This window comes from Leptosomus discolor, chromosome 3, assembly GCF_034619465.1.
Source record: "Leptosomus discolor isolate bLepDis1 chromosome 3, bLepDis1.hap2, whole genome shotgun sequence".
Taxonomy (NCBI): domain Eukaryota; kingdom Metazoa; phylum Chordata; class Aves; order Leptosomiformes; family Leptosomidae; genus Leptosomus; species Leptosomus discolor.
In genome coordinates this window covers 56,031,711-56,320,068 of record NC_141393.1, presented here as the reverse complement: position 1 = coordinate 56,320,068, position 288,358 = coordinate 56,031,711, and the positions used below count along the sequence as shown (strand labels likewise).

Below are 288,358 nucleotides of genomic sequence, written 5' to 3'. Positions count from 1 at the left end.
AGTTTAATATCCTAGGTATGATACTCATTTCTTCCCACAAACACTGTATAGCATCTAATGCTAGCCGAGCATTAGACTCATTAAGATTTAAGAGGACACCTTAAAATCTACAAATGTTCAATGTCTGAAAAGAATCTTAACAGCTAAACTAAAAAGAAGAAATTGTTACGCTTTAGTTTCAGTTAAGTAAAACCCAGCCAAACAAACAGTAAGTAGTAAAGTACCTTACTTGTCTGTAAAAATGGAATCATTTATATCTCAAAAATAAATATTTATATATAAAACACATTTTTATGTATTACGATAATAGTAACTTACTTTTATCACAGTGATTTTTCAAAGTGTGCTGTTCTTTTGATAACTACATAGCGCTTTTTGCTCTAGCCGCTAGTCACATAAATTTGTATGAATATGTATCTTGAATTCTAACTTAAGTAGAAACTACTATGTCAATGAAGGATCCTTGATATATCTTTTAAAACTTCCCATCCGTTTACATTAATTGATGTGGTTTTCCCAGTGTGGCAAGGTGTAGCCAATACTTAAAAACCAACACAGAAGTAAAAGCTGTTACTATCACCTAAAACTCAATACTTTAACTCACTCTCAGCCATTTACTCTTGGCTATATATTTCATATCAATACAAAAAGCTTTATAATCTTTTAGTACAATTGTCCAGACACATTTCTCAATGCTTCACAAAAATTCAGGATGGAAAACTGAGCATGTTAGTTCACACTTCTGTTCAAAGTTTGAGCTCTAAATAGAGCTCTAAAACAGGCCACTTTTCCATTTCTTTAGAGACTTTAATCTCAATCACATTAAAAAAATAAACCATAGCCTTTATATAAAAGTTTCAAAGTAGTCTATGAATATACTGGTGTCTACCAACAATGTTCTAGAAAAGATCACTGATTCATCAGCATACAGACTAACAATGCACTGAAACTATTATCCCTCACCCGATTTTCTGTCAAGAAACTCACTTTTATTTCAAAGATTCTCAGCTTAGTGCATGAAAAATATTTTTCTGATCAACAAAACATGAATACACAACTTCTTCCCTAAAATCTACTTCTTTTTGGCCAACTTGTATTCAAAAGCAAAACTCCACTCTAATCCTTTTGCAAAAGAATTTCCAGGTAATTTTTTTTATAGACAGCCTGTAAACCCAAAAACTGGCAAGCTATTTTCTACTAAAGTTGGCACAGCTAGTGGACAGGCAACAATAGACATTAAAAGCTTGTCGTTCTTTGGCCACAAGTTTTAATACTGCATTTTTGTTCAGTCTCTACCTTTGTTCCCTGAGACGATCACAGTCAGATTTTATGCCAAACTAAAAAAAAACTGTATTTCATCTCAGTCTTAGCCCCAGGCCTCAGATCCTGAAACGTGTGTTTGAAAGTATTTAATCCCCAGCCTAATAACTGACTCAAAGCTAACACACAAAAATAACACCCAATATCAGGACCCGGCACTGCAGTTTTGGGGTGGTTTTCTTCCTTTTTCACACACTAAAGAAGGCACCATAAAGCAATGGACAATTACAGAATCAATCACAGTGCGTCAGAACACAGTAACTTGTTAGGTGTAGATCAGAGGGAGGCTTGTTTGAGATTTCAGGCCCTTGTTCAGCTTCCATTTCTGATTCCCCAGTCCTCTGAAGAGATTTTTAATTTTGTCTCTCTTGGGTCAAGGAGACTGTTCTCATTTTGTATCATATGCCATAACTTTATAAAAAGATGTGCATTACCGGGTTCAGGCAGTAACAAAGGATTTTGACGTTGTTTCAACCACTGACAGTGTACCTAAAATATGGATTCATTCCATGCAACCAAAAATTATTTGCTAAAAAAATTAATTACGTTTTAAAACACTGCCTAGTCAGTAAAATGCTGCCCCAATAAAAGAAAAGCTTTTATTCAAGTAGAGCATCTTTTTTATTAATATTATTTTACTTGTTTATACAGGGCCCCTTCCAGTTTTGGATTCAGCCTGGACCAAAATATTGAGGGCAGTATTATTCAGAAATTCTAATCTAATAAAACTATACTCAATAGAAAGGTTGCCAGAATTCAGTCAACTTCCAATATTTGAACTGAATGAAAATATGCGTAAAAATTAAACCCTCTGAAAAACCTCTGTCACAAAATAATCAGGAATATCTTACCTATAAATAAACAAGATAGTTAACACCAAAACATAAAGTCTATCAATTCCCATCTGCTACTTGTTTCTCAGTCTAGTTAACAAGACAAAAACAGTTCTTCAGCCACCCTCCATCATGTGCACCTATTTAACCGTAACATTCATGAACAAGTAACCAACCCACCTTTGCAAAAAGTCTGACACGCCAAGAGTGCCAGTTATTCTTAGAGTGAGACATGACCACAGTTTCACGTAATTAGAGATGTTACAAAACGCATCCCGCCCGCTAGCCCCATCCCCCTCCACCACTACCACCATTGCAGGAGTGACTTGTTACACACCGCGATGAGCAAGTAACATTCCCTGCCCGGGGAGAGAGCGGAGACTAGGCCATAAAAAGGGCACGAGATGCAAACGGGGATCCTCCTCTCCCCGGGCCGGGAGCCGAGGCTGCTCGCTGGCTCCCCTGCACACGGCGCGGCCCGGGGCCGCCGGCCGGCCCGGGAAACAGCCTCGCCTTGCCCCGCGTCGGCACCGTCGGCACACGGGGGTCCCCGGGGGCGGGGGGGGGGGGGGGGGGAAAGCCCCGACTGAGGACGGCAAGAGCTCTTTCCCCTTCTCCAGCATCGCCGGCACGGGGAGAAAGATGCCCCGGCCGCGCTGGGTGAGGGGTCACCCCCGCGGCGAGCGGGGGGAATGGCGGGGAAGGGGCTCGGAGGACCAGGTCGCCGCCGGTGAGGGCTATCGCTGCCTTCCTCCTCGGCGGCGAGGCGTCTCTCCTCCTGGCGGCGTGCGGGGGGACAAGGGCGGCGGGGTGAGCGAGGCACCCTCCGCCCCAGGCCCTGGGCCGGGGCGGTGTCGGCGATACGGCGGCTCCGCTGAGGCGTCGGAGCCCTCCCCGCCCGCCCGCCCGCGGGGCCTCGCTGCGGGCGGTAGGGGCCTGGGGAGCGGGATACCCCGGCCTCCCGGGCCTGGGGGAGGAGGGCTGCGCGCCGCTCACTCACCTCGGGAGGCAGCAGGCGCCGCCGGGTCTGCATGGCGAGGGGGAACTCCCGGGGCCGCGCTCCGCCGCCGCCGTCGCCGCTCGCTGCCGGGCGGGCCCCGCAGACCCCGCGAGCACTGGAGAGGCCGGCGCCCGCCCGCACCGCCTGCCAGCCGGGCTCGCTCGCTGGCTCCGCGGCCAAGGCCGCCGCAGCTACCGGCAGCCAGCGCCCCCTGGCCGGCCCCAGAGGCAGCACACGGCACTGCGGCACCGCCGGGGAGGCAGTGCGGAGCCTGCCGCACCCCCGCCCCGCGGCGCGGGGGGCCGGGCAGGCCGCGCCGCCACCTCCGGCCCGGCCGCCTACCGCCGGGCGTCACGGGCGGGGAGCGGGAGGAGTCACCCGGTGCGGGGGGAGCCTGTCCGCTCAACCACCCCCACCCCCCCCCCGCGGGGTCCCGCCAAGCCTGCGGGCAGCGGACCGGCCCCGCAGCCAGGGCCTCCCGCCCGCTCCGCCACACACACGCCGAGGGCGGCACCGGAGGGGGTCTGCAAACCAACCGCAGGCAGCCGGGCAGAGGGGCGGCGGGAGGCGCTGCCCGCGCCGCGGGGAGGCGCCCATCGCCATCCGATCACTGCGCGGCGCACCGATGTGCCCTCGGCCGAGAGAGGTAGCGCGCAGCCGGATGCAACGGCACCTACGCGCTGTAGGCAGGAGGATTCGCGGCTGGGAGCCATTCAGAGTTCATTTCGTACTGAGTACCTTCAAAATCAGAGGGGGACACCCTATCCTGTGGGACATCCACAGCCGCCCGTGCACGCCCTCACGGCCATCCTGAGGGGTGCGCGGGTGAGCAGGCACGGAGCCATCCGCTCAAAGACACGTTAACTCTTCATCAGAGCAGGATTCCTCGGGGAGGAAAAAAAAATAAAACCTCCAACACACCAAAACCAAACACGCTCGTTCCTCACAAAAACAGTCTCAGAACTGACAGATTATGCCGTAATTATGCGCCCGCAGTCTCACCGATTCTCTTCCCTCAGAGGAGGCAGCCACGGCAGCGCCCATGCCGTGATCGGGACACCTTTCCCCGCCCGGCTGCAGGCACTCGGCAGCTCGAGGAAATGTCACTTTCCCGCCTGTGACTTTCCGGCGGTGCTTCGGGTCCGGCGGGGCGAGGTGGCGCGAGGGGGCTGCCGGCCCCGGCTACAGCGCGCACAGCCGCCCCCTGCCGGGCGGAGGGCAGCGCCCCTCGCTAACGCCCCGCGCCCCTCCAACGCCTCCCTCCGCCTGTCGCCTCAGCCTTCCCGCCCGAAGGCTCATCGCCTCACGCCTCGCCTCAGGAACCCCGCCGCCTCAGGAGCCCCTTGCCTCAGGACCCCTTCACTCAGGAGCCCCTCACTCAGGAGCCCCTCACTCAGGAGCCCCTTGCCTCGGCTCCCCCTCCCGAACGGCTCACCTCGTGCCGGGGGAAGAAAAGGAAGAGCTACCTTCCCATCCCTTCACCTTCGGACAGCGCTCTGGCCTCCCTCCAACCGCCATGTCACCCCTAGGAGGGAGGGAAAGGTGAGTGTGGTGGCTGCTAATGCAGTTGCACTGCCATTCCTGCTTCTCAGGTCTTTGCACTTGCAGGCTATCACTTTCCAGCAGGTTATGCTTCTCCATTAACTTCCTACGTATGGCAGTGAATACTGTGTGATGAGCTCAGGTGATAAAATCCAGGCCTTCTTGCTCCAAGAGCATCAGCCCATCTCACTTGGAATGAAAGGGAAGCACTTAATGTTTATTCATTGATTCTGGTAGAACTATGTGCTTTTCAAGCAGAAAATACAAGATACTCCCAATCAACTGAATCATCAGTCTGTGGGCAAAGAGCTGAGGAGATAAAAAAATGCTAATCAATCATAGCATGTTAATGGAGATGGAATTTATTTTCTCCCACAAAGTGTTCCAAGTTAACCCCAACTTGCTGTCTCTTTAGCAATTAATGGTGTCACGCTTGCAAAGCACAGCTGAAGAGTTCAGATCAGTCCAATACACAACTACTATCCTCAAAACAATTCTCATGAAACACCTCATACTGCTAAAGACACAATGTGTCTGACAATCAAAACAGGAATGATTTAAAGGGTGAGCAATGTAACACTTTGTACCCTCTGGCCAAATGCATGCAGCCGCATAGGTTTACCATCTACATATGTCTCACAGAGGCATATCACTACCATAATTTTGTTCTACTTTAATCCCTCCGCATACAGCCATTCATTGGAATGTTTTGTCACCAAACATTGAGAATTCTGACCTGAAAGATATCGTAATTATCTGTTTTGCAAGAAGGCCACCTCATGAAAGCATGCAAAAGAGGAGTTAGGAGCACTGGGAAACATCTCTATGAGCTAAGATGATGCGACATGGTCTCATGTCCCATCCCTTCTTGGCATCTACACATATTTTGGATGCCACATGACTTGTTCCAAATGAAGATGTATCTAGAGGAGCAGGAACTCAGCAAAACTCAGGTTGCTGCTCCGGGCGGTGGTAGTGCCAGACACCTGAGCTTAAAGCAGAGAGATTGCCCATCCTGTGTTGTCAACGTGCTCCCTCTGCTAGTGTCCAAACAGGAAACATTTGGGTGTGGATAGTAAGAAACACTACATACAAACCAAATCACTAATTTTGATCCCAAGCCCCAGCAAGGCTAGAAGACATGGACCATGACCTTCTACTGGGCACATCCAGTGTAAGTGTCAGCGTTACAAATTCTCCAAAAGTATCTTCAGCTCTTACATGTACATCAGCCTCACATCAGCAAGCCTCTACAGCACCATCATAAGAAATCACACTTAATAGCGAGAGGCACATGACAGCATGTGTCCACACAAGAGCATGGACACTTAGTACCGAGTTTGTCACCTCTTTTCCCAAGTCTTTTAGTGTTTTTGCTCAGTTCTTTATGAGAAGCTACCAAGGAACAGGCATGAAGGAGAGCACATAGGATACTCCAATTTGCAAAAGGCAGGGAACTGGAAAATGGGTGAGAAGACCACAGTCAGAAAAGTGTAGGGGAAGCTATGAGATGGCCTAGTTGAAAGAAGCAGCAGGGAGCTACAGGGTCAATACAAAGATGCGTGACTGTAATAACGTATGTTCACTGGGAGCTAGGAGTTACAGACAATTGATACAGGAGTCAAAACAACGCAAGAGTAATCTATGAACAACAGAGTTAAGGACAAATAAGAGGATTTTTTAACTACTTGGTGAAACTTGCAGGAAATTGGGGATAAAGGAAGCTTAGTAATGGCTTCAGTCTGTTACTAGGTAGAATTAGTAGAACTGTCAACAATGATGTAGGAAAGGCAGAAGAGCTCAATAACTATTTCTGGTCTATTTGGGGAAGAGCCAGATGATAGACGAATATTATATGATGATGATGAAATACATTCCATTACAACAGGAGGATGTTAAACAGAAGCTAATGAAGTTGGGCATCAGCAAGTCTAGGTAACTTTCATCCAAAAGTCTTAAAAGCGCTGGCACAGGGTATCTTTAGACCATTACTGTTGATTTTTCAATAAATTTTGGAACACTGTTGAAGTTCAGAGGACTGGATGAAATATTGTACCAATATTTTAAAAGGGTAAACAAGGTGATGAGGGTAATTACAACCTGCCAGCCTGACAAGAATTCTGGGTAATACAATGGGACATTATCTGCATTACTTGATTAAAAAAGAATTAAAGGATGGAAACACAATAAATGCAAATTAATGTGGAAAATAAATCTTGCCAAAATAATTTGATTTCTTAATGGCATTACAAGTTTGGCTGATCAAGATAAGTAAGTCTGCAAAATATTTGTTTTGGTAACTTGCAGCATTTTAATTAAGAAGGCAGAATGATACAGGCTCATCACAGAACACATTAAACTGTTCAAACTCCAACTAACTGACAGTTACAAAGTGGGGAAATAAGTCATCATCAAATAATGTGTTTCTGGGTCCTATAGCAATTAGTTCTATGCTATATTGTATTGATATTAATGGCTTTAAAGAAAGCATTAAATCATCACCTACAAAGTTTGCAAGTGATGTAAGCAGTAGGGAGTCATAAATAACAAGTCATGGTGTAAAGTATCTGAGACAGCTTGATAACAAGTAGTACGCATTTCTGCACAGCCAAATGTAAAAGCATGCACCAAAGAATAAAGACAGTGATTATAGGATGAGAGAGTTTGTGCTCTAACAAGTTAATGCTCAGAAACCTCGAGAGTCATCACATATAATCAGAAGAAAATGAGCAGGTGGTGTGGTGCTGTGGCCAACAGGCTAATGGAATCCTTGGGTTTGTAAACAGAATATAGAAAGATGTCTTTATTTGTTTTTCTGGAACTAGTCCAACTGCTCCTGAAGTCTGATATCCAAATTCCTTAGTTCCTTAATAGAAGCTGAAAAAGAAGTGGTTCAGAGTAGGCCAATAAGAATGATTTAGATTGGAAGTGAAAATGTCCAATCTATTGCAGTGTCAGAAAAGAAGGTTTCAAGTACTTCCAAAATTCAGTGACTATGCTAAAGGCAGAAGCATTCAGCCCCCTGGTGAGATCTTCTACCAGTAAAGGGTACTAATCACTGAGACACTTCAGGGAGGAAAAAGTTAGATTTCACAGTACTGGGAACATTAAAATCAAAATCAGGTGCTTTTAAAAACTATGTTAACACAAAAAGGAGTTCAGTCCTGTAAGTCTGTTACCCATGAGGTACAACTAAGTGACCATAGCCCTGGATTCTGGTTACTAGTCTATGCAGCAGTCAATTTCCTTGGGCACTAAGAAGTAACAACCTGTCATTCCTTTCAGCATCATCTGACACAGATCATGTGTTCTTGAGCACATGATGGGAGCAGCCATGTGGATGGCAATGTTTACGTGGGCTGAAGGGATGGGTGGACTCGTTCACAGAAGGCAAATCCTTTGAAGCATATTGCATACAAAGAAAACTTTTCTCACTCAAGAAGTCTGAGACATACATTGCTGGAAGCTGGGAGGTTACTCCTCACAAGTGTGACTATATGATTGTCCTGCTCTAAACTTTTCCTCAGGCATCTGCTTCTGGCCACTGTCATGGGCAGCATACTGATCTTTCTCGTGCTGAGCAGGCCCTCAGGTCCATACCAAAAGTGGCCCACCCCTGATCTCTGAACAATGGAGTGGGAGTTTTAGTGGGAGCGGAGGGTAGATGCTGGATAATAAATAGGCATAGGTACAGGAGAGGGGAAGATCCCGGGGAGAGAAGAACAGGAACACTTAAGATTAGAAGGTCAAAGACTGACTTGGCTAGAGGATTGTACGTGAGGCTCTGGACCTCTTCAGAATCTGGCATTGATTGAAACATTCAGTAGTCTGCAGGTCTGGTCTGATATCATCAATTAGGAAACTTTGCAGCAAAATGTTCATTTCTTTCCCAATGCAATTCTGGATTCAAACACTCAGCCTTCTACTGGTATCACAGAATCACAGAATGGCAGGGATTGGAAAGAACCTCTGGAGATCATCTAATCCAACCCCCCTGCTAAAGCAGGTTCACCTAGAGCAGGTTGCACAGGCTCATGTCCAGGTGGGTTTTGAATATTTCCAAGGAAAGAAACTCCACAACCTCTCTGGGCAACCTGTTCCAGTGCTCTGTCACCCTTAACGTAAAGATGTTTTTCCTCATGCTCAGGCGGAACTTCCTGTGCTCCAGTTTGTGCCCATCGCCTCTTATCCTATAGCTAGGCACCACTGAGAAGAGGCTGGCCCCATCCTTTTGACAACTGCCCTTTAGATATTTATAAGTGTTGCCAAGGTCCCCTCAGTCTTCTCTTCTCCAGGCTAAAGAGCCCCAGGTCTTCCAGCCTTTCTTCATAAGAGAGATGCTCCAGTCCCCTCACTATCTTCGTAGCCCTCCACTGGACTATCTCCAGCCGTTCCTTGTATCTCCTGAACTGGGGAGCCCAGAGCTGGACACAGCACTCCAGATGTGGCCTCGCCAGGGCAAAGGACGGGGAGGATAACCTCCCTCAATCTGCTGGCCACACCAGCACCCCAGGATACCATTGGCCTTCTTGGCCACAAGGGCACATTCTGACTCGTAGTTGACTTGCTGTCCACCAAGACTCCCAGGTCCTTCTCCTCAAAGCTGCTCTCCAGCAGCTATACAAGATCTCAAGTAGAAACGGCCTGTGCTGTGAAGCTAAGCATCCAAACCTTTGGGTGACTGAAGCTTTTATTCATAGTTCCATGGGATAAAACATTGGCTTTTTTGCATACAGCTGCTGGTAACTGCTTGCATATCACACTCAGACAGAAACAGTACTCTAAATGTGCTTTACTACCACCACTGCTAGTGGAGTGCTTAGTGATCATTTAACCAGTTGCTGTTGTAAAAAGCCAACTTTGATTACACCCTTCCGGAGACACCAAGACCCGCAATGACGGTTACAATGTCGTGATTTGCCCTCTATTGGCTGAGTGACCAGTCCAGCTCCTGTGGCCTCTTGTCTTAATACATCTTGGTTACCTCATCAGCCTTGAATCTTTGATGTTTCTACATTTTGTGCAGGCTTCATCCATTATACTCAAGTACTACCTGCACCAGAACAATCTGAATCAATAAAAATGCTTGGCTAGATATCCTCAGAATCCTACATTAAGGTTAACTCAGTGAGTCATACAATAAAGCCACTAATACATGGGCACTTAATTAATCTATGATGCATTTTCCACCAGATATGACTTAATCTCTAGAAAAGAAAACGACCTGCTAGGTCACCATCTTGTTGTGTGGGTCAATTTAGAGTCATTCCATGCTGAATACCTATTCTTATTTTGTCCAGTTTAAATTTTACACATGCCATGTACTCTTATGAGTAAAAAAGAAGATGGCATTTTAATCCTTTCCAACAGTAAACTCACATAGGTTATGCATTTAAAAGGGGGCATAACTTCTTTACTGTCTATGCTGGCTAAATCTTGAAACATTCATCACTCTCCTCTCTTATTCCAGACACTGGCCTAGAGGCCTTGAAAGGTCTGTGTCTGTGCTAAAGTTCTGTGTGAGCTTGAGCAAGGGCTTTGGACTGTAATTATATCCTGATTTGTTTCTTTCTCTCTCCCTCTGGCACCTGTTTTAGCTTATCAGCCCAAGCTTCATTAGGAAACAACCCTTACTCGATTAAATTGTTTGTCTTTCTCTGCCCCTCCTTCCTTCCCATATCTTTAGGATCTCTTGGCCAATTTCTGCTATGGCTGAAAAAGTGGTAAGTCTCAAAGGAAATTAAGTTCTTACAAGTTTTGTGGCAATCCACAGCCAGACACAGACGGGGTGAGCCAAAGCAAGTCCAACGCAGCTGATACATATTCAGTGCAGCAGCAGCCACTTTGTTAATCAGAGCGTGCTCTGGCTGCTCCAGCAGTATGTATGCACCCCCACGTTACTCCCCGCACATGCTGTTTTGGCCTGGGAGGGCTGCAGGGAATGCAGAGGAAGCTGAGCTCATTATGGTAGGAGGGTCATCATGCATGTAGCAGGGCTAGGGTTATTGCAAGGAAGAGATCAGAGGGTGAAGACACAAATCATGTGTAAACAAGGGCTGTTTTTCCAATACTCACATGATGCCTTTTCCAGGGTTGTTATTTGGATTCAGTATTTGAGACTGAGATGTGATACTTAGGTAATTTGAAAGCCTCTAATAAGCAAGAAGTCAAATTACAGGATTTAGTAGTCCCTGTTAACAAGAAAACAATAGACATTTGGAACATTTCATTCTTATTGTTTATTTTGCTATTTATCTGCATTTGGAAGCCCTGGAAATGCTTAAGTACCTTTCTGATTACATTCCTGGTCTGTCCAGAAACTGGAAATGCCTTTAGTGAATACCCACGGGGTTCAAGTGTTTGTGAGGGTGTTCCAGATGAACATGTCTGTGCTCAGTAACAAAAATCCCACCAAGATTTAGAATCGGGAGAAACAAGTTCTTACTCAACTCTTTAGCTGACTTGCTGAGTGACATTTAACCCATCTAATCCTCTCTCCTTGTGTGTACAGTAGAAGTAGTTATATTTACAGCATGAGTGTTGCTTGAGACCTTGTGAAGGTCTGTGAAACCACTTTGAGTCTCCTATGAAAAGTGTTATGATGATGATTACATGAAGAACTATCATTTGGAAGATATGAAATCATCACCTAAATATGTGCTTTCTGGTTCGCTGAAACAAAAGACCTTTGAGATTCAAAAAATGAATAGGAGTTTGAAAAATTAGCTCCATCCACAGAACTTCATCTTCCTAAAATGCTGAGAAATACGCATTTTCCATTTGAAGATCTAAAAGTACTTTACAAATAGTTGAAACCTGCTAGCCCTCAGTGAGGACTAAGCAACATACTCCATATTGCTCAAAAAGAGAGATAGACTTTGGACTAGAATCGTAGAACTCCTGGGTTTTCATCCTGTCTTGTGTATATTGGGATATCACTTGGCTGTGATATTATTTAATTTCCTCAATCATATAAAACCTTCCAGCTTTCAAAGATGACAGTACTCCAGGAATAATGTTGGAGCTGTGCCAGAGGACGGTGGAAGGTAGGAGAATTGAGATTCTCATTGTTTGGGTAAAAATCATAATTCTTGCCAGTGCGGTCTAAAAAATCTGCCGTAAGTATGATACATTGGCGAGGAGAGAAGGACCAGCATATCTCACAACTTCTAGAAGGAAGTTTCTGAGTTGTCGATAGCCCTTTCTAAAAAGCCATATGCACTTTTCCATACATACCACCAACATAGCTACACTTCACGGCCAATAGGAAGCATAGTGGTAAAGAACAGGTGATGTTTAAACTGCGATTCTCCAAAATGAGACCAGATACAGGCCTACAAGGAGCTTACAAACTCATAAAGTGGGTCTACATAAATAACAGTCTCAGGCATTTGTGTGGGCTTCAGTGAATGTACTCAGCACTTGATGCACTCACGCGTAGAGGCAGGACGTATTCAATATGCTGGCTGAGAACAAACCGCATCAGACACTTCAGAAAGGAATTCCACCAGCAAACAGTAGCACAGAGGATTTTTTGTGGAGGATTTTTGAATGACTGGTTTTGTGAACAGAAACCCACTCCCTTGAATGTCAACAATTCAGATGCAAGAAAAATTCTAAGAACAAAACAATTTTGGAGAAATCAAAACATTACAATTCAAACTTGACTTGATTTTAATTATATATAGTACAAAATAAAACTATTTCAAACTGAAAAATCATATCAACACAGATATTATTAAATATCGCTATATTGAGAATGTTGAAGTAATATCTTTTGATGTAAGAGTCTTTTCTTTTGTTTCTTCCAACATTATGACCAAAAAAAGCTGTCAGATTTTTTTTTCAGATTTGGTATACAGATTAAATAAATCAGTTCATTGTTGCACTTATCTAATATAAATGGACACATATTTTATATAGAAAAAAATCTAATCCTTTTTAAATTTCATTTTAATCTGTGATGTCTTGTAACAGTGAGTTCCACGCACTAATTATGGTACTTTAAAAGTATTTTCTTTCATCAAATGTAAATGCTCAACTGCACAATTTAACTCAATACCCTTTTTTTCCTCATAGAGAGGCAATCAATTTTACTTTACATAATCCTCTATTCTGTTTATTTCTGCTATGTTCCTTCCAATTTATCTTTGTTCTGCAAAAATTATGACATTTTACATTTCTCTTTAAATCACAACTTTCTCTGCATCTTTATATGGTGTCATTTACAGCCTTTAGATCCTCAGTTATATCCTTATTGAGAGGCTGAGGGCTACGGGCAGAGCTGGGAGGGCCATGTCACCTAGTTAGAGAAGCAGTCATAGCCTTCATGTTACTGCCCTCTCTTTTTGGGGATAACAGTTACACAAACAGCTGAGCTATCCACACGTCCAGTAGCTGAAAAATCAGTGTTTCTTCTTGGGTGGCCAAACCTGAAAGTTAACACATCCTTCTGGAACAGCACTAGACAGATTTAATGTGCTTTTGTCGAAAAACATTTAACATTCTGGAAATTCACCTTAAACATCAGAAAAGAAATCTCTACTGTGAGGGTGGCCAAACACCATCACAGGTTGCCCGTAGAGGTTGTGGAGGCTCCACCCTTGGAGATAGTCAAAACCCTACTGGACATGGTCCAAGGCAACCTGCTCTAGCTAACCTCCAGAGATCCTTTCCCAGCTCTACCATTCTGTTGTTGTGTGAAAGGCAGCTAAATAGAAATTGAAGACCAAGGTGGGAACCCAGACAAAATAAACAGATTAAAGTCAGAAACTACCACTTCTGACTTCTTGTATAGCATATGCTGCCAGAGCAGCACCAGTCATGTATCCCATCTCCGTGCAAGTCACAGACATCAGTGTGGAGCACTGGAGCCCTGAGAGGGAATGCTACAACAATTTTTTCTCATTACCTTCTTCCGTCACCAATTCCTCCCGATCTGCAGGTCTGTGAACGTGAGGGAGGCAGGAGAAAGCCGCCAGTCTTGGTAGGAGAAGGAAGGACACAGAGGGAAGGAGCCCAGTGAGTCCTGGGGCATAGGAGGGCAGAGGATGAGGGACAGCAGGAGCAGCAAGGGCATGCATCTTGCATGAAGCTCATAACTTCTGGTTGAGATAGGAAATAGGTTTCAGAAAAAGTCTTCAGTCCAAGTGTAGAGTTGTCAACATGTCTATGAACACACAGTTCCAGTGTGGCTGGTTGTGTTGTTTGAGGGTTTTTGTTTGAGGCTGCAAGTAAACAGAAGTACAAGCCTTTGTCTAAAATATCTTTTTTTCTTTCAATGTTTATGTGAAGGGTTTGATCTAATATGTATATATGAATTTGTCCTTTAGGTCTTTCTGGATTACAAAGGAAGAACTGGGTTTTCTTCAGAAAGGAAAAGAACTGAAACATACTTGAAAGGAAGTGGTAGATGTAGTTGGCTCGTTGTTATCTTAAGCATTTCCCTTCTTTGTTGCACTGGAGATAAATGAATAGCTGCTATGCATGGACATATATGACTCTCAAGCTCTGGTTCACGATTTTTTGTAATTAAATCATTCAATGCATGATAGTGTCAATCTCCAGCAAAAGGGATTTTATTCTTGACAGAATCTGGCAGGCACAGATTTTGCAACACTGTCCTGGGTTATCTGTTGTTGTCACACGGATCTTTTCCACCCTACTTCTCCTTGATGACAGTGGGTGTGGTGGACATGAAAACCACCATCCTTCATGCATACAATTTTTTTAAGCTAAGTCTTTTAAAGAAGAAAGGCTCACACATCTGTGCTGCAGCTGCAGGTACATCTTCCTCTCCCCTTGAACAATTTAGGAACATGGTGCTCAAGTTCAACCACACTTGAAAGAGACAACTGGTGACTGCTATAGGAGAAAGTCGCACACAACTGGCACTGCTGAGGGCACAGCAAGGGGAAGGCAGCCACTGCAGCACTTTTCAGCAGCAGGTGGCTTGTCAGTCAGGCACACATAGATCTAGACTTCTTTGTATGGTTATTTTCCCTCTGGCAGAACTGCCACATGGCATACAGTGCCCATACCTTGGGAAAAGGTGCAACAGAAGGCAAGTAGAGAAGGAGGTGGTTAAAAAAAGCGCGGGCTCATCCTGCTTTCATTAGTTCTTCAAGCAGTGAAACTGTTCACACACAGAGATTTGTTTAAGTACATCCTAAGTATTCAAGGCATTAACGAAAATCCAAAGCATCTTGTTCATTTCAATTGCTTCTCCACCCACATTCTTCATTGAATTAAAGGATATCCTACACACACTTTTGTTTCACTTATTCCCTAAAGATCGTTTCATCACACACCAAGCAAGGATCTTCACATATTCATAGTAACGTCTCAGTCACGGCATTCAGCATTATGATACTCTTGGCATAAGGGATGTTATTAAAGGACTGAAGAGATGAATAGACGGCAGATTTCCCCAGGGCAGCACATCAGAAAATGGACATCAAAAGAACCTGGCTCAAAATGCAGTGAGTATTAACAGCTTCTGACAAATCCCACTCATTTCTGAACAGTAATGCTGTCAGGCTGTTAGGGACACATCCATCATGGAATACCTCCATAAAACTACGTTTGCTTATGCAGTAAAAGCACCCCCATTTCAACACCCACCCTTCCAGTTGAAGACAGCATAATCTTCATTAATCGAAAATATTTGGGGCTAAATCCAAATACATTTGTCAAACCATTAGCAACATCCCAGAGCAAACACAGCACAGGCTCTGTAGCCATCAAAATTACCTTTGTTTTCTCCAGGCATTTTTCACAAACCCTAGAAACCCTGCAGATCTCTGAATATGCGAATATCTCTTACAGGATGTGTAGGTTGTCACATATTACACGTCACCTTCACAGACCCCAACAGGATGACAGGCCACAGTCTGTGACAGGAATTTTTTTTAAATTTCTATTTCCTCTTTCACCAAGAACTGGTTGGAATTTATTTTCTTAAAGCTATTTTGAACCACGAGCAACAATTCTTGAGTAGGCACTGAGGAAGGAGAAGCACATATACCGACATGATGTCACCACCTGAATTATTATGCTGGGATTTAAAAATAGTTTGAAAAGCAGCATGGCCAAAATTACTGTATCATTTAATTACAACTTACTTTCATGACAGGCCATCAGTTAATTAAGAGTGTCAAAATGCTGAATTGCCTCCAGCTTCTACATGCTTTGCAAATGACATGGAAGTCATCTTTTTAAATAGCAACAGCTTAACTGAAAATGTAGAACTCATAGTGAAATGCTGTGAAAAATGAGGCAGTCAGCTGCACTGACATGAAATTCCCCGCACCGTAAATTCACCAGGGAAGATATTTAATTTGCTCTCTGAAGAGCATATTCACATGACTTTCTTTTGTATGTTCAAAACTATTTTTCTGAACTTGCTATCATTTTGGACGTGTTATAAAACAGGACCCTTAAGTGACTGTGGTCTGTGCAGTAAGCACACAGCCTGGCTCCAGCACTGGCAGCTTCCCTCCAGACTGCTACAATATGGGCAACTGTAAAGGAAGAAAAGGCTTAGAGAAAGGTCGTTTTTTTCTTCAGAAAAAAAATCACTTTCACTGATTCTTAAGTAACATATATGACACTAGAGAAAACTCTGCAGAGGGAATGTTGTTTGAACAAACTTTGAAAATTATTGAATCGTTTTACCCATTTATTACACCTGGCACCAAATCCCTTATTCTCTTTATCAGACAGTCTTTTAAAATAAATTATTGTACACATTATACAACACTTTTGTATAAATTATAGCAAAGCAAAAGAATACAGTGGAAAGCAGGCTGGATAGGAATCTCATACCTGAACCAACCATCAAAAGATAAGAACAGTGCCCCAATGCAGAATTTAAGGCAAACACCTTGAAACCAAAATGAAAACAGTGCAGTCCCTCTTCTCCATTCTCTCCTTGGTAACAAGGTGGTCCTTTTGCCAGAAAGAAAATGTTTTTTTTTCCCCTCCAAGGAAAATGAGTGCTTAACACCGAAAAACACTGATGAGCAAACATCTCCCCCTATAGTTTGTAAAAAGCTGAGCACCTCAATAATGAAGAAAATCCTGTTGCTTGGCTGAATAAAGGAACCAAGCTAAAGCTGAGCCAGAACTTTACGCGGTATGGAAACACGGAAATGCATACCCCAGGGAGAGTGCTTGAATAAAAAAAGGATAAAAACAATTTGAAAATCCGGCAGAATTGTGGCAGGCTCATGGCTTCACGACTGTGGCAATGTCCAGGCGATTAACAAATTAGGGGTTGGAGAAGGTAAGAGACTCAATTTCCAGATAATTCAGGTGTGGGACTAAGGGCCTGTAAAATATGCAAAGTACTTCAAATACTAGAAAGAAATTAATGAGCTTCCTAAGATGAGTTCAAAGTGCTTTTCATTACTAAAGACTGATAAAGAAATTACTTGAGCTCGGTAAAAAATGGCATTTAGTGTAACAGGCCATCAAAATGAAAGCTGACCAGTAAACAACAATGGTTCACTTTGTCAGGATGAGAAATACCTCCAAGTAATTTTCACAAAATTGTGATTATTCAACAATTTTATGTCTGTTGCAAAGGGAGTATGCGTTGGATAGATCCTGTTAGCAGTGTCCTCTCATGCTAGGACACTGTTGCTGTTTCTGTAAGGAAGAAGCCCTGAGCCCTGTAAATGTATTTTACTGACATTTACAATTACTGAAAACCAGTTGTCACTAATTTGACTATACCTTAAATAAACTGTACAGGGAAAGGGCCATCTTTTATTCTCTGTTTTTACAGAAAACGGTATAAGGAGTTAGTATCCAGCAAGGCCCATTACACAACATGATGATCCAACATTAATTGCACACTCTGCTCTCCCCTGAGCACTTACCTTCGGTGTTTAAAAGACAATCCTTGAGACAATCCAACAGTGGCTGGAATGGCACTGGCTACACCCATTTCCACTAATGGTGGAAAATATCCCATTAGCAGCAGCTGTACTGGCTCAGCAAATCCTTCAGATGCCAGCCTGTGCTAGCTTCCTTATTCGTGAAGACATACCTAAAATTCCCATTTGCCAGGCGTGGTGTTGAACATGGACTGGAGGAGTCTGGAATCCTGCAGGCATGGATATATAGACACCAAATCAGCGAAAAATTGAGTGAAAAAAAGCAGTAACATCTCTGGTGTTTTGTAAAGATCACCTTGCTGAAAACAAGGCACTAGTTATTCCAGGCAGGCTTCCCCATCAGTTCACTCCTCTTTCACTAGTACATATGAGGAGGAAAAAAGAAAAAAAAAAAAAAAGAGCCAGACAGACACTTGATCATGTCATTTATTAAGTCAGCAGTGATGGTAAACACGGAATCATTCAGTCTTACTGCCACAGACAAACCTCACTCCTAAATACCATGGAAGTGCACATGTAGAAAGATCAGGGCTGTGAGTACACACACGCCTTCTGCTTATCCTATGAACCTGATGGCTCTGCTTGGACCTTCTTGCTCTCCTAGCAGTGTTTTGACTTCACAGAATAGTGGCAACTCCCTGCTCAAGCAAAAGGACATTGCTTCACTGGGTGTAATTAAGTCTTATTTATGCCTTGCTAAATCCCATGACAGATTTTGTGGAGTGCCATGAGTCAGAGCACTTGGAAAGCCCTGACCAGCTATTTCCTCAACATTTCAATGAAAGATGTCTCCAAGTTGTTCAGGTTTGTAACTCAGAAGTCAGCTGAATGTTTGGAGTATGCTAAAAAAAAAAAAAGTTGGTACCCCATTTCAAAGTGCCAGAACCCTTGCAAAACAATTTTCACTATGACACAGGATTAAGCACAAAGTCAGCCAATAGAATAGGGTACAGTAAATAATAGTACATACAGCAGGAAGCTGCTTTCTTGAAAGGAGGGGGAGCTCTTTGGCATCTCTGACATCTGTCCTCTATCTTGCTTTTACCAAACCAGAGAGACCTTCTGAGTATAAAACCTGCAAATACTTCTGCTTTAACAGAATTACTTAACTATGGTAGGAACAACTGTTAACGCCTGTTTGTATTGTGCAAGTAGACAACGCATGTCATATCTCCCACAGCAATTTTTCACGGGACTGCTGACAAGGGTAAGACTAACTGAGGACAAGTATTTAATCACCTCTCTCTTACCGTGGCTTATCTACAAGTTAACACAGAAAGGCAAAAATTGAACCAAGGCACACCTCGTACAAATTTTAACACAGATTAATATTTCAGCTGAGAAAATAATAAAAATAATTTCTCACCATGTTTATTCAATGGAAGTGAAGTCTTGTTCTGAACAGCTACTACTAGTTCATTTCTTCTTTTCTGACAAATACTGACCTTTCCAAATCATAATGAACCAGAGGGCCCAAGCAGTTTGAAAGTATTAGCATACTGCAATGTCAGGCAGCCCAAATTCAGCAGCTCTGTTTCTCAGACTATATTCACAACAGCTATAGAGAAAGGAAGACAACAACACTAGCAGTCACAAAGGAAAATGCACTTGGTATACATTCCCGATGACGGTACTGTGAGCCATTGAGGAAATGTGGGTATAAGACACGACACCTAAACCTTTTATTACAGCTTACTGCAGACTCACAGAGTGTTGTGCAGATTAAAACCATAAAAAGTGTATGCTTTTTTCATGGAAAAGTTTCCATCAGTTAAGATGCTAATGATTTATGTCTGCTTGTTCCCAAAGAACAAGCAATCTCGTTTAAAGAAGTCACCAAGCTCTCAGTGACCCAGACTGCGCTATAAAAATCCTCTGTAATTTAACAAAATCATCGGGATAGAACACACACACCCCACTAGAAACAACCGCTACATTAGCCCTTCAAATGTGACCATAGCCTTTAAAAGAAAAAGAGTGGATGGAATACTTTTACGGAAAACCCATTTCAAGGTTCTCAGGAGAACTGAGCTGGAAAAAATCACCGTGTAATGGGATAAACTATTACAATATCAGGGCTGGAAGTGGCCAACGTGATTTCTCAGTGCACACTGCCAATGAAAGCAACTCTGCAATTCAAAGGGCATGAGAAGAGATAGAGGTGGTAATATCCCTGTGTTCAAAAGTTAATAATTTACAACAACACAGAAATCATATGGCTGAGAGAAGGTGATGTAGAAAAGACTAGGAAATGTAACACATTCCCTGCTTTTCAGAAAACTAACATCACTTTTTTGTCAAAATAGAAATCTCAGCAAAATAGCCAAATATCCAGCAGCAGATTATGAGAAAACCTGGTGTCTTTCAGTCAAGATGAGAAAGCAGGCTGGGGGAAACTTCAGACTGACAGCAGTAGAAATCCTTATTCAAAGTAAAAATTATTTTAGGCCCTATTTGCTTTCTTTCAGAAACATGCAAAAATGCAAGCCATCGCTAATTACAACTGCCAATCACACAAGAGCAGACCAGGGTCTCCAGCAACAGAGCAAGTGTTTCCAAATAAACAGAGCAGAAACTTTAGTTGCATCATTATGCCCTGGAGACCATAAAAACACCATAAGCAAGTTACAGCTATTTTCAATTAAACATCACATCTCAGAAAACACTTGAAAACAGATCTTGTCACAAAAATGGAAATGCATTATTAAAGATCTCAGTAAATAACTTGAACATGCTAGGGTCACATGCTACAGCTTATCAGCCCACGGCACAGGCAATGCTTATGCCTCACAAGGCACAATACACGGTACTGAACCCCTATTTCACAATTAAAGTTTAAAAACAAACTGCAAGTTACAGTATCTGAGCAAATGTGTTGCCCAAGGCATCAATATGGCAAATCTTTCCCTTCTTCCCAAACTCAGTATGACCCTGGCAGCAGCACTGCAAGTTCCCCCACACTGTCTTGCTAAGACAAGCCTTCAAAGCAGAGCGAGCAGCAGCACCAGGGTGAAAAGGCTAGTTCAGTCTTGCAAGGCTGGTTTGCGGGATTGTCATCTCTACCAAGCCTGCCCAAAAGGACTGCGTGCACACACTTTCTTTTTAAATGGAGGTTACAGTTTACTTCACAGAAATTTAAAGCTAGCTAGCAGGCGGCAAGGCAAAGGCAACCGAGGTGGATCCCTAAAATACAGCTTCTTCAGCAGGCACCTGCTCACGCAGAACAAGCTGTGGGACCTGCAGGTTCAAACGCTGCCACCACGGCTCAGGACGCAGTTTCACAAGCTGGCTAAGTCAAACAAACCAAGCTGTCAGGAGGAAGAAGGGTCAAGCTTTCAGCATGTGCCAGTACTGCTGCACAGAACTGCATGGTCAGCCTTAACAGTGAGGTGAGCTGAAAACCATCTGAAAACTCTTTACAACAACAACAAAAAAAGGTCATTTACAAGCAAATGAGCAAGCTTATGCAGTTGACCTCAGACCCAACTCCTACTGCTGGTGCTTGGGAAGGCAAAGGAAGTGGAAGACTTTCTCCCTTGGTGGCAGGGAAGCCTGAGATTGGTCAAGACCTTTCAAGGAACTCCACTTTTGGTGTGCAAAGGTCTGGTATGCTGCTCATTTTAAGTCTTCACTTACCTATGTCTGGCAATAATTTGCATTGCTTGGAAATTTCCATCTTCACATATGGCCTCAAAATCAGATCTGCTGTTCTCAAAATAGAGTTTGCGCCACATTTCCCAATGTCTGTAGAAAGCTGGTCACATGGCACTGGCTCTTCTTTGTCACCAAATTGCATTACACAACCTCAAAATACATTAAATACTTTCTAATATTACTTTTTGACAAAAGCAGTTACTATACCTGCTGCAGGGATGTTGCAAGGAAGGGCAAGAGGTCGCATAACTCCTTTTATTCAGATAGGATACATGCACTGAAAAGTCCAGAGGCCTTGGCACATAATTTTTTGTTTCAAGGTTTGCCTTAGCACTGATACTTTGTCAAAAATATCAAAACCACCTTCAAGAACTCAAAAGAGCAGATAATCTCATTTTATTCCAAAGCAGCAACTAATTTAGCATAGTTATGAAATCCATCTGCAATGCAAAGTTCAAGAAAACGCTGCCTAATATTTCAGAATCTGACAGATACCAGGTTGCCAAGAAAAAATAGCATCTGAGCAAGCTGTGGGTCTGTTGTTTAGTGAGAGGGTGTTTAATAGTACTGACAGCCCACAAAATAGTATGTGTTTATCACGTGGAAGTAGCTTTTTATACCATTTGCACAGATGTAGCACTTTTCTCTCAAGAAGCACCCAGGTTTTGTGTTCATTAATTTATGTAACACATACATTATAAGAGGTAGAACAGTGCTCCTGAAATAAAGGCAAACTAAGGCACTGGAAGATGTAAGAGTTTAGTTTTTCTTGCCAAACACAGTGCCAGAGCCTGAAACAAGAGCCCAGTTCTCAAAAATGCTGCTCTAGCTATCAACCTGCTTCCATTCAAACATACCAAGATGACCCATTTTTAGAATTATTCTCTTCACTTGCTTTGCTGGCTACCTGAGTCCTTGATGGACACCGCAGCCCCCATGTTTCTGAATAAATCCATTAAGTTCTTCAGTGTCTGCAAACGGGTCTTTGAAAAATGGAAGGGGGGGGGGGGGGGGGGGGTGTAAAAAAAAAAACCAAAACCAAACATTACTTGATGGGAAAGCAAACAGTTAAACATGAAGAACAATTTTCCCTGTACTTTGCTGTCACTTCTGTGAAGTTGTTTTGGCCAGTGTTGGGATGGGCTTCTGTTCTGCATCACTTCATTTGCTCGAGTACAAAACATGGATCATCTAATTAGCGTAATCTTGATCTCTAGAACAATCTGTTTGTCCACTTTGCCGAACACACCATCACTGTCTTCAAATAAAAGGGGACTAGTCTTAAGGGCCAGTGGAAGAATTCACTCCCTCACCTTCACCTACAGGGCAGTTTGCTCAGCCCCTCCATACACCCCTGCTGTTTGGAGCAGCACAGCCAATTCCAGGGAAACTTGGGAGGATCCCTCCTGGGACATTCCTCAGTAGAAGCATGAGATCATCTCTTACATATAGCACAGATCTACTGTACTGTTACAGCTTCCTCAGTTCATTCCTGTTAACAGCAATCCACTGGCAAATCAATACACTGCTCAGTAATTAAATAATCTGTAAGGCCTCCAGTGCTCATTTTGTACACACCAAATCCAAAACATTATTTGTGAAGATCCTGGCAGGAGTTCATAGCAACACCTGGTTCCCATGGAAAGTTGACAAATATTAGTGAATTATCACCATATTTCAGTAAAACTTCACTAGCGGTTCTAAATTAATCCTTATCTTTTTGTGCGCTCTTCAAATACTCCTACCTAGCAAAAGTTAAAAAGAAAAAAAATTCACCTGAACCCTATTTTTCTTCCAAGGTCTGTATTATATGTTAATGTTATATGTTAATGTTCCTTTTCTATCAACTCCTTCCACCCTACCAACAAACTTACGCTGTTATTGAGTGCTGCACAAGACGTCCCTTGCCAGTACTCAGTGTCAAGTCTCCAGCATCACTGACTGTACTGTAATCTCTGCCACCCATCACAGGCCAACATTTTTTTCTTTTCATAGAGAAAATGCACCACAACCGCAGGTTTTTACAGACTTGCTCTCCTGTCCAAGAAAAGCCAGCCAGTCTCAGGTTTCCCATCTGTAAACCAGCAAACTACACAAACCTACTAGCAGTCAGGGCAGGCTGCTTTTTTCTTGTCTTTTTGCAGTCTTTTTGCCAAGGTCTTGATTGTTTGGTCTTCATCAATTCACCTCCGAGTCTCTTGCATACATTCCAAAAGATGTTTCAACTTACTTTCTGCTCTGTCTTCCTATTTTCAAATCACTGCTAAGTTCCTTAATACGTCAGTATCTTTACCAGTATCTTTAGTATGTCAACAGTGTTTAAGTAGTGAGCAAGTAAGCTCAAGAGCTTCACAAGTACAGTGGTTATCATTCTTCAAGGCAAGCAAAGAACTTTTTAATGTTCACCTTCACGCGGGGAGTCTTTATTGTAGCAACACTCCCCAAAACTACTTTTAGTAACTGCGTTTCTCATCAGCATGTACAAACACTGTTTGAGTTATATCACGAACAAAAATGAAGAAAAAGAGCTTTTCCCACAGCAGCCTTGATGGGTCACTTTTTAATTAAAATCAGTTTAATGACTGATAAGCTCTAATATTTCCAGCAGCAAATCATAAGTGGTTGACTGTTTCCAGATACAATGAAAAAACTGAAGATAATATAACTACATAAGCTAGCATATTTAGTTAGTTTACTGGTTGTCAAACATAGGAGAAAGTGAGGGTTTAACATGTAAGTTGCCATGACCAAGAGCAAAAATTAAATGAGTATTTTGTAGGAATCAGAAAGTTCAACTACATTAACTTAGGGAATCATTGTTTCCAAAGCCTAATCTCTTACCAAATTACTCTTGACATGCTTCCTACATCAGAAACCAATGAGCACGTATTTTCAGTATCTGTTTAGTATTTAGGGGGAGGGGATATCCCACACAAACTCAGTACAGTTGCTACTTTGCAATGTTCTTCATTCACGCCCCTTAAGCAAACGGAGTAACACAGCAAATACCTGTTTCCCACTCTCCTTCAGTTTCTCTTTGAGCTTGCAGAGGCAGAAAAAGGCAATTATTCAGTGTGCCCGTTCACATGTTCATTAAGACCTCTCTTCCTTATGAGCAGAACAAACGCATCTGCAGCTGATTTAAGACTGGCCATACAACAAACCAAGGTTTCATTCAACACTGCACAGAAAATAGCAGTGTGTATACAGAGCATGAAGTCCTAAAGCTCTACCAGGATCCTCCCTGATCCTGCATGTACCTTCCTCAGTCCATGCCAGCAAGGACGCAGCAGTTTGAAAGAGCTGCTGCATCCACCTGCCGTTCCTCAGCTACTGCTGGTGGGAGGAGGACATAACACACAAGAGGGGACACTTCCTCTTTTGTACTGTTATTTTATTTTGTAGTAAGATCCATGTAGTATATAAAATATAACAGGAAAAACCGAACAAAGGCTATAAAATAAATGCAGGAGTTCAGATGACGAACCACTACAGCTCTGCTTTCATGGTTTTACAGAACTCATGTACTGTTTACCTTGTACTTTTACAGTTCTCTAGCATATGAGCCTACAGAAAAAGCTGATATGTTCCAATTAAGCCATAGTTAAGTGACAGATGTAGAGGAAAAAACGGCTTTCTTAAGCCACAGCTGCCCTTGACACAGGTTACCATGATGTCTAACTATACTGTGATGCACATTACATCAAGAACCTTGAAAGAGCCTCTGAGAAAAATGGGTTCACATTAAGCATTTTAAAGAAAGGTCATAAATACTGCACTGTACCAACAGTACCTCCCAATGCCCTCCTTATGCCCGAGGAGCATTTGTGGGTTTTAAGAAGCTACTACATAGATGACACCAAACCTAGAGGTAGGTTATAGGCAAAGGTAAGTTACAGGCAAAAAAAAAATAAGATCCCTTTAGAGCCAGTCATTGCACAAGCTGCCCAGCAGGAGGCAAGGCAAAATGTCAACAACTCTTTCCTCCCACCTTAATTGCTGCTCACACAGTGCATTTAATTCCTAGTGCTGTAAGAATGACAGTGGATCATCAGCTGCTAGTAAATGCAGTCACGCCAAGAGAACAGCTTGAAGTTATTCAAGCAAAAATCTGTTACTGTGCAAAACTGGTGCACTGGACTGTTACCAACTAGACATCCGAGTTTAGGAAGTGACCTGATGGTAGAGAACCAAGGTGTTCGTTTTCCTTTTGACATGGGAAATACTCTACATAATCAACAGGAGAACATACTGCTAAGCCTAAGTGGAAGAAGTCAAACATCAGCTTGTCTCAAAAGGTTAGAGACAAGAAAAAAAGTTGAGAAAGGTTAAAAAGAAGCACACTTTTCTGAGACCAAGTTTTCTTTTTCAAAAAGCTACTGTACCAAACAAGCCGGTAAAACGTCTCGTTTTCGGTATCACCTGCAATCAATGTAAGGTTGATAACAAATACCATGTGTAGATTTCAACAGGGATGAGAAACATCTGCAAGTACAATAGTTAACAGCAAATTAAACCCAAGTTTTAATGGTGTAATGCCTCCAGGTCACAAAATGCGGACAAAATTTTCATCTTAACTACATCTTCTGTGCACTATTTGGAGATGATCAAAAGTAACAATGCTGAAGATTCATTTCATTTCTACTTCCAAAGGAAAAGGGGAAAAGGTTAAATAAGTGTTCTCCAATTTGTTCTCCACTATATGTACACCCACACACATACACACACGCACATGCACACACCCCTCAAACTGCACTGACATTTCCTTTTGACCAAAAGAGTAGATCCTGGGAGTAAGTGCAAAATGCAAAATCAACTGACAGAAAATGCTGAACAAACAGCATCATAAAAATACAAAATATTTATATTACTGAACTATTAACAGATGATGTTCTCTGTTTCTTTAAAACTTTGGAACCACATAGCTGATTTCTTAAATCTAGTCCATGCCAGCTTCCAGAACTATTAATGTTTTAGTTAGCTTCATTCTTTGATGCTTCATCAAAGTTTTCTACGAGATCTGAAAGAGATGAAGACATTTAATGCAGTAATGCCCAGTAACATTACCTCCATCAGTTTAATGAAAATGCATATTATAGGAAAGGCTAAGTAGTTCTTAACTATACTTATGTACACTGGTTTTTATGGGCAGATTTCAAAGCGCTTTAGAAAACATGGTCTGTTTGAATATACAGAAAAACACAGAAATGCAGGAGCACTCAGAAGAGTGTGAGTTCTAACACAAAGCGATTAAGATCTGATTTCCAGAAGAGGTCCACTAGCTGCAGTTGAGTCTCAAGTCATCAGCATTCTTTAAAAAGGCCTGAAGTTAGGCACCCATTAACTGCTGTACTCCAAGAAACAGAAGATTTTACAGAACTGAATTTTTATGCAAGGTTACAAAGAAATAAACCAGCGCCAGACCATGAGGAATTGAACCTCTGAGTCCACCAGTTTGTTGTTTTAGCTAGTACATCAACCTGATAGATACAGTAGAATGTGGTGACTGACAGACAGTTATCCATCGACAAATTAAGATCTGACATTTATTTACTGAGAGGCTTTCAGATACTGACATAAGTTTTGTTTCTTCTACTACAGAAATAAAAATCCCCACCCCAGACTCTGATTTAGATACAACCTGATGATTATGCCAGTCATGTCATTTTGCAGCCCTAAAACCCTATTTAGATATTCAGATCACCTGTTCAATCTCCTTGAAAGTATTTTAACCTGTGTTCACTTAGGGATTCAGCACTTTGCAGAAGGTAAGCCTTTTTTTCAAAAGCTGAATCCAAAGTCATGTTTTAATGCTGCCCAGCATGTGAAGCCTCCCTTAGCAAGTGAGAAGTATGACCACATCAAGAGCTAAATATTTGAATGCACATATTGAAATATTTATACATTAAATGGACATAGAAGTGTGTATGTGCCTACCTGGGACATCATCATCTTCTTCATCAATATCTTCAGATTTTGGTGCTTTACTATCCAACACTATAAAAAGAAATTTGGTGCTGAGTTCTCATTATACAGAATTAGGGACAATCACACAACAAAATAAAAAGCATAGAGGTGAAAAAAGGAATTGTTTCCCCAACCCCCAACAGTGACAAACAGACAAATGACTGGGTATCAACAGTGATTAGCATGACCCAAAGGTCTGCTTGTGAACATTCTTGTACCAAAGTATTAGCATAGCCATTTTCAAATGCTTAGGGGTATTAAAGCAGAGTTAGTGAAAGATCAAATGATACAGAAAAAAACCAGCATGACTAAACCTTCTAACTCAAGTCATGGGTTTCAATGCAATGATAACGTGGTACCAATCAGGGGCCAACATCATATGATTCAATTACCAAGGGGCCACAACTGTAAAAAAAAGCATTTCCTTATCAAGGGTCCTGTATCAAACCTAGTCTTCTGTAAGTCGTGGAACGTGCTACAAGTAATCTAGAGAAATGCAAGAATTTGAAAAATAAAGTATTTCTTCTCATTGGTCTGGCTTCCTGTACCATCTAAAGCAAGCATAGTAAGTATCTATTGGTACTGAGGTTGTTTTGAAGAAATATGCTTATGACAATCCATCTTTCTAAATTTCAAAAGATATTTTAAATATTGGTTAAGAAGAAGGAAAAATAAACCCTTTGCTTTTAAGTACTCTCAATTAAAACCCTGAACGTGAAACACAATAAATTTAAATTATTTAGAAAGAATAACTACTTATTGAAAACATGAGAACAGGTAGTGTATTTCCCAGTTCCAAACAGAGACAATAGCAACACGTCCAGTTACGGTCTTTTTAACGGCTGTAACAGTCTAAACTGGAACTGTCCCCACACTTGACTTCTTAACTGTGAAACTACAGTGGTAGTTATACCACATATATACATGCCTCCCGCATGCTCTCATGGGTTTAAAATTAGTAGAAAATAAAGAATCACATTAAAAACTTTGATTTTTCTTTTTAAAATTAATTAAAAATCAAAGATTTCATTAAAAAATTCTTGGTTTAATTCCAAAGGGAATTCTAGAGTTGAAGCTAAAGAACACGTTTCTTTATGAAGGGGGAGAGATCCACAATAGAAATATGTTTTGTATGAACAAAGAAAACAGAATCTACTCTCTGACAAAAAGAACCTGTGGAGTTTTTCCAAGTAAAAATGTAAACTTGCTTTCCTAAGTATTTTGTCCTTCACAGTTGCACACCTGGAATCACAGCATGCCCAACTTATCAAATTTAATTTTTTTTTTAAATCAGGGGCTGCATATATAGAATCTTGAATCAACAAGAACAAAAAAAAAGATGTTCCCCCTCCATATTTTCCCAACAGTGGCAAATAAATAAAAGCACATATATTTTTCATGGCTTTGTAAGTCACAAATGCTGATGTTAAATTTGGGTTTTAACTTCTAATTCTTCGTACATTCTTTAAATCGGCGAGAAAAGATTCCAAGAGACCTACCTTGTCTTGGGAATTGTTCAGCTAACTTCCTGAGACTTGTTAAGCTGTCAGCACCAAGCTGGCTTAAGATGCCTGGAAGCATTTCTGTGATCGGTTTAGCCTCTGCATGACCAGTAATTGCAAAAGTGTTAGCAGAGAGGGAAGCTTGAACCTTGGGGTTGTTGAAGTGAATAACTGTTCCATCATCTTTTATCATGTTCACCTGTTTAAATATATTAACAACATTTACCAAAATGTTGCAGTATCTTGTTGAACAAGCATTATAAGTTATTAATTCAAATCTAGATTTAAAATACTACAAAAATTTACAAAACTAGCACTTTTCCTAGATAATAATATAGCCATGATAAAAGCACCTGGAATTACCACCACCTAATCTGGAAGTAATATACTATATGAAAAGGTAGAATTCAAGAGCTATGGTTCCTTCATAAAATACACTTATCTAAATACTAAGTAATAAATTTGCAAGGATTGTATGTTACCATACAAATCATGTGTATCTTTAACAAAGGCAAAAAACACACACACAGGTTATTAGAGTGCAAGGCAGAAATGAGTTAGCGTCAGGAACGTCTAGGGAAAAGACAGAAATCAAATCTTCAGCTCTGTGGTAACTCTTTAGGAACTAAAAGCTCTGACAGAAGTGCCTTGCCACATCAGTTTAAGACATCGCCCTTCACAGCTATCTGTGTCACCCATCAGGAAAATTATATTGTTTCTGCAGCAGAACTGGCAAAGGCACAAGATTCATAACCTGGCCTATTTGCTGAAGCTGCCCAAGGCAAGGATGCTTCCTACACACACAGCACTGGAGGTTTATGCACCAACCACACTGGAACAGGCTTCTAACACCTTCCCAGTAATTCCATGATGGCTCTTTTAAGACTAAGGACCTCATACAGTGATCCTGCTCTCCTCTTCCCTGGTCTTCTGAATCACCAAGAATCAAGTTTTACAGCCAGTATAGCAGCCTGCTTTGCTCCTATCATCAGAGTTTATACTGGCATATTTGTATGGGTTTATGTTATATTTTTTTTAACTTAAAGGGAGACAGAATGGAAAGTCAAAAAGGTTTTTCTTCCAGGCATGGCTAAACTATGGTTATGTGGAAAATAATTTTGCCTGAAAAAAGGAAGAGAGTTCTACCCAGCCAACCAAATAGTAGTAAATTTATGTGACAAAACTAGTAAGCACTGTTTTTAGTAGAAATTACAGGGAGAAAACAGAAATTCAGGAACTAAAGAAGAAATCTAAAATATAAAAACATCTTCACACAGCAGCAGAGTTCAAAATACATTTTTAACAGGAAAACCAGGTGTGTTGCCTTCCTCCAAAGACTAAAAGATGTCCTGTCCTTTGCACATGGGGAAATGCTAAAGGCTTCGAGTGCAGTTGTCCTCTTAATTAAAGGCCTCTTAAAAACCACACGGATGAGCTACTAATGTTGGACTCCCCATTACTAGCCTCCCCAAACTGTTCTATCTACACAAAGTTTACCAAGGTCAACTTGGGTGCACCTGAATACAACAACATACTGCAGTTATGTACCTAGCTATCGAGGTAGAAGCATGCTGCGTTATAGTCATTCACGTTAAGGCATTTAAAATCCTTAATAACTGTATCTGACTAGAGAACTTATACTCTGTGTGAAAACAAACAAACAAACTAAAACCCAAAAGTGTGTGTCCTTCTTTGGGTCCATATAGCTCAGCATATACGCATCAAGCTTAAGTCACCAGACAAATTGAAGTGCTTCCGTAGCAGAGGTATGAAAATTTACAGGCAAGCCAGGCTTCTACACTGAATCTGTATTTGCTTTTGGAAGAAAGGTATGCACTAAGTGGAGGCATCTTGCAATCCTGCTTTTATTATGCTTTAACCAAGTACTACAGTAATATTGAGTTCATGATGAAGGGAACACCTCTTCCTCCCACGTATAAGCGTCACTCTCTACAGCATTACAGAAAATGTCATGTTTCTGTTTGTTTCATACGTGTAAAATACAGGTACTCAAGGAACATCTGAAACTTTTATATTCCTACTTACACAGAAGCTGGTTTTGTAGAGTTTTTGCTGTGTTGTAAGAAATGTCATCTCCTGTGACTACCACAAAACAATTCTGGCAACGTTAACGCAGTAAAAGGACCTAATTTTGATACAGACTCACAAGTTCCTATTCCAAGTATTTTTAAGCTTTTCTTTAAGTTCTGCACCACACAATTCTTGCTTTAGATGTGCGTTTTCTGCTCTTCTCTTTAGAGTAGGTAATCAAGTTCATAAAGTCCAGAATCAGGAGAAGTTTTGTTCTCTGATGAATGCAAGACACATCCATGACAAAAAGCTTACTAGCTTCTTTAATCACTATCTGGCCAGTAGAACCTTTTCCCTTCTCTCTCTGCATTAATGCAAATGAGATATCAAATAACTTTACCTATAGGTAACCAGGCCTGTAAGTTTTTGCGTGGAAGAGAAAACTGTGGTTAAAAAAAAAAAACAAACCCCAACCAACCACACCACTACCAAAATACAGTGAATTTCATTTCAAACAAGAAACACTTATTTTATCACTGTACCTCTTCAATGCCAGCAATGTTATTTACTGCCAGTTTTTTGAGAGAACTCTGAAGTTTTTTGTCATCAGCTGTAGCTGTTCTGTGCACCACCTTCTTCTTTCTGCGAGCTGTTCCCTGGAAAAGAATCAAGAGAACAGTCAGCTATGCTCAAAACCTCACACCACTTTAATTTTCAAAGTTGCAGCGCACTCTAAACAAACATATATCTCTTAAGTTATAAGAAAGCTCAGTTGTCAAAAACACTCAATCGATTTCCCTTCATCTACAGCTTTACCCATCAGTCTCAATTTTAAGGTTTTTCTTAAATGTAGAAGACCAAACACACCGAACAGTAGCAGTATTTTCCCCTTCAACAAGCCAAGTTACAAAAATACTACTTACTATTAAGCAATATATAATAAAGTTTCCCCAAGAACTTTATTTTTTCAAGGATGAAGCACATATACAGTGACTGAAAAAGGTCACACTTTTATAACCAAGTAATTAACATTTTTATACTGTTCCAGACAGTAATTTTGGAATTCCTACTCAACAAACTTTTGTACAACCCTGCCTATAGTTAGGAGATGAACACCAACACTGAACAAACTACGTGCTTTTTTGGCATATTTAGTTACCTGCTCAGAGAAAAGAAACAGCTCAGTGCAGTCAGATAAGCCCTGGAGCTGGCAAAAAGGGAGGAACTCCCCAGCCGTGACAAAAGAAAGTCAGAACTGGAACAACCAACACGTAAGCTTAGCTTGAGCTTTCACAGGTCACAACAAGTCACTGAAGTAAAAAGCAAGCTTACACACTGGAAACTACTCATCTAGCAGTTGTGAACTGAAAGAAGATTGCATTTCAGATCTCACAAAAGACATTTTTCAGGCCTCAAAGTATATTCCCCCCACCATGAACTACGTCTTGAAAAATAAATTTCAGAGTTGTTTCTCCTTTGACCTGTAAATTACAGAAAACAGTACATCTCCGACGGTTTTCTTACCTTTCCTCCTATTCGGACCTGTGCTTGAAGCTTGGCCAGTTTTTCTTGGTTCATAGTGCTGCGTCTAAAGAATAAGAATGAAATACAAATACAAACTAAACATCAAAACACTAGGAAAATTTTTTCAATCTATTTTAAAAGTACTCTTAAAATTGAAGTGGGTTAAACTTATGAAAAATTCGCCAAAACTGTGCAAACAAGTACACACAAACAAAAAGCTTTAACACCACACCACCTAAATAATACCAAGTGGTCCAGCAGCAGTCTGTTTAGCTGCAGCATCTGTACCATGATGAGGCAAACCAACAGGACATTTGATTTTGCATCAGGCTGAGGTACTAATTAGTATCCTAGTTTACTGTGGTAACCATTTGACTGAACTACTCAGAACAGACCCAAATCAGCACATACAGCACGAGTGCTTCTAGGAAAACACCTTTAACAGAGCCCAGGGAGAGACTCATCACTACACTTCTTTGAATATTATTTCTAAACAATTAATCTCTAATACTTTTAACTAATAAACCAGCTCCAAACTCAGTGAAGTTCACATCTTGACAGATTTCTTACATGAACCTCTAGCAGCTATTCCTCCAACTCATCGACTGGGAAGTTAAGTCAAGTGGCTTCTCCAATGGGTCAGGTGGGACCTTTAAAGGCTACAAGACCTGAAAATCTGTAATGGGTGGAAACACACCTCAAGCCTTCCAACACGAGGAAGCCATTTCGCTGCTCTGCCCCAATAAGTCATCAGTGATCCCCTCAATGAATGGAAAAACCCCTCTGCATTTAGATTGTGCCGGGGAAGCGACGGGGTGGGGGAGACGGGGCTCCCGCGGGCGAGCAAGGACCTAGTGAGGCCCCAGCACCGCCGGGAGGATCACCACACGGACAGGGACTCCGCCAGCGGGGCGGGAGAAGGAACTCGGGCCGGCAGGGAGGCTCGCTGGCCACCCCCAAAACACGGGGAACGGGAGAGGACAAAGGCCCTGTCCCTCGGGAGCCAGGGCAACCCCGCCCGGCCGGGGCGCCGAGGCCCCGGGGGAGAGTCATTGGGCCACCCGAGCCAGGGCAGACCTCACCACACCGCGTCCCAGCTCAAGGCCTCGCTCCCTCGTCCGCTCCTCTGGGAACGACCAGCGCCAGCGGCCCCGCCACGGCCCAGCGCGGCGGATGGGGCCAGGGCCGAGCTGCCGCGGCGCCCCGCCCGCCCGGCGCCGGGAAGGGAAGCGTGAGGGAGGCCGTGCCGGCAGAGCGGTGCTGCCGGGCGCGGGAAACGTCTCACCTGAGTCCGGCGGATCCTCCGCAGCCCAACACGCGGTGAGAACAAGATGGCGGCCAAGGAAGGAAAGAGAGGCACACAGAGAAAGGAAGCTTCACGCCACGTGACGACGCCAGTCCGCCCGCGGATTGGCGGAGCCGCGGAATCATATTTGCATAGCAGTAGAGCCGGGGAGGCGGGAAGGCGTGCGTGCTGCGCGCGGTGCCTCCTGGGACTTGTAGTCTCCGGGGACTGGCACGGCCCGATGCCCCACGGCAGGGACCGGGGCCAGGTAACCCAAACCCGGGACCCGGCGGCTCCAAGCGTGTCACCACGCACTTGTCGGCGCGAACCCTCCCTTGCACACGAGTGCTTGCAGTCCGTTTTACCTTCCCAAACAGCTGTGCAACTCTTGAGAGCAGCGGGACAAAAGGGTTTATGTGGGAGGAGGAAATACACCCAGACCCACCCCTCGCTGCCTGCCCCCGCCGGGGTAACCCTTCATTTTGTTCGGGGTTCTGGGGACCCCGTGTGACTGAGGTACTGCTGCCTCAGAGGCCTCGGCTACCTGCGCGGTGCCGAACTGCTCTGACCGAGCGGGAAATGGCTGCAGGGCCGAGAGGGGAACGGCCCTCAAAGGGCCGGGGAGAGAAACCCCCGCAGCAGCCCCCTCCCCTGGCACCTCCGAGCCGAGAGGTGAGGGCAGCGCACCGCCCACATCCGCCTCACATCACTTCCTGGGCTTTAAAAAAAAAAAAAAAGGGGAAAAAAAAAAGGGGGGGGGGGGGGAAAAATCACCTAAGCTGGTGTGGTCCCGTCTCGGAGATTTAGGGGCTATTCTCGGGGTGCCGCTGCTGCCCGCGCCGACACCATGAAGGCTCAGCCCGCGGCAGCCTCCATCTTCTGCCTGTGCCTGGTGCTGGCAGTCTCCGCAGCCTCCGCCGCGCAAGGGCTCGGAAAGGGTCAGGCAAACGTTTTCTTCGGGCTTTCCTCTCAACTTTTGTCATTGCCGTGAATGGGTGCGCCGGGGCCGGGACGGTTCCCACAGCCCGCGGCGGCGAGGGGGCCGGGGGGAGCGGACGGGTCGGGCCGGCCTGGCACTGCCGCCGCGGTTTGGGGGAGACCACTGCCTTTTGACTTTAAAGATGAGGTCTTTAAGCGATCTTTGCCGCCGTGGTTCTGTTCAGGAGGAGTTTCTCTTTCGAGGGGCCCTGCTTTTACGTGGCGAAGGCCCGGCGTGTGTGTGTGTGGGGGGGGTAGTGTGTCGCAGCCCCTCAGTGCCCCGCCGGGGGCTGAGATACCCTGTCAGCCCTGTCCGGCCTCTGCCGGCCTCTTCTGCTGGCTCCGGGCAGGCGAGGAACGGCGCTCCCCTCCCGCCCTCGGCTTCCCATTCCCTTCGTGTCCGCTCCTCACCTCTCCTCGCCGAGGTCTCCCTGTCTAATTGCCACCCTTAATAGTCAGGGTGCACCAGGGCCCGGAGCTTCACCCCAGGTGATGGCTTTAGCCTGTCTTAGAGATAAATATCCTCCTCAGATCTGGCAGAAACACAGTTTGATCAATGGCAGCAAAGCATTGTGGTGTGGATCCCTGTCATTCCCCCTTTGCTTTACAGTTAATTACTCAGATGACTTTCATTTGAAATAAACACTTCACAATGTGTTGTGTAATGCTTTTAAAAACATACTGAAGCTCACCACAAAGTGCGGTTTAGTTTTTAAAAAAAGAAAAGCTTTAGAAAAGTGTTTCCTAGCCAGAACAATAGAAGGTTGTCCATGCTTTAATGCGTTGGCCTTTGAATGAAATAGCCGACGTGTCAATACTCTGAGTAAAAGTGATTCCTGCTAATCCAACTGGTTTTTGCTCTGCTGCATTCAGCTGGTACAAACGTAGCCTTGGGTCTGAAGCTGCCTCTGCAGCGGATACGTGTGTGTCATTGGATGTAGACCAGGTGTGTCCCCACCTTACTGCTTGCCCAACTAAATATTTGATGTGTTGCATCATATATGTTAACAGTTGTCATATCAGGAGAGAAAGTAAGGTAATAAAAATGCCATGCCAACTGTTTAAACCTCCCGGATACTGAACTAAGGTGCCATGAGGTTTTGCTGTCCCTGGTTTTGGCTTTCTCCAGCTTCTTTGCCATAGTTGTCTGCTGGAGGCAATGTCCACTTTCCCCTGTGTCAGCACTGGGCAGTCTGTGGCTCCTGACTCCTGTGTGGCTCCCGAAATCTGCCCCCTCAGCACCCTGGGCGCTGAGGGTTGCCGACTACTCCAGTCCCTCAGCAATAGGAAGGGGCAAACCGAGGCTGATGTTTTGTCATCCAGCACAGCCCCACGTTACTGGAGCATGAGACCTCTGAGGAGATCTTTTAGGGGAGTTCCCCTAGGAACAGTTTCTGGATTTCCTTCATCTCACTCAGCTCTCTGTGTGGCTTTCGGCCATGTGCTGGGATGGGTTAAAAAAACTGGCAGTCCCCACTTTGCACTTGTTAAATGTGCACTCGATCACTCCTACCTCAGCTGACATAACAAGAGCTGTTATCTGGAAATGGGATAAATTATTTCCTGCGTCATTCAGTCACTGTAACATTCAGAAATCTGTGCAATGGCGTTCTTTCTTACTCTTCAAAGATAATTAGCAGCAGCAGCAATACTCAGTATAATAGTTTCGAAGCAATTAATGATCATATGTTGGCATAGGAATGTTAAAGTTTCAATTTTGTTCACGTTCAGTGGGATTTAGGAAGCCAAATGCTGACATGTTTAATTTGTCACTAATCGGTTAATAAATGTTCACAGATTGAAAAAGAATAGGGAATAATCAGAAGGCCCTTCAATTTTAATCCCTGTTTGGGGGATTTTGGTGTCATTTGCATATATATAAGAATATTCATGAGCATGGTATGGTTTTGTTAATTAATTTCAGTGGGATTCCTCATAAGACTATGTAGGTTATAAATATTTGTAGAAGTCTTTCCAGGACTGGGATTGTAGTTAGCTTTAAAAAAAGAATATAAAATGAATTGAAAATATTCTTAAGGGTTGGACTGTTTTCCTCTGTTAGCTGACATGTTAAATTATGCAGCATTTGTAAACCCTTCTCTCTGGCAGGTTTTGGAGATCATATTCACTGGAGAACACTGGAAGATGGGAAGAAAGAAGCAGCAGCCAGGTACGTTAGCTAGTTTTAAATACAGAAAAGTGTCTTTAAAAACATTCACAAAGGCTCTGTATCTAAATTTGACCACAGAAAACAGTAATTATTAACAAGCAAGAAGGTGTTTTACGAGACTGTTCAGATCCCTGTAGCTTGTTAGAGAGAAAATACAGAGTTTTGCTAACTTTGCTGATGCACCACCTAGGTTTAAGCACTTGTGGTCTAATGAAATGGTTGAAGTCCTGGCATGTCTTTGAAATGAGAAGAAAATAATTATCACAGTAAAGCAAGATGTGGTTCAAACCCACAAACACGTGTTTAAGCTGTACTCAGTCCCCTCAGCAGTGCTGATTGCTTCTGTAAAATTCACTGTGCCTGTATAGATGAGGCCTTGGTATGAAATACTTTATCATCTGCAGAAAAAGTCTGAAAGTTTCAAACTGTAGTGAACTGATAAATTGTTTAAGTAGAACCTTTTCTGGGTTAAGCTTAAACTCTAAAAAGAACACTGTATGAAAAGGTAACAAATGACATTTTGACACCTTTTTTTTTCCTCAGAATTTCTTCTGTGTGAGAAGGACAATTGTGTGCTTATAAATTCCACTTGGACTTTATCACTTAGATCTGACAATGCTGACATGAGCAGAAATTAATTATGCCTTCCAGGTTTGCTGTTTAATTGAGTTCTGTTCTCAAACTGATCCATCTGGCAAGCTCCACTCTATAGACCCCAAATTACCGCAGATGGTGCAGTTCAGAAGTCTTACAAGTTTTTGTAACTGGATATTTTAGCATTTATTTGATATACCTGTGCAAAAAAAAAAAAAAAAAAAAAAAAAATCAGTATTGGCAGGAGTAATTGTAGCATTACTTTGCAATGAAGTAGAGGAAGCCATAAAATGGGACGGAGGGATGGCGAGCTCTCGGGTTTAGGCAGGATGAGCATTTCTGCTCAGAAACGCCCCGCAGCGAGAGACGAGTGTAACGCACGCTCACTCCTTTCGCTGCTGGAAACGCAGACCCGGCTTGGCGGTTGAGTTCAGCAGCATTCGAGTGCTACCGAATTGAAGGATTGGGAGAAATCAACACCACCAACGATAAACCTAAAAAGCAGACTTTCGCTCTAAGTCGGACCTTAGGTCCGGAGATGAAAAATCATACGAAATTATCTGTTGTGCATCAGGTGAGATGCATCAGAGCCAGTGGTCTGGGGACTCCCAAGACCTGGGTTGCAATTCAGTGAGCAGTTCAGTCTGGACGCGTCGGAGGTGCTGGAGACGCCTCGTTTTTAGGTTCCCTGTGGGCGAGGGTGGGGGTCCACCGTTCATACAATTACTGGGCGCCAGGTTCCCAGGGGTAACCGTCGTACGATCGCGCTTTTAAGCAGGACGGTGTCCCTGGGCCAGGCGGGCGCTGCAGCGAGGCGGTTCCCCGCACCCCTTGCGCGCCAGCCCCCCTCGGGCCCTCCCAGGCGCTCGCCGTCGGGCTGCTCTGCTCTGCCCCGCCCCGCCCCGCCCCGCGGGTGTTTCCGGGCGAGCCCGCGGCTGACCGGCGGCACGGCGGGACATCCCGCCGCGGCGGCGCCGGCGCAGGCCGCGGCCGACCGGGGGTGGGGTGTGAGCGACCCGAGCGGAAGCAGTCGCCGTCGCCGTCCGGGTCAGAATGGCGGCGGGGCGGGCGGCGCGAGGAGGATGCCGCTGGTGGTGCTGTGCGGGCGGCCGGGTAGCGGCAAGAGCCGGCGGGCCGCGGAGCTGCGGGCGGAGCTGGGCGGGCCGGAGCGGCAGGCGCACGTCGTGGCCGAGGCGGAGGGCGGGCGGGCGGCGTTGCGGGCCGAGGTGGAGCGGCTGCTGAGCCGGCGGGACGTGGTGATCGTGGACGCGGGTAACGAGCTGCGGAGCATCCGCTACGAGCTGTACTGCGCGGCGCGGCAGGCGGGCACGGCGCGCTGCCTCCTGCACTGCGCGGGCGGGCCGGGCCGCCCCGACGAGCCGCCCTTCGAGGCCCCCGACCCGCGTAACCGCTGGGACCGGCCGCTCTTCACGGTGCACGGGGAGGAGCCGCTGCCGCTGGCCGCCATCCGCGCCGCCCTCTTCGAGAGCGCCCCGCCGCCGCCGCACCGCGCCACCCGCACCCAGCCCCTGCAGTCCAGCAGCTTCCTCCACCACCTCGACCGCGTCACCCAGGAGGTGCTGGCCGCCGTCATGGCCGCCCAGAGGAGCGGGGCGCAGCCCGGGGAGGTGGTCCGCGTCCCCGGCGTCGCCGAAGGGCTGGTGCTGGACCGGCCCGTGAGCTTGGCCGAGCTGAGCCGTCTGCGGAGGCAGTTCATCAGCTACACCAAGATGCAGCCCAGCGACGAAAACTTGCCCCAGCTGGCCAGCATGTTCCTGCAGTACCTGCGCCGCAGCATCCAGTGAGCCCGGTCACCTGCGCCGCGCGCAGCAGTGGCCGTGGTCCAGTCTCAAAGTACTTGGAACAGTACGAACAAGCCTTCCAGCCACAGACGCCGCAGAGCTGGGGTCCCACCTGTTGCAGATCAGATCATGTGGCCACAGCAGCTCTGGGAAGATGGATGCCATGTCTTTGCAGCAGCTGAGCAAGCTATACTGTGAAGAGGATCTGTAGGGATGCTATTCCCCCACACCCATGTTCTCCCCACTTGCATCTTTCAGAAAGGAGAGATAATGTTGCATCCCCGAGCAAGTGAAGTCTCCTATGGAGACATAAACCCCAGTAATCAAATAACATCTGAACATGAAAGCCCAAAAGGTGGTGACTATAGGGAAAACTTTACTCCTACACATTGGCATGTGTATGTCTTGAATGAGAAGATTGTTTTTCCAAGGCTGTCTCCAGATAATGTCAAACTGCAGAGGAGACTTCAGGTCCAGAACTGGAACAGGCTGTATTTTTGGGATGTGACTGTTTCAAAAAATTCTGCTGAACCCAAGAGGTAGATTTGCAAACTCTGGGCAACAAGGGTGCTGGCTTAGCAAACTCAGACCTCTCTATTTCAGATTTAACAATAAATTGTGTGCCTTAACTGGAGTAAAGTCTTAATTTACCTGCAGGACTATTTTATTGAAATAAATTGCTATGTCTTTTCTCTGCAAGGTCATCAGTGAATGTCTTTAAAACCGCTAATTGTTTAAGAATGAGCACTGTCATAGGAAGAATGAGCTAAAATGACAGTGTCTGTTCTGGGTGAAACTCTCCCATAATTCTGTACCAGCTGTGACAGGTAACTTACTTTTGCGCTTTGTTTCAACTAATTTCAGTCTTTGCTATACCACATATATAGCTTATGTAAACTTTTCACTTTCTGGTGGATGTTTTATCCCTTACTTTACTAAATTGTAGCTTTTGGGTTTAATTGTATGTGTAGTGGTACCTGAGAGGAAATGGTAAAGTGGGGCAGGAAGGGTTACTGCATTGACGGTGGCTGTTTATCTGACATACCAGCTGCTAGGTGGACTTATGCATTACAGAACTGAGAAATGACCACAAAAATGCTTCAATGTAAATAGGTTTATTTTCCCAGTCAAAGTAAAGAGAATAAAGCTGAGAAAATACATTCAAAATCTGTAAAACTTCTGTGAGTTCTCACTGACTAAGAGTTGGTATTTCAAGACTGCAAACATTTCCATTTAAAACCTGCTTTGAAAATTTCTCTTCACTTTAAAAAGAAAAGTGAGTTGCAGTACTGATTAGCAGATGGTTGAACTCTTCGGACACGAAGCACTGATGATGAGAACAGTGTGTATTTTCCAGACTTAAATCAGCCTTTCCTCAAGAAAGAGGCAAAATCATGTTGGACTCTATGGAAACAATGGAAAAAAAAAAAAGTGTTTTTTCATCATCAGAGAGGGGACAAGCTTTGCTAGGGAAATGTGTATTCTTGCTCCTTACTGCAAAAAGAGTCCTATGTAAAGATGATAACATCTTGGTTAGTTACAAACAGTAGACTTCTGTTTAAACTACTCTAAATGTTAATGGCTTCCTTGCCACTCTTTCCTGGTTCTGAAGGCCATAACTGAATGCTATTAAGTAGAGATTTCCTTTCATATCTACAGCTAAAAAAAACCTGATACATCAGTTCTGCTAGTAATTAATTTTGTTTTCATTATGTGCAAAGGTGTTTGTAATTTCTGTCTGTGAAAGTGTTACTTTATTTTTAACCCCTAATATGGTAACAGAGTTCACAGTAGCAGGAAGCTTACAGGTTGCTTTGCTTGGCATATCCTCAAAGAAGTATCCATAGAGTATGTTCTTTCTAGACTCCTTACTTTCCTTCACATAGTTTTAGGCTGTTCTTACTGTTCTGGAAGCTATATCATCACCAGCTTCCCTTGGATATTATTCCATAGCTTAAGGGATTATTGGTAAACAGAAAGGGATGAGATTCCCAATTCCTTTTTCTTAGTCTTTCTTAGTTTACTGCCCTAGTCAGCATTCACCAGTTCAACTGTGGGATGGAAGAAACAATGAAAGTGTTAGTAAGGACTTCTGCATGCAGAACGTGTGGAGGTAAGTGTTGTAGTACCTGGATGTGCTGAATAGCAACGCAAGTCACCTGTATTGCTTTTCTTGTTCGAAAAGTAAAATTGATGCAAAATAGTCAGGAGCCGTGAGGTGGTAGATTAATTGGATCCCCAGCACTAACAACAGGAAATAGGTGAAATTTATGTCTTCAAGGCCTCTGTCTAATCACATAATGTAACCTGAATATATTATAAAGGAACTTAGAGCAACTGAGCTTGGTAAGCATGACTTTGTGAGAAGGTGAAATGCTAAAGGCATTTTTGAAGAACAGCATTAAATAAAACATGTCTCGGGGTGATGGAAACAACCTCTGGGTAGCGTAGGTAGTAAAGGTCAAGTGAATTATTTGGGAGGAGAGAATAATAAAGAATGACTTTGCTCCTTTTGCATTGCACTTTATTGAGGCTGCAGTTGCACGCATGCCCTCCCTCCTTCTCCATCCTGGGACTTGTCAGATTTATCAGGTTTTTTTCAGCCTACCAACATGTAGGAAACTAGCCTGGCAGATAGAGGGTTTGCTAGGTAACTGTGTGTGATTATTGCTCAAAGGAGAGTCTTAGTCACAGGGGGTGACTGAAAGTACAGACTGTAATGGGGAGAGGGATGGATATATGACTGTCATCCACTGGATTGCCTCAACCAGCCGTGAAAATCCATCTTGAGAGCCTCAAGCAGCTGGTGTCACTAACCACTTCCAGTAAAAAAAAGTATGACCACCTGTGTATCTAAGCAAATCTAAACTAGTAAGAGGAAATCTTCCAAAGAGAAAGTCTCCTCCTCTACACAAGTAGTTATTGGCTGGCAGTTATAATGAATTACCATTATACATGTTTTAAGTTTGGGAAAACATGTTGCAAGACAACCTAAGAACACAGCAGAATCTCTTTACATTTCTCATTTTCCCTTACATTTAGCCTTTGTAGAATTCTTGACTGTTAAAATGTACATATAATACAATGTAATGGTTTGGAGGCTCAGCTGTAAGCTTTCTTTGACAATTTTCTTTCTTTCTTCTTTTTTTAGTGGTCTGCCTCTTATGGTTATCATCCACAAGTCTTGGTGTGGAGCTTGCAAAGGTAAGTATATTTAATACTAGAGCTTGCTGAAATTTCTAATGAACTTTTGTATACAAATCATGTAACCATGAGAAACACAAACTTTGCATTCAAAATGTAGCTAACAGTATTTGTATTTCATTTAGAGCGGTGTAACACTGCACCACTTTACCTGTTAGCGCTGCCAAAAGCCAGCCGTGCCTGAATGCCAGCGAAATAACAGCTGTAATACTGCAGTTCTGTAGTGGCTGCAATTTCTTCTGCACTTGGCTATAAAAAATGGAACAGAATGAATGGACTCGAAGAATTAAGTGTAAATTGCCTTACTTTCAGCTGGTGAGTGAGGCTTTGTCTCTCGGTATTGTGAACAAACAAGCTGGGCGTAATGGCTAAGCTGAAAGGATGAGCTAGTGGAGTGAGAATAGGGGTTTTACTGCAAGCTTTTTTGCTTCTGTTCCATTGGTTCAAGTATGACTGCAAATGGCTGTTGGCCAGGCTTCATCATATGGCTGCCCAGCAAGGATTGCTTCTGTTACCTGCTGTTCTGAGCCTGGCTTGAACGGTTTGATACATATATTCCATTTACTCACTGCTTACTGAAAAGTACCAGCTCTCCAGGGGGAGGAATGAAGTTGAGATTTTGATGCTGACCTGAAAACCTGAAATCTTTTCCACTGTCTCACACCTCTTCTTTTTCTGTGTGTGGTTTGTTTTTTTTTTTTTTTTTGTTTTCCCCTTAATTAGCTTTAAAGCCGAAGTTTGCTGAATCCAAGGAGATCTCTGAACTTGCCCATAATTTTGTTATGGTCAACCTTGAGGTAGGCTGCCCTCTGATTTTTATCCATGTACTGCCTAGTAATTAAGCATTTGGAGTCTTAACTGGTTGCATCCTGTTTTGTATACGTCCTAAATCCTGCACTCCTGAATAGGTATTCAGGACTGATTGATATAGCTGATTGTTTTAAAAATAATTTTCTCCAGTCTGTTTTTTTAATTGTATTTATAAACCTGTCTCTCTGACCTTGTCTCTTTAACACTTTGTACCTTGTGTCATTCCATTGCCACAATAAAGGAATTTGTGTTCATTCTGTCATGACGCATCAAACATTACTACTCCAAAGTGAGGCATTTTATGCAAATTGACAGAACAGGAAAAAATATTATTATTTTCACAAATGATACTTGATTAGGTAAAAATCACTTTCTTTCCTTTGAGAGTGGAAGATACTGCAGTTATCTAGTGTCTATTCAAGATGCAAATTGCTCAGGGTAAATAGAATCTGAAGGCAATATCTTGTTTCTTTAAAATGTGTTTTGTTAGGTATCTTGCTAATATGTTTCCTCTCTTCTGTCTTGTGCTGGTAGGATGATGAAGAGCCAAAGGATGAAGCCTTTAGTCCTGATGGAGGTTACATTCCCAGAATCCTTTTCATGGGTAAGGTGTCTGCAGCTATTGTATCCACTCACAGGACTGTGTTCTTATTGTTACCACCTACATTTCCTGTTTGATTTCTTGTTTCATAGACCCCAGTGGAAAAGTACACCCAGAAATCATAAATGAGAAAGGAAACCCCAGCTACAAGTATTTCTATACCAATGCTGATCAAGGTATGTACAAAGTAGTTTGAAGTGCATTTTTAGTGAGATTAAATTCTGGGTGTGTCCTGCGTGAAGGACGCACCTTCACATTTGAGTGGAGAAAAATGACGATACTTTACATCATAAGTGGGAGCTGTTAGATACAACGTGAGTGAGTGGTTCTCTTATGCCTTGAACCATGTTCAGGACCATGATTCACCTTAATACCTACTATAATGTCTATAGGACCTAAACTTTTTCTCCAGTTGTGTAGTGGAAAATCATGCAATTCGCATGATCCAGCTACAAATGGTTGGGAAAAGGGTGCAGGACTGTTGCGTTTTTTTCCACAGGTTAACTTGTAGATCTGCATTCTGTACCTGTGTTGTTTTAAAACACTTTCGTTACCAGTCCACCTTGATATTTTCATCTTGAGATTAATAGTTGATATCTCTCTGTCTAATCTTTCAGTTGTCCAAGGGATGAAGGAGGCCCAGGAGAAGCTAACAGGTGATGCTTTCAAACAAAAACACCTGGGAGATGAACTATAATGAATACACTGCTGCTTTTCCATCGCTTCAAAACTCTAAAAGGAAATGATTAAGCAGACCAAGAATGTAGATGCAGTGGAGGGACATAATTCTCCTGTCAATGATGTTAGGTTAAACCCTGTTTGGACTTCACACACATACATCAATTACAGTGTTCTCTCCTCCTCTGCCTGGCAGTTTGTACTGTAATGAATGGTTATTTGCAATGAGGTAATGTGCAAACACATCAATTTTTGTGTTCGAGCAACCACTAATACTTGGTGTTAAAAGGGAGGTGCATAGGGCAAAACATTCATTTGAGGACAGTGTGATTGGATAACTAGAAGTAGCCAACATTTTGACACTTAATCAGGGTTGGATCCCTCTTTTCTCACTGGTATTATGTGATCCCATTGTTTTTACTGGGGGTTCCTATGAATGGGGCATGTTCCTGAGCCAGACATCCACAAACCGTGAATTCTGCCACTAAGCCAAGTAGAATAAATTTCATGAATGTCCAAGTAGCATGTGAAATTATTAGCTCTGCAAACATATTCTTGTGTAAAACTGTGCGTGATTCATCTTTATTTGCCTTTGGGGCAGAAATTTAACTTTTTCATTGTGCATTCACCTTTTGATTGTTTTATCAAGTGAGGGTGGGTTATGTCGAAGCTTTACGGGGATTCCCGTTTTATTCTTTGAATGTTTTTTGGCGAATGCCTTGCCATCACATTGTACTGTATTTTTGTACCAGGGTGAAAAATTAAACCTTTTTAAACATAAGCATGCAGACAGTGTTTTGTGGTAAAGGGTGTAGTTTTCCATTCTTAAGGAGGAAGGAATATATTTTTGTTTATGTTGCAGTGGTTATTAATGTTGAATGTCACAGCCGAAGAAGGTTTCTAGCTTTATAATTAAAAGACAACAGTTGGTTTTCCATATAATTACAATTCAGCCATTCTTATACTACCTATATTGTTGAGGGCAGGGTAATACCTAGTGTTCATCTACTGGAACTGAAAAGAAAAATACAGGGGGAATAAAATCACCTCTCTTGACCTACTGATAATGCTTCTCCTAACACAGCCCAGGATGCTGTTGGCCTTTGCCACAAGGGCACATTGCTGGGTCATGGTCAACTTGTTCTCGAGCTGGACTCCCACGTCCTCCTCCTCAAAGCTGTTTTCCAGACTGTCAGCTCCTATCCTGTACTGGTGCACAGGTTGTTCCTCCCTAGGTGAAGGACTTTGCATTTCCCTTTCTCGAACCTCCTGACTCCCCTCTCTGCCCATTTCTTCAGACTGTTGAGGTCCTGAATGGCAGCACAACCATCTGATTATCAACTACTTTCCCCAGTTTTGCATCATCTGCAGGTTTGCTGAGAGTGGACTCTGTCCATTCATCTAGGTTGTTAATGAAGATGTTAAAGTATCAACCCCAGGGGTACTCCACTAGTGACAAACCCCTTTCAGCCCAGCAGCTCTGCCAGTTTTCTGTCCACTTCACTGCCCATTTATTTAGCTTATACTTCATCAGTTTATCTATGAGGATGTTACGGGAGATAGTGTCGAAAGCCTTAGTAAACCCAAAATTAGCAACACCTACTGCTCTCCACTCATCCACCGAACTAGTCATCTAAAGGAAGAAATCCGGTCCAAAAGGCACATGCCGTAACTTCCCATAACAAACACAGAGAAAAGAAATCCGGTCCGAAAGGCACATGCCGTAACTTCCCGTAACAAACACAGAGAAATAATTTTCTACAAATAATTTTTGAAGAGCTATCTGAGGACATTAGCTGGGGAAAACTGTTGTATACAATAAACCCAACTTGTCTACTGAATCCATTTTTACTGTTCAGTAGCATTATGAATTTTACTTTCCAGACCAGTCTGCCTTGAAGGGATTTTAGACATCAAAACTCAATTGGGCACTGAAAGACAAGGACTCAGTGGAAATAATGGGGTTATTACACATTAGAGTAACCCTGCTCAGCTACTAAGTTATTCTACAGGTTTTATCCTCTGCTTCTCTTGCAAATTGTCTAATAAATTAGCGATGAAATTGAACTCAGCAACTGTTCTCAAGTTGTATCAGCCTTCAAAGTAAATAATTCTGTGTAAGTCCTGAAAAAGGATTTGTGTTTTGCAAAATTGTCTTTTTTTCCCCAGCTGTATCAGTTGACCTAATAAAAAATCGGTCCTGTCTGATGCTCCTTATTTCATTTATAGCCTTAGATTGACATGACTGTAAAAAATCATTGCTATATCTTTTTTAGTTGCCACCAGGGGGAGGACTCCGCTTGTTCATCTGGGCTATGAGTCAACAAATAATAATTAAAAAAAAAAACCATCTCTGATGTGAAATAGCAGGGTGCACCTATGAGATTTTTCCAGGCATGCTTTTGCAGTAGCTCTGCCCTTGTCTCATATCTGCAGTGAAATTGTAGCCTGTGAGATGTAAGTCGTTGGTCCCTTTCTTTGCAAAATGCTCTGATGTCAGAAGCAACATGGCCTCAAAGTAATTTTTAAAAAGTTCTTCATCTAGAGAGAGCTCCCTTCACTGACAGATGTAGGCAATGCGCTTCAATCTTTACATTCAAGACCATCCTGATTCAAAATTACACTCCTTCATCTCTTCTCTTATGCATCTCCTCTCCTTCAGCACTTTATGCCTTCCAGACTTGCTACTTCTGAAGGAAAAAATATTCCACAATCCTTTTTCCTTTGTTATTTGACTGCCGCCTTTCTTTCTAATCCTTTCTGCCCTCTATATGTTCAGACATGGTGAGCTGGTACAGCTTCCCCACCCTCCCTTCTACTTGCTTTTTTGTGAGACCGTGCTTTTGTCCTCTGCAAGATGGAGCTTGGCACTCGCTAGCCTGCTTGGAGTTTAGCTGGGGTCTCAGTAGAATATGGCATATGTGCTGCCACAGCTTGCTTGCTAGGGGCAGTTAGCAAGTGTGAAAGCTGTTTCACATCTCTGGATTGCAGGGTAAACTTACTTTTGATCTGTTACTTAAATATTTTTCTCTTTCTACCAGTTAGTTTTATACCTGGACATTTTAGTTGCTAACTCCTAATGAAGATTCTTTACATCCTTCTGCTTTTTAATCTAGATCAGCTGATAATGCTGGTTGGCATCTTCTTGTGTGCAAAGGACACAAAAACCATCCATCCAACAGTTGGTTTGTATATGTTGTTTAACTTTATGGACACAAGCAACTCCACGGGGTTTAGAGGAGCTGCTTACAGGTCAGTGTTTGTTGTAGTTGCATTTAAAGATAATTATACACTGCAGCAGCTCAACAGTGCACAGTAACCAAGGCCTCAGATTACTTTGTCTCCATCAGCTTTCTTTCATGTGCTGCCCATCTGTGTATGACTTGCAGTAAACCTGCATACTTCTGTAACTTCTTCAGATGCATCCTAGAAATCTGCTTGGATTCTCAGCTTCTACTCCTTTCATGGTGATAACAAAACTCAAAGACACTTCAAAATTCTCAGTGTAGACCTAGGGAACTGCCAGGCCAAATCTATCTCATGTAAACAAACATGCTGTCAGCTCCCTTTCTCCCAGAAACAACCCACAGAGGAAAAAAAATCCAAAGTTAATTAAAGAGTGACGGGATTGCAGCTAGCCATCTGGCTGCCTGGGAGCAGAGGTTGCTCTGTGCACCTGGGGCTGAACAGGCTTCAAGGAAGTGTCAGCTAGAGACTTGAGAAACCTTTCCTTTGCCATGCTTAGCAGCAGAGAACAAAAGGGCAACAAACAAGAACGCCAGCACGGCCAGAGTGTCTGTCCGTCATCCTGGCATGCTGAGTTTAGGAGACATCTACTTCAAATGCACTTTTGTCCCCATGGGTGTTTGTCTGCCATTGTATCTACCCTGTATCAAACTGCTAATGAGCTTCATTCATTGTCTTCATTTACAGCTTGCGTAATGAATAGCTCTGAAGTGAGATACAATTAAACCAGTAGGAACGCAAGGTCTTATATCCTTGGAGGTGATGAAACTTTTCTCAGCTTTCGGCAAGAGGAGAGGCACTTGCATTTGCATTATGCTGTGATATTTATTTGTAGCCGACCCAGTATTATGCCCGATTGGGTTTGCCCAACCAGGAGAACCACTCCAGGGCTGTTCCTTGACAGCCATGGCTATAGGTGGATCAGAACTTGAGACCTGAGGATGGAGATTCAGAAACCAAGAAAGTAATTAGACCAAGCAGAATTCTATCCAGAGGGCCGGATAAAAGGGGGAACTTCACTGCCAGTTCATGCTCATCTCAAAGAAAGCAAAGCCAAAGGATGAAGTTTATCTAAAAGGTCGCACCCCACTTCCAGACAGCTGCGTAAGTTCACTTTGGGGTTAACTAGACAGGGCAGCTTGCTGCCTGGAGGGAACCAGGAAACAGTCATGAAGGTCTGTCAAAATGGTAAAAGTCACTTTGTCTCAAAACTATTTGGCATATTATCTCATTCCCCCTTTCTTCCTCCAAGAAACAGGTGCTGATTGGTTAAGCAGTTTAGTCAAATAAACTCAGCTTGCTTTTCCTTTCAAAGTTTGTCTAGCCTAAGGAGTGGCTGCATACAGTTCCCAGGCCTGCCATTGTCCAGGGAGCACCACTCCTACCAGAGGTGGTGATTCACTCTTGCAGAGCCAGCCTGGTGCCACCACGTCAGCATGACCCGAGGAGGAATCTCCACTGCTGGCCAGCTCCTGTGGCCTGTCACAGGCAGTGGGGACAGGGTCCAAGACTTGAATGATCCTCTCCAGGCTGTGACAAATGTCATAGCACAATTTTGTAATGGCTAAATACACAGTAGGTTCCTTCGATAGGGATCAAAAAAAAAGGAGACCCCAAACTTCTCCGTTCATAACCAGGCTGGAAGCTGGGACTGGCTGACCTGTGTTTACAGTGTTTCACGTCCTGAACACACCACCCTGTGCTGGCACTGGTCCCAGGATGGGGCAGAGAGGCCCATCAGGCAAGGTGCAGGAAGCAGGCAGCAGGCAGGGTGCATCCCAGGCGGCATGGGATCGACGAGTGGGTGGGTGCTGTAAAAACAGTCAAGCGTTTCTGAGCTGCTCCTGTGTTCTTTCCTCTGACCAGCACAGGTGTCTCCTCCTCCATTCCCATGTCTGTGCCACGATGTGGGGGATGAAGGGCAGCAACTTCCTAGAGATTCCCCGTTCTCCAAAGGGCATGATCCCATTGCTGCAGCTCCAAGCCAGGGCAAGGGAGTGAAGGCCCATGGGAGCTGTGGGAGGAGCTGGCACAGGGCTGAAGGGGCAGGACAGCCCAGGCTGAATTTGGCTAAGGCTGTAGGTAACTGCTTGCTGGTTAGAGATCGTTTGTTGGTATATACTTATTTTTGGACCATTTTGCACATGCACGGCATGGCGTAGGTAGACGTGCTGCAAAAGTATTAATTGACAAGGACTGTAGATGTTCTCCCTGCTTTCTGAGTGTGTTTCAGGACACAATGTGCTGTGCATAAAAGAAGCTGCATTGGCAACACAGTCAAATTTGTATGTCACTTTATTGTGCTATTTCTAAATTGTGAACAGTTTTCAAAATCCCATTTGTAAGGATTTTGGTGCCTTAGCTCTGTTAAAGAGACTGAAATTTGCACAGGTCTTGAGGACACAGCACAGGGCATACATACTATTTATTCCACACTGAAGTGAAGAAGCACCTGGGTGAGTGCTACCTATTTAAATACGGAGGATTTTGTTTTCTCCTTGTAATTGCCCATGTTTTCACCTAGCTGCCCCAGATGACAGATGGTAACGAGCTGAAACCACTGCTCTGTGTGCAAACCGTGTTTCTTAAGGATACTATCTTGTCTATGTGTGACCAGTGCTTTTCATGAGCTTAGACAATGGATCTTTTAGTCTCAGGGCCATTGGTATTATTACTACTTACGGCATTGCACACAGCGGAACATCATCCTTGATTTAAGTGCTTTGGTGCCGTTCTTCCTTTAGTAATAAATAAATCTATAAATAAAATACTGTTTTCAGGAAAAAAGGAACTGAGAAGATTAAAATTGTTTCCTTAGATCAGTTGCACTGTGTGAGGATGAAGTAACTTGTATTAGAAACGTTGAGAGAGTAGCAGAGTATGCATGTTGTGCTTGATAAATGTGCTTGCATGACTGCTGTGAGAGAGTCAGATAGATCCACACATCAGAAAACAAGATAAAGCATAACATCTGCTCTTCCTTCCACCTCCTGGGCTTGTGGGAGTTCTCTCCTGTTCCCTCATTTGCCCATCTATAAATCTAAACCAATACAGACCTCTCTCACTGGAAGTTGTGTAAGCAACTCACAACCATACAACGTTAAATCCTGGAAGAGAAGTGCACTAGGAAAGCTAACAATATTCACTCCATAATTTACAGAAACGTGGCTAAACAAAATGTGAGACAGAAAGAATCACTACAAATCCCCCTGTCTCCTAATTACCTGGGTGCATCCCTTCTTCTTTCAGTTAGCCCTGACTGAGAGACGTACTTGTTTGTATATAAACACTGGTGCTTCAGGGATCGTGTGAAACCTGGAAAAGCCTTTGGAAATGAGGCTCTGTGCTTGTGGCTGCGATCGTGGGATGTTAAATCAGGCGATCACAAAGCAGATGCCCAAGTGAGCTTCAGTCATAAAAGCGTCCTTTGCATCAAAGGTGTAGGTATCTGCCCATGACCACTCTCCTTCCATGTTGGTGCTTTGTAGGGCTGGTGGCTCACGTTGGTTTTCTAGGTGGAGCATCAGTCAGCAGACAGAGTGATAAACGTTATCACCATCACCACAGACACCGTGTTGGGTAGAGTGGAAGTCAGCTTTTGGAAGTGGCAGAGATCACATCTCCCAGAGCAACAGGAGGATTGCAAGGAGCTAAAAAGACTTTTGTAGATGTCAAGCCTGTTAGGCTGTCTTTGAAGTAACTGTTGTAATGAGTCTGGGATTTTGTTACACTATCGATTATTTCAAGTTGCCTACACAAAGCTGATACTATGCTTAAGGCTTAAATCAGGACCTGGCTTATGTAACAATAATTTTAGTTGGTGTTTTGATGGGAAATAAACATTGTCATTCTAGATCAGGGTAGAACATCACTCCGATGGTGGGTAGAATTGGCCCCTGGACCACCTGGCAGACAGCTCTGGCTTGAATAAAATGGACAAGCTGTACGGCATCTCTGATCTGCAGTGAGGTGTTCCTTGAAGCTTCTCTGCGACTCTCCTGTGGTTGCTCCTAAAACACACAGCTTGGCTATATGGTAGTTATAGCGCACTGCTGTGCTCTCTGGCTTTCTGCTTTCCCATGATACTGCTAACTAGTCAACTGTGCTAGGGAAAATGTAGCAATAGAAGCAATTTACAGGCTCCTTTAAAGTGGCTGAACTGTTACAAAGCTAAAGCTTGTCCAAGGGCTGGTTGACCCACGAGCCAGTCCAAAGGCAGTTACTGAAGATCACCAGATGTGCCAAAAGTTTTTACAAGTAGACAAAGCGACCTCTGTCCTATCTGGGCAGTGTCCAAGCTGAGTCAAATGCAACGGCACACCATGATGTGTCTGGGCGGGAAGGAAGCAGTGCTCTGATGGATGTGGTGGGGATGCAGAGGCACCTGCACCCCCCAGTTTGAAAGCCCTGAGTTCAGAGGTGGTCCCCAGAGACTACTTAGCTCGTCAACGAGAGGAGACCAGAATGCTGCAACTCCAGTATCTTCAGGTGGCTCCTGCTCTGGCCTCCCCTCGCAAGGAGCTGCTCTCTGCCAGGGCCAATCAAGAACCTTGTCTTTTAGGCACTTGCTTCAAGCCCGGCAGCAGGACGTGCTGCAGTCTCTGATGGCTGTTTGCGAAGCACCTCAGTTATGTCCTAGACACGTTTAAAATGGCCGTGATTTTGTTCACTTTCTCTGGAGGATCATCTCCGAAAGCTGTTTCGGTTTCCCAGCAAGGGACAGGCCACAATTAGGTCTCTGATTTTGGACTTGGGGTCTGTGGGATTTTAAAGCCAAGAGGGCTTGCTGCAACCTCTTCATCAGATGTCCTTCAGGCAACCAACTTGGAGAGATCGCAGCCACTGCCTCATTTTTTCATCTTCTCACCAGTATAGATGTACTTCCTGATGCCACAGCCATCATCACTAGGCTTCAGAGTTAACAGTTCTGCTGAAGTGAATTCCAGACCGTGTAGAGAGTGCGACAATGGCAAGTTAGGGTGGTGATATGGGAAAGTAGAAAATATCTGAAAATATTCTTTTTGAAATATGTGATATGCTTTAGTCTCTGCAATATTAGCTAGCTAGCCTTGTCTTTGGTAAACAAGAGTGTAACCCCCTGCCGTCGGCAGGGCTTAAGTAGGGTCTTTATCACTTGAAGGTCTGCTTCATTGTTTTACGTAAGATGGTGATGGGGGAGGAATTATATTTGTGCAACAGACCGTGACCACGGAGGGGGATGTTGCCTTGAGCTGTGGTCGCAGGGGAAGACACTGCCCAGCTGTGGCTGAACTGCGCACTCTGGAGGATGGGTTCAAAAGGACAATCATGACGACGACTATCGAGGAACTCTTCCTCCCCAAGACCACCAAAAGACCCCCGAAGGGGAAGGCTGCGCCTGCGCAAGGAGGAGGAGATCTAATTTACATCCGAAGCGGGACAGAATGATAAATATGTAAGTTTTGTTGCTTTAAATAAGACGCAATTACCGCACTCCTTAGGGTACCTGACCCTCGCTGCACCCAGCGCTGCAGAGCTTTAATAAACATACCTGCTTCACAGTCAACTTGGATTGCGGAGTTCTTTCGCAGATCAGTGGCACCTGGGACGCGGTTTCCTGCCACCGGCGCTCTAGGAACGCCTGAGGTAATCCACGCGGGCGAGCACCTGGACGGGGACCCCGGAGGGCGCGGGCTGCCTGCTTTCCTTTCCGCCTTCCTTCCACCGGCGGTTGCCGCCCGCTCCGTGCGGGGAGACCTCCTCAGCCCCCGCGGGGGCTCCCGCGCTCCAGCCCCGCTCTCCTCAACCGGCCACTGCCGCCCCCCCCCCCCGCCCCGCCGCGCCACGGCTCCGCCCCCGGGGCCGCCCCAGGTGCCGGCAGGGGGGCGGCTCCCGCCACGCGAGCAGCGGCCGCGGGACCCGCACGGCTCGGCTCGGCGTTGCCGCTCCTCCGCCTCAGGTAAGAGCCGCGGCCCCGCGGAGGTGAGGGAGGTTCCTCCCGCGGCGGTGCGCGCCGTCGGGGCGCAGCCTTCGCCGTAGAAAGTCGCGATGAGGGGGGACGGGCGGGCAGGCAGGCGGGGCGTCGCCCCCCGCAGGCTCCCTCTGCGGGGCGGGAACCGCGCTTCGCCTCACCGTCCCCGCCGGGGCCCCGAAAACTCTTCCCGCCCTCCTCGGTCCCGAGCGTCGAGGATGTCCCCGGGACGGCGGGCAGCCAGGGCCGATGGCAAGAGGAGCCCCGGCCCCGCGGCGTCGGCGAGTGGTTTTGTGGGTGCCCGGCAGGCGTGATGGGTGCTTTGTGCCCCTGAGGTGTGGTGTGAGAGGCAGACCCTCAGGAGCGGCGGGGGGGGGAGGGCGTAACAGCAGTCACATCGCTAAAATAAATCTTTATCAGCAATGAGAGGTGATATAACACTGCTTTATCTTTAAAATATTCTGAGCTAGGGAGGTGGGGGAGCTGAAGACCGGGGCTCTCCCGGCTGTTCTCCGGGTGGTGTGTAACCTTGGCAGTTGCCGGCACCCAGGGCGGTTGTTTTCTGCTGTAGGAGTTGCAGCAGTTGAAAGCGAAAATTGTGCGGCAGGAAACCGAACTGCCGGGAAACGCGGGATTTCGCTTTTGTGGTCGTTGCTGTTCGAAGGGGACAGGGAGACCCGCTGCGGCCGGGCCGCGCTCGGCGCTGCCTGCGGGCACCCGCCCGCGCCTTCGCGGTTTTGCCGCGCAGGTGGAAGAAGGGGCTGGCGGGCCGCGGGTGCATCCTCTGCAGGCAGCGAGCCCCTTACACAGAGCCGAACAGATCAATCCTTCTGATTTTAAACTATAGACTCTCCGATTTCTCCAGTCTGTGCTGGACACAACACATGTGGTGTTTTTGCCGTGTGTTCTCGGACTGTGTATTGGTTTTAACCCAGTTTTTTTCTCTGTCCTCGCCACCAGCAAGGCAACATTATCCAGTGCGCACGGTTACACCGCGCTGTGGGATCGCAGGCAGTGTCGCTAACACCGGCACGAGCGTTTCCACTTTTTTGCCTCCCGAGGCTTTGTCACCACGCTGTCCTTTCTTTCCTGCGGAACGAGCAGTGGTGTGTTTGTGCAGTGCATCAGGTTGATCTGACCTAAATTAAAACTAACCTGACAAAAAAAAAAAAAAGGTGGATGTTTAATTTTAACCTGGGTTTTCACTTGGCCTGAGACAATATAGGACTGTGACCTCAGAAGTTTAATTCATGTTTCCATGCACTTCCAGGAAAACCTGGTTTCAGCCTCTCCTGCTTTGTTCTGACCCAGTGCTGCACTCTCAGTTGTGCTAATAACAGTATGGGGCTCCACAGTAGCCTGGATTAGCTCTGGGTTCAGATAAACCTCCTCTTTTCAGTGTGGTGTTTTTTTTTCCCCTCCCTCTCCCTCCCAAGGTAAAAATGTCAGTGGAACTATAGTCTTGATGTACATATTTGAGTCTGTACCCACATCATGGTAGCACTGCTATGGGATGATAGTGGGTACAAGATCAAATCCATGTGCTGCCCTGTGTAAGTGTATAACTAAAAAGCTTTTCTTTCCTGTATTTGTGCTTGCTATCCTGGAAGTGGTTGCATATGCATTTACTGAGACCCTAGTGCGATCACTGCCTTCAAGACTTTTATAAGGACAATTTGTAGTATAAGTCAGAAGAGAGGCAAGTGAACCAACCTTTAAATCTGGCTTCCTTTGCACTATTGACAAAACTGTGCTGTCTTCTTTGTAGAGCCGATACATTCTCAGGTAACAAATTGAGAAGACTTACTAGCTTTAGGTTTTAATAGCAGTAGTTCTTGCTACATCTAGGTGTAGCAAAGCAATACATGTAGTATTCATTAGCATGCTAATTGTTGTATTGTCACGTAATAGTCATGTTAGTTGACTGCATGTGTTTCAGATAGTTTTTCCTACTTTAATTTTCACGTGATCTGATGCAGCCCCAGATCAAAACGGGCAGGTCACAGTGTTATGTTTCAGGGTCTTGCAACATGTTGGCTGGTCATAGTGCCAGGGAGGGGCACTCACGTCCACTTAACCCTCCCCAGTAGATCCGTGTCTGCTCTCTGTTACTAGTTCGGCCCGAGGAAATGATCTTTTTCTGGGGCGGTTCTTAATGGCTAACTGAGAAACATCCTGAACTGGTAATTTCAGGTATGCTTCTTGCTGTGAAAATATATCTTGTCCTTAAAGTTCTGCAGCATTTAGTGAGCTCTTGTAAATGTGTGCTTCACTTACTGCAGCCTGGTAGTATTTGATCTTTGACACAAGCAATAAGATTTATGTTTGGAACTATTAGCTAATTAAAACATGGGAATTGTGAGGGCGCTTGTTCTAATCCCAGTTAGCAGGTGGCTTGCTTTGCAGTGTGAAGAGCACCATAGCACAGAGAAATGAAATAACTTGCTCATCATAGATTTTCTGCTTGGAGGAGGAGGACAAAAGGCAGCAAATTAAACTACTCTTGTGCTGCAGAGGCATTCTGAGCTGGTCCCCGCATGGTTCTGGTTTATAGGTGGTTACTGCAAGACAATACCAGTCTCCAGTCACCTGATTTGGTCAGGACAGCAGCTTGCTTTTACCTATAAATGAAAGGGTTTTGACCCAGTGATGCAGAAAAATCTGTAACTGTCTCCTGTGTGCTGGTGGAGGGGTGTGTATCCGAATCTGCGTACAGCCTGCCTCGAGCTCCAGGTAGTATGGGTTCCATCACGTACCTGAACTTGCCTTATCTTCCCCCACCGTGGGAGGACATGGTCACAGCTTTCTCTGTGGAGGGCTGTGTCCCAACACAGAACGTAGCTGTGCCCTGCATTCCGGCTGGGGAAGGATTAGCAGGGAGTTACACATGTCTTGTAGCAGTGTTGGTCCAAATTCATCTTGTGTGTTGCTCTGAGTGCTTTAATGTCACTGCTACTTCAGTGTATTCAGCAGTGAGGTACTCAGAAGTATTTCACTATTGCCAGTTCATTCTTGAAGAAACGAAGAACTGCAAGGCTGGAGAGCCGATGAGAAGGGCACTGCAGTCAGTTAGCTCAGCCATTGCTGCAATGTTTGTAACAGGAAGCAAGAGCTTTAAAGGGAGCGTGTTTTGTAATAGCCATCAACCTCCTCAGCTCACACTGTTCTCTGGAGACAGGATTCAGGGTCAGCCTCAGCTAGCAGTTCTATAGGTCTAGAAACTGGTTGGCTCCTGAGATTCCCAAACTCAATGGATTATTCTGGGAATTGCAGAAGTCTTCTCTGCATCCGCTCTTTAGGGCCTAAGGAGGATGTAAATCTCTTGTTCCATGCATCCTTTGGGAGACAGCCGAGCTGGGCTTGGTTGGTGGCTCCCCTTTAGAAGGGGAGATCTTTGTACTGTTAAATATTTTTCTCTGTAGCTTCTGGAGTAGTGTGTTTGCCAACAGGCATGGAACTATGTGAACATAAAAGAGCCGCAATGAAAACACTCATGGAAGAGATCAAAAGAAGGGGGAACTTTCATTTCTTTACATTTTTTGCCATTGTAAAATTAGGGTGACTAATTCCTTCTTCCTGAGAGTCTTGTTGTGGCTCTAAAACAGAGTTTAAGGATGTGGAATGTTATGCAGGAAATGGGAGAGGCATGGCTCCAGACACATTTAGCTCGAGGAAATCTTTCTAACAACAGTCCCAGCCTGCTGCCTAATGAAATGTGGTTGTAAAATTAGCGAGTTGATGGGGAGAGGGTGATATGTGCAAGTTCTTGACTTTTGTTCCACTCTCAGTAAATTCTTAGAAAACTTTTAAAAGCCTGTGTTCCTAAATGTGAATGGGTAATAATAAATAACCACCTACATTGTTTGGAGGTTTTTATCTGTTGGTTGTCATGTGTATTTGGAACTCATTTGTACCATGTGAATTCTGGACCAAATCCACTGCAAGCATCTTCTTGCAAAGACTTCTGGACTCATTGACAAATCAATTTTAGTTTTTGCTGTCAAGATGAGTGGCTCACATTTTTAAAGTAACAAACATAGACTCAATTTTCTTGCTATTTACACTGTTGAATTATTTTTTGTTCTAGATCTATCAATTAAGTTATTTGGATGACACCTCAAAATCAAGTTCTGGACAGTACCGAAGTGTGAGCGAGAGGCTGTCACAGGGAGCAACTGTTGCAGAGGGCAGGGGTGTGAGAACAGGAGGCAATACTTTGGGCAAGAGCAAGGTTCTGTCTTGTTGCCAAGTAAGGTGGTTGTCAATTGTGTAGATCGTGAGAAAGGGTTTGGCCTTGTTTGATCCAAATTCTGATCTGGAATAGGTGGCTGCAGCTTGTTATTTACATGAGGTCTGAGTTTGTTCGTGTGTTTTGGCAGTCTCCAGAAGGCAAGATAATGTAAGTCAAGATGACAAATGGTGGTTTACCCTTGTTTACCGGAGAGGAAACGCACTAGAGACAAAGTTGGCGTTTACATTATATTAGCCATGAAAAAGAGGACTAAATTCTGTTATGTTTTTCTGCTCTAAATCTGGAATAACTATTACTTTAAGGCAGTTGTTTCTGTATAGATGTGCTGTAAGTTGCAGACATTTCCAACTCCTATTGCAGTTTGCCTTTGCAGCGCAGCAGACTTTGACCCAGGCTTTGTGCAAAGCACCAATGTATACACATGTATTGCAGCTGCTCCTTGGTTCCATTGACGTTGCTGCCTTTCTGCAGGCAAAGTGTAACGATTCCTATCTGAGGTTTTGCACCCACTTGTAAGATTTGTCTGGTACTTTTATTTTAGATTAATCGAGATAATCTCCCTTTAATAAATATTAAACCAATAACTCCAAATATCTGCTGTTATCTTAGTACCTAACTCAAGCATTGTTTCTGTTCTTTTTGTACGCTACAGGGCTTCCCCTTTACCTGCCATGAAGGAAGCTCAGAACTTTACGCAGCAGTGTGCTCACGGTCTAACCTGCCTACCCATTAGTCTCTTACATAATATTCTCATTATCCAACTTTATCGTAAACATTGTAATCCTTTTGCTTCTACATCACAGGTTCAACAGTGTGACCACTCTCTTGATTCATATACTCACAGCAAAGCCTTCATCTGTCTCATGGATTATAGATCTAAATTGGTAACTATCACTTTGCTTGCAATATTTATTAGCAGTTACATTAATTGCTCATACTGTGTTTTCTGCTTCTGATAAATCTCTCTTGTAGGACCAGCATTGGTATAAGACTCCTTAAGGTCAGGGTCTTATTTCCTTTATGGGCTTTATTCTTACAACAGCATACATCGGCTGTAAAAAAAAAAAAAATAATAATAAAAAAAATTAAAAAAAATCCATTACTTGACAGAAACCTGATTCAGGACTTAATTTAATTCCTGAAAAATTAAGTTTTATTTTTTTCAGACGACAGAGCACCTAAAGGAGTGAGTTTTTATAATAGCAAATTGACATAGGAGTGTAATTAGTGAACTAGAATATTTTTAATGTAGATGCACTTTTTAAGACTTTTGGGGGAAAAACCCCACAAAGTACTAACTCTTTTCAAAAGAAGTTACGCTGCATGTCAGTAATGTCTCTCATGGATTACTGCTAAGCTGTAAATGTTAGAGATGAAAAAATCTTTTGATTTCACTACCTTTTTGTTTCTTCCCTACCACATAACTTACAGAGCTGTCTACAATGCTCCTGTCCTACGTTTCTAAAAGAGCCTTGGCAAATGTGTGATCTATTTGACTTTAGCACCATGTATTGACTTTAGCACTATGTACGTGGTTTGTTTTTTAAACTTCTGCCTCATTATTTCTTCTTTTACCAAATGAGTGTATCTAGTAGTCTCTCTTCTTCCTGTCAGGAGAAACAGCAGAGACTCAGTTGCTGAACACACACAAAACAAGGCTGGACCGAGACTGGAGTAGCATGCTGTCATAAGATCTTTGACTCTTAGAAATACAGATGGGCAGTTGCAGCCTCATCTGCTCATCTGCCTAGTAAAAGAAATGTGTGTGCTAGTGGATGATGATGAAACAGTTAACAGTCCCATTTAAATTGCCACTGGTCCTATGTAATACGAAACATATGTAGTAAATTTCAGTTTTGGCTTTAAAAATAAAGCAGTGGCAAATACTAAAAGATGTTTTTACTGTTAGAAATGCACAGAACTTGTAATATACAGAATACATGTTTTCATAACAAGTTGAAATTGCAGATATATCTTAGTGTGTACTTTGAACTACTAGTTCCATCGATGTGACCATGTTTCATGGTTCACTGAGGTGATTTACAGCATACAAGGAGACTCTTTTCCCAATTCAGACTTCTTCCTCATGGTGTTGTAAGAGAGAATGGGACGTGGAAATGGCCATGTCTGTGAACAGACTCGTGTGGTTCCTAATACAGAGACGCCTAAACTTCCGAGGTAATTATCAGGTTTCTTTTTTTCTTGTCTGTGAGAGGATAGAGAAGAACAGCTCTCTATTAGTTTGTAGCCAAAACCATAAAGGGTGGCAACACTTGAAGTCAGCCTTAGTTTTTTTCTGGAAATTGGTGGATGGTGGGGATATACCAGTTGATTTCTAGCTAACATCATCAGCTTTAGACAGTTCATGTACCACTTTTTGCTGAATTTCGCTGTGGGCAGTAAATACTGCAGAACAGGGGCAGCAGTGACCGCTTCCAGTGATTTGTAAGAGCAGTAGCACTGTGATGGTTTGTGTTGCACTGCAAAACAGTTTGATTCTACACCGTGATGTTGGTCACAAATTAAAGAGCACAGATGTGTGGAGCCATCTATATGACACGTTTCAGTGAGTACTGAAAGCAGCGAAGGCTGGTTTCCTGTGGAGGTGTCTTAGGGTGATAGGCTTCTTTTTTTTTTTTTTTGTTTAAACTTCATTAGCCCAAAATAGAAAATAAAGGCAGGAGAGCCACCTTGACTGAGGAATATATTCTTTGGCAGCTAATAAGCTCTGATTAAGATTTTATTGCTTTAGAGCATTTGTAGCATCTTCCTCCTGTGTGGTTTCTTTGTCTAATAGAAGGCGAGCTCACACTGCAGGCTTTTTCCTCAATAGGGAAATAATAAGGTATCTCATAGCTACATAACTGCCTATTCTCATAAAACTAGTTGGAAGTGGATGTGTTTGAGACCTTGTTCCCATTGCTAAAGCATATGGGGAAAACAAGTTGTCAATATTAGAATGCTCTTAGCTACAAACAAGTGGGCTACCCAGGCAAAGAACTAAAAGATGCAAGGTCTCATACTGAAGTGTTCTCAAGGACAATCTGATTGGCAGCTTTTCTTCTGTGTAATGGTTTTTCTGTAATGTAGCTAAATTTTTCCTATATAGATATTTTCTTGAGGATTGTTCCAAGGCAATCAAAATGGAAATGGTCACAAGCCTCTCTTTTGCACTCTGCTTGCAATCATTTTTGACTTGGTCTTCTGTAACAAAACCCTAATTAGTCTGGTTGTCCTTGTAAAACAGCAGAGATGCTGCTGTATTTGGAGTCATCTAAGCAAAGAGCGTATGTAGCTGTGTACCTAGAGAGCAGGGAGTTGCACTGACAGCTAAACGTCCTTTCACCGAGGAGGGAGTAAAATCCTCTGGGAGCGATGGCTGTGTGAGCTGTTCTGATGAGTTGGACGGATGCTGTGTGACATCGGCATGTCACCCCCTTTTCCTTCCACTGCTGATGCCGAATCTCCTCCAGGTGAGGAGGGCCTGAGATGTGATTTTGTGTTCCTTTCAGTAGCATAGCAACTGCCATCGCTTCCCACCGCTCTGTCCCCTCCGCTTGGCTCCCTCAGCTGTGCCAGATCAGGAACTGAACCAACTTTAAAAAACATCCCTGAAAAACAGCAGAAGTTGTAGGAGGATTTATTTTTAACTGGGATCTCTCTGTTCTCTGAACCAGCTCTCTGCATGGTCCTCAGGACTGACATAACTAGGGAGCACTTGGAGCAGGAGTGGGACAACAAGTGGGGAAGAGGAAGGCAGGGGAGGAGAATTGGGAGAAAGGTCTGCTGGTTCCTGGCTTCAGGATTCAAACACAAATTCAGGGGCAGCCCTGTGAATGCATTCAGGCCAAGTGCTGGTGGAGTACAGCTTCAGTAATGATCTGCAATCAGAGTAATTAGTACTAAAGTCCTTTTGGTTTTGCTCTATTGACTGGAGGAGGGGAAAGGGAAAAGTCAAATTTAAGCAATGGGATGGGATTTTCTTTGAAATTTTTGTGCTCCGACGCTACCTCTAATGATTCAAGGAGCTGGCCTGCAGCATCTTCAGTGTAGCACAGTGTCACGCACAGGCCAGCCGAATGTTGTGCTTCTATGACAACAGCCCCGCGTTCTGTGCAAGTATCATTTGATCTTGTTTTCTGCATTGTGCTTTTAACAAAGCTGCTCTAGCTGGCCGCATTCTGTAATTGCCTTTTTAACTGAGATCTGAAAGTCGCATATGTAGCCAGGTACACTTTTGATTATAACAATCTAGGGGGGCTAATGGAAGCAGCAGTGTTTCATTTAAAAGATCAGCTTGGAGTGTGCAGGTGGATTCTGCAAAGGCAGGGGTAGAAAGAAGATATTGATTCCTATACGATTAGTGGAATATTTCTTTGTTAAAGGTCTGCCTCTGAATCTTTAAATGACTAGGCTTCAAGTGATGAGGACGTCTCACTTTTTCAAGCCTCTGTGAGTGGAACGGAGAAGTAGAGATTTTTGATTTTTTTTTTTTTTTTTTTTCCTCCTCTTTAGCAAGTGCACATGTGTTCTCAATGGCATTTGTGGAAATTATGTATGTGTATGAGGAAGATAAATTACTCATAGGTAACTTTTTACTGTCTTCCAGCTTGGTGAAGGTACAAATAAATAAATCACCTGGATTCATAATTTTTGCAGCTGAGATTTCAACATTTGAACTGAGGCAGTGAGTGCGTTGGCCTGAGTGTGTGTGTGGAAGTCGGTTTGATGTTATAAGTCTTTTAGAAATTCCTGTTATGAATCACAAGACATGGGTAGAAGATCCCTTTTCTGATATGCTGGTGAGAAGAAAATTTGTACTTGTGTTTTCTGGAGTGCTTGCAAAGGGCTGTAGTCTTACTGAATAGCAGCTGAAGTTCAGGAGAGTGTGTATCAGAATTGTGTTGTAACCCACAGAGAATCACTTGTGGGAAGATTTTACTGCATTCAGTGCAGCTGTTGACTATTGAGCTACTGAAAGTTCTTCAGAAACTGTCTTTGTTAATGCAGTCTGTGAACAAAATGTCTGCTGTACCAGTCCTTTTCTGTGTGAGCAAGTTGCATGTGTTTAATCAGACATAAACCATCATGCATATTTTACTGAAGTTTAAACTAGGCTGGCTTTGGTTTGTTTCACCTCTGTTGGGAATTTAAGTTAAATTGTCATCTCAGTTTAAATTGCCTTTGGACAGCATTTTGGTTTATAGCTGTTTAACTATAGTGAGTTTTGAACTGTTTGTTTTGTTTTGTTTTCGGTGAGTGAGTGAAGTCCTGTGTGCAGGTGAGAGTTGCTAAGAAGAAAAGTATTTGGGCACATGGTGAGAGTAGACATTGGTGGGAGTTTTTTTTTCAAAGATGTCCATGGATCTGAATTGAGGGGAAAACTAACTTCTTTGGATGCTGGGGGAAGAAGAGACTTTGGTCTCCACTCCATGCTTTCTGACACTGCACACAAGTAGCGCGTGTCCTAGTTTGGTGGATGAGTAGCTGCTAATCAGACCTGTGCTGTCATTGCCCCAGTTTGCACAACCTCCTGACTGGTTATAATGAGCAGAGACCTTTGCTTGTTTGATATGGAGTAGAAACAGCATTAGAGATTAAGAGTGTGGTACATCTGTTAAAAGGTAAAGTTTCCTTTTTCTCCTCTCTGTAGTAGTTTGGTCTGTGTAGTTGTCTTCTGCTCTGTACAAACAGAGATGAAAAGTTGGGGCCTTGCCTTCTCCCATGGAACATCTGAGCTGCATATGTTAAAGCAGCCAGGGCTGCTCAGGGAGTTCTACCCATCTTGACATTTCAGACTCTGTTATTTTTTAGTTTTTTTGAATCCAGTTCAGGGTCACAAGACAAGGAGGCTGCATCTTCCATGCTCCCCACCCCACTAACATCCCCAACTCTCACCTCCCCATAATCAAAAGGGATAATTTATCCATTCCAAGTGCTGCCTGAAGCCCCAGCTGAGCCTTCATGTTTTATGCAGGTGTTGCTTATTTTAATTGCAGTCTTGAGAGTAGATGGGTGTTGGACGGATTCAAAGTTGTCAGTTGAAATTCCTGATGTTTCATCTTCTTCCATTGCTTCCCCCATCTGTAAATGTTGAGGACAGAACTTTTCAAAGGATAAAATGGTGGTGGTGCATGTGCTAGACATGCAGATTTTCTCTAGTAGTCATAAAAGGAATTAGGTTTACCTGCCTTGGAGGCTGTTTAATGAATTGCATAGTTGGATGCACTGTCAGAGATTTTAGTTCTTGGTTGCAGCACTCCAGTTTATTGGAGCAACAGAAGTGGCACCCTGCCACAGGAGTAAAGAATGCTGTTTCCCCACTAGTAGTTGAACAGTCTGCAATAGCCGTCTGTTATTCTTTTAAACACAAAGTGGTGCAACAGGTGTATTTCTTGGGTTTGGAATTCTTACCAGTACAAGTGGATAATAGAAATTTAAAGCCAGGATTTAAAAGAAGATTTCGAAGTGTGTTGCTCTTTATTCAGCAGATAGAGTGGTTATGATATTAGAAAGAGAGATAAGCTAAACATATGGTACACAGTTAAGGAAAACAAATGCTGAACTGCTCTTAAATCTGTTCTTTTTCAATGTTTGTCATTTTCTTAGATGGCTTCAGTAACAGATGCCAGGTACAGGCAGAAAGATACTTCAGATCAAAATTTTGATTACATGTTCAAACTCCTGATCATTGGCAACAGCAGCGTGGGCAAAACTTCCTTCCTCTTCAGATACGCCGATGACACTTTCACACCAGCCTTCGTTAGCACAGTAGGAATTGACTTCAAAGTGAAAACAGTGTATAGAAATGACAAGCGGGTGAAACTGCAGATTTGGGTAAGTGCCAGCATTTTCAAAAGTGCTTTATATTAATCCTAGCAAAGATACAATGGTAAAAAATAGCTTGTTTGGAAGTAATTTTTGGATTAATATGGATTTTGTTTGGTCCTAAGTTTTGTGTGGCTGTATCATTATCATTTGTATCTCTGCAGTATAGCAGAGTAAGTTCTCTTTAAGCTGTTTTACTCAACTGGTGGGACTCTGATATGGTCTCAAGCAGCTGCTCTGCGTTGCCAGGAGTCAGCGTACTATTAAGCTGCAACAAACCCAAAGCAGGTCTGGAGCCCTTTAGTAGCCCTTTTTGAGTGAGCGCTAGTAGGTGAAGAAATGAGCACTTAATGAATGAACTCTAGGCATAGTTTCTCCTATCAGCTTACGTCCCAAGTAAGATACTTGTATCTTCTTGCAACTCATGGGCCCACTCAGCAGTGCCAAGCCAGCTCACTTCATCCATCCAAGATTCATCAGGGGGATAGGCAGGTATGCTTCAAACCATCTTGACACGACTTCTTGGTAACTCAAATGGGAAGAGAAGTTGTGCAGGTAAGCTGAAGGCTCCCTCTGCTCAAACAACCAGTCTTGGGACCTTTTCACCCTTTTTGAATTACAGCATACTAGCTCACTTGGGGGGGCAAAGAAGGGTTCCTGAGCTGCAAGCAATTGTGTCAGTAGCTCATGATGTTCCTTTTTATGGAAAACAAGTGTATTCTTTTATTCTACTTGCTGGCAGATGACTTAAATCCTACAGTGTGAATGCAATTTATCCTGATGGTGCTTAAACCCTCTGTCACCCACTGAATTACTTGGTGTGTTTAAAAAAACAAGGCTCAGATTGCTGTGTTTTAAAGTACCGTGGGCTCCAGTTGGGATTCCAGTTTGCAAGATTCTTCTCTTCTGCTTTGCATAGAAGGAAAAGATCTCAAATAGAAGATGAGGCTAATATTCTCTTAAACGATTTCAAAGGCATTAGCTCACTAACTGAAAGTAGCTGTCTACTTAATGGTTTCTCCCGCAAATTGAGCTTAAAGTCTAGGCTTGAAGATGAGTTGAAACTGTATAGCGTTTCTACTTAAACTCTGCCCCAGCTGTAAGCATAATTGATCTATATACACTTGACTTATAATTGATCTTTAATTATTGCATTCTAATGTAATATTATAGTAATCACATTGGGGTTTTTTAATTTATTGTGATGTTCTTGAATAGTTACAATAAAATCTAAAATTAGGAACTTTTTTTTTACTGCAGCAATATGATTCAATTTATTTCTCTGTGGCTGGGTACCAGGTACAACAAATTATTTAATAAATGATCCTTTTTGTGTTGCAAAATTCTGGCATTGAAACTAATGTATATAACCTGGCAAGAAACTGTTAGATTTGATTTAGGGTTTAGGTAATAAGAATGTTTGGACTTCAGGCCCCATAAGCAACTAAAGGTGATTTCCATCCAGTTTGATTTTCTTAATCTCAGAACATGAAATTCACTGAGTTGTGTAAAAGCAAGCACCATGAAATATTCGGGGTTTTTTGCAAAGATGCTGGGATTAAAATGAATTAAGCAATAACTTCAATTAAATCTGTTTGAAGACTTTGGGGAGGAAAAAGGCTTTAATAACCTTAAACCTCTTATGAAAAGAGATGTCAGGTGGATTCCTCAGAGGGTTCTCTCTGTAGGACCTATAATATTGGAGTTAACAACAACACTGTTGATTTAAAATTTATTTTCAATAAAAGGTTCATGTAAGTGTTTGACAGTTTCCAGAGTGACTTGGGCTCTTGTCTTCTCTCTTTCTGTGCTACTTGTGTGGATCCCTGATGTGAGTCAGCACTTAAAGACCTTAACAAAAACATTAAGTGTGTACCTCTATAAAAAACCCACGGTATTTGAACTTGTTTACCTTCTGCCTGTCCTGAGACTAAAGTTGTAGTTTCAATGTATTCTTCAGGGTACATGTAGTAGTGGTGGGGGCTGTTAACATACTAAGACTATGCATTCCTATGTGTAGGAAGGAAGAGTTTTCTTATCGACCTGTCCTCCTGTTATTTTTTTAAATGATTTACAGCTGCTATTGAGTTTCCCTGAGTGTGGAACCCTGTGGCCTCATTGAATGCTTTGCTTTTACTTACAGCTTTCCAGTTATGTTGACATTTTAAAATTATTAATAATTATATATATCGTTAATCTTGATGTTAAGTCTTACCTGATTCAGGTTTAATGTGAAACTAAGTGAAGAAGGAGAAGGTACAAGTGTTTAAATTAACCACTTCAAATGTCTTTATAAAATCCAGAGAGGAGCACTTCTAGGAAACTCTAATGTTCTCTGCTTCACAGAGCAAGGTCTCTTTTCAGCTCATGGGTGCTTGTGGAGCTCTTAAGTGTATGCAGCTGTGGCAGACTGGAGGTGCTCAAGGGCTGTGCACAAACAGCCTTGTTTTGTGTCCTACAAATCCCAAGATGTTGGCAAAGTTACTACTGCTGTGCTGTGATCCAGAGAGATCAATGATCAGTGGGACTTTCTACATTGACTTTTGCCTGTGTTGAACAGAAGAGCAGATTGTTTGGGTGTAGGACCCAAGCTACAAAGAGCTCCTTGGGTTTTCTTAAAGCTGAGAAAAATTCACACTGCTTCAGGTGCCAAGCAGCTGAACGGAAAGTCTAACAGTGTGTCACTGTGTCAGTAAATGTCTTTCTGGCATGTCTTGCAGTTAATATCTCCAGTAGAAACTGATGAGCGTTTTTAAGCTAGAGATCTAGCTTTTGTGTTAGTGCTGAAATTGAGGAAGCTTGTATTTTGTGAATCAGCATTTGACAAGCTGTCAGATGTAACAATCAAAAAAGTGCTTCTCTGTTTAATTTTGATGTCATTAGTGGTCCTCTTGCTTTGTTGATATTAACACCTCAATCACCCAAATTGATATTTTAATAAGAGTCCTGTCAGTTGTGCTAGTGGCCTAGCAGTCTGAGAAATGAGCTGCTTTGAAAAGACTTGAAAGGAGCATCTCTGGAGTTTGAGAGGAATGGGACATTACAAAGATATTAATGGTGTTTTTAAGGTAGAATGATAGCTCTTTTGCTAGAGAACAAAACAATAAAATGGCCTGGAGAGAGGTTACGGGAGATAATGTTTTGTAGGGTTTTTTTCTTTAAAGAACTCAAAGGTCAGTTGACTGTGTTTTCATTTCAAGTCTTTTCTGTCTTGTTTAGGAATGGTGGCATTATGTAAATAGAATAAATTACCTTTACTGAGAAAGTTAATGTTGTAGTTGGAGGAGGTTTGGTAATTGAAATATTTCTAATTTAAAACATTACTTATATAAATATATTCATACATTATGCAGATATTCTAATATCTACTTAAATGTATTCTTGGATTTGAATTTTTTATGGCACTGTCATCTGTATTAATATTACATACAGATTAACTTTCATCTCCCTTATGATACATTTGTAAGGAGCCAGTTTATAATATCTACAGGTTACTGAAGGAAAGCTATTATATTTTCAGCTGGGTGTGTTTTTTATTATAAATAAATCTCAAAGGTTACGTTATTATGTTCTTAGCAAATGCGTACAGTCGATACTCAATGCAGCGTTCAGGTTGCCTAGCAGCTAGAGAAGGCCATTTTGTCCAGATCCGGATGGAAGCAGGGTGAGTGAATAAAAGTGATTAGGGTTTTAGGTGAGAGCAATGGGAGATTTCTTTTTTTTTTTTTTTTTTTCCCCCTCCTTCTGTGCATTTGTGTGTCTATTGGTTGTAAGTAATAATGGTGGTAAGCAATAACAGCAGCAGAACTTTTGAGCCATGTAGTATTGAGGCTAATGCTGAGGGGCAAACTCTAAACTCTGGTCCTTCATCCTGGCCCAGTCTAGGTTAATTCCCTGAGCTCTTTGGATAGTGACACAAATTTACTGGTGGAAAATCATTGGCAGTGTTTAGCCCAAAACACTTGCCCACTATAGGGTACGTGCTTTGTGTGAGGAATTTCTTTACACTTCTGTTATAAGTTTGTACAGCACCCCACACAATGGAGTCTCATTTTTGTTGCACGTACTACCCATAACACGTAAACGTATATGTGATTAATAATAAACATAACTAAATACGGGATTTGGCAGCTGATGTTACAGTAGAAACTACTTTCAACCCCCTTTTTTAAAGGCCAAAATAGGTTAAATTTAACTTCAGGTTAAAAGGCAAAAAGGACGTGATGTTCAGATGGAGACAGCATATTTAGAGTCCAGTGTGATTTTTCTTTTAAGGTGCTGCTTATTAGATTTAAACTGCTAGGATGAGTATAGCTTTTCTTTCCTGTTAACAAAAATGTTTCTGTGGCTTAACTGCTGAAACCTGTAGGGGTCTGAGATTAGCTGTAGTGGATGTCTGAAACACGTGTTACAGCTTTCAGGCACAGCTGGGAAGAGGGTGCAGAGCAAAGTCACTGTTTTTGTGAGACAGATCTCTACAAACAGAAATACGATAAGGACTATGTTGAGTGGCAGTTACCATTACAAAACAAAAAAAAGTGTAAACCAAAACAAACTCCAAGCTGCATAGCCACTGTCCAGAAGGCAAATATGCAGTGTTTTTAAAAGGTTTTTCTATCAGTTGTCAGCTGGATGACGGGATGTTACCATGCAGCTTGCCTCATAGGGAGGGGATTCAAAGAAGTGACACTAGTAACTAAGTTAATTTTTTTCATTTAAAGGAGGTAAAATTAGAACACCGTTGTATTTGATTGTAAATTTTAATGCTAATTGCACACTTAACCAGAAGCTAATTATGCGTTTCAGATGAGAGAATCATCTATTCCCTTGGCAGCCCATTCCCATCATGTTTTTGCTAAGTTCCTTATAAGCACTGACTTCAAACTTGAATGCTTGCACAAAACTTGTTTCTAAAAAAAAAGATATGATAAGGGTTCTGTAATTTAATATATATATATGCAATAGCGATGGATGTCTCTAAAGATCTAATGGGCCTGATTCTGCTCAGTAGAGTCACCACTGTTGTGAAACCCTCTGATTTGCTATTTAGACAAAGAACGAAAATGGATGAAATCACAATTGTGAAAAGAACAGCTTGATCCTTGTAAGGGAGGCAAGGATTACACTTATTTGCAGCACTGAGGACTTACTGGGTTCCAGGAATGAAACTCGGTGGTGGTGAGTGGATGTATAGCACTACTTCTGATGTTAAAACACAATGCAGAATATTTGATCGGAGAAAAGATACAATAACTGTCAGTAATTCAATTCCGAGGTCTTGGTTATATCTCAAGTAATAATACTCCTGCTCTGGGAAGAACTTGGTGCTCATGCCACTATGAATGATCTTTAAAGATTAGAGTTGCAAGTGTGATACAAGGGAGAGAAATGAAAACTTAAAAATAAAAACCTGGGTGGTTAGTTATCCCACTCACTATTGAATTTATTTAACAGCCTAAGCTTGCTGAGCAGTTAAACAGTGGACATGGAAGGTTTATTTCTGTTTATAGTTAATCACCTCAATCCCATTGTTAGCTCATTATAACTCTACATTACAGTGAAGGTCAAATTCAACTTCAGTTTAAGCTCTCTTACCACTGGAATTGTTCCTACTTATAATATTGGATTTACTCTCACTGCAAGGCATAGTATCTCTTGTTGTGCTACATCTTTGCAGAGTTACTAGGTATATAGAGTGTTTGCCCTTGTTTTGTGCATTTCAGTAAAATGAAAAAAGTTACAGTATTGCATTCAGAGGCATCAGGCTGTATCCAGGGGCAGTCTTGAGTGTATTTGTGTTAGCTGATAAGAGCTGCTGATGGTTCAAAGGTTTGGACCTTTGCTAGGGAAAATGGGCCAATGTTAACTGGTTGTCCAGTAGAGGAAAAGCTGTATATGGGAGATTTCATGGGAAAGTCTTCAGTTGATGTAGTAAGGCATGTATAAGCTTTGAAAGGACAAATGGGTTACTCATTTCCTGACATTTTGCATTTAATGCTTTTTACAGCAGAAATTCAGAGTAGATATTTTGTAATCATTTTATATAAGGTCTTAGACTCATATACCTCAAAATGTTTTCTTGTTGTCCTTGTCATATCAGAATCATCCTTACTATGATTTTCTTTCACAATGTTATCTTCTGCATAATGACTACGTATATTCTATTTTTAAATATGATTGTTTACACTGTGATCAGTTATGAGATAATACAGTGGGTGGAATTTATGAGTTCTCATAGTGTTTGTCTCAAGTGAGCACATACTTAAACTGTGTCATAAGTTTTTAGCCAAATGAGAAGATATAACTGTTCGTTGAGGTTATTCACATTTGTAACTTTCATGCATTGTGTTGTCTAATGCAGTGTCATGTTTATGCAACACTTATGAGTAGGCTGAATGGCTGATTTCAGAGATAAAAACAGGAACCCGAGACCATAAAAACTGGTTTTCTGTTGTGACAAATTGTACCCTGCAGCACAGCTGGAGTACCTGGGAGTTTAGCAGTGGGTATATTGTAATTTATTTTCTGTTATCTAGTTGTTTAACATCATTCTGATTCATTAAACAGCGTGAACTAAGCTCTGAGATGTTGAGCACTGATTTTCTGTCTTTCTGTTGGCAAGACTATTTTCAGTCACGTGAAGGGAAGGTCGTATGAGCATCTGAAGCACCTTTTTATTTGTTAGGCAAACGAGCGATGATCCTTCCAGCACAGGGGAAATGCTGACGTGATTCCCTATCCACAACATAAAATAATCTGTGGTTGTTTTTTTCTTCTTTTAATAACCAGGTCCCCAAAATGACTTCTTGGTTATGGTAGTTAAATGGTGCCGAAGCTGCAGCGTTACCACAGTGGGCTCGGAGATCCACCTGATTGCTCTGTGTAGTTGTGTTGGAGGGCCGCAGCATTGGACTCTGCGGACGTGTATGGTGCTGACAGAAGGGAATGCTGTCCAGAAACTGGACAAAAAATGCAGCACACTCCTGCAGTGTGGAGAACTGGGAGGCCTATGGCTTGCTAGTTAGGTTCTCCTACCTCCATAACAGTGTAACGTTAACCAGGAGATACTGATCTCAACCTAGATTTTCTGGTGAGCTGTTCTGGCTGCCCAGCAAATATTAATGAGGGTGGCAAAGTGGGAAACACATAAATCCTGCTTGGGGATAGATACGTCTTTCAGTAGCAGCTTAGCACATTGCATTTCATAGTCAGGGGACACTGCAGCCTGAAAGTGTATTCTAGGCATCCTAGTGTATCCTTTTCTGCTTCTGTCACAGTCCAGGCTTTGCTGTGTTGCCAAGATGTTCCTCCTTCCAAATGGAGCTGCCAGTTCCAAGTGTTTTACCTGGCTCACATATGGCATCCTGTGCACTTTCACCTTGTTTGAAAAATCCTCTCGTTTTGCTGATTCTGCTTCACATCCATTTCTTTGCTAATCATGTATCAGATACTCACTGCTTTGTTACTAATTTATGTTAGAAACTGAAACAGGAGGTGGCAAGTGTTTGAAACTAGAGGGAGCAGGTGTAAGTGGAGCAGATAAACGCACTATGTTATGAGCTGCTGTGCTTTATTGACTGAAATAACTTCATGTGGTGTAAGACTCAAGTGATTAAGCTTTGTGTATTACTTAAAGAAGGCTCAGTGATGGTATTTCATCAGCCAGATTCTGGTGGGCTAGTTGCTCTGACAAACTGATTCAGACATCTGTACCAGTGCTAGAGGGTAAAATCATGGAGGGAGAGCAGTCTGTAGGTGTGTGCACATATGCTACTAATGTCTGTCAGGTGTTACTGCCCCTCTGCTTTCTGTGTAGCCAGAGCAATAAAACAGAACATACAGAGGATCTGCGTGTAGGATGTTTACTAGGTGTGATATGCACCCTAATGCTGGTTTTGCTTTGCATGCACTTATTCAGAGATCCACTTGCTGCTTCCTCTCCTTTGGTCCCTCCATCGGTGATAGCACTCTAGCAGTTCTGAAGTTACTGAGTGAAGTGCCATGGTAACTGCGTCCTGCTCAGCAGACTGCCAGCAGGCACTGAGCCCTTCCCAGTTCTGAAAGAAAACAAGTGCTCCACTGACAAACTGTGGTGGACTGGTGTGATTCAGCTTTGATAAGTGCATGGAAAGTCCTTTACTTACTGCAGTTCTTTTTTTTAGGGAAGAAAGAAGTAACTCCCATCAAATGTGTTTTGGATTTTTTTAAAACTCTAAAACTGTCCTACACTATTGAAAGGCTAAAAAATGCATTTACGTTGGAATTGCCACCAAATGCTAAATTGCTTCCTTGCTGTGCATTTTAGCCTCATGCTATTTCTATAGGGCTATACTACTCACACATTTCTATAGGGCTAAACTACTTTTCCTATCGTTTTCTCTTGGCTCTGTGTTATGCACTCTGGCTTGCTCTTGGTGAAATCGACACCTTGCGTTAACTGTAAGGGTAGTTCTCACAGAGTACTGTCATAACAGAATTTGAAATAATGGAGTTGTGAGTAAGAGTGAACAAGAAGAGCTGGAGAAAAGAGATGAAGTCAATGTTTTCTTTTTTTGGAGAAGAAATATTCTGACTGTAATATAGCACAGTGGTGCATCAATTGATTGTGTGGAATAACAACACTGGAAATTTACTGCCAAGCAAGGCTAATGAAGGAATGCATTTTCAAAGTTTGTCTTGCATAAGAGTGGAATGATGGACCTTAACCTTTATGCTTCTCTTACCCTCTCTCAGCCCTTTTGTAGAACTACCAAAAGTGTGAAGAAAATCAGACCTCACCATGTTCGTGTGTGTGTGTGCAGTTTCTAAAGAGACACTTTCACTCACTTATGTTGTTGTTATCAACTTCAGCTGCGATAATGGTGACAGTCCCACAGAGGTTAACTGAGGCTAAATGTGATTACATTTACAAGTAATGTAATATCTTGACAACTTGGTGGACAGAACCGACCCTCTCTGGAGTTGTCTCCACTGTCATCAGGTGTAAATGCTTTTGTTTATTCGGTGTTGCTGTAAAATACAAACTTCTTCAGCTGGAAGTCTTTTAAACTTGCTCTCTGCTCCCTTCACAGAGGTGTAGCTGACTAAATGGAAGGCAACTTTGGGAAACAAGAAAAGATCTAGTTAGGAGTTGAAAGGGATGATTAAATTTCCTTTCTTTTACTGTAAGTATTGCAAACTGCCTCTATTGCAACGCAGCATGGCAGAGTTTGTTCCAGTTCCTAAGGGGACGAACACAAAGTGCTCAGTCCTGCCTTTCGTCTGGTTTATTCCCATGTTATTGTGCTATTTCAGAAATAGCTGCTTGAAGGACTGTGGAAACTTGTTTATGATTGCCAGAGAACAAGTTTTGGCTGTGTGCAGCCATTAGAGACACTTGAGTAACAATTTAAGGTATAGAAGTTGAAATGCAATTGAGCATTTGCATGTACAGTGTTTTTTTTTTTTTCTCCCGTCCCAAAGACACAGTGCTAGCTGCTACCAGAAAAATAAGGAGGGTCTTTAAGATGTGATACTAATCCCTTGCATTTGTGTAAACTTGGAGGATCTGCAGGACAGGCTTACATCACATGTAGGGTTTAACACTGCAGTAACTTGGCCTGGTGCATCCACCTGCTCAGCAGCATAGTAAAACACTGAGGGGAGATGCACTGTCTGAAATCGAGCGGGTTGTGCTTGTTGCAGCATGGCAGGGGGCTTGCAGCAAGACTGATTTAGTTTAAGCACAGCTTTGTGCTGCCAGAGCCGTGCCATCTCCGCTTCTGGAGCTAGTGCTGTCTCTGGCAAGTGAGGGCCTATGTAGACAACTCCACTGCACAGTGCTGACATTCCCTAAAGCCATTGAGCAAGTGGAGTGAAAACTGGAACGAAACTAGAGTAGAACCAAAGCAGGACCATGAAATTAAAAGCGAAATACTCCAGTGCCTTTAATGACTATGTTAATTACAAAGAAACAGTGCTCATAAATGCTGGGTTGCAAGCGGCAAGGAGTGGCCCCAAGCAGCAAGCCCAGGAGGGCTGGGTTCTTCAGGGATGTCAGCCTACATGAACACCATATGGATTCCAGCCTTCCTGCGAGGTGGTTGATGTCTGGGCTTAGCACTTTCTGAGATGAGGAAGGTGTGCATTTGGCAAAGCTCTTCAGCCTGTTTTTATACACCTGTCATCACCAAACCTCCTTCCTAGCTTGTTTTTTAAGCGTGAGACATGGTGTACAGCACAGAAGGGGCTTGAATGGGTTGGCTGATTATAGGAACTCAGGCCTCCAGATGAACAATATTTCTACACTGATGCTCATTCCAACTCTTGCACTATAATTATGTGACAGCTGAAAATCCACAGCTGTTTAAGGCTCCTTATCCTAGCTTCTTTTTTATAAGAATGCTGTCATCTTGGAAATAGCATGCAGGAAAAGTCATTACTACAAATATTAAATCAGGTAAAATTGTAAGAACTGCTTGGTCCCCTCTGATTCTCTGGGGGTTGGAAGTGTCAAATTAATAATTTCCTTTCTCTTGTGATGGTTAATGATTTATTTGGGGAGAAGCAGACTCTTCCAAGGGAAGAATCTGCATAAAGTTCTGCCCCCGTGATGTACTTGCTACTGTTCCAAGTTGCATATGCCCCACTCCCCAGTAGCATGTTCAAAGCTGTGGCCATCATTCTAATTTGCCTATTTATTTTATAGATACACAAAAAAAAGATTTAATTGCCCTCCTGCCACAGGTGAGTCTTGTGTTCTGCTAAAACCTCTTTGCTCAATAAAGTGTTTGTTCAAAATAGTCTCTTGAAGGGAGATGCTGAGTGACTTTCAGTCATGACTCTTTGGATCTTCATTTTTTAAATGAAAAGATTCCCAAGACATGTTGATTTTAAGATCTCATCTGTTAAATTCTTGATTAATAACAATAAGAGTGTTAATTTGACAGTGTCAAGGCTTGAGGGATTCATATAACTGGTGTTCTCTTTTCAGAAAAGGAGGGATAGTTCATTTCTTATAGAGGTGGACTTGCACAGACCCAGGTTTGGAAATGGGGACCACCATCTGAGAGAGTGGAAGCGTTGCAGTAGATTGCCTCTCTGTGAGGTGCAGTCAGGAACACATCTCACCACCTGCATGGTCTTCCCTTCATCTGGAGGATGTATGGTGCCTGTGTATGTGCAGAGGAAGGGATGGGGGTTTGCAGGAATGGAATCTCTATTGGCATTGGTGATTGTGTCCTACTTCCTGCTCCTCGGAAATGAGCTCTTCTCAAGTTTTGCACTTCTGCACAGCACAGATTGCACTTTGAATTCGGATTTGCAATTTGGAGCTGTTTCCAGCAGGGACTTCTGACTGTAGAGCAGCTTTCTCCTAGAGTCACACATGTGTGCTCTGTGTAATGAGGTGTCCTCTGTTAGGAGGCTTGATGCATTGGCTCTTTGCATTGATGGTCCCAAAGTATTGCTAAACTCTTGCAGGTTGCTGAAAAATCCTGTACATTAACATCGCTTTTATGACTGACATCTTCATTATGAGTAATGAATGGAACAGAAAATTGTGTTTCTGTGTTTTATTGAGTAATGAAAAAGAAAATTGCGCTTCTTTCACCACACAACCCTTGCCAAAAATAGCACCTGGCTATATTTTCTCTGGCTCTTTTTCTTTACTATTATTTTACTATATTAAAAGTCTTTTTTTTCCCTTTGTATTTCTTTCCATCTTTATGCCCTGAAGCTTCAAACACCAAATTTTGTGACTCATCTAAATGTACTGAGACATCGAATTAAGTAGAAACTGGAGAATGAGTTCTCAAAAGGTTGCGAACGCTGCTGACGTCAATCTCAGATTGAAGTAAGAAAGAAGATATAGCTGGCGGACCCTGTGAGCAAGACTGTAAGGGCACTTATGCTAATTCTGTTGTTGGAGCGGAAATTGTGTTTTTATAAATGAAGGCAATAGTCCCAACTGAAGATTTAACAGACATTCATCTTGGTAACTAGATGATCTTGAGCTTTCATACTTTACACTGAAATTTGCCTTCAGCAGATTCAAACGAAATTGCTTGAAGTGACTAAAATTAATGGTAGCATGCTTTCTGCTTTTTCAACTTGTAATATAATTCAGTTTTCCACTCTACTTTTGCAGAATTCACCCCTCAAAGTAGCATTGCAAAGTAGGTGTTTTTTTTTTTTTAACGAACAGAAGACTATGAACCTATTAGCGTTGATGGTCAGTGGGAGATAACTGAATTTTGAAAGTAGCAAGGAGTCATAAAAGTCAATGTCTCAAGAATTATTTTGATAACATGAAACATTTACCTTTTAGAAAGCAGTTAGTAATACTGTTTTTCAAGTCATATGCACGCAGATTACACATCTGTGTTGATATGATGGTGCTACCGAAACTTCCCATAGGTGTAGTAAGAAGAGTGCAAAGTGTGACTAAAGGAAAGAGATATTTTCCTTATGGAAGTCACAGGGAAGTGATTTGCTATTAGCTTATCAGTGCAGAATGCTTTTATGAGTATACATGTTTTGGCTTTAAGAAATATGACAGTTCAAAGTTGACATATAACTGATACCCTTGTTGACTACTTTATTGTAACTCCATTCAGACAGCTCACTGGAAGCCTGCATCAATTTGTTAATTAATAGTCCTGCAGTGCTCACTCTGAGTTTAGATGTATCTTGACTGAAGGTATGTTTCCACTGGTGAAACGAAGTTGAAGAGGTTCAGCCTTTTGTAAAATCAAACTCTAATTTGGACAGCATCTTACAGCAGCAGATATAATAGTGCTAAGTTCAGAGAGACTGAAGTGAGCCCAGAGGTATTGAAGGAGCAAGGTAATGTGATTGCTGATTAACTAGATCAGGACAGCAAAGTGAATGCCTCCATCAAGTTACCTGTATTGCTGGGCTCAGGTGCCTTTCTGATGCTGTTAAGACGACCTTTCTGCAGATTTCTATGGGAAGTCAGTTTATAGATTGGTGGCATAGCATCTGTCTGTGCCTGAAATACTGCAGTCAAGGCCAGTATGAAAATAAACAAGAAATATTGCTTCAAATTTAGAGATTAAATACAGGGTGGATCTACATGCAGGTAGCCCATAGGAGCTCAATAGGAGAGTAATGAAGAGGGGCTGTCCTGCTGGCTAGTCAGTGCAAAATGTACTTATGCTTTGAAGCTGATAAGAGTGCAAGGGAAGAGGTTCTGGTTCTTGAAGCCTATGCACAGTGTTCTGTGAACAGAAGTACCAAAGAGCAGCAGCCCCTGCTGCAGCTGCAGGTGACACCAGGGTGAGCCCGTCCCGAGGCTCCGTCTCCCACTGCAGGCTCCTTCTGGGAGGGGGACCAAACCCCATCAATTTACAGTCCTTCTTCTGCCATAACTCCTTGGTTACGATTATAAAGGAGAGGAAGGCAGTGGTGATAGATACTTTGTTTGAAAATTTATCAGCAAATGGGATATGAGAACTTGCCTGATGTATGTGATGACAGTGGCTTTCTAAATCTTCTGACCAAGAATGATCAGAAAGCATTTTGTAGTCACAGCATACAGTTTTACCAGGAAGGGAGGGACCTGTGAGGGGCAAGGTCCTTTAAATTACACCTATAGGGTGAAGCAAAAGGTTTAAATTGAGAGCATCATGTCGTAAAAATAGTCTGTGGAATTTGTCTGATTCTGCATATTTGGCCATACAGGCAAGGGAGGAGGAGGAGAGGTTTTGGTGTTTCAGTTACACATGAAACAGCATTGAAAAGGAAGTCCGCACAAGCTGGTTTATTGGCGATAGCCTTCTAAGTTAGGAAGGTGTTTCCCCTGTTGGTAAAGTTTTACATTATTGTACTTCACTTCAATTTTGTATCTATTCCAGAAACATCCATTTCTGATCGCTGCTTGGATCAGAAGCTTGTACTATTCAGGACAAGATGCTGAGACACTTCAACTGCTGATCTGAGACAGCATGGTGATTTCTCTATCCCATAGTGATTTCTCTACCCCTGAACAGGCACAGAGGCAGAGAAGCATTTCTATTTCCTGAAGTTGCCTGTTTCTGGTTAACTAGCATAAAAATTAGTATCTGCTGAATTGGTGCTTATCAGAATTCCTAAACAACTCTTCTGCCTCTGGCAGTGACACTTGATTATGTTTTTCATTCCTGAGCCTCTTAGAGGTTTAGCATTTATGAATCTCTTATAATACTGTTTGCTTGACACATTTAGTTAGGCATATGACAGTGATCGCTTGAGAGAAAAACAAGTTGTCTCACTGAGTACAAATTGAGGCTTCTAGTAAGGACAGTGGAGAGGCAAGCAAAGGTTTCCTGCTGTTTGAAATCAAGTTAGAACAAGGCCATTAAAATAACTGCAATGGATTTAATATAAAAACGGCTATACGTCCACTTCCCAGCCAACTTCAGACAGTCCGCTACAGCTGGTTTTGTTAGCAATTGCAGTAGACAGGCTGAGGACTGAGTGGACTACAGGGTAGCTTGGCTCTCACCTAGTCCCTTGGGATGCACGAGCACACTGGTGGTGTGTACTCTTACACTTAACCCTGATTCTGCAGCCAAATTGTGGGATAAAAACCAAATGTGGATCTGAAAGAGCTGTCTGCCCAATGTCTTCCATGAATGCAAGGCAGACAGTCTAGCAGGGAGGAGGCAATTGCAGTGCTGATTGGGGTGGCAGTTCCTGCAGCCCCATGGCTGTGAGTGCTCACTGCTGATCCTCCTGGCCAGGTGCACCTCCAATGGTGGCTGGAGGAGGTGCTGCTCAGCCAGTCTGGGTTACCTTTCTCCAGTGGCTTCACGGTGAAGGGTCCTATAAGTGTTCTTGTAATACAACTGATGTTAAGAAGTAGTTGGTATTGTAAGCAGGTGCATTCCAGCTTGGCATACCTTGAAAACTTGACAGCAGCCAGGTGTTTAGCTAGGTAGAGCAAGTGATGACTCTAAATACCATCCTATAAATCTTGCAAATGCTACTGAAGCTGAGGCTCCAGATATACCTTGTGAATTGTGATTTCTCAGAGGTCCTGTTTGACCGGAGAGTAAGCCCTTGTCTCTAACCCTTGATTCGGCCCAACGGAGACACCATATACTGTGATGGGTCAGTAATGACAAATTTCAGCAAGTCGTTTAATTGATTCTTTGATACACCAAGCTACACAAGGCTGGTTGAAAATAGTTGTACAAAGGTTTTCTTAGTATTTTAATGGAAATTAACCCAATATTGCTGTTAGATGTAGCTGCAGAAAGAAGGTTTCTACAGCGTGGTCTTGCTTTGATATAAGTTTCAGCCAGCATATGGTAAACGTTTTAACTGAACACATGGGGAATTAATTTGACTTAAGTTGATTGATTTTGATTACTGACATGAGATATGCTAATGAGAAACAATACAGCATGTCTAAAAGACTGTTTCAGTTTCTAGGAAAGCTGATACATAATGTTTTTATGACATGCATGAAAAGTACAGGAAAAAAGTGTTGGACTATTTTGAAATTTTTCTCAGTGGTTACTCCTTGATGAACAGGAGGAAATGCATTATACTGACTGCAGCTTGACAACATGTTCTTCTGTCAGTACAAATTAAGACATTGAATTAAGACACCTAGCTAGGATAGATATATTTCTTTGCCTCAGGAAATTGGTAATATTGGTAGTTATAGAAAAACCACAAACAAACAAAAACCAAACAAACAAACAAAAACAAACAAAAAAAAACCCAAAACCCATACAAGATAACCCAAAAAACCCTCACAAAAAACAGCAAAAACAAACAACCAACCTGAACAAACAAACAAAGCCACTCCTACTAACCCAGCAGTAAGATGGAGTTTGGGGGATCACAGCTTTGCTTCCCCATGCTGAGGTGTGCGGAAACCTCCAGCTGCTGGATAGTAGCAGCCTTCAGCTTTGTGGTGGGAGAGGGTAACCCAGCGCTGGTTTTCAGCAGAACTTCTGCCTGTGGGTCAGGAGGTTGTGTTGCAAGGGCGAAGTGCCAAAATAATCTCTTGTATCTAAAAAGTTTCAGTAGGAGGTGTTCAAATGCAATATTGAACTCCTGCTAATGGTGTATGAGGTCTAGGCACCCAGCTTGGACCAATGTCTTTGAAATTGGTCATTTAGTTTTTAATTTACTGGACCCTGTTCGTTTTAGATGTTTGTGTACTTGTTGCTTAGGGAAAAAAAGTAATGTAGTGGAGAATTTTAAGAGAAAGCACATAGTTGGATGCAACATCTCAAACCTGGGACTAAAAACTTTTTCTTGTGAGCATTCAGTTATAGTTAGGAAGCCGCCTTCTTGTATCGTGTGGGTGTAAGTCAGCCAAGGTATGAAGTGTTGTTCTTTGTAAAGTAAACTAAAAGTGGTAACTCCTTCCTTGATGTAGTTATTCTTCCTGTGCTCCCAAAAAGCCACATCAACTTATCTATGTTGTGATCCTGCAAATGCTTAATAAACATGCTCCACTCTCAATATACAAGTTAAAACAAGCACCTCCACTGTTCTTATCTGTATGAACGTGGTATTGAAATAAAAATCTTTCTGAATGACCAGTAAATGAAGTTGTGTCATAGCAAGTCAGCTGCTGTCCTTATGGGAGACTTGGCTGATGTCTAGGCCCTGAAGTGTTTTCCACCTAGCCAGAAATATCTGCTTCGTCAAGGGGGTAAAAACCTTATTTATATAAGAACATTAAGTGATAATCCACTATATAGTCATTGATAGCAAGTGATTTGAGCAGCTTATGCAAATAATCACTATAGACACAGCTGCTGCAGGAGGAGAAGAAAGAGTGGGAGGTTTTACAGCTATCTCTGTGCAGTGTTTTTGATACAGCACTTGAGTAATCACACTGCCTGTGCTACCAAGGTGAGCCATACAAATAACATTTAATTAGACAAGAGCCTCCTGTATTGAGCCTGAGCAGAAGGAGGGGAGCTCTGCTTCTTTTTTCCCCCCCAAAGACTCCCAGTGGGTTCAAGCTTTGTGCTTGGGCAGGAAACTATCCCCCATGGAGAAGAAACTTGCAGGTAAGGGAAGCTGGTGAGTGCCCACAGATGGCAGAGCTGCAATTGCTTTCTCCCAGGGTGGCTCCAAGGCAAATGCAGTGCTTGTTGCACTGTTAGCAGCACAGCTGGCAGTAGTGCCAGTGAGGTTACTTTGAGGGCTCTGGCGTTGAAAACCTCTGGAGTTCTCTTGCCTTTAGGCAATGTTATGTGTCGAGAGGAGGAGATAGCACTCCTGTAAAGAGAAAGTCCCACTGATGTGTGAAGGGTTGCTCCGTAGCTGTGTGGTGTTCTTCTTGGGCCCAGAATGACCCAACCTGACTTTTCTGCTTTCACTGTATGTTTTGCAGGAGTGATTCATGTGACGGTTGTTAAGATCAGGAAAGGTGTTGATGTTTAATCTGCTCCTGTCAAGCAGCAAGGTGGCATCTCCTCCTAGATGTAGCAGATGACAGCCTTGATAAGTACATGAGGCAGTTTGTATATGGTATTTGAAGAGTATAGCTTGTCAGTTAACACCTGTATTCATTCAGGTGGGTAAGCAGACAGGCAGTAATGGCAAATTAAGTATACTTTTTATGTGAACCTATGAAACTTAATGTTTCTCCACGACCAAAGCAATCTATATTTTGATATAACTAGATAGCTATCTCCAGGCTGGTGTTTCCATTCTTTTTCTTTCTTTTTCTTTTATATATCAACTCTTCATTCCTTGAAACTGAATTCCTGTTTACTTTAGGAAGTACTCGAAGTAGTCTTGGACGTGGCTTTGTCATACCTGTGTCTATATAGATGTCTGTCTCTCACACGCCCCAAATTCAGGTCTTCTCTGCAAGGACAGTTTGGGATGTAAGTAGGTCTAGGGCACTGGAAGTGACTGGAAGTAATCAATGGAGCCAGGAAGGTGATTGTATAGTTGGGAGGAAAACAGTTGCTAGTAAAAAGTCAGTGAAGAGAGAAGCATACTTGCAAAGCCTCAGCAGGAGTCCTGAAAGGTCCTGGCAATGTGCCCTTGTCTCCCTTGCTTTAATACAGTCTGACATGCTTTCTCTTCTCGTTTGCCTGAGCTGCCCCTCTAGCTCTATCCATCTGGAGTGACAGGAGCGTGCTTTGCAATTGGCAGGTTTTTGTCGCTGTTGAGCAAGTGAATAAATGGCAGATCAACTGCTAATCTCAGCCGAGATCAGACAGACCCAGAAAACTCCAGCTTCTACAGCAGCATACTTGAGAGCAAAATCTGGTTCAGATGCTTTGTCTGAAGTTACCTTAGAAAACTGCATCCAGAAATTATTTCCTCTTCAAATTGTGTAAACTACAGTGAATTATGAATAACAAGCTGGTAACTCCTGTGAACAAAGAAATTCTAAAAAAATCCTGTGCTGGTTATTGCAGCTTCGCACAGAAAGGAATGAATGAGTTCACAGTGGAGAAAGTACAGTTCTGTTGCCTCTAAAGTATTCAATTTTGTGTTGAAAACATGAAGCTGCAAGGAACAATGGTACCATGGTAACTTGTGATCTTTTTAATCTTTCTTACAAGATTGTAAAACTGTTTACCATGGCAATATCAAGTTAATATAGCACTTTCTTTCTGAATTTCTTGTTTTTGCTTTTATTATAATGGTGTGTTTGAAAACTCTCTGATGCTATATACTGCTATTGAAGCTTTGCGATACCTTCAGTAAAATAAAGATGCTAATTATAAGCATTTTTATTACTGTGTGTAGCTGATTTTTCCTTCACTGGTTCATTTTCTTTGTTTTAATAATCCTATTAACACCTGAGAATTCTGACCTAAGCCAGTCTAATTGAGACACAGTGTGAAGCCTGTAATTGAGTTTCTGTTTTCATTAGATAATTTCATTAATTATATTTCCATTGTTTGCTCCACAAATCTGAGAATAATGTCTGAGAAATGGCTTTTCAGTAACCACGTGGTGTAGAGCTGGTAACAGCTCTGCTTCTCCAGAGTGTGGTTATAATTCTCAGTGCAGTCTGTGCACTAATCTGCATTACCATGCTATGAAATTGTTCAATGTTCAGACTATGTCACAGCTGACAAAATGGAAAATCTCCGAGAGGATGCTGCTGCATGCTGCAAGCATATGTTACAAGGCATCAAATCCTGACATGGGTCTCTTGGATGCAAACAGAGCACGAACAAAATGCATCTTCAGCTTCGAATGTCTTAAGCTTTACCAGATTTCCCCACAACTCTGTGGGTGCTGAGTTTGGCCAAACCTCTAGACATGACAGAAGAAACTCTACACAAAGATTTAAAAAACAAACAAGAACCCAACAACCAAAAAAAAACCCCACAACAACCCACCAGCAGAAGCAGAGATCTGTGATTACCAAATAAAATAACTGCTTGAAGAGTTTTCCTCTGCCATTGAAAATTTAAATTGTGAAATGGGCACGAATCCTAGACCAACAGCAGTTCTTTTGTCATATTGACTATGACAAGGATGATACCACTTTATCATCTATAGTGTCTGATGTTCCTTGGGAAGTGCAGAAGCAGAGTCATTCAAGCTTGAAGGAGAGACTGCCTGAAGACCTGGTCCTGCTGATGTCCAGTACAACTGAAGAAGCCTGTCCACTGCCCAAATAAACTGCTTGTTTTGCCTTTGCTGAAACAAGCCTTGTAACATTCTGGGATAATCGTTGTTACTTAGCTCATCCAAACACAGCTCACCTTTTCGATGTTCTTTAATAAGCCAGCCCTCCCATTGTATTTTTTGCTGTTCTTTTACCTTATTTCAGTTTGTCCTTTTTCCTTCCACCACGAGGTGTCTCCTTCCCAGTAGCACAGTCTCTGTAGCAGATCCCATTGCCTCTGGAGAAGTCCCAGTGTATTTCTAGTATCATCCCTCCCATTTTCTTTCATGGGCGCAGACATGAACCTCTGTGTTTGCCAGATGCACCTTTAATACCTGCTATTTTTCTTCTTTCCGCACAAAAATGCAACCTCTTCTGTTTTGGAAGCAGCAGAGCAATGGATGTAGCACTGAAGCAAATGTGGATGAGAGGTTGTTACAGCAGCTCTTGTCAATAAGCTGTTTTGAAAGATAGGGCATATGTGAAAGTTGTTTATGTTTACATCTCATTTTGTGAGATAGACTGCAACTAGTCTGTTCATTAATTAAAAGGAAGTAAACATGTACCAGAATGTTGCCCGTTCTTATCTAAGAGATTTTGTATAACATTTGCAGTCTGTTGGTGTAACTGCCCTAATGAATGCAGGGCTGATTTGATATGATATCATTAGTGATGTGGAAGGACACTTTGAGATTAGAACAGAGTGTATATTCTTTATCATCTAGTACTTATTGTCTGCCTGTTTGACTTCACAAGGAGTACATATTGTGGATGAAACTTTGCAGCATATTTATGCCCCACTTGTTGAGGATAACTAGAATCTAGAAAATTTTTAGTCATTAAGCATCAGGAAGGCTGGCACAAAGCACAGCTCAGCTGTGGCAAAGACTCTGTTGAGGATTAGATCTCAGGATTCCCTTCTCTCAGCTGCAGGTGTTGGCAGGAGATGAGCTCTGATGCTACCCCATGGTCTGCCAAAAAGGCTTGGCTAAGGGTGTCTGAGAGTCATGGGAGCTCTCAGTTTGTGAAACAGGATGCACTTGCCCTCACACATGTGCTTTGGCATTGTGCAGTGAATGCTGGTGGGACAGAGATGAAGTCTTCTGCTTTCCCTTCAGGCTTCATATGAAGACCTAGCAAAAGGAGACATCTAAGCAAAGAGATCTGGGTATTACTGTGGCTTTTACAATTTTTCAGCTGACTCAGAAGATAAAAAGAAGACCTTTGGTTAAGGGAAATTACTTTCCCTTTGGTACACTGGACAGAAAAAGAACACCTGGGTGCCACATGAGGAGAGAAGCTGTGTTTTTTCTTTTCAGTTCTTTGTATTAATTTTACTAATGCTTTAAATGGGGATAATTTTGTTATCTGGACTCTGTTCTTCTGAGAATGGTGATTGTGTTATGAGTATACCAGTGAAACGTAAACTGTTTCCTGCAAAACCAGAAATCATTCTGTTCTGCAGAAAGGCCAGATACTTGCCTGAAACTTAGTATGAGGCATTAGGGCAAGGTCCAGACAGCTAACACCAAAGCTTCCCCTGATGCTCTAGAGCCTCCAAAATTGGGTCAAGTTACAATTCTTTGATGTTGGAGTAAGGCAAAATAGTGGTGGGCAGAAAGTGCAGTTCATTTAAATGTAGTTTTATAATGTTTTGAAGCAGTTATGCTGTTGCTGAAGTCAAGTCCCCTTTGTGTTAAAATGTTTTTAGCTCATTGGCAGATCTAATTCTGCTCACTTATACCTTACTTCAAAGTTTGCTTTTGCTCCCTTTGGGTCAAGGGGAGTGATTTGGACTGGAGCAAGACAATGAAGAAGTCCTAAGAGCCTTCTTTTTGTCTCTGTCATAGTAAATAATTTGTCAAAATGTCAACCTATTGCACCTTCTCGAGACAAATTGCGTAGCTACACATGAAAGCAGAGGAGCTCAGTCTGCCCAGAGGTTAGTTCTCACTAAGGAAGCTGGTTTCATTTGATAAATATTTCAGTGTGTGTTTTCCCCAGTGTAACAGGGACAAATTCATTCCTAAGCTGGGAAGCGCTTCTAGAAGTGTGATGGTAATGGAGTACAATTGCCCTTTGCTGAACTGAGCTGGTGGTCCAGAGAGTCTGTTGTCAATTTTCTGCTGGAAGATAGTCTGGGTGATTTAGGAAGCAGCATAATGCCGATGCATGAACTTGTTCTTGTATTGTGCCTGATACTATGATTGCTTCAATTACAGATTTGTTGATAGACCTTCGCTTGCTTGGGGTGATGCTGTGCAGTTTCCCTGTTTTATGAAGATCTATTAATGTAAAATTGATAGAATATAATGACGAATAATGTCCCCATATTTTTGTTGATCTGTAAAGCATCACATGCAGTTAGTATTCTGTACAAATATGATCTCATGCTGTCCCGGTTGCACATAGGGTTTTCATTTGCTTTAAATAAGACAGTCTGGAGTTGTCATTAATAGCTCTTTTTACAGCTGCCTTTTCTTGGGTTGAGGTCGGAGTTTTGAGAAACAGATTACATGGAAAATACTGTATCTTCTTTTCCTCTTATCTAGAAACTTAGTTTCATGGGAGAGAAGTCAGGACCTCTGTGTATGCAGGATTCTTCACTGAGGTTGCTAGATGCAGGCAGGACCTTACAATTCTTCAGGGCTTATTTTATATCAGAGTTCAATTGCCAAATGGCATCTCTCTAAATCTGGGTTGAACTTGAGTGGTCCTGGTAAGTACAGGCAGTAGGCTCTGCTTGAGAGCCTGACCGAGGTCCCACTGGTGTGAATGGCTGGGGACAGATGAACCTGGAAGCATGCAGCAACATAGCTGCTCTCCATCAGAAAAGCAGGTAAGTGCACCATGTGGGACACTGGCAGTCCCTGCAGGACAGTCTTCCCTGCACCACAGATCCACCCCAGATAAAAGTAATTCTGTTGCCTTCAGTAGAAGCTTGCTCAAATCCTGTAAAAACCGTAGACAACAAGCCTTCTCTGTAGCTAACATTTTTCCTGCTAGGATGATAATTCTTTGACCCTTACCACTTATATACATGTGCACACATTAGCCTAGCAGCAAGTTGGGTTTGAAATGGTTTGTTGCTTTTATGCCTCACATTGCTTAATAAATCATTAGAAATAAAATAGATTTCACCAGTATTTTTCTTGTCAATATTTATTCTTTCTATGTGTGTGCACATATATTAATGCTCATTTTCCAGCTGATTATACTAAAAAGCAATGTAAGGTGGGCCCAGTAGCATTTGTCCAACTTCAATTTCATACTGAAATCCTAATCATCTGAAGTACTGACGTGATGTTCTCCTTAGTATCAGAGTTGTGGACCTGCTGCAGAACATGCTGTGATTGACTCAGCTGTAGTCTGCTTGCTGTATCTGTTTGAAATGTATTCTGGTTTCTTGGGGTCTTTTTCAGTGAGCCAGGTCTTCAAAGATTTTTTTTCTGTTCTCCCTGCCCCCCCCCCCCCCCCCACCCCCCCGACTTTAGATAGGGCTTCTTTTCCTCTGTTTGCTGGGTTCCTTGGCAAAACCATTTGTCCTTGAAAAAAGGAATGGATTTTGGCTTGGTTTGCTCCTAAAATGATCTTAGGTGAAGTGTCTTTAATTTAGAAGAAATGCAAAGTGATTCCTGCCAAGAAGAGCTGCTGAAAGTCAGTTTTCTAAACAGCTGATGAAGGAAGTAATTGGGACATCTTAAGTAGATAAAGGTGGTAGAGAAAATCTCATTGTAGCTCCATTTGATCTTAGAGCAGGGAGAAGCAGTTCTTGATAGGTGGGGACTGGCTGGGCAAGGATTGGGACTGGCTGGGCAAGGATTGGAACTGGGTTAGATGTCAGATAAATTAATCATATGTCCTTCCTTTTTTATGATGCCAACAACACGTTTTCTTCATCTGGGAAGTCTGCTGTGGTTTTCCTCTTGTCTTTCTGAAAAGGTAAATATGAAGATGTGCTTTTCATCAGTAAGATCTGAGCCACTTGGGCAGTTACATGTGTCTACTGGCCAAAGGCTAGGAAGCAGTACATGGCCTAGACTGAGCAGGGCAGTGTCATGGTGAGGAAGTGATCAGTACACAGTAGAAATACTAAACAGCAAAACATCTCATGTATATATCAAGAAGTATTTGCTCATGACCCTCTTTCCAAATGGAACGGAGGAGATGGCATCACCAGAAAGGTGGGTGAGCTTAAAATAGTGTGCAAAAGGATGTCAGACCAAGGAACCCATGGGCACTGTAACCACATGACAGCCCAAAGAGACCTTGCAGCTGCTTACTGAACTGCCGCAGGAGTGCAGTAGAGCCATTGGCAGCTGCTACACAATAAAATTTCTAGTTTAACTTCTGGACTGTGTGGTTATAGTAGAAAATATTACAGTAAATGACAGCAGATTATTTTCTTTGTCTTGTGCTATTACTGGGTATCATCATGCGTGTGCTGTTTGACTGAGAACTTCAATTCTGAGCCTCCATTTTAAGATGCTTACAACTACTCCAAAATAGCTGTCCTTTAGCTGACAGTCTTCCTTTCTATTCTCAGCAGAGATGTGGGTTTACTTGGAAAGTTTCAAATCCCATTTGATTGGGTTTTTTACATTTTTGTGAATTTAAACAAAAGCCCCTTCATGTCACCAATGAAGAACGGTATCAGATTTATTTATTGCATTGCTTTTTAAAGTATGTGCACATTTCTATCAAATATAAACTTAAGAGATAGAGGAAGCTATGTTATTGCTAATTTTAGCATTTGGGAAATACATTTCAAGCTCTACTGAAGTGAAATACATACCTTTTTCTTTTCCTTTTTGTTTACCTTCTGATTTATAAGCTTTAGATTGTTCCTGGGTTTTGTTGTCTTTAAGCTTATCTTCTACCTTCTTGAGTGCTAGAACCTTAAATGACTTCATATTTTTGTTTAATGCTCAACTGAATTCAGTGGTGGAGCTTTCTTCCTAATTTGGGAATTAATAAATTGCAAATTGTCTGATCAACTCTTCATTTCCACCAAATTGAAAAATCATATGTTAGGGTTTTAAAGACCTTAAAAGAATATTATTTCTTTTTTATTGGTGTGTAGTTCTTAATATACATTATGTTTGGTTATTTACTTTTCGTCTTGCTGCTGCTGCTCTTCAATTAAAAGCACAGCTTCTTGCCTCATGGTTGTAATTTGATTTGGTATTTTAATCTTAGAAATAGCACAAACACCTTCCCAGAATTTCTGAATTTGTCTTAGAACTGGACCCCCTTGACATAGTATCTCTGGAGGGTTCTTGTGAAGTATGAGGCTCAGATTTAGCCCTAATCTACTGCTAAATAAGCTGAAATCTTCCCTTGATAGGAACAAGCCCTAGGAGTGGTGCTCATAGCAGAGTACTGTTTTCTCACAAGTAGGGGTGCTAACAGGTCTTCCAGGCACAAAGTCACTGAGCTTCATGAACCCCTTAGGACATAAATATTTGCTTTATAAATGAGTTAACTGAAGGTCTTGCCCAGAGTCGTGCAGCTGTGCTCAGGGTTGGGTACCCCCGCGATGCTGTCGAGGACCAGAGCTGGGCAGCTGCTGCCCAGCCTCCGCACCGGCTGCTCTGCCCAGAGCTGAGCAGCCCCTCTTGCTGCCTGGCTCTCCTGCTGGTTACCATGACATTTGATCACCTAGAAATAGGCTCCGGGAAGTCTGGGTCTTGTTTTGCTGCTCTCGGAGCTGGGATTTGTTCTGGTTTGCTTGTGTGCCTTCGAGGGTGAGGAGGCCGATAGTGCTATAATGCTAATTCCCTTTCCCTGTCCTTGCTCCTTTCCAGATCAAAAAACCAGGCTACTGAATTTAGACAGATTCCTACCGCAGATCATTTAACACCCTCCTCACAGATTTTGCATTTGTTCTTTTGGCAGCTGATGCATAATGTATTGAGATTTTCCTTTCTGCTGTACGTGTCAGGGTTAGCACACTGCTGTTATGACCCTCACAGTACTGGCTGGACTGTAGCATGTCTGTCTGCTGCACTGCAGGACCACTTAGGATGTCCACAGTTGCTCGGTCACAGTAGTGTAGTACTGCTTCTGAAGTATTTTGGCTGAGATAAATTAATCTGCTTCTCAACAACCCTAGCTAATTAATAATGCTTATAGTTGCTAACATTGCTTAGACATCTGTGCATTGTGCAGGTGTTCTTACAGTGGTTGATTAACAGAATTAAAGGATATATGTGGGACAACTAGAAAGATCGAGCAAAACTGGCAAAATATTCTTCTGTAACAATGCATTCAGTGCCTAAAATGTTTCATATTCTAGGATCTCAGCCTCTAAAAATTTTCTTTTTTTTTTTTTTTTTTTTAATCATAGCAGTGGTTTTATCACTTGCCCACAGTGGATGGGCTTTCAAATGCATCATACCTCTTGAATTTTGCTGTTCATTTGCAGCTAGAGAAGTGGAAGTTGGAAGTAGGCATGTGGTGTGGATGCTACATATTTTTATCACTGCCATTTCTTTTATTTTTCTATCAAGGTAACTGGATCAGGCAGAATCAAAAATATCAGATTGATCTTCATATTCTAAGTAATGAAAAATAAGACTTTTCGATTCTATAAGATTTAAGAAATGTGCACAGTGAACTTAATCTTTGTGCGTACCTCTTCATGTGATTTCTCTTTTGTAGCCACTGTCTTTTAAAATACTCGAACAGAGAAACTCAGCCTACAAAAAGATGAGAAGAGCAGATAACATTCATAAGCAAGCAGCCCTATTTCAGTCCTCCTTACCGTTTGACAGATCAGGAAGGGCAACTGCTGCTAATCTTCACTACAATCTCAAGGCACCTGGGAAAATGGAAATAATTTTTTTAACATCTTAGTAGGTCATGAGCAGTAGCGTTAATCACAGTACCTTGGCCAGATTCCAGTTTGGAAATGGCATTCTGCTGAGCAAATGCACCCTGTTGCATTTTCAGTGATTCACTTTTTGTCTTACATGGTGTGGTGTTGCTGAGCAAAAGTTAAAGGGCTGCCACTTCCCAACCACCAGAAATGTTTTGATGGTGGATGAGGTCAACCTACAGTAACCTTCCCTCCTTGTCCATCCTTGTCCATAAAAGACTTGAGTTTACAAAGTACTTTAAATAGTAAGTAAGTGCAGTGCCTCAGCTAAAGAGACACTTAGCCACTGTGTTATGGAGGACAGCTTCAAAAGTGTATGCGTAACAGGTTTGTGTGCATGTGGCAAGGTTTTGGTAGCAGGGGGGTTACAGGGGTGGCTTCTGTACGAAGCTGCTAGAAGTTTCCTCTATGTCAGATATAGCCAATGCCAGCTGGCTTTAAGATGGGCCTGCCGCTGGCCAAGGCCGAGCCAATCAGCAACAGTGTCTTTCACCTCTGTGATAACGTATTTAAGAGAGTGAAAAAGTTACTGCGCAGCAGTAATTGCAGTGGGTGAGAGGAGTGAGAATATGTGAGAAACATCCTGCAGACACCAAGGTCAGTGCAGAAGGAGGGGGAGGAGATGCTCCAGGCGCTGGAGCAGTGATTCCCCTGCAGCCTGTGGTGAAGACCATGGTGAGGCAGGCTGTCCCCCTGCAGCCCATGGGCGGTGGAGCAGATGACTGCCTACATCCCGTGGAGGGCCCCACGCCGGAGTAGGTAGATACCTGAAGGAAGCTGTGACCCTGTGGGAAGCCTGCACTGGAGCAGGCTCCTGGCAGGACCTGTGGCCCGTGGAGAGCGAGAAGCCCACGCTGGAGCAGGTTTGCTGCCAGTAGACCCCATGGGGGGGCCCACGCTGGAGCAGTCGGTTCCTGAAGGACTGCACACCATGAAGGAGACCCACGCTGGAGCAGTTCATGAAGGACTGTAGCCCATGGGAGGCCTCACGCTGGAGAAGTCAGGAAGGACTGTCTCCTGTGAGAGGGGACCCCACACTGGAGCAGGGGAAATGTGTGAGGAGTCACCCCCTTGAGGAGGAAGGAGCGGCAGGAACAACAGTGTGATGAACTGACCCCAACCCCCATTCCCTGATTTGCCTGTGTGCCGCTGGGGGGAGGAGGGAAGAAAATCGGGATCAAAGTTATGCCCCGGAAAGGAGGGAGGGGTGGGGGGAAGGTGTTTTAAGATTCGGTTTTATTTCTCATTACTCCTCTCTGAGTTAATTGGCAATAAATTACTTTTTTCCTTTAATGGAGTCTGGTTTGCCTGTGACGGTAAATGCTGAGTGATCTCCCTGTCCTTATCTCAACCCCACAAGCCTGTTGTTATTTTTTTTTTCTCCTCTCCTCTCTCCTGTCCAGTTAAGGAGGGGACGTGATAGAGTGGCTTTGGTGGGCACCTGGCATTTTGGCCAGGGTCAACCCACCACAAGTGAAGATAGCCATACTGCAGAAATGTTTAAAAAACACTTTGCAAGGATAGAGCTTTTTATCAAAAAAAGACAGGGGGGTTATGTTGTTTTTTTTCACAACAGAAATGTTTTGCTGCATATTGCTAATACTGCTCAAATGAAACTGGCTCTCAAGGTATCTAAATGTGTCTGAGTGGGTTCCAGTGACTCGTGGGCAATGGCAGCACTCAATAAGAGAGGAAAAAAACATGTTTAATACTATCTGTTGAACTGGAGCATCTTAATCAGAGCTGAGGAACCAGGTGTTATTTTGCTTCTGGCAGCAATTGAAACTTCACAGGCTTTTCATGACATCACGTCTTTTCCATGCCTTAACCAGTGACTCATCGTGCTTGCCTGTTTGTTCCTATTTCTAGCTGTCAGCAGGAACAGTAAGGTCAATGTTAGCATTCTCTTATTAATGATACTTACTAGTCTGCCCAAGGTCCCTCTCTTCACTCACCCTTGTGGTTCTTGGTGGGTTGTTTTTTTTTCCCCTTCCTCTTTCTCAAGGTGACTTTTGTTTAGCTGATTCTTGGCGGCTTCCACTACTTTTGCAAAGGAAATATGTGTGTGTGTTAATGTAACACCCAGGAGCTCTGATGGCAGAGCAGAGCCCTTCTGTGCTGAGCACTGGGCAAACACGTGGCTAAGGAAGTCTAGTCTCAGCTCCAGAGAGTCTGAAATGCATGTCCTGACGTGAGAGTAATGGGATGGGAACACACCAGCCACCTTGCAGCAGACTTCAATAATATTGACCAAAACAACTAGAATTGCTGGAGGTCATGAGAAATGTAACACTTCGCATTGCAACAGTCCAGAAAGGTAGGAAAATGCTGCTTTGAACAGCTAGCTAGGTCCAGCAAGGAAGGCAGAACAGGGCAGTGGTGGAGAAGGCTGCGTGAAAAGTTTGAGATCTGCGTGGAGGTGGGAAGGAGAGCAGGGTGGGACGGAGACTATGGATGGCAGAACGGCACTCTCACTGTTCACAACAGAGACACCAGCATAGCTCCATGGGAGAGTGTTTCCTCATCCATGCAGAAGGGAAAGTAAACGGGCCTTGGACATAAAGGGATCAGGTATTAGTGAGCCCCAGCTTGGTCTGTAGCAGGACAAACAGCCCTCTGCCTTCAGGATGTGCCTTTATTTCTTCCTTATTCGCATTATCTGTTGTGTAGAGAACAGGAGCTGAGGTGGCCAGTCTTGCTGAGAACTGAGTTGTGTTTGCAGGGAGTCAGATGTTTCCCGACACTTTGGTGTCTTAACTTGCTGCCTCTATAACCACGGGGCCGTGAACTCGATTGTCTTGCCTCCAACGCTGACCAAACTCTGAAAAAGGTGCAAAAAGCTATAGCATAGGTGTCATGGTGTGACACCGAACAGAAGGGAAGAGGAGGTCTCTCCTTCACCATAGCTGATGAAGTCCTGAAATTGTGGTTGGTGCTGGTTATTGGGGTTGATGTAGCTTCTGTTCTGACTGAGCAGCTTAAGCAAGGATCATGCTAAGTACATGCATCTTGTAATTCTTGCCAACCAGCTGGACAACAGGTGACTCATTCTCACGTATTATTAGTTTCTTTAAAAAAAACCCCACAACACCCAAACCAAACCATAATCCTTTAAAAAAAAAAAGGAAAGGTTTATTTTTTTAGAGGCTATTTGTCACATACACTGCTAGAACAGTCATGGTGCTGAGGGGATTAAATTTGGTACAGATGAGAAGTTTCAGTGACATTTTATTTGGAATAAAGAACTTGTGGCTGGGAATCTTCACTAGAAGAATGATGGTTCAGAACCAGGGATTCTGATTTTTTCAGACCTGCAGCAAAGAGCATCTGTCATGATTTAAAAATGCAAATATGTTTCCTGTCTAAGTACCTTGCTGTTTCTGCTGAGGTAGCCAAGTAAATTTTAAAAAAGCTCTTTGTGTTCCTATTGTGAATGTTTAGGTGATGGAGCTTGTGAGTAGAGGGCATCTGCACATAATGTAAATGGATTTAGGTCTCTTTCTCCTCTGATAAACACTGAATTTTGATTGCTCATTAATGCAAAACTTTCAAATTTTTATTTTGAGCTACTGACTAATGGTCTTGTGGGGGTTTTTAATTGTTTGTATTGAGGACAGGCCCATACGTAAGCTACCAAAGAACAGAGTTGTTAGCACATTAGTGTAAATATACCTCACAGAGACCCTTCTGTGCTTGGTTACAACCAAGCTTTCTGATCCCTCATCAGGGACAGCTGAACAGGTTTCTGGATGCTGAAGGCTCAGGCTATTCTTCCTAGGTATTTGGCTAGACTGTTAATTAGAGCTACACCGGGTTTCTGCTGATCCCTGCCTGCGTCTCATCTACTTGTCTTCTAATGAGTTTGTGGTCTACCTGGAAATCTTGCAAACAGCTTGGGGGATGTGGGGGGGAAAGCAATTTGCATCAGTTATTTTCTCCTTCATTAGATGAACATTTTGCACATAAAAACCTGAAATGCCTAATTACCTAAGGTTTGTGGTGTTTCAAACTGATGTAAGGGCAGCTACTGAAATGCTGAAGAAACTGAGCTGAGATTTTGCTGTTTGTTTTATTTTGTTTATGTTGAAAGGTCTGGGGTGGGTGGGGGGTGTTCAGTGAAGCTAGCATAAAACATGGTGCGAGTCAAGAAAATTAAGCCAGTTTATAGCTGTCTAAGGAGCTAACATAACCTGAGGAAAAAAAAAATCACTTCAAGGTGATATTACAAAGGTTCAAATGGATTTGGAGAAATGCAGCTAAATAAACCTGTAAGGGGAGATGATATGCTCTGTACCTGTACAGTAAAACACAGTGAGGAATCCATCAGTGACTCAGAGATGAATTGCATGTCTGCATTGTACCACATGGCTACCAGGGCAAGGTTATGAGTAAACTTTACATACCATGAAATACAGGATGCCTTTCCCCGACACACACTCCCTTTGATAAGCTAAGAAGCCAGGCACGTAAGTATATACTAATGAATATGCAAATTACCTTCTTAATGAGGTAAGTACATTGTCCACCAGAGAACAGGTTATGACTAAGCAAATGCATGTAGCCCTTTGGGGTTCTGTACCTCCTAAAGCCACATTCCCGTCTCTCACTAATGTATAAATTGGGCCCCCCCCCCCCCCGAAAGTTTGCAAGCAGAACAGTGAAATCAACAAACCAGAATTACTAAATTTTAGAGCTTTCAGGCAATGGCAGTTTGCCTTTAACACAGATGAACTCTGTGGGCCGAGTCCACTTCCTCACTGAGCCGAGGCACTGAGATGGTACCAGGGCAGGTTTTGGAAGCCATCCTCAGAATCCCTTGGGGCTGCTTCTCAGGACAGCCTGGATGTACATCCTCAGAGCTAACTCCTTCATCTGAGCCATGGTCAAATTGAATTTCTTTCCAAATTGTGCTGCATATAGCTAGACAATGTGTCTTGCAGTTGCTTACTGCCTGGCCCTCAGCCAAAATGAGTGCTAGTTAAACACAGAGCAGAAAATAGATGAGATTGGGGAGACAGAAGAAGCTGGAAATACAAGTGTAAAACAATCATGCTGTGAGCATGAGAACTGAAGGAGCCTGACTTCCTGTGGATTTGTTTCTTTTTGTTGGTTGCAGGATCTGAGAAGTTATTAATACTGATTTAGATCTTTCTTCTAGTGAGGCATGAAGAAAGCCTCTCTCCTGTGGATCCTTTGGTGTTGGAAAAAGATAGGCATTGCCCTTAAGCTTTATTTTTTGCCCCAACTAAGGTATGCTTGAGGTCTCACTTCTTCATTTTACCACCTGTTTTTGTGACATTTGTAAGAACGTACATTTGAGAGCATTTCCCCTCAGTGAAATTTGAACAGAAGTCAGTAGAGTTATATTGAGCATATACATGTGTGTGTGGAGATTGATGATTTAATAAGCCTTATGTCCTTAGGAAATCAGGCTAAAATAAAGCAACTATCATGTCCCTCTGAATAAACAGAACAGTACTATCGCTGCTGAGACATTCCCTGCTTGAAGAAGTACAGTTAGGATCTATTTGGCACGGCTGGTTTAGCTGTTCAGCAGCTAAGCGAGGGTGTGGTGTCAGTGAATACGAGAGTGCTCTGTGATGGATTTATCAATGGTAGGAGAAGAAATGGTCGCTTGAGCTCAAGGCATATTCCACTTCATTCTGGTACTTCTTGTCATCAGGGAACAGGATTATTTCTCAGCCAGTGTGCAGTGCCTCACTGAGATCAGCCAATGGACTACCCTGTCTTGAAATAAGTGCACACGTTACAAGGAAGAATCCCTTCTTTTTCCAGAGGGTTGGTGGAGAAACAGCAAGATTCCTGCTGCATGGTCTTTTCACTGGGAAATTTGCAGTGTGTGACAGCTGTGGGTAGTCTCATGGCAGTGCAATAGGCAGAGCCTTTTAAATAAGCTGCAGGGAGCTTATTTACAAGTGATTTCCCCCTACAGAGAGCCTCTGTGATATCCTGGTGCAGAACAACAGGTGATCATTGATGTTTTCCACTTTCATAGACTGGCTAGCATGTTCTGGTAGGGCCAACACTGTCTCTTGCATGCAGCAAAACCAAAGCTGCATGTATGGGAAAGATGGACATGAGGATTTTAAAGCTGTGTAGTTTCCTACCCACTGCACCTTGTGTGTTCTCTGGAGTTGTGGTGATGTGCTGTGTCTGATCAGAAACAGGCTCTGTGCTCCTGCAAGAGCGCTCTACATGGCTTTATTTTACTCTTCCAACCAGCTACATGATTGATAAATCCTCTAGGGTCTTTTTTCTCTAGAAAGGAGAAACTTTAATCACATTTTAAACCAATGGCAGTAAATGCTCTCTTAAGTGTGGGTTTTGGAGGACTGAAGGACTGTTCATTTCAGAACTGCTAACCCATCAGAGTAACTAGCAGTCAACACCTTATGCCGAACATGCACTTTGAAGGTAAGGCTTTTTGCCTCCCTGCAGCTGTTTCACAGAGTTGCCATTTGCCAAAAGATGGATGAAATGTTTGTTCAAATGATAGACACCTCCTGAATGAGAGGAGCACACAACTTCTCTTCTTGATTCAGATGGCAGGTCCAGAGGGAATGGATTGGCTGCAGGACTGCTGATCTGATCTAGAAATATTCTACAGTTTAAAAGCAAGCACCCACAATGTGAGGAATAAATGTTGTTGGCATCAACAGATGGTAGTTGACGTGCTTCCCAGCTGTCACAAGTCTTTTGCAATTCTTCTGTTGTATATGCCAGTTTCACCTTTGTGCTGCCAGGCTGAACGTAGAAATGACAACTGCAGGTAGAGAGGTATTCTACAGCACTCTACAGGTAAAGAGAATTAAGCTGCACCAACAGAAGAGGATTAGTAAATCTGAAATTAGTGTGTGCACCTCAGACATCATGACTGGGATATTCCACATTAAATTCACTTTGTAGAATAATTTTCATTGCATCAAGTCTTTCAATTGTTGTCTCTAACTGCAGGTAAGAACTGAGTCACACGCAGCATCTACCTCAAGGACATTTTCCTGACTGTGACACTAAATTGCAGCACGTAAATGTCTTTTGCCTGGTACAGTCCTGGACTGTTTCCTATTGCCTCTGCTTTGAAGTGTCAGCTTTCAGTGAACTCTGCTAACATTTTATTATTGCATTGAGGCTAGGGCAGAGAACAGCAATTAAAGGGTTGACATCTTTGGTATTTTTTAATAATACATGTGTCAAGATGCATTTAACAAATCACAGTTGATGCAAAAGCCCAATTAATGCTAAAATATAAGTCAGGTTCATTTCAGTTGGAGGAAATGAGAATTTAAAAATGTATAGTAACAAAAAATGGTTGCCTTATTTTGGATATAGGACCTAACTACAACTCATGTTTCTGAGAACTGAAGTCTTACAACCTAAATATTCCTTTCTGTTCCAGGATACAGCTGGACAAGAAAGATACAGGACCATCACTACAGCCTACTACCGAGGAGCCATGGGCTTCGTCCTCATGTATGATATCACCAGTGAAGACTCCTTCAATGCAGTGCAGGACTGGTATGAAATATTGTTGGTGGTGGCTTTGTTAGTTTTTTGGCCAATTCTCTCCTTGCAATTGTTTGTTGAGAATATTAGACATCCCACCCTCAACAGTGCTTTGTATCACTGTATTCTTTCCTCCTCATCTAAACTCTGGGATAAATAATTTGTCTTTTAAACTCTCCTTAGAAAAAGTTCTACAGCTTCACTTCAATGAAAAAGTTGTAATTCAAATATAGTAGCATACTATAGCAGTTGTTGCTTTTAAAAGTTCTAATTTATTGTAAAGAAATTAATCCTTTAATGCATTATTTGGGCATATGAGGTTTCTGTCTATGATGCTAAAACAATCCAGTTTAACAGTGGTTGTTTGAGTCAAATCTCATTTAAGGTCTAATAAGGCTAAACCTTTCCAAACTACCTTGAAAAGTGGTGGTTGGTTTGTTTGGTTTTTTTGAACTTACAAGTGTAGACACATGGAACAGCATTCACCTTGCGTAACTTGAGATAACTGAAAATCTAACTTTACCCATTTAAACCTTGTGAAGATTAAATTAGCTGTAATTGTAATAAGAGGAGGAAGAGCAAGGTCTAGGACAGAAAGCAAGTATACCCCTTGGAAGGGGCCTGTCTGTTGCCACTGACTACAGAAAGCACCTGAACCTCTCTGTAAGGCAGTACTCAGTGTGGAATGGTGAGATGGGGGAGAAGGAGTTACTTATTAAATGGGAAGGGTGAGGACTTAGCCCTAAAACTATGTATGAAACCGATTCTCAGCTGTTACAAGGTCCTCTGGCTCCACTGAATTCAGTACCAGAAAATTATTTCTAGAATTTCTGATGACAAAAAGCCAGGAAACAGTTTTGGCTTACAGTGAAAAAAGAAAGCAACAAGTCAGTCACTTCAAAAACTCTGCGGCAATATCAAAGCTGCATTGGTACCCAGGCTTGTCTCCTTGATGTTTTGGTGTGCACTTCCCCTTCCCTACCTGGACGCCTCCCTCATAGCTCATGCTACCTGTCGTCTTCCTCAGGAAGAAATGTCCTATCTCACCCCACACTGTGATCCGATTTTGGAAACGGAGCTGTGGCCCAGACCTTCTTCTGCTCTCCTGCCTTCCAGACAAGTACATGTACAGAGCAGGAAAAGTAGTGGTCTTCCTAGAATTGCCAAAGCACATGTCGTTGCTGTGGCCATGGGCAGTGCCTGCAGCCCCCTCGGTGGTAGCTGACGGGAGGTGTTTTCTCAGCAGGGACCCAGCACAGTGCCTGAGGTGAAAACATCAGAGCTGCTGCTGTGAGGTAGTAGGCGCAGGCACAGCACAGATAAGCAAAAGGCTGGACCTTGTTGCTGGAGCTCTCCTTCCGACATGGTATGCTCTCAAATGGGCACCAGACTTCGCATAGGAAATACAGAGCATGGGGAGGGAGAAGAAAGGCTGTGTTTATCCTCAGAAGTAGCTGGCTTCTTTGTGTCTCCCCTCAAACGTCTTGCAACCATTTCTGCTTGTTACCCTGTTGCTGTATACTGCAGATAGGTACGGTCAGCGTGCAAAGAAAGGCAATGCAGTGGTTAATGTAATCTCCCAAGTTCGATAGATTGATTTGCAATGATCTCAGTGACCTACCAGGAGCATGTGACATATGCTGGCTATAGCACTGGCTTTTAGCATACAGCTCAGTCTGTTTTTTTGCTGAACACCTATTCTATATCCCCTAATCTAGGTTGTAACTCAAAAACTGCAACAACGTGGTTTGTTGTCCCTAGTAATTTGGCCTTCTTCCAAGGCTGCCCATTACTTGTTCTCTCTGACCACTGAAGGAGTTGGTCATGGTTATCACATCTAAATATGCAGTCTCTGCTTTCACCCCACCTCCAGTACCATGGCAGTGCTGCGGAAGGTGAACTGCAACACCTTCCCTGAGCTCTCTCTTCTTCAGCAGCTAATGATAGAAGAATAAATTTTTTCCTTGCTAGAAACACAAACCCAAAGACTTTTCCAAAACCTGATTCCTCCATGTGGCAGACCCTCCACAAAGCTCAGATGAAGCTGTTTCTGCAAATGTCTGCACAGGGATTTTTTTCCATGTGAGTGCAGGCATGTAAGCTAGGGCGATATCTTTCACTAAACTGTAAATATTTTCAGCTTGTTTCCTGAAGAAACAAGGTGTATATGACCAGTTCATCTGTCTGTCTGTTGGTTCCTCTCATAAGTTTTACCTATCAGTCTTAATTTAGCCAAAAAATCCCAAATCTCAATCTATGAGCTGCTACTATTTTAAAGTTTGCACAGGTGAAGTTTAACCGGAGGCTTTGTATTGGAGATGATCTAACATCTTTTCCATCAAAGGCAACGATGCAAGAGTGCAAGAATTAGGAAAGGTCAGCTTTCTGTATTTGACTTCATGTCTTCCTGTGCCGCAGGGGCCTTGTTAGTATCTTTGCTAAGAGCACCTTATCATAAGCCAAAGGATAGAGGTGAACCCTCACTGTTTGATTTTACTCTGTATGTCAGGAATTTTTCTAACCATCAGTTTTAATATTCTGAGCCCAAATGATGTAGTGTGGCAGATAAAATCGGCCTGTGGTAGCCCATTTTCTTCCTTTGTGAAGCTTGACCACAGGAGAGATGACTGTAGCAAAGCCAGCATCGCTGTGCCCGCAGAGTCCTCTAGTGGCGATGTAGCTAACATGTTTTTTTTCCCAGTCTGCAAAATTGCTTTCTAAACTTCCGAAGGGACAAGAAATGGAAACAAAAGCTTTTGTGTGGTGCTGCTAGCTATATCAGCCTCTGCCATTTGCTAGCCTAGGAAGTAGGTAGGATTTTTTTTTTCCACCATGCTGGGTGATACGCTTCAAAAAAACATTACATTGGATCTGGTCTTCAGTCAGGAACTGTACTCTCTGTGGGAAATTACGGTGTCTGCTACTTGAGCTCCTTTAGCTCAGAGCCTTTATCTCTGTCAGCTTAGTCCCTTCTTCAGCTCAACTGTGAGACAGCAGCAGCATGCCTGTGATAGAACCGGAGCCCTAGCAGTCCTGCAGTGCTTCTGTTTGGTGCTGGTGGGAGGATGGAGTGGCAGCAATTGGGAAGCTGCACAGGCTGGAAAGTCAGTAGCATGCCCCTGCTGCTCAGCCCTGCCTCGTCTCATCCATCACGTGTGGATAGGACAGCCTTCCTCCTCTGCCTGCTCTGTCCAAGAGGGAGGACCTCCTAAGGGTGAGAGGGCTGGAGCCAGAAGGTTTGGGATGTGAGATGGTCTGATGAGAGGACAAGTGCCTGAACCACCTCTTCTCCACTAATGAAGCTGTTACCCTCAGTAATGTTGCTTCTAGATTCCCAGGAAATGGCAAAGTTGCAAGCTGCTTTTTACCTTGCAAGGAAGATATGTGGCTCGATACATGAGTTACCTCTCTGCTTGCAGAGGTTTAAGTGAGGCTACAACAAACCACACTAGGTAAGTCTAAGAAATCAAATGGGGCATCCACCTAGAATATATGCAAAAGCTAACAGCCAAGCTCATCCCAGGTCTTCTTACATCCTTCAAGTTTGCAGAAATTACAGCAATTAATCCTCCACATCCTTTCTCTCTTTTAAGTGTCCTGCTATCCTAGCTGGCTAGCGATGCATTTTTCAGTGTCCAGCTACATTAGATAAAAGAATACTGTTAGGCTGAATATTTTGTTGTAAATGCAGCATGATGCAGCAGATTGGCTGACCTTTTAGACACTGAGAATAAATCAGCAGTACTCAGGTAATGTGAATTAAATCCAGTAAGGAACCTGTTAACCTTCCCAGTTCTTTCTAAAATAGTGTATGTAGATGGAATTTGAGTGTTTCTCTGGCATAATAAGATGAGTAAGCCATCTGCCATGTGATCATGGGACTGGGTTCATAAAGCAAATAAAATCAAGCTTAGGAGGATACCTCAAGAAAATCATCAGCAAATAACATACAAATTGATGCCCCTTCCACTAACTTTTGGCTGCTTTCCCAATCCGTTCTCATTGGCTGGTAAGAATGTCCCACCTGAACATAATTCCTGGATCCTAAAATTGTACCCATTCACAAAACCCTGGAATAGGACAAGTTGTGTACAGTAGTCATCTATGTGTTTTACAGTAGCACATTCTCCAGTTCTCTTGTTCCTTCTTGCTGGTGCCCTGATTATTGCTGTTGAGTGATTCAGGGTTTTTAAGATTCTGTGTAACCAGATTGTCAACAGGAATCTCAGCCCATCTCACTGCTTTCGCTTGTACCATCTCTTCCTGCAGAGTTCTCTACAGAAAACAAGCCAAAAGCATGAACAGACAAGTGAAACAGAGACCTAGCGCTCCAAGTAAGCTCTCGCCCATGCCAAACTCTTACCTTCTGTTGAGCTCATAGGAGTGTGCATAGATCTCAAAATTCGTCTTCATAATTACACTGAATTTATGGGAAGGTAGCCTTGTGCAAAGTCAGCTCTCCATCAGAGAGAAATCTTTTCCCTTTTAGACCTCTCCAGCATCTTAGAGCTTATATCCTCCCTCTAGCTGGGAAATTGCCATAGCAGGTTGTGCTCACAAGCCTTATTATTCTCCAAGCCTGTTCACGAAGCTCCAACACCCCCTCTAAAACTGCCTCCCATGTATGCATGGTGCACTTTACCTCTCATCTCTGGCTCATTGGCATGTGACTGTTTCAACAGCCTCCTGACCTAGCCTCCCCTGCCCGCAAGGGAAAGGAGAATCTCTCTTCCAGTCTGCCATATGATTTCTTCCTTGGGTGATCTTTTTACCATACACTTCTTATGGTGTCCTAAAGAGGATTCTGGTTTGCTTTGTGCTGCTCCAGAAATACTTCTACTAAACCAAGTAAAGGCACTCTTTCTCCTGAATGAGGATCATGGCTGTGTATCAGGTGTTTACACAAGCTCTCCAGGCAGTGTATGAATGTGAGGTACAGTCTTTCCTTCATTCATGTGAATCGCCCTAATTAATGGTAATTATCTTAAAGCAGATGAGAAAGACTAAGATACACAATTTAAAATAATTTGGGAATATCTAAAACATGTCCTGTTCTCTTGTTCCTTTGCTGGAAAAGGTACAGCAGATTGTATGAGAAGACTTAAAAGATTAAGCCTGAGTGATTTTCCTTACTGCAGGGTGGCAAGAGTACAGTCAGGATATTTTAGAAGAAAAAGCATAAATGGGCAAAAGCAAAGACGGATTTTACCTGATATTTGAAAATATCTAATTATTTTGTTTGAATAATAAGACGTCTTTCCTGTAGGGTGACTGAAAAGGTTAAATGAGCTTTCATGGCTTTCAGCTCAGTTTCTAGATTTTTTTAGTGGGTTCCTTTGACAGTTATTTGACATTGGCTTGATAGTTTTGTGTGTAGATAAATCAGTGGTTTATACTTCATTTGAAACAGTACTGAAACTAGACTATACTCAGTGTTTGGTACTGTAAAGTAAATCGAAAATATTATGGAAATTCTGCTTTGGACAGTTTCGTGGAAGGAAAGAAAAAATTGGTTAAATTTAACTTAGATTTAAGTGACAGCTAGGTTCACAAATCAGCAGCTTGCTTTATCTTTAAGGCTGATTTCCAAATTAGGCTGTTGATATATCTATGTAACTGTGAACCTGATGCTATTTTTCTTCTAAGCGTGAAGCCTAAAAGCCATGCTTTATCATTAATTTGGGGAATTCAGCACAAATAAGGCACAGTATTGTTATTGTGTTACAGAAATATATTTTTCCCAGTGTGTATATTGAACTGCCCTGATAGTTGTTGAAATATCATAATTGCACAAGCCTATTTATTTATTCATTTAGCTTTCCAAAAGCTTCTGGAAATTTGCTGCCTTTCTTTTTTTGCGTAGGGATCAGGGTTTCTTTTAGATGTTCTTCTTCATAACTTTTTGTCTGTTTTTATTCCTAAAAAGTGTAAATAGCAGTGTTCTGCAAGAGAAGATTTTCACTAGCTTGTACAAACCAGGAGAATCACAGAATCGCAGAAGGATGATTTTCTGTGGGAGAGCCTTCATGCTTTTTCTTCTTTTCATTTTCTAAGTAATTCTGTTTAAATAGCTAAGATTTGGCAGTGTGTCCCCACGTGACTGCCCAGGGGCTCTCTCTGGGTTTGTGCAGTGTTTAGGTTTATGTCATTTAGGGTTATGTTCCAGTGCAATCCAAACAGGCTGTTAAAGGCAAGTTGCATGGTGAAATGACCCTCTTTTTCATAGGTATCTGTGGGGTAACATGACTGTCTGCTTTCCATGGAAAAGGCAATAAGCAACTCAAACTAATTAAAAATTATCATTAGTAGATCAGAGCTGGAGGCTGATGCTAATTCAAAAGAGAAGGAATCAAGTGCTGTGTTGTTAAGGGAGTTCAAGCAAACTAAAGAGAAGTAAAAATTTGAGGGGAATCCTGGCTTTCCTGGGAAATGGCAGGTTTGTCTGAAACTGCGGTGTCCTGTATGGAGGGGTGGCGAGCAAGGACAAAGAATGGGAAGGTGAGTTAGGGACTGGAGGAGGGGTGAAGAAAGGAAGGAGCATATTGCTTCTGGCAGAGCAGCCTAATTAGCTTTGGGAAGGAGGGAGTCTTAAAAGATAGAGCTAGCTTGGTGAAGATAAAATAGGTTGGAAAAAATGGATGAAAATGAATGCTACCAGGCTAATACTGTTCTGCTGCTGGCTTTGTGACACCTCAGCGGGGATGGTGGGAAAGGACTGGCCCCTCAGGTTAAACAGGAAAAAATATCTTCTGTTTTGTCACAGAAAAACTATAAAGAGGCCAAATGTAAGGTCAAACTCCTGGGATCCACAGCTAGCTCCACTCCAGTTTCAGCACATGAGCCACAGAGAGCTTTAGAGGCTTTAAGTTCATTCCAGTGCTCCTGCTTAAGCTCCCATGCACTTCATCTCTCTGTCATTGAAGTCTGCATTTGTCTGATACCTCCCGTCTGTCATTGCATCTGCTGCTTCCTGCTTTAGGTACCACTTAATCCTGCTGGGCTCAAATAATAGCTCACAGAGCCTTGCCTTGATCCTATATCTTCCCAATTTGGTAAATTTCTGGTTCTCTTTAGCAATTGTTTCCATCTTTCTATGCAATTTTCAGTCTTTTCAGTTCAAGCAAAGACGATTTGATGCTTCCATCTGTTTGACTCTCAAAATAAAATTTCTTACGGTGTTACTAAAACTCTGCAGCAAATGTCCTGCAGCAAATGAACATCTTTTTCATTTGCTTTGAATTATTGTTATTATGTGTTTTACAAGAAGTTATAAATCTAGCATGAAGCATGTATCTATTGTATGGCTTTCTCTACAGGGACAATATCCTTAAGAGGTGTAATTGATTGTCGTTCCTCTGACAGGTTACAGCTGAAGGAGAATAAGCTTTAGAAGAATTCTTTTTTGTCCCTAGGCTTCAAAAATTCTTCAATTCAGCTTTTTGGTGGGATCTCACAATTTTTGAAACACTTGCAAATTCGTAACAAGAAACTTTATTGTCACACAAAGTTAAGGAGCAGTAAAATCGAATAGTGCTATAAGTTACATAGTCTGTGTTCTTGATTTGTCTTTTAACCAACATACAGTCTTGAGATGTTGATGTTGTCATTAATGGTACTTGTTTTCATACTTAATTATGATTGTATTTTGGCACAGCTGATGGAAGGTAACAATCTTTTTTGACCTACTGTAGGGCCACGCAAATCAAGACTTACTCCTGGGACAATGCACAAGTGATCCTGGTCGGAAACAAATGTGACATGGAGGATGAAAGAATTGTTCCTGTGGAGAAGGGGAAACATCTGGCAGATCAGCTAGGTACATGTCAAAGCTTTTCTTTCTACTCTTTTTCCTCTGCTTCTTTATACTATGTTCCTTTTAATTTGTACGATAAAAAGTCCTTCCAGCAGTAATACTTTAATAATGGTATCAGCTAAGAAGGGTAATATGGTCTAGGTCCTTATTTTGTTTTCTTAGTGTTGAATACTACCATCGTGTAGCATTGCTGTATCTGTAAAGCTAATATCTAAGGATGTAAGGAAGATAAAGTTAGTCTGGAGAAAACAGCTTTTATTAGCTCAGCGGAACAAAAAGGGAAGTTTTCATGAACACAATTCTGTCTCCAGTTCTCTAAGTACCATATAGTCATTTTCAGAATGCAAACACTGATTTTTGTAGGAGAATTTTTTTTTTTCAACCAAACAGTGAAAAAATAAGTTTATACAGAGCTGAGTAAAATATATTTTAAAAATGTACCGTGCTTCTCCATCCAGGTAAGGAAATGACATTGTGTTATTGATATGGGATAAAAAAAGCAAGACAGTTCCACTGAGAGGAAGCTGTGTTTGCAATGAAAATTTTAGAATGAACAACAACTCATCCTGATTTCTCATTTATTTATACTTTTTCATTATATATTAAGTATATATGATCTTTTTAATATGGAATCGGGGCTTCTGTGTTGAGATTCAACTATACTGTTGACATCTTTTAAAGAATTCACAGTGGCAAGTAAATCCTGTTAAAATTTAATCTAGTTAACAGTGCAGACCCTTACAGTGGGTATACTGTATTTGTTTACCTCATGAGTAGAGATTCTTACCAGACCCAAAGGAATCACTGTCATCCTCAATTTATAAAATCCTATGTGGTCTTCAATTCTTAAGCAGTAATTGGAGGGTGCATAATATGTTGTTAAACTGGGGGTACTGGAGTTCCAGTACACACTGCATAGAGTGTTGTAGTTTAAAGGGTGACCTTGATCAGATTGCCAATTATGGTTGAATCTTAAATAATGAGTATTTTTTAGTTGAGTGTTTTGTTATTGTTGTGTTGCTTTGCTTTTAATGAAGGGAAGGTATAGAAATCCTACTCACAGATAAGTATAAAGGGTAGCTTTGTGATAGAGACCTGTGTGATATAAACCAAAAGATGGACACTGTTCTGAAGAGTTGAGACCAATCAGATTATTTTTTCATGTTTCACATGCTAAGAAAAAAAAAAAAAAAGATATGTCTGCAAAGGCCTGCAGGTTTAGAGCCTTTAGGTGTAAATTCTACCTGTGCTAAGCACAAAGGGGTCCCTCCCATTCCTGACTGGAGCCTTGAGGTGCTGCCATCATAAATAAATAATGAGCAAATATCAAACTAAACCCTCTAATTTCCCATCATGATTATTATTGTAATAACAATTCTTTACATGTAGGACTAGCAAAGCAAACACAGACATGGTTAGTTTGCAGAATCAGTTATGGGCTCTTTTTCGCACATGAGAATTTAATTTGATTTTGAAAATATGAACATGAATAAACTCAGTTCCTGGCTTGCAGACTCTTAAAACGGTTGTGAATGCATGTGCGCCCACATATTTTGCAAGAGTAATTACACTGTTAGTACTTGAAAATTTGTCCAGAACAATGTAACAGCAAATAGTGAGTGTTACTGGAACTCTGACACCTATTTGGACTTCTAATGTTTTTTCCTCCCCCCAAAATTCATCCGTTTGTTTAAATACAGACTTGGCATCTAGAATCCGAATCCTTTACATAGGGGAACTTCAAAACACACCGCACAGAGTTACCATAGCAACTGACTCCATCGGTAGGCAACTGCCTGCCCCGGACTTGTCCTCCCGCTTGTCCAGCTCACCCTGGAGAAACACACCACAGTACTGCACAGCAAAACAAAAGCTAACCGTGCCTTTGGAAAGTGCTGCCCAGTCCTCCTCTTCTGTAGCCTCCCAAAATACTAAATGCTCTTTTCCAAAGGGCTGAAAAATATATCGGGTTTTATCAGTCAGTTTTCCATTATATTAACTGTGCTAATACAGCACTATCTGAAATTATTTTGTGTGTTAGGAGGGAGGAATCTCTTTAATTGACTGTCAGCTGCTTAAACTGCTAGCTTTCATCACAATGATTCACATAAAAGTTATCCTTCAGTGTGTTTATCTAAGTTTGTCGTGCATTGAAATAATTTCCTAATCAGATTAAGAAATTGTTACTGGCCTGAACATGAACTAAACGAAAACAAATTCAGCCATAGCAGAAGGTAAACCAATGTTGGACTGATAAATAAGTTCAGTTCTCTGATTTCTTGTGCTTTCTATGTACATTTTTAATCATCATCAAAGATAGCAAGTGGGGCAGGCAGAACCCTCGTCTGATGCAGAACAGCCGTCCTTGTTTAGTAATGAGGCAAACATCTCCACCATCACTTCACCTGTTGTCCCATGGTTTTTAAAAAGTGTTAGAATGGGGTAGATACCTACTTGTTATCTCACACATCAAGGTGACTCAGTCTACCAGCAGTGGCAGACTGATCAGTTAAGGCGACTTATATTTCTCTTCATTTGTGGCAGAATCAAAGAAAACTGGTGCAATGCAGAACATCCCCAACATGAAGCACAACAGAATGTAGCTTATTGCAAAATAAACTCTGTGGTGCTTGAGCTCTTGCTGTTGGCAATATAATAACTTGGTGGAACAGAAGCAACAGCCATTGTAAATGATGGTTGGCCTTTGAGGCCCCTGGGGCTAGAAAGATAAAGAAATGCTTCACAGTTCAGCGCGTTTCTGCTGGCTGAGGCAGGGTTCAGGCTTGTCTGTGAGAAGGCTGGTTCTTGTGTAGTGCGGGGTGTCAACAGGAGGCAGCAGGAATAGCTGTCTGTGCCATCCCCACCTTGGCAGAACTCCAGCCTTGCTGGTTTGGTGTTTTTTAATCAGAAAGGGTCAGTGTTTGAGAATCCGTACTCATCACTGCAGGCAGGAGCTGGCAACTGGACGCTGAAGTTACTCTGTAGGAGGCACTCGGCATTATTTGTAATTCAGCAGTGCTGAACAGCCCTTGTCAGGACAGGTGCTCTGTCGTGACGTGTGCTGTGTGAGTATTAATTGCCCTGAAGAGCTTTCTGTCTAAACAGACAAAGAACGGGAAAAAACAAGACCAAAGTCATGGAGCATTTTGCTCACAAGCTCAGAAGTTAGTCAGCAGAAGGAATATAACCACGATCTCGCTTCTCTTTCTGGTCTCTGCTCTTGCCAGACTGCAGCAGTGGTTCATAGAGTAAGCCTGGGTGTGTGGAGCCCAGGAAGGCCCCTTCATACGTGACCAGTTAGTGATGTGTCAGCAGCAGCTGCAGCCCAGGGGCTCTTCACTGATGTAATGGGGAGAATTTGACTCCCTTGTCCTGGGTTTATTCAGATCTGTATCATCCGCAGATGTGTTACCCAGGCTATGGTAGGGATCCATTTATGCCTTTGACTCTTACTGATGCTTGACAAATTTAGAAGTATTTCTGCTTGAGATTGTGGGAATCAGCTGAGCTTAAGAATTGTCTAATGTCTTGCTTTCTTAAGATGAATTCTGAAAAAATTTGTTAGTATTTTAAAAACCATCTTAGTTATCATCAGTCTCTATTGACATATTTTCCCCACTTTTTCTCACAGGTTTTGACTATTTTGAAGCTAGTGCCAAGGAAAACATCAATGTAAGGCAGGTGTTTGAGCGTCTCGTGGATGTAATCTGTGAAAAGATGTCAGAGAGTATAGAATCAGACCCTTCCAGGGGCACTTCTGGAAGAAGCATGCGACTCACAGACAACCCACCCCCTTCGCAGCAGAACTGCTCATGCTAATGGCCTTTCTCCCTGAGGAATGTCCTTGTCCTTTCCCAACTAAATTTTATCTTTTCATCTGTGGCAGTGCATTATCATGTAGTCCAAAGGCAGAAATCTCTGTTGTAGGAAACCGGTATGTTTGTTTAATGTGGAGTGTTAATATTACATATTTCCTTGTCCAATAATTTAAAAAACAAAAATCTGAATAAATGTTGTAAGTGCACCTAGTGTTCATGTGAGTTATACTGAAGAAAAATAATTGTATGGTGTTGCAATTGTTATTTCCGCAGAGAATGTTGCATTTTTAATTATAAATTCCTCTACGGCAGAAAGAGGTTTTTTTGTCAAGAACAGCAGGAAACATAAAAACCAATTAGAAGAGACCAGGTCTAAAAGAAAACAGGGAAAAAAAATCTCTTATAAAGCAGGAATATGCTCTTTTTTTTTTTTTTACCATTTAAAAAAAAAAATCAATCCCTAGATATTTTGAGAGTCATTGTTGTTGTCCTCTAGACAAGGACCTCAGTTTTTCTGTATGACAGAGCAGAAAGCAGTGCCTTTCTGTCTGACAGTTTGAGGTCCTCTGGAGAGCAAAGAGGAAGGGGGAGCGTGTGGATTTCCTTGTCAAGCCTCAAAACAGAGGAAGAGCTCATGGAGGAATCAAAGCTGCCTGGCAGGGGAGGAGGTGGTTGCGAAGGCCTTGCACCTGTACCTGTATTCTCCTGTGCACTTGGCTGGTGCTGGGTGAAGGAACAAGAGCCCTTCCAGGGGCCGCCCTCGCCCGCCACCTTCTCCACAGTCACCAGTAAGGGCTTGCAGAGTTCTGGGCGTGTTCTGGGCTTGCTATGCCCATGTGTTTCTAGAAGCCCAAGAGCTTTGTCCTGCTCTGATCAACTGCTCGATGGTGGATTTGTTGCAGGACAAAGGAACGGAGGAATTGGCTGCTGCGTGCTTAATTGGAGGCAAAATCTGACATGTAAGACTTGGATCAGACTTGGAACAGCACTGTCTCAGAAAGATAAAAATATCAGGAGCCAAAATGTGAGTGTTGGCAAATATTAGTGCCAATGTTATTAGATTTTCTTTCTGCATTTTGTTGGGATTTATTTTTTTAAATTTTGTGCTAGATGGGGGTGTGTGTGGGGAGAGGAGAGTTTTTCTGTTTCAGGTTCAACCATAAAGTAAAATTTAAAAAAAGGAAGAGTAATTTATAAAAGATAACTGCAAATGAAAAATAGCAAAGACATGCTGTTAAGAGTTGTTCTATGGACGTTTTGTTGGGGAAAAGGGAGGAACAATTTTTAATACTTAACATCTAAAATATTCTTATACTTCCAACATCTCTGAAATTACAAAACTTCTACATCTGTGTGTAAACTCTGTGTGCATTAGCCACATGCAGGGCTTGTATTTCTTTGAAATACATGGAGGAACTGCTTTTGCTGAGCCTGTGACGTTACATACGCTGTACGCCGTTATGATTACACACTTGTTTGTGCATCCCAGCTCCAAACAGTGGTTGCAAATTGTGTCTGTAAATGTAAGTGAGGTGGATACGGAGAGTTTGCTGTCTTAAGGTGAAAATTCTGGCAAGTTTTATGACTTTACCTATGAACTCCTCTGACTGAGGAGACTTTCTGATGTCAGAAACTGGAGTCGAGTATCTGCCCAGTGCACTGTAATTTGCTGGATCATGACACTAGCAAATGCTTTTGTAATTTCGTTCTGTTATGTCTCCAAGTGTAATAGTTCTAAGAAAAAAAGCACAATATTCTGCAGAAAAATGCGACTACATTGAGGCAGTTTGAGCTCGTTGTGCTAAAGGCTTGATCCCTCCATTTTGTTTGTATGTTGCTTTCAGAAATCTTTACTGTGACATACTTTGAGTGCGTGTGGTCTAGTACTGAAAGTGCGATTTGTGCAGAGCTAGGAATGTGCTTGTTGTATCTAAACCCCTGAAACGGCAAAATAAAGAGGAATGTAGTCACTGGGTGTGACCAGAGAGCTTGTGTGAGCTGCGTTACTAGCGTATCATACATGTATAAAGAAGGTATTTTTTAAATGCTTTTAAAATACATCAAACTACATTGATCTTTTTTGATGGGGTCATGATCCTTGAGCCCAGCAATTGCAGACTTAAAACAGAGTGAAGAAAAGGATTATTTGGCCAATAAATATGCAGTGCAGCGTTCTAATTGTAGCAGAAGCAGGTTTTAGGGCAACTTATGTAACTAGCAAAAAGAAATTAAAAACTTCCACAGCAAGGAGTGAGGATTTTGAGCTGTGCAGGTATAATGGAGTACCTCAGTGCAAACAATGGTTTTTCAGCTCAGCAACTCAATGGTAAAAGAAAATGGATTCAGCAGAAATGGATTTTCAATTATTTTACTTTTTTTCTTAGCAAAAAAGACCTTTCCCTTTTCTACCCAATGCATAATTGTGTTTCATTGTGTTCCAGTCAAGTCAGATGTATTTTTAATTCTTTTTTTAAGAAGAATACAGGTGCATTGCAGGCACTTCAAGCTAGGATGGGGAGAATTGTTTTTTACAGGACAAGCCAGCTAGTAGCTACACGGCAGTATAGTCCAAGAACTGGAAAAGACAGTTAACGAATTCTACCCTGGCCTATATTGCATACATGGAGAAAGCTAGTATTTGGTGCAGAAATCCTGCAGTTTATTTGAAATAAGGAATCAAATCATCACAGGCAACTGACACATCTCTCCATTAATATGTATTTTATGTATCGTATCTCCTGTTTGCATTAAAAGCCGTGAATGAATACAGAGAAAGTGGCATGCAGCTGATCTCAGTATCACCAGTGAGTCATTAGTAACTTACTTGTATTAATTTGTAAGAGGTAATGACAGAATGCAATTTGTCAGGGCAAGGGAAATAACACACTTGCTTGCACTGAAGACAAACCCCAAATTCTCGATGCGGTCTTGAGCCTTCCATTTGACTGGCAGTGGCCTAGGATAGTAGCATTGATAAAACGTGTGGTTACAAGATGAAAAAAAAGGGACGTGAAAGGGTGACTGCTCTTCGTAAGCTTCTCTCTATGGCTTGTACAGTACAGCACTGCATGCTCAGGTCTCCAGTAAAAGCCATACAGCAGGGTTCGAGATGGGTCTTGGCTTCCATCTTGTGGAGAAATAAAGCACAAAAATGTCAGGTAGACATCCAGGCTCAGTTAACTTCCTAGACATCCAGTCCAGATTATCTTCCCTGTCTCTCAAGAGACAGCCTCCCTCACTTAGCCCCTGACCCCTTAACTTTGCTTTCGTTATGTCTTTTGCAGTCAACATAGGCTTACACACATGCACAAAATAACTAACAGCACTGGTATTACAGGAATAGCAGAAAACTGAGCAAAGGTGGAACAATGCAAAAAGGGTGTGGCAAATACAATAGCAAGCTTCCTGACTGCTCTCAAAGCATTACAAGAAAAGGGATCTTGGCAACGTATGCCAATTGGGAATGTCAGCTTCAAAGATTTAAGGCAAGAGGAAAAGCAGCATTCTTGTCGTCAAACTTGAAATTGCTACGTCAGCGCTGCAGTTTCATAGGGGAAAAATTAATATTCAGAAATTGGAAAATGCTGAAACCTATGGAATCGCAAAGACTAGGCCACAGCATGAATAAACACAGGCTTTTCTGTTACCTAGTCACGGTACAAACTTTAAGCTACTAAGTATACCATTAGGGGAAGAAAAAAATTAATAAAATCGGCAGTCAACAGTAAGCACAGACTGGATCTCTCGCAGCCCAGCGGTACCGCAGTAAAATGGCAAAGCTCAGTCCGCCTCACTGAACGCTGAAAGCGCGTTTTGCTATCAAACCAACAACGCAGTCAGGCGTTGTGAACCCCGAGGGCAGCCACGTTGCTTTCAATGGATTCAATGTGGTCAGCGTTTGGCTTTTCTAACGACGCCGAGGGAGGCCGGTGGCGACGATCCCGTTTCTTCCTGCAAAGTTTCGGTCCCGAGTCCGGCGTGTTTGGCTCGACCCAACCGCCGGTCTCGCAGGTGCTGCCGGCGGTGCCCGCCGAGGAGCCTGCCCCGCAGACGGGGCCCCGTCCGCGGCACCTCACCAGCTCCCCTCCGAGCCGCGCCGCGCCCCCGCCGTGAGCGGCCGCCCGCAGACCCGCCCTGCGCTGAGGGGACTGCGCGTGACACCTCGCCTAGCTCCGTTTGCGCGAGCTGATTGGCCCTGTCAGGAGCGAGCGACAGCTACTTGGACCAATGAGAGGAGAAGGCTGGTCACACACGCGAGAGCAGGGCGGGAGAGTTACTATGACAGGCAGGCATAAATGTCCGACAGAGAGTTCCCGCGCCTGGCTCTGCTCCTCTGTCTCTCCCGCCTCCCTCTGGTTCCCTGTCCTCTCGATCTGATTTCTGAATTTCCTTTCGTCTCTCTCCCCATCTGTGGTTCTGCCCTGTAATAGGTAACATACTGTGCTTTGTTCATTAAACCTATATGGGAGGGTATGGACGATTTATGTATGGAAAATTTATGTATGGAAGATTTATGTGCTCGCAAGGCTTGATAGCTTAACCGAAGGACATTCGGCAAAATAAACAAGACCCGTAGCTGAGGGGAGTTGAGTCATCACATTTTTGCAAAAGTTCACCCACAGGGCAACGAGGAAGACCTTCAGCCTTCATCCTTACGACTACCAGGAGGCAGAGAAAGACCCCCTAGCAACACAATGCACAGGCGCAGGAAGCAGCAGAAGCATACGTGGTACAAGGAAGTAGAAGAGTATAAAAACCAAGGACTCCAGGGGGGAAGGCGCGAGCCGTTGGTGGAGCGAGGACTCCTCGGCCGCCCAGCGCTGTTTGCTTGCTATCGCTTGCTTGAATTTAATAAAACTTGAATTGGATTTTAGCTAACTCTGTCCAGTCAATTATTCGGATGAGCTAACACATAACAAATTTGGTGCCATGACTCGGATAAAGGCAACCCGGTGCAGACCCTACTCGGGGGAGGCGCCCTGCTGCAAAGCGGCCCCCCGCCTAGGGGTACTCACCAAGACCTTTACTGACAAACTCTAAAATTCGATAGCAAGCAAAGAAAAGCCGGCAACCCTGTAATCTTTGTGCACGAAAACCCGAACGAAGACGCAGGAGGGCGTAAGTATAGGCTGGTTACCCGTTCGGTTGGGGTTGGGAATCCTGAGGTGTGCTGTGGTGAGACGTCCGACTAAGGACGAAGTGAGTGCGGACTCCTTAATAGTGCGGTTCCCACATCCCGCGAGGGACTGGGCCACGAACAGGAGGCGCGTGTGTGCGTGTGTGTGAAGGCACCTCAGAAGATGGGACAGAAGAAAAGCAAGCCGCCTGATCCCATGGGTGGGGGACCCCAGGGAAGACCCCCCCACATACCTCCAGATAGTCCCTTAGGATTAATGATCACGCATTGGGAAGAATACCCCTCTAGGCGGGGTAAAAGTAAAGTTAAAATGATTCACTATTGTATGGAAATATGGGAAGGAAAACAGATTAGGGGGGATCACCTCTATTGGCCGGTCTTTGGGTCATTTGAGGATTGGATTTGCCAGGCCCTGAATATTTACGTGAACTCGAAAGACCCTTTCAGCCTTGAGGAGAGTGAATATGCTCATCTGTGGATAGGATCTGAGACTAGAGTGAATTTATATCCCCTGAAAGAAAAAGGCGGGGGAAAGAAGAAGAAATCAAGTGTAGAAGAGGTCCCTATTTCACCCCCACCATATATACCTCCACCTTCCCCTCTGGTTCCACAGCCCCCTCCTCCTCTGCCACAACTCACCCTTACGGCTCCGGACCCCCTCTTGGGCTCGAAATCTGACTCCAACTCCTCGGAGGACGATCGGAGCCGGAGGCAGGTAACTAGAAGCCAAAGTAAAATCAGACAAGCCAGAGGTGCGGAGGGATTGTACCCTTTGAGAGAAATTGCAGTGGGAGGACCTCAGGCTGGTATGGGATATGTGGCCGTACCTCTTAATTCAGGCGATGTGAGAGAATTTAAGAAGGAAATGGGGAGTCTGTTAGAGGACCCCCTAGGAGTGGCGGAACGGGTAGACCAGTTTTTGGGACCCAACGTATACACCTGGGAAGAGTTGCAATCAATACTGGGAATATTGTTTACTTCTGAAGAAAGAGGAATGATAAGGAGGGCAGGAATGTGGATTTGGGATGAGCAACACCAGCAGGGCCCTGCAGCAGATATTAAATGGCCCCTCCAAAGGCCAAATTGGAATAACCAAGATCCCGTACATAGGGGTCACATGCAGGACCTTAGGGTTATCATTATCCAAGGTATAAGGGAGTCAGTCCCAAGGGGGCAGAATATCAATAAGGCATTTAGTGAACATCAAAAGAAGGATGAAACCCCAACTGAATGGCTAGAACGACTGAGAAAGAGCCTGCAATTATACTCAGGACTAGACCCCAATACCCCGGTTGGGGAGGCTCTATTGAAAACTCAGTTTGTAGCCAAATCATGGACGGATATTCGAAGGAAATTGGAAAAAGTAGAAGACTGGCAGGATCGTAGTTTAGATGAGTTGCTACAGGAAGCTCAGAAGTTTTATGTTAGGAGAGAGGATGAGAAGGACAAAAGAACGGCAAGGATGATGATTGCGGCAGTCAGGGAAGGTCAGAGACCAGCAGAACGCGGAAGAGGATTAGGAGTGCGGTATCAGAGACCCGATAGGGCCAAGAGATCTTCTGAGAGAAATGAGGGGCCGATAGTATGTTTTTACTGCAATAAGAAGGGACACATGAAAAAGGATTGCAGAAAGAGGATGGTGGATGAGAAAATGTTCGAAGAGGACTAGGGGTGTCAGGGGCTCTACCTGTTGGGGACTCAAGAGAGAATGGAGCCCTTGATAAAATTGAAAGTAGGTCCCCAGCAACAAGAGGTGGAGTTCCTGGTAGACTCCGGGACGGAGAGGTCTACTATCCAGACCCTACCTCGAGGGTGTAAAGTATCCTTGGAAACAGTACAAGTTATCGGGGCTAAAGGAGAGCCCTTTGGGGTACCTGTTATTAAAAATGTATTGGTAGAAACAGGATCTAAAATAAGATTGGGAACATTACTATTGGTACCTGAGGCTGATTATAATCTATTGGGACGGGATCTAATGATTGAATTCGGGATTGGTCTGGAGATAGTAGAACAAGAATTGAAAATCAAATTATGTCCTTTGAGAGTAGAAGATGAGAAAAACATAAATCCTGAAGTGTGGTACACCCCTGACACTGTCGGAAAACTAGAAATTAAACCTTTCTCGGTGACGTTAACTAATCCCGAGATACCAGTCAGAATTAAGCAATATCCATTGCCTGAGGAAGGGAGAGGAGGATTGAAGCCCAAAATTCAAAGATTAATACAACAAGGGTTATTTGAAACCTGCATGTCACCCTTTAATACCCCCATTCTGCCGGTAAAGAAAAAGGATGGAAAATATAGGCTGGTACATGACCTACGGGAAATTAATAAAAGGACAGTATCTCGATTTCCCGTGGTGGCTAATCCACATACACTTCTGAGCCAACTAGGCCCAGGTGACCAATGGTACAGTGTAATTGATTTAAAGGACGCCTTTTGGGCATGTCCCCTGAAAGAAGATTGCTGAGATTATTTCGCCTTTGAATGGGAGGATCCAGATACCCACAGAAAGCAACAATTGCGGTGGACAGTTCTGCCCCAAGGTTTTACAGAATTGCCCAATCTGTTCGGGCAGGCATTAGAACAAATATTACAGCATATGAAAAGGCAGCAGGAATTACCCTAGTTCAGTATGTGGATGATTTGCTGTTAGCTGGAAAGAATGAGGAAGATGTGAGAAAAGAGAGTATCAAACTGCTCAACTTTTTGAGTTTGCAAGGATTAAAAGTCTCTAAATCGAAATTACAATTTGTAGAACCAGAAGTCAAATATTTGGGGCATAGATTGAGTAAGGGAACTAAAAGGTTAGATCCAGAAAGAGTGAATGGTATATTATCATTGCAAGCTCCAAAACCAAAACGGCAGGTAAGACAGTTGTTGGGATTGACAGGATATTGCAGGCAATGGATTGAAGGATATAGCAGAAAAGTAAAATTCCTGTATGCTAAATTAGTTCAAGATGGATTGCTAAAATGGACAGAAGATGATGAAAAACAGTTAGAGACACTGAAAACTGATTTAGTAAATGCCCCCGTATTAAGCCTCCCAGATTTGATGAGGCCATTCTTTCTGTTTATAAACTCAGATGAAGGTACAGCATTTGGAGTGCTAGCCCAGGAATGGGCAGGGACTAGGAAGCCTGTAGCATACATCTCAAAGTTGCTGGACCCTGTGAGTCGGGGGTGGCCTAATTGTTTACAAGCAGTAGTGGCCGCTGCATTATTAGTGGAAGAGGCACAGAAAATTACTTTTGGGGCAGAAATACGAGTTATGTCACCACATAATATCAGGGGGGTGTTACAGCAGAAGGCCGAGAAATGGATAACAGACACCAGACTTTTGAAATATGAAAATATCCTGGTCTCCTGTCTGAGGCTGACCCTGGAGGTTACCTCCCTACAGAATCCGGCCCAATTCCTATACAGGGAGCCTAGTGAAGAATTATTTCACGACTATCTACGTACCATTGAAGAACAGGCCAAAATTAGGCCAGACTTAGAAGAAGAAGAATTAGAGGAAGGAGAAAGACTGTTCGTGGATGGGTCCTCCCGGGTAGTAGAAGGGAAAAGGAGATCAGGATACGCCATAATTAATGGAAAAACTTTTAGTGTAATGGAGTCAGGACCCCTGAGCCCTAGCTGGTCAGCCCAAGCCTGTGAATTATATGTGGTATTGAGGGCCCTGAAGCAATTAAGAAATAAAATTGGCACTATTTATACTGATTCAAAGTATGCATTTGGCGTAGTGCACACCTTTGGAAAGATTTGGGAGGAGCGGGGGCTGACAAACTCACAAGGAAAAGGACTCATACATCAAGAACTCATAACACAAATTTTACAAGCAATACGGGGTCCAATAAGAATAGCAGTAGTACATGTAAAAGGCCATCAAAGGGGATTAGGCCCCCTGATTAGGGGAAATAACTTAGCCGACCAAGAAGCAAAAAAGGCAGCACTAATGACAATCAAGATGATGGATAATAGAGGAGATTGCCCAGTGTGTGGGACTGGAACAGATCTGGAAGAGGAGTTACCTTGTTATGGGTGCTGGAAGGATTTTGGAATTGACGCGATCCCTTGTCGATGTTATATGTATATGCCCCCTGGCTACCCAGACAGGAAGCCTAAAGACGAAAATTGTTTCCACCACGGGAAAATATACTCTCTTTTTAGTTTTACTGTACAAGAGAAAGAAAAATTAATTAAGATGGGGGCTGACCAGGTAGGGGAAAGGTGGAAATTTCCAGACGGACAGGAGGTATTACCAAAATCAATAGCTACAAGAATCATGCGAAGATTCCACGAGACCACCCATTGGGGAACCCAAGCTCTGGTGGACCAGTTTGCCACCAAATACGTATGTATAGGGGTATATAACATAGCCAAAAGAATAGTAGGAGAATGTATAACTTGCCAGAGGGTAAATAAACGGCAGCTACGGGAGGTTGTCTCCGGGGGAAGGGAACTAGCTCATAGGCCATTTGCTCGGGTACAAATAGATCTTACAGAACTACCAAAAGTGGGCAGATATAAGTATCTGTTGGTAATAATAGACCATTTAACCCACTTTGTTGAAGCATTTCCAACTGCAAGAGCTACAGCTCAGACCGTAGTCAGAATACTTTTAGAAGAAATAGTTCCTAGGTATGGGGTAATGGAAGTAATAGACTCTGACAGAGGCCCCCACTTTGTTTCCAAGGTAGCTAAGGAAACTTTACAGTCTTTGGGTACGCAATGGCAATACCACACCCCCTGGCACCCACAAAGCTCTGGAAAAGTTGAAAGAATGAATGGAGAAATAAAGAAACAGCTCACAAAATTAATGTTGGAAACAAAAATGTCTTGGGTGAAGTGTCTTCCCCTAGCCCTAATCAATATACAGACACAACCCAGAACGGATATAGGCATATCCCCTTTTGAAATGTTATATGGAATGCCATATGATTTAGAAGCCCCACAAGACCACCCTCAATTAGAGAACTCACAAATTAAACCCTATTTGATACAGCTAATGACTCGGAGGGAGAAGCTACGAACCAAGGGCTTAGTAGTACAAAGACCACCCTTAGATATAGCCATACATAAGATACAACCTGGAGATAGGGTTTTAATTAAGTCATGGAAAGAATCCTCATTAACTCCTTGCTGGGAAGGACCCTATGTTGTTTTACTCACTACAGAAACTGCCATTCAGACAGCGGAGAAAGGGTGGACACATGCAAGCCGAGTGAAAGGACCAATACGAGATACATCTTGGAAGGTCACCGCTGCGCCTGGAGACCTGAAAGTCACATTCAGGAAGACTTAAATGGACTCATCGGTAACGGTGGTTCGAGTGAGCCAATTCGGAGAATTGGCGGGGTATACCAAACAATGTGCTAGTGACTTCAGAGTTAGATGTGGGAACCTGAATTGTAACTGCTATCCCTTTGTGTGTTTTATATGCAAGGTGTGCCAGGAACGGTGGTGGTCCCATTGCCGCAATGGGATACCCCCTAGAGGAGTGTGTCAAAGTTGCTATGATCAGGAACGGGAGATTACTAAATTAACACTCAATCTCAAGGTATCAAGAGGAGAAATCAAAGAACAAGGCCTTGAGTGGTGGGAAATTTTTACGCTTGGAGCTTGGCCAGAGTATTATTGTTATCACTCAAATGAGCCAGCTCCCCTAATAATTGAGATCATTAAAAGGTGTTGTCAGAAGGCCCTAAAAGGGGTTGGGTGTAGTTCTCCAACAATAAAAGACAGTAACTGGAGAGCGTATACACAGAGGCAAGCAAATAAAAGCGTCTTTAGACCTCCTGAAGAATACCCCTGCTGCCGAGAAGATGGTACACCCCGTGGCTCGCAGCAACCGAGTTGACGGGTGAGGCAGAGGAGTAGCAAGCAGTGGAGGGAAAAGAATCCCGGATGGGATAATGCAAAGATGCTGGATGAGCTGCCTCAATGCTGATCAAGTTCTTGAACACACCCAGACCTCTAATGGACATAAGAAACACCCAAAAACGGGGAAGGCAGCAAAGACAGCCCAGGGGCAGGGACTCTACCCTTTCCGGTGCACTTTTATAATCATTGCAGTGTTATGTGAACTATCTAGAGGAGACCTTTCTGTACAGTCACACCAACCCTTTACTTGGACATTAATTCGTTGGGAGGACACAGCCCTGCTCAAGTTCAACGTAACTGCAGGAGCACCCAGGTTTGTGACATCTCTATGCCAGGTTGTCCCTATGAGTCCTTGTCTAAACCAGCTAGGCTATTATCTTTGTCCAAATTCCAATCCTGGAAAAAGCTACTGCAACTACCCTGGTCACTACTATTGCGGTTATTTGGGCTGTGAAACCATAGCATCATCATGGCAGGTCCAGACCCCGGATAAGTTTTTAAAAACAAAATGGGGTCCTGAGGGGTGCGGATCACCACCTCGACACGATAGTTGGGGGGGGTCGTTAGGGAGAAGCCATTGTCACAATATAATTTTAGAAGTTCTTCAACCTGAAGACTCGGGGTGGCTCACTGGTAGCACCTGGGGTTTAAGAATTTGGGAACCAGGAAAAGACAGGGGAGGACATATACTAATTAAGAAGCAGGTAATAAGATCATACCGGAATAGTGAGGGATACCATGGCTAAATTAAGAGAAGGACTAGAAAAGAGAAAACGAGAACGGGAAGCAGATCAAAGCTGGTACGAATCCTGGTTTAACCATTCTCCTTGGCTTACTACTTTATTGTCAACATTGGCGGGACCATTAATACTGCTCACTTTAACGCTTGCATTTGGACCTTGTATTTTTAATAAAGTTATTGCAATAGTTAAGAAATGTTTAGAAGCCGCTCACCTGATGCTCGTTCGAGCAAAGTACGAATTGGTACCCGATGAGCCCGATTTGGCAGAAACCCTTATCTTGAGTGCTCAAGAACTACAACGGTTCAATGAACAAAATAATGGACAAAAGAAAAAGGGGGGATTGTAATAGGTAACATATTGTGCTTTGTTCATTAAACCTATATGGGAGGGTATGGACGATTTATGTATGGAAAATGTATGTATGGAAGATTTATGTGCTCGCAAGGCTTGATAGCTTAACCGAAGGACATTCGGCAAAATAAACAAGACCCGTAGCTGAGGGGAGTTGAGTCATCACATTTTTGCAAAAGTTCACCCACAGGGCAACGAGGAAGACCTTCAGCCTTCATCCTTACGACTACCAGGAGGCAGAGAAAGACCCCCTAGCAACACAATGCACAGGCGCAGGAAGCAGCAGAAGCATACGTGGTACAAGGAAGTAGAAGAGTATAAAAACCAAGGACTCCAGGGGGGAAGGCGCGAGCCGTTGGTGGAGCGAGGACTCCCCGGCCGCCCAGCGCTGTTTGCTTGCTATCGCTTGCTTGAATTTAATAAAACTTGAATTGGATTTTAGCTAACTCTGTCCAGTCAATTATTCGGACGAGCTAACACATAACATGCCCCACGCCCCCACCATTCTCTCCACCAATCAGAACCCGGTCCCGACCAAGTGAAGGTCTGGGATTGGTCCGTTTTCTCCACCTGGCACCGCGGCGGGTGCTGACTGGTGCTTTCCGGAGCCGTCGCAGCCGTCACGGCTGTTTCCTCGTACGGCGGAAGCTGGCCGGGTCGCGGCGGGGCGGGGGCAGCCGGCGGCGGCGGCGACGCATGCGCAGTCTCGCGGCCGCCTTCGCACGGAGGGGCCGAGCGGTGCGGGCGGCGGCGGCGGGGGCCCGCGGCCTGGCGGGGCGCGGCTGGCAGGTGAGTGCCGTCCCCCAGCCGCTGTGGTGCGGTGCGACCGCCGCCATGCCCGGTAGGAACAAGGCGACGTCCAGCTACAGCTGCCCGGAGCTGACGGTGGGGCAGCAGGCCGGGGAGGGCAGCCGCGACGCCAGAGGCCGCTCGCCTCACGGGGAAGAGGAGGACCGCGGGGACATCGGTCCTGGCGCCAACCTCGGCGACCCCGACATCGTCAAGTCCCCCAGCGACCCCAAGCAGTACCGGTGAGGACTGGCGGCGTAGAGCCTCCCCCCGGAGGCCATTAGCCCGGGAAGGCTTAAGGTGGGGCGGTGGGAGGACGAGCCGCCGCCGTTGAGGCAGCCCTCGGCTGGTCGCTGGGGCAGGCTGGGGCCTCCCCTCCCCGCCTGCCCGTGGCAGACCGGCGCCGGGCGGTGGGAGGGGGTGGGTGCCCGCCCGCCCCGTGTCCCGAGCACACCGGCCGTTCCAGCACGGCGATAACCTCAGGTGGTAGAAGTCGGGATCGGCTTGGTGACCGGGGGTGTTGAGGGCCTCTCTGCGAAAAATGGAGACTGGGGGTTCACGGGTGTGTTTCTTCTGAAGATGGGCCGTGTGGTTTGTGTACGGCAGTACGCTCGGGGCCCGCACAGAAAGAAAAAAAAAACAGTGTCCAAAGACTGCTGTGATACCAGGTTTTCAAGGTGCGGCAATACTGGGTTGTTAATTTGTAGCCCTCGTCCAGGCAGCTCCGTTCTGAAGGCGTTAGGCTGAAGTGTAAGATACAGTTGAAGTATTACAGAGCAGATACAACTTTAAAAAAGCCTGTTACTTTTCCTGGTTTTGGTGGGCTTCCAGATTTTAATACAAATACATCAGTGAGTTGAGATCAAATGACTTTACACTGATATTTTGCCTCTGTCTTCGTTTGTATATTTCTGAGTAATACCCCTGAAAGTGCTAAAAAAGATCACCTTTCCTGAACACAGCCCACAGTGGCCGTGGCCTTCTCGCAGTGGGAGTCTTGGCTGAGAATGCTGGCTGAGATTGAGATCTTCAGATGCTGCAAGGCAGTCATTCTTCAAGGGATGCTATTATAACTTCTTTTGGTTAGACATAAGGTTATTCAGCCCTTGTTAGAGGTGCCTTCTTTTTATTTTTACTTTTCATGATGTCTAACCTGTGCAGCCAGTGGAGAATTTGCGTAAGCCTGGAGCTGAATTCTGGATTTGCAGTGGCATTGGCTGACAGTGAAATTCCCTGCTGGCTGCCTGAAGAGGACTGCTATTGGCTTAGGGAGAAACTTGCTCCCTCCCTTCTTGCCCTACTTCCTTGCTGCTTCCTCTGGATCTCTGCCTGCCTCTCCTGCTGATGTTCTTCCTTATGCTACTTTGCAGGAAGCTCATCTTCCTGCGAAGTTCACTGTTACAGATGCCGTCAGCTTAGGAAACTTCTGCCTTTGCTACCTGAGGCAGCACAGTGATGAAGCTTGGGAAATCCATTGAAAACTGTCACTGGCTGTCTTATTTTGAGGCTCAGGAACCTCCTCTACATGTAGTGAATTGGAGAGTGTGTTGGCTGATATCGTAAGATAAACGAGTACTAAAATCTTCGAGAAAGCCTGCTGTCTGTGCTTAACAGATTCTTTTCAGTTGGAAGCAGAGAATTGCATCTTTTCAGACTGATTTCTATGTGTGGGAAGTGAGCCTTGCGTGGAACAGACACAAACATTACCCTTAGGAAGGAGAACTTCAGTGTGGCTGGAAGTAAAGAATGCACCTGTGTTTGCTAAGTGTATACCAAACCTCCCAAGTAAATGTAATGGCAGGTGATTTCACGATGTGTATACACTTTCTCCTCTGTTCATGCATCAGTGATGGTGTATGCTGTAGGCTGATCACGGTGGGCTTAATGTGTCCATCTGGTGACATCAGTCTTAACTTAGTGGAAAATGTTATATTTTGTCTTCTCAAAACCAGCGATCATAAAATAGTTCTGACAGATTGCAGAATGCTTTTTTTCAAAAGTGAGTTTGTTGGGGTAAAAACTATCATTGTAATGAAAGTTGGTTTCATTCATTAGAGCTATGGGTGGGTAGTTATCCTTACCAACATGTATGTTTTATTTAAGTTCATCCATCTGTGGAATTTCTTGGGCTTGTATTGCTTGTTTTGGGCAGTTTAGGAAATGAAAACCATTCTCTTAAGTTTTTACCATGCATTGATATGTACTTCAATATTTACTTAACTGCTAAACAATTATCGTTGATTTAAGAAAAGCTTTGTGTGAGAACAATCCTGTTTAAACTTATCCAGGATGTTTAAACAATATTTTTAAGAATTTGAGTTTTATTTTGTAATATTTGTATCAATAACTGTACAGGCCTTCAGAAAAGCAATTGGACTATTCTGGCTTTTTTTTCTAAATCACGTGATTGCATTTTGCATACTAATGGTGCATATGTATTGATTACACTTGTCCTTTTCCATTGGGCTGAAACATGGAAAAAGTAAAGAACACCTATGTCAGTTGCTGCCTCTGCTCAGTATAACCTAAACTGTTCTAGGTGCTCTTGAAGTGACATCTGATAGCCTTCAGCAGTGGCTTAGTTCATTTGTTGCCTTGCTACTGGGTGCTTTCTGTCCTGGTATGTAACACCCACAAGTCTGAAGAAGAGTAATGTAAAATTAGTATTGTCTGCTCCATTAGTTTAATGGAGGTATGTGGAAAGGATCGACAAGAGCTACTGGATACACCTGGCTAAACAGCTTTATGGCAAATTGTTCTTCTGGAAGAATAGCACTGTTCTGTTCTCCTCTTTCCATGACTGTCTATCGATCACTAGGAAGCCAGTGTTTTTTATGGGCCATGAAAACCTGGAGAAGACAGTTGAATGCAGAGGTGAAGAAGGTGGTGAATGTGCTGGAAGACATGCTGCAGCAGCGTTGACTTGTTGCCCTATGAGCTCCTCAGAGGCTGAAATGCCCGAGTATACAGTATATCTGGTTTTAGGACCCCTGTTGTGCATTCAGAAGTGCCGCAGCTGCATAATGTGACCTACGTCTATGATACAGACTTTCAGAATGTATGGATGATTGACTTTGTACCCAGACATTACGATGGATCTAGTACTGTCTGTACCTCCTGCAAGTTATACACTGTGCTGTAGTTTAAATGAACAAAAATGCCCTTGTGCTTTTGATTGGAACAAATTTGTACTGCTCAGCGGTCCTGCAGCAAACAAAACAGGTGGCTTAATGGTTATGAAACCCTGGCCCAGAGTGAGTACTACCAGTTCCCATTGGATGAGTGGTCATAATTCATGGACTTAACACAACTATTAAACATTTGTTCTTTAGCCTTTTTCATAGACTTGGTAGTCCAAGAAGTGTATTTTTTTTTTCCTTTGTCTCAGAAGCAGTTATCTCTTGTCATGATACCCCTTTTACCCCTTTCCTCCAAATACATGCCCATGAAATTCAGTTGGGAGAGAAGTACTCTTGAGTAATTTGTTTCTAGGCTGGTTTGTGGTTTGCAGCACCATAGCAGGTGGCCAGCAGCTCTAGTAAAACGCAAAACTTACCCTGACTTTTATTTTGAATTGGAACATTGATAATAACATTTGCTTTTATTGCTGGGAAACATTGAAATTGCATAATGATACCCATGAATGGTTGTGAGAAATGTTGGGAACTATGGAGCTGGAAAACACACAATGTGCCTCTCGTTTTTCTTTTGGGTACTTACCCTGTAACTTGAGCTGGAAATCTGCTTTGAAATTTCTCCTACCTAATGGTAGCAGTGGCCACATTGCAAAGTTCTGATCTGGTGTAAACTTGCTCTGTAACTCAGATTTTTCTGGAATTGTGGGATGTGACCATGCTTTTGCTTTATTGCTAGTATTTGCTTTTTTTGTTGTTGTTGTTGGTTTTTTTTTTTTTTTTTCTGGATCAGATATCACCTGTCTATATCACACTAGTTCTTGCGTTGGATCAAGTATTTTCTGGATCCAGCTGGCATACTAGTTGCTGCAAGCTCCTGGGGGTGGTGCTCTGGCTAGTTTGACAAATTGTGACTGTCTGTTCCTGATCTGATGTGAAATGAATACTGCTGAGAGAACTTCTAGCATAAAGCATTGGTGCTTGCAGTCCTTGGCCTGAAGGAGTTGTAGAATGGTACTGAACAGAGGGTTTGTGGGTTTTGTGTGTATATATGTATATATGCACACACATATGAAAAATTCTCTGTATGTAAACACGTGCATATGGAGAACTCTGTGTATATTGCTTCTTGATAGTAACCCAACCAACCCACCGTGACTTATTTTATTAAGCCCGCAGAGGAGAGATCTCTTTTCTAACCCATGCCTGCTATGTCTGTGGACCACACTTAATAGAAAGCATTGATAAAATCAAATCAAATAAAATGGAGTCTCTGGGGCCTATTTAGAGGCAAAGACTGTTGCATAATACCTGTTTCCAAGAGCCCGAGAAGCATAACAGGCTGTTGAAGTTTGGGTTTGCCTCTCTTGAGTGTATAAAGTTTTCTCTGAGTGAGTGCTAGTAGCTTAAATATTTCACAAAGAGAAATGAAAGTCCAAATCTGTCCCTGAGCTTATGGGGAGAAGGGCTTCTGGTCCTACTTTGACATACTTCTTTCTTATGAATAGCAAAAGACTGTTTTTACTTTCTGGCTATAAAGCTGCTCACCTTCTTAGCTACTACTAGATTTTCATTAGAAAATCTCAGTTGAAGAGCACAGAACTATTATAGGAAATACAGAGATTTTCACAATTCTCAAAATTCAGATTTGGGAAATGAGCATATTCATTGCAAATAATTATTCTTTCAGGTATATCAAACTGCAGAATGGCTTATGTGCACTTTTGATTTCGGATTTAAATTATCTGGATGGTGCCCCAGCTGCATTATCTTCAGAGGAGGAAGATAACGACGATGATGAATCTGAAGAGGAAAGTGATGAAGATGATGACTCTGGAGCTGAGATTGAAGACGGTAGAGAAGGCTTTTATGATGAGGACTGTGATGAGGGGGATGAGGGTGAGGACAATGATGGAGAAAACGAGGATTTCAATGATCCCGATGACAGTGAATTAGAAGAGCTAGCTGAAAAGGAAGAGACAAGAAAGAGGGGCTGTACAGAAAAGCAGGTATGTACTGAAAGCTGTAAGGTGAAAAAATACATAGTGAGCTTTCTTGTGGTCTGAAACCTTGTGAGACCTTCTTTTTATTGTGCCTGTCCCAATTGATTTATCTTACCCTTCCGTCATTTTCCTCAAGTGTTTCTTGAAGCAGCTTTTATTGAGAATGTTCTATTTTCTTTAGTCTGCAGCAGCCCTCTGTGTTGCTGTTGGCAGCTTCTCTGATCCTGAAGATCTGCCTGGACTAGCACACTTCCTGGAACATAGTATGTATCTGCTCCTATTTCATCTTCTCCAGCCTCAGTGCAAAATGAGTGCTATGTAGCTCTGATTTTCTGTAATGTTTTAGTATTGTTTCCTATTTCAGCTATCCCAGAATTTATTTTCATTTGTTAGAGAATGTGATTTTGTAAAAATACTGACTTAGTAAGGAACTCTTAGTATGGGAGAATGTGCCTTATGCTCTTTGGCAGACTATGCATTAACATGTATTAACATTCTTTGTTACCTGTTAAATGTGGGGGGAAGCGTGTTACCTATGGCTTTATAAGTGAGGCTGGAGCTACAGACCTTTAACTCTCTGGTAAAGGGTGATGAGTTAGTAATACAGGCACAGAAACCACATCAAGTTTCTGTCCAGATGTATCTCAAAATACTACTTGTGACCAACTGAGGCCAAGCATGCCTAGAAAGGCACTGTTTTTCTAGTCTGTTTGGGCCTTCCTTTAAAGGCAGGTTACACGAATTATAGAGCAGATGACATGGTCTGTTGCTATTTCATAGTTAGCCTCTGCATTCGAGCTGTGGGTCAGTTGTAGGTGACACTGTGCTGGGGAGGGGTTGCTATAGCTGCGGTTAGGAATAACAAATTAATGTCGTCTTGGTAATTTTGCTGACTTTTGTTGCAGTGGTTTTTATGGGCAGTTTGAAGTACCCAGATGAGAATGGGTTTGATGCATTTCTGAAGAAACATGGGGGCAGTGACAATGCTTCGACTGACTGTGAGCGGACAGTCTTCCAGTTTGATGTGCAGAGGAAGTACTTCAAAGAAGCGCTTGATAGGTAACTTCATATAAATGGTGATTAGGTGTTAAGGAATGTTTGTGTGTGCCTCAGGAGCTTGGGTGTAGCTTCATTTTGAGGTGATGAACGCTGTTGCTGTACTTCCATAGGTACTCGTACTACCACAGAGGATACTAAATATAAAGAAAATATTATTTCCCTTTGGATGTCTTACTGGTTTTTGAGATAGTTCCTGTGTAGCCGTTGTGTGATTACTTGAGGTCCATGTGTAAGTCTTAATGCACATAGCTTTGTGATTGTTTTAGCACCCTTAAACTAGTAGCACTGATGACAGGAGAAATCTTACACAAGAAATCTTACACAATGTGACAACTGCTCAGAGGGGAAGTGCTTCCAGAATCTTAGTGACTCGTCCTTTGAAATACCTGTCCTGATAAGAGTTAGTGGGTTTTTTTCTAATTTTTTTTTTCCAAGTCTAATCTAGCATGGTGGGTGGGAGGGCAGCCTTGGAAGTTAGGGTACAATGTGTGCTTCAAAAGGATATGTTTAACCCATTCCTCCTTATTCAGTGAAATATGTATCTTTTACCAGAGAGAATTTAACTTGCCCTTTTTCAGCTTTCATTTGCAGATTAGTCCAGCTTTTTTAGCTGTTTGGGAATGTGAAAGAATCAGGACAGTGTAGTCAAGAATTACATAATTTGTAGCAAGACAAGCATCTTCATAAACTAAAATAGTAGATGTTGAGTTTAATTGCTGGGTTTTTTCCCTAGCTTCATAGGCACTGAAGAAAAGCATATGAATTTTTCTCTTTCTTAGGTGGGCACAATTCTTTATTCACCCGCTAATGATCAGGGATGCAATAGACCGAGAAGTTGAGGCTGTAGACAGTGGTAAGTAACAGTATCTTTTCCTGTGTGTTTAGCTCATCTTCTTAAAGAAACAAAATCTATTTTATAATTCTGTTTGTTGGTTTCCATGTTGAACTACCCTTCTGAGCACTTCAGTCAAGTTCACCTAACTTCACAGAGAGATTAAACACTTCCATTTGAGTTTTGTGGATATCAATGGCTGTTAGAGAAGAAAGACTGAATGTAGTGCCATCACTGCGAGAGTTTAGTCTCATTTCTTGTACTATAAATGGATAATTTTAAGTGGTTTGGCAGTAACTGGTAGGGCAATTACATGAGCATGTGGATGCTCTTCAGTGAACAACATGCCTATAGCTCCAGCACAGCTCTTCAGTCCTACGTGGAGTTAATACAGTAAGTTGAAGTGATTGTGCTTGTCTCCTTATTCTAATGCCTTAACTACAAAGTCGCTTCACAGAAGGAGATTGAACCAGGTGTAGAAGGGAGTGAAGTGTTCACTTGATTTTTCTAATATGTAATGACGACCTCCGGACTGCCTATGAACTGCGCTGTTTTAGAAAAAAAAAACGTTATTGGCAGATATACCAACTGGTTCCAATATTTATTCTAAGTCGTTGTCTTCATCTGTCTTCTGGCAAGGAAAACTAGGCAATTTGATCTTTGAATTTAGATAAGTGTCAATATAAACAGGGACCTGTCTTTGAGTTAGGGTGTGGTTCTTCAACAGCCTAAGCCAATTTATGCCTTCACTTGCATGGCTGTCATCATGCAGATCCACTCCTTCCCTTGCATTGACAGTGTAGTAATGTGCTGCCTAGTAAATTATGTCAGCTTGATGAACTGGCTGCAGAATAATCCAGCCAAAAGAATTAGTTTCCAGCTCTGCTGTGCATGTTTCTTATTACCAGCAAAAACAGGAACAGGAGAATACAGTTCAAGAGGGCGAATTCTTGATTTTGGCAAACCCCATATTTAGATTAGTGTAAACTGATTGTAAATCTGTGTTTTTGGAAACTGTCTTACTCAGCTTTCAATTTCTTATTTCAGTATTAGGCTAGAAGTTGTTCTTTGTGGTATATGGGAGAAGCAGGTTTGTAATTGTTCTCTGTACCTTTCTGGAGGGCCTGACCCTGTAGAATATCGATGGCTTTGCATTCCGTTAAATTTAACAGATTGAGAGCATTCAGATGGGACAGGTTGGGGCTTCACATGCTTCCTCTCCTTATCCCTTTCTTTACTTCTCAGTGATGAGCTACGTTTTTCCTCTTCTCTTGACTTTATTCATTGCTGCTAGCAAGTCCTGTTTCTTATCCTATTTCACTGCTTCATCATACATTAAAACAAATACTTGTGTGGTGTGTCTCCTTTTCAGTTTGGTTGGGGTTTTTGTGTTGTGTTGTTTTATGGGAACATGACCTCAAATTTTGATGCAAGCCACTGCAAATTCTTTACATTAACAGAGTACCAGCTAGCACGACCTTCTGATGCAAACAGAAAGGAGATGCTATTTGGGAGCCTTGCCAGGCCTGGACATCCTATGAAGAAATTTTTTTGGGGTAAGTTCTGAATTTATGTTCTAAAGTGGTGATAATAACTTAAACTTTTAACCACTTAAAAGATGGGCTAACATGATTATCTTATCACAGCAAACACTAGCCTTGCTCAGAAGTATTAGAGCAATTATTAATTTTACAGTAAAATGTTTGGGAATAAAAGCAGCTGGCTGCTTCTTAAGATACTTTTCATTCTGGTACCGCTTTTCGCTGATGTTAAAGCTGGGTTGCCCTAGCCTATAATCATATAACTTTCTGTTAATGTAAAGGTGGTGCTCCCTGAGTCATCTCTGTCTTGCTTAAGCTTGTGTTTTGCCATTAAAATTTCCTGGAAAAGTGAAGTATTTCTTGATTTGTGTCCAAGGAGGTTTTTCGAAGTAAATAATTCACTGTTGAACTTGCAGAAGGAGACCTTCACAGCCATGTGAGTTGAGCAGAAGGGAAATTTGCCCTTCCTCTCCTGGACAATACAGAGTCCTAGCTCCCTCACCCCGGTGGTGCTGGTGAACACGTGAATTGCAGTGTGATGGGTAATAAAGTTAGCCATCTTTGAAAGGTAGATAGTTTTTATAGAGTTCTGTAGGGACATACACTGAGCATCATATTTTCCTCTCTTTTTTTCCCTTACCTGTTCTGCAAGTTCCATTGGTGAGGGAATAGCTGGCAATGCACGGTGAGCTGTGCAGTACACAGTATGGTTGATCTGATAATGCAGGACTCTGTCCTCCCTTGTCATAGAAATAGCAACTGTCCTTATAATAGGAACTAAAGTTGGAGGATACTAAATTTCAGTTAAGGTTCCTTTAACTCCAGATTTGTTAGGTATTTTTTAATGTGCTTGCCGTCACTAGACTCAGTGCTAGGGGAAGAAAAGAAATTCTCGGTATATCTGCTCTTGACATAAGATGTCTAGATAACTAACCACCTTGTAATGTTTACAGGTAATGCGGATACGCTCAAACATGAGCCTAAAATGAATAATATTGATACCTACACCAGACTGAGGGACTTCTGGCAGCGTCATTACTCTGCTCACTATATGACTTTAGTTGTCCAATCTAAAGGTAACATCAGTTGTTCCTTAAAAACAGGCTCCTTGCTGCTGTTGGTGTAGTGGTTTTGGCACCAGTTCAGCTGTAGCCCAGCCGCTTTAGTGGATTGTCCAGTCCTGCAGGAGGTATTTATATGTAGATTTTGGCCTGATTTCCAAATGAAACAAGAACTTGAACGATTGTGCTGTGTTATTGTCATCCTGCCACTTCTTGAGAAACTTTTAACTGAAACTCCTGAATAGGTTCCAGATTAACGCAGAAGGTAAAATCTCAGAGATATATTTAGAAAGGAATCTTGCAGGAGTGCTGCTGGTTTCTCTGCCATCAGCAGCTTTGAACCTCCACAGAAAATGATGGGGAGACTGAGACTGGGTCTCCCAGTTGTCATCTTCTCTTTGGGGCTCTTTCAAAAGAGGTCTTAAAATAAAACACGTTTCTCTAGAAAGAATAGAGATCCTGAGGTTTTTTCCCTGTAGACTGAAAAATTCTGTGCAAACGGAATTGAGTTTCATTTGAGCAAAGAACTTCAGACCTGTGGATCACTTCTGATGAAAATAAAAGAAAGAAATTTCTTAGAAGTTAAGCATGTAGTAGAGACCTGTGCTGAAAATAAATAGTTGTGTGTATTCAGGTTAGGTTTGTGCTTAGGGGTTTTGTTGAATGCTAAAACTGACTGCAATTCCCATCTGTAAAATGGAGAAGTGGTAATTCTTCTATGTTTTATTTTCTGTCTAGACTGTAAACTACTTAAGGCATTGAATGCCTCTTGAATAATCATTAACGTGGTGGTAAATTGTAATGTTTCTTTTCGTGATTGGGAAGAAAATAGTGGTAAATGAGAGCCAGCCAGGTCAACTTTGTATTTCTATTTTTTAAAACAAAAGAAACTGTGAATCCTTCCCCCACCCCATCCTGCCTTTGTTGTTGTTGTTGTTTAGCATATGCAGAATCACTTTGGGAATTCAGAATGCTTGCTTAAATAAGCAATTTCCAAGTGGTCATTTGAAAAAAAAAACCAAACCTAAAAACCCCTTAAACATCTGTTTATTGATGTATTTTCTTTAGAAAAGAGGATGGGGAGGAGGAATGCTTAGCACTGCAGGACTGCATTTGGGTGTGAACGCTTCTGTATATATTCTGGACATAAGGTGACGGAATGAGTCTAGCAAGTACTGGTGATTTTGTAGATCCCCAAGTCAGTAATTCCTTTTCACAGTCACACCAGATACTACTGAACTTTAAATCCCAGTTGTATCAGTCTGAGATTCCAGCACTATAAACAAAACCAGAGCTGTGTCCAGATAGATAGTTCAGAGTATACTCAAGAGCCAGTACTCGAGAATTGGCTCAAACCAACAGCTTTGAAGCTTATAATTTAGAACTTTGCAATTTTAAAATATACTGACTTGCAGCCTCTTTAAAATAACCGAACTGGTGAGATAAGATAAAGAAATTGTCTTGGATCTTCAGGAAGTTGCATTTCTGACTTTCTTTTTTTCTCTCCTTACTAGAAACACTGGATACATTAGAGAAGTGGGTGACAGAAATCTTCTCTGAGATCCCAAATAAGTAAGATTCTTTTGATGCATAAAGGCATTACAAGGCATTTGTTAATTGACATCCTTATCCAGAAAAAAAGGACAATTTTGGAAATCAAAGGCTGGCATTAGTTGTTTCAGGAAAACTTTGTTTATGCTTGGCAGTTATTTAGCCTGCAAGCTGTGTGGCGCTAACTTGCAGCGGTGTTTGCTTAATATGTGCTGATACCTTGATTTTATGACAAATCATTCAAACCTAGATTATCATTTTACATTTCTTATCTTTGCTTTCTGTCAAAAATAATTAGCAGCAAAATAAATGAAGACTGTATCTTGAATTTAAGTGTCATCCTTAGGGTAGCAGCTGGTTAGACCGTGGTCTTTATTGATAATTCAGTTCAGTGTGCTGTCTAAAAAGGGGGTTCTGCAAAAGCTTTACTAGCTTGAAAAGCATTTTATTTCCCCTTTCATTTTCTGTTTTTGCAAGATGTTTATTTCTGTGGTGCATGGAAATGTGGTTGTGAAAGTCTAATGCCATAGACACACATTCGTCTCCTGACTCCGTCCTCCTTGTTCCTCCTTCCCCACAAGACAATCCATCAGGATTCTGTGAATCCAGGGCCAACTCAGGAAGCTGTTTGTTGTGCTCGGCTTTCCTTTCCCCTGTTACAAAAGCAAGATTTTTATTGTTACTGCCTTGAACAGAAGGAGAAGGAGGAGTTGATGTAGTATCTAAATCTTGGGTCATTACTCTCTTGTGTGGGTGGAGTGCGAGTGAATGCCAGGTTGCCTTCTGCTTTGGGCTGGGTGGATCCTGGGCTGTGCTCTTTTCTGGTTGTCTGATGTACCGCCTCTGTCATGTCAGAGCTATGGGTGCTTGCTTCTTGTGATTAGCTCAGTGTAGCCTTGAATCCTTGCCAGTAACATCATACTGTAATTTTGCTTTTAAGTGGTTTACCCAAACCCAGCTTCAGCCATATGACTCAGCCTTTTGACACACCGGAATTTCACAAGCTTTACAGAGGTAAGTAAAATAGATTTGTTGAAATGTTTTAAATACCGAGCTTCCTATTTTCTCTGTGTGATCCAGATACTTGGCAGAATAATTCTGTGTGGTTTTGAATAGCTTTTAACCATCCTTTCTGTGTTATATAAAATTTCTTATCAATGTCTAATCATGTATATTTATACTCCATAAATTTATTTGTGTTCAGTTGTTCCAATCAGGAAAGTTCATTCATTGAGTATCACATGGGCGCTTCCACCACAAGAACAGTATTACAGGTACGGTGGTATTGCATTTTACTTCTACTGTGCTTATGTTGTGAATAATTTACTGACTTTCACAACAAACTGAGGAATCTCATTTATTTGTGTTACAGATTACTTTTATTCAGCTAGGGGAATATTTTTAAAACTAATTAAACTGATGCAGATAAGGTTCCTTTTATCAGTTGAGTGGAATTGGTACACAGCTGATGAACGTCATTCCTCACTGACTCGGATCAGCCATTATGTTCTGAACTCCCACATTTTTAGCTTATTGTCGTAATGCTGCCTGAAAATGCAAAACTTGCCATGAAGAAGCAGACAGTGTATATTTTACTCTTTTGTCTAGTGATGGTGTTCTTTCTGTGAAACATCACTTCCTGGCATTTAATCTCCTTCAAATTTTCTTTCAGGGTGAAGCCACTTCATTATATTTCCTGGTTGGTGGGACATGAAGGCAAAGGCAGTGTTCTTTCTTTTCTTAGAAAAAAGTATGTATTTTTTAAGTGTAGTAATTAAATGCTTTGCTATGACTAAAATAAAGGTGAAGTCTATTTTGTATATAGGTATTTTCTACATACATAAAATCAGGCCAAGTCTGCTTTTTTGTATCAGCATTTTGTAGTGATATTCTTTAAATTTATGATAGACTCAAGTAAGAAATAAGTGGTTTCTGGTCCGTGATCCATGGATCAGCAGTATCTGTGACTGATCTTTAAGAGATCTCCCAAAGGCAACTTTGCTTTTTCACTGTTTTTCTTAAATTCTCTATCCCGAGATTCACATCTTTATGTTGGAAAAGCTTAGTGTAAACTGTAAACAGATTGAAAGCCATTGAAGTAAAACTATGATAATGCTAACTGTAACTAAGCTCAAATAAAGCTGAAATGAGTAATTAGTAAGTGGCTTTAACTCTTCAATAGATTTTGGGCTCTTGCATTATATGGAGGAAATGGTGAGACAGGATTTGAACAGAACTCCACTTACTCCATCTTCAGCATTTCTGTGACTTTGACTGATGAAGGTTACAAGCACTTCTACGAGGTATGGTCTATGGCAACTTGATTTTCTTGCTGTTTTCCTAATGTTTGGAAAAACTAATTGTTCCTTTCTGTCTGCAGGTGGCCCATGTTGTATTTCAGTATGTGAAGATGCTGCAGAAAAGAGGGCCGGATAAAAGGCAAGTGTTTGCTACTACATCAGATCTTTGTGAGATTGTCCTCTATGAGGCTTTTGTTTGTAGTGCTTGCACTTTTTGTGGGGTTTCTAGAGCATAAACGGTGAGTCAGTAGTAAAGCTTGTCTGTGTGGGGAATGTATCAGTTAAAAAATTTAAAAATTAATTTGCTAAATATTTATGCTTGTTTCTTGGTGCTTTTAGTTTGATTTATTGTGATCCAGTTTCAGATTGTAGTAAGCTGAACTACTGTAGATGTAAGGTGAGGTTTTGCATTGATTTGAGTAAATTTGTTGAGCCAGATCTGTGGCAGTCAGGACAGTGGTGTTCTGGTGTTAGCCTTTCTGTTAATTTGGTATCAGATTTTGACTCTTTGTAATTAAGTCTTCCTCTCTGGAAAATAGCAGAACTTTCTGACGGTTGAGAAATGCCGTTTTGGATGGAAGTGAATGTAATCCTGGCTTCTATGTCTTGTACCTGAATGAATCACTGAACTCACCCTTGATGCCTTTCCTAGAAGACTGCTTTTTTTTTCAGATTCTCGATAAATGTTGTGGAATAATGGAGGAAATCCACTTTTATTCTCTTCCTTCTCCTTTACAGAATATGGGAAGAAATCCAGAAGATTGAAGCTAATGAATTTCACTACCAGGAACAGGTATTCATCCACTGTTTTCTGTTGATATGGGTAAACCATAAAAAGGATTTATTTTTAATTTTGAAACAGATTTTCAAAATTCTATTCAACCAGAAACAGATGATGCACTTAATGAGGCTGTATTTTGCTGAAAGAATTTGTATTCTAGGCAGAGAAATACCGTGACTTTTTCCTTAACAGAATTAATGTTACTTTTTTCCTTCCCTACCTAGTAGGTAGGCTCTTTCTCAGTTTTAATCATTAGGCCCTTATGTGTGAAGTTCTGTGCCCATTAATATTGCTCTGCAAATTGTTTGAATCTTTTCAATAGTTTTACCTCATTTCACTTTAAGCTGTTTTGGCACTGCTGGTTTCTGGGAATAGAGAAGCACTGCTGGGTGAAATGTGTGGCTCGCTGGTGACCTGGCCTCACAAAGGCTAGGAGGCTAGTGACCCCCTTGTCTGCACAGTAGATGTGGGGTTGTGTCCAGTCCTCCTTGGCTTACTGAAATAGCAGTTAGCAAAAAATCTTACTTGTTTTTGTTAAAGATAAAGAAAAAGAAGGGAGCACAATTTAGATGATTTGAGACGTCTCACTTCATTGACTTTCTTATTCTCACTACCTTTAGCCGTTTTCTGTTTCTTATTAGGTAACTTGTTTTTTTGTATAGCACTAAAATCTCCTTTTGGGAAAACATCCATATGCTACGTATATTGCTTGAAAGCATCACTGAAGTTTATTGGTTTCTTTAAGGTACACAGATGCAGGAAGGAGGGGAAAAAAAAAAAAGGAAATATTGAAAGTGGAAAGTTGTTTTCTTTCCAGATGCTACAAGTGTTTTCAGACACTCTTAAGACCTACCAGTCTGCTGTGAGCATCAGGATGTCAGAAATTTAATTTTTAGCAAATCTTTGCATCTGTAGCTCTGCCTTCAAAATAGCATATGCAGGATATCTATTGAGTGCCTTTGAATAACGGAAGTGGTATTTGCAAGGGGTACTGACAGCAAGGACTGCTGCCAGCAACCCCAAGCGATAGATAACAGAGCAGTGGATTTCTTTGGTGCGAACAAGTTTACACTGATTTACAAGTGCATTTTTTTAAATGTTGTGTAGTGTTTTTTTAGTGGAATACAACTTTTAAGAATTTGTGAGCAAAATTCAGCTACTACAGAGTTACAACAGACTGCCTTCTCCAAACAAAAGCTTTCCTCAGAACAGTAGAGAACAACTAAAATTCTATGAAGGATGGCTATTTAGTATATTGGACATAGCAGGAATGAATTCTGTTGCCCTATGTACAGTTTTATGGTTCTGTCTTTATGATCATTGCCAACAGAGGTCGGCCAATTTGAAGTTTGACTTTTTCATCAAAGTGAAGCTATTTATTCCTGAAAGGTTCTTATGAGTTGTCTTGGTTCTTTTTAGTACTCTCAGCTGGATTTTTATGTTCCTCAAAACTGTTACTGCTCTAACAGACTATGGACTTGCCAGTATCAAGCCAGGTGGGGACAGAAAACGCCCGAGTTTACGCTGGGGAAATATCCACCGTTAAGAGTCCTGCCTTTTTGGCCAGTTGATTTTGAGTGTTCATTCAGAAATTACTGACAGTGCAGGGATTTAACTTGCAAAGCAAGGAACAGAGATACATACGTGGTTTTGTGACAGTCGTGCATCTTAGGGACAGATGAACGACTTGGTCATGGCACGCCACTCTGCTGCTTGATAGAAAGAGCAGGTACACGGCCATCCTAAAGAATAATGGTCACAGAGGCATTGTTTTGGGATAAGCAGTTATGTGCCCCAAGAGAGGTTTAATGTCTCCTCAGATGTACAGTGTCTTAAGAAATTCTTGGTGATGTTTTCCACCACATTTATGAAACACAGATGTGTCAAACTCTCCTCTTTTCAGGCGAACTGTGGGCTGTATCTGGACCTGGGATCTGTACGGTATGATGCTGCCTGGTTTGAAAGGAACAAATAGCACTCAGCAAGAAGCGCTCCACTAGGCAGTCTTACACAGTGAAAAGGCAATCTATACTTCCATGTCCAAGTAGGAGAACCTCTTCCTCCTCATGCTGTACATCATGGCAGAGAACTTAGGAAGGGATCGGAATCAGAGATCCTCATGCAGCAGCAGCAGCAGTTCCTCAGTTTGCTCTTTCCAGCTTCCAGATCACTTTAAATCTTGAATTGAGTGACTCTGCTTACGTTCCCTGGAGGCAAGGAGGGCATTCTAGTGGGTCTGTAACCTAGTAGGTTTAATGACAGTAAACATGTGGTCAAAGCCATTTCTTCTATGAAGATGATGTCTGGTATTTCAGGATTCTCAGAGAAGTCCTGAGCATTCGATATGGTTATGAAATATGTTTAGTGTAGTAACCGAAACTAAATGCCGTAACAAGCAGAGCATGCAGCTCACGCTCAACATACCTGACCAGTCAAGCTCTCCTCAGAACAGAACATCGATATTTTAGTTTTCTGATTATGTGAAAAATAGCTTTGTCTATTTGCTTACAGACAGATCCAGTTGACTATGTGGAAAGCCTTTGTGAGAACATGCAGTTGTTTCAGAAGGAGGATTTTCTGACAGGAGACCAGCTCTTGTTTGAATACAAGCCTGAGGTAAATATTCTTTGAACTGTGATTACATGTTTTGTTGTAAAGAAAATGTAGGCATGCTAGATGATGTAGGCACATACACAGGCATATAATTAGGCATAATACAGGCAGAGGTTTTGTATTAATTGAATCACTCTCTTTGTACTCAGAAATCAAATCTCCTTTTTTGTAAGCTTATTATGTCTTGTTCTTCATATATCCAGACTAAGAAGTCTTTGTGGGGTCAGGCAGAGCCAGAGTTGACATTTAAACTGAAATATTGTCTTGAACTTGTAGATCATTGCTGATGCCCTTAACCAGCTCAGTCCTCAGAGAGCCAACCTCGTTTTGCTGTCTGCTGCCAACGAAGGCCAGTGTCATCTAAAAGAGAGGTGGTTTGGAACACAATACAGCGTGGAAGGTAAAACAGCAGCAGAAACTTAGGAAATGTCCAATTAGTGCATTAAAGATATAAAAGGGTAACAACACAAGATACAGCCACATGGAAGTAAGGAAATGAATCCTCAGTGCTTTACTGACTTCATCATTAGTCAAATACACTGTCCTACTCAGTAATGGTTCTTCTTTGGTGTCGGTTGTTTCCCACTTTACAATTGTTTTAGGAGATGGGGATCCCAGCGAGCCCTCCACTTGGCTGCCATGAGGTCCTGAACAAGGAAAAGAACACAAACGGTGAAGGACAAGGCCTGCTGGTAGCTGGATTACCAATTTAGGCAGGCTTGATTTACTTTTAATAGGACTGCTTCAGTCCTGCTGCAGGGGAGTTCGCAGGAGGGGGTTTAGAAAGAGTCCTGATGAACCAGGTGACATTGAGAAACTCCTATCGTACTGCAAATCTTCAAGAAGATAGCTAAGAGACGAGATGACTGGCTTAGGAAATAGGGTAGCATTACCTTCCTGTTGAACTAAATGCATTTCATGTTTTTTAACAGATATTGACAAGTACTGGAGTGATTTATGGGCCAGTGACTTTGAGTTAAATCAGGATTTACACCTTCCAGAAGAAAACAAATACATAGGTAAGGCACCTGAGCATGAGTGAAATCTTTCCCTGATAATTTATTTGTGAATTTGCTGTGGTTTAGAAACAATCTTAGTTTCTGCCTGAACATCAGCCTGGTTTTGCAGATTAAAAAATGAGAGCTCTGTTCACCTGAATTCGATTTAATGTTCTATTATTTACAAGCTCGAGAACTGAGTTTTTCCAAGGTGTGGACTTAGAGATCATACAGCCAATAACAGAGCAGGCCTAATGCAAGAGCGGGAGTTAACACGGAGCTGCAGACACCCTAGAAGAGCAATTTTATTTGCTTAATCCTGCTGGTTTTTAAAACATCTGCATACTGTCTGGCTTGGTTGCCGAAACCAAATGAAGATAAACCCATAACTTGTATCCTGGACGGAATGCAACATCACCATGTCTGCAGTGCATCTGAACCACTGTTCTGGTGTGGAACTGAAAAATAAATGTTCTTTGGGTCCAGGAAGGCACATATAATTTAGCAAACTGGGAGGGGAAAAATGTATTTTGTTAATAGTTTTAAAGACTTCTGTGCACGTAGCCTGGCTGTGCCTTTGAAACCCACTAACTTCTGGTTTTGGTTTGTTTTTTTGCTTTTCGTTAGCCACTGACTTTGCTTTGAAAGTTGCTGACTGTCCTGAGACAGAATATCCAGTCAAAACACTAAGCACGCAACAAGGCTGTCTGTGGTACAGGAAGGATGATAAATTCAAAATCCCCAAAGGTAAATGCCTCAGGGCTTTCTGAAGAATAGGAGGTCCCTGGTTTTACAAGCTGGAATTTATTTGAAGGCAAATAACCCATGATGTGTTCACCGTTTAAACTCAGTGTTTACTGTCAGCTCTTCCATGGTCCTTTTGATGTGTTTATTAGCTACAATAAAAGAAAAGCAGGTAAACTGCCTTGCAACAAAGAAACCCTGCTGATACCTCAGGTTAAAAAGTGGAATCACTGAAATATACTGACTTCAGAACGTCTGACTATGGACAGAACTGGGCAGACAGATTATGATACTGAGACAAGGGCTTGAGAATGAAGGAACACATTAATTAGAAGAGACTATAGTCAAACAGACTACAGTCTTTTCTACAAGAAGAGAAAAATACAGCCTGGATCTGAGACAAATGTGAAAATATATTGCTCTTTGCAAGCAGAATGTCACAATTTTTAGTGCCTGTTAAACGGATGTTTTGTGGAGTATTCTTTTTTATTGATATGGGTCAGGCCATATGAGTTGGTATTCAGCAAAGCACAGCTTTGTTTTCTAATATTTGGTATTTTTAAGGGAAGATTTTTGCCGCGAAAAAGAGGTGTTTGATAATGACTTAATATAAGCAAAAATATATTCTTACAGCTCAATGAGCATTTTCATTAGACTCAAATTGTGACCAAAGAACGACCTGATGGAAATATATTTGGCTTCAGAAAGCTGTCACTGTTTGTACAATTGCTCATTTAAGTTTCTTTTTTACCCCACCAGGTTATGTTCGATTCCATCTGATCTCTCCGTTGATACAGCAGTCTGCAGAGAAGTGAGGGTTATATTATTTATGCTTATCTTTCAAAGTAACTAAATTACCATACCTAGAGAAAACCCATGAAGCATGATTACTTTTAAACTGGACTATGATAAGGCTTCCTTTCCTCATGTTGTTACGCTTTCCTTGTGGTTTTGTCTTAGTTGGCGAGGGTGGTTCTGCAGCAGGTCATTTCTGTAGCAAACAGCTGCGTAGGAGTTTCATGGTGTGTTTTTCCTCAGTGCAAGTTTTGGAAAAAATAATGTAACAGCAGCAGTGTACGTACCAGAAGGAAGTGCTTAGAGAAGGAGTCGGTCCTGAAAAGAGCAGTCCACAGTCATGTCCTGAACCAGCAGCTTGGGAGCCTGTAGGAGCAGGTGAAGAGACTATGGGCAGCATTTAGAAACCAACTGTTGGTCAGACAGGCCTCAAGGTTACAGCTCTGCACGTGCTGCACTTGGGCTAGCCTTGGGCTAGCATTGCCATTTGTAGCCAATGCTTTGATCCTAAGCCTGCTGAGACCGGCACAACAAATGTTTTGGGAAAGCCCTTATAAATCCGTTCTCATCGGAGCTTTGTTAGTTTGAACTTTGAATTGGAATCCCAGCAATAACAAAAGCCTGAAAGCACAGACTGCGATTTCCACATTGGGTAGCCTGATTTGCTCTAGCTTTTTTTTTTTTTTTTTTTTTGGTATATAAATAATTATCTCATTACTCAAGTCTTCAGCATAACTTGAGTCTATCTGTCCCCCATTCCTTTACACAGAGTGTAATAACCTCATTTGCTGTGATTATTCAATGTTTTGAGCATTGACACGTTACAATGTGCATTCCTACTTTGAACAAATCTTAAATCACATGAAGCTGGAATCTTATTCCTTGCAAAGAATAGTTGAATGTCAAAATAATCTTTAAGTAATGTTGTGTGCTTTCTGGATGAAGGGAAACTTGCATTCTGTATTTCCAGGTTTGTTGAAAATGTCTTTTTGAATCTCATTTTACTCAAGCGTTTGTTCCTGTTGGAGAACTTCTGGTGTCTACCATCAAACTCATTTGGCTTCATTTTTATCTTTCTTCTATTCCATCTTTTTTTGCTTTCTTTTTAACCCTCTGCCCTTTTCTCCTTCCAGCATAGTTTTGTTTGATACGTTTGTAAACATCCTTTCGCATAATCTTGGCGAACCAGCGTATGAAGCAGACGTCGCTCAGTTGGAATACAAGCTGGTAGCTGGAGAGCATGGCTTAGTCATCCGAGTGAAAGGATTCAATCATAAACTACCTGTAAGTGCTGCTGATCTTCCGAATGCTTTTATGTGGGCTGCTTTTCAGTGCATGTGCTTTGTCTCCTAGCAGCTGGAGCCTAGCTGGCTGGAGCTTCCATTGTTTAGACGGGGTATTTTAAACTGGAAAATTTGTGTCTGTTCAGATACAGGGTAATGCAGGAAACGCTTTTCAACTGCCTACGTGTATAAAGATGTAGTTTTATTCACTTACCCAAGCTGAAATTACTGACCGTAGGCAGACTTAAGAGAAATCTTCCTTTAATGAATCACTGTATCTCCATTAAAGCTTTAACAGCTTTTCCTTTAAAAAGAGCCATGAGTCTCCCAGGTCCATATAGAGCGTTAGAGCCTCTCCATCTATAAGCTGAGGCTGTTTGCATGCGGTCTGGAGAAGTGTGTCTGAACATAAGTTTTGTTTGTGATTTGACTTTGGAGCTTCTGAACATACTCATTTTGGGTGCAGTTTTATTTTGTTGGGTTGCTGAGAGCTTATTACCTTACGAGGATTGGGGGGGATCCTTGTTCCCATTCTCTAAGTACTGGCGATTTAAGACAGGGCAAGCACAGAGAGGACGTAGTGATCGAAGAGGAGAGAACCACCAAGCTTCCTGAGACTTTTGTTGCAAGAGCTTGACCGGAACTTTAACAAGACTGTCAATTTTCTGTCAGACTTATTAATGTGAAGTTTAACAGAAAAGGCCAGAGATGCCAATAGCATGGTCTGAATGTTCTTTTTTTAATCATGAACGTGGCTCTGTTGTGATGCCGTTGTGCTGGCCAGCCATAAAAGGAAAAACTGGAATATCTAATACAGAAATGCTGGAGTTACGGGCTAGGTTTGTTTCGATAGAATGTGGAAACTGCTGCTGATTTGGGATATTGAGCTCATTTCATTCACTTTCTAAAAATGCAGTCCTTTTGAAACTGACTGTAATTTGGTGTAGAATTGTGAAGAACATCTAACAGAGCTGAGGAATGTGCTTTAGTAACACTGCATGTCTCTTAGCTTGACCAAATAATGATGATTTTTTTTTAAATTAATATTATGTAGAATGAAGTTTAAATTGATTATTAAAAAAAAAAAAAAAAAAACACAAAAAAAAACCCAACTTAAACCTGTTTTCTTTACAGCTTCTATTTCAGCTCATCATTGATTACTTGTCTGACTTCAGCTTTACTCCAGCAGTTTTTGAAATGATAACAGAGCAGCTGAAGAAAACATACTTCAACATCCTCATCAAACCTGAGACTCTGGCCAAGTGAGTTCGGGGCGGGAGGACAAAACCTGGCTGCACAGCAAGTGATGCGGTTGAGCTGCAGAGCTCAGGAATCCCTGCTCTGTGCTCGTAGAGCCTTGTTCCAGGGTTTGCTTGTAGCTAGAGAGCTCGAGCAGCTCTGCACCCAGCCTGTCAGCCGTGTGGGTCAGACTGGGCATCCAGGTCGCTGCTGTTCTGAAGTGACGTGTAGCCGACAGCGGGTGCTGAGGGAGGGCAGAGTCAGCCAGCAGCAATGCTGCTGGGGACATCTCCCTGTCTCCAGTACAATCCCCAGTCAGAACTGGGATCTCTTACAGGGAACAGCTCTTGACATCGTGTGGTTTTGTTTTGCTTCTTGCGCTGCAGGGATGTGCGTCTCCTGATTTTAGAACACGGCAGGTGGTCCATGATAGATAAGTACCAGACGCTGATGAACGGCCTTTCCATTGAGTCTCTCTCGTCCTTCGTTAAGGCTTTCAAGTCACAGCTCTTTGTAGAGGGTCTCGTACAAGGAAACTTCACGAGCAGGGTAAGTACAGCTTCAGCAGCTGACACGCACCGAACAGCACCTCCAGCTGAGTGCCTCTTCCGGACTGGCAGTCTGGAGCCTTGCTGGTACAGGGCAGCTTCACCTCTGACAGCTCAGGAGTGCTCCTCTGGATAAGCCACTGGCGAGTCCGTAGCTGCCAGTTTGAACAGAAGTTTCTGGGAATTTGGATTTAAATTGCAGAGAGGGGAAAATGTGGTAGAAGTATGCCCATAACGTGTTTCCCCTGTTGCCACTGTTTTTTGTATCGTTTGGTGTATTGATATGTTTGATATTGAGAAATTTCCACGGTGGTGCCACAGGAGGAGGCTTCCCTCAAAGTACATTTATCCTGGAAATTTGATTGCCTGGATGGTGTGATCAAACCTCACTGAGGTCCGGTTGTCTTCGGTCTTGTCAAACACCTGCAGTATTCACTGAAGGTTTCAACCCTGGGGCTAGGTCACACGCAGTCCTGTCAGGCTTTTTAGAACAGGATTGTAATGGGGCTTAGCTCCACGTATCCTGTGTCATTGAGTGCCTGCGTGTGGCACGGGAGAGAAACACTCTGCAATTAGGATTTGTGCCAAGAAGCTTGTCTTGGCTGGTGATGTTAGTCCTTAAACAGTTTAGAGCCTCCTAAAAAAAATGTGTTAATGTCCTTTGGGAGGTCACGTTCTTACAATGGTAGCTGTCCCCTCCTGAGCTGTGGAACAGAAGGAGGTCTGAGAATCTAATTGTGATTTGCTAAGAATCTTCGTTCAAAATGCTTTTGTTGCTGCAGCCTCTGTGTGAGCTAAGCTCCTTTCACACTGTGGCACACACAATCCTGTAACTCCTACATCAGTCTTACCGGTTCACTTTCTTCCTCCCATTTCTTCCACTTGAGCCCAAGAGTCTCCTTCCCAGAGCTCCAACTTCATGCATGAGAGAGGGGCCTTACCTGCTTCTGTGTCCACCCTTTGCTGTTGTGGTGGCTGATGCTGTTTCTGGAGAAGTTGCAGTGCAAGACGCTGCCTGGAGACTCTTTGTTTCGCTTTGCAGCCTGGTGCAGAGGTGTCCAGAGGCACTTGAGATAAGGCGAGGGGGCAGGGACATAGGTGGTGCGACCGAGCTCGGCTCTTCTTTGCTTGGGGGGTCACTTTCTCAAGTGATGCACTGGGGTGTGTGGTTGTGAATTGGGGTAATAGTTCTCTTCTAAATAAAACTTATGTTTATGCCTTCTCTCCTAGGAAGCAAAGGATTTCCTGAATTATGTTGTTCAGTGAGTATCTCTTGACTCTTGCACCTCTCATTATGTGGAAACTATAAGATTCATTTTTGGAGGAAGGGGTCAGGGTGGGAGTGATGCAGAAATCCCCTTCTCCCCTCCTGGGTGCAGCAGTGCTGATGTTTGGGGGAGGTGGCTCTTCCTCATGGCAGTTTCAGTGGACATTGTTCTGGTTTGGGGAAGGGGAAGATAACGTCAGACCAAGTGTGTGTGTTGTACTGGTTTTGGCCAAGACGTGAGCGTGTGTTTGACACTTTGCTGTTTGTGCTCCCTTCAGAAAGCTCCAGTTCGCTCCCCTGGCCCATCCCTGCCCTGTTCAGTTCCGGGTGGTGGATTTGCCAAGTACGCATCTGCTCTGTAAGGTGAAAACTCTCAACAAAGGTGATGCCAACTCTGAAGTGACAGTCTATTACCAGGTAACGCGTGAGCTTGGTGCATGCTGGCCTGTTCCCTCTGGTAGCTGCTGGTGCTGTGGGTGTACGTATGTCACAGCCTTGAGAGCAGTCTCTGGACAGGGATGTTACAGAGAGCTGAAAACCTCACGTGAGCGCACGCCCTCGGCCTCAGAGGCTAAACCCATGTGGGCTCTCACAGCTTGTGGGGTTCCCTGAAACCGGCATCTTCCCTTTCCGACATGTGCTCGTAGCTGGGTTTGTGCCTTGGCAATTTCCTGGTGTCCTCATCACTGATCACATGGTCCTGGGCTGAGACCTTCCCCTCTCTTCTGAAGGCGTATTGAGGCTTTCTAGCTGTCCCTGCTGTAAACTGTAATGCAGTGCTGCAGTCCAGGCCAAGGTGCGTGCCACAGCTGTCACCTTGGTCTGAATTTAACTCTGTGAAATCACCCTAAATTCTTCATTTTCTTTCTAGTCAGGTGCCAGGAATCTAAGGGAATATACCCTGATGGAACTGCTTGTGGTAAGTCAGGTTTGCATCTCCAAAATCATCTAAGCGTCTTCCCAGACAACAGTGCTTGGAGCTAAGATAAGGCTGTGGGGCTAAATGGTACGAAGGAGACAGTAGATCTGTTGGTTGCTGTGATTAAACTTGGGAGCGTTTGGGACAGGATCCCCCAGCTGCTGCAGCAATGGACAATATGGAAGACTGTTCTCTTTGCTACCAACCTGGAAGACTGAGGGCTCTCTTAACTCAGAGGGTGCAGTTGGAAAGGCAGCACTTCAGTTGTTTTCGCTTGTTGTGATCACGTTTGTGTATGGAGCCCCAGGGGTGGCTGCAGGGATGCATCGCTTCTACTGTAACACATCTGTGCTCTGTTTCAGATGCACATGGAAGAGCCTTGCTTTGACTTCCTGAGAACAAAGCAGACCCTCGGGTGAGTTCACTGTTGAGGATAGCTCCTACCCCCCATAGTATTTGTACTCTGGAAACCTTTCCTGCACAGTGGCCAATTCCTCCATTATTGCGATGGAAGCAGCAACATAAACACACCAAAACTGGGAGCACCCATCAGTACAAGCAGCAGCCAAGTTGCTTTTGATTCCTATAGGAATTGCATCTACTACCAGTGTGTTAACTTGGAATTATTCACCGTAAAGTTGTTCCTTCCACTTCCTAAATCAGCTCCCTGTTCCCCAGGGCTGTTTTCACAGCGGCTCTGTGGTGCGTAGCAGCCTCCCTCAGAGGCACCCTTCTACCTCAGGAAACTGGAACAAGCTTTTCACAGCTCTAGGTCTGTCAGGCTGATGAATTAGTTTGCAGGAACACAAACACAAATACTCTGCCAAGTTTAAAAGGATTTCTGAAAAATGAGAAAGCACTGAAGTGCAGGAAATAAGACTGGAGAATTTATATTTGAGATTTTTCTTTGTAAAGTACCAACACTATTTTAATGTGCAGCATGTCCTGTAAATGAAAATTTAATTGTGACTTTATTGTTCCCCCCTGCCCTTTTTTTTTTTTTTTAAGCTACCACGTGTACCCTACCTGCAGGAATACTTCTGGGATTCTTGGCTTTTCGGTCACAGTAGCAACCCAGGCAACTAAATACAAGTAAGCGCGTGCTCTTGCGGCTCATGTTCATCACTGCTCCCAGGCCAGGGCTGCCAGCGCCCTGTTCTGGTGCCCTTACCGCGCTGCGCCCTGCCGGCGGCGGCTCCGGCAGCAGGGCCTGGCTGATGCAGACCTGCTCGGCTTCAGGAGGTGTCTCGTGGGTCTGCCAGCCGGGGCCTCGAGGGGTCAGCGGGCCGTTCCTCGCTGCGTTTTGCTGTGCAGAGCACCTCTCTGCGTGGCAGCGGTTGCTGCTGCCGTCTCGGTAAGGATGACTTCAGCACAGGAACTTTACGGCAACTGGCTTTAGAAGAGTCGTGCTTAACAAGGTGGTCAGTGGGCCTTGTGCACGTTCAGAGACTGAACATCTGTCTGAGCCTCGTGGAGCAGAGTGAGGTATCAAACTGAACACGTGACCATGTTCACATGTCCTGCTTTGTGCAAGTTGTGTATTTACACAACATCCAGCTGAAGAATTATTACTGAGAGAGTTTCCTTTAATCTTCTGCTTGTCCTATTTGATGAGGTCACAGCTGGCTTCAGTTTGCCTTTGCTTGAGTTTTTTTATGCAAAGAGCTCACACCTCTTTCAGGCCATGGAGGGTTGTCTTTTTTTTTTTTTTTTTTAATTCTGTGAGCCCAGGGAATGTCACAAGAGTAGTCCTGGCCTCAGCTTGTGACACTGCTGAGAGTTGCGACATCTAATGACTGAAAAACACCACCTAAATAAAGCAATAGCCTTAAGCTTCTTAAAACTGCAGCAGTCCTGACTTGAACAGGGAAAAGTAATCCCAAGACTCAGTAAAATAGCTCACTGCCTTTTGAAGATATACGCTGCCAGGAGAGCTCAAGCTGTTGCCAAGTAAATCCTGTCCGGCTGTTCCGCTGCCTCACTTTCAGCAGACAGAACAAATGATGGTTTTGTTCAAAGCTGGGGCTAAATACAGGTGTTTGACCTGCCAGCCTGAAGGGTGATATGAAAGTTGAAGTAGCACAGAGCACTGCTGCCTCTCATTTTCACATTTGGATGGCGCTTCCAGTACTGAGGTCTGTGTCATCTGTAAAGGTTTTGGTGTGTCAGAAACCTCCCGATCCATCACACCAACTTACTTTTCTTTCTTTTTGTCTTCATCCAGTAGACCGTAACTATTGAGGTGCTGGGTTCGGGCCTGCAGCTGCGGGGGTCCTGATACAGCACACACTGCTGTTGGGTGTAAGACAGCGTGGGCCCCTGACAGCATCGCAGCAGTGAGGCCTCTTGCTTCGTTATCTGCAGTCCCCGTGTTTGAACAGTAACACAGCTAAAAATTGGAGCGGAGCACTGGGTTTATGCCCCAATACCAACCAGGGAAGACAGGAAGGGGGTGTTTGGGAAGGAAGCCTGTCTCAAATGTTCCCTCAGCCTTCATGGGCTGTTCTGCTACTTTTCCTTGCAGTATTGGGGTGTTTTTTTTCTTTTTCCTGCCTGATTGATTGAATTATTTAACTCTCTTTTAGTTCTGAACTGGTTGACAAGAAAATAGAGGAGTTTCTTTCTTGCTTTGAAGAGAAAATCAAGCATTTAACTGAAGATGCTTTTAGCACCCAGGTAAAATGTGATCTTGAAAAGCTCTTCCTTGAATGGATAAATGACACCTGAACTGGAGGATTTGGTTACACTTCTGGCATATTTCTGAGGTTTTTCTGGCCAAAGGCCTTGCTTTCAAATCCTGACCCTTACTCTGCTCTGCACACATTCTCTAAACATTTGTGCTGTGGGCATTTCCAGTTCAGTTTGAAAGCAATGAACTACCTTGTTAATGTAATTTGGGTTTTCTTTCAGCATCAGTGAATGCGATGGTAAAGTTGAGGTAGTTTAAACCCTTCGAAACCCATTGTTTTGTCTTTTTCAAATGCAGGTTACAGCTTTGATAAAGCTTAAAGAATGTGAAGACTCCCATCTTGGAGAGGAAGTAGACAGGAACTGGAATGAAGTTGTGACGCAGCAGTATCTCTTTGACAGGCTTGCCCGTGAGGTGGGTGGTCCCCTGTTGTTAAGTGATGCCAAATGGAACACTTGACCAAGGCTTTTGGCAGCAGTTTTAAATACAAAGCATAAATAGGGGGATTTGTGCTACTAGTGACACAGATTCTAAACCTACATGCTATTTTTAATAGATCCTTCTATCTAATGGAGTATAGTTTGTAGAAAAAAAAAAAGTTTAAAATGACTTGAATCACCCCTGTGCTACTTTGGCCTCTTTCCTGTGGGTTTCAGATTGAAGCACTGAAGTCTGTTACAAAGTCAGACCTGGTCACCTGGTTCCAGGCTCACAGAAGCAGCAAGAAGAAAGTGCTCAGCGTACACGTGAGTGTCTGGCAGCTCCACGTTGCCAACTTCTGAAATGCCAAACTTAGATTACAGAGCTACCCCCCCTCCCCAGGTTATCAAACTTCTTCTAATGTGGTGGTTATCCACATTAGTGTTTCTATTTTCTACATTCCTAATAATTACTGTGGTCATTTGAATTGCATTTAACTATCTGTATTTAATGGTCAGGACAGATGAACACTGAATGAGATCCAAATTCTATAGAAGCTTAGAGCCACATTTCTTTTCTGGTAACTTTTTTCCAGGTGGTTGGATATGGAAAGTATGAAGGTGACTCAGAGGTTACAGCTGTCTCAGAAGTACAGAATTCTTCGTCTGGTGAAATACCTCATCTTATTTTCTTGCCCCCATCTTCTTTGATGACTAATGTTACTTCCATCAAGGACATCAAAGCTTACACATCAACTCTGAATGTTCTCCCTTACCATAAAATACTAAAATAAAATTGACGTCTTGCCCTGCAGCGATGTGTAATCCAGGTGCTTTCTGCAACAGAAACATTACAAACCTCTTTCTTTTTATTGAAAGAGGGTAGTAGTGTAGCTAGGAGGAAGGTGGCCATTTCCATCCTAAGGAAGCTTTCCTCAAGTAAGCTTCCAGCCAACCCTTCTCATTGATCTCCCAAGCTCATTAAGCAGCAGCACAGCCCTGACTTTGAGCTGGAGCAAAGGGAGAGAGTTCCCACCACCTCCAGAGAGCTGCCCCTTCCCCTCTCCAGCTCTCTGAAGGTCTGGGCTGTGCCATGTTGTTCACAATGTCTCGTGCATCATTCCTGCAGCAGCTCCTGAAGAGCAGTTGCAGCTCCTCAAAGAAAGGATTCTGCAGTTCTGGAGGAGTTAAGGAAGCAGGTGGGAGGCTCTAGTCTCACACTTTTTTTTTTAGTTTTTCTCTATGTGCAGCATACATAGACAAATAAAAGATTTAACTGTAGAAAGAAAGAGTTGTATTGCTACATCTAGCTACTCAGCCATTATTTCACAACTTCAAGCAAAAGCACAGCAATGCAAAGATTCCTGAAGTGCTGGTGAGCCAGGAGAGACACAAAGGCTGGAGGGAGATTCCAGAAAAATTGTACTGTGGGTGCTGCAAATTCTGTTCTTTCTGCCAGTTCATTACTGACCTCCTTAGGAAGCAGGCTCAGCTGCAAAGATTATGGGGGGGGGGGAGAACCACTAATACATTTCACATAAAACAACTGATCATCACTCAGCTGAAAAGACAGTCTTGCTGCAAAGGTTTATTATGAAATAAATAAAAAGTCCATAAGAGAAGTTTGAAAAATCTATTTTATGAAGCTTTAAGATGCACTGAGTAGAATTATCTATGGTTACATTTGAATCTCAAAATAACAAAGTTATTTTGGGCAAGACACCGAAATGCCAAAAGATTTGATTATCATACAGGTGGAAGATAACATTTAAGTAGCATTTTCTACCAAATTGTCCCATCAAAGGAATCCTCGTATTTACACATTGCAAACATCAGCTAGATTTAAATGACATCTTGCATTTTGTTTCTTGTTTTTTAAATATGTAGGACCCAGGAATATTACGCAACTGATACCAATGCCATGGCCTTCACAGTGGTTATACAATGTGTATATGCTTCACGGCCCACACTCTCCATGCTTTAGAGGCATCAGTAACAGGGCTCCACCAGCCTGCCTTTGAAGCCTGAATACACTACCAGTAGAGCAGAGTCCAGTATAAGTTACTGCACAGCCAAGACGTTTTTGTTTCATTTAATTGCTTATCTGCATCAGTAAGTCCAGTATCCCTGAGATAGGAACCACTGTAGCTGGAGGGGTCAGGTTCTCCGAACGGTACGTACGTGATAACTGATGACTATCTTGGTATCAGATGTAAACTTTGCTAAGCCAAGGCTTGAATGTTTTCTGGTTTTATAACTCACTCAATGTTTACTGGCAGCAAGTCGTTTCAATAGTGGCTCATCATAAACCCAGCACTCCCCGTCTTCATGGAATAACTAGAAGAAAAGGGAATAATCAGATGTAAGCTTTTTACAGCTCAGTTGGAAAGGAGCGAGCGCTACAGGTTAGAGGGCATTTACATTGTTTGAATAAAGCTCACCCTTGTTTCCCATGAGGTCTCATTCTCCTTTCTGGCTCTGGCTTCAGCTCTTTGTCTTTCTTCAAGCGCGTGCTTTGCAGCTGTGGCTGCGTCAATGTCTCTAATTTTTAAGTTGTAGGTTACGTCTTTCCATAAGCTTAAAAAAGAAATTTGGATGGAGACTGCTTTAGAGAAGCAAAGTGCTACGAGGCTGTAGAAACATGTTACTGGCTACTAGTCATCAATAGGTTCAATTAAAGTAGGTCTCACTTTAGTGAAAGGGCAGAAACCCGCCAGTATCTATAAAACCACAACTGCACTGCCTGTTGCCAGGAGCGGGGAGGCAGTAGTGATGCTCTCTGGACCTCCCTGGAACATTGAGTCCCCATGAGGATGTGGCCCAGAACTACAGGTCTCCTCTTCCCCCTTAAAACGCTGACCTGCTTGTACCTTGGCTCTGTCCTGCAGCAAAGGCTAACCAAGAGCACAGGCGTCCGTGCCCCGAATGGATTAAGTGCGTACCAGTAGCCAGACTCTGTGCTGCAAACTTGAGTCTAAAAAAACCAAAGTTTTAATTTGCCCATTTTTAAACTAAAGTTCTTACCAGCGAGACTCAAAGTCGTCTTGGTCCTCCAATTTCCTTACCTTCTTCTTAATTGTAGGCATTTTCTTGGTATCTATAAAGACAGCATTCTCCTAGACAGTGAGATTTAGGAGAAAAAATAAATCAGTTCTTTATCTAGACTTAAAATTCATATACCCTCACACACAAGTCACTGGTTGTCAGGAAATAGATGAAAACCCGTAATTCCTTAGATTCTGTTCTTGCTATAAAACTCAGGTTGCCTTCAGAATGAATTAAAGTAAATTCAGGACTTTTATCTCGCATTCAGCATTCTTGTAATCGTGGGCATTCCCAAGTACTAGCATTTGTTTAAAAAAAAACAAACCCAAACCACAAAAAAACCCCTTTTTAAGCACAATCTTCCATTTCTGATGAAAAGGGAAAAAGAAATAAAAGCTGCTTTACCCCTGTCGTGTATTTTGCGTACATGACACCATTCCATTCTCCTTCAATTGAGCAGAAGGGTTTCTTGTCGTTAGGAGAACTAAAGAGAAAGAAACGGTCACTTCTCAGTTATATTACAGTAACTGAAAGAGTAAAGGATCAAAACTCTGTCCTGTTTGCTGGACAGTCTGTTTTGTATCAGCCCTTAAAATGTCTGTCACCGATACAGAGAAGATGAGGGCTCTGTTCCCCAGTGAGAAGTTTTGCATTAATTGGTTGGATAAGCCTTAAAAGGAAGGGCTGTTCCAGAATAAGGCAGGTCTTGCCTTAGGGCTGTGTCTGCATTTAGAGTTTAGGAAACTAGTTACAAGCTTTCGAAACAGATTTAGAGCGGTAAGGTCAAGTGTTAAAAGGTTTCACAAACTCAGCTTCTTCCCCAGACTACTGGGAAGCGCAAACACTAGTTCACAAATGGCATCTGTCAGTGGTTGTCAAGAAGTGCTGTAAAACCAAGTTATAAACCTCATTTTGTCAGCATCGCTTACGCACATCACAGCAGGTCTCCAAATAAGATGAGAATCTCCACTGAATTCTCTGCTCTGGGCACCTGCACAGGGTCTAACCAAACCCCACCAAATCACAGGTATAAATAAGTATGTAGAAGTCTGCAGCAGAACTGACACCCTGCGAGTGACAGCGCTACAGGGCTTGCCTCAGTATTTTTAGGAGAGGTAATGATGAAGACAGGCGAGTAATTCAGGAGTGAAAACTTAAGTTCCTTTTGCTGATCAGCTGAGAATGTTCTGGAGCAGGACAGGGGGGATGCAGGCCTGTGCGGGCTTCCTCACAGATCTTGGCTATAAAATGAGCTGAGTTACTGGGCGTAGCTGTTCCACTGTGTTACACTCCTGACTGTCTTGAAGAAACACTGTCAGCATTTAAAGTAGCAGATAAGTGAGATTAACTGAAGAAACCTCCTTACAAAATTTCAGCTGTAATCCTGTGCTTCTTTCCTCCATAAAATGGTTTTGTGTGGAAGACGATGGAAGCATTATAGCCTGTCTTGGAGCAATTAATACTGCATTCTCCACCAAGTTCTATCCATGGCACAGTGAGAATAGACCTACAATTACAGATACACATGTACATTTATACCCTCTTAACCAATAAATATTAAGCATGAAATATTGCAGGGTGTTAAAAATGAAAATCCCAAATGGAGCATTTACTTGCCTTCCATAGCCATTAGGAAAGGTCAAAATATAGTGTTCATCATAATCCAGGCATGTGACACATCCTATCAAAGAAAAACAAAAATAGATTTTAGAAATCTTCAGCAAAAACTCTACAAATCTTTTCATAATGATCTCCTGAAATAACTCACTAATGGCATCTATCAACAGGTACCATGAAATGGAAAGGCAAAGAAAGAGCTTTATTTAGATGCTGAGAATGCCCAGCTTCTAGAGAAGGGCACATTCGTGCGGAAAACCGGGTCCTCAGTGATTTCAGCACGCAAAGCATGAAGAAGGAATCACTAATTCCTAGATACATAAGGTCAGATGACATAAAAATCAAGCATTTCTTACATTTCATAGAATGACTAAGTAATTTCTGCAAAAATTGTTGCAGAAATGTGAATTTATCTTTTATTATTAAATTTACACACACATACCTTGCCCTATGTTATGAACCCCAATAGACATTCCTAAGAATTTTGACTTGGTCCATATGTGAGCATTGAACTGTATCCTCTTGCTAAAACACTCGGCGTAAAACGCTGAAACTGAAAAAAAGGGATTAAAGATAGCAGCACAAGACATTAATATGATTGTTTCCAAATTTATTCATCAGGAAACATCCCCAAGTGCCTCATACTTAGGTGGCAACAGAGTTTGCAATTGGTTTCTAGAGAAAATCTTCAGCTTTTACATTTGGAGAGAAAATACAAATCCAAGACTTAAACCAAGAGCTGACTTTACTGCTGCTCCTATCCAGATGCCATCCCTGTTAGCAAAGTTACTGTCAACTTACTTGGAGGATGATGGGAGACCTGCTCTGCCACAAACGTTACACTGCTTTTACTGACCCAAGGAACTGGTCCTTCTGAAACTGGCTCCTGCATGACAGTAGAGAGGATTGTTGTCACTGACAGTGTTTACAAAACACTAGATGCTTCCCAGAGAGTTGCTTCCATGTTTAAAGACTTCTAAAAATGTATCATAGTGATTTTAACATATTGTCAGTTTGCTAATTTGATGGGGAGTAACTCCTTACTCCTGAAACTATGACGCTTTCTGAAGAACATGCAGCTTCTACTCTCTTAAGTATAAATGTATTTGGGGAGATGCCCCTAAATACAACAGTTACCATTGGAAGAGTCATGTATAAACCCAATTTCAAAGTAGTATTTAAATCCACTTAATTTCTTATTAACTAATAAGAAATAGTTTTAAATTTTTGCTTCTGATAAAGTCTGATATGCATATTAATAATGATCAGATTATATGTATCACAAAACCATAGAACAACATTCATTTCCTGTGGCAAATCACGAGACATGTAATCCATCATTAGAAGCAATGGAAGCACAAATACAACATGGTCTTTCTGCCAGCAAGCAAGAGTCCAAGCATTCACCTCAGAAACAAGAGAAAGATTTGAGCAGACTAATTGGGGGGGAGCAAATTAAATGGGAAAAATACATGTTCTGTATCTAAATAATCATGTTTAGATACACTACACTGAGGCTATATGTCAAAAAAACCCAAAAAGTGAAACCCAAAAACCCACCCAAACAAAGAACACCAGCAAAAAATCCCCACACCAGGCTGCGCTGCAAGTGCTAGAGCTTTTCTTGAGAATCAGCGAGGCACTGTGCTGAGCATGGCTCTCATGCAGAAGTCTGATTAATCCTTGAGTCTCACTGAGACTTGGGGAATAAGAGAAAAGCTCATACACTGGTAGACGATTTCAGATTACGAGTGGGGCACTGCTGCTGCTGTGTCCTTCACTTCACCAGACATACACTGATAAAGTACAAAAGGAAGAGCAGTGGCCAGACACAGATGTACAACTACAATATTATCTGAGCTCAGAATCCAAACTTCTGAAGTCTACAAAAAGATTTTTAAAGGAAAAATTAAATATACTGGAGAAACTGCCCTGCTTTCTAGGTTGTAGGGGAAGAAAAGAAACCCCACTGTTAAAAACACAAGGGTTTAGAGAAATGATAATAAAAATAATCAGAACTTTGGAAAGAAAGGAATTCATATGCAGTGGTATGAAACAGTTCAGGGAAAAAAAAAGAAAAGAGAACATTTTCAACACGTCACATAGTTCTTAACAAACTAACAGCTGAGATCTTGTGACACAAGACATTTTAATCTTCTGTCCAAAGAAAAGGAGGAAAGGAGGAGGGGAAATCAGCTAAGAAATGGCCATAGTTTGTCGATTTTGCTACTTAAACACAGCATGAGCCATTTCAGTCAGTACATTAATAAAGCTTTGGGAATTACTTGCATGCATTCTAGGCACCAAAAAACATACCACAAGAAACTAACCATATCATCTTCACCTTCAGTGCCTGGTAACACCCAGTGACATCGGAAGATCTCGCCCAAAATGGGATTGTAAGGCTTTTTAGCAACTGACCCTTTTCTTCCTGCATGAAAAGCTGAGAGGTACCACTTAACCACTTGAACCATTCGTTCCTTTGGATCCTTCTGGTCACTAATGCTACAGGGGCCAAGAGAGAAGAGAAGGACAGGCAAAATGAAATACAAGCAGGTACCTCAAATACAGGAAAGCTTTTTGGATGTTTGGTTGTTTTACAACTAGAAGTTTAACTACTTTGACTATTTTTCAAGTTTAGATCAAAACCCAAGCAATATTCTTCAAAACTACCAGCTTGCTTTTGGCAGCTCACAAGGGCCACAAACCAGTTAATGCTCTACTTTAAAAATCAATTACCTGACAAATAAGTCCGGATGTGCAAAAAAGTCTGCATACATTTCCAACAGCGATCTTCGTTCCAGGATGAAAGTTGGAAGAACCACCTGGGTGAAGAAAAACACCTCTTACAGCTCAAGATACGTAACATCCTGCACAAAAGCATTCTACGAACTAACTGTAAATAGCATACAAAGCACCCACGGCTTCGTGTGCCTGTAAGCTGATTGTGTCCTCAACCTTACCAATGAGTTCTGACATATGCAGGTCAGTTGGCATCTTCTATAAAACCAAAGATTGAAGAAGAACTGTCTCATCTTACGTATATTCTAGTCCCCCTTAAAGCATATCCAACTACATGGCTGAGCTTGTCAAAAGTTGTTCTTAATTACTGTAACACTGATTATTTTATTTCATCTATATGCACACTGTCAATTTTCAGCTATAGTCAAAATCTCATTCTATGTAGTCACAGCCTCTTTGGTGCCTCTTTATCAAGATGAAGGTTAATCTCTTCCCTACTACTTTTCTTCCCCAAGAGCATTTGCAGGTTCCATTCTTGTGGGTCTGATGTCTGCATCAGTGTGGTACAGACCGCTGCTGATGGCGGCGTTGATTGCTGTTGTTGACTTCAAAGCGACGCAGACAAGATGCTCATCATGCTTCTTGGCAGCTTAACTTGAGATCACTTTCAGCTATTCCAGGAGTTCCCAAAACAGACACATTTTGGATCAATTCCTATCCAGAACTGCCAGAAACCTTCCATAGTTTGCTTGTGAGCTGCTGGCTATTTCTCCAGAAGAGTTTTAAGTTTATCTTTTTATTGCCTGTTGTGAGGTGCAGACTGCACAACTAGTCACCCACTTAAGAAAACTAATGATAGGATTGATCTCTCCTACTCTTTTTCAACCTGGAATTACTTGTTTAAATTTAACTGAGCTGCCTAGAAAGATCAACACCTTCAGAATCCTGTTTGTCTAGCCTTATGACAGACACCGACATGAATAGCATTCATGAAAAATCCAACTCTCTACTTGCCAGACCTACATGTAGCATTTTAAAATACACAAGCTACTTACTCAACGAGATCCCAGTTAAGAGAAGCATTTCACTACATGCTTAGTTCCCCCTTTTATTTTGTTTACGTCTCATTGAACGTCACCTTACACTGGGAACTTGTAGAACTTTGTTCTAGGAAGCTAAAGACAGGTGAAACAGTACTACTCCATGGAGAAACATTACTAGCACACACAGCATTCCTCTTATCCCAGCTTTACAGGCATTCCAAGGATCAGGTTCAAAGACAACAAGCAGCTACTTTCTACAACAAACTCTTCTCTCAAACAGATTTTCGCAGCTGGGTATACTTATTCTGCATTCATTATTTCCCTCCCAGTAACAACTCCAATTCAAAAAAAAAAAAAACATGCTAAAGAGATTACAGCTTAACTAGCTCTTAGAGCAAATACACAGTTAAATTTTTACTTTAACATCAAACTGATTTACACAGAATTTAAGGTTTACTCTCCCTCCCTTCCCCATGAACAATCAGCACGTTTACCTTTGTTAGATCCATTCCTAATCTAACTTGTGACAACAGATGCATAATAACACTCTTATGTTCTTCCACTGATTCTCCTTCCCCATCATCATCTCGATCATCAGGAGGATCAAAGAGATCTAGAAAGACCAAATTGCTTTTGTTTTTCTCTAAACCTTCAAAGACAGACTGTATTTAATTAGCAAATAAATTAGCTATCAAAAAGGTCTCATTTATAAAACTAACGTTTTTACACCCTACAGTTCAATATTCTCACATTAGTAAAGAAACAGTAGATAAACCTTTTTCCGTAGGTACCTCATGATATACGTATGATCACACATGCACAGTTTTTAACAATCAAAACTCCTCACTGAATGTCCACACGGTCCACTTACCAGCATCATTTGTCCCATTAGACATGGAAGAATTGAGGGACTCGGTGGTATCCGGACGTTTCATACTACTACCAGTGCTGCTCCGAGTCAGGACTGCAGCAGACCCTGAAGAACTACAGAAGAGTAATAAATTCTCACAATTCACAACGAACTAATCCAGACCAAATTATTCTAATTCGATATACATAGACAAGGAGTTTACTGATAGACCTCAATATGCGTGCTGCACGCTAATTCACAGAAAACTTAAAATGGACTGTAGCTGAACGAATGAGAAAGCCTGCAGTCTAAGACAGTAACACCTGAAGGCATAAAACAGCTGACTTGCTCCTCTTCGAAATGTGTAGCATCTCTTAAAACTAATTTTCTGATTCATAAAAAAGAAGAGTAAATAGGCATTTTGGGGAAAAGCAGTCAACTTCAAAAATTTCTTTTAGTAAATGTGAAAGGGAATTGGCTATTTACCAATAGGCTGCAACAACTGCATGTGGAATACACCACGGTCCCAGATTATATCTCTGAGCTGGTGGCTTCCCAAGTTTGGATTATGTTACAGTTTTGTCAACACATATACCTGATGGAACGGAAGGAGCAGAGGAAGAAACTGCATCCCCCACAGATGACTGTGCTTATTCTGTTACACAGAATGGCTTCTTTGCCTCCTTTGCCTTTTTTTTTTGTTGTTGTTTAAAGCCGATGTGGCTTATTCACTTACTTAGCTAAACCAACTTCTACAAGCAGACAAGCCACGCCCTCATACACAAAAATTGCATTCAGCACACACGGCACACTTTCTGCTACTTACTCCATACATCGCTTTGGGGAAGAACTGCTCTGATAGAATTCATCAGCATCATAGAACTCATCCTCACTGCTTGAGTAAGAAAAATCCGGGACTGTATTTGGAGACAGGTTGACATGGCTTGGAGAGGTGAGGCTGCTGCTAGGTGCTGATTGCCCACTCCCTATGGAGTATTAAAAATTACAGACTGAATAAAAACAAACAAAAAAAATCTTTCAAAATTCACCAGTTCTAACTCATGAGTAGGATTGTTCAAATCAATAAAGTCCAATGTGAACTCAGAAGCCATGATATCTTACAAAATTGGAAACAATAATTAGTTAGGTTCATACCGAGTTTCATTTAATAGATAGCAAAAGAAACGTCACAAGGAAAATCAAGAACACAGAGCACCGGTAAAGCATAAGGACATGTTTTCCCAAAAGTTGTCAACTAAAGGCAAAACAACAATACTGAAAACTTGTAAAGATTTATAGTACGATTTATGTTAGAAGGGATCTCTGGAAGTCATCTGGTCTACTTCCCACTCAAAGTTAGACCAGTTTGTTCAAGATCACATCTAATCAGGTTTTAAATATCTCTCAAGATGAAAATTCCATAATCTTTCTGGGGAACCTACTCCAAAGTTTGAACCACCTCATTATAAAACCAAAACATTTTCTATTTGGAATTTCTTTTCTACAAATTGGGTTGACTGCCTCACCCTTTTGCTATGCATCTCCAAGAAGACCCCAGTACTATCCTCTTTACACCCTCCCAATAGTTGGCAGAAGACAGTGGTAACATCCCTCTTTAGCTTGATATTCCGAAGGCTGAACAAACCCAGTTCTGTCAGCCTCTGAGTACATCATGGGCCTCAACTTCCTAATTTCGGTGGTCCACGTCTTTGTACCGTGGAACCCAAAACTATACCTAGTACTCAAGACATAGTCTCACAAGTAGAGAGAGAGGAACAACCACTTCTCCTAATCTGCTCTTTACACTCTCACTAATCCAGCCCGGTATGCAGCAAAACCTTCAACACTCCAAGGTGATGACTCATGTCCCACTTGTTGCTCACCAGGACACCCTGGCTCCTCTTCGGCCCAGCTGCAGTCAACCCCATGCAACAGGGCAGGGGTCATAGGTGGGTGGAGGACTTTGCATTCGCCTTCATCAAACTTCATGAGGTTTCTGTCAGTCCATACCCCCAGCAGGTCACAGCCCCTCTGAAGGGCAGCCCTGCCCCGTCCATTGTTCTCCCCAACTTGGCAAGGTCCGTGTCTAGGCTATCTGAGATGTTAAGCAGTACCAGACTCAGTATCAACTCCTGAGAAACACCAGTAGTCACTTGGTTGCCATTTGGACCTCATACAGCTGATCGCAAGCCTCGCTCCTGACAGTCCAGCCAGTTTTCCTCAACTTGTATTCTACTTACCTAAAACATCCTTTTCCAATTTAGCTACAAATATATTTGCGACAAAAATCTAATTAATACAGTTTCTAAATTGGGTTACACGAATCCTGCCTCACCACTAATTCACTGTTTTTCAAAGAGTCATAGCAAAAAAGCCAAACCAGGTCAACAGCGGAAGCCAAAGTCACAACAGAGGTTGTTAAGCCAGCTGAGGTATTTATGCAAACAACAATCATCAGAAACTAACTAGAAGACCAAATGCATAGAGTCAGACTAAGAAAAAGGAACTTTCTGGCAGGAGAAAAAGCCAGTAGTGGGATCCTTCCATCTGAAAAGATTGGTGCAAATACTGTTTAACACACACATTAGTGTTCTGGGAAGGAAGGGTAGTAATGAAGTAATAACAAATCACTTGCAGACAAGCTTACAAAAAAACTTGGGAGGAAACAGAGAGTTTTAGCGTGATGGAAAATATAATCAATACAACTGATCAGGAAGTAACAGTCAATGTAGACAGATGATACAAAATCTGTTAAGTATGTAGCTATGTTTTAAAAAAAACTCCTAAAAATATTATAGGAATTGTAAACAGATAATTAAAGCCACTTCACGTATATTATAGCAACTTTTGCTTCAAAGCATCTATTGTAGTTTTAAAAAGCCCAATGAATGCTATTATTTAAGTGCGAGAGGAAGGAATTAATTAATTAAAAACTCCAAAGGCCACACATGATGCATTAACTGCAAAGTTCTTGTGCCAATTACTGCAAGACTGCAATGATGGAGACAAGAAAGCGAGCTGGTAATACTTCTACGTATAATGTATACACAGGGGGAGAAAAGCAGAATAATCGATTTTAACACAACACTGAAATACGTGTTGATTAAAAGCAAGCTGTAGGCCCATATGATGTTATCTTAATAGCTAATTACATTAGGTTACAGACAGTATATACTCAGCTTTTGTTTCTTGAACTTCAGTAAGAGTTACACAGAACTGTACCTGTACTATTTGGTGTTGGAGTCTGATTTCCAAGCGATGCTACTACAGGTCCCACTGGCAAAGATGAGGGTCGCTGCTCTGACTTGCACAACTGAGCAGGTTCTAGGGGAGATTTTGATATGTTAAACCCAAAATTCACATTTAAATGTGAGAACTATACTTTTGTTAGGAAGGAGATTCTACATTATTCCATCTCACCTTCAAAAATGAAATCCTTTTGTATAAGAGCCATTCAGACAGAAAAACATGTTTCTGTCATTGTTATCTAACTCTTTCCTACTATTAAGCAAAGATGCCATTTTTAAAAATGCCAGTTATTTAGCTAGGAAGCACTTATCTTTTCTGTACATTATAGTTTCATTTATTTTAAGAAAGTATATTAGAAATGTAAGCTAGTAACATAGAGCAAGAAAAATATATCAGCTTATCCACAGAATTATGAGTGGATTTACCTGTTGGCTGAGGAAGCTCCATGCCTCCCGCTCCTTTCCCTCACTCTGCACCACACAAGCTATCCACCATTATGCAGCCCCTCCGTCTAGACTGCAGTTACATCCTGCTCTGCTCACGAATATTTCTCCCGAGGTTCTTTCTGTACACCGTACCTGGAGGTATAACCGCTTGGGAAGGCATTGTGCTGATCACCGACTGTTCCAAAGGACTGGGCTGATATACTGCATCAACCGGGTTTATAGTGCTCTGAGACAAAACAAAGAGAAGCACATTTTTTCTCAATTAAAAAAAAAAAATAAATAAAGCACAGATAGCAAGAATATTGTGAGCACAAGAAATGCTCAAATGCAAGATAGCACATTCCTGAGAGAGAAAGTAAAACACAAATTGACAGTTGAGGACATGAGAAATACTTTCAAAGTGGTAATACTTTAATTCTTTACACAGATTTACACTAACCTGAATTTGCTACAGATTTGAATTGTCCTACAAAGAACTCTTATCGCGAGTTCTAGCTTCTGGTATTCCTTCCAATGTCCATTAATAAATATTGTACACAAAATGTGGAAAGCCAAGACGCAAATTATCTGGCAAAAATTAGGATAGGTAATCTGTATTTTTAAAACTTTTTTTTTTTTTTTTTTCCCAAAAATTCATTTGCCCAGACCATAGTAGATCAACCCATAAATTAAAACAAGACTCATCAGCAAGCATATAGCCATGAAGTGGCTTTATGGCCAAAACTCTTTCAATGCAAGCTGACAGTTTTCAGGGCATCTCCAGTAGAGGACATTTCAATCTACTCATGAACGTGGGCACTTTGAAAATGAACCACCAATCCAACTCAACACTCACAAAAGTCACTGACTTCAGTATATGTTCTTGGGTTTTATAGAACAAGCCTCTTGGAACTCTAAATTGCAATGTCTTTCAATACAAACTAGCATGATTTTGCCTTGCTTCACTGGCCTGTAATTTTGTTATTGTTTAAGCATTGCTTGTTATACATATTTACATACAACGACCAGAACTTCTACATTGTTCTGGGTTATTAATTGGAAAAAAGGTACACAAAACCCCTTTCCAAACATCTTGCAATTTAAAACCATTGATCTACGTCAGAACTGTGAAAATCTTTGCCTCACTTTGCTAAAAGTCTTGCTACTGTGATTAAGGCAAAGAATATCAAGCACAGGAAGCTCATACAATACCGAGTTCTACTTTTAAAAAAGTTCTGCTTTTAAAAAAACGTAGATGAGCTTTGCCTTTAAATTTAGTCAGTATGCTTACTTCTATCCTCTTTTTAGATCAATATTTAAAACAGAGGAGGCTCTCCAACTATTCTTTCCCCCTTTTAGTCTATTAATTCCTATTTGCATGCAGACTGAGGCAAACAGCGTCATCTTAACCTTCCTCCTCCCATTTTCCTACAAGTGGAAGACTTCTTTCTTGCCTCCATTCTTGGTTAACTTGAATTCTGAACTTTAGCCTACATTAACAATCAGTGAAGATTTTAAATATTTTTTTATAGCACAGGATTTATTTAACTGAAAAAACCCTATTATTCCCTGTTTATCTTTTTAAAATCTCCAGTTTAAAAAAAAGCAGAAAAACTGCTTTCTACATTTTCTTTGGTGTGACTAACTAGTATACAAATAAATAATACAGTACTTATACTGTTACTCCACTGTATTCCAGAAAAAATCAATGTCCCTTATACACCACTTCAACTGCTTGTGCAATTATGCACGCAACACAGGTAGGTCCCTGTCCCACATATTTCATAGTTTAAAATCACGATCCCATCTTCAGAAGTAAGAAACTTAAAATCAAGACGATCCTATGATACACAGGATGCTATTGCTGTCTCTATCTCCCCTAGTTTTTAGGGAAACTAATAATATGCATGAGACAGAACACTGGTGTGATAAAGGAAGAAAAAAAACAAAGTAACTTTGACTTTGTATGCAGGACAAAAATGTATCCTTAAACAATTCTCCACACCGCAACATGAACTGGAGCTTCTTAGATACTTTGGTGTATGCCTTCATGGTTTAGAAACAGATGAAGGCAGACCTGAAAGCTTCCTACTCTGAGTTTAATAACAGCTTAAAAACAACCACGCAGAAACAACAAGACCAGCATCCCACCATGGTATCAAACATGGATCATATTCCTGCCTAAGTTTAACGTGAAATCCTGACCTTTAGCCCAAGCTAACGTTGACCTCAACAGCATCAACATTTCAGTCTTCACAATCACTGATGCATCAGTTAACATATTCTTACACAAATACTCTTTTTTTCCTCCCAAGCATAAGCCAGCCCACAGATAATTAGAAGAGTGGCTATTCAAATTCAGACTATAGACCTCTCTTTTCCAGGGCACGTACCAGCACCTACTCCATTACACTAAGACCCAAATTACATGACTATCCACAGGGTAATGGTTCATCTTAATTACAATAAGCATGAATCCAAAATCTGTATGTGCATCTTTACTCCCCAGTTCATAGCAGAACATCATACTGCTAAAGCTGTATATAATGGAAAGACACATAAAGCTTGGGAACTATTGTCAGCTGTAATGAAAAAACACTGATTTTCAGAGTTATGTTTTACTGAAACCAATCTCCTATTAAAAGTATCTGAAATGTACTCAAGTGACAAAAAGAGAACGAAGAAAGAGAAGTCACATGTGACTGAAACCGAAGATGACAGAAGTTATATTAAAAATGCGGAAGTTATATTAAAGAAGAAACATTGCTTAAACAGACATAATACAACTTTGCGTCAAATGAGCAGCACTGTAGAAAAGACAAACTACTTGAAGCACACAGATAGCTGATCTATTTCATACACAAACATATTTCAGATGGAACACAAAACTATTTCTACCCAAATAATTTCCCTTTTATCTGTTCACACAGCAGATTTGTATCGAAGTGTTCAGCCATAACACTGCCGTTTAAGACAGAACAAAACTGATCACTATATTTTCTAAAGGCAAGGGTGTTAGCCAACATTAGAAGCTAATGACTCAACAGTAATTTTAACAAGACACTTGAAGCAGTAAATTAGAGAAAGGAAGAAGTATGTTGCAAAATGAGTGGAAATTCAGGTCTCTGTTCACATGTTCTGCAGAAATAAAGGGAGATAAAGATTAGATTTAGACTTACTATAAGTCCATCTGCGTGCTTCTCCTCATTATTTTGGTCCTTAAGGAAAAAATGTTAAAAATATCAACATAACAATCTTGTATGACTTATCAGTTCTGTGTTAAGCCAGAACAGCAAGTTTCCCTCAGGAATGTTTACATTTTCAGCCATAAAACGTTCCTCCTCATGTGATACAGTAACTAAACTTAGAACAAACAATTCTATACAGTCACTGCACCTCTGAAGATTAGTGTTTTCTGAGGAACTGTCCACACAAGTTTGAACAATTTTTAAGGTATCCTTTCTGCACTGCAGAATACAATTATACTTTACAACGTAGGTTCTTCCCAAATAGCAACAGCCCCCCCAAACATGGTCTGCAGCACCAATGAGTCCCTGAAAACCAAAAGACATGAAGTTCTCAGTTTCTGAAGAACGGTGATCAGCATACAGGGCAAGTTTTCAAAAGCACTTTTTGCTGTTGAAAAGCAGAAGTGCCTTTGTAAGTTAAGTGGTTTTAACTTTTGCTTTTTGGTATACACTAGATTTTAAAATGTTTTTAGGTTATTTACAGTCTAAGATTTAGGGGGTTTTGCCCAGAAGCATATGTGAAAGAGCAGGCAATGCATGGAATAAAACCGTCACCAGGGGAAATCACACTAGCAACAGACAAGTTAATGTCAATCTACAGTTAGCATGACTTTAACAGTGTACCACAACAGTATAAATTTTACTGAACACTAAGCCAAATCTCTTCTGCTGCCAAGTTCCCATTAGCCATTATATCAATCCATAACTTTGTTCAGTGTAAACCTTAAGACTTGTCTGCCAGGTTTTTCCCCAGATGTCCAGTTGTTAAAGTTAGGGAGGGGAATGCTGTAAATAGCATTAAGAAAGTTGGCACATACTTTTGTTTTGATATTTTATACATTCTTCCTTAGCTTATATAGTTGTCAACAGGATGCTCAAATTTCATGTCTGCTAGTTGACATTTCTTAAGCAAGGCTTTCCATGACAAAATCTACACTAAGGGCAATGAATTCCACTGGGTTGCAAAGTGACGAACAAGACGACGACTGGAGTCCAAATTTATTTTTTTTCCCCAACATACAAAATTTACGTGTTATGCTACAATCTCTAAGACCTACGAAACAAACCACAACGATGCTGCATTTGTACTGAAGCTTGCTATCCTATCTCAGTAATGCATGATCAGCAACGTGGCATGTTGATGAGGTAAGAAAGGCAGAAATGCCAAAAAACTAGGCAGGCAAGACTGACCAGAAATGATGGAGTGAAAATGGGAAGGCAAAGATGAAAAACTAAATATCTAAATTATAAAAGCTACTTCACAAAACACTGACAGACCATTACATATATTTTACAACACACACAGCAGCAAAGCTGGACATCTTCAACTGTCATACACGCAAAGGGGACAACACAAGCCAAATGCTCCATCTACCCATCCCACTTAGTTTATTTTGATTGCTTTTTTGATAAGCAACGTAAGTATTATAACATATTCCTATGTAGCTGGTATTTACTTCATTACTCTGAAAATGCCTCGAGTCACCTCAAGTACGAGCGGCATGATTACACACTTGATTTACCAGGAAGTTTAATGAAAATCTAGCCATCCAAGTCCTAAGGCAGGTTGTTTTAGAGTCCATGAAACAGCTCAACATACAAGTTAAAAAAAAAAAAAAAAGAAAACAAACAAAACCCAAATAACCCAAACCACCAAAAAACCCCCCAAAAACCAGGTTTGCCTCCATGTACCAAAATCATCTGAACAATAAATGGCTGTGTGTTTGAAACAGAGAGATGTTCCAAGTATATAGAGAAGCGCTAACAATTTTCAAGGGATGCAAACAACCAGAAAATAATTGTGAAGTCTGTCTCCTAATGAGAAAGGCACTGTAGAAGTAAAAATGGGGGGCAGGGGTAGTGTTAATATGATTTATTTTCAGCAGTGTAAGTGAGCAGCCATACTTGCCTTACAGCTTTGGGAAAAAAACTTGCAGAATCTTAAAAGGTTCTATACTGGAGAACAGAAAGCTAGTCAGACACAATACATTTTTACATATATAATGCTTCATACACGTGTAACTTTGTAAAACCAAACCAAAAAACCCTGCATCCTTAATTTCCTATACTAGTGAGAAATCAGGATACCACCACAGTTTATGGAAAAGAGGGAGTTGCAGGGGGAACAAAAGTGCCATATAGTCAACAAGTATAGTTGCCTAAGACAGCAAGAGAGGAAGATGAAGAGATTAAGCAGAATAAAGGTTATTAAAATAGTGGGAAGAATTATAGAGGGTATTTTTCACTATATGTGGATCAACTGCTTCCAATTAGCTGTGCACAAACCACTCATTTAAACTACCTTATCTTCAATAGCTCTGCAAGAGCTTTAGATATGGTTTAGCAAAAAAACCAAACAAACAAACAAAAAACCACTCCCCAGTGGATAAACCCACCTATTTACACTGGTTAATATTTACTGGTACTGAAAGGAGAACTTCAAGGTCTGATGTAGTGTAACAGAAAGCAAGTCTTAGCATCTTTGGGGACCCAAATTCCACCTACTTTTACGCTTATATGGTAGCTGGAGGAATAAAGCACTCAACCTAATAAAAAATGACTGCAACTGCCACTACAAGTTCAGTTTTGTCCAGTATTAGCAAATCACCTAATCAACTTCAAAATGTTTAGTGTCAGTGCAAGATAAGCAATCATATTTGTCTATCCCCCAACAAACGTACTCACAGCAGAAATGGAATTTGATATTCAATAGAAACCACATATTACCAGCTTTGATCAAGAACCTGAAAAGCAGTTTATAATTCTGCTCTTTCAGATTTGCTAGCTGTGCAGTTTTTTAAAAAAAAAAATTCATAGGAATTAGACCTCTGAGAAAATAACAACTATTAAATACATTTATATTTTAATTAACAAAAAATGAGCAAGTCATTTGTTGCACACAGTTTCTCCAACAGCTACCTTCATACAGCAAGTCACACATAGCTGTGTAAGAAAACTAGCACACTGCCATCTGATCTATCTCTGACTCCACCAAATCCCCCAAGAATGACATAGCGTACTTGTTTCACCACAGTAAATATACCCAGTACTAAATAACAGTAAATTATGACGTACCGATACGGCTTTTCTTGCTAACACTGCAGTGAAGGATTCAAATAGTATCACTGTATGTTAAATAAAGACTGTTCTAGCTCAAGATTCATGTAGCACAAAACTATTTTGATGTACCCTACTACTTGTAAAATATTTTTTGTTTTTTATAAATCTGTTAACTAACAAACCTTTTCTCCAGAATTTTTAAGCTACTGACATGAAATCTGAATTTCACAATCCTTTCAGTGAATGACTTCTGATCCTAAATCAGGTTCTAAATACTCCAGTTTTCACCGGCCTTGAAATTTTGTACAACGTTTCTGGCATCTAGAATGAAGACTAACAGCAGTATTGTATTTGAAAGCTACAAAAAAAAAAGAGTTGATCTAGACTATAAAAAAAACCATAAATTGAAGAGCCTGTGCCTATTTCTAAATAAATCAGAATGTGTTCTGATTAAATTCAGCCTTCAATTTTGAAAATACCATACATTAATTTCTTTGCAAACCACTGTCTTCCTTCACGTCAGTCGCAAGACATAAATCAACAGCTCATAATTAACATATCCTAAATATAGTACATGAAGGCCTGTAAAAGCAGAACCTGAAAAAAAAAAAAAAGTAAATCCAAATCTCACTAAATTTTAAGAAGTAATAAAACTTCTAAGTGAAAAGCATAAGTGCATTATGCCTATTGCATTCTCAAATAACACAATTCTTACTTCAGGAAGTTCCAACATCAACATGAGCTTCAGACCTATGAAAAACCTTGCCAAACCAGTTTAGGTTATTAACATCACAATTTTCTTTTCTATTTGTTAGTCACGTTTTTAAACAAGCAGAAAGAAGAGTTTCGTTAAGTCTCTGTTGTATCATCCTTATATTCGTTTAAGTTCTTATTTAAGCAAACTCTGCAAAAGAAAGTTTATCTCAAAAGCAAAGCTATGTTGCCAACTGTTACCATGAACATTAACAGGACTGTCTGCTGTGGAACACAAGTTATTTCAGAAACTTCATTAAAATAGTAGCATAAATCAACTTATACTATTTTTTAATATATATATCCTGGATCATATAGAAGGCACTTTTAGATTTCAATTCATTAGATTAATGTGGTATAATTTTAATTTTAAAAATAGTTTACAGTGTACTTACTTTAGCAATCTGCAGCAACACAATGCAGTGTTTTATTGATTCTACCATGCTCTAGGAGAAGAAACATAACAGAAAAAACCACCTTGTATGACTATCCTATAACATTTTCTATTTACAGGTGTTTTTATTAGTTATACAGAGTAGTAACCAAAATATTGGGCGAGAACTAAATGGACACTCACTTCTGTAGACCACCTACTTTCCCTTCCCCCTTTTTTTCCCAGAGACAAAACCACAGTAGGAGAAAACTGAAGTTTCTAAAAGCCACATACACACTGGTTGTCACGGTGAAATGGAGGTCAGCTTCAAAATTTCAGAGCACTTCAAGATGGTAAACTGTCATGTGACGGGAGGCTGAGAGATCTGGGCTTGTTTAATCTGGAGAAGAAAAGGCTCAGGGGAGACCTTATCAATGGGCATCAATATCTGATTGGGAAGGCAGTGGGTAGAGAAGACGGAACTAGACTCTCCTCAGTGGTGCCCAGTAACAGGACAACAGGCAATGGCCACAAATTGAAATACAGCAAATTCACCTTAAACATAAGAAAACACTTCTTCACTCTAGGAATGATCTTTCACTGGAACAGGTTGCCCAGAGAGGTTGTAGAGCCTCCATCCTTGCAGTTACTCAAAACCCAACTAGATTTGGGCCTGGGCAACCTGCTTTAGCTGACTGTGCTCTGAGCATGAGGTTGGACTACAGACCTTCAGAGGTCCCTCCAACCTCAACTATTCTATGATGTTATGATTCTATGGTGCTAGACATAAATCTGACTCTGGCAGCAAAACCAGGCTGCCTCTGCCATCACACCATTGGACCTAATATGGATTCCCACTTTTCTGTAAAAAGCTTTAAAAACTTACCCAAGAAAATAAGGTGAATATCAGAATCTATATATACATAGATAGAAAAATTAAAGAAACTTACACTAGTTGTTTCCTTGAGACTTTCAATTTTCTGTAAAAGAAAAATCAAAATAGTGTGGTTAAATACAGAATTTCCAGCATCTAGTTTGACCTAAATACCGTTCAAACACTGTATTTTAATCTTAAATTGGGGTAGGAAAAAAAGCAACCAACATGTCAAAAACTGTTTCTGTATATAGACACAATGTTCATTTTGTAATTGCAAGACAGATGTCAAACTGATAATTAAAGCTTAAAGATGACAAGGTTCAGAATTTCTGAGCAGTGACATTATACATTATTTACCCATCAAAGTCTACACTTCGGTTTTGCATAACATCAACAAAAATGAAACGCAGTATGAAGATTCACTCTAAGTTCAGTTTGTATCCTTATATAGTGTACTGAATGGTGGCATATTTCAACAACCAATATTGCTTGAAATTACCATCATTCAAGTATAATAAATATAGGCAGTTAAGCACAGTTTAAAAAAACACACGGAAAATAACAGTGCACACACGTTCTTGCTCCTTCTAAGCCTTCAGTAAAAATGCATCTGGAAATCTGCCTACTTAATTTTATCTAGAAACACTGGTTCATAAAGATTTCCTGTGTGGAATTGCACTTCAGGCATGCAAAAGGCATCTGCATGCCATTTTACACATAAGCATGACCTATCTAAGAAGCATATGCATCCTGTTGATGTCCTTGGGTCTGCCTGCAGAAGGCAAAATTAGTAAATTGGACTCAGCACTGAACCTCTACTTAATTCAATTACAGACCTCTTTCTTTTGATTAATACAAGGGTCTCACGTGAATTGAGTCACAGTCTTTTTGATTCTTGAATAATAAAAGTGCATATAGGAACTTTTTTCCCCACACAGCATTGCAAGTCAAATTCTACACTGTAAGAGAGAAACATGCATCTATAAATCTACAGGAATGAATAGTCTCAGCTTGCAGATTAAAATTAAAATAAATGCAGTGATGGTTTCCCAGCCAATACCTGCCTGGGAAATTTTTTTTTCAGTTACACTCTGTTCTATATACTATTCATAAGGATGCTATACATTTTCTTCATGATCAATTAGCAAGAGGTGGCCCAACAGCACCCAGCATCAGCCTTTTCCACTGGAAAGACTGGACCATGCTGATCTAGGAAATAGCACATCAGGGATGTTATATCACAAAGTTATATTTACTTCTGCTGCTAGCAAAGAAATATGACAACAGCTAAAAATTCTCTTGTTTTGGTTTGTTTTTCATGTCTCTACTATACTTCCAGTCCAAACTTTATCAACACATTGAAAACAGCATTTTAAATATGACAGCAGTGAAGTTTTGAGCCTTTTAGCACCAAAATAGAATAGGCAACCTACCCAAAAATACAGATCTTGTCAGATGAAAGATTATGCAGCTGAAATATATCACTCTGTCTCAAAGCTTTATAGCCAACTGTAGGCAGCCATCAGCAGGTTTGATTACTCACTACCTATTTTTTTTCCCCAACATGTTACAGAGTATTTACACACCAAATAAACTGGCATCTCATTCTCTTCCCGACATCATCTTTGCTGAAAATCTGAAAGTGATATCAGGCCATATAATGTAATTCAATCACACTGTTTTCCCTCTACCCATTCATAATTTTCCAAACAATAGACTAAGACATCGTTATTCTTACACATAGGTACAGACAAAAGGGTAATTTGTCCAAGATCGCACAGAAGATCCAAGTTGGGAAAAACCTCAGGACACCTCGCTTCCAAGGCCTACCCACAAATTATACAATCATTATTTTTTCCTCTGTGGAAAAGAATTCTTTGTGAGCTGGCCAACTTCAGTACTAAGATTACTGCATTAAACCAGTATTTTTCACACTTGTGCTGTATGGGTACCTTGCAAGAATACAGCACATGGAACTGGGATATTGTCTTCTTCATACGCACACAAAATTCTGAGAACAATGCAGACAAGTCAGACAGACTCAGCCCCTGGGAAGACCCTTCTGAAGAGCACTGGCCCTGCTCTTTAGGGATAAGCAAACGTTGATATAGAAGTCTCTAGATTTTCATGAGCAACCTGTTATTCTAGAACAGTGATGTAAGCAGGCATAAAATAAAGTTTGTGAACACTCCCGCTATAAGATCTTACACAAATACACCACAGACATGACACTGAGGAGACAAAAGAGACAAAAACAAGTGGACAATCACTAGAACTGGCCTGCTTACAAGAGTGGCTGGTTTGGAGAAGTTATGAGGATGCTCGTATCTCATCTCACCAGTTGTGCAGAACTACACTGCTATGTATACATGCTGCTACAATCCTTGTAACTTTATTCTTGTTATCTTTCATTTAAACTTGCATTAAAGTAATAGAGATAATTTAGGAAACACAAAATTGTAAGAAGCAGGTAAAAAGAGGTATGTTGAAGATAAAAGACATTACCAATAAAAGTAAAATCAAAGAATAAAATTTACTACTAAAAGTTATCACAATTTTCTCTCTTCAACACCCCTACTCTTTGAAAAATGATGAAGATAAAATTTTAATAAGACGGTTTCCCTAGTTTTAGGTAATGAATACACATATTTTGAAATCAAACATCGATTTCCTGCAGACTTGCATTTGCAGAATGCAGCCACATGCTATATCTAATCTAATCAATTTGCAGGCTGCTGCTGCAACTACTCCATCTACTTGCTGCTTGTTGTACCCCCTTGACATCTGTTTTTTTATGAAGCCACTGGTGATCCAATAGAAAACTAATTTTATTTCATTAAACAGGATTTTTGCCTCGTTCAGCAATCACGTGACTACAGAGGGATCAGCTCATCCAGCAAAGAGAGGCAGCAGATGCACGTAGACTTGTGGTCAGAATCAGTAAGGTGCAACCTGAATTCATGTGCTCAGCCTTGGATTTACTTCACAAAAAAGTACTCGTTGTGAACCAAACAGCTTAAGCAGGCTACACTTCCCTCCAAAACCTTGTCAGGTAACGTCAGCTTTGTTCCAGCCTTCGCGGTTCTGACACTTTTGAATGCTTACAGTTTTATTCTCCCTGATACGTGTGGTCAAGATAGTTTCACAAAGCTGAACAGAGAAGTTTACTTAGAGTTCTCACCGATAATATTATTAACACTGTAAGAACGCAAGGCCCTATCTTGTCTTTACCTTGAAATGCCAGTACCCTCAGATCCCACACCTTCCTTCGCTTCCTATGCAATCGGATATATACATTGTGCTCCATCAGCAGATTCAGCAAAACTGGCAGCACTGCTAGTTATCGTATGTTTGCAAGACAGTATGATCCCACTATACAGTGCTAGTTGTACTTCTGCCAGAAGTATCAATAGAACACAGGGAATTCATGGTAATCACAACATTTCTCAGTCTTCAAAATCCATCAAGTCTACATGTGCACTGTCGTCCTCCGAGCTCAACAGATTACCACGCCTAGAATGAAGATACCCCAGACATCTTGAAGCATCTTGGAACACTTATACCCTATACTATTGTCTTCAAAAGACCAAATATTCTGTAACTAAAGACCAGCCCATCCAATGCTCTGTACACTTGCAAAAACAATAGCTCAGGTTTTAAATGCCTGGCCATAAACAGCTGCAGAAAACAGTACTCAGGTAGCTGGGAAGCACCAAACACTCAAATAACCAAATCTCGTTTCCTCAGAGGAAAAAACTACGGGTTGGATGGAAGAATCCTGCAGGTTACACTTAGCTCATAGTCTGATAGCTGAACCATACTTCCATAAACAAATAGGAAAACTGCTAAATACAGTATCAAAAAGCCTCTTAGCTGCTTTAGTATAGGAAGAGACATGATCAAAAAAGTGCTTTGCCAAGTCCTTTTCATTTTTAATAGAGAATAAACGGAATCTATGGTAATAGCAACACTCATCAAGATTTAAAACCAGAGGAAGCTGACCTCTTCTAAACAAGCCTCCTGCTTTCTCTATAAAGTCAATCTGTCTGTTCCATAGATACCTTGCAGAGATAAGACAGAAATCAGCACAACATGTAGAAAGTCTCCAGGGATTAAAAGCACTGCCACAGGGAAAAAGAAAGTACTGCCTGATCTGCAAAGTAGCATCTGGAGGGAGGTCAAAATTGAAGGAGAACTCTTCCCAGCAAGACGCAACAAAGGAAAAATACAAAACCTTTAGATCTGACTCTTTTGGTCAATTGTCTACAGATTAAATACACAGAGAACACCTGTATTTCAAAGTATTTTAAAAGTCTGTACATGCAAAAGAACTCCAGAAAGACCATCACTTGCAAAGTCCCTAAGACACCACATAACACATCACACAAGGTGGATAACACGTGAAAGGTAACAACCATTATAAAGAAGTAAACTAAGCACAGAGAGCATCGAACTGTTTTTAAAACTGAAACCAAATACCAAGAGAATATCAGTTTGTTTTTCACAAGTGAAACTGAGGGGAGGGAGGGAACTAGGATGAAGCACATCGCTACTTTACAATATTGAAATTACTGCATTTGCTGAAAACAAAAGCAACTCCTCAGTAATAAACCCTTCATGAGGAACTGTTAAATCCCTGCTCCACACCACATATTAACATTCAAAATCTATGTGCTACTTAACTCCAAACCCACACCACCAAAGGTATGTGCTAACCCTTCTTTAAACAAGTGATTGAACTCTGACCTACAAACTTGACTTTGAAATGGAATAGGAGGGGATGCAAAAAAATACACAATGCTGAAGTGAATTATAACCGTGGTAAAAAAAGTAGCGCTCCCCACATGGCAAGTTACATTTCTGGCATCCTCACCTAAGGTGAATGAATGATGGTATTTTCAGACTTCCAACGTGTGGCATGCTAGTCACAGAACTACACAGGATGCAGATTATGTGAAATACATGATTCTTAGTAATTATTTTTTTTCCTTCAGAATAGCTTCGCTAGTCCTACAAGCACTAAACACTCATCCTTGTTAAAGATAAAAAAATAGCAAATTTCAGTTAAAAATGCTTTAGATGGTTGGATAACAGAGAAGCAATAATTTCCTACAGACTGAAACCTTTTTAATATTATGACACACAGTATTATTAAAAATTCTGTTGGCAACTTATTCACAACGCAAATAAGTGATTCTGACAACTTGACAAACCATACTTTAAATTTCTATAGACCACAGCAAACTGATGCACAAAACCATCTGATTAAGCAAAATAATCAACATTTAAGACAAAATGTACTTGCTTTTCTCTGTTCGTCATCTTTGCAGTTCTGGAGTTTTTCATCGAAGAGCTAAAACAAAGAGATACTTGTAAAAATACCGAAACTGTTATTTTTTTCATATAACATCAGCCAGAAACACTGAAATTTGAAAATCAAAAGCATTTAATAAACATTTAAGTTATTCAGTCTTGGTACTATGACCCAAAGCAGTTTTTGCCTAATATTTCCTTACAGCATTTGTCATATAACAAATCTGTAACTAATTTCTCACATTATCCCATCCTTCAGAGGTCCAAATCTCCCATCTCATCTAGTTCCACAGCTCAGTCTGGCATGGTTCTACCACAGTTTGAACAAAAACGTGAGGTTAAGTGATAAAAGTGACACCCAACAGAACACCTCAAACAGCCTTTTCTTTTACTTCAGCAAAGACTTTCGGGGCATACAGAGTGCTTACCTAAACAGCCTCAACCCTTACCAACCCTTCCAGGTACTTTGTTATTCAGGTACATGAATCAACTTATGTAAGATTTGTAAGCACATCTTTTGCAAAAATATGTAGTGATTTCCCAGCATTAATTTCTATTTATTTTCTTAAAAGTGGAATATTAGATGCAGCTAAGCAAAGCGAAATAAATTCTTACTGAAATGCACGTGTATTTAACACAATCTGACCTGTAACAGTTAAAAGTTGCCTTTAAGAACACTCTAAGGTGCACATACAAATAAACACTAAGTACGAGTTGTTCAAGGAAGAAAAAAGATTAAGAGTAATGTTCAAAAGTTCATCACATTCACCCTTGCTCAGAAAAGAGGCTGTAATTTTTAGTGAGCTACAGTTCTTCCCTCAACTGCCTGCCTAAAAATCTACTCACGTGTTCTCTTTCCCTTGAGGGCTGATTTCTGGTTCTAAAAAAAGACTGTAGTCTTGGTCTCCATCCATCCTCAAATTCACTCTTCTTTCATTATTAACTAATTCCTATATCCCCTCCCCCCAGCTGGCCTGAAATAATAATTAGAAGGTGTAAAGATTTAAGTACCTTCCTTCAGTGAAGCAAGCTAGGCAGCTCTGGAGCAGGAGACAAAACTAATTCCTGACCAAGTCTTTGCAGTTTAGCTTTGAATTTTGTTTGTATCTCTTTTGCCTACCTCCCTTTTTGTTGGTATGCTCTTCCCCCTCTCCACCCTCCCCTGCAACTGAATTTTTGCTGAATATCCCACATGCAACACTTGCCCATTATATCAGGAAAAAAAAAAAATCCAAACCAGCAGAACTGAAGCAATCTTAACAGCAATTTTAACCTGCTGAGTCATGGGAAAAAGCATCCTAACCAGCAGCAAAAACTGTTTTTCTCAATAAGGTGAGTACTGAGAGATATGACCTCATCATTCCTCACCTTCACATCCACCCTTAAAACAGATGAACAAAGTGTAAAAGAACCCTATTTGTACAAAATTTCTATAGAATGTTTTCACTCAGGGACAAAGAACAGATTATCTATCACTACTGCAACAGTCTAAAACTTACATAATTAGTTATTAATATGTTATTAATTACATAATTTAAAATGACATATTACTTGACAAAATTTTCTCAAGACAAACTCTAAAATGCTACAAGCAATAAAATGGTGTAATCATGTTTTGAAATTAAACTTGTCATCTCTGCCATTTCCATGAAGCTATATCTACAAAAGCCATCGCAAACCATTCTATAAAATATGTTTGTGTTATTCTAATTTTCTAACCCTACTTTAATTGTCCCAAGATCCATTCCAAGAGAAAAGCATTTGCAGCTTCGTTCAGCCCTTAGCTTATAAGGGCTGAATTTTTATACTTTTAGTAACAATCTCTTTATTTCAGTACTTAGAACTAATGTAACATCCTAAGCTAGAGAGAAAGAGAAAATAAAATTCTATCACTGTCAAGACTTCATCTGCAAAAAAGGTATGTTTTCTCCAGTTCACAGTCAGCTCAACCAGATGAGCTCTCTCAGTATTCCACATTTACCAGAGCACTTGCCAAGCATAAAACATGACTCTCTCCCTCTGTTGACCTTCCTTTCAAGCAGACCTTGAAATCCACACTGATAAGCAGACTCCAATACAGTAAACCAGCCCGTTAGTTGCCATACCTTCAACTGGTCTATCAAGATCTGTAAGTAAGCATCAGCCTCGGTAAGCTTCTTGTCGAAATCATGAACGCTGGGAACAAATCCAGAATCCACACCCTAGATATAAATAAATAAATAAAAATCAAATATATAATTAGCATTCCAGAGGAGAAAAAAGTTATCAAAAATATGGTTCTGCCTGCCAACTGACTGATAAAATGTTGTCTTGCCTCTCATCCTGCCACGTGCAAACACAGGCATACAGCTGAACACATTTGTCTTCTATTTGCAGCTAAATCAGTAACAGTAAATTGCTACAATTTTTCAGTGGGGGTATAATCATCACACACCAGAGTATTTCATCACTTATGACTGAATAAGTCCCCTTAAATTACACTAATTAAAGTTTCTTTGGAAAAGATAAAGGAGAATTCAAGTTTTTCTGAACACTGTCTTGTGATTCCATATTCTTACTTTTCAGTTAAGGAAGACAAAACCAAACCCCATTGGATGACTGAGCTTTTCACACTTCAGACAACATTGCTCAACTTGCAGCTTCTCAGCTAAGAACTGAACTAATGAGTGCTAAATCTCTTCTTAAATATGGACCCACCTTTGAGCTGAAAAATTCAAAATTATTATTCCTGGTTGCCCTAGCTCCTTTACAGCTATAATGATTTGCATCCTTGCCACTATATTTGAATTCTTACATTTTGCTGCACATAAGCCAACAAGGACAAAGTAGCAGTGCCATGCAAATGACTACTCCTATATTTTCTTGCTTGCAAATTTGTTTCCCAAGACTCAAAGAACGCTTCTGCATATAACATAATCCCTACCTTTAAACTGATAAACCATGTATTTAAAGAACTGAACAAACTCCCACTGGGCTACCACATCTTCAATTACAGGAAAGAAGAGAGGACTCTTGAAATTGATTACTTCTGACTTCTTGCACATATGCTATGCAAATTCGTTTATTTATATAATGCCTTTAATGTAAATGGGACTGCAAAACAAATATTGAAACAATCTCTGCTTAAAAAAATTGTAGAATGTAAGTCAAATATATAGGAGGAAAAAACCCATGAAGGACAGAGAAGCAAACATCAGTTATAACAGAAACTTAATCCTCAGAACATCACAGCAGTGGTAAGACTTTCCTACTAGCCTAAATACTTTCACCCCTATTCACACTGATCTAAAATATGACATCTTCACCCAAAACTCTTGCAAAACTATCAACCGTGCTGTTGTGACTGCTAAGAATCTCAAGAGTCTGAATATGTAAATATCAGCCAGTGGGGAAAAAACATTGCATATGGGGGAAGACAAGTAATCTGTATCTGTAAAATTCTGTATTAGCATAACAGTTTCTTTGACACTGTTTGCTGTGTCAATACAGATGGTTTCTTTTACTTTTGTATGATAATAGGCCATCATATTAAGAGACTTATTGATGGCTCTTTAGAGGCGTGAACACTTGCATGCCATAGAGGAATGATTTGCTCTTATATCCGTCAAACTGTGTGCACAGTACCATGCACACCCTAAAACATAATGCCATCTACTGACTGTGGAAGATATTATTCTTTATTGATTTGCCAACTCTTAAACTGTGATACAGACTAACAACCAGATCTTGACAACAGTTCTACATGAGTAAATCTATCTATACAGATCAGTTTGCAAACCAGCACCAAAAAAAAAAAAAAAAAACCCAAACAAAAAAACCCCCACATCACCCTGTATTAGAGAGTCCATACTGGACAAATTTATAAATAATGTTTTGAAACAAGGAGGAGGGAGGAGAAGAGAAGAAAGCAACCATTTTGACTACGCCAAGAAATTAAGAAAAGACAAAAAACACCCAGTGTAACAAGTTACCAAAAATAAATCAATATGCAGAAGGGAGAGTCCTCTCACCAAGAAACTTTTGACGCTCCCTCAAATGAGTCAAGTTTAAGCTACACTCTAACTAGATCTGAAACTGTATGAAATTAGTATTCTGTTTCCTTGCTGAAAATGGAATTGTCTGTACAGCTAGCAGCCAATACCATCATTTCAGCAAATGGTCTAGCACGTTCAGTTAAAAAATTGTGGAGGTCAGGTTTCATATACCCAAACTGCATGAACTATACAGAAAATTTCTGCTGAAGATACTATACATAGAAATACAGTTTATAGTGCAAGTTATTTGTATGCTGCATCAAAATGCTGATTTTTATTTTATTTCAGTCACCAGCCCATGAGTACTAATATGTAACAATCTGGATTTTTAGTGGTGGCTTACAGATAAAATGCCATTCTTAAATTTCAGCCTCTTAGTACTAAGGGAAAAGCTGATTAAAACATTTAGCATTACAACTGAGCAGACATCCACATCAAACACAGAGTGAAAACTATGACATAAAAAGTAATATTAAAAAGTTAAAACTTCAATCAACGTAAAGAGAAAGCCATAAAACCAAGTATAGTGTCAAGCTGACATAGCACAGAGTTGAAACATGAAAACAATTTTGAAAAGCACAGGTACTTAAAACTGTAGCAGTTCACTAGTTTACTCTTGGTGTGTATAAACACAGTTTAGATTACATTTGATAACCTACTGAACAAATTTACTAGTCTGTATTACATGAGATTAGGTTAATAATTGTAAGTTCTCACATAGTTTTAAAATTGAAAACTAAAAGATAATTGAAAGTTAAAAACATCAACATCAGCAATAGCACAAAAAAACCTCACTGTATAAACACCAAATAAAATCAGTCAATATTTCAAACCCAGCAGTAATTTAGAAAGAGCAGATACACAAAGTGCAGACTTGCATAACAAATCCTTATTTCTTCATTAGCTGGTCACCCAAAGACACAGTAGAGGAAAAAAAGGGGACCCTTTCTTCCCCTTTCTTCCCTCCCTTGCTAGGTAGGAAATGAGGCTTCAAAAGAAACAGGTGAGCAGAGTCAACAGAATGGCATTTAACAGCTTGTTAAACATGTAAATTAGGGAACTGCACATCTGAACTAGCAATCATATTTTAATGAGAAACTTGTATTACGTGTTGCTCACCTATTCATAAACTGACAAAAGAGGTTGCCTGTAGATATTGTTGAACCTCCACCCTTGGAGGGCAGAGTTCAAAACTCAACTGGATTTGACCTTAACAACCTGAGCTAACATAGAAGTTGGTCTCACAATGAGAAGGGGCTTGGACCAGGTGACTTCCAGAGGTCTTCTCCAGCTGAAGTTATGCTGTGATTCTAAAATAAGCATCTTCAAATTTCAAAAAAGGATCTGAACCCAGACTATTTTAGATCTTGACCAATACACTGATTCTTACTGTCAGTACCAATCCAAAGTAACATAGCCTGTTTTTCCACTGAATAACTAGATCCATTGTTAAATACACTTTATTTCCCTCAAACAACGACTACTCTGTGTTCAGGTAAGTTTTAAGGTATTAACAGTTATATTACCAGACGAAATAACTGCAGAAGCAAATCATTTATTTAACTTCTAGTCTGCCCACCACCTCCCAAAACAATACATCTGGTATCTGACTCCTCCCCACAAAGAAACCCATATGGACAAGTCTAGAGAAAAGAGAAAAAGGTAATGTAGCCTTCTTTCCCTCATCCCTTCCCTCCCTCCTACAGCTTCTGGGATGTCCCCTTGAGGATGAATCAAGAGCTTAAGGACTAGACTCTACAGAGCACACGCCAATCCTAATGTTTGTAGGTAGCATGAAGAAAGCAGGGCCCAGCAGCACACTGACATACCCAACTAGCGGTCTCCCAGTGTGATCTGCACGATATCCAGTAACTTGGAGTGAGCAGACAGAATGGTTATCCTAGGAAAGGGGTTACACGCCGGTCTGGTGTTGAATAAAGTACTCTCACGCTAGGAGTCCTGCAAAATTATTCCCTTCATACACAACCTTTTTTTTTTTTTTTTTTTTTTTTCGGGGGGGGGGGGGGGGGGGGTGGGGTGTTAAACAAGAGGGCAACAACAAAATATAAACCGGAAAAATACTATAAGCCTTATTTCCATTACAAAATGGTTAGCACTAAGTGAGTTCATATGCTGTTTCCTTGCCCTCCAAGTTAGAGGTCACACATATCACTAATGCGTTTGTATTCAAAACTTGTCCACGCTGAGAAGTAATTCCAGCCTAATTTAAACTTGTTCTTTCAAACTAGGATGGGATGAAAAGATCACATCACCCTTAGAAGCAGCACACCAGAAAAATTCAAATGTATTTCTCAAATAAAAGCATTACAATAACAATCTCCGTGGAAAATGAACAGTAATGAAGGCAAGGAAACAAAGAAAAAGATAGAGGCAACAGCAAAGACTTGCAAGAGCTGTCCTTGCAGAATAGCTTTAGTGGGGGAGGAAAAGAGAAAGCTGTACAGAGCAGATTTTCTTATCTTTTTGAAGATACTTATGCTGTATTCTTCATCTAATTAGGATTCCTAGTCCAACAAAAAAATCTTGTGGAAGTTAGTTTAAAGAAGCATATAAAGAGTTTTTTCCCTCCATCCGCACTACCTCATCAGAAACATATCCCCTGCCTACAGCATGTTTGATTTTGTCACGTAGGACACTGCCTGTAAGAACCACTGATAGAAAACTGAAGAAAAACAACAAATCAACTAGTAAGCAACTAAACAATGGCACCTTCTTGCCTTTTTATTTGTGGTGAAGATAAACATTTTTTTTTTCCTCTGCTAGATTTTTAAGCAATATTTAAGGCTCAGAATGAAAATGTCTCAAAATAAGTTAAAAAACAAACGTATCAGTTCTTGAAGGCATACAAGCCTTCCAAACAGTCAGAATATTGCCCTTCTTTAAAAAAAAAAAGAAGTATTTCCGCTTAATGAAACACAAAACACTTAGCAAAGACTGTAGTTGTACATATTATCAGGTCTTCTAGGAAAATGGGAGTTCAAAAAACAGAAGTATTTGCACAATGATGTAAACTTCTGTCTTTAAAGAATAGGTTACAATTCTGAAATCTCACAAATACTAAGTATATCCTAGATTCATCCATTTACCTACATAATTTATTATGGATGTAGACAATACACATGCACTAAAGTCCTTATTCACTATCATAGTTACTTTGTTTGCAAAATTTGAAAAAGTACAGCATGCCTGTTAACTCTATGCCCTTCCACCAGCACTTGAAACACATCTATGTTGGGTACGTTCTTAATCTAAAAGAACCTGTAGTTTTATGCAAGCATTCTTGACTCACACTAGAAGCAGTGTTGGAAACCCAGTGAGTAGTAATAGAATATACTTGAAAGAAACACATAATAAAGTTCTACTCTATCTTTTATTCTTGTTTGCAACTTTAGAAAGGTCACGAAAAATCCTGATTAATGTGGCACTAAGCGAATGGCTACTAGCAACACAGTTTCACAAACACATTACACCAGCATAGGTGAACGAGAAACAAATCAATTCCCCCATTGCAAGTTTCAGCATTGTATTTTTATTCATTTTCTAAATCAAGTTGGTAGTGGGCTGTCTTTCACGCAATTCTCAACAGCCTCTTTAGTTACCACTTTAAGACACTTACCAAGATGCTCTACCAGCACTAGAACAGCAGAGGGGAAAAGACATTTCAAGACATAGGATTTAAGGCAAGAATGAATGTGAAAGCTTCAGCTAGTAGGAAGGAGGAAAAAAAAAAAAGCAACACTCATTCCTTCAGCTCAGGGTGAGCATGACTCCTACAGGTAGGATCCTAACACTACCAGAATACATGCACACATTCAGCCATTTAGAATTTTAAAATGTATTCATTTTTTTACTGAATTCCCTTAAGGCATGAGAAGAGTACAGTTACTAGTGGTTTTTTAGGTAGATTCATATTTTAACAGTGGTCTTGCACTTTTTGGCTACAAGTTGTGTGACTGCGGTCCTAAAAGACCAGAGTTATCTTCAAGTGGTTTTCACACAGGAGAATTCCAGAGCCAAAAAGTACATGTAGCACCAGGGTGCCACTTGAAAGACAAAGAAAGCAGGGCATTTATGCTAAATGAGACAACTATAAGCACTTCATGTCTGAATGGGATTGCTGGTTGACATGAGATGCTGGTGAGGAACAAAAGAAAATTTCCGATAATTTATCACCCTCCTACCTCTGCCCAATCAAACACAAAACCCAAGCCACAACAGTAGCTTCACCCCATGCACACTCTTCCCTTTATCTCTTGTGGGTATGAGGCAACTGCTGTGCTGCCACTGTAAAGCCACTGACCTGGTAATGCCACAACAATAACATCTTGGGAGGGGTAAGGGGAAAAAAAACACTGGTGGATTCAGAATAGCACTTCCAATACTATCGCACCATCTACTGTTCAAGGACTTTTCAATACACAAAAGCTACTAGTAAAAGAACGATGCATATTTTTAGTAATACCTTTAATACAAGAACATACAAAACCCCAGAAAACAGAACAACAGACTTCAGTTTCAACATTCAGAGAAATCAGATTACAAGCATATCTGAAATGTTTCCTCCCTATTCTTGCTCCATTTGGATACAACATTACTAATTGTCAGTCCTCTGGGCAGCTAGAGTCCCTTTACTCATTCTAGATATTTATGACTCAGTTCTTCCTCAGTTCCTTGACTGTAGCTCATTCTTGTAAATTCAGGTTTATTGTGCAGGGGGAAGTGTAATTTCAAAACCACTTCCATTATAACGACTGAAGGACAACACAGTAGGACACCTAGGCAAAAATAAAATTAGCAAGACTAATCAGACTAGAGAACACCCAGACACCACTTCACCTCTCCACCTCGCATTAATTCCTTATCCTTTCTGATTTGGTTCATACATCCCATGAACTACCTAGGTTTCAGGACACTTTTTCACATCTAACAGATGTGTGTTTGACATCATGAAGAAAACTTAATCAAAGTCTGACCTTCCAAATCTGAACAGTTCCAGTAACAAAACAGGCAGACTGAAAGCAGCATGAAAATCTGAAAAAAAGACTTCAAAACCGTACATAATTTTGGATAAAACCAGACACATAAAGGTTTTATACGGCAGATAACCACATGTTTGTGGTCACGACAGAAACTAAGAACCTAAGAAAATACCCTTACAGAAAATAATCTCTGCTACAGCACTAAACCCCCCATCCATGCCCGTTGAGCCAATAATCCTCCCAAAGAACTCATTTGACTTTATTGTCCAAACAAAAAGAAAAGACGCTTCGGTTTAAATGTTAACTGAAGTCAAGGCGTGTTTGTATACAACGGGCTCTTGTAACTGGATGAAAGCATCCCTCCAGGCACGCAGGGCGCAGAGAAACTCGGTGGCACCCCGGTAAGGAATCAAAGCCATTCCGGGGGACTCGGCGAGCCCCCCTCCGCAGGAAGCCCATGCCCACCTTCCCTGCCGAGCCCCGCTCCCCGGGGGGCTGCCTAACGCCGACCTCTGCCGCTTGCTCCCGGGGGCTGCCCCCAGCGCCCGCCCGGGCGGGAAAGGCAGCGGCCGGAGCCACTCGGCCGCCGCGGGGAGAGGGCAGCGCTCGGCTTCCAGTTAGGGAGGCGCCGCGGGGCTGCCGTGGGGAGGGGACCTGCCCTGGAGGGGGCACCCGGCAGCCCTGACACTTGCCCCCCCGGGTCCGTCCTTCCCTCCCCCGTACTCACACCGGCCATTGCTCCGCGCGGTGCGGCGAGGCGAGCGGAGCGGCGGGGCTGGCTGGCCGCCCGCCGGGCCACGGCAGCGCCGCCTCCGGCGGGGGGGGCCGCGGCGGCGGGGCGGGGCGGGGAAAGGAAGGGCAGGGCAGGGCCGGGCCGGGCCGGGCCGGGCCGGGCCCCCCCGGCCGCGGCCGCGGCCCCGCTGCTCACATCGCGAATAAGGCGGCCGCCGATTGGCGGGCAGGGCGCTCCCCTCCCTCGGGAGAATGGCGGTCAGCGGGAGGGGGGACAGCTCGGCAGCGGCGGCCCCGCCGTGAGGGGAGGCAGGCGGGCAGGCCTCAGGGCCGCGCGTCCTGTCCCCGAAACAAAAGCCGCTGTGTGGAGCGGGCGAGGCCCCTCGGCCAAGCGGCGGGGCAGCGCTGCGCTCCGTGCCGGCCCGGGGTACTGGGAAGGCGGCTTCGGGGTCACCCCGTCAAAGGCACCGCTGGCTTCAGCAGCGGCCGAGTCGACAGCACGCTCGTGAAGTCCAGCAGGCCCCGGCCGGCTGTCCGGAGGCACTTGGAGCTTTCTGCCTGGAGAGCCACCCAGTGCTCGGCCCTGCAGGCACGCTCCCAACTTCCGCAGGGGCTCCACGGAGCAACTTCATCGCGCCTGCACTTCCCACTAGTGAGACGCGAGCAAAGACTGCTCTTCCGAACTAACTCGTGAAAGATAGCCAGTTTGCAAGGAGTCCTGTTCCATTGTTAAATCAGTATCTGCTCAGCAGCTCGTGTCAATGAAGATGGCGAGTTCCTGAACCGGGGTGCAAGTCCACAGTATTCCAGCTAGTCTGAAAATAAGGGCCTCAGAAACAAAAAGGCTATGTGACCTTATTGAAGAAGGTTCTTGAAAACGAGTGGTGAGCGCACAGCAGTGGCCCACAAGGTATTACACTCAATGGTAAACATATTAAAGAGGGATGAGGATGTGTTTCTTAGTAATCAGTTCTAGATTTTTAATTATTCCCTCAAACATTACTAGATAAATTACTAACTTAGGCTTTTTTAATCTAAATATGCTTTCCTTACTTGAAAAACTCCTGGAACGTGAACAAGTTATGCAACAGGAAACAGTTCCATTGTTTGCTGCAATTGTTAAATCTATGTCTGCCCATAAAACTACAATCACAATTTCTAGAGAGCATGGAAGTGTACATTTTGATAAACCTGCAGTATATCCTGGTGTTTCATTTCTGTGCTCTGGATCCCCAAGCCATAAACAGGCTTCTGGGTGGAGAAAAACTGCATGGATTCCTTTTACTTCATTTCAGACCCTAAATAGGACTGCTTATGTTAACCTATTCTCTTTCCTAGCCAAGGCCTCCCTTGGGAGGGAGCTCGGCCCTTCTAAACCCACTGCTGTTCTCTAGATAATCTCTTATCTCCTCACACCCACTGCAGAGCAGAGTTCTTCAGTCTGTGGTCAGCTACCCTGTCCAGATGGAGAGATTACTTCTAAATATCCATGACATGTTACTAGGGATACAAAGCTGATTGTCAAACTTGAATTTTTATCCAGGGATCTGGTCTTTAATAAAGTCAAAAAAGGTTGAAAACCACTGTTTAGCAGGAAATCAAGGTAAATTGATGGAGATAGCACAAGTGCCTAAAATTGGATGGGATAAACTCAGGCTTGTTCTAACTCTTTAGATTGGGCAAATATCATCTAAATCAGTCTTTATAGGCTTCTTCTCTTGCTGTGATATTAAAGATTTTAATGCATCTTTCTTCACAGAGTGTCACTCGTTAAGAGACTTAATTCTCTTGCTGTATTCCAAAAGCATACCAAACCTTTATTCCACACAAATAATGAATACCTGTTTTAGGATTTCTACGCGGTCATCAGACACCTTTGTGGTACAAACCAAGTATAAGCAAATCCCTTTCATGAAGGGCTTGGGTTTCTCTCCAGGGCAAAAATAAAGTTTTAGCAAGTCTTATTGACATGTCCAAGTCTAGAAACTGATCTTAGGCAACTACTGCTAAGGACCATCTCAGTCCAACCATCTGTTTTTAGAAACAGAAAACTACCAATATCCAGCTTACACAGTGGATTCAAACATAAGCTATTTACCGGTTTTGTCATGCAGATAGAGGTTCAATGCTGCTGTCTTATTTTAATTTCAAAATTACGTGGTGTACAAGCACACAACAGGCTTGACCTAAAAAGGACTAAGTCCCAGTTAAAACAAACAACCAACCCACCCCCTAAAATTTATAACAATAAATCTGGAACTGCCAATTAAAAATATGAGCTAATAAAAGAGAAGACTTATACTGACTTTTCATGATGGTGAGGCAAGAAAATAGTAACAGAAAGACTCAAACCTAATCTCAGGTACTGATGTTTTACTGTATCTGACTATAGAATGACCAGATGTTTCACAGGATTTGTTCGATATTAGCAGTTATGCCATTGTATTTCATTGCTTTGAAAAAAAGAAAGTAAAACAGGCTAAAAGTGAAAGTGAAACTTGCCTGAAGCTGGAGGGTATGGCGGACAATGGTGTCCTCTAAAGCATGAATCCACTTCTCTCTCTCATCAGCATCTCGAGCTGAAAAAGTATTCAAAACGTGTTGTTGAATTATATGCAGTCTTATATACTAAAAGCCATAAGCAACCAGATCTGATGTCCTCACTAAATATAGAAGTTAAACCACACCATCTTTGTTAAGTCACCAAGGCCTTTACAGCTCTGTAATATTACTGTGTTAATCTACTCTATGGTACTGGAGCAATGTTTTAAACAATCATGCACGCAAAAAGCTTTTATGCTTTGGTAGAAATTTTATTCTACTAATGACTGTACTATATATGTCAAATAAAAAAATTACATCTAAATATAAGAATGTGATAAATGTAAGAATAGTTCTCCTATTTGTGATTATCTGTCCCTTGTCCACCTTTAGGGGCATACACGCAAAGAAAGTTGCACAGACATTCTCCAATTCATTAAGTCATTTTTAAATTTTCGCAGTTATGAGGTGTTCAACCTGTAATAAATTATCCAGTAATTCTACTTCAGTGTGGACACAGTAGCTTTCAATAATTTAGCCTTTCAGGTACAGATTCATAGGACATGACAAACACTTCTAACAGGTCACCAGTGTGAATAATGAAGCACAAAGAATAATCTGCAGTATATAATAAACATTTTTTAAACGCAAGACAATCCTACTCTAAAAGTGAATAGAACCCGAATCATACGTTAAGGACAACACACAGAGTAATACTTTCATACTTCTGCAACAGACCACCATACAGTTTTAATTAAGAATCCAAGTCCGGATGTAATGACAAAAGAAGATTATGCTTCTCAGTTGCAGACAGTGATAGTTAAGAAAGCAATATATTAAGTGATGATTAAAGGAGGCAGTGGATGGCTTTCAGGACTGGGTGGACAAGGAAGAGAAGAGGAGCTGGAGAAGGAAGATGGAAGAACAGATCAAAACAGACCAAGGACTGTCATCACCCCTTTTTTTCCTCCCCTAGTACTGCTTTTCTTCCCCCCTATCCCCAGTACAGACACGCCACATTTACTTTGCTAGTTTGAAAGAGTTCCTTGCTGTGCTTTAAGAGTGTTTAAAAAACACAGGAGCAGACAGAGCCAGTGGATTCCAGGTGAAGAAAGAATACAAAAATCCACAGGCACTAAATAGACTGTAAACAAACTGGCCCATATACGGATTTATTCTAAAGTCTAAATAGTTATTGACAATTGTTTCTAGTTCCTCATTCAAGTGGAAGGTATTTAAAAGAAACAGGAAGCCTGCTAAAGCAAGGAAAGCTTAAGTGACCTAGCACCTATTATGAATCAGAGAACTAAGATTCCTATCTGACTTATTTGTTATGGAGTTCAGAGGAAATATCTGTAAGTTATTATACCAAAATGTACTCTCCAGCCTCAAAACACTTTGTTTCCTATGTTCCCTTTCTCACCCTTATCTTTCCACCGCTTTTACTCTTTGGAATTCTGCAGCTCAAACCCATCCACACTCAAAACCACCACAGGTCTTCTGAATATGTTAAATAAGTCCTCCTTTAGAAAATTATTTATTACTTTTCCACATATGCATTCCTAAAAAAAGGGTATTTCACTGGCCAGAGGGAGGAAGAATCAGAAACCTACAGAAGAATCTCTCTCTGAGATGATGCCCCCCTGCCTTTAGGAGGAAGCTGTAGATTTGTCTAGACTCCCCAAAGAAAACCCTATTAATATAACCATACTACATTGTTCACTTCGGTATATATACACTAATTATGTCAAATTAACAAAACCATCAGGAAAGAATTGACAATTTTATGTGCTTGTGAGAGATACATAGGAATGTATTTTTAATACAGAAATTTGCTCGGAGTCTAACTGATGAGGTGGCCTCACAAAGTAGTGGGGCAAAACTACTGTTACAGGCAAGGTAAAAGTAAAAGCCTAGTTTGAAATCTAGCTATTTTTTTAAAAAAACCCACATATTTTCCCAGATACTACAAGTCAATCCCTATTCATTGTTCTTTTAAAATAGTAAAGTGTGATCAATTGTCACAGGTATTCTGGTAATGATACCATTAACCGGCAGAAATGAAAACTACAATAAAGGAAAATGAGTACCCAAAGTGCTCTCATATGCACAAAGGAAGCCTGTAGGAAGAAGTTAAAAGTAATTAAATGTTACTTGGAACAGCAGGTAAATAACTTCCCTGCAGGAACTGTAGCAAGTATTAAAAAGCTGGATTTTGCCATCTATAATACTCTCAAAAACACATTAGAAAGAACTTATAACTTACAGGGATTCTTCCTACTAGTTCTCTATATTTTAACTGAAAAGCTGAAGTAGGTGCTGAGGACAACTTTATAATGCAGTGAAACTAGACAGGATGAAGGGACAGAAACCCTGTGAACTCTTCCCAGACGACTGCATTAAGCCAAATATATTTTTCAATGTACAAATTCTAATTTTTCTTCTCACATTATGTACACACATGCACACACAAACACGTTGGGTTTTTTTCACAGCATAACTTATACTATTTAACACTAATTTCAATTACTGAATTAGTCAATTAGAATCAGGTATATTTTCCTCTGACAGTATTTTTAATGCTTATTAGCTGCTTTGGTTCTACTTACCAAGAAAAGCCCCTTTGCCTAGTCCTGGCAGACATATTAATCAATATGATACTACTCACCACTGAACAGTAAACTTATAAAGTCACCTGTGTCATTAATCTATCAGTACCTCAAATGTATTAATGCTTCAACTTTTCAAATGCATGTTCAAAGTGGAGGTTGTTAACATGTTTCAATGTTTGTAAGGTTTCTTGGGTTTGTTTTCTGTTTGTTTGTTGTTTTTTTTTCCCTGTGGGTTTTTTAATCAATCATCTCCCATTCTCAAATAACATCTTACTGGGGAAGTGGGGTACAAATCACTAAGGATCTTGTAAGTAATTCACGAGACACAAAAATCCTGTGTTCAAGTTTTTTGACGACGATTAACCGAAAAAAGGAACAATTAAGCTTCAGACCAGTGAATTAATCCTTGTATTGAAACAGACTTCCTATGACCTTCCATACTACCAGCAAAAAGAGGTCACTGTATTAAACACTAATCTCAATGTACAGTAGCCCATTAATAAAAGTTATCACATTAAGACTTGTATACAAACCACTAACAGAACAGAGAAGGCTTACAGCAACAGAGAAGACCTAGAAACCAAGCAACCAGTACAGTTCAAAAACTGAACTGACTTCCCCATGCTCATAAATAAACTAAACTTTTGAAGCTTCTATTCCTCTAATAGCCCTTTTATAGCTCTTTATACTAGGGTTCAGCAGAAGAAGAAAAGCTGTATTTTTTCCTCACATACTAGATATTACAAACTTAGGGCATAGCATGATCAATCCTGAGGTAGAACACATGAATCTCATCAACGCTGCTACTATGACAAAGTCTCAGCCACAATAAATCCAGGAACACTGCCATGAGAATACTGCTCACTGCATGGAAACACAGCATTGTAACCTTTCAAGCACTCCCTGTTCAGGACACTGGTTTAACTTTCAGACCATCTATCATCAACAGCAGATCCTCCTGGCTCTCCTCCATACACTCTTTTAAGAAAACCATGGAGAAAACAGTAGGATGCAGTTTTTAGTAAAGCAAGCTATGAGAAAAGTGATATTAAATCTTATCAAAATGGCCACTGTGAGATTAGGTGCAAGTAAAAGCTCCCTAATGGTAAAAGCAATTTAGAACTGAACAGCTGCCAAAAGATCACTGATGAAAAAAAAAATCAATGGGAACATTCAAAAAAGAGATTAGCCAACGCACTCAGAAACAATTTATGGGAAAAATCTACACACAATGGTCAGAGATCATTATGCACCCATCTGTAGGGAAAGCTAGATGTCCAAGCTGGTTTTCATGTAAAGAGGGCAACTTTGGCCAAAGAAAAAGCTCTTATATCTTTTCAGCTAAAAAGTTTGTGATGCACGCTACATGATATGCACTCTGCATCAGCAAATGTTGGAGGCTTTCTTCAGCAGATAGGGGACAAGAAAGCTTTGCTTATTGGTCCTATGTCTCAAGTACCCTGAAATCACTCCAACTTTTTTCATTATTTGATCAGGCTCCATTTTAAAGTTAATCCTGCCCCCCTAATTCCTATGGGAAAGCTACTCCAGAATTTCTTTCTGCCAACATATTTGGGATAAGGCAATTATTGTCTAGTCCAAGGAATTTCACTAGAATCTGTGCTTATATAAAAATGGAGGAATGATATCTGGTCCCTCCTGACACAAACCTTCTAGAAAGAGAAGAAGGGCAGGGGGCAAGAGAGAGAGAAACAAGTTACTTTTTCATAGGCTGACTCTAGAATAACAGTATTACAAAAGACAAATAAGAAACACTGAGACATCTACATGAGAAATACCTGGCATTTAAAAAACGTAAAGGTTTTAGTTCAGCTGTTTATAAGTGATTCCATTTTTTTACATACTAATTAGAAAAAGAAATTAAATAGAGGAGCCCACTACACTACATTAATATTCATTGTCATTCTTAGTCTGAGTGATTAATGCAATAGTTACCTTGTCAGCTGAAATTCAAATTGTACTAGGGCATCAACTATCCACAAAACTATCAATGCTGTCTGCAGTGGAGAGAACACTAACAGTCCCTGTGCTTTTCTTTAAGTGCCAGAATCATTAACTCAGTTTTACTGCAATTTAACAGTGAACATTTGCATGTGGTACCCACTAAATCCACAAAGAGATACATATTCCCTGCTGTATGCAAGAGCCTGGAATCATTAATGGCTGAAACATTGCAAAGTTACCATGATTATGTTGGTTAAGCTATTTTTACATTTTTCTAGCAGAATTAGTATTTATGAGCTAGATTACGATTTGTTCCCATACGCTTAACCTTTCACTCCCCTGCGTCTATAGCGCATCATTCAAAAGGTACCTGTATAATTTATTGTGACATCTCAGCATGTCTGAGACAATCACGGGGTACTTAACACAATCACAGTCCTATTTATGGCTAGTTCAGAGAAGCACACTTGAAAAGTATGTAATTGCATTACAGTGAGATTTAGTATGATAATATTTTTAAAGATGTGCATTTTTTGTGATTTGTCTGGTTGAGCTTATTTGTAAGATATTTTAACAGCCATTCGATACTAAAAAAATTCTGAACTTTTTCCTAGAACAGGTACAAAGAAAGAAAAGCAATTATTTTACCATGGAGAAAATCACAGAGCGAAAAAAGTACTAAAGACAAGAATCATTGCTCTACTGAGGAATTTCTGTAATTCAGGAAAATGATGTTTTACAACTCCTAAAATAGTCCCTTATCTCTGAATTTCCCTAACTGCCAAGGCAGATATGGCAGGGATTTTTAGAAGTTCTGTTCTATGAGGATACGAAGGCAAATGAAATGCAACTACATTAAATGCTTTCAGTCTTTATTAATTTCGCAAATAGAGAATAAATTTTGTAATTTAGAGTTCCTATAATAATTACTTTGTTGTGAAGAGATTACATGTGTTTATATAATGTATACCAAATGTTAAAGTACAGCATAAAACAGATTACTTTTTCTAGCCTAAGCTTGATAGCATCTAAAGATTAGATGTAAACAAGTTTAACAACTCTGCTCCACGACACAGCATTTACCACTAGCATCACTAGCATTTCTAGGTCATGCACAGCAGTACTTGGAAGACAGAATATACAAAACATATCACCTCAGAATTAGCATACTGGTGCTTTTTTTTTTTTTTTCCTGTGTGCATCTACATGTGCATTAGGATGAAAGAAAAACCTGAAGATTACTTTAAAAAAAAAAATCACTAGATTACTTATAAATACACCATACCATCACAAAATGAACGGCACATTTAATTTTCATTCACTGTGACCTACTTACAGGCAGAACTCAGTAAAAAAAGTCTATTACACCCACAGAGTCAATAGAGTCAATTATGCAGCCTTCATTCTGACAAAACTTCCACTGATTTTTATGCAAAATTCCTGTATTTTCTCAGCCAAGCGCAGAACTAATGTAGTATCTTTACACACAAATAACCAGATGATAGAGGTAAAATTCTGACTATATTGAGATTGATAGGATTTTTGACACCAATCTCAATGGAGAGAGATTTTGTCAGTACTGCCCAATAAGGTGGAAAAGTCACACATCAAACGGTTGTTCTGTGGCTAAATAAATGGCTTTTTAAAGTCACTGAAGGCCTTTCAAATCATAGAAAAACATGCAAGATGAAGCAGGGTTTTATACAAGCCTACCAAAACACTATAGTTTCATTGCTTACAAAAACCCTTCTAACATATGCAGCTCCCACATCTGTTAGTAGGTTGAACACAGTCTCAGTACCTTATTTCCTTTGTATCATCATTTTGGAGTTGTCACAATCATCACGCTCCCTTCTACTAATCTCCCTCCTGATGCCAATCTCCACCCACACATATAAATCAACCCTCCTTTTGTTCTGGAGGTGTTTGACCACTCTGATCTCCCTGTACCTACTGAAGACTCCAGCACAGTCACCAGAGAAAAAAAGTCTAATCTTGTCCAAAAAAAAACCCATCAAATGGTCTCCTGTGTACAGTGTATTAGTAAGACTAATCTGTGATCTTGAGAAACCAACTAAACTGCTGTTTCACTGTTACCTAAGCTCAAAAGCTTTTTTTCACAAGCTTTATAATCAGCCCATAAACATACGTTCAGGTGGAAACTTGTGTGGCAAAGGAAATACAGGATCAAGATGCTATTAGTCCTCCCTGGGAATTCATACACAACATGTAATTTCGTAATTAAACATTTCTGAACGTGGGACAATCCGCAAGTATCTGGGTTTTTAATAGAGAATGTCCATATTTAAATATTAATAATAGTAACACTAAATAATACTTTATATAGTATATTCTGCAGAAATGGCTTTCAAGGTATGTTTGCATTTAAAAGCCATTGCAGATCACACCGAACTAGCTCAGGAACTACTAGTTTAAGGTAGAAACCATATTTTGGCTTTAACTAAAAAAAAAAAGAAAAATCAAAATAGAAGAACAAAAATTGTCCTTAGCCAATAATATAGTTCTCAAAACAGGTCAAATTCAAGTTTATTGCTACTTGGAATTTCTTATTAAAACAGAAGGAAAAGAATGCTGAACTTCTCAGTATCCCTCCCCCCCCTTATAGTGAGACCTCATGACCATTTCTCCCCTTCCAAAGTAGTTACCATGTATCATATATACAGTTGAGATAACAGGTTCATATTGATGCCAAAAGTAACATGCAATAAATATACTATTTCTTCCAAAGGAAGGAAAAAAAGAGAACAACTAGACACATCACACAGATACTGTTTCAAGGTATTATTTTCTTTGCTAGTCTCAAGTTTAACACACATTTTGAAATCTGCTACTTCAGCCTTAAGAAATGGAAAACGAAGAGGTGTTTATATATGACCATAAAAATTGAGTGCGGATACCCATTAAAAATGGCATACTCATGGTATGATTGCAAAATAGGCAATTATAATGCAGGATGCTGCCAGGGCAAGAAGGAACTGCATGGAACAGTAAAAGCACAACCATGCACCATTCCCTGCGCTCTGGTCACAAGTTCCAACTACTCAAAATGTTAGTACAATACATTAATAGCAAAAAGGAGGTAGATGAGAGAGAGAGGAAGACAGAAAAATCATACTGTAAAAGTTAAACCTAGTTCTGATTTGCAGAGGAATTTTTGCATTTTTGCCAACTGGGAGAAGAGATGGAGCCTGGATCTGGTCAGTTAAAGGGAGGAGGACAGGTAGCTCAGCTCTGATGCAAATATATGAAGAGTTAAGGCTGGAAGCCTTACTCTTAACACAGCTGCTAATCCTCGCCTGCAATACAAAGCACCGTTGAGCATAGCACAGAGGAATTCACTGTTCCAGCACCACCAGAATCCCAAAAGATTTTGAAAAATGTTAGCTTAGGAGAAACGATGCAGTTGTAACAGTTATAATCATCATTGAGGAAACCAGCACAGAGCAAGATTTCACACCAAAATCTCTTTCTAGGCATTTTTCAATATCAAGTTAAAAAAAGCTCTCAAAACTTTTGGGGAAGACTGCAATTTATGAATCGTTACTTAAATTGGGTAATATGATAGACTAAAGTGCCTCTTTATACCACACAGGCAATCAGCTTCCTGTCATCTATTTGGTGGACAATGCTAAGGTTTTACAGAAGACTATAAATATTGACTATTTCCCTAAGTAGTGGTGAAATGCAGCTCTAAAGCCATTATATTTAATTTTGGTACTTAACACAAACACTTAAAATATCAAATTCTGATACTCCTCAGCAGCTAAGGCCTTTGTGGACCCCAGTATATCATTAGTGATAGTTGTGTCCCACATTAACAAAAATTCCCCGCTTTTATAACATTAAGGCAACCTCTTGCTGTGCGTGTCTCCCTCTTTTCTCAGCTGGGATGGTAGGCAGTCACAAATCAAGCTAGAAACTGGGGTAGGATGTGGAAAAAGGAGAAATCTACCTCTACCAGCTGACAGGTTTCATGTGATAGGAGAATAAGTTGCACAGCAACATTCATGCTTCATTTCTCAGATACTTTTGTGACAGGAATAGGAAAGGAAAGACAAAAGCTAAAGCAAAATCATCTCAGATCAATGCACTGGACAGCTTCCAATCTTTAATCCTTTATTACACAAAGCAGCAGAGACAAGACTGATTTGCCTTCCAAGGAACTGTGCTGCAGGCTGTAAAAACAAGTGCTGGGTTTTCAGGTAGGAGTTTAAAAATCTGATTTCTTGTTTCTGCATACAATGCGTGTTTAGTGAAATATTTCAGTCCAAATAAAAGCCATTATTGCTTCAGGTTAGACAGCAATTCAAATATCAAGAAGGCAACAATACCCTTGATGGACTAGCTTGAGTATCATGTTCCCACTCTGGAATTTAAGCCACAAGCATCCTAGTGAGCAGAAAGAGCAGCTAAGCGATATGAAAGACAGAAGAACCAACTTTCCAAATGGAAAGAGCTTATAGCTAGGTGATGATATGAAGATGTTAAAAGAAAAAAAAAAAACAACAACCCACCAAAAAAACCAAACCAAACCAAAAAAAACCAACCACCAACTCTGCAGTGCTTGAAGGTTATGGAACATTTAGAACAGGGACATGTATTATAGGAAGAAAAAATATATTACCAAGAAAGAGTTTCCTGACAGAAAGGTACATTAGACTAAGAGTATTATCCCAAATGTCTTGCAGCAACTTGAATGGATTTTTGCACCTAATCTGAACAAACCCATGAGGGAGTGCTTTGAGATCTACCTAATTCAGAAGCCTGAGAATCAAGCCATGAAACTGGGTATACAGTATGAAATACATTACATTTAAATCTATTTTAAAATTTCTGTGGACATTCTACCCCTCCCTTCCCCCTCCAGTGTGAAAAGGTATCAATACAGTCATACGTAACAATAAAATAAGGGGAAAAAAATCTGCTGGGCACTCTGGTGGAACTAAAGTTAAGCTGACAGTAAAACCAAAAGATGCTGGGTTTTTTATTGCCCATATTATTTCAGTTAACTTCTTTTCTTTATACCCAGGTACTAAGTATTTGATATGCACGCAGTCAATCATTCAAAGCCTACATTTTCTTTGTAATAAAAACTTTTTAACTTTTACTAATGTTCAATACAGTGATGGCCACTAGGAAGCACAGCTGCACAGAATAGAGGGAGAATGTCAGGCAGCAGTAAAATATTAACTACACACTGGAAAGACTCAGAATTTACCAAGAACCAGTGACAGGCAAATCGCAGTGGGAGATGCTGGAGCTTTACTGCTTCAGAAATTCAGTTACACTCATACACAACATCCATGTGAGAAGTTGATCAGGCATCTTTAAAAGACTTATTTGCCCTTCATCTCATTACTTACATCTCTAGAGTGTTACACAGATGCACAATTTTGAGCAATTGCCATTAAGAAAGTATGAAGTTTTTCCTTCTTGTCCCAAATTCAAATTCTTTCAGTGCCTGTCAGCAAAATTTCACTGAGGCCAAAGAAGATTAAAGTCTTCACCAATCAGTACTTAAAGTCTGAGAACAAGAAAACACTTTTCTTCTGGAGCCTGAAAGAGAAAGCATTCCATTGCAGATGGGACCTTAACTTTGAAAGCCTGGTATTTTCAAAGTTCTGTCATTTTCCCAACTAGACTCCAGGTTGTTTGGATCCCTGGTTGTCCTTGAGAATGAAGGCAGGCAGTAAGAAGTAAGGAAGAGATTGTATCTTTTAAAAAGTTCCCATTTCTGAAGCAGTCTTCTCTTGTAGAAGACTTCTTTTATAAAGGGTGAAGGTATTTATAGCTGTGACTATCTTGCAGAACAAAAGCTCTATCTGGATCATGTATAAAAAAAAAATCTTAGAATTATTAGGAATACTGTATGTTTTGATTCCCAGAATCTGTTCTACATACCCTATGTAATCTCAGAATACATTTTGTAGTATTTACATTATTACCTATTTACCATTCATGACTGAGCGAGCTACATTTCACACAAATTAAAACCTATGTAATACTGAATTAATGTAATATAATGAACAAACATTTTAGATATATATGACATAAGGGTTGCATGAGATGAGAACACATTTACAGTGACCATAAGAACTATAGACATAGTTCCACAGAGCTGTTTATACTGAAATATCCCAGCACTAATATCTTACCTGTCTTTTTACATTTTCACTTTATAGTCACATATACGAATACTGTGCTTGTATCATTACAATTTGCTGGATATCAGGGATGTTATCTTCATAATATGCTAACAGAAAAAGCATAATACAGAAAATAGTGTACAAGATCTTAGTTCTACACTAATCTACACTACACAAATCCTGACCTGATATGAAATGTACACAAATTGAGATTATAAAGCATGAGATGTTATTGACAAAACTGGTGTTCAAAAATTATCAGTATTACTTAGAGCAGAACCTTACTTGTATCAAGTACTGTCAGTCTTCTTTTAAGACATCTGACTACCCAAAAAAGCATATAGCATATAAGAAATCAGTGCAAATAAGACATATTTTAAAAAGGTGTATCTTAGTAACTAACAATGAGAGATTTCTAGATTTACCTGTATCAAGTTCTCAAATATTCAGCAGTATTTAGCTTCATAGTACTGAAAGATTGCCACAGTACGGCATCCCATTACTGCATTAGCAATTAGCTTGCATTTTATCAGTTATCCTTGGGAACAGTAGATTTAAGTATTACTGTGAGCTCAGCATTATGAAGGTACATTTATGATGCTTAATGCAGTGAAAAGCCAGAGTACAGCAGCAGCATTTAGGAAGAACTGTAGCACAAGGAATACAGATACCAGTGACAATATGGTGTGCAATTCATATTTATAATTAGAAATTTTCTCACAAACACAGCATTATTAATAACTCCCATTTCCAAATCCCTGATTTAAAAATGTGCGCAGCAATTATAGATTATAGAATTATTCCGGTTTATATAAATTAATACGACTGCTTACATGCAAATGTGCCTTGGATAGAGTTTCCAGCTCTATGCAAAGCAATTATATGATTTAGTCACTACATTTTAGATGAAAAGCAAAAGGACTAACAAATGTTAGTTGAAAAATATTTTCATCACGCTTCTCTAGGATTTTAGCATTCAGAAAAGAGAAGTTCTGTAGTCAATATTATCACAGTATTTTGTCCTACTGCTGCAGATAAAATAATTTAAGGAGTACATAACAATGATATAGTACCTTACCCTTTCTACCGGTGAACCATAGCATGCAATGACGAAACATAGCAGTGGCAGATGGCATTGGTGTTAGTAAATGTGAATAAAAGGATAACAGCAGAGAAATGGTGACTGGCAGACAAGACACAGAAATGTAGATGAAATGAATGCAAGCTGGTAAATCCTGAAGCAAAGCTCCACCTTTAAGCCAAATGTTGCCTCTAGTCTCCTCATAATTGAGCATTAAGTTCTATTTGGATACAAATTGCAACCTTCAGACCAGTCTTGATTCTCTTCATACAAAAATGCATAATTGTATCTTGATAACGGAAGATCAGAAACGTTTTGTAAGCGAAACCCATAATCAGAAGCCCATTACTTTCTCCCCTGGAATGATCTATTCTTTACATTTTTTATCTCCAAATCCTGCCAGAGCTACAGCCTCTTTCTAGCACATATGTATCCACTGCAGATGTAAATCCCTGCCTAACCTGCAGCACCCCTGGATCCAGAATGTTCTCGGTGTGCTCATTCATGCTGTTCTGTTGCCAAACATTTAAAATCATCCATCAAATACAAGTGGAATCTATTATAAGAAAAAACAATCTCTTCTTTCAGCTCACCCTGAAAATGGAAGGTTTTCTGATCAACAGTTATTGTGAAGGTGCTGTCGTCCTCATCGTCTATACCAATCACAGCTCCCTGTGAAACAAAGAACAAAATCCTGATAAGGCAAGCAGTGACATCAGCAGCATACACTCTATCACTACACCACTGGAATTTAAAAAGCATTGACAGATTAGAAGCAAACTGAATACAGTAAAGAGCAGAAAGATTCTCTGTTTAGCCATAGGATGCAAGTCAGTTCTTTAAAATAATTTTTAGTTGCAGAAAAAAACAGTAATTATTTGTGAAACTGTGATTTTCTGGATAACAATATGCATCTCATTTTTGTAATGGAGGTGGCTTTACACTACAGCATCGTTATAGTAAACAGTTTTCTACTACATTCCAACTTATATTTTAAAGAAGACTGAGGAGGATATTTTGTAAGTACTTTCCATGTATAAAAATACTAATTTATAGCTACTCTAAAAAAAGAAGCTCTTGATCCGATTTTATCTACTAGTATATTTAAAAAAAAAAAAAAAAAAAATCAATCTAGCAAAATTAATTTGGCCCATCATGTCATGTCACTGGTATACTGCATGATCTAATTTTCAGTCCCTAAGTAAACATTAACAGTAAGTCATCAGGATATATCAAAAGCAGCTAGCTTTGTCTTCTAATTCCTCATGAATTATTAGAAGGAAATGCAAATAAATTATAGAGTTAAAGGCCATCTGTGCTTAGCTATTAACAAATCTATCCATATCTTCATTCCTCCTCCCCCCCCCCCCCCCCCCACTTCATAAATAACACAGTTTCACCCAGGAGAAGACACTGAAAAAAGAACCATTCCCAGCCTCTGACAACTCCAACAAACTATAACATTTAGTTCAAAAATCACCAATGGATTTACTTTGTTTCTCTTCTCCTTCTCCAGAAGACACAGCATCAGGATCTGTTTTATCCTTCCCCCTCCCACAAAACAGATAGACATCACTGGAAAGTGCACATATTTAAAGGGTAAATTCTGCCCTTACTCTCAGAGTAAACAGCAAGTAGTACGAGTGCCTGTGAGTCAATTCCAACAAGTGCTTCTTTTCATTCAGCCAAGTATCACACAGCAACTGCAGAGGAGGGGGTCAGGTATATATCAGGCTGGACAAAACGTAAGAATTGTTTTGGTACAGACTTAAGGACAGAGGGATCTGAATCCGTCTTATTCACACACATTCTTCATAGCCCTTATTTTAGGTTTCTGTCCAACGGTACCAGCTCATGTATGGCTGGGACTATCAGGCACCACAAGACAGAGTGGAAGGACCAGGTCCTATTTAAGAATAGCACCAACCATATGTAATTAAAGGCTATCTAGCAGAAAAGGATAGCTCCAAACGGTTTTTCCTTCTCTCCACTACCAAAAATGTACCACTTCTCCAGAAGAGTATCTTCCATATAGGCTTTTCAAGGATAGCTCTGTGATCACTATAAAAAAGGCACCTAAAAAGTGTACCCAAGCCAGCATAATGCAGAATACTTTTAGTGCCAGGACATAACAACAACCAGATGACTAGGAGACTATCTGGTACTCATGCAGTGTGCCAGTGACATGACATGACGGGCTAGATTCATTTTGCCAGAATGATTTTTTTTTTTTTAAATATATCAATAGATAAAAAAATGTCTGGCACTTTAAGTACATGTTCTGCTTCATGATAAATCAGAAGATCACTGCAAGTTGTACAGTATTGTTCTTCTCACCAGCTATACAAAAATCTGCAAGTCAGACACCAAGAACATGACCAAGATATTCCCCCCAGAGAATATAGGTAAAACTAATGTAAGGCTAAAAAGGTCAGACTAGGACAGCCAAGTCCTGCCTCCATCCTAAGTGGTGGGAGGAAACCAAGGATCAGGAAGAACACACCACTGGCTGTGATCTCAGCATAAAGCTGCATAAAGTGCACACACTCCAATTGCAATGCTGAGGCAAAGGGTCAAAGCGTAAGCATAGAAGATGCTTCTGTTGTCACACAGATAATCCATATGAACAAGTAAAAGAAAAACTGGAGTGTGAAAGTTTAAGTGTATATTCCAGAAAACTTAAGCAGGACTTAAGCATAGTACAGAGGACAGTTCCTCTATGAATACACCTTCCTAAGTACACTATGACAGTCAACAAAAGAATTTGAAGATGAAACTTCAGGCCTATGAAACATGTATCAAGAGCAAAAAAGGTGAGGAACAACTTTTAAAAATCCATTCAAGAAAAAAAGGAAGTATTTTAGCCAAATTGTTTCAGTTACATGTTTGTTTATGTTCACACCTACAGTTACAAATCAACAACTACGCTAAACAGAAAACCTCTTTGATAGAACTTCAGACTGCAGAAGCCCATCTGTTCAGCTACCAGTATCACTGTCATCTGCCAGAAAAGCTGCTTTACAAAAGCAGAAAAGATTCCTTCCTCCCTCATAAAAAAATGCCACACACATTCATAGACAGGATGGGGGAGTCAGCAAGTCTTCAGAAAACTCCAAAGAGTAATTTGTGGTGGGAGACTGGCAGATGGGGGAAGAGAAAGGGATTGTTTTATGTTAAATCCATATAGAGACAGATCATGCAATATTGAACAGATTGTTCACTTTTAATATTTCCTAAACTGACAGGCTGAGGCCAACCTCCACATTGATAGGCTCACCATACTGTTAAAGCAAGCATAGTTTTTCAGACTAAATTTTTCTGCACAATACAAAAAACGCCCTCATGAATCTTTGGGAATGTCGTGTTCCAGACAGTGGTTTGAGTTTACCTTACCCTTAAAGAAATTCTAAATTCAGATATCAACACATTAAACATGGGAAAGGGCAAAAAAGTCATCTGGAATCCAAGTGAATAGAGATTCTCTGTATGAGTCTCAAAGGCCTATAGGTACCCCTTTATTAGGCCCACAGAAAGTCTAAAAAGGAGTAACTGGAAGAAGCAAAGTTCTGCTGCAACACTCATCACACTTCCCTATATTTCCCTTACGTCAAGATTCAAAATGCTCCCATTCATAGCCCTTATCCTCCTGACTCCTTCCCCCTATTTACATCAGCGCTTCACAATACTGCTGCATACTGGAACCAGAGATTCTACGAGGAAGTATAAAAAAAGGGCTTGTGCAAGAAATATTTTTGGTACGTGCATGACCACAAGTTAGAAACTGGGCACGTGCAAAGACATCACAGCATTCTCCCCTCACTTCAGTACTGCCATTTCAAGATACAACAGCAGCATTCAAGGTTAAATGTCCCAAGCCAGAGTGCCTCAAGAAAGTAACACTCAGCTTTCCCAGCCTGCATCTTCTTACCTCTGTTTCCCCAATTTGTACCCCACCCAGTGATATTTCAAAAACTTTGCCTGCTGTGTTCTTGCTTCCCTTTCCAGTCCTCCTTTTGTTTCACTAAGGTCAAGCACAGTCAAGTGGCAGGCCTAAAGAGTGTCCAAACTGGACACAGTAAGAGAATAGAGGCAAGTCAGGACAGAAGGAAGCAGTTTTGCAATGACTTCTATAGGTACAGAACATATATGTAGATACATATACATCTCTACGCACAAAGAAATGAGAACTGCAAAGAGCAACTTTTTCATAGCTTGCTACTACTAACCCATCTTACTCTGTCATATAATGCTTTTTTATACAATGTATAAAATATATAATGTTTTTATACAATATATAAAATTGCAGAATGTAATTCGCCCAGCATGTCACTTGACCTTTAATGTTTTCTTTCTTTAAATACTTTCACTGTTTCTGTATTTTGCAGAGTCAGGAGTAGAGCCTAAACCTCAAAAGGCTCCTTGCAGTTCTCTCCATTAGGCCATATTATACACAGTAAGTCATTAAGTACTGAATAAAACAAGACTCACCCTGAGTCTAACACACCCTCGGCGTGATCCTCTCATCATTTTGTCTTTTGACTGAAACAGAAAAAAACAGTTCACTGGATTAACAAATACAGTAAGAACTGCAAGGAGAAAGTTAGGTATTCAAAGCAACTTGAGAAAAGAATAAAGCATTTTTGTGTAATGTTTTATTGTCTGACTAAACAAGATGCAACTTCTGTTACAAAATAAGTTAGTTCTCACACAAAAGAAAGTACGCTACCATGAAAAAGTAATCCTTCAAAAAATACAATATCCCACTTCAAGAAGTTTTGTAGATACTTTGAAGAAATACTTAGAAGATGCAGTCCATGCTTTTATAGAAAGTAAAAAGAAGTGAAGAAGAAAGGAAAAAGGAAATACAGAAAACTGGCAATATACTGGTTTATGTCTTCCTCTTTTCTCTCCTAGTCTCAGAAAAGTGACCGTATAACAAAATCCAGCTCTGCAGGCAGAATTGTACAAATGAAATGATCTCTCTGTCAGTAAGTTTCCCAGATTCATACTCCTTCTCACACAGGTACAAATACCATGTTTAGACAGGTTTCTATGTCTACTTCCTAGACAGTACAGTATGCCAGCTTTCCTTACAAGTTAGAAAAGTCATGTTTATAGCTATTTAAGTGGTAAGAGCCCAGACCAGAAAACAGGATTCCTACATACATAAGGAGTGCTCCAATCTGTAGACTAGCCTACCTTGCAGCTAAATTACTGAATCTCTTCTTTAGTATCTGTTTGAAGCACTGACAAGGGAATTCCAGGAGAAAGAATGTCAATCTCCCCAAATTCTAAACAGTCAACTCACTTCTAGCTTGAAAGTTGTGATACTTTGGACTTTCAGCTATTCCCAGCACTGAATCATGCAGATTTGTCAGTAACTTTCTGCCAGTGTTGTGTTATTGGGTGATAGTGGCAAGCCTAAGTAGCACACACACAAACTCTTTAAGACAAAGTAAAAAAGAAAACATTTCAGTCATCCTACATACTCAGTTTTCTGACAGATGCAAAACATCTTTTGGTTTTTAACTACACACACACACAATTTCTGGTTTTTTAAATGACAAATTCCAAGCCACTGTAGCCTTATCTGCACAGGTAGTCTTATCTAATACAACCCGTTCTCTCTTACCAACCAAATATTCAAACTACATTCTTTCAGGTCACAAAAACACAGCTATCACTGGTGTCTCATGAACAGATTCTCTTGCTGTCATCTTCGGAAATATCCACTTCTTTCCAACAGTATCTTAACAATTCCATCTAGACAATATATTGATGTGATTAAGACCAGTCCTATTTCACTGATGCTATTAGACATTGAAATCTTATTGATATCAGTGGAAGAAAAAAAAAGACAGGAACGAGAAGTACCCATCTTAACAGCAACCAATTATTATTCATCTGCTACGTATTTGAGATATAGCTACAAGGAACACATGAAGCAGTCATAGCAAGTGCTATTCACTAAAGATAATTTAAAAACCAGCAGCCAGAACTTCTTCAAATAATGTTTTTGCTGACCTTCAATTCAGTCTCTAATTCACCAGAGTCATCTTCTGAATGTTAGAAACCATCAGCATTAATCTGCTTGCTTTCACATCAATACAGGTTAGCTGGTCAAAATGAAATGGAAGTAAAGACCAGCAGATCCACACAGATACATAATTTCTTTGCAGATTTCCTGAATGAAAACTTCTACATAGGGAAGACTTCTTTGAAGTGTTTTTTTTTTTAAAAAAAAAAGCCCAAACCCAAGAAAGGATCTAGGAACAAAGTTACTCCAATAATTTCCTATCAGAAACTGTATATACTCGGGACATACCTCACTAGAGTACTTTTTTTTTTTTTAATATTCACTGCCTTGAGAGGTCTCCTAAAATGGGAGGACACTACTGAGATCTTATTGCTCCCTCTGGTGGTTTCAAGAAGAAATAGTGGCATAATCTCAGCCGGAAAGAAAATAATCTGGACTGAGGATGCAACTCTGCAGCAGCTGAAAGAAACCTATCAGGTCTGACTGTCCGGACCACACACTCCAGGCCCTCCGGCGTGCAGGCCAAGCACTCCCAGCTCGCTGTACTGATCACAGGCAGAAAACCGCATCAGACAAAAAGTGAAGGTAGCAGAAGAGACAATCGCTTTTGTTCAGTTTAGATCCCTCAACCAGCTAAATGCAGGGAAGATGAGAGCTAGTCCTAGTGCAAGGGAGGGCAGAACCCCAACAACCCTGATTCCCACTGTGCAGATTAACGATCAACTCGACTGCAAAAGATACTGTAGAAGCCTTCCTTTTTCTTGTGCACCACATTTTAATGGAATGGAAATTAAGTTTAAACATTATAATGTTCTTAGCCTGCAAAAAGATTCACAAGATAAATCACAGGCTCAGAGCGTGTTCCTATATACTCATAATTTCGCCATCTTCAGACAGAGTTTTAATTGGTTAATACCAATTATAATGAAGCAGTAAATCTAATTCACTCTACCTAAGTGGATTAAAGCACCTACCATTCCAATATCTGAACTCCCTGTGCACTAAAGCATGCAGCCATCATCGCACATAGCGCTGTATTCTCTCACTGGAACACATCAACACCACAACAAAGCAAATCTTTTACTGACTGCTGCAAGAGAGTATTGTGAAACATAATTCAGATGACATTTGAGATTTGCCCCCCACTCTAAAAGTAAGATTTTATAAAAAATACAATTCAGACAGCTTCAGCTTCCCCTTAGGGAATTATGTTTTACCCTTTGGTTGGAATTATGCATGGGTATCCAATATGTCCTATACTTGGTCAAGTATTTTTGGATAAATAAAGCCATCCCATAACTGTTTTGAGGAATGGTTCCATTTTACTGAACAAAATCTCATACAGCAGAAAGACATCTATCCCTGAATGGCTAATGAGAGAGTCACATTTTTACTTTTTTTTTGTATTTAAAGTTTTAAGATGCAGCGATCTTTTTTTCAGTGATCAGTTTTATAACCACATAAAATGACATTTTCAATAAACTCACAATACAGAGTGTACTGATTTTGATGATAATAGGCTTGAATAGGTTACAAGCAGACAGCAACATGAGATAAATTTCAGCTGAAATTCAAATAAAAATTTGTAAAAATGAACATAGCTATGCAGTATCACTGCAGGGAGAATGTAGGCATCTCCTCCAAAAATATGGCCTTTATTGGTTTCTTTTTTACACCCACACATGAAGCTGATCAAATACAGGACTGATCTAACACAAGGCATTTCAGGTAACCTACAACTTCTTAGAGAAATTGAAATAATGCCTGGGTCTAGTTAAAAAAAAACAAAACAAAATTAAAATCCTAACCCCCTCCAAAGGCCCCCACCCCTCCTTCATCTTTAGAACTACTACCATTTCATATGAGTTTTAGCTGTTCCACGGAAAGTTTAAGATTTCAACATGAAGTCCAGCTGCTGTCTGCCTCCAAAACTTCTCAGGCACAAGTTCTACTTGTGCAGAAGTGCACAGAACTTGGAAGAGGTACATTTTTGACTCACACAGCACTGTCAAGGAAATCTCTAACATAAGCACACAGATGAGCAAAACCACTTACAACATTTATTTGCTGTTACAGATGAAGAACTTGGAACAAGCTCTATTTATAAACAGTGATTTTTGCAGTTTAAATATATCTACAGGAGCTTTAGTTTGGACCACTTTCCATAATAGTCATTGTTCTCATCAAGTGCTACAGCAACGCTCATTTTTCAAGCAGAAACAAAACCCAACAATTCAAAAGCATTCCCAGCCCACCATTCCTCTAGCTCCCTCGCAAGGCACAGGGGAGGACCTCCTTAAGCACAGGGACTGCATCTAACAGCCAGGTTGCTTCTGCAGCTAAAGCTTTGAGTTTTGTGGATGCAGTCACAAAGCAGGAACCAAACCACTGCAGCAATAACTGAGGATGCCACTGGGGCTCACTTAACCCCAACAGATCATCTGAAACAGGTACGGCAACAATTTATGGTTCCCAACACAGAAAAGCATTACACTGCTTATAGAATCCTACAAGAAATGAATGCATGAGAGGCCTTAACTGGATCCAGGTGTGAAAGATACAGCACAATCACAGGACCCTCCCTTCAAGCCTCTTCCCCACAAAGCACAGCTACAGACTAACACACTGTATCTGCAACAGGACTGGGCATCTGATCACCATGTTGATCTTTTCAAATTTCAGTATAACCAGCGTTAAAGCTGCTAACTAGCAACCATCTTTAACAAGCATGAGGGAGGGATTATTTTTACACCACCACAACTACTTGGTCCTAATGACTGTTTTCACACAGATTTTGCTCCTGAAAGTATTCAACCAGCATATGTTTTTAAAAGTGGTTTGATGAAATGATTAGCGCAATAACAGAATATCTAAGCATTTAAATCTATTCTTTAGGCATTTACTGGTGCAAGAACCATTAAGATGATGAGAGGCTACCCAGTTTTGTTTCAAGAATACACATTACGGAGTTGTCATACATCACAATTTTTTCTTGCAACCCTTGTTCATTGTACAAGGCAGCTGTTTAATTCCACCACATTTTGAACAGTTCTTTCAATACCACCCTATGTCAAATATCCACAAAGTTTTAAAATATTTTAAGGAACTGACCTTCCTATCTACTGGCCCTGGTTTTAGGATTGTTTGCACAGCTATGCCAGTTCTGCTTTGAAGTATTTATTTAAAGAGTACACTTAAAACATTAATTTAAATCAGATTTTCAACCTTGAGGGGTTCTCTGAATTATTTCCACAGGATTCCCAAGGGTAAGCAAAGCTATAGCTGATGTGTATTTAAGACAGCACACCTGCCAGAAAACACAAACAAAAAGCAAATTGCTTTCAACTCCCTCTTCCTCCCTAGCCATTTCTTTGTCTTCACGCTGTCTTCCAGTATAATGCCAACACACATTTTTACACTGACATGCAGAAAACAAACGACAGAACAAATTCAGCTGAAAAAAAAACAAATCAGCAGAAAGTTATTTTTCAGCTGGAATCCATCTCACAGAACAACTTTACAGCTCCTGTGCCAGCAGAAGGCAGAAATGAGCCACTTCGAGACTTTCCTGTTAAACATTGTCAGTGCAGCAAACTGCACACTGAAAAAACCACAATGCTTCAACAGACCTACATTTGCTGTACCTTCAAGAGAAAACATTGGTGAAGTCACAAATCAAAGAATATAGAGGGGGGAAAAAAGAAGTAATTTGTCAACCCATTGGTCAAACTGATCCAAAATGGCACACAGACATTTATTTTGTATTTTGATCTTCAAAAAAGAAAAAAAGTAACCATTTACTGATATCAGAAAATCATTTATTTGAGCAAAACCATGTAAAGACAATATTTGGACGACAAGTCCAGATCATACTCTCTGAAATATATAATTCATAAATCAATTCAAACAAATGTAATTACAAGCAAATTGAAGGATGTACATTTCCACTCTGAAAGAGTAAAGAAAACACAAACTACACAAGTGGGAAAAAAGCAAACAACTTGGCATTTTGAAAAACCTTTGTAAAACAACTTGGAAATCCATGTGAGAAACATTTGCATTCGCACTTGCAAGAGGTACTACTAGTGTTCACTGCAATACAGACTAAGCAGAGAGGAAGGAATACACAAATGGAAACAGAAATAAGTGTGAGCATTAAATTCTCTCTTTTTTTTTCTGACTCGGACTTGATGTAAAATCTTTTGCCTTGTTCCCTGAAAGTTCTAGTCACGTCAGAAATGTAAATTTAATAGAATTAATAGAATTCATTTGGTTCTGATGTACGTATCCAAAATCTATTTAGGTTAACTCATTTTACCATAAGACAAAGCATGCTAATTTAGGTGCTGCTTTATTTTTCCCCACAAGTGCAACATTATTGCACACTAACTCTGTTTGAATGCTTATTGCACATTAAGGGCGCTTTTCTGCAGTCTATTTTAAGTTACTAGCAAAGAAGTCTAAATGCAACAGTGCACCTATGAAGGGTCTTATGTTTCTGGATCTAGCTTTGATGGAAAGTTCAGCTGCATCGGAAGTTATTACCCTTCAGTTTTCCACAGCTCCTCTGCCAAAGGTTAATTAGTTATTGGATCTACTGAAGAAAGTGTTTCCTGCCATGTGCAACCTTCTGGATTGAAACGGGCCAAGGAGAGGTGATGAGCAGGTAAAACCTGAACAGTTAACTGTAACCTCTCCTATCAGCAAAACCGTTTCCAGATTGCATGTCTATGCAGCCAGGTTGAAACAAGCTCAGCCTACCCCACCCATGCATGATGCTCATAGGGAAGGGCCAGTTTCAGGCTCAAGAATCACTCAGTTACACTTACTCAAGCACAGCAAGGCAACTACATTGCTTCAAACTGAAACTGGCTCAGAGGGAATGGAGTACACAACCCTATGTACCTGACCACAAAGATAATTCAAAAGACAAGTGGACATATACAGAATTACAACCGGCCATTTCCCCACATAAATAAAGCCCCCAAACCTTAAAACATTCCAAATTAATATTGCTTATGTACCACAGCCTTATGAACTACCATTCAGGACATACTACTCTAAAAGTAAAGGTAAAGCTGAAAGAAACAGTATCCCACTACCTTCTCAATGCTAATATTAGTACTTGTGAGGCATGCAGTCAGCTGGGACTTGATCTGAATTATCTTTCAAACCTATACTCCAGCTGACCCTACAGCCCTATGAATAATCACGCCAGCACACATGAAGATGCATGCGTGCTGAAGGACCAGTTCTGTCGGCAGCCAGTCTTTCAACACGACACACACCCTTAGATACAAGAATGAATTCAGGTGCCTAGAGAATGGCATAACACTTGCTTCACAGACATATGTGCAGAAAAGACAGCACATGGATAAAAAGCATTCTAAAATAAATGTTAACTGCAGGAGTTTCTTAGTAGTAAAGGCACAGAAAGTAGAAAACATGATTTGATTTCTTGATCACAACTTGAATTTTTCAGGACAGGTAGTTATAGGATTTTTAAATTTGTGCACTAAAAGTCATTACAATAACAGAGAACATGATAAAAGTGTAATGTATATGTAGGGATACCTAATGATAGGAAATCATGAAATATAAGAGCTGGTTTTTATTAAACAGGTGAAGACCATCGGATGAAAGTCAGTGCAATAACCAGAATTATTATTATACGCACTAGTCATCAGCAAATGTTTCTATTTCTGTAGCTGAGCATTAAATGACTTTGCACCTTGGACCTCTACTTAGACTACACTCACTAATTCATCTCTGTCAAACAGCTGACATTTGAACAGCCATTAAAAAGCAACTATAAAAGCATTTTTATAACTCCATCCATATTCTAGGTGAGGGATTTTGAACCTACATGAACCAAAATTGTTTGAGAGTCTGTAACTGTTTTATGCTCATAAAAACTCCCAGGTCTGGAGAGATAAGCTCTCTCCTAGTAGGGTTGGAAATCCGTATTTAGGGAAAAAAAGTTTTATATGGCATGCTTCTGTATGAATATACCTTCACATTCAGCATGATACTCAAAGTTAACTTATTTGCTGTAAATCTATTACAATTTACTACAGGTTAAGTTTGTACGTGCTTTATCCAGACTGACACACTAACAGTAATTGTTCCATGCTAAGAAAACTTATCTGTGCATGCACGTGGTTCAGCCAGTCAGCCTTCTCATTTAAGGACATACCCTTGAAAAAAGAGTTTGTACTGTTAAAATATTTGTAACTTAATTCACATTTCCACAGAAGAAGCTACGAAGAGGCTAGCAAGTCAGGGCCTGTCAGCGGTTACAAAAAAAAAAAAAAAATAGTCAAGGAAAACATCACAGTTTCTTAACACACTGCACTTTAAAAGTTCGTGCCTAAAAGTAGGAAGTCCTCAACGGAAGCAGGAAAGTCAATCTCAAACTGGGAAGCGACCGGCCGCTGAGGCGGCGAACCCGGCGTGTGCCGCGACAACGTGTCCGCGACCCTCGGTGAGAGACGACAGGGAAGCTCGCTGCTCGGCGCAGCCCTTTCGGAGGCGACACCCGCCCGGGCCCGCCGCCTAGGCAGAGCGGCCGAATCAGGGCGAGGGCAAGTTCCCGCTGGACAGAGAGGGGAGCACTGAGGCAGCGGGACCCGAGGACATCACCGAGCAAGGCTCCGGACCACCCGGAGCGAGCGGGCCGGCCCCGCTCCCCCGGGAAAGAGGGGTGGGTCGCCGCCTGCCCGGGGGTGGGTGTGAGGCCCTGGGAGCCACCTACGCCTTCCCAGACCCCTCCAACGACGCCGGCTCCGAAGCCTCCGGCCGCCAAGGAACTCTGTGCGAGGGGGCAACGGCCGCTCCCGCCCAACGACCCCGCCCCGGAGCCGCCCCCTCCCCCCGCGCCGGCCGCCAACAATAACAACGCCGCTCGCCCCCACCGATCAATCTCCCCGCAAGGCCACCCTATTGGCTGCTCCCGCCGCCTCCTCCTTCCCCATTGGCCACCCAAGCACTCACACCGCCCCGAGTCCCCTCCCCACCCCCACCCTGCGCCTCAACCGGTCTCCCAGCTCCTCACCCGCCCGGCCCGCCGCTGCCCCTCACCGTGTAGTAGGAGAGGAGCCCGGCGTTATAGTCCAGCACGAACCAGCGGTACTGCCAGCCCTTCATGACATTGGTCCATTTGCTCAGCGGGCCCTCCATGATAGACGCCATCTTAGGCACCGAACCGGCACCACCGCCACACACACACCGCCCGTTCGGTGAGGGGAGCAGGGGAGAGACACAGCGGCCGACAGGAGGGAAGGGGGCGGGGCACGCAGCGAAGGGGTGGGGCCAGAAGCCACACTTCCCCGGAGGGCGGGCGGGAAGGGGCTTGGTTTGCGCGCGCAGCGGGGACGCGCGTAGGGGGGTGGGGCGGGACAGGGCAGGGCAGGGCAGGGCAGGGCAGGGCAGGCACCGAGGGGAGGGCTGGGCTGGGCTGGGCTGGGCTGGGCTGGACTGTGGTGTGGTGTGGTGAGGAGAGGAGCAGCGGGGACAAGAGGAGCCGGGGTGTCCGGAGGGCTTGGGTTTTGGGGCTGCTGCCCTGGGGGATCAGGCTCCTGGAGCGGGGGGGCTTCCCCTCACGGCTCAGGGGAGGCAGAGGGCGAGGCGTGAGGGAGGGCTGCGCGGTGGCAGCGGTGTGGTGAGGGCACGACGCCCTGGGGCTTCGGTTGTGGGAGGGCGTTCCTTAGCCTGTCCCCTAGAATGATCGGCACCACGGCACTTTTTCGTTTCTCTCGCTGTTGTGCTTGTCCCGTTGCCTCTCTGTTGTTTGCTTGTCTAAAGTGCCTGCTGGGCTTAACCAGTCCAGGCCAAGGGCCTGGGTCCTCTCCTGAAGGGGCTATATGGCCTGGCCCCAGGGTCTTTAAAAAACATCCAGGACGAGAGATCCCTTTAAGGATAAGGCTTATTCAAATGGGATACGGCTTTCCTGCGGTCTGATCCAAGATTGGAGTGAATTCCCTAGGTGCTATGGATGATTGTAAATCTGTTGTTCAAAGCAAGGCGTGTTCTTTGGCACTGATCTTCTCTGACATAAGTACGTAACTTCGGTTGTAATTTAATGTAAAATCTTCAAAGGACCCATAGAGATACTCATGTTCCTTCCTAAAGATTAACAATATAGCAGCAGCAGTAGTGCTTTTACCATGAGGTTTGTGTTTGTCATGCAATCTTTACAGTATTCACGGAATAACTTTTTTCATCCATATATAAAACCAGTTTTTCTTGTTATGATTTTAATATAAAAATCCCTTTATAGTAGGCCTGAGATAGGTCTAGTGTCTTAAAGCTTTGCGACTTTATACTAAGTTAAGCTAATTTTAATAGAAAAATCACCTGTTACCCCTTTTGTGAAAAAGAATCACTCAAAAGCAGAACTTCTGTGTTTGATTTTGGAAAATATGAAATACTTCTGTATTACTAATTAATCTTCCAATTTCAGATGTCACAATGGTTACTGGTTTGTTACCAAGTGAAATTTATAGTGTTGACTTTGCATTACCCCTCAGAGTCACCTGGTGGTGTGTTTATGCCTGGTGTTACCAGTTTAATCTAGCTAATGCACAATTCAGTCTTGAAACCCAGCCTGTTAATTTTGATAGCATTCTTTTTCAAGCTGCATATGACCTTAGTAGTCTGTTTTCTTGTTTCACTGACTAAACAAAGCGGCTGCCTAGAGATTATACCCAGGCAAGCAAAACAAAAAGCATCAGATGGTGCCAGAACATTACTAGTACTACCATTTAAAGCTGTAGTTGGACTGGAGCGTTATTATCTCAGGTCACTACTTTAACTGTATTATACCAGAGGAGTTGAAACTGTGGAAAGAGCTTGTGCAAAAAACCTCTTGCCTTAACTGTGAAAGGGCTCTCTGTAGGCAGAGCATTCTCAATGAGAAATTCTTGACAGAAGAGCTCTCTATTTACCTTGGTTTGCCAGAGGCTGAATTTGCTCAACTTCAGCATACACTGAATATCTTACTACTGGTTCTTTATTCTCTTTGACTTTTTTGAGAGGAAATGTGCCAAAGACTTGTCTCCACTAGAAAAAAGCATGTATTCTAGCTAGCTCAATTTAGCTAAACCTTAAAAGCCCTACAGTAGGTGGAAGAGTTGTGTTAACAGATGTTAAAGGGGAATTCATCTTGAGGTTTCTTTTGGAACTGTAGTGTGGATATTCTTTTTAGGTAATTTGGCAGAGATCAGAGACTCACTGTTTCTCAAAAAAAACCCACACAAATTGAAATAAATACATATGAAATTATATTCTGTTATCAGCTTTCAGGATACAGACCCATTTAGTATTATGTTCTTTCTCAACATGCCAGGATGATGTGCCTTCTGTGTGTATCAGTATATATATATTGACTCCAGTATATATATATTGAACATGGTTCATGAGGGCATTGTTGAAGGGATTAAGCTTAATTAGTTAGACCCTTCTGATAAAGATTCTAGGTGCCCATTCAAATTGTTTTGAAAGATCAGTGCAAACATTTTAGTTCAACAAACTATATCACAGTTGTGGCTGATTTCAACCTACCTTTATATACTTTGTATATTACAGCATCAATGATTTTAAATGAAAAAATGAAATAGAAGTTAATAAGTTACTTTCTTAATGGAATAATTTAGTTTGCTTTAACATGTTCCGTCTGTATTTAGTTTGAAACAGTTACACACAGCTGTTATTTTCTGTAATTGTGGACAGCTTTATTGGGATGTTTTCCATATTTTACAAAACTTAAATTACAAAACCTCTCTAACATTAAGTAGAGTACTTACTGACACCTGAATTTTACATACTACAGAGATCAACAGAACTGGGTGGAAAGCAGCAGCTGTTACCTTGTGCTGCCTTTGTTTTATACTCCATCAGCTGAAAATCTTGTCCAGCATCATTCTCTTGCTACACAGAGGCCTCAGTTGCATTATTTTGCTGGAGTGTCCAGCCACACACATATTTCCTGACCAGCCACAGTGTTTAGCCAATAAAGTGGCCCCTGGAGTACTCAGACTGTCCCAGCAGGAGTGTAGGGGGAAACCTCAGATATGCCCAATCCTTCCTTTGTTTTCCAGGACATCCCAACTTGCACCCTACTTTTAAACATTTCTTCTATGTTCTTTTCCTTTGTCCAAGCCTGTCCAATAAATTACATCTGGGTTTTTTTGGCCGTTACAGTTTAAATCCATAGGATTTCTAGCCAAGAGGAAGGTACTGACGATTTAGAGTAAATACCAGTGAAGGACCAGGGCAGAGGGAATTAGAAGCAGTAGTATACCAAAAGTCTGATTCTTTTCTACTGTATACCAAAAGTCTGATACTTTTCTACTGTAAAGTATTTTCCTCTTAAATTTTCCTGAAGTTATAGCTGAACTAACTTTGATGCATCTCAGTGATGAAGTTAGGTGGCTTGTGGGTTTCCGTAATGGTGTCTGGGAGTATGACTGGCAGCAGTGAAAGCAGCTTTAGCTTCTCCCAACAGCTGCAATTGCTTGGCATTCTGTAGAACATAAGGGAGCCATCTGAGAAGAGAACAAATGACATTTTGTTTCCTTTTCTTTTCCCACTTCAGGAATGGGCTGGTAGCTTCATTTTGTATTTCTTGTCCTATCAGGTCACTGTGTCAACTACTGACAACACAATCATCATAATTAAGAAATTATGTTTTAGCCTGATGGTGGATTCTTTTTCTGCTTGTTGGTAGCAAGTAATGTCTTTTATTTGTACCTTCAGGAAAAAATTTCCTCCATTTGATTTTTTTTGTGGGTAACAAATGCACTAATAAACTACAATCAAGCAGAAGATGAAGCCTTCTGTGTCATCTTCAGTCTCCTGCTACTGTCCTTCAAAGGTATTTTCTAGTCCCTCTATGCATATACTGACTACACTAAGAATAGGAACAACATCAGAGCCTAAACATTTCTTATTTTATTTCTTCAGAATTATGCTTGGTTTAGGGGGTTACAGAGAGGAAGATAGATAGGAGAGAATCACCCTACAAGCAGTCATTCTTATAAAAGGATAATCAAATCAAGTATGCCAATAATTGCTATTGTAAGTAGATTTTCTGAATAGATTTATTATACTGTCATGGGGTTTAATACAAATGTTTGTGAAAAAAAAAAACAACAGTATTACAGTGGAATGAAGACAGTAGTTGGCTCTCTTGGTTTTCTGAGGTAAACAAATAATTCTATCTTGGGCCTTTCTTGCCAATTCCTGTATGATCCCAGCAAATAAAAGCCATTACTAATGAATTTTCCCAATCCTGTCTTTTTTAATCTAGTTTTTCTCTGGTCTTAATGAATTGTGATAAATGCCTCTAGGTCAGGGATGAGGAACCTTGTTGAGGGCTAAGCAGACCTTTCTGAGTCTTCTAAATGACTCCATATTAGCATACACCAGAAGAAATCAAATTATGAAAGGTTGTATGGGGTTAAAGTCCTCGGGCCTCAGAGTCCCTGTTCTGTTTCCACTTAGGCTGTGTTTGAACTAGGTTTCACTAGAGAAGGGACTTTTCTTTCTGACCGTTATAAAGATCTGCCTTATTGTTGTCCAGATTCTCACCCTTTCATGACATGTTTAGAGCTGCACTGGAGAGTATTATGATATTGAGGCCATTTCCCCAAAACATATGGAATATGTTCAGCCAAATGTGATACCATTTAAGAAAGGGCTGAAGAATCTCTCTTGCATTTAAAATAGAGATGATTCTGAAACTAAGTTTTATTTTATCTGTAGTTATTTAATCCTCTCTAGTAGTGCTGTATGTCTGGAGGGTGATGCAGCTGCTTCACCTAACTGGCACTAATACTTTACAGGACTAGGAAAAGTTTGTCAGATGTTGCAGAATGTGTTAAAAACAGGGTGTGATGGTATTCAGTTAAGCAATTCAAGTGACTCACAGACAGAGAAAAACATTTTAAGGGCCTTATAAATTTGAGTAGCTTTATAACAGTAACATAGCTTAAATTTTGTTACGGTCTGATAAAAGAGTAAATTCAGGTTACAGTTTTATGGGACAGCTTGAAATAACAACCTTATATGGCAGTTGCAAGAGATGTTAACTGACATTTTAAGACTCAACATTTCTTCAAGAAGCACATTTCTGAACTTGCTGAGGGGCTTTGCCATTTAGAAATGTTGGTATCTTCTGTACTACCTTTACACATTGGAAGGTAGAAAATTCCTCCCATGTGCCCCTGTCACACTTGAGATCTTTCAGTATTCAGAGAGGAAGGCATTAGCAGCAATACAAATTTAATAGAGAAAGCAGCTTCTAACAAAATCTGTAACTTAAATATACTACAAACCTAGTTCAAAAGAATTAAAAGATTTGCCTAGCCTTTATACTGAAGAAACAGTTATATAAGCTATTTTACATCTGCACTTAGACTGAGCTCTGGTAATCTGGAAACAATCTAACAACTAGAAAAATGCTGGAATTAATTTTGCAAGGTGAACGATTCACTGTAATTTTACTATTTTATTATTAAACTTACAACAAATCATAACTTAGTCTTGAGAACAGCAAGCCTGATGTCTTTGCTGAGTACAAGAGTTCAGAGTTCACAGCATGCTGAATCAGATTTTATGTTCCTAATGCATTGCTTAGATGGGTAATGTCTCATCATTTGATTTAAGCATCTTATCATCCTGTGGGCAGAATTTATTTAAAATTTAATGCGGAAGTCCCTGCTATTTTCTCAACCACAAATAAGTGATTTCTACTTTGAAAAGATATAAAGGAATGCTGCTCAACTGGAATGCTTACTGCAGCTGCAGTATGCAGCCCACTGGTACAAAAAGGCAAATAAGCATAATCTATTTTCCCAAAGCTTTCCCACCATCACCTTTTTCATAGGATTTGGCGTATTAATATGTTTCAAATAAGGTTACTTGCTTTTTGTAGTCAATTTGTTTTGCGAGAATACCATAGATACATTGTCTTCTCACAAAATTCAGACCTTTTACAGTAGATTTCAATGTGTAGCAAATTTAGCAAAGGAAAAGGTAAGAACTGATTTAATATTTTAAAAAGTATTGACCCTCATGGTAAGGATTATATGCTATGTTTATTTTCAGTAAGGAGTGTTTATTTTTTCTTTATACACTGTATTTATTTGTTATTAATACATACAGCAATGTCAATGCTAGTATTTAAAGCTAGTGTATATACAAGTAGATTCCAAAATATATGTATATTATTAGGCTGTTATGAACAGTATCCATGCTGTCTGGTACAGTCTTTTCTTAAAATTTGAAGAAAAAATATAATTTTTCTTTTCCTCTTTTTTTTTTTTTTGGTCCAGGTAAATAGCAGAAATAATGTATTTGACTTAAGTATATATCTATGGAAATTTTTAGGGTGCTGGGTGGGAAATCTAAGGAGATGAAAGGGAGGATAAAATTGAAGTCAAAGAGATCTAAAGCTGAGCAACCAATCGTAAAACACAAGTATATAGAATGAGCACTATCCCATGAATGCTTCTATTACTCATTTCTGTAGCTAGAAGTATTAAAAGGGTATCTGTTACTTCAGTTGCGTCAATTTAGAATCAATTTCTGGCACCTTCTGCATTTCATTCTGGGACTTAAGGCCACATAATTTTTCTTTAGATCTAGAATCACTCTCAGTGTTTTGTACGTGTGATATATACAGTATAATCCCTCATCTAACACTGCTCTGATTTTGGGATGCCAAAAAGTTCTTTCTCTAGGGTTACTGTTTCTTGTACAAGGATGTGAGGCAAAGGTAGCAAGGTTTATCCTACCAAGAATTGGAGAAGGCTTTTTCATCTTATCTGAGAATTAAAATAATCCTTTTTGGTGGCTGCTTAAAGGATTTGCTTCCTCCTTGTTCTGATGGAAGCAAAAATGCAGAAAATATTTTTTCATCCTACTCAACTCTCTCTCTCTCCCGCCCTCCCCCTTCCCATGAGAAATGGAAAAGTAGCAGAAATTTGATTTAGTAGAAGAAAAATAAGTAGCCACCAGAACTGACAGAATAAACTCAAATTGCTCCCGAAAAATCACGCTCTGCACTTGGACCTCAATTTAGAGAGCAGATGGGTGTTTTGCTACTTTGACAGCTTTCAGGAGCTGTCAGGAGACTATTCTGGCTATGTGTGAACTAGCAGACTCATGTGCAGAATGCAGCCACATCTGATTTCCAGATGAAGTGAGAATTCGGTTCACAGTAGCACTTCCTGCAGCTTCATCAGCTTGGTACCAGCAGGAAGAAAACCCAGGTTCAAAGATCAGGGGAGAAAACCCAGGTTCAAAGATCAGGGGAAAGCCCTAGCCCACCCTGGCTAGGTTTCCAACCTTAGCAGTATGAAGAGAAAAGCCTGGAACATATTATAGGATGGATTCATCAGCTATGTAGACTAAAACAACCACTCGCACCAATTAAACAAAGCCAGTTCAGGTGACTTCTGAGCTGTAAATTATTGGAGGTTTGGGAAGTACACTAGGGCAGTGTCACTACACGCTTATCTACTCCTGCCATCTTCCATAGCCACTAGCTATTGCCAATGCTGGAGACAGGACACTCAGCTGTTCAGACGTTTATTCTGAGCCACTACCTCTATTCTTATAATACATTCTTACTGTCACAGAGTTAGCTAAGAGACTCCAAGTATTCTTTCAAGGAGGGCTTTGGGTTCTTAGTATTTTTTTTTCTCCAGTAAAAGAGTGGAATTTCTGTTGGGATCTTTAATGATACCGTAGCCTAAATTTACATGTTAGTAGTTGAAGCTTGTTTTGCCCATTCTCTAACAGTAGCAGTTTCACTGACTTTTGCTGAAGCTGAACTTGGTCAGAACTGCTGAAATATGCCCAGATGTCACAGACTGAAACAAAGGGAATCCTACTCAGCTTGTAGGCAGCGGCACACACGGAGCAGCTTTGTTACTCAGTTTGTTAGCCAAAAACTTGATGAAAATCCAGGCCTTGTTGCATCTGTTTACTTCCAAGTTTCAACAGTTCAGTCTGTTCTATTCATACTTCCCAGTGCCCTGATAAACTGTTTAATTTGAACAGTAACTGCAACGTAACTTCTGAGCAAATGGTACAATAACATTAATATTAAAATCTGTAAATGCTACTGGAGTTAACCGAATTCTCTGGACAATTGTCAAAATGGAGAGTTACATCATTTGCTTTCCATGGCCCAAGAGAATTATTTTTTGAAAATAAACTTGTGAGGAATATACTAACAAGCAAGTCTTAACTACAAAAGTAGTTTGCAGTAATCACTGAGACTTTGATTCCCATAGCATAAGATGAAGTTGGTAATGTTTAGGACGTCATAGTTTCTTACAGTTGTGTATTTATTTGAGCTATACACCTTAAATTGTTTTAATTTACTGGTCAAGTTTGCAATATAGTTTGTAGATTAGCTACCTTAAGTCTTTGGAAATAAGATGTCAAAGAATGAAAGCATGAGTTTAGTTGGGTGTTTCCTGTTCAGGCCAAACAGGCCAAAAGTTGTTCATACTTGTATGTTCCATTGGTGTTGATGTGGTTACATGTACATAATCAAGAGCAAAATTTATCCCACTGACTTAAAGATTAAAGCATGTAAATACCCAAAGTTAAGCTCTGCTATTCATATTGCACAAGAAAAGAGGAGGATCTGAGCTTTTCATTAGTATTACACTCTGAGGTTTATGCTGTCTAGTATGCCAACTAGAGGAAAGATGCAGCTCTTCTGAATACAGCAAAATTGGTAGCAATGGAACTGTCGTCTTACCAGTCTTTCATCTTATCAGATTTTGGTTTATACATCTGGCCATTTTAGACAAAACAAAATCCTACCCAGTTTTCTCTCATCCAACTATCATTTATGTATTGGTAACATTAACCCATTCTGTCTGTAAAATGTTATGTCTACTTGGCTTTATACTTTAGTATGGGAATTCAATCTGTTAATTATCAGGGTTGATGTCGCATACATTTAATTGCTACAGAGTCACTGCATTAAATTTACTCATTGCACTGAATTTCTAGAACACAAGGAGGACAATGTTGTTCTTCTTGTAGGTAGTGGACCGATCTTATACCCTGAGTGTATTTATCTTGGCTTTAGAGTTAACTCAACTTACAGTTTCTTTGTGGCTTTTAGCTTGAATCCTGTATACCCACAAATCCTTAATTGTAGCCTTGTAGTATTTTAGAGATTTCTGGGGATAATCAGTGCAGTGTCAGCTGATGCAGTGACTGTGTGAAGCATAGGTAATACTCGGCAGTGTAATTGATCTCAGTAGTGCTTCACTGACTCAAGTGATGGCTGTCATTTCTATTCCCAGTAGCAACATGGGCGTATTCTGTACAGTGGATGCTCAGACAGTGCAATTACTTCTTGGAAATGTTCGATTTTTTCATGCACAGAGAAACTCTGCAATCTGCTGTTCTCTGGGTTATTTGAATGTAGTGTGTCAGGATTCCTGATGTTAAGAAATTCAGACAACTACATAACGGAGTTTGGGGAGATGGACAGGTTAATAGACAGATATAAATGTACATAGATGCATGTGTGTCCTCAGGAAAAAAAAATCCAGATTGGAAAAAACTGGCATATCTGGGAAAAATCGAGACATATGGTAGCTTTACATCAGGTTTACTTTACAGTAGAGGCATTACCCAAGGCGTGGTAATGCCAACAGGAACAATACCTCCACTTAGACAAGCCATGGACCAAGTGTTTGGCAGGGGGTCCTGTGGAAAGGTTGGAAGTATCACAAGCTGGGGAGAACTTTCTGGTAGCTGTTGCTATTCAGTTGATTTAAATGGTAAATCAGTAGACTTTGTATCCCAGACATTTTTAATTATTTATTTGTGCTTAAGCCCAGCCAACCAAAGCATGTTAAAAAGGAATTTTCATCTCTGAACCTTCAGGGTTCACATTTTCAAGATTTTCTTGGCAAGCCTGAAGGCCAGAAAGGTCCTATATTTTGCTGCTTTCTTGTTGGCTTTTTTTTTTTTTTTTTAATTAAAGCTGAAATAACCCATGCAAGCTCTTCACTCCAGAGGCTGGAGCTTTATTAAAAAGAAAAAAAAATATTTGGAAAATATATGATAAAATCTTGGTAGCTAGTAAAACTGAATTTGTTTTCTAGAGCATGCCATATTTCAAAAGAATAAGTAGAAAGGCAGCAGAAAATGAGAAAAGAGCATCTTCCAAGCAGATAGGCCCTGTTTATCTAAAGTGGGACAAGGAAAACTTTTATGCCACTTAACTTTTACTTTTGGATGGCATTTGAATTGGCCTTGTGCGCTTGGCAGCTCATCTGTTGAGCCATCTGTTTCAAATTATGCATGCTCAGAGGGCACGTTGCATCCAGGGATACAGTTCCCCCAAACACCAGAAATCTGAATTGGATTTGCAGTTTAGTGATCTGTAAACATGGATGTGCAATCATACATCTAAATAAACTCTGTTTATTTTGGAGAAATTGAAGCATTCATGCAGCTAGAGAAACGTGAGGAAGGTTAGAAGTGGCAAGCCTTCGGCAACATTCACTGTCATGTGTCCCTTGTACAGTGCTCAGGCAGTGCAAACTAAGAGAAAACCAGCCAAGGCCCCAGCTAGGAATTTCTCTTTTAGACTGAAAAGTTCTTAATGAACTAAGAGCTAATATAGTAACCAGATCTACAGCCCATTTAAACAGTGTCTTGAAGGAATTGTGGGGTAGAGAAGCTGCAATTTGGGTCCCTTCATTAATGAATCGTCTCCAGTCCCATCACAGTGCTAGAGATGAACAGGGTAGTAAATCAGAAAGCTATAACCAGCTCTCTGAGAGCCTTTGTTATGCAAGTATGACTTTACCAGGAAAGAGGATTTGATCCATGAACTTTAATGATGCATTAAGTAAATTGTGTATTATTTATAGCATACTAGTAGCACTTATCTTTTTCATATGTTATCTGCTTTGAACAGACTTTTTTTTTTTTTTGGAAGAATATACTGCTTGTTCCACCCCTCCCTATTCCTTCCTTTCCCCAGAACGCTGACTCAATTCCTTTTACTCTTGCAGTCAGCTCACAGTTTTAGGCATTTCCTTGTCCGGTTTTCAGTGGAACACATTGCTTCCCTCTCATCAGCATTGTGCAGTTCTGTTGTGGCTGTTGAATTGCATGCTGGCTGGAGATGGAAGAGATTTTTTTACAAGCAGTAGGTATTGGTGTAAGACCATCTTCTTTTCATGGAATACACTGAAACTATGGACTTGGGTAGCAATTGTGCAGTTGTGTATGAGAGAAGGAAGTTTGGCTCACATAATGCAGCAATGGAAGTAATGGTAAATCTAGATCCAGCCGGGAGACTTGAGGGATAAATGTAATTTTGTCACAGATTCTCTTTCTAGATTATTGTGTTTCTTTTTTATACCTTTTCACATTAGCCAAACCCCAGGTGGTTTGCATTATCAGCAAAGTTTGAGTCTTCTAGTGATGAGGATCAGACTTAAGTAACATTGTTTATAATAAATTGTGATCAGAGCATTGACCAAATGTAGATCTATTCTATTGTTTAGGCAGATCTTACTCATAGAATGAATCATAGAATCACAGAATGGTTTGGGTTGGAAGGGACCTTAAAGATCATCTAGTTCCACCCCCCTGCCATGGGCAGGGACACCTCCCACTAGACCAGGTTGCTCAAAGCCCTGTCCAAGCTGGCTTTGTGCACTCAATGTGCACAAAGAGTCTAATTATGACATTAGGTTGAGTGAGGTGCTTGGAAATATTTCTTGCTGCTAGAAGTAGCACAGATAGTTCATTTAATCAAATAATTGTATATGCACAATTTGCATATCTAAAATTTTAGGCATTTTACTTTTTGTAATGTATTTAATCTGCTCATCTGATCAAAAATAGATCTTTATATTACATTGCTTACTCAAGTTGTGTTACTTTTTAAATTAACAATCCCAAGAGAGCTACAGGAATTGATGAACATTATTTCAGCAATGTTACAAAATTGAGGTACCTGAAAGAAAAAAAGTCTAAAATTTTGCCTTTTTGAATCTTGTTAGTAGAATAGATGCTTTACTTATATGAACCATTTGTTAAGTTATTACAAAGCAACAAGAGCAGGGGACAGAAATTTATATATTTTAAAAAGGGAGCTGTATGATAATGGTAAAGGGGAGAGAGAGAGAGATTCTCTGCTGTTTTAGAATCTGCCAAGGACATACATAGATGCTATGTTGTGGGCAAGAGAACTCTTTTAGACTAATGCCATCTGGCTGGCTTTTGTCTGTGCCAGTTGTTATATAGGCCCAGTCCCCTGTCCTGCCTCTACCACATTTCTTAAAGTAAGAATTAGATTAAATATACAGTAATTCCCAGTTATCTGACTGGAAACATACCTATTAAGTGATTGAGAAACCCAAGGAAGTGATCCAAGCTTCTGTGCTTCTATCAGAGACTTTGATCAAAAATTTCCTTATCCATGTGCTGAAGCAATTTTTTGATACTTTTTCCCTTTCAAGCCTCACTTGCAGCAAAAAAATCCTGGCTGTAGATCTGCTCCAATTTGCTTTTCAATGCACATGATAAATACAGTTAAAAAAACCCCAGATAAACCCTCCACTACCACCCCCGGGTCTTCTATCTCATTCTTTTAGTTAGTAACTATTCTTTCTGAGATGCCATGCAGATCAGCTTTGTTTCCTGTGCTTTATTTTTGCAAAAGACAGAGGTCTGTCACACCAAGGTTTTTCAAAGCCTGTGTCTGTGTGGTAATATTGGTAACTCACTTAATCTTTAAAATTACTCTGTAAAGGTAAGTCTTGATCCTATATTGAGGATAACTGTAGATTTTTAGGTTGTGATTGTAGGAACTCCATATATTGGAAAAATGGATTTGGAATTGTCAGAATTAGATATTATGTTGACTTTTATTTGAATACAATAAACTTTGTGATATCATCCAGGGCTGTCACAAACTTCTGTTGTTTAGAGTTAACAGACATCTTGCATACCTGAGAATCCCAACTACAAAAATAAGGATACTGAAAAGCAAGAATAAACAGTAGATACCTGTATTTATAAATACAACCATACAGGTTTTCTTGACCTTGATCTCTACAAGGTACCTGTATGGTTTGTATTTTTGAGTCAACATCTAGCTAATGGGTTTGTTCTGTAGTCCCATGTAGGAGACTTGGGTTTATTCTCTACTTAGGAGAATTGGAGTTAAATTATGTAATGTATCTATATATTCATTTTACAGTTAACTAAATAGCTCTACTGATGATTTTGAAGTATTTTTTTCTCATGCTCATCTGTATATATGTAATTTACCATCGTTTAATGCTATCACAAGGAAAGGAGACAGAAATTCATTAAATCATTTCTTACAAATATTTCTCTAAGGAAAATCACTAAGGTAAATTATATCTCTTCAGTAGACAGGAAGAGACTGACAATCAAGAATATTTCAGTTTTGGGTGTAATTTGAATACCTTTTGAATCATGGAGATTCTTTTAGGAAGAATACATTCTCTCTTTCTGCAAAACTCGTCTAGCTATCTGCTCTTGTCTAGCTTATATGGCTTCTTCTGCTGTCTTATACCGGAAACCTCAATACTTTCCTTAGTGTTCTTTGTGTCATTTTTCTACACCATATCTATTTGTCTTGTGAGCACCTTGGGGAGTTTGTCCTTCTAAAGAAGGACACATTTCTTTGTCATGTTCACACAAATTAAACTGATACGGGAATATGAAAAATCTGGCTGGTTTGACAGTCGTGCATCATTATCAGTAATTTTGTTAATCTGATATAGATATTTATGTATAAATATACCGATACGTTCTTCAGTTGCTTTTCAGCTTTTGTGCATTTCCTTTAAATTAATATTACCAATAACAGAGGGAGTTAACTCAGCTTGTCTTTCAGATTCTGGGGTACATTTTTAAGGCCAGAATATATTTAAGTGTAATTTTATTTGTACACTGAGCAAGTTTGATTGAAAAGCTGTTGTGAAACTACTGAAATCCATGATGTAGTTTTCACAGTCTCAGTGATTATTACACTGTAAGTATTTTCCATGGCTGCTTTAATTGCTACTAAAACTCAGTTAATGAAACTTTTCTTTATGAACTGTCACCAGATTTTTGTAGCTACATCTGTTGAACACAACAGGCGAAGCTGATGAAATATCTTTTATTACAGATAATAGGAAAGAAACATAAAAAAGTGACACAGAGGTAAGCAAGTCCTTGTCACCTGATGGAGTTCAAATTCAGTTAATGCTCTTTTGCATCTAATCTGTCATGTGCATACCTTAAACAGTTCCATCAAGGCTGAATCACTGCTGCCCTACTTCTGCAACTTAAATCTTAAAAAACCCCGAACAAACAAACCAGAAAACAGATCAGTCATTAGATAAATAATTTAGTCATCTTTAAGGTTTTCATTTTCAATTGCATTGTGTGTGCAGCCAAACAAGAACATATGTTGAATTGTGAACTACTCACTGTACCTGTACTTTATAGCAATGAGATAGTATTCAGTCTTTGATATTTAGCAGTGATATTTATTGTATGTGTTTAAAACATTTTCATGAAGGAAAATGTTTTAGGTGCTATGTCATCAGTCAAGTTACATTACTATTATCTATAGTACCAAACAAATTTAGAAGAATGAAAAAATTTAATTACACATCAATAATTCAAGAGTCCAGAAAACAAAGAGGTTTTGAGGCGATGTTCCTCAGTCTTGCATGATGACAGCAGTGGGATTATATGTTTTGCACTTAAAGGAACATTTTGCCTGCTGGCGTTGTGCAATAGTTGGCTGAGTAACAGAACAGATTCCTCTCTCTGCTACAGAGCTGTAAATCAAAAATAATCCCACATGGTGGTTTCTCATTTATGGACATACAGCAGGACAGTGGTTCTGAGAAGGGGGAGTGCAGCAAAAAGAGTATCTGTAGAGATTCCTACAGACTCACACCAAATTCCTTCTGTCTGCAGAAAGAATGCTGCCATATGGTATCTGATAGCTTTCACAAAGTGCAGCCTGCAGTCTCCCTTACAGCGCACGGGTACAGGTGTGGGCAAGTAATGCTTTGCTCTTGCTTTTCACTTCATTTGATAATAATTTGTGATCTTTTCCATAGCAACAAAGGCATCAAAACACGTATTTTACTTAGCACAGTTTTAAATGTGGCTTAATTGTCCTTAACAAACACGGGCCGAACCGTTTCTGTCCTTGTCAACTCTGAGGGCAAAATCATTAACACCTTTTCAAATACGATTGATTTTCCACTATTGTTTCAGCTTTTGACTCCTCTCCTCACTGTACCATTGGCGGTAACAGTGCCATAACCCAACTGAGATCTCTGTTCTGTCACCAGTGGTCCTGTCGCTGTAGTTCACATGCATGAGAGAGGTTATTGCTGAAACCAAGTGGAATACGGTTTAAATTTAGGAGAGTTTTTAACTACTAGTGTAAAATTAAACGTGACTATTGTGCTGTCCTGAATAAGGATGAATTTAAATGTATGTTTTAAGTATTTTGCTGTCTTAGTGCCTGAATCGTTGCTCAGCTTGAAGACTGGGTTGCAGGTAGTAGGTTACTGTGAGTTGGGAAAGTTGTTTTTTTGTCTTATGATCAACATTATTGCATCAGTGTTATTTTATTTTCATAATTTCCAAACCATTTTGACATTGTTGTAATTGTAATTAAGACTAGATGAAAACGAAAGAAAATTGAGAAGGCAAGAATATATAAGAAGATAAAAATAGTTAGGACGAAAAAGTGAAGGCTCAAGAAGAAACACTTGCTAGTATCAAGATTTACGGTAATGCCATAAAAGTGGCATCATGCCATAAATAGTCATGAGTTTGTCTTAAAGACAAGCCATTTCATGAGAAGAAAAAAAATCCAAATGGTCCATAATGTGCTTTTTTACCTAATTACTTCATGTATCTTGTAATTCTGGAAAAAATGAATAATCTTTGTGAAGTGCAGAGGGAATTAGTTCTAGGTTAGGGGAATGCTGGGAATTCAATGTGTAGAATTATTTTTTAAAATATTTTCTATTCACTTAAAACATAATAGACTTGTAACTGTTTCAGAAAGGTGACCCATGCATTCCCTGGATTTATAGTATAGACAACATGCCTAAGGAAAAAGGGAACAGAAGAAACTGTCGGTAAAAGGCTTTCTGCCCACTACTTTGTAAACGTATTAGTTTTCAACCCTCATTTTGGTTGAATATACAATACACATTACAATATTGATGTGTTTAATTTATAATTAAGACTGTTGCTGTTTCAGCAGTGGTATCACTTGTTCTATTTCTGTCAGTATATATTAAGCTGTACAAGGAACAGCTAAATCTCCAGCTCCTATATTAGCTGGACATCATGTCAAATTAGTGCCTATTGAAGATTTTTCTGGGTTTCAAATATGATGTTGAATTAAAAATTAAATCCTATGTGAAAAATGTCCCTCTGCTGTGTGTCATCTGTCTAGTTTATAAAGAGGTCAAATTGACCTCTTGCGTACGTCTACATTTTCTCTTTTGGGGCATGAGGTATAGCCCCACGAAATTGTCTCATGCAAGTTGGTTGGAGAAAATATTCTTACAGTCTTAATGAAAAGACAAATTGTGTATGTTTTAAAATGGTATAGATGGGTCTGTAGTGCATTTTAAATTTGCCAACTCTTCCGAAGTTAATTGTTTTGAAGAGATTCACTCAAGCCTTATGCAGGTTATCATCAACCTTAACATTCCAATCTCTTAATAAAAAGTTGAAGATTGTCCTTTCTAATTATCATAGTTTTAAAATAGTTTCGCCCTTCGGGATTTTGAATATTTGCACTATAAATTACATCATTTTACAAAAACAAAGAAGTACGATTATTCCATACTGTACTCTGTTTCTATCAGACAAAAGACTGCCAGATGAAGAATGTAAATTCAGATATATTCGAGAATTTCTGGACATCTGAACAGAAAAAACTGTTCAGATGAAGAAATATACAAAGATACCTTAATATCCTAGTTTGTGCTTCTTTAATACTGCTAGTTTTGTATAAATTTGATCATCCCACAACCCACTTCAAAACACTTTGAAGGCATCTGTAACTTTGAAAGTCTGCAAACCACCATGAGGAGCCAAGAGCACAGCACAAGAGGAATTAGCAGGTTATTCCTATGCAGTTTTCATAATGATCAGTGTACATATTCTAGTAACTAGACAACCTGCTGGAAGATATGCTGTAAGACTCACACGTTACAAGTTTTATGCAAAAAATCAGCAGATCTCTGTGGAAGATCTGATGAAGGAGGTCAGGCTAGATTATTGTAATGATCTCTTGTGGCCTTGAAACATACCTGCCTCCCAGTAACCCTATATCTGGAAAACTTGCAGCTGCATAAAATGTGAAGAGCACATAAAGCATATCCTGGGGTGTATTTCTAGTTAAAGGCACGCCTGCAGTTGTGAGTTCCTAAAACAACTTGTGTCACTAGTCCTGGAAAGTACTCTGCGATTTCTGATAAAAGGTACCTTCAGTCCAAAAGGTCATCAAAGTTTTGTGTGACCATCTTCCTCATTTCTCAGGAGGGATCTCTCCGTAATCTGTGGGAAAATGCTGTTTTGTATCAGGAGCATGTCTGTTGCTTGGCTTTCTGAAACCTGTGCAACATAAGACAGCTTCTGTTTACCTGTGAGCTGGCTGCCTTGCGTTTCATTCTTTGATCATAGAATAACAATTCTTTTTTCACCAGGATTTTGTGTGTTTGTGCATACAGTTCCTTTTGTTCTGTAAAACTCAAAATGGTTTCATCCTTCTGACATTTAGGTCCTTAATTCTGTATATGTAATACTGGAGCTACTAATCTGCTTTGCACTGAAATTCCAGAAAGCTGGGTACGTCATTTCATGTTCAGGTGTGCAGGAGGCAGGAGTGAGTCATTCCTCTAGTCAGCCTCCTGAGTGTTCATAGGTTGTAATGGTACTTTTCCTAGAACGAGCAGAACAAGTTGTACTAAATGCCTACGTGTTGTTTTGGAAAAAAAAAAAGGGCTTCCTGTGTGCTGATCTATAATGTAAACAAAGCTATAATAAAGGAAAGGATGGACACTTAAGATGTTATTTCCAGGGAGACCAGTGGATGTGATTAACATGTTATTAGCTTTACTAACAAAGGTGGTTATCATAAGAGATTTATAAACACAGAGGTCTTTAGTGTCTGATTCTGACTTGTGTAACTTGTAAGACTTCTACGCTGTCTTGCTGCAGCACAGACTTCAAATTCAAGTCAACTGTACTGGAACCAGTCACTTTATACACTTAGGCAATATCTTACAATAGGGATTTGCACCAAAATGGTTAGGCAGTTGCTATTGTAGCTGCACTGGTGCAAGCCCCGTTCTTCGCAAGCCATTTGGCTCGTTTTGATGTATTAGTAGTCACTTGTTCGTCCAGTGTAGACTTAAACTTGTGATTGTACCCATTTGGTACCCATTTGCAAAAGTGTCAGTACTTAGAACTGTAGAAAATCCTATTATATTTACAAATAATAGCATGCTAATACTGTTCTCCATGTCCTTTTGGTATCAAAAGTGTGCTGTACTAGAAGATCTCATGACAAATAGATCAACATGTAGCAGTTATTACGGAGCAGATCACAGATAAACACATTTCCTGCAGGAGATTTATGTTGCATGTGAGAAGATATAAAATGAAACTGTTAATTTTTTACATTGTACATTGACCTTTTCACTTTCTTGTGTTCTTAACAAGCTTTCCTAAAAACCCAGCACACAATCCCACCACCCCTTCAACTTCTACACAATTCTCAGTGCAGGAGATATTGCAAAGGGCCAAGATTCGTGGGGTCAGCAAAGGGAGAGACAGAAAACCAGAGTCTCCACTGAGGAGCACATAAAGGGAGAGGTACATTTAGTAAGTCCCTCAGTTCCATATTTCAGGAGTTCTTCCACCCTAGCCAAGCCCTAGCGAGCTGCTTGCAGCTAAGACAAGAAAAGTAGTTGGAGGGCATCGGTTTGCAAACCTCCCCATGATTTCAGGTTAATTTTAGTAGTCCTAATTTTTCTCTTGGCAGAAAATAAGTCTGAAGTCAAGTTTTATGACCCTGTGTCAGGAGATGACATTTCAATTCCAGCTTAGAAGTAGATAGCGATTTCCTTCTGGGAGCTGTCATTCTAGATTCATACCAATCTGCAGTACAAGGGTTCATTGTCAGCAGGCTGACAAGTACTGTTGTAATCATTACAGAGATTCTGAGGCTGTGAGCTAGTTATTTTAACTCAGGTGGTTGGAGGCATCCAGGACAATGTTTGTTTGTGGGAGGCACAGGACGCTCAACAGCAAAGATCTGTGTGACCACACCAATCCAGCATTGATTGAATGGAACTCATTATTATTTTAATTTGCAGAGGCCACAGTGGTTACCTTGAGTGATTCTTGCACTCTGACTGTGGACAGAGTGGTCATGTGTGATGACCATGTGTTTTGAAAGTCCGTGCACCTCTTGGAGGAGCCAAGTGTGCTACATAGCCAGGGCGTGAAGGTAAGTCACCAGGTCCCTGGCACTGCCTGCTGGTTCCTAAGCAGCAAGTGCAACTTGTAGCCTGCTGCGCTGCTTAGGAGAGCTCAACAGCACTGTGAAAAGGCTCTCTGGATCAGCAGACTGCTGTGCACTTCACAGTTTGAGGGAGCAAAATGGTGGGTTTTGTTGTGTTTATTTTCTAACCCAGGAGCTTCAGGAAGGTCAGGCCCAGCCATTCAGCCAGAGCAGACATACATGCTGGACAGCACATTCTGCTCAGAGGGGACATGGGACATTTAATTGTCTTCTGGGTGAGGCTGCTCTGCGTGAAGAGTCTGTTGGGAGGGGCAAGTACCTGTACAAGTCCCTGGTGTTCCTTGACTCAACACCCTTATTTCAGTAGCCTCACTGAAGCTGTGGGTCTAGTCCTGGACTGGATGGGAAACACTCGATGCAACACCCAGCAGAGAGAAAGGGAACAGCAGCAAGAACACATCTGCCAAGTCAGATAGCTGGCCCACAAAATCCTGCTCACAACAGCTCTCAAGACCAAGCCTCTAACCCGACCCAGGTCCCATTACCCTGTTTCACATTTTCCTTCTATTTGCAATAAGAAGACATCAGCCTGGGCGTAACCTCTCTCCTGAGAGGCCACCAGTCTGCTGCTAAGCTGTAGCTCTTCTCATCACCCGGGGAGAGGACACTGAGAGAAGGAGAAAACAATTGACAGAGCAAAGGGCATCCATGTGAGATCATGGCAGCTAATGGAAACCCAGGCCCTCCAAAGCTCTACTGAGTGTCCCCCTCCCAAATACTAACTGGCTCAAATACTGCTGCTGCCAGGAGACACAGCTGTAGTTTTACAATCTTCTAGTTTTGTTTCCAGATATTAATGACTGTGGGATAGCATTTCAATTTTAATCAAAGAAGAAAAAATTCAACGTAGAAATACAATAGCCTATGCTATTTTCCAGGGGTTTTACTTAGGAGGAAATGAATATGAGGTGGAGTACAGGTGGGACAGTGCATATGTGAATTGTGTGACTATATTATATCCGTTCTATTTGAATTTTATATTCTTCCCTGCCGTATCTTCTTTTTCTTGCTGCAACGATGAGTGAGAAACAGGTTGGTAAAGCAGAGCTTCTATAAAACCTTATTAGAGAATAGGTGGGAAGGAGAGATCCCACATGTTTCATGACAGATGATGAGAAGTAGTGTCTCAGAATGACTGCCAGCTGAGGAATGACAGGATGCAGAGGTGGGGCATGAGCATTAGCACAGGCATGAAACTGAGCTGAAGAGGATAAAAAGAATGCAGAGTAGTAGAGAATTAAGAACAGAGAAAGAAAACAAAGCGCATTGTGAAACCTTTCTAATAAGTATGATTCCAGGTAATTTCCTCTTATTGGTCAAATGTGTATCTCAAGTTTAAATTTGTGCCTAATCCATCTTGGGGTAAAGTAAAAAGATACGAACATTTGCCATCCACGCTCAGTGGCTGATGTATGTAGTGCAAAGAGCTCAGAATAGTAGTTGAAATAGCCAGTGTGTGGGTGTGAGCAGGTACAGGAGGATCAGTTGGTGCCCTTCTGTTCCCTGGCTCTGTTGTGGCCAAGGGAGATTTGCCTGGGTGAAGCTGGAGCCCTAAGTGGGAGAAAGAGCAGGAGAAAGAGCAGGAGAGTGAGTGGGGACACAAGTATTGTGTTCAGCCAGTTCGTACACAGTTGTTTCTCATTTCTCCCTGGTTAGGAGAATGTGATGCTGTTTGCTTCCCACTCCAGCTTGCTCCTCTTTCTCTTGCTGCCTGTGTTGTCTCATGGTTCCTCCTGTCGTAAGGGTTGCTCATCCGTTTTCTTCAGCTTTCCCCCCCTCAGAAGACCCACTGTTCCCCATAGTGTTCCACCCAGCACAAACAGTCTGACAAGGAGACAGACATATGCAACCTGCAGTTCCCTGGGCGGGCATATAATTTCCTGTGAGTGGAGAGGTCTGGGGGAGAGAGGCAAGAGGCCAAGCTCAGGGCTGCCCCTCGCTGCTGCTGAGCCAGGAGAGGATGTGTCCGGTCAGCACATCCTGCTGGGCTCACGCGCTTCTTCCTCCTGGGCCCTGTGCCAAATTCTGGTGCAACCAAGCCCAGACCTGATGCACCTCCTGTTTTGGGACTTCCCCCACCTGGGTCAAGACTCAACTGGGGGACGGTAACCATTCAAAATGCTCGAGGCATCTCCAGCAGAAACAGGGCCAACAGAGAAGGTAGGGGAAAGGCTCGGCACTGGCAGCGGGGATGTTGGCCAACATATCGGGCCAGTAACTCCGGCTCCGGCTTTTTGTTGCAGCTGCCTTGAGCGGGCTCCGGCTCCGGCGAGGGAACTCCAGCGCCCGGTTTTGCTTGCGGCTCCCGCTGCCGTGTGCTGGCGGAGGAGGCTCCGGGTCCGGCCGTCGGGCGGGCGGGGATCCGGTGCCGGGTTTTGGCCGGGGCCGGCTGGGGAAGTTGCTGAAGTTGGGCCGTGAGTGCCGGGGCCGCGGCGCGTCCTTCCTGCGGCCCGGCCGGTGCATGATGGAAGCAGCATGGCCGCCCACCTCTCCCTGACACAGGTACCTCCCGCCGGCCTCCGCGCGGGGAGGGGGCTCCCCGCCCCTGCTCGCCGCTCGCCTCCCTCTGCCGGTGGGCTCTGAGGCCTGGCGCCTCCTGGGGCTGGGGTATATGTGTGTGTGTGTGTGGGTGGTGTCGGGACAGAAGCGGGGCCTGGGGCTGACCCGCCCCCGCGGGGCTGAGGCGGGTGGCGGGGCCACCTCGACGCCGCTGGGGAGTCGGTCGGTGCTCCCAGGAGGGCCCCTTGGCGGCGCGGCTTTGTGTGCCCGCCGCCGCCCCTCAGTCCTGCCCCGCCGCGCTAACGGCCGCGCTGACGGCTGCTGGCGCTGTCAGGTGGCGGCTGAGGCGCGGCGGGCGACAGGGGTGTCCGTGAGAGGGAGGGGGCGGGCGGGCAGCCCCGAGCCGCGACCCGAGGGCGCCGCGGCCGTGAAACCAGATCCCGCCCGGCTGCAGGTGCCTCTGCCCGAGGCTGAGGGGGGAAACCCGGCCTTGCAGGAGCGCGGCGGGGGCACGGCCGGGGCGGCCCCCCGGCCGGGGAGGGGCCCTCCGGGCGTGCAGCCCGCAGAGATCTGGGCTGCGGCGGCTGTAAATCGTGGTTGGTCTTTTGTCTTCGAGAAGGACACAGGGCGGATGGTTTAAACAACAAAAAAAAACCCGCCCCGTGGACTTTAAAGGGAGGTGGTGAACTAGGAGACAAGGGGAGCGTTCGCCGAGGGTTTGAAAGGCGATAGCCTTGGGTTAGGTAACCGTGCCCCGGTGCCTCGGCGGGCAGCCGCCCGGCCAGCCTCCCCGCTCGGTCCCCGCAGCCCTGCAGCGGACAGCGCGGGCAGAAACGGTGTCGAGCGGTTCTCTGGAGGTATCAGCGTTGTAATGGGCAGTATGCAAGAAGGTTAGCTTGGAAGGGAGAGCTTAATTTGTTGTTTTAACAGAAATTTAACTCCGAAGCTATTGCTTGGAAGTCATTTTACCACCTTTCTTTTTGGTGGGCCCAGTGGTGTAGGGACATCGTCTTTGCGTACTGTCTGTACAGATGCCTAATAGTCAAGAGCTTTGCAGGAGATGGTCTTAAAACTTGCAGAATCTTGTTACCGTTTCATGCTCAGGTGATCTTGGTTTGCCTAAATCTTTGTTGCTTGCATTTTTTTCCTGATGGTAGTAAAATCACTTCTTACAAGTTATTCTGTACTGTTAGGACTATGTCTTATTCCCTAGAGATTTCATGGCTAATAAACTGCACCGTGACATGAAAAATTTGCATTCCTACCTGACACAAGCCTGAGGCAGCCCTATAGGTGCACACACGTTCCTGGCTTGGGATGCTTCAGTCAGATAATCAATTGTCACACTTACAGAAAGTAAAGCTGGTAATCACTTAAGCATGGAAGTAAAATTTTAAAAGTTGGCAGCAAGGCTACTCAATTTGCACTTACTTATGTAGTCAACGTTTGAGAAATTCGTCAACTGTTTCAAGGAAAGAAAGGAGGATAGCTCCATGAAAAGATAAACTTCAGATATGTGGAAAAATAAGTATGTCTTTAAATGTCTGATGAGATACAGTTCTGAAGTATAGTACCTTCTGTGAAAGCTTGCTTTTAATATTAAAAAAAAAGTTAAGTTAGCCTTTTCTGTCTCTTTTTCAACAGTCTTCAAGCAAAAGAAAAAGTTTAAAACACCTCTTTACTCAAGAGGAAAAAAAGTTTTCATAGACCAACAGCCTTAATTCTGTTGGTCTAAAGGCATGGGCTATTCTGGCTCTTTATTTGGGGAGAGGGGAGGAATGTCTGCTCTGGTGTGTTCTACAGCAAGACATTGTTACTTACAGGCTGTGTAATCCTTTCATTGTAGAATTTATTTACTTTTTTTGGTCACATGGAAGGGGAACTAAATACAGATGTGATAATGTTGACAGAAGCAGAAAAATCGGCAGTATCTTTAAAACCATTGTGATTGCAGCTTACATCAGTGGTTAAATTGAGGAAGCTATTTCTGTTGTTGACCATTTGTGTGGGGATTTCTTTTTTGGTTTTTGTTTTTTCTTCTCACATTGCATAAGAATAGTCTTAGAAAGTCAAGCAAGCCTAAAGCTGATTTCTTCAATGTAGGTTTTAACTTCTGAAATTTCAGGGTTATGAAAAGTTGTAACAAATTGTTAAGTGCTCTAAATCTGTGTAGAGGAGCATGAGGAAGTGAAAATGACAGTATAGGGGGTGGAGGGTGCAGTTACTGGCTGCAGTTACAACTGTTACTAACACCAGCAATAAAAAGTGTGCAGCTCAGTATTTTCTGCTGTAGACCACATGCAGAGAATAAGGGGCATATTGACTTGCAGTCAAGCTCACAATTATGTTAAATTTTCTTTTCCCCTTTCCATGTTTGGTTAGACTGTGACTTAACATGACTAGGAAGTTGGGTATTTCCAAATGACTAGGATATTTTCAGGTGACTTTTCAGCTGCAGTGTCTGAGAGGGCAGGACATCCTTTATTTGAATATCAAAGCTCTCTTTAAGTAATTTGAAACTTTTTGGTGCTAATTGTATCCTGTTGGCTGATTAGTAAAAATATTTCAGGACTGTGTAGCTGTAGTGAAATTTATTACACCAAGTATGCTTGAAAGTATTGCAAACTGAAGGTGATTATCCCGCTCTCCTCCCCGCAATTTAGCGATAATCTGAAGTGTCTTTTATTTCTGAATTTTGAACCGTTTTGGCAGCATCTTGTTGCCACTTGCATTTGCTCAGTAAGTGTTACGGTCTGAGCATAACTGTGAATTTAATATGGACTCTCTAAGGAAACTTCTTCCAAGTGAATGTTTTGTTGTGGTTGCCTGTAGTTTGTAAACTAGCTAGCAACATCAATGAGAAGGGATTGTTCCTATCTCACAAATTGTCATCTGTTCTTGGAAAACACAAATTGAGCTATAGCAAATCTGAGAAGTTCTATTTTTGACCTTCTAAGGATGGTTGCTTAGGGAATTTAGGGAGGAAGAACAGAAAACTGAAGTTGCAGAAAATGCATGTTGAGAGCGGGGAAGATACGTTTGTTGAAAGTTGGTGTAATACAGACATTCAAAAAATTCTTGTTGCTCTTGAAAATTGAACTTGTGGTTTGTTCTGAAAAACTGCCTGTGTTTGTTTGAGGGGGAAGCTCACAGTTCGGGGAAGGACTGTAAAGAAATACTCATGGAGAATAAGAGGATAACTTTTTGTGTTTGCTTCCTGTTGTCATGAGATACTTTTTGTGGAAAATGTAGTAGTCGTCTTAAAGTAGTTATGGGTTGCTTTGGTAAAGAAGACAAAGTCATGTAATATTAGTTTGTATCCTAGTTAGCTGCAAGTCTCAGGTTTTTTAAGGGATCAACGAAATTATAAATTTAAGATCTTAGTTTGTTCTTTTTACTGGAGAGATCTGTTGTTCCTCTTTCTGTCCTACACGAAAGATGAGGAAATCTAAGTGTGCGTGTGTGTGTTTAAACTTGCGTATAGAGGAGGGTGACTGCTCTTACAGCAGAGTAGAACTTTTTTCATTGCGTCAACCATGTCAGAAAGTAGCTGCATCCAAAAAGGCAGTGAAGCTACTCTTTCATGTTATACAGGCTTTGTTCAGTATTGGTTAGGGAGATGGGGGAGGTTTCCTGTAGAGATTTGAAAATTAAATTGAACCATTCTGAATTATGCAGTGACAGACATCTATGCAGAGAGAAGACAGCAGAGTTTTTGTGCATGCTTCATCTGTTCAATGGGAATGAAATTGCTGAATTTTGAAGTACTTGATAATATTTGCATATAAATTTCTAGTAAATACTTTCTTATCTTTAATTTTGTATTGCTGTAGGAGATGTGCTTGGTTATGTAATGGAAAGTGGTAGAAAGCTTTACCGTGAAACACCTCAGATAAGACAGGAAAGCAATAGGGGAAAAAGAGACAAGGTGATTATTGTTTGGAAAGGGCATTGTAAGAAAACCAACTTGCCTTAAACTTACCTGCTTTGTGGCTGGCTGATTACATGAAGAACATTTATAACCGGATTGTGTTGTTTGGCCTGGAAACTCTGAATCCTAGAGCTTTGCATCATGATAGGAAGGTTGTGAATGGATGAGGTGGACAGACTGGTAGTAGTATCTTCTTACACCTAAACACGAGTGTGCCAGAGGGGTGAAAACATGAGGATATAAAGGCTTGATTGACAACAGAAGATGAAAAAGACAGGTGTCCCTGAAGGTATTTTTTATTTCCTAGGTTAGTATCCTAAAGTTCATCAGTTTGTAACAAAGGTTGTAATTACTAGAACAGACGTTACTCTTATGAAGTGATAAACTTCTAAATGGAGTCATAATAATATCTGTCTATTTTTGTATGCTGTGGAATCTGACCTTTTCTCCCCTCCTCCTTTTTGCTTGAAAACAAGTTGAATTTTCTCTCTGTAATCGTGTTACAAATCCCATAAAAAGAATTTTGCCAGTTAAATTCTATAGCAGCACTTTGAAAGATGTTGAGCAGTATTCTTTTTCTTATCCCAGAAGAGTATCCTATACTGTATTTGTATCTGTTGTTTTATTGTCATGTATACATTGAAGGAAAACCAGGTCTGTTACTAGTAAAATAGCCTGCAAAACTTTTACTACTATTATTATATTTGGCGTCTCAGGAAATTCCAGTTACTGCAGTGATACTGATGTTAAAATGAGTGTTGGAAACACTGATGAAATAAATAAGAATTACTGGCTTGTACTCCAAGTACTGAATGAAAAGATTGTTTTGCACTGCATGTTTTCATTGCAGGACTTCAACGTGATGTTTCCTGTCCAGGAGTGACAATGATCGGTTTGGCTGTAACAGTGAAACATTTGGCTGAACAAAGAGTGATATTGGGCAAGAGGGATGTTGCATGAGAATTGATACTTCTAGCATATGCACTGGCCAACTCTATTCTAGTTTTCTGCTCATAGCTTTAATTTGATTCTGTGCCTGTACTTTTACATTATAATGAAGTAATACTTAGTATGTGAAGTACATGAACGTTTAGAACTACCCCCTAGACTGCTATTCAGGTGTAGGCAAGTTGGTAAGTACAGCATTGGAGGTGTAGTTAAGAAAATATAGTATGCTTTGGAGCGTGCTGGAAAGTGATTGAAAGTGCCGTTTGTTATATATGGGTGTTATGGAGTCACAGATGAGTGTTTTAGATCACTTAAAGAATTTGTCGAAGTGCAACTTAACAGAGTTCGATGGCAAGGTTCACTCTATTACTTACTACACAGAGGAAACATACAAGGGAAAATAAAGTTAGAATCGGTTTGGAATGATTGGCACAGAGATTGGCGATGTGGAAAGGTAAGGGAGACCCTCCTGTTGAGTCATGAGGTTCAGAATGGCCCCCCTTGCTTTCTAAACTCCTTCCCAGAGAGGGGTCTAGGTGCAGCTACATCCACTCCTAGTCCCAGCCTTGGTCAATGGTGTATGTCTAAAGGATCACGTATGTTTATGGCTAAAGGATGATACGTGTTCACTCAGTCCTTTATATCATTTAGTGAAGATTTCAAAGTTTCAGCATGCTCATTCCCAATTCACTTACCTTTCATCTGGGCGTCCGGTGGTAGTTTGTTCTGAAGTTTGAATTCTTCAGTCCAGGCATCTGGTGGCAGTTAACTCTGAAGTTCAACCCCTAGGTTTCCTGAAGCAGGCTCTCAGGCATCGGATTTTATAAAAATAAATGATTTAATAGAGTGGCGTATACAGCAGCAGTGTGACGGATGCATTCGACCTCCCCTTAACCAAACCAGCAGCAGTTTGGTACAGGCTCCAAAGGTGGTAAAGGCCTGAGCCACAGCCAGGCTGAGAACTCGTCTAGGAAACCCACAAAGGAGCAGAGCGAACAGACAGTTGTGGGTACAAGGAATCTTGTGCATACCTTTCGCATTGTATGCAATTTGACTACAAGTCAACCACTTTATCTCATAAATATGATATGACAGCCTAAGTGAGCCTTCTTTGAGCTCTCCCTGCTAGGCAGTGTGGCTGCTGCATGGCGCTGATCTCCAGCAATGAGATCTTTTATCAATGACAGATCGGTGGATGAGCCCAATTTGAATTTTCCCTGGATGGCAACTGGACTGCATGTCAGGCAACTCTGCCCTTGAGTAAGGATGCCTCTCAATGTTAAGAGATTCTAGTCATTTAGCTTAAATAAGTAAGTTTTAAATGGGTGAATCACTTGGAGTTCTAATGTTGTGTGATTTAGTATACCATTTGCTTAGCTTTACTGAGCCTGAGTAGCTGGATTTGCTGAAGCCTTAAGCCGCAAGCTGTAAATTTCCATGTAGGTTTACTGAAAATGTACCTACTTAGTCAAAACAGGGCCTCCAGAAGCTGCGTAAATCAGAAGATAAGGCAGCTTCAAGGCTACAACCATCAACAGCAGGTGCAACTACCTGCAAACCCCCAACAACCAAAAAAACCCCAACCAGAAAAGCCATGTGGCTCTTGGAAGAAACTGAGTGTCTCTGGGGTAGCATACTTGCTGAATAAGCAGGTGTCAAGGTCTTAATGAAAGTTCTCCTGTTATTTCTTGCTGTTCTCTATAATTTCTCTTTCAGGGTGTTCTGGTGATACTGCACATTTTCTGTAGTTGAACAGGGTCATACTAGACCCGATTTCTACCAAACATCCCCTTTTAATATTATCTGATAATCGGCACCTTGAACATTTCGGTGCTTAGCCAAAAGAGCAATTGTAGTTGCTATTGCAATAGGAAAATGTATGTGGTTTTATTTAAGCTGTAATCATTTATATGCGCTGTAGCAAAGTGCTTTCTACAACTGATTGACAACATCTAGAATACTGTTGCTTTCCATATTTCAATGCGAACTTCTAAATTTGAAAGCCAAAGAAGCTACCTTGTTGGATTCAGTTTGTACAAAGGTCTGTAAATCCTGAGTTGTAAGATCATACTCCTCTTATGGGGGAGAATTCTATTTTTGGATGATATTTGAAGTTTTGTGGTTTGGATTTTTTTAGTACATATTGTATTGTTAACTTGTATTATGCTCAGTTGTTCCAGCTGGGTTTGCAAGGGCAACACATTGCAGTAATTCTAGGGTTAGCCTCTGCACAAATGCACCCTGTCACACACAGAGTCTTTGGTTTAGGCAGCATACACTTCATGAAAATAGTATCTGATTTTGTGCCTGTTTGTACATCGGGGAAGGGAGGTAACCCTAACAATACATTTCTTGGGAATCTTTTGAGCAAGAGTATTTGGTATAGGCCAAGATACTAGATTTTGCATGGTTTCGGGCCTTGGGCTTTTTTAGTGTTTCTAAGAGTGATTTAAAAATAAATTCATAAAGAAAGGTCTTTTACCAAAGAAGCTGTTTTATCCTTGTCCACCTAAGTTTAAGTGAGCACTGAATGTCTGGTAGATGGCAGTGGAATGAAGGTAGAAGCTGTCTCTGGCAAGGATTCAAGTTACAAAAAGCTAAGTTAAAATATTACTTTCTCTTAATTTGGTACCATTGCTGTGGATTTAGTTGTGAATCCAGGAGTTAATCTGGATATCTGAAGGTTTTAAAGACTAGTTGCATATGACGCTAAATTCTAAAGAATGATGCAGTGGATAACAAAATAAAATTATATTGCTTTGTACTCATTAGAGAGCACTTCCGAGCCTGTATTTTTTCAGGTTTTTTCTTTTGCCTGTAGACAATCTTGCTTAAGAATTCTTGTTTTATACTGCCTAACCTGGTGACCTCTCTGATAATGATTATTATCTGGTAACGGTAATCTGATAGTGGTTAGTATCACTGACTTCAAAACGAGAAATTAGTTTTCTAAAAGTTACAGTGTGAAAAGCTGTCCTAGTCCTCATCGTTTTACAGAATAAATAGAATTATATAAATGTTTAATGCTTCTTTGGAGACCAGTGAAAAGTGTTTTATATCTTTATTTATCCAGGGAGAGGGGAATTGAAATATGGATCCTTAGGGTTAATTTTCTATCTGTCTCTCTTTTACAGCTGTCAAGTGCAAATCCTGTGTATGAGAAATTCTATCGACAGGTATGTATGTTCTTGTTGAGAGAACAAACTTTATTTTGTATTTAAAAGAAAGAATATTATTTTGCTATGGACTTCAGTATGGCCAACAGTGTACAAACAATAAAAGTTCAAGGAAAATTATTCTGCTTTAAAATATATTTTTATAGTAACTAACACTTAGGTCTGAGCTATATCAGTATAAATTTAATATTGGTTGTAAGATGACTTATTTAATTTGCTAGGGACCTGTCAGGTAGGTATGACACACATCACTTTACAGTTGTAATGGACTGTTAGCTGTTGGAACGGAGTAAATTCTTGCAAAATACTGTATCAGTATGTTCTTTGTACCTTTTTACAAGGGAAGCTGAATTTCTTGTGTTTGTAGCACAGTTAGCATTATGTAAGACTCGCATCTCTCAGAGTATCCCCAGAGGCACTTACAGGATGCTGTAAGGAGTGAAATTTGGATGGAAGTCCACTGAATGCCGAAAGAATGCATGTAGTTCTGGCAGCTTCACTCAACAGATACAAACTTTTTAGCTTTATAATGTACAAATAAAATATAATATATATGTAACATAAAATAATATAAATTTTATTTATAACTTTGTCTAGCAAAAATAAAGTTCATTAATTCCTATAAATACAGGGTTTTTGAAAAATAGCTTTTTCAACTACTCCATAATATCAGTGTTTTGTATCATGTGCATAATATATGTTATTGTACAAACATGGATAATATGAAAACTTTTAAGGGAATGTAAACTGAATGAAGGAGTGTATAAAACAATTAGAAATAGATTAATTTTTTCAATAGAAAGACCTGATGAGTACTTGAGGAACCCCATAAAAACACAACCTTATAGGAAGTTTTTTTCCTTTGTGCAACTGGTAATGTTCCTGTCTGTTTGTCCTAAGACAGGATATAGTGTGTATGACCTCTTTACTTAGGAACTTCTTTTGGGTGTCAACATTAGAATGCAAGTTTGTCTGCTGGGGAAGAGCAAAGACCATAATTTCTCCCCATGCTCTGTTTTTGGATTGTGCTTAGAGGATTAGTCCCATTATCAAGCGCATAAAACAGCAGTTAAAGTGTATCAGCCCATGACGCCTGAAAAGTCAGAGCTTTCTATTTTACTTTAAAAGGGGTTTTCTCCACTACAGGAGAGTAGCAGATTTCAATTTGCTAAACAAGAAGAGAGAATTTACCGTGATCTAAGTTAGGGTGGTTCCTGAAGGTTGAAGGAGATAGTATCACCCTCACAAAGTTTTTCTTTACTCTGATGGATAAATCTACTGCGTGTCTATCTCTAGGCATTAGATTAAAAGCCTTAGAAGAATCTTGTGTTATGGTGATCATTATGAGGTCACAAGAAAAGGCAAGGAACTAATTTTTTTGCATGTTAGGTTTCCTAGCTCAGTACTACTGACTAGCGCTGTCATGTATCATCTTTGCCACATGCCTGCCTATCTCTTCCTCCTGACTGCAATGCTTAACCACTGATGTGTGATGCAAAAGTTGGATAAACCCCCCTGAATTCAAGCACAAATGTGATACTAGTTCCTAGGTCACTTATCTTGCATTTGTTGGCATATATGGCCTAATGAAATTGGAGCACTATTTGTTGTCCAGCAGTCTCAGTAATATACAGGAATGGGGATTCCTTAAACGTGATGTTACTATTAGTGAAGTCGTGCCAATGGATTTGTTTTCCAGAGGATTAATTTTCTAACTTGCTTAGCCAAACTCTTTTCTGCAAGCATTTTTCCTGAAGAGTAGCTTTTGAATGTACTGTGTCTAAAGACTTTCAGTTGCACTAGGTAACTTCTTCCTTCCCTCCCCTAGCTAAGGAGATGTCAGCTTTCAGAACAGAAATGTTAGAAGGACATTTCCCACTGTCCTGTGGTGCTAGCAGAGCTAGTACAGTCTTTCATACCACAAGCACTTCAGAGCGTTCCATGCAACTTGAGAATAAATTCATCATCTGAAATAGCTCTGATGCTTACTACACTTCCAGTTCTATCACAAACTTAAAGTAATTCATGTGGCATAACGTGTGTTGTGAAATAGGTATGAATCCTGGGCTTTGTACTTAGAATGTGATTGAAATCTTAACCTTTCAATAGGGACACTTCTTCCAAATAAAGTTTTTTCTGTTTAACTTCTTCTAGACTGATGCTGAAAGCATGGTGAGGTTAAAGGATAAATTTAAATATGGGTGATAAAGTAGTAGGCAATTACTTAATCACGTGATGCAGTGTAGCAGATAAGCAGTATACCTGAGTTGCTGATGAATTCTTGATGAATCCTGAGTCAAAGTACTCTGTTACCTTGTGACCTAATGACATCAGATGTACTTCGTAACTTTTAATCATTTCTGGCCCTGCAAGAGACAACTTGCAACAAGAGTGTTGTTGGCCAATACAACTATGAAATCTGCTTTTTGCACACCAGAGAAAAGGCTGTACCAAGCTGGTATATAACTGACAAACACCAGGAATCATCTCAGTGCAACAGTCAAACAGAAGCTAATTTTCTGCAGTTTTCTGCCAATTAATGCTTAGGAAGTACCCCCATCCCAGCATGCAAGACTCAGTAATTTGTAAAGAAATTGAAGTTGGCCCTTTAAAAAAATAGTTACTAAAATTTAGTAATTAGGTGCATAAAAAGAAACCATATCCATCTTATCTTAAATAAGAGTCTTGCTTAAATCCCTTAGTCGTCATCTTCTGGGTTGGAGGTGAGGAAATAAAAAACACAGCTGATACTGTGCATTTCCCTCTTCTAGGGTGATAAAAGTATCTTCAAGCAGAGCCTTCTTTTTCAGGCCATAACAGTAATGAATTCAGAGCTGGACAATTAAATGTAACCAAATTCTGGGACTTCTCTGTCCTTACAAATCAACTGTTTTGCAGGCATCAGGAAGAAAATATTGTGATTATGAAGGGCTAAGTAAATAGGTTCAGATGATGGCCTAATGTGAGCAAGCTTGCCTATCTACTGTATAACTTGAGAAATTCTTGGGCCTTTGTACTAGAAACTTACTACTGGAGACCTTGAAATCCAGGCATAATCGATGGTTAGAAGCTTACAGCAGTGGACATTTGATTGTTTGCATATGTATTATTGTTTTTTCCTTGCTTTTTTTAACAGGATTTAATCTAAATCTTCACTGATGACCTGTAAGAGTAAGCTTCTGTTGGGATATTGGTTTGCAACTTGGGAGGCCTGGGTTACCTTCCTTGGTTCTGCCTCAAACTGGGTCATCTAGGCAAAATTCTTATCTCCCTGTGTCTTAGTTGTGTACAAACAGATGGGGCTAATAGTGTCGTTTTCTGGAACGTTGTAAAACATTAGAGTGTGAAAGATGCTTAGAGGTGTATATATATATATGCATAATGTATCTTAAATTTGGCAGTGTTAGTTTAAGATATCAACTTCCAAAGCCTGCCTATCAATATTAAATCTGGAGCAGCTAGTTGAAAATGTCTTAATTCTAATGTAATGTGAATTTTAATGAAAAGGAGTTTTTCTTTTTTAAAAAAATCTGAAGATTGTTCTTAAAGGGACTGTGTTAACTTGAGCGTTCTTCTTTGCTAGCTTTTTGAGAGCTTGTGTGAAGAGATTGCATCAATTCAAAAGCTAGTTTGTCATGTGAGGTTTGTTTTTCTCCCACAGGTTGATTCTGCTAATACTGGAAGAGTGTTAGCTTCTGATGCAGCTGTTTTCTTGAAAAAGTCTGGATTGACAGATTTGGTACTTGGAAAGGTATTTAATGACAATTATGTTAGTATCCTGTGTAAATTAAAATACTTAGTGGTACTCCAGGCTACGTGATCTTCCCTAATGTGTTTTCAGTAGTGCTATCCAGTAGTTTCCAACTTCAGTATACTTGCTGCTTCTACTATATATGTAGCTTGTGGTGGAAATTAAAACAATATTTAAATTTGTCACCACAAATAAGTGCTGTCATGAAAGTTAAGACCTGAACTTTCATCCAGGAATGCGTTGTTAAGTGGAGTGAGAACTTGCTAGCTTCCTCTCAGTGCTGTGGTACACTTTGTGTCTATTATTTTTATGTTTTAGATTTGGGACTTGGCCGATACTGATGGCAAAGGTATCCTGAACAAACAGGTATGATAATTCTGTGAGGTTTCTGTAACCATTAGCAAGCCTTGAAATATGATAAAAGTTAATATTTCTGCTTCAGAAAAGCAGTTTTTCTAACTGATTTTTTTTCAGATTTTTCTACTTGGAACTAGATATGTACTTCTCACTTCAGTGTAAGCTGCAATAAATTAAGCAGCCTTCAGCTACCTCATCAGTTATTCTTCAAGTCATGAAGTGAGCTGGTGTGTAGCTGTGCAATAAAATATACTGAGAAGTAATTTAAGGGTTAATGTACTGTATTTGCTACAAAGATGACTTTTCCTCTTAATCTTGGAGGAGACAATGCAGAAATTAAAACTCTAGTAAAATCTTCAAAATTCTTATTTATCTAGTGTTGGTGGACTAGACATTAGTGCATTCTGTTTGGAGTTGTTCTTCCAAAGTTGTAGTGATGAGCAGTATGGCAGTCAGACTTGCATATCTGAAAAGCTCTAACGTGCATTGCTGTTTGGTTTGAAGTATAGTTACTTAAATAACAGCCTGTGGAGAGCGAACTGCTTTATCCCACATTAGGAAAAGGGGGAGCTTGTAGCATCTCACACACAACTTATTTTTTTTTTCCCCAAACTTTTTTTGGTTCATTTTTCTCATGTACTGTAGCTTTCTTTCCTCCTCTTCCATCAACTGCCACCTTTGGGATCAATTCAGTTCCTCCAAGATAAACACAGAACAACTGAGTGCTGAGAACTGACTATGCTAGCCAGGAAGTTACTAGATGCTTGGAGCTAGTAATTACAAACCTTGCCTCACTGGAGGAATTCAGTGGTTGCTGACTGCTGCTTTCTGTCGCTTTGTGACCCACATTGAAGCTATTTGCAACCCTTTGTATACATAACAATACTAGAAAAGCTCTTAGGTCTTCTGAAATTTGAGTATTTTCATATAATAAATCCTTTAACATTTCATTTTTCCTGTAGGAATTTTTTGTGGCTTTACGACTAGTAGCATGTGCACAGAATGGATTGGATGTTTCCCTGAGTAGTCTTAATTTGCCTGTTCCTCCACCAAGATTTGTAAGATTTCTTTTTTTTTTAATTGAACTTACCAACTTATTAATAAGAACTGCTTTTAAGCGAACAACTAGGAAGGTTTGGTATAAATACCAAACACTTCTGAAAGTGATGTTGTAGGGCAATCAGGCGCTACAACAGGGGAAGATTAAGCCATGTAGAATAAGAATAAGGCGCTACTTGTTCTAGTGGGGATTTGAATATAAAATTGTGTAGAATTTGAATGAATATATATATTTATATATATATATACGCATTGTATTTGTTCTATTAGTGTTGTCCTTAATGGAAGAAACATTTTAAATTTCTTACTCTAAATTTTGGTATCCTTAACTACGGTATAAGTGACTAAATTGCAGTTCTGGCTTTGAGAAGGAGCGCCTTCTCAAGTAAGGGAGTGGTTTTGTGAGGTCAGAACCGTGTCTTTTAATGTGGATGTTTTTCTTATTTTTCCTTAGACGGATACTAGTAGTCCTTTGCTACTCAGTGGAACAGCATCAAGTGATGTACCATGGGCTGTTAAGGTAAACTAAAGATTAGACTATTATATAGAACTATGATGTGGTTTGCAAGAGAACATAAGTGCGTTTGAGAAAAATATAATGCCACTGGTAGCTATAGTTTATAAAGTATGATAAATTACCATGTCAGATCTGTAATTCGGCTAGTAGACCAAATTTGATGAAAACACTTGACCCTTGGGAAATCTTTTCATGTTTAGAAATTTGAAAAAAGAAAAAAAGGAACACTTACCTGAAGCCATGAAATAATTGAAGAATACGTCTCACTGGAGTTTGGATGAGTCTCTAGATGACTTAGAAATAATATCTTTTTCGTATTTTCTTTTAAGCACTAGGAACTGCAATGTGTGTGTTTCCACCTGTAACATAAAAAAAAAAAAAGTTAATACTTTTGAAAGAACTGCTGCTTCTTAGGCTATGAGTGTGACTGCTCCCATAAGTAACATTCTTCTTCTGCCCCTGTAGCTGGAAGACAAGGCCAAATATGATGCTATTTTTGACAGCCTAAATCCTGTGAATGGACTGTTGTCAGGTGATAAGGTGAAACCTGTACTCCTTAACTCAAAACTGCCAGTGGATATCTTAGGACGAGTAAGAATATGTTTCTTCTTAATTGTTAAGTCACAAATAATAACTGTGCTACACTTGGCAATATCTGTTTTTCAAATTGAAAATTTCTGGTAATGAGCCTAACTATAAATACTAAGATAGGGCATGGCCACACATGTGTAACTATTAAACTGTAAAAAAAAAAAAAAATAAAAAATTCTTTTGATATTTTAATAGATCACCTCTTACTACAGTGTGTCAGTTACTTGTAGCGAGGACAGGGTGCCCTTAGTGCACTCTGTCTCCAATTTAAGAATCTCTCTTCTTGTGCATGGTTTATATGAATGTGTGTTGCTCACTGAAAACTGATGCTGTTAATTTTAACCAAACTTAGGATATGGTGGAGGCAGGCTGTTCTCAGATTTGTTTTTAATGAGGTTTTAAATAGGAAACTGCTGCAGTTCAGGCAAACAGCCCTATATTCTGCTTTTTATTGGTAGGTGTGGGAATTGAGTGATATTGACCGTGATGGAATGTTGGATCGAGATGAGTTTGCAGTTGTGAGTATCTTCTGCCTCTTGGGATTTTGGAAGCTTAATGGCAGGGGTTTAAAATAGATGCATTGTGTATTAATTTTTGACTGTTTGTGTGGTTCATTTATTGCCTTTATTCAGAGACCTTAATCAAGTTTTAGTAGTATTTAATGTTTCTGTCAGTTTGTTGAATGTCTCTCAATATACAGCAGTAACTTTCTGGGCTAAATGAGCCATTAAAACCTTATACCTGTGATCTGCTGTCCCATGAGAGACTGAGTGTTTTTGCTGAGTTAAGTTTTACCTTAACCTTTAATGTTTATAGTATTTGAATGCCTCAGGATACCTTTGGGGAAAATTTTAAAGAATTACTACATAAAATTCTTCAGAAGGTCCTAGCAAGATAGAATTTTAACACTATTAATGCTAGGATTAATGAATGTAAGAAGCGGTAAATAGGTTTCACCTCCCCCAAGAGATGGCAAGTGAGAAGAGAGTGGGGCACTCCTGCTTTTGAAGAGTGTGTAAGTCTTGAATGTGATAGTAACTGTGCATCAACTTTTTCTCAAAACTGTCAGCTTGTTTTTCCATGTAAGTGAATTGGAGAGGAAGGAATTACACATTCACTCCGGAAGAGAGGGTTTCATTTTGTGTAGAGAAATATCAACTAACTTTAAAGGTTTGGAAAAGCTAACAAAATATTGTGACTGCATTCTGCATTGCAAGAATCTTGGAAAAAGTAATGTTACCTTTCTGTCCTCAGGTGGGCCTAAAGCCAGCCTTTAATTTTAATTTCTACAAACTAAACTTTTGCATGTCCTTTCAGAGTCAAAATTTAAAAAAAAAAAAAAAAACCACAAAAAAACCCCCCAAAAAACCCCAACAAAAATCCCTGTTTAATTGCCAAGAATTTATGTTATGGACAACATCAAAACCTTGCTTTGTTTCTTCATAATATAAATATGTTGAACTTACCTTTTTCTGCTGTCATGTAATTTTTGAGAAAAGGTGAAAGTGGAAAAAATTGCTTTCTTGAATATCATTCTAGTCATCTTCAGGCATCTAACATGTATGCTTCAGTTTCTTTTGAAACCAATTCCTTTAAGACCCTAGTAGTTAAGTGTTACTGTATTTGATTTCCTGTGTTTATGCTGTAATTCATAGAATCACAGAATGGTTTGGGTTGGAAGGGACCTTAAATGTCATCGAGTTCCAACCCCCCTGCCATGGGCAGGGACACCTTCCACTAGACCAGGCTGCTCCAAGCCACATCCAGCCTGGCCTTGAGCACTCCCAGGGAGGGGGCAGCCACAGCTTCTCTGGGCAACCTGTGCCAGTGTCTCACCACCCTCACAATAAGGAATTTCTTCCTCATATCTAACCTAAATCTCCCTTCTTTCAGTGTGAAACCGTTACCCCTCATCACTACCCTCCCTGATCAAGAGTCTCTCCCCACCTTTCCTGCAGGCCCCCTTTAAGTACTGGAAGGCCACTATAAGGTCTCCCCGGAGCCTTCTCTTCTCCAGGCTGAACAACCCCAACTCTCTCAGCCTGTCTTCGTAGGGGAGGTGCTCCAGCCCCTGATCATCCTCGTGGCTTCCTCTGGACCCGCTCGAGCAGGTCCATGTCTTTCTATGCTGGGGGCCTCAGAGCTGGATGCAGCACTGCAGGTGGGGTCTCACCAGAGTGGAGCAGAGGGGGAGGATCACCCCCCTTGACCTGCTGGCTACGATTCTCTTGATGCAACCCAGGATGCAATTGGCTTTCTGGGCTGTGAGTGCACGTTGCTGGCTCATATTCAGTTTTTCACCCACCAGCACCCCCAAGTTCTTCTCTGCACAGGGGCTGCTCTCAGTTCTTCAGAATTTTAGCTTTGAGATCAGAGGATTGATACACTATAGGGAAATATTTGAGATAAATTTAATTGATAATCTGTAAAGTATTATAAAATTTCTTTAATATGCAGTTCTGTGTCTTGAACAATGGTCATAAAATTATTAAAAGGTACAACCACAATGAAAGAATAGATGCTAAGTGGAGCAGTTCCTGAAAACAGTGAATACATTAGAATTAAGTGTTTGAAGTGTACTCTCAAATAAAATTCTGCAAGTGGTTGTACAAGCTTGGTAATATTTAGGAGAATTATTTTAATGTTCTGAAAGATACTGAAGCACTGAAACGGTACTGATCTAAAAGCTAGTAATCTAAAAGATACTGCTAGGCACTGAACCTCACAAGAAAGTAGTGATGAAAAATACAGGTCAGAAGGCAATAAGCTGCAATTCAGTTGAGGGGGCTTGTGAAGGAGAAACATAATGAAAAATGCTACGAAGTTATTTCTTAACTAATTCTTGAATTTATATCTATATTTATTTCTTATATGTTTACATCCACGTACCTTGTTTTCTTGTTCAGGCCATGTTTTTGGTGTACTGTGCTTTGGAGAAAGAACCAGTGCCAATGTCCTTGCCTGCAGCTTTGGTGCCACCATCCAAAAGAAAACCTATTAGTGTTCCAGGAGCAATGCCATTAATTCCATCTTCAACATCTACCAAAGAGCCTCATCAGTCCTTGCCACCTGTAGGCATTTTAGCTGCCAAAACACCATTAACGCAGGTATAGTTCTGAAGTCACTTGGGGTTAGAAGATTTCTGCTCTTAATGCTGTGCTTTGGAGACTGCCTATATGAAGAGTCTTGATAGGGGTTTTTAGTTTCCTTCTTGGCCTGTTGATTGGCTGATGAATTTGAGGAGGCTGAGGGGAAGACCAGGTGGAGAGGTATGAAATTTATCTTGTTCTTCTTTTTCTTGATGTCTTCAGATATAAGCAGTTGGATGAAAGAATATTAGTAAAGATATTGAAGATATTTTAAAAATAAATTATTTCAAGGTCTCAAGCTCAACCCAAAGGTTAGAATATTAAGAAAACAGTTTTAGCGTAGTCCAGGGGTAGTCCAGGTACACACCTGCAGAACATAAGTCTTCTGGCTGAGGACTGATTTGAATATGGACAAGTTCTTAGAACAAATTGTGGCAGGCATGTATGTGCAGGTTTACGTGCAGGTTTACGTGCATGCATGCATGCAATTTGAAGAAGACATTAATGACAGTGGAATAGATGAATGCAAGCAATGGGAAAAGGAAACAAAAGGTCTGGCATATCCACCTAAACACATGAGGTCCGGTGTTTGTTCCGAATGTAATTATTAAGAAGCTTGACACCTCCCACCCCCAAAAGCATCTTATTTAACCCTGGTCATTTTAGAATCCAGAATTTGGAAAAATGTCTTTCCGAGTAGATTATAACTTACTCATTCTCTTCAAAATAAGAAAAAAAATGAGGAGGGGATCTAAGGTAAGAGCCGTAGTACTCAATGCTTAAGATGCTGCTTGGACATTTGGGTACCCATGTTTGAGTAATCAGTAAAGAACTGGTGTCTTAGTTCTGGAGGTGCCAAGGTTTTCATCTGGCAACTTACCTGACTGATGGTAAGTCTTGCTGTACGTGTTACAAAGCAGTGCCATTCTGGATGAGTGTTTTAGTGTATGTTTTGTGTACAGCACCATTTGGGATTCATCTGTTATGTGTCCTTGTACACTGAAATTAATTAGCATTCATAAGTATGCACTTGAAGCCATTTTCACTCAAAAAACCCAAACATCTTTATCGTAGCATAGCGTTGGGAAAAATTGCTGAAGTAGAAGCAGCAGCTCTTAATTCCCGTCTTTACCTTGATCAGAGATAAATTCTGCAATTTAGAATGTGCAAAATATTAGCGGTCTGGGCTTGAGCAGTTCTTCAGTCCCTCCAGCTAAAGCTTTCCAGCCGTTTAAAAAGGAGTAAAATTGATAGAGCCAGACAGTAAGCAGGACTGTGATTGAGCACAGTAATGAGGGCACAGCCACATGCTGTGAGGAGATCTGGGCTCCAGGGAATATTTTTAATGCCTAGGCAAAGAGGCAGAGCAGTACCAACCAGCCTTGGTGCTTCACTGACGTAAATACTTTGCTTCTGCTTGTGGATCTCTCTGCATGTCTATTTTGGAGGATAAAACTGGTTCATGAACTAGGCACCTATATTGCTTTTTAAATCTGTGCTGTAGGTCTTGAATTATGTAACACTGAAAGTAACAGAACTGCCTATATCTTAGTAGAGTGGTGTTTTCTGTTTGTTTTTTTTTCTTCCTCCTTCCATCCCCACCCCCTTCAGTGGGTTGTATCGCCTGCAGACAAAATTAAGTATGACGAGATCTTTGTGAAAACTGACAAGGACATGGATGGATTTGTGTCAGGTGTGGAAGCCAGAGAACTATTCTTGAAGACAGGACTGCCTTCTGCTCTTCTTGCGCATATCTGGTAGGGTTTGTTTTTTCCACGACAGCTGTTTGAAAAGTGCTAGGCTGACATTTCTAGAAAGTGGAAGTTGTTTTTTGGATATAATAGCATGGCCTCTATATAAGCAGTGGTAACTTACTTGCTTCTACTTTGGACACCAGTGGGGGGAAAATCATGTCTTAGGGGAGGAGGTAAAGTGCCTGAGCACAGATTGTAACCAACAAATACTGCACTTCAGCTAAACCTGTGTATTTAAGGCATTATAGTGTTGCTGTGTATCTAAACACTGATACTATTCATATACTGGTAAAGAGAATTATCTGTATAAAATGTAATAATTGTATACACGCGAGACTTACGGCCCATCACATTCTACAACTTACTTGTCTTTCATTACAGCTTGCAGGGACACCCACTGCTTTTTTAATTCTTTCCCCACTATAAGATATTGTGGGGCACTCTGAGAAAAACTTTTTTTTTTGTCAAGGTATGGTCAACACAACCTCTAATTCAGGAAAATTTGGATAAACTTGTGTTTGCTGTGAAAAGTTCTTTAATTTAGAAGGAACTTCAGTTACAGATAATCAGGTGTTTGTGACTTATAGCCTTGATTCTGCCTTTTACAAGATGAGAACTTACTGTAGCAGAGCTGTGGACCTTAGCATGCAAAGAGACAGTGGTTGTGTGTGTTTGAGTTTCCTATTTATTACCATGTCTTACTTATATACTGCATTTTTTCAGAAGAGGAGATAATACACTAGCAATTCTCACATTTTTAAATGACAGCAAGTACAATAAACAGGGCTGTACTGCAGAAATGAGGATTTTATTTCATGTGCATCTCTGTACAGGGCTCTCTGTGACACAAAGGACTGTGGAAAGCTTTCAAAGGAACAGTTTGCTTTGGCTTTCTATTTAATTAATCAGAAGTTAACAAAGGGCATTGATCCACCTCAGGCTCTGACTCCAGAGATGATTCCACCTTCAGACAGGGGTGTCAGTTTACAGAAGGTAAGGATGAGTTTGGCATTTTTGGTATAAATCTCAAACAATGAATGTTAATTTCAAAGGCAAGAAGCACCTCAAGTACTGACATACCTTAAATTTATCATAATATTAGGAAGAAAACAAGTCTTAGGTGCAAAGAATTGACGAAAAATGGTTCCATCCATGTTTCAAAATGAAGCTGTCATTTATTACGCCTGCCAACCAAGCAGAGAGATCTTATGTTGAGAAAGCATTTTCTGTTTTGAAAGAATAATCCTTCTACTGCCTATCTAAAGAAGTTTTACTTTGAATCTGAAATAACATGCACAAGTTCAATGTTGTTCTCCTAATGTGTTCACAGTTACCTTTTTTACATTGATCTTTTTTAAGAAGACTGGAAACAATGTGAACTAAATAAAGTTTAGAATTAGATATTTGAAGTTTTAAAAGTAAATGGTCCTCCATTTATACTTCACAGATAGTTTAAATGTCTTCATAGTCTGTTGATTGCCATCTATCTTAAGCCAGCAGTAGACTATACCTCAGCAGTTCATGTTGTATTTATCAGAATGGTAGAGGTCATCACAAATTCTTACTTGTTTTACACATCCTGAAGTCTGATGTGAGTTACCTTTTCTTGGTTGTGCAAAACATTGACCTAATTCTATAACTTTCTTAAACAGAATGAAAAATTCGCACCTGAAAAAGTGAAACTCAAAATTTGGCACTACTTTTGAGTTTCTGTAACTGGTATCTAATTTCTTTTTACATTCTGTTTTTAAAAAGTAATTGCTTTATTTGCAACTCTACTAATCTTTTTTGTATGTTTGCTTTCCTTTCTATGTCTCTTCTAGTTTGGACTGTTTTTTCCATTCTGCACCACTCTGCTTTTCATCCTTATTATTCTGTCAGTTTGTTAACTCTGCTTTCTCAAGGTTAGAGAATCTTTGCTTTTCTAATATTTACTGTCTGTTGGTTTAATAATGAACATCCTTCTAAGACTCTTACATAATCATTGGAATAGCACAGCAATTCTCTGAAGTGCAATCTCAAATTATTGCTGTTTTCTAGTGTTGTTCATCTGGAAGAACCCCAAGGTTCTTCCTTGAACCCAGACTTCTGTGGCTGTTACCAGTTGGTAATAGGTGCTGCTTAAACTTAAAAGAGAAAATACTATGTCTTACTGTGTTGAAATTGCTGGGGAAGTGGTGACATTAGTAGCCTATCCTGATGTGACAGTTGACAGTTATCATTAGGACTAATACCCGTGGTTTTACTGATTATATTGCAGAATATTTAGTGATTAGGACACATTAGATGAGATCAGTGTTGGTTACTGCTACTCTGTGAGTGTAAACTGTTTTTATAGAACCCTCAAAGACATCAGTGTAAATTTTTTTTTTGCATTACTAACATAAATGATAAGAGTAAGAATATTGTGGAAGGAGGTAAGTTAGCCTTCAGTTATCTGTGTCAATCCTTACCAAGAATTTGTTGTACTAGATTGAGCTGAACCTTCAGCTCATTTTGAGCTTATTCAAAAGAGATGTTGTCTTGTTGATGTGAAAGAACCTGTTTGCTCAAGAATTGAACCCAAAGGATAAGAGCAATAGGCAGAAATAGGCTTTTTGCTGGTTTTCTTGAAGTGGCATGGCTTACATTGTTAAAAAAAACACACACAAAACCAAACAAACTTAGGCTTCATTTTCTGAATTGACCAATATAAAGGTAGTATCAGAAGTATCAGTAAGTATAATGGTAATTCATTATGGTTTTAAAGTAGGGAAAGTTAACTTGTCATCCTTCTTGGTAGATGTTCAGAATGCATATGTATGTATATTGCTGTTACCTAACATTTGGTTTCCTTACAGAATTTTATTACCACAGTAGTGTAACTTTTATTTCAGTTTTGAGGCCTGAATGCAGATCCCATGAATGGGATACAGCAGCAGTCTAGTACATGTTGCTCTGTTTCTTTACCTACCAACTGTTTGTGTTCACCAAATTGCACTTGCATTACCAGCCATAAAACTTAAACTTATATGCAAGTTCCTCTGAAAGAATTTTGACAGGAATTTACTTCTATTACTATTTTGAGTTAAAAGCTCCAAGCGTTGTTTGCATGTGTGTTGTAGTGTAGTAAATGTCAGCAAATAGTTCTAACTCTTGTCTTTGTTAACTTGTATATTAAAGCTAAAAATGTTGGCTCTTATGTTCCTCCCTCACACCAGTTCTCCTGAACAACTGAAAATAAAATTGAACTACAATTTTGTTCAAGTTTGATGCTGGCATTAGTGTGCAGAATCTCTTTAACTGATGAGAGGAGGAGGCCTGGAAAGAATTTGTACTTAGAGCTAATAGCTCCATCTTTTCCTTCTGTTGCCTTCCTAGGAGAAGTAAAAACTTTCTTATTGGAACATCATGAGCAACTCTGCAAAATTCCTGTGTAATTCCTTTAGAACAGGATTGAACTTCATAGCTATTTTGCCAGTTTGAGAAGCTGTACGCTAACTAGTTTAAGAATAGCTGTATGGGGGTTTTATTCTCAGTTCATGCCATTTGTTCTAGTAAAACATGTATGAATATAGTTCTGCTGAATAATATTCTCTGCTACAGGGTGCTCAGATTTACTGTTTCGGTCTTTTCATGGCTCTTGTTTTTGTGGGGTTTTTTGTTTGGTTGGTTTTTTTCCAGAGTATAAGCTTGAATAAACACATAGTTAATAGCATCTTGATTTATCTTTAAAGAAACTTAAGCATTTAAAGAGTTTTGTGTTATTTTGGGCTTATCGTTTGCCTTTTTTAATTATATGTATATACTTCCCCTCTGAACTCTGCATTTGTCCTGCATGACTTTATTCAAGACCTGAAGGAACTGATCTATTTATAGAAGGTAGTTACAGTGACTTTGGCTTCCTAAACACATTCATGTTGTGATACAGTAGAACAATTACAGCTTTTTGTGGCTTCAGCATTTGTTCTTTAGTCATTTATGTGAACTTTTTTTAAACAAATAATTTGTATTACGGTCGTCTTGTCTATATAAAGACATTAAGTAAATAGGAACTCATGGGCATAACTTACCTATGACTTTGTATTATCAAAGTTTCATTCAGTACTCTGGAGGTTCATGTTAAACTAGTTTGCTATCACTTAGAGCATTCCAGATAGGTGTCTGTACTCTGCAACAGGAGGATCACCAAGGTAAAGAAATACAAATATAAAAATAGTAAACAAACCAAACCATTCTTAATTGAATGCTAGGAAGCCAGCTAAATGTTAACTGTAAGATAAACCTCATTTTAGAACTAGATTTTTTGTTTGTTTGTGTATGATCAGGTGGTCCTGTGCTTCTGTGGAAGATGGCTTCAAGAGTTTACAGGAGACAAACTTTGTTTGAATTACTAGATGCATTGGATATATATTGTGTTCTGTTAATATAGCATCTGGACTGGTTTGGTTTTTTTAAGATTGAAGATTTGAAATACAATGCTACCAACGGTTCTTACAAGAGGATAGCTCGTGCTGTCACAAAAAGTAAAGTGAATATAGTGGTTGGACAGCATAAACTATAAACTAACAGTATTTTTTTTTTTATCTTTCAGAGTACTCAAGGACCGAATTCTGTAGCAGATTTTTCTGCAATTAAAGAACTTGATACATTAAACAATGAAATAGTGGACCTGCAAAGGTAGGTAAAGGAGGAATACTCATTTAAAAAAAAAAAAAAAATTAAAAAATATCCAATGCATAAGAGAAAACCAGGTAGTAATAGTCTGCTTTGTTGAAATAGATGGTTAGCATGTCTGTAAATGTCTGTAGTACTGTATAACACTTCTACTCTTTGTTCACTCACAGAAGTGCATTTAATAACAGCAAGACTGTGAAAGGTCATGCCTTCTGGGTATGTTTCAGAGAGCTGCATATCTTAGCATCCTGAGATGGAAATATTCTCTCTTGTTCGTCTTTATTGGCAGATGAGAATAAAGCAGATCTTTAGGATGCTGGAACCATGATATAAATTGGTTTCAGTTCTCTCTGATCTGTAGAGGGAATTCTGAGGACCTTTTTCTAGTGGCAGGAAGGAAGTGAGGTGGAAGGGATGACAGTTTGTATATGGACCTCTGCTAGGTTGTTGATGGTAAAGATGGACATGCTTCTCTTCTGTTCAGTAAAATAAACAGTTGCACTGAGAAAAACTGTTTTAATTTGAGGTCTGCAGACCCTTGGGTTCCATTAATTTTTTCTAAGGTAATTAAGAAGATGACTTCAAGTGACTAATAAAATTAAGTTCATACATGTTGTATAGTCTTCATCATACTCTCAAGACATAGTAGATATTTTTCTTCAGTGATTTTTTTTGGTACTATCAGAAAACTACTGAAAATTCTATTAAGAACAGTTAATTCTACTGTTTTTATAAGTGAGGTGCTTTGTCATGATGAAATCTGCCTGTCTTATTCATGTCACTTGCAGGAATGATTTAATTTGGCAATGTGTCAAAGCACAGTCTGCTTCCTAAATACATAAAATGTTTTTTTCACTTCAACTGCTTATTCTCCCTCTTATTACTCCCACTGCCTCCTCACTTCTCCCTGCCTTCCTTGGTTGTTCTTTAGGTTGCATTAATTCCAGTTTTGGACTCTCACATTTATTAACCTGAAATATGATTTACAACCATGTATATTTGCTGTTAGTATCTTAGAGAGAAATAAACTGTTCACTACCATGAATTTTGGTTTTCAGTAGGTGGACTTGCAGCCTAACATGCAAGCCAGATTGTTTATGCCTTGTTTTCTTTTCTTACTGTGAGGCATGAAGGAACCGTGGCCTTTGGAAAATCATTGCTTCAGTGACAAATACACTCGGAAAATTATTTAAGACACATTTGAATGATATTAGATTGTTGATGATATGGTAGTGGCAACTATTAGTATGTATTTAGTTTTAGAAAGGGGAAATTTACTTTGATATGATTTCGACATTCAGAACAGAACTGGATTAACAATCAGAGGCTTAAGCCTGTATCATCAAACTGAAGTCCAATAGTAAGAGGTTTTGGGGGTTTCATTGAGAATGACTAGCAAACACTTAATGTCATGAAGTGAGTTGAGGCTCAAGTAAAATGTTTTCTTTTTTTTTTCAAGGAAATTAATTTTTTGATTACTTGGAAATGCTTTAGCCACTGTAGAAGAGTGATTTCGGTAGCAGAGTAGATGTTACTTTTCTGTAACGTTCCCGAAGCACAGGTGGCAATGCTAGGCAATAGATTAATCTTTGTGGTAAATGTAGGAAACTGTTTTCATCTTTGGCAAATCCACATTTCTGATATAACTGGCAAAGTACACTTTCAGTCTTGATAGTTACTATATAAAAATGTAATTTAAACTTATTTTTGTTCATTATCAGGCAAGATACATTGTTCAGCTGTTGAACTCCATATGTAATAATTCTAGTCCACGATTCCATTGAGAAGTGTCCATGAGAGCTGCATTTCTGAGACCCAGTAATAGAAATTGAATCTATTTTTGAAGTGCACTTTAAAAAAAAAAAAAAAGGCATCAGAGGAAATGCCCAAAAGAATGACAATGTGTGGAAAACGTAGCTTTTTGAGAGACTGAGCAAAAAATACAGAGGTGATATGTTTGTGGCTCAACAATTTCCATGGGAAAGATTTCTAGTAGCCTATAGCTTTTTAATCTAATTCAATAAAAACCATGTCAGGAAGGTGGAGGTTGAGGATCAGATGAAGAATAAAATGCGGAACACTTATTAGCAAGGATAATTCCCCTCTGGTGGGGGGAATGATTCGCTTAGGGACGTTGTGGAATCTGCATCATTTTGAGCCTGTCAGCACTGCTGCCTGTAAGTTCTGTTTCAGTTGCACTATATTTTTAGAAAGCTATTTGAAGGTTTTTTGATCAGCATTGTGGGAGGCTAGACCAGATGTTCTTAATATTCTTTTTTGAGCCATAAAACCTTTTTCTTCCTCAGCAAACCCTGCTTTGCTTTCATGCATTCAAAGCTAGCTACAGCCCACAGATCAGTGGAATTTCTTCAAGCTTTGTCAATACTACATTCCTCGCTAAGCGTGTTACGTAGTTGAGCTTAACTTAGTAACTCTTAGCAGAGATGCCATCCTTCACATATGTTGGACAGCAACAGTTATATTGTTTTCAGGTTAAAAGGACCATAAAGCTGGTAAGTTCGTCTCCCAAAAGTAAGGAAATGGCAAAACATCCCCAGAAAAACAGGGCAACCTCTCCCTGCCCTATACTTTTGTCAAGCCTTTGTTTCAAAGTTCAGAGATCTATAGCTTCTTAGCAAAGCAATGGTACGAATCTTCATGTAGGCTAGGTTATTTCTTCTAACCTCTGGTTTGGAAGTAACTGAGGTGTTGCAGCTGAAAAGGTTGGGAGGAACAAAGGGGAGAAGAAACAAGGCAAACCCTAGGCATTTTTTCTAGCATTGCCAAACCTAAGTACTACTACGCTAGGTATTCCCAAAAGTACAAATGTATGTGAAAATAAGAACCGTTGGGCAATTGTGAGTGTAGGTAATGCTACCAGCTCTGTGAGTAGTTATCTGTCACTTAGTATGAAAAAGAACTGTGATTTTTTTGTTTTTGTAACTGAGGTGGTTCTAAGTGTTGGCCATCAACAAGCCTGGCCAGGGTTTTTTTTATGTTTGGCTTGAATGCCTCTGCTGACATGGGGACTCTGCAGTTGTCAGCTATAACATATATTTGCAGTGTGCTGGCTCCCATTTATAAATTACTCTATTCACAAATTAGTATTAAACTTACGGATTTACTAAGATTATTTAATTGTAAAGTATGAAATATCTGTAAAGCATTGGGGAAACCGTCTACTAGTTTTGGGGATTTTTTTAATCATTGCTTTTAATTTCTTTGATATGACATTCTCCTGACCTGACTACTATTAGAATACATACAGAAATTGTGTTGCTGTCATAAAATGACTTGAGTTGGTGACAAGTGTCCTTCATTGGCAAGATGACAGTTCTTGTGGGGTTGGTTTAGTTTTTGTTGTGTTTTGTTGTGGGTTGGGTTTTTTTTTGGTTTTTTTTGGTTTTTTTTTCCCAGGTGCGGATGTGGTAAGGGACTTTATGATCCAGGAAATCTGTCATATCCAATAAATCAATTTTGTTACTTTCAGAGCATTCCTACAGGGGCATACCAGATAGTTTGTAAAAGAAATGGAGGCGTTCAGAAGAATTAGTGAATTAAGTAGGTCTGTGTTGTCTTTTTTTTGAAACAAAGAGGCATTACTGGGGGGGAGGAGGGGATGTGTTATGTGGAGACTATATACACTCAGCTTGTTTTCCTTTGCCTGAGACTGCTGCCTAAGCTTTTCTTGTTCTGCCTGACAATACTTCTTTCACTTGTTGTGGATTTTGTGGTTTTTTTTTCCCAATTCATTGTTTGTGTTGTGATTTGGCCAGTGTAAGCTGCCTGTGGGGAGGGTACTGTATCCTGTTGCTTGCTTTTCCAGATTGCAAGGTTTAGGTACCTGGCTTCTGTTGAAATAAGAGGGAAGTGATGTTCATCTCTGACAGCCTCTTAGGCATTTCAGTGACAGTAATGTGGAAAGGCTGTATATGAAAGCATACATACTTGCCTGTGTTTCTATTTCCTGCTAAGTTTTCATACCCGAGCAGGAGAAATAACAAGTATTTGTTTACCTAGTCAATTATTCTCTTTCATCTTCAATCAGGAATAATATGCCTGAATGTTTGCTGGGTTTGATGTGTGTCTGAGGGCTTGAAGGTATTTTTCAGCCTGACTGGTATTTAGATCTGTGGAAATGCTTTATTGAGCTTGAGACTCTTTGTTCATGGAAAGTTATGGAAGGCAAAATCAACAGACCTTGTTTCAACCTTGTGTTCCAATGCTTTAAATATCGAAGTACAACTATGCTACAAATACTACTTTATTGAGCTAGAGGACTGTCCTATAGCTTTGATAGAAATGGTAAAGATTTGCTTATAATTTCCATGACAATTTTTTTTGATGAATGGAGAGTGAGGAATTTTATGAAACCTGAAGGTTCACACTTAACAAAATAACTAGCCTTGTTCTTCAAAGTCCCTCTTTCCACATCTTTCCTTTCCCTTCCATTTAAACCTTCCCTTTGGACACAAGCAGCAAGCTGCTCTTTATAATCAGATACTGAGATAAATAATAACAGAACATAGTCTATAGTAATTATTTTTGAGAACAAATCTTCATTTAAGATCTGTCACATCTGGATTTTTTTTTTGTTTTTCATTTTATGTGGTTTAGCAATAAATAAGAATTCCTCAGCTTGAGTAAATAGAACTTAGAGTAGACCTGCTTTACTTTGGAGACAGAAATGCTTTCTTCTGTATTAGATAAGAGTGAACAATAACACGAGTAGTTTTAGATTAGTAATCAATCTGCTGTTATTAAAACATGAAGTTACCTTAATTTCAATATGTACTAGTAATAAAATTTGATAGCTTTTCACTGTGATATTTCATTTAGAAATTTTAGGTTTATCATTGTTCGAATTCTAACTTTTAATGTGTGTGCTAATGTTTGTACTAACAAAATATTTGTGAAGGTCAATATGTGTATACAGAAGATAGTGTTAAAACTGTAAAGCTTAATGCTTTTCTGCGTCTGTGAAAGGAGAATAGATTCCTTATACTGTCCAGAGGTAAACACTCATGATTTTTTTTAAAACAGTAACACTTCTGTGTTGTATGTTGTTTTTTTTCCTTTTCTTAAAGCTATTATGTCTGACTGCCAAGAATTTATTGATAATTGCCCTGTCATCAGTAGTAGCTTTTAAACTTGAATAAATGTCTGTAGAGACAGACTTGATATGACACAGCAGATAACTACGTATGGAGTCTCTGAGCAGACAGTGATTACAGCAAGCTAACCTTTCTTCTTCTGAGTGAGCTTACCAACAGATGTATCTAAAATCTGACAGGCAAAGTTCATTAATCAGCTAGATGGGCCTGCTGGTAATGTTTTCTAGCTGCTGTTAGCATAGGAATTATTGTGTTTGCAGGGGTTAAAAGATGGAATCTGATGCAATCCCTCCCACTTTTCCCAGCAGTTTTCATTAGACAAGTGCTCCATAGCAACAGTGAGATCACTGGAGACAGTATTTCATTGATTTCTCTCTCCCGCCCCCTTCCATTTTTGAGCCATTCTTATCTCTGAAGTGCAGTTGGGTGAAAAGACGGGGTTTTTTATGCAGAACACTTATGTGGGCTTCTGTCTTGTAAATAATTTGGAAAGCAGAAGTCCCTTACATCTTTTGAGTTTAATGTTTCACTATGTATTTAAAGAGAGAGACAGGCTTAGGGGGCTGGATAACTGTACCTGCTGTAGCTGATGTTCTTAAGTATTCTTGCATTGTTTGCTGGTCTTCTAGGGAAAAGAATAATGTAGAGCAAGACCTGAAGGAGAAAGAAGATACCATCAAGCAAAGGACAAGTGAGGTCCAGGTAAATAAGACACAAAATTATTGTTCAAACACCTGATATTGCACCATGTCGTGCTTTAATGGCAGTGGGATTACTGAGTCTTTAGTGATCACATCACTTATTCAGTAAAAAAGAAAAAAATTGGTGGCTAAGGAACAGAATATACTCTGAAGTGTATGTTCTGTATGAACAGTGGGTTGGTGTAGGTATGTATATTTATATAAACGTGAAAGCTCCTAGGATATGTAGCTTGCATGGAGTTTTAAATAAAAATACTACAAAAGAATAGATTTTTTTTTTTAATCAAGCAAAGCTATCTAGTGTATAATTAAAACTAAAGAAGACATGGTAGCATTGCAAATTAATAACCTTAAGTGGCTAAATTAAAAGGGCTTGTGTGTGGGGCTGCTTCTTAAGAGTCACAGTAATTACCTGCTTGGGAGGAATGTTGCCTCAAGTGAATTTTGCCTAATATAAATGAATTTTAAAAATAATCTATTTGATTTTTTATTTGAAAGGATGACATCGAATTTCCAGAGTATTGGAAAATTTAAATTGTACAAATATTTTACGGGGATTAAAAATTACACAGTCAGCATCAGTGTTTAGTGTGCTGACAGTCTAGCCAAGCTCTGAATTAAATGCTGCAAAGCCGTATTTCAATTAAATTTTAAGCAGCTGGAGTTGCTGCTTTAAGAAAAAAATTCAGTGTGATATCTGATCACTTACATGTATTTCTATATTTATTTTAGGCATGTTTATTTTAAATAATCTTTATTTGATTAAGAGCAAATAATGCAAGATTTCTGCATTTTACGTTGTGTTGGGCAGAAGAAGAGCCAATGTGTTACAGCTGTTTTAATTTTGTGCTTGGCTATTTAATATCCTTAAAGCCTGGATGATAATTAATAGTCTGACCTTTCAGAAGGTAATCAGATGGTGGCCTGTTAGTCATGGTGGCAGCTAGAGTCAGCAGCTGCAGGAATGCATACAAGTTACCTATGTCTGTGATTCTGTCCATGCATGCAACGGTCATTCCCCTCCTCGCTCTGCAGATTGCCTTTTCATACTGTTAAAAATTCTTATGGGTATTCCTGGTTTTGCACACTGGATGATTTTGTTAGTGTGTTCTGCAATCTGTGTGTTCACGTGAAGGTTGAGTTCTCTGGTGCCTTTGTACAAAAGGCACATAAAGCTAAATAAAAACCTTACCTTTAATGTTACAGTACTGGTGTCATCTGCTCATGTTTACTATTTGATAGCAGCACCACAGAATCAATTAAGTCATTGTATCTAGAGCAGTAATGTTGGAAGCAACTGTCTCAGGTCTTTAACCTCTTAGTGATCACACAAGCTCTTTGTCTCTTGCTAAATATAGAGTTACAGAGTTCTGTCAGTCTGCAGAGAAGGAACAGCCTATTGCTGGTTTGTCAGAAAAATGAGAAACCCTCAGGATCAAATAGGAAATGGCTGAAGCATTTATTTAAGCTGGTGGCCCTTTATCGCTGGTCCTTTTCTTGCTCCTCAATGTTGGAGGACCCGCGTGTTTCAGGAAACTTTCTGGAACTTCAGAGAACAGTGGTGACAGACGAAGAATATCTTTACATCATGCTTTTTTCTTCTGGTTTTATTCTAATGGTGACTTTTCTAAAGATGGTATACAAAACCAGTGCATTCTAATCTGCCACCTTGGATCAAGCTAGTCTTGTGGCATCATACTCCAAGGTTTCTGATACCAGAATTACTTCCATGGACACAAATTATAATTTCAAATATAGCCATGGTCTGTGTATGGGAGGAGGGAAAGGAGGACAGCTTTTTATTCTATAAAATAACTTACATGCTATGTAAATAGATGCCAAAAAGCAAAAACAGAAAAAGAGTTGGAAGGAAAGCATAGCATACTGATGGGTTTTAGTGTGCTTATTAAAATATCAGCTCTTCAGCAGCAAAGATGAAGGGGTGTTTTTTCATTAAAAGTTACAGGCAGAGTTACAAAGATCAAGAAACTTCCAAGGCACCATTTCCGTAACTTATTCTGTGATTGGATTAGTATTTTCCTATGAATATGGGAATAATGAACTCAGATATGAAACATTCCTCTTGGCAGTAAAGAACGTTTACAGAGTTAATGTGTAACAGAAACATTAGGTTTTGACCACATACCAGGTGGCGTCTGAAAATGCCTTTACCTGGCTGTCCCCTTGCTCAGCGCCAGCCTGCTTTTCTAGATGCAGATGTTGAAGCTTCAGCAGTTCGACACTGCCTCAGGCAGTGGGCTTTTGGACACATTCACAAGACTCTCATCTTCCATCTAGCACTTCACATATATGGGCATGGTTTGTCAGTCTAGCTGCAAATAAGTGGTGATTCTCCTGTCTTTCCCAACAATTACATGTTCCCTAAAATTTTATCGATGTGAAGTCAAAAGGTCTATGTTTTGCTTTTCAATGAGACACCGAAACTTTGTAAAGAAATTTTTAGAACAAAGGCATGTTACTCTTGAACAAAGCATAATATATGTTCGTATCAGTTGGGGAAAAAAATGTAACTGTATGTGAGACACTGCTTCAGAGAGGTATTTTGGGACTGTGGCCTTCTAAGTAGTCCGGAATGTTTCTGGCTGCCTCTTCTAGCCTTTTCATCTGCTTGTTGGCCTGAGTTTTCTTCTAACTGTTGCATTCAGCATTAGATTTTCTCTAGCCTTTGTTGCAGTGCACCAAAGCCATTAGAAAGTCCTCATTCAGGCTTAACAGTTCTTAGCACGTTAATTGCTTGGTGAAATACAGACTGCCAAGCTATTAAATCCACTGTCTTATCTATGGAAGTACAGATAACTCTAGACTTTCCTTGTCCTACACTACATTAGCATGGAGAGTTATAATGATTGTAAATCTAATAGAAGGATTACTATTACTATAAAACCACTAGTTTATACCACCTCAAATGTGTTAATGGTTTTCATACAGAATCTCATTCAGTGCTTGACCATTAAGACGCTGCTTCTCTGCTGAGGGTGTTCTTTGAAATCAAAGCTTAATTGGAGCCTGGTTTACTTCATGGAGATGCATCTTTGAGAATTACCCCCAGTTATGTGTAGTTATGTGTATCTACTCCAGCCTTTCCTTTTGGAGTGGTTATGTGAACGTATTTGGCTTTTGGTTATTTTGGGTATTTTTTTCCCCTTCTTTTCTCTTCTGGGAGCTATCAGGCTTAGTCAGGTCTCTTCAATGCTTTTCTACTGCTGTGCCTAGGACAGACATTGGGATTCAAGGAACAGTAGCAAGAGTGGAAGTGATCTGTACTTAGCTTGCATGTATGGGAATTCTTGATTCCTTTCAGAGAAAGGAGACTGAAATCTCTTTAAGCTGTTACTTTTTCCCCCATTGCTTGTGTTGAGTATCAGCTAATTCTCACTTTTCAAAGCTATGTAAAAAACGAATGAATCAAGAGTGTCCCAGGAGCTGCTGTAGGAGCTTTTTGTGTTGCACTGATTTGTCTTTCATAGGTGAAAAATAACCATTAATTTCATCTAGTCTGACTGTTGTACATCAGTCATATACCCTTTACTGAACTTCAAATTTGATTTTTGGGATTTTGTGTGGTTTTTTAGTGTTTTGTTTTATTTGGGTTTTTCTTGTTTGCTTGGGGTGGTTTATTTTTCATAAAAACATCTGTGATGTTTCCTTAGGTAGTCTTCCATTTGTCTTGAGGTTACCCATTTCCCTAGCATCTAACTTCTGCACCATATGCTTTTCTACTTCTGTCTGACTTTTTTGTCCTGATTATCTGGCGGTGTTAGCACACGTTGAAAAACTATCTCCGTCACCAAAAAAAGCCCCAAACAAGACGCCCTAAAAAAGGACAGCAGGATCTTAGCTTAGACCAGCACACGAATGTATGATCTAATCAGAAATTCACGTCAGCTTGTTTTCTTATCCTCCTTGATTTTCTTGTAGCTTTATTTGGTTTTGGTTTTGTTCTTTTTTTTTAACTGTTGTTCACGATTCTTCCTTCAATTGCTGTATATTTTCAGATAGGCTGCGATTGTCTGTTTTCATCTAATACTTTTCCTTTTGTATTAATCCTTTTTGATCTCCCTGTATTATATTTTTCCTCCTGACTTGGATGATTCTTCTTCCTAAATTCTTTTCTTGACCTATTTTCCAATGTTATCTCTGTGGTTTGTTGAAGTATAACCATTCCTGTTGCTCAGAAATTAACTAATTATCATATAATGCTACTTAATGTACTTGGAACACAAGATACATACTTACAGCTGTTTCATAAATTAAAAGCTGCCAGCCATATTGTTTTGTATGGAATGTGCATTTCTTACCAGTACTGTTACATGGAAAATAAGTTTTTTGGCTGATTTTTGCGAAATCAGATGTTCTAGAAGGGAGTGCATTTGGGTTAATAATGCACCAGTTTGGTCCTTTCCCATGTTGCTAAAACACGTTCCTATTTTTGGCGATGTATTTTTGAAGGGAGAAGGAGCAGAATAAAGAATTTCTGTTATTAAAGAACTCAGTTAAAACATATTGCTAAGACATAGGAGAGAGACAGTGTAGCAGCCTGAATAAAGACAACTTCTAAATTCAAAATTAAACCTTAATCTCCCTGTGAGTAAAACAGTTAATATCTGTGTTGATGCACTATCTTCAATATTTCAGTGAGATTGTTTTTACTAAAGAAAAGAAAAAGCAAATAACCTGATTATTTTTATGTCTTAGAATGGGAGTTTGAGAATACCTGCTTGTCTGACATGTTGCAAATGCTACTTTTTGAAAGATAATTTGTTGATACTTTGAAGTCTTAGTTAGTACTGCAGTTTATACTGCGGAATTTAGTGGTTAGGAGGAGAGAGGGAACAAATGCAAAACTAATCTGTTTCATTACAGGATCTACAAGATGAAGTAAAGCGGGAAAGCAGTAATCTGCAAAAGCTGCAAGCTCAGAAACAGGAAGCGCAGGAAATCCTTAATGATCTTGATGAGCAGAAGGCCAAGTTGGAAGAGCAACTTAATGATATCAGGCAGAAGTGTGCAGAGGAGGCCCATTTGGTAAGGTCTGCTGGCTAAGGCCCTTGAAAGAATAAATGCCGCATTTTGAAGAACTCAGCCTTGCAGCATGAGAGTTGTTGGGGCAGGAGAAAAAACTGACAAATAAACAGCCTGAGTGTCAAGATTGTGTGACCAACAGAGAATAGGAAATATGTCACTCACTTCAGTGACCTAATTTAGAATCGATGTGTCAACAGATACACTGAGATGTACTTGCACACAAATAAGGTTAAGTGCAAGTAAATAATGTGAAATTATAATGCAATATAAGTGTAATTAGAAGCACTAATTACTGGGACTGAATTCTTAGTGGTTAAAAAAAAAAAAGCATCTTATGGTCATGTAGATTTTTTTTCTAATATAAAGCTGTAGTATTTCTTTAAGGCCTAAAATCATATTTTCAGTATTAGAAATATCTGTGTTGGTGAGGAAAACAGCTAGAATACTATGATCTTACTGAGACAACAGGGAATTAACCTTTCATTCAGGTATGATCTATAATCTCTGCAACAGCTATGAGTTTTTTTACTTTTTTCTGGTCATAAATAATAATATTTGGATGTGTGTGGAAGTGTTGGGGTTTATTTTACTTGACTTTGAAATATTGTTCGTGCTTTAGATTGCCATGCTGAAGGCTGAAATAACAAGTCAGGAATCAAAGATTTCAGCGTATGAACATGAACTGACCAAAGCTCAAGAGGAGCTGAGTCGCCTGCAGCAAGAAACGGCAGAGCTTGAGCATTGCATAGAGTCTGGCAAAGCACAGCTGGGACCTCTTCAGCAACATCTGCAGGATTCACAACAGGAAATCAATTCAGTAAGGCAGTGTGAAAGACCCAAAAAAAAATTTTTTTTAGCTGACAACCTTTAGTGTGGCTTTTCTTAAGGGGAAGGCGTTGTTTTCTTTTCTTTACTGTTTGCTCATGTCTTTAGTTGCTTACACGTGTGCTCTGTGATAGTAGTTGTCAGGATTCTTAGAGGCTGACTTTAGTCCCTCAAGATAATTCATGATTTTTCTCCAAGTTTCGTTAATAAAAAGGGAATGATTTATTGTACTTCATGAATAATTTTTCTTAATGTAATAAATGAAAAATGGATAATGCTTGTTTAAATTCTCTATGTCCAGTAGTTATTTAAGCTTTCTTCCTCATCTATGGCCTGGGGCATTCTCTCACTATTCTTTAATTGATGTGAAGTCATTATAAAATTACTAAGAACATTTACTTAGTACATTGTTGAAGGGGGAAAATAAGGTGAATGTAAGAATAAATTGGATTGAGACTAGGTGCTGAGATGCAGAGAGATGGCTGTGTGGGTTTTTAAGCACCATGCTTTGAATTATCTGCTGTTATGTTAAAGGAACACTTTTAGCTCCTATTTGTAATCAGTGATTTATTATTACTTCAGTGATGTGTTGGCTTGCACTACCCTTTCTTCATCATTCTTATTCTCTGACTTGCCAGCTGTCTAATACATTAGCCAGAGTCACATCATTATCAAGTTAAAAACACAATGAAAAGCCTTCCTATTATCTTTGAACCCTAGAAAGGGCTGACTTGGGTTGGTCATTTCACAAATTCATGTCTGTAACTTGTTAACAAATTTTTTTTTTTAAAAACTTCTACTGCTAGTGTTCATGCAAGAACACTTTTTCTGTTAAAGAGCCTTATAACATAATTTTTAAATTTAGCTTTGAGGTTTAGAAACTGAGAAGTAGACAAATGGATTTTCCATTGTTTCATCACAGGTAAAGAGAAGGTTGTGCTATTTCAATATTCATATGCTAGCAAGAGGTACTTGCAATGAACAGATTTGAGGCTGATGATATAAGTGGTTATGCTTGAATGCCTTTTTTTTTTTTTTTTTTTTAAATAGGTTTTATATCAGTACTCCTGATTCTATTGCTTTTGGCTCACAAACACCAAACAACAGGTGCTTTGGTGCTTTAGGCAAGATTATCTAATGGTTGGTCTGAGGTCAGCGTATTTGAAAGAAACCTGGTGGTGTCTTTGCTGCCACTTGACTTGTGACACGTGCAAGGCAATGAAAACTTTATTAGGTGACTGACCTAGCAGAAGTCAGTGGGATTTAGACACCTAAATATCTGAAATATGTTCATTCTTCTGCATAATCTGCCAAAGCCAGTAATTCCTTCATAACTGTCAGGTTCGTTGTAAATGTGTGCTGTGAGGCACTGTATTAAGCAGATTGCTGAAATAACAACACATGAATGTAACTGTCTGCTTAGGAAGATGTATGTGGATTTTTTAGACTTCGAGTCATGTGGGAGAAGATAATGAATTTGTAATTTTTCTTCTTGGAAGATGAGAATTCTGATAAAGCAGGCCTGTTTAATTTAGAGTTTAAGGCAATTACAAATACACAATTTTTTTTAAAAACCCACACACCCCCCACCAAAACCAAAACAAACCCCAAACAAAACTAAACAAACAAAAACCCCTCAAAGCTTTGCAACTCGTCTTATGAGTTTGAGCAGAAACAAAGCAGTAAGTCTTGATGTTGCCAGTGGTGCAGTCTGTTTTCTTGGCAGAAGGTTCTTAGGTCTGTCCCTCAACCACATTGCATCTCTTCTAAATCAGATTTGTGCTTATCTCAAATTTCACCATTTGATTGAAAGAACATGGTTTTTATTATATTTGCTTTTGAAAATAAGTATTTTAGACGTATATCTTCCATCTTGTATTTAAGAGGGGATAGTCAAGTACTAGCTTCTGTGTGCTGCCGTACTGATGCATATACATTTATTTCTGTTTACAGGTGCAGACAAAACTTCTTGAGCTGAAAGAATTGGAAAATAACCGATTTAGTTGGCACTCTCAGACACATAATACTCTTGTTAATGGAACTGTGGATCATTCTAGTCTTAGCAACAGCAGCAGTGAAACTGCTAACCTTAATGAGAATGCTGAAAGGGAAAGTATAGCAGAAGATGAACAAATAAACAGTGTGTCTCCAGTGAGTAGTGTTTTGCCTGCTTGATCATGATGCAATGCAGCTGTGAAGCTGGAATAAGTTAAGAATGTATCAAGATGGATTATGTTTTTAAACACTTGCACAAGTGAAATTTCAGGGTGTTATTCTGAGGGACTATGTTTCCATGATCTGGAAGTTGATAAGCAGGAAAGGAGGCAATTTTAGCTTGGCTGGAAAGTGGCAAAAAAAAAAAAAATTCTCTATTTGTTTCCAAAGCAAAATATCATAAAATGAATAGTAGAATTAATGTTAAAGGAGAGCACCTGTCTCCAGCTGGTGCAATAAGAATGGAATAAGGAAGAGTACAGAAAATCTAAAGCTGTCTTGCTTTAAATGTCCCTCCTTATGTCCCAGTAGATTCTTGATTGATTATTTTTTTTTTTTATTATTTAAAACTTTCACAGGGAGTACTGCAGTATGATCTATAAGTGTGAACCTCTTGAAGTATCCTTTAGTATATCCTTTTAGCTATTTAATACTTAGTGAAGTCTCCTGTTTACTTCTTTACGAAGAATTGCTTTTATCCTTATACAGATAAGGAATAGCCCTGAAACAACAGCCACTGTTGCAGAGGAAGAGAAAGAGAGCCCAGCTGCAGCTGTTACCAAAAAAGTGAGTTTGTTCAGATTGGGGTGACGAAGAAGTAAATTAAAAAATCCTTGTTAAACTGTTTCAGACTTGCATCATGGTCATGGAACAACAGAGAAATAAAATTGTCATTTCTTACTGTTTTTAAATGTTTTCATGACATCACACTAAATAAATCTCATATAGCAGGCAGATGTGCTGTCGAAAAATATTTTGGATCTCCATTGGTGAATTATGTAGAATTCTAGTTGTCTCTTTTATTCAGCTTTAAGAAACTACTAAATGGTAACACAAGATGACATAAGTGATTTCCATTCTGCATGTCTTAAAAATTTAATACCTTTCTCTACTTCTTTTGCATTGCCAGGAAGATCCATTTGATGCTGAATCTCATCCATTACCTGATCTAGTTTCTGAAGCCACCTTAGAGTTCTTCCAGTCTGACCCTTTTGTTGGCAGTAAGTGAACTTTTCTCTCTAAGTGCAGATTTGCAGCAGCAGGTCATGTCTGAACATCTCAGACTAATCTTCACCTTGGAACTGCTCTTTATAGAATAAATGTGAAGATGTTTGAGTGACGGGAGGGTGGAGCCAATAGCATTATGAAAATAGAAATTGTAGAAATGAGAGTTCCAGGGTGTTTCTTCTTCCCTCATCTGGGCTTTCTAATTAGCTGTGAAAATTGCACCTTTCCCTCACCTCTCTTCCTGAGTACTTCTCTTATTCCCCCTTTCCTTGGTTGCATTTTGGCCTTAAAGGTGTGGGCACACTTGTGGTGTCGCTAATCTAATTTGCAGCACAGATCCACAAACAGATCAACTGAGGGTTCAGTGAGCTGTGGTGTGGGGAGGGTGTGGGTGGTTGAGAATGAATGGCTGTGGCCTACTTATGGTGAGTTTGGCACTCAGAAAAAGGTAATGTGGAACTGCACCATCTGTTCATCTTGTGGAAGTGCTATGCTTTATTTTAAGAACTTGCCACTTACGAATGCTGTTGCTCTGCTTTTATTCTTTTATGTTGGAAGAAGTGATCTGTCTATAGGGAGCCACTTAGAGAAGGGGAGTCAATTTGGATTAACTGCTGAAGCAGATGTTTTCAGCCACATTAATATGATTTTACATGCTTTCAGCATCAACATGGTCTGATCAATTTAGCTCATATCACTTTGAAAGGAAAATAAGCTAAATTTGTTTCAGATCATTTGGCTTCTGAAAGAATGTCAGTGCAAATTTAATACTTCTAATGAATAAATTAAACTAATTTAAAACAGCTTGAGTGTTTCTGTGTAGATATGGCTTGATTTTTGTTTATATTGGAGTGGTCCTACTTACAGCACATGACAAGGCCTTTCTTTCACAGGAGAAAGGTATGTCTGTCAGTAGCCAACCTTTTGGGCTTTGTGTGCTCAGTATGTTCAGGGGTAGATACCTACAGCTAAGATATAGATGTATCAGTGGAACTGATACAATTGGGACCATGCATTCAGTACTGAAATGAACACTTAGGAGCTGCCATCCATGGCGCCTGTGAAAATTAATCAAAACTGAGACTATGCTTCTATCAGTGGTTAGCTGGGGTTACTGTGGTGGTAAATACTGCATAACGTGGGTGTCTGTGGACAACAGCCAACAGAAATGCATCTTTCAGATGGCTGCTTTCGTGTGTGTTTCATGATGGTAATGAGCTACTTAATGAGTATTTGCTTCGTCTAACGCTAGCTCTTGTAGTTCCACTGAAAATAGTGAAACTGTTCCTCTGAGTGAGAGTTGTTTAAATTCTAGCTGTAGAAATGAGTTTGTCTCCAAAAGACTTCAACTGAGTACCTGCTTCATGACCAGTACCTTATCTTCTTTTAAAAAAAATCCCACCAGGTGATCCCTTCAAAGATGACCCTTTTGGAAAAATTGGTAAGTAACTTTGTAACTTCTAATGTGTTTGTTTTTCTAAATTATTCCTACTAGAAGAGCATGTGGGGAAAAATGTCACCAATTTCAGTGCAGAAAGGGGGCAAATGACCCAAAAAGTCACCATAGGATAGATAGATACACGACAGTAGAAGCTGACTGCTTGTGTTAAAGCTTTTCAGAGAAGCCTGTTGCCAGTGAACTTCTCTCTTGCTGTTGGAAGTAGCCTTAGTTGGGATTTAAGTATGTGAAGGTGGTGAACGGAAGGCCCCAAACTGTTGCTGCCTGTTTTGTATGCAAAGAAGTATTTCAAAGACTCTTAGCTTACCAACTTTCTTTAGAACTAAATATTGAACAAGGTGAGACATCTCTATTTAGACTGGCTGTATAAGCAATGTCACTGCAAACATAGTTGTGTTTGGGGAGTGAAGGAGAGGAGGGTAGGACAGTTCTGAGAAACATTAGGTTTTGTAAAATGCTTCATTTTTAGGGGGTTTGGTTAAAGAACCAATATGCTCAGATGGTATCAGAGGTCTTCTCCAACCTAATGATTTTGTGCATCTGGAACTGAACCACTGGCACCATCCAAAGTTTTTTGTGATGTGCAGAAAATATTGGCTTGTCTAATGTTTTGAATCCCAGAACACAAATTATTCACAAATTAATTTCATACTTCAGAGATCCTTGGTCTTAAATGTGTCACCTTCCTGCAGTATGAAAAAAGCAATATAATGTATAGTTTTTAAGACATCAAGCTAAGTAAAGTTTAGCAGAAATGTTAATGAGATGTTTACTTTTTAGATCCTTTTGGTGGTGATCCCTTCAAAGGCTCAGATCCTTTTGCAGCTGACTGTTTTTTCAAACAATCCTCCACTGATCCATTTGTGACTGCTGGCACTGATCCATTTAGCACTGCAGACAACAGTAATAATATCACAGTAAGTTTGGTAGCATACGTTTTTACTTCTATATATGACTTGGACAAAGTAACCTATTTTGTACATTTGGACATGCCTTGAAAAGCTGATATTCAGAAATCATATAGATAAAAGGTTACCTCTTATCCCATAGCTCTGCCTTGTCTTTTTTGTGTCCTATTTTCTAGAAATAGTCACAGATGAAATAGAAGTAAAAATAAAAAAATTTATAAAATGTGGCAGTGCGGAGCTTCATTGCTCCACAACTATAAGAACATGTGAGAATAATGAATGAAGCTCTATTGATAGCAGGTAGAACTTACTAAACATTTTAATAAACCCAAAATTAATCTCACCAAGTTATGCTGAGACACTTGATTTTTGCTTCCAGAGCTTATAGGATCAATAATTACGTTCTAAATCTTATCTGAAATTTGGTGTGGCGTGGGGTTTCTCCTCCGAAAAGTCAAATTGTTCTATAGGTGTATATTATTGGGGATCTGTTGTGGGGTTTTAATAAGAGTCATTGAAGCCCTCTCATAATGTGGAGGTTCTTACTGACTGTATCTCTTTCAAGTGTGCTTCGGTGTAACTTTTAGCTGTTCACATAACTGAGTACTTATTCATTAGTCTTGAGCCTATAATAAGATAGCATTGGGCATGAAAGCTCTTCTGATGTAGGATAGAAGTTAATGAAGATGAGGTAATATTTAGGGTTAACAGACAAACAATCTAAGAAGCTGAAATTCTTCATGTTGCAAGTTTGTGTCCATACTTTTGCCATCTCCTTTCCTTCTCGGTGCTTCTTCTGTTCACGCTTCACTTCCAATTTTGTGTGTGTGTATAAAGTATGTGTATACATATATAAAAATAAGATAGATGTGGATTAGGAAGCAAGTTAACTGGCTGTAGAGTGTGCCTGAGGTGAACCCATAACAGCCAAGATAGTGAGAAATCACTGCACCTATCGGCGGTGTTCTCGTCCTTCCATGTGGTGCCACCACACATTATGTGGATCTCAAGGTCATATTACGCACCACAGCCTACACCTCTAACCTTAAAAAAAGTCTTCTACAATCTTCAATACTTAGCACGCTATCCTTTTCCAAGTCTTGATATTTTAATATGACCAAGAATTGGTTATGCTAGTATGTCTAATAAGAGAAGTACAGAAGAGAAGGGCAAAAAAAAAAGGGGGGGGGGGGTTAGACCTGTGGTGTGGGATTAGCAGTGGATTCTTGAGATCTGTATTTCTGGAGTTAAGTTATGCGTTCATCCTAAATGCTTTATCACACCTCTGTGGTGTTGATATCTTGTAGTTATATCTTCATGAAGATGGCTTGGGTTGTAGAAATCTGAGACCAAAATGAGTGGCAGATATTTTTAAATTTTGCGTTAGTGGTTACCAAGTATGTTGCACATATATTACCTTTTTTCCATCCTTTGAAAGTATTAATCACTGTTTTGCGGAGGAGTTTGTGTTAACAGACTTGTTTACTGATGCTGATAAAAGTTGCTTCCGAAATATTTTATCTTAAAACTTCTAAACTGAAATAAATTGTGGTTGTATTCTTAGAGTGAGGAATCTTTTAAGCTGAAAAACAAATTTCCCTCCAAAGGAATTTTTTATTTTAGACAGAGATATCAAAGAAGAATGACCCTTTTGCTCCTGGTGGAACAACTGTTACTACATCAAATGATCTAGGTAAAAGCAGATTATACACATCAGACTTCTTGGGTTTTATTTTTATTTGGTTTTGCTTGCTTTTGTTTCTAGTCTTTTAACTGAATTTGCAATGGAGCATTTTAGGGATTTCCTGTGTTTTCTGAATTTTCCTATGAAGGTGCAAGTTTGCAGGGGGATATTTTTATAAAACAAAACTGTCTCGTTATCTGTAGTGCATATCACTGAAGGCTGATTCTGCAAAAAATGTTGCTCTGCCTTACCTAAAACTGGTAAAATATCCTGATCCAAGTGTTTAGACTATTTGAATGGTTTGTACTGCTTCCCATTCAGGTAGTTTTTATGAGATTTCATGTTACTTTCTTAGTAACATACAAGATAGCTTTGTACTATGAGAGGAGATGTGGGATAGAATAATTACTTCATCAGAATTTTTTACTGTTAAAGTTTCGTTTTGCTATGATCCTTTCCCATCTGAGGGCTAAAGATGTCTTAGGGAAGACTCTAATCTCCCATTTTCCCAAGTTGTGCGGACAAGTGGTAGTCCAAAACGTGAATCCATGTGTGATTTTGTATTGTAAACCTGTTCCGTTTAATTGTAGGGAAAAAATGCTGTTTTCTAGAGATCGTAGAATCACAGAATGGTTTGGGTTGGAAGGGACCTTAAAGATCATCTAGTTCCAACCCCACTGCCATGGGCAGGGACAACACCCACTAGACCAGGTTGCTCAAAGCCTCGTCCAGGCTGGCCTTGAAACTTGCAGGAGTGAGTATTGGTAAAGACAGCACACTTCTTGCTTTCCAGTAGAATAGCAGTTTTTACATATTTTGAGGCACATAAGAATGAAGGGATACTGTTGAATTAGATTGAGATGATATGAAGTTTAGATACTTTATTCCACAAGTGGTGGGCCTACAGTCAGAAGCGAGCTTTTGTTCATGTTCATAGATATATGTCTGTGTGCGTATATTTGAGTGTATGCACACAAAAAATACCTCTGTATGTATACTTACATGTATTCAGTAGAACATCCAGTAGTATTGTTATTTGATACTTTCAGTGGAATTTAGTTTTTTTAATGTAGGAAACCAGAATACTAGTATTTCTTTTAAATTACTCCCTTTCAGGAAAATTACTGTTCTTCATCAGTAGTTGACACTTAGAGCTTTTGTGAAAGCTACTTAATAACTTAAAGTGCCCACCTCAAACTATTTCACTTGAATTAGTCAATGCTGCAAAATATGTAACAGTTGCTTTTTTTGTTGTGGGATTTTTTTCAGTCTCTTTTGTATTTAACTTTTGATCTCATTCTGTTTGCTTGATTTGTATGCATTTAGCTACAGACCCCTTTACATCTTTGTTTGGAAATGAATCCTTCGGAAGTGGCTTTGCTGACTTTAGCACGCTGTCAAAGGTAATAGGAAGCTACCGCTACTCATAGAAAATGCATGAAACTCTGCAGTGACAAGACATAGCTTACTCTCTTTACCAACAGTGTCGTTACAGTTTTGCCACTACTAAAAATTTGATGGCTGACTTTCTTGAAAAAGAGGTCTTCGTAGTAAATTGTCCTGGAATTCCACTGTGAGGAATGCAGTGTAGTATTTGTGGCTTTATAAGAATTCTTCTCTATAACTGAAATGATACTATAATTACATTTTTTTAACTTGCTGAGTTTAACAGCGAAAGTATTACTTTTGCATGTTTAACTGCACTCAACTTTATAGTGCTGTAAACACTAACCATTCCTGATTTTCCTTTATTGTCAATCTCCTCTGGATTATATGTACGATATATGTAAAAACAGACAGAGGTATTTCCTTTTCATCTTAAAGTAAACTTTCAGTTCTAAATAAATATTGCATTATTGGAAAGAAGGGAAAATATAGTAGAATTGCACTGAAAATGTGTATTTTGCTGTTTTCTTTGTTGAAGGCCAACAACGAAGATCCCTTTAGCTCTTCCACATCAGGTTCTGTCAACAATGTGATCATAACTAAAAATTTGTTTGAGGAACCACCAGCTAAAAATAAGGATGTTCCTCCTGCATTGCCCCCTAAAACAGGAACTCCCACAAGGCCCTGTCCGCCACCACCTGGTAAGAGCTGATACTGAGATGTTGTTAACAATTAGCTGCTTCAATATTGGCAGTGTGACAATAATTATGAGGAGATGATGAAGTGTCTGAATTTAGAATGAATGAGCAAGATGTAAAGCAAGTCTGTTCCTCATCTGTTGGTGGTTTCCTCAAAGTTAAATTTTGCATGATGTTTGGAATCATCGTTTGTTTTTTGAAGAGAGAAAGGATTTAGAAAACAGGAAAAAATAGAGTTATTACAAATATCCACAATAACGTAGCATGGCTGCAAATTAAATGGTTACTAATGTGGTACATTGTGAATCTTGCATTAAATGATGCTTAAAGTGAGAATTCAGTGTGTTTTATCCACTGCAAAACCTCTGGTTTTAATGTAAAATGAATTAAATAGGGTTAAGTGACTGGCTCAGGTTTTCAGATTAACTTTTTCCAGGTGGCCTTGCCAGAGGTCTGTAGTAGCAAACCTAGCCAGTGTAACAGTGATAAACCCAAGTTTCCTGTGCTGTTTTCGATTCAGTGATAGCCAAGTCCTCTGGTCTATACTATGACACAAACCACTCTGCTTTCCAGAAAAGGCCATGATTATCAAAGGTAACAACACCTTCTTGTGGTTGCAACAAGCCAAGCTTGTGTTACAACAGACTCCTCACTCTCAATTTATTTATTTTTTTAATAGATTGGAAAATATATTACTCGTATTTCTTTTTACTTTTCTGTCCTTTATTTCATTTTCTTTAAAAACTCTACTGCATCAGTTTTTCTCTATTACACTATATGGATGAATATTAAGGCGTTTGGAAAACTGTAGCATGGAACTTAAACATGTATTCATCTTTTTCCTCAAAAGAAGGGGAACACGGGAAAAGTAGGAGTATTAATACCAAAGTTTAAACTGAGTTGTTTAATTTCTAGTGTCGATGTGAGATCTGGCTCATACTTATGCTTTGCAAGTAATCAGTGAAATTGTAAATAACATTAAAACAGCTGACATGACAAGTGATGATTAGCTGAATGTTTGATAGTGTGGTGGTCCTTATTTAAAACAAAAAAAAAGGATTTCTGACTCCATTGTATGGGAGTGGCTATGACGTGGTATACAGATCCGCTTTCAGAATGCAAGCTTCTAGTGGTGGAACAACAGCATCCTTATCGACAGATGACTAGAAAAAAGTGGCCTGTTTTGACTTGCACATATTAAAAATGATACTGTAGTTATCTTGATAACCATTCCCAATAAATTATTTTCCTAATGGAAATAAAAAATTGAGACACTTCAGTGTATTTGTTTTTAATTACTCCTTTGGTCTGATTCAAAACAAAGGAATGATTTTTCGAAGAAATGCCCCAACATCTTTCTCTTAATTTGCTGCGCTACTGGAAAGCATGCAGCAGGGCTGTCTGCTTGCCTCTGAAATCTGTTGCCTTTCTCGATACTGATAAGCACCCTCATTTCATGATTTTTTGGGGCAGATTTGGAGATAGTATAATTCATATTCTTATACTTATTAATCCTTCCCATATAGAAATAAAATTCCCTAGATGTCATTTGAACCTGCTTCTCCCACATTCTTCAAGAAACATGTGTGTTGTTTGCCAGCAACAGAACATCATCAGTGAGTGAAGAGCTATCATGGAAGGTGTCTAAATAAATCATATATTCCCACAGGGGTATTCTCTAAATCATTGCCAAATTAGAATCTCTTTTGGTCTATGAAACAATTTTTAGAAAACAGTGATATGGAAAATAATAAGCACTTTGGTTTGATTCTGCAATTTTCATCTAGAATGGCAACAGAAGTAAGTTTTAAAATACAACCATTGTAAGTGTCGAACCACTTGCAGAACTTGCTAGTTGAATTCAAGAAACTGCGATGAAACCTTTTCTGTAAGCAGTAACATATGGAGAGAACGGTGGGATGAAATTCAGCTCAACTATTCTTGGAAGTATTTGGGCTAATGTCCTCAAAGGTGTTGAAAGCTGACTGGGGTTAAGCTGAAAAAAAGAACAAGATAACTGGGAGCTTGTGCCTGATTCTGTTGTATCTGCGGCTATGTAGGCAAGGATTAACAAAATAGTTAAGCCTATGATTGCTTGTTATCATACTCTTCTGTTCTGTTAGTTTAAAAACTACAGAAATTCCAGGTGTTATTGTAGCGAGAGGACATGGTGTTTTGAAGACTTACAAACTTCTGGCGTCTGAAATTGTGCTAACTTGATCCAAACAAATAATAAGAGCCTTGCTGGAATGATCAGGGACCGTTGATACACAGAACAAAAAAATATTGTGCTGATAGCATAGGGGCTCAAAACTGTTACAAATTCTGTTCCCAAAACAGTTAATTAGTCCATAAATGTGTTCTTGAATCATTAACATACATATGTTTCTTTTTATTTGATTGTCCTTTAAGAAACTATGGACCACACCTTAATTTTTTAAATTGGCAACCCCTCCTCTGAAGTAATTGCAACTCCACTAGTTTACTAGAAGAGGTTGCATTCCAAGTAGCTTTGGAATTTGTTTGGGGTTTTTTACTATTTTCGGCATGTTATTACCTGCTATCTTAAATTCATTTTAAATTCGTTTTGATCTAAGGGAAAAGACCTATCAATCAAATAGACTCTTCAGATTCCTTTAAACCGAGCGATCCATTTCAGCCTTTCCCCACCCCAGACATTCCCAAAGAACAAGAAGCAGATCTATTCTCTGATCCATTTGCTCCCACCAGCATCAGTAAAGAGGCTGACCCCAACAATTTTGCAAACTTCAGTACTGTGAGTAAACACTTTTTACATTTGTTTCAGTATAATGACAGCTTTGAATTGTTCACACTGAAGTCTTAGTCTAACTTAAAATATTAAAACATATCCCATGTATAAAAGGGATATCGCTTCCAGTTAAAACAGTATTTACATTTAGTTTACAGCTGAGGCTGTCCTAAAACAAAATACTGCAATATGTTGTAGTTAATGTTTAAATTGCCTTGCTTTTGTGACTGTTATTTCCTGACGGCCTCCTAGCTTTTAGAAAATAGGACTTTTTAAATATCTATGTTCTATGCATTATCCATTTTATCAGAACATGCAGCAGATTTACACTATCTCTCTATAACAAGCACGATGTTAACTCTCCAATCAAAAATAACCCAAAAGGTGTGATTTTAATTTAGCTGTCACTGAACTGTTTGGTCATAATTTCCATGTACTGAAATACTGATAAACAGCCTCATAACGGTGTATGTTAATGAAATACAAGTTGGTGAGTTTTGAATGGCTAGTAAATTCTAGACTTGCGTACAATGAAGTAAAAAGTAGTAAGTGTCTCTTTATAACCAGAATCCATTTCATAGAAGTCGTGGTGTCCGAGCAGTAGAAGCAAATCTAAAGGTTTGTGCATGCCTATTTTTCTTTTGAGCTTTTGCAAATAGGAGTTTTGAAAGGCATTATCTCACTCCGAAGCTTGATACCTGTTAAATGCAATTTGCATTTACAGTATCTTGATCATACTGCTTTTCTTTATTTTCAGGCCTAATAAACTATGTGCTTGATTGAAGTAAACTGAGGATTGACAGGCTCTCAAAATTGACTTGCACTGGTTGATGTGTCTTGTAGCATGATAACTTCTGAAATGCTGTTATTGATCACTGTTATTAGTTAGAGGGACTGAGAAGCCAGTTTGAAGGACAGAATGTGAAATGTGGAGGAGAAAGCAAAAATGTTCATTACCTTAATGAAGGAAAAAGTATTCTTTTCCAGCTGCAATTACTGAAAATACTAAGTGAACTATGGAGAAAACTAAAGCTTTTCTACATTTATTTCCCAAAGCAGCAGCTCAAAGCAGAAACCAGATGATAACACTTTCAGACTTAACATTGGGACATTCTTGAAAACATGGGCTTCACCTGCCTCTTAGTTCTTCTGCATGCTGACTAGAAACACACTTTAGCATAATCTTTTGTCTTTTATTTAAGACAATACCCTTAACTGTCTCTGATTTATAATTATTTTACCACAGATATTTAGTTCACATTCTGGTCACATCAATATACATGGAAAGAATCTGTTCTTTGTTTTTTCTCTTTAATCACACTGACCTTTCTCTATATTACTATTAGGCTTCTAACTGTACGGTTTCTTCTTATTTTGCTGCTTCTGGGCAGAAGTATTTTTCATCTGCGCAATTAAAAACAGTCATTCTCCAGCTCATTTTTACAGTCAGTGTCATCTGGAAAAACCATCCCTAATGAAAGTATGGTAAATCAGGATGTCCCATAGTGCGGATAGGGGGCTATTTTGCAAAATGTTCTCCTGCTTTATTCAAAACTTTTCTTGTATAGACTGTTTTTTATCCAAAATAAAATTGAATTTGAATTACAGCGCTTTCTGCTCAGTAACTTTTTTGAAACTTAATACTGAATTTTGAAACATGGCACATTTCGTAAAAATACATCAACTGGATGGCATTAGTATAGTTCTTAATAGTTAAACCTTAGACTAAGCTAATCTTATTAGTGTATTAAAATTAAAAAGTAATATTTGAAGACTAGAATATATACATTTTTTGAAAAACTGTAACTGTGCCTTAAAGGACTTTGGACAGTATTAGTCATCATTGTATTATTAATCTGGTGTTTATTTTGTCTTTTAAAAATGCAGTATTCTACTGAGGAAGACATGATTGAATGGGCGAAGAGGGAAAGTGAGAGAGAAGAGAAAGAAAGATTGGCAAGACTAAAACAGCAAGAGCAAGAAGACTTGGAACTGGCTATTGCACTCAGTAAATCTGAAATATCAGAAGCATGAAGTTTAGAATAAGATTTTGTCTTATGTCAACTGTTTTGTCCCTTTTCCTGAATACCTAACCTATTTAAATGTTAATCAGAAAATACATATATACAAGAAACTATGAAAACCTTTACATTTCTGAAAGCGGTGTGAATGTTTCTGCTAAATTCAGTCCTTTTGGTTATTGTTTGAATAACTGTTTAGCATTCAGTTTCTCTCAAGCTTCCAGGAGAACAAAGTACTTTGCCCAGCTGTAAGCAAATCAGTTTAAAATGCAGATAGTGAGATTATAGTTTTACTGTAATCTGTCAGCAGTTGGTAATTGAGCATAAAGTGAACATAGCAATTATTCTGCCATGGCTGACTGTCTCCCATCAAGCAGTTAGTCATCTGAAATCTTTTATCCTTCTAATGAGATTTTAGTAATATCAGAGTTGTGGAGTGCTTTATTTTCTATGTATGCATATAGATTTTTCTCTTCATTGAAGATTCTACATTTGGATTTGAAATAACTATCTTCATGGAGCCTAAGTCAGAAAGAGTGAGTGTGTCTTTCTGAAACCTTTAATGCTTTTCTTGCATGGTCATGGATTTTAAGACAGATCTGTTTTATCTGTTTTATTCATGTGCATTTGCTGTTGGCCAAGGTGACTGTCAAATTATGAGACCCCACTGCTATTTGAGCCACTTTTGCCTGTGAAATATGCATCCGAACTGGCAAGTTACTAAGTTCAATTTGAAATAGGATTGAGAATAGAAAAAACAGGTGGTCTGATTTTTTTTTTTTTTAACCACAGTTGTTTTCTGTATATGTAATTTATTGAATGCCAACTGATAGTTGCACCTTAAAATGAATTATTTCTTTATGGTCACTGAGTCAGAGTAGGATTGATAGAATGTTAATGAAAATAACTTATTGTTCATTTTGAAAGAACTCTATTCTGGAGATACACTTTCATTAAAATAATTCCAAAAGAATAATCTTTTGCCCTATCTAAGAAAAAAGGATGGCAGCAGCATAAACATCAAGAGATTTTTTTTTTTTTTTAATTTTTTTTTTCTTGCACTTTTAACCTGTGGTATTTCTGTTGAGGAAACTGAAGTATTTCAACACACAGCACTGGGGGAGAAGGGGAAGAACTCATCTATGCTTCAGTATATTTAAGCTCTTCCCATTACCCATCAATGCTGCTGTTGCACGAGTTTGAGGGTAGTTTTCAATTTTTCAGGAAAAATGGGTAACCTGACTGGGATGGTTTTTCTTTTGCACTGGGAAATGAGCATTTAAACATCTGCTCAAAAAAAAAAAAAAAAAGTAACTTAAAATTTTGCAAGTATTAAGTAGTTAAAACTTATCTATACATCTTTGTAATGAGTATACACTAATCTTGCAAATCATATGCTTAACTGGATTACATAGTTTCTTATCTTTTGTTAAAAATGTATACTCAGTGGACCAACACAATATTATATGTATATATTATATATATATTTCTGCTTTCCTTTACGGAATTTAAAGTTTTGAGTCATTTGATGTTACATTTCATGTTACTGACTCTGACTATAGTACTTTTACTCAGACTACCAACAAACCACTGCTGTGAGCTAAAAGGCATTACTTTATGAAGTTTTAACTTTTTTTTAAAAAAATAAACGAACTTATTCAGATGGGATTAGCCTCTATTTATAGACTTCCCTTTTGTTTAAAAATTCTAACGATAGCCTGTAATTATGAAGAAATAAAGTTTAAGTACATAAGTGTGAACTGTTTACCTGTTTTTTCAAAAGG

General features: G+C 40.6%; 8 protein-coding genes across 11 annotated transcripts; 6 read left to right on the top strand and 2 right to left on the bottom strand.

Annotated features, from left to right (window-relative positions):
* Nucleotides 1-24,628: 24,628 nt before the first annotated feature.
* On the bottom strand, nucleotides 24,629-33,659 carry BTF3L4 (basic transcription factor 3 like 4). Its single transcript, XM_086462052.1, has 6 exons — nucleotides 33,561-33,659; nucleotides 32,276-32,339; nucleotides 31,294-31,407; nucleotides 28,718-28,919; nucleotides 27,189-27,248; nucleotides 24,629-26,271 (listed from the first exon to the last, which is right to left on the bottom strand). Exons 2-6 carry the CDS (start codon nucleotides 32,327-32,329, stop codon nucleotides 26,225-26,227), a joined length of 477 nt encoding a protein of 158 aa, XP_086318178.1. The 5' UTR covers nucleotides 32,330-32,339; nucleotides 33,561-33,659; the 3' UTR covers nucleotides 24,629-26,224.
* A 741-nt stretch (nucleotides 33,660-34,400) lies between these two features.
* Nucleotides 34,401-45,178, top strand: TXNDC12 (thioredoxin domain containing 12). The gene is made up of 7 exons (XM_086463079.1): nucleotides 34,401-34,498; nucleotides 36,648-36,708; nucleotides 42,256-42,308; nucleotides 43,032-43,105; nucleotides 43,653-43,722; nucleotides 43,812-43,895; nucleotides 44,337-45,178. The coding sequence occupies exons 1-7, from the start codon at nucleotides 34,408-34,410 to the stop codon at nucleotides 44,414-44,416; spliced, it is 513 nt and encodes a 170-aa protein (XP_086319205.1). The 5' UTR covers nucleotides 34,401-34,407; the 3' UTR covers nucleotides 44,417-45,178.
* Nucleotides 38,385-39,123, top strand: KTI12 (KTI12 chromatin associated homolog). Its single transcript, XM_086463232.1, has one exon. The coding sequence runs from the start codon at nucleotides 38,385-38,387 to the stop codon at nucleotides 39,105-39,107; it is 723 nt and encodes a 240-aa protein (XP_086319358.1). The 3' UTR covers nucleotides 39,108-39,123.
* Nucleotides 45,179-58,708: 13,530 nt separating the features above from the next.
* On the top strand, nucleotides 58,709-110,306 carry RAB3B (RAB3B, member RAS oncogene family). Its single transcript, XM_086462046.1, has 5 exons — nucleotides 58,709-58,729; nucleotides 64,455-64,682; nucleotides 98,568-98,686; nucleotides 106,366-106,490; nucleotides 110,119-110,306. The coding sequence occupies exons 1-5, from the start codon at nucleotides 58,709-58,711 to the stop codon at nucleotides 110,304-110,306; spliced, it is 681 nt and encodes a 226-aa protein (XP_086318172.1).
* A 12,799-nt stretch (nucleotides 110,307-123,105) lies between these two features.
* NRDC (nardilysin convertase) lies at nucleotides 123,106-151,803 on the top strand. Its single transcript, XM_009958341.2, has 31 exons — nucleotides 123,106-123,455; nucleotides 128,038-128,356; nucleotides 128,532-128,613; nucleotides 129,256-129,409; nucleotides 130,189-130,262; nucleotides 131,702-131,797; nucleotides 132,736-132,858; nucleotides 134,358-134,415; nucleotides 135,335-135,408; nucleotides 135,599-135,668; nucleotides 136,067-136,144; nucleotides 136,577-136,697; nucleotides 136,775-136,833; nucleotides 137,433-137,487; nucleotides 139,987-140,091; nucleotides 140,365-140,488; nucleotides 141,021-141,107; nucleotides 141,714-141,833; nucleotides 142,590-142,641; nucleotides 143,759-143,909; nucleotides 145,043-145,170; nucleotides 145,534-145,696; nucleotides 146,926-146,957; nucleotides 147,241-147,379; nucleotides 147,834-147,881; nucleotides 148,244-148,296; nucleotides 148,890-148,973; nucleotides 150,467-150,557; nucleotides 150,868-150,984; nucleotides 151,227-151,316; nucleotides 151,586-151,803. The coding sequence occupies exons 1-31, from the start codon at nucleotides 123,121-123,123 to the stop codon at nucleotides 151,781-151,783; spliced, it is 3,480 nt and encodes a 1,159-aa protein (XP_009956643.2). The 5' UTR covers nucleotides 123,106-123,120; the 3' UTR covers nucleotides 151,784-151,803.
* Nucleotides 151,804-152,608: 805 nt separating this feature from the next.
* OSBPL9 (oxysterol binding protein like 9) lies at nucleotides 152,609-215,026 on the bottom strand. Of its 4 annotated transcripts, none has more exons than XM_086462044.1 (24): nucleotides 214,834-215,026; nucleotides 206,205-206,255; nucleotides 202,310-202,388; nucleotides 189,853-189,929; nucleotides 179,690-179,785; nucleotides 177,577-177,624; nucleotides 172,345-172,374; nucleotides 171,417-171,467; nucleotides 167,140-167,178; nucleotides 164,114-164,207; nucleotides 163,509-163,610; nucleotides 161,113-161,272; nucleotides 160,308-160,420; nucleotides 159,931-160,049; nucleotides 158,391-158,476; nucleotides 157,978-158,156; nucleotides 156,453-156,530; nucleotides 156,094-156,204; nucleotides 155,652-155,715; nucleotides 155,401-155,541; nucleotides 154,440-154,518; nucleotides 154,014-154,105; nucleotides 153,431-153,566; nucleotides 152,609-153,326 (listed from the first exon to the last, which is right to left on the bottom strand). In XM_086462044.1, the coding sequence occupies exons 1-24, from the start codon at nucleotides 214,942-214,944 to the stop codon at nucleotides 153,252-153,254; spliced, it is 2,211 nt and encodes a 736-aa protein (XP_086318170.1). In that variant the 5' UTR covers nucleotides 214,945-215,026; the 3' UTR covers nucleotides 152,609-153,251. The 4 variants fall into 4 exon arrangements, with proteins under 4 accessions (XP_086318170.1, XP_086318169.1, XP_086318171.1 ...); XM_086462043.1 differs by having other exon boundaries at nucleotides 156,453-156,537; nucleotides 157,982-158,156; XM_086462045.1 differs by lacking the exon at nucleotides 167,140-167,178.
* A 27,208-nt stretch (nucleotides 215,027-242,234) lies between these two features.
* On the top strand, nucleotides 242,235-262,524 carry LOC147415868 (epidermal growth factor receptor substrate 15-like). The gene is made up of 15 exons (XM_086463017.1): nucleotides 242,235-242,244; nucleotides 242,594-242,721; nucleotides 244,925-244,966; nucleotides 248,628-248,717; nucleotides 249,036-249,083; nucleotides 250,037-250,132; nucleotides 250,588-250,653; nucleotides 251,116-251,241; nucleotides 251,700-251,759; nucleotides 254,148-254,348; nucleotides 255,942-256,087; nucleotides 256,918-257,077; nucleotides 260,658-260,743; nucleotides 260,911-260,956; nucleotides 262,462-262,524. Exons 1-15 carry the CDS (start codon nucleotides 242,235-242,237, stop codon nucleotides 262,522-262,524), a joined length of 1,368 nt encoding a protein of 455 aa, XP_086319143.1.
* A 3,861-nt stretch (nucleotides 262,525-266,385) lies between these two features.
* LOC104350727 (epidermal growth factor receptor substrate 15) lies at nucleotides 266,386-286,664 on the top strand. The gene is made up of 13 exons (XM_009956645.2): nucleotides 266,386-266,556; nucleotides 271,440-271,601; nucleotides 272,221-272,418; nucleotides 274,380-274,577; nucleotides 275,130-275,207; nucleotides 275,551-275,641; nucleotides 277,054-277,089; nucleotides 277,888-278,024; nucleotides 279,639-279,708; nucleotides 281,026-281,102; nucleotides 281,624-281,786; nucleotides 284,381-284,559; nucleotides 286,441-286,664. Exons 1-13 carry the CDS (start codon nucleotides 266,386-266,388, stop codon nucleotides 286,585-286,587), a joined length of 1,707 nt encoding a protein of 568 aa, XP_009954947.1. The 3' UTR covers nucleotides 286,588-286,664.
* The last annotated feature ends 1,694 nt before the right edge of the window (nucleotides 286,665-288,358 follow it).

Excerpts from the sequence above, each read along its gene's own strand:
- BTF3L4 (XM_086462052.1), bottom strand. The coding sequence starts at position 32,329 with ATGAACCAAGAAAAACTGGCCAAGCTTCAAGCACAGGTCCGAATAGGA. Across the intron at positions 28,920-31,293 it reads ACATTGCTGGCATTGAAGAG|GTGAACATGATAAAAGATGA; the intron begins GTACAGTGATAA and ends ATATTTAAACAG. Across the intron at positions 26,272-27,188 it reads AGAAGATGATGATGTCCCAG|ATCTCGTAGAAAACTTTGAT; the intron begins GTAGGCACATAC and ends CATCTCTTTCAG.
- TXNDC12 (XM_086463079.1), top strand. The coding sequence starts at position 34,408 with ATGAAGGCTCAGCCCGCGGCAGCCTCCATCTTCTGCCTGTGCCTGGTG. Across the intron at positions 42,309-43,031 it reads TTGGTGTGGAGCTTGCAAAG|CTTTAAAGCCGAAGTTTGCT; the intron begins GTAAGTATATTT and ends CCCCTTAATTAG. Across the intron at positions 43,723-43,811 it reads TCCCAGAATCCTTTTCATGG|ACCCCAGTGGAAAAGTACAC; the intron begins GTAAGGTGTCTG and ends CTTGTTTCATAG.
- KTI12 (XM_086463232.1), top strand. The coding sequence starts at position 38,385 with ATGCCGCTGGTGGTGCTGTGCGGGCGGCCGGGTAGCGGCAAGAGCCGG.
- RAB3B (XM_086462046.1), top strand. The coding sequence starts at position 58,709 with ATGGATTATAGATCTAAATTG. Across the intron at positions 58,730-64,454 it reads TGGATTATAGATCTAAATTG|ATGGCTTCAGTAACAGATGC; the intron begins GTAACTATCACT and ends TCATTTTCTTAG. Across the intron at positions 64,683-98,567 it reads GGGTGAAACTGCAGATTTGG|GATACAGCTGGACAAGAAAG; the intron begins GTAAGTGCCAGC and ends TTTCTGTTCCAG.
- NRDC (XM_009958341.2), top strand. The coding sequence starts at position 123,121 with ATGCGCAGTCTCGCGGCCGCCTTCGCACGGAGGGGCCGAGCGGTGCGG. Across the intron at positions 140,489-141,020 it reads AACACAATACAGCGTGGAAG|ATATTGACAAGTACTGGAGT; the intron begins GTAAAACAGCAG and ends GTTTTTTAACAG. Across the intron at positions 147,380-147,833 it reads AAGTGACAGTCTATTACCAG|TCAGGTGCCAGGAATCTAAG; the intron begins GTAACGCGTGAG and ends TTTTCTTTCTAG.
- OSBPL9 (XM_086462043.1), bottom strand. The coding sequence starts at position 214,944 with ATGGCGTCTATCATGGAGGGCCCGCTGAGCAAATGGACCAATGTCATG. Across the intron at positions 179,786-189,852 it reads GCCATACCCTCCAGCTTCAG|GGTGTGGATTCTGGATTTGT; the intron begins GCAAGTTTCACT and ends ATTTATATCTAG. Across the intron at positions 177,625-179,689 it reads TCTTGATAGACCAGTTGAAG|CTCTTCGATGAAAAACTCCA; the intron begins GTATGGCAACTA and ends TCTTTGTTTTAG.
- LOC147415868 (XM_086463017.1), top strand. Across the intron at positions 242,722-244,924 it reads TGGTACAGGCTCCAAAGGTG|CTGTCAAGTGCAAATCCTGT; the intron begins GTAAAGGCCTGA and ends TCTCTTTTACAG. Across the intron at positions 260,744-260,910 it reads GAAATAGTGGACCTGCAAAG|AAGTGCATTTAATAACAGCA; the intron begins GTAGGTAAAGGA and ends GTTCACTCACAG.
- LOC104350727 (XM_009956645.2), top strand. The coding sequence starts at position 266,386 with ATGTATTTAAAGAGAGAGACAGGCTTAGGGGGCTGGATAACTGTACCT. Across the intron at positions 266,557-271,439 it reads AAAGGACAAGTGAGGTCCAG|GATCTACAAGATGAAGTAAA; the intron begins GTAAATAAGACA and ends GTTTCATTACAG. Across the intron at positions 278,025-279,638 it reads ACAACAGTAATAATATCACA|ACAGAGATATCAAAGAAGAA; the intron begins GTAAGTTTGGTA and ends TTTTTATTTTAG.